Genomic DNA, 255,543 nt, shown 5'->3' with positions numbered 1-255,543 from the left:
CACCCCCTACGTCCTAGATCTCTATTTTATATCAGCTTTGCCCGCAAGAATTACTCACGGCACACTTTTTTCAGACGAGTCCCTAGTTATTATAATAAGTACTTGCTTGATATTGATCCTTTTCACACTTCAGTGTCTCGTCTCGAAATGATACTTAAACGTAAATTGTTTTAGTTTAAGTAATTAAAATAATTAATTACTTATAAAAGTAACTTTCCGGTTGTCCTAATACCAAATAATAGTAAAAAAAAATTACAACTTATCCGATAATTAATGAAACAGACATGTACCTATTTACCATTCTTCTACTTATACGTACCATCCATATAATTTCACACAATCATTATTAATTATTATTATTGTATTTTTTTTTCTGCCCTATTACATTAAAGGTAAGAGTTTCATGTGATATTTAGATAACGATTTAGCTCTGAAGACTGGTAAATAGAATTTAAGTGTGGCTCATGATTTCATTTTTTTTTATGCTGTTAATATGTATGTTAACATTATGTACTTAATAATGAACCTCTAGGTCTATCAAAAATCGAATCAAAAAATCAAAATTGTTTATTTCTTTCAAAAACCATGACAAATGTTACAATGGCTGGTGTCTCCTTGTAAGTTATTTACAAAATAACCTGTGCTAGGAGGCACCGCTCTTCCATAGCTAAGTACAGTCAGTATTATACAATTCTATTGTTAAAGCTATGTTCCTTAATTATTTTTAATTATTATATGAGTATGTGTGTGTTATTGTTATTTTATTTTTTACATCATATTGCAGCATTGGATATATATCTAGTGCTTTGTTTAAAGTATTATATAAGTGAGATGAACGTTTGTTATACTGTCTACTAGCAAAAGTTGTTTACGTTTTAGGTAGGTAGGTGCATAGCAATATCTTTCCTCCGTCTTGTCAGAATGTTGCGGTCATAAGTTGTGGTTTTATGCTTTCTTAGGACAGCGGTTAATATATACAATTTTCTGACAGTAAGCAACTTACACATTTGATATAGCTTGTCAGTTGAGAACCACATCTTCTTAAAATACATAATTTTGAGAAGACTACGCTGAGCTCTCTCAACGTCAATAAAGCGAGTCTTAGCAGCGCCACCCTAAACAGGCAAACAATAGGTTAACACGGATTGAACTAATGATGTGTAGATCTCTTTTAAAAGATCTCTACCGTGACCAAGGGCACCCGGAACGACCCTTGGCACCACATGTCTTAAATTTTTTAAAATCCAATTAAGCTTTCGTAGACGTAATACAACATACGTATACATAGACGTAAGACGTAATATAACATATTCTTCATAGTCTATGATTCTTAAGTATATTAAGTACACTACATTGTCCTTCAAATCCATTTATATATGTGACTGTTTGTGTTCTAAATAAATAAAATTAAAAAAACAATTAACCAAAGGGTTAAAAGTCTGTTTTATTTGATGATCTTACGTCCTAGTAACTGAAAACTCATTTTTCACCCTCTTCCTGTAGACGCATATATTTAATATTTCGTAACATATATACAGAATCAAATGTCGTGTCTTACATGGACCTAAAGAACTTGGCCGAGGACCGCGAAAACTGGCGTCTACTCCACCGACAAGAGCCATGCTCTTAAATGATGATGATACAGAATTACAGATTTAGTGATGATGCAATAATAAACCAAAAGTACAGTAAGAATAAAGGCAATTTTGAAAATAGTTTTTAGCAAACAAAAAATCACACATACACGAAATAAATATTTTGTGACAACCCTATGATTCGATTTCATTTTTACCACTTGGTGCCAAAATGTCGACACAAAGGACTCCAAATTCTGCCTAATACACACTTCGCTCCCATCACCTTCACCGATGAACGGCTCACTGCGATCTCTTACCCACAGCATGCTCTTACCCCGAATGACTATACATGTGAAATATGTGCATTGCCAACCCTTGCGTTTCATTAAAATTTAACCACTGACAACGGGGTCAGAAGGGCTAAAATGGTCGGCTCTTAATCATTTGTCACCGTGCCTGTCACGTTCTAACAAGTATGTAAGTGCGAAAGTGACGGGTATAGTGACAAGCGATAAATATAGAACCATGCTGCCACTGCTGGTCATAAAACTTTAATTGACAAATAAAAAAGGACAAAGAGGTGATGTGAAATACTTTGCCGCACGTCCCATCCATAAAGTATGTCTAGTAAATAATATCTAGTTATGATACTTTGTTTCTTTTTGGGGTTCTGTAAAAAGGTACAAAAGGAAAGGTCCGTCCGTCTGGTCTGTCTGTCTGTCTGCCTGTCTGTCACATCGCTAAATATCTCGAGAACCACTTATGCTTAAGCACAAATTGAAAGTATTATTTCCTTTATTTATCTTTTTTTTTAGGTTAGGCTTTTTACAATATGTAAAGTAAAATATAAAAACACTTACAAAACAATACAAAAGATATAAACACATTATAAAAAACCTAACCTAGGTTGCCGCCGTCAGGGCTGCAGAGAGAGGAACCGCCGGACTATCCGCCAAAGTATTATTATTCTTTTTTTTATTAACTATGGAAAATGCCTAATATGAAGAGGGGCAAAACTTCAAAGTCTAGTGACTAGGCCAAGTGGGGTATCATTTGAAAGAGCTTTGTATGTACGGTCGCGGAAATTGATTCTTTAGCAACTTGCGGTTGAAGTAAATTTGGCTGTACATACTTATGGTAAGAGCTGTCCATTGTAACGTGACACGTTAACTGCTAAAGAATCAATTTCCTCGACTGTACATTCCAAAACATTTTTTTAACCAATCTTACGTGTGGTTATTTCCCTTTAAATTTGTATGAGATTACATTGAAGACACCTTTTTTCAAATAAAAGAACAATTTTTTAAAACGGTTCACATAATAGAGAATACGGCCGTGACTTTTTTGCTCGACTTGGTGGGGGCACTGCCGTGCCCCCAGATTATCCTCAATAACCAATATACGTGCATTACATCACGCAATTTTTTTAGACAATTTACCGATAGATGGGGCTGTATATAAAAGTTCTTGGTATAGGTACTTCTGATCAAGTCTTTCGCTACATACAAGAGATAAATCAAAGTTTGTATGGAACCCTCGAAGCGCGAGTAAAACGAACTCGCATTTGACCCTTTTTTAGGGTTCCGTAGCCAAATGGCATAAAACGGAACCCTTATAGTTTCGCCATGTCCGTCTGTCTGTCTGTCTGTCTGTCTGTCTGTCTGTCTGTCTGTCCGAGGCTTTGCTCCGTGGTCGTTAGTGCTAGAAAGCTGAAATTTGGCATGGATATATAAATCAATAAAGCCGAAAAAGTCGTACAATGAATAAAACTAAAAATTTTTTTTTTAGGGTACCTCTCCTACAGTTAAAGTGGGGGTAATATTTTTTTTCGCTTCAACCCTACAGTGTGGGGTATCGTTGGAAAGGTCTATCAAAACTAATAGGGGTTTTCAAGAAACATTTTTTGATAAAGTGAATATATTCGGAGATAATCGCTCCGAAAGAAAAAAAAATGTGTCCCCCCCCTGTAACTTTTGAACCATAGGTCCACAAAATATGAAATAAATCGTGGAAGTAGAGCTTAAGAAAGACATTAAATGAAAACTATAGCAGACATGATCAGTTTAGCTGTTTTTGAGTTATCGCAAAAAGTTTTCCCTTCATAGTAAAAAGACTTAGTTTAATTAGGTACTGATTATGCAAATTTGCCTATTTGTTTAACTCGGGTGAAAGGTACCGTTTCATCCCTTGGTTAACAATTTACTATACTTTAAGCTCCAGTTTAGCTTATTGTGACGGAAGAGTAACTACGGAACCCTACACTGAGCGTGGCCCGACATGCTCTTGGCCGGTTTTATTATATATCACGACGGAGGCAAATAAGCACACGGGCCGACACGAAATGAGATAATATCGACACGTTATTAGATAAGTAAGATTTGTTTTCGACACAAACCGTCTTTACTTTTATTAAACTAAGGTTTCTTTATATAAATCTTTATTTTTTTAAATAATAGATTATTACGAATCGAAAAGTTGAAATACCGTAAATTGGGGCTGATTGAGAACCACGGGGCTATTTGGAACAGACAAAATATAAGATTTGAACCTATATATTCCTTATCATGGCCGCGGTGGTGAAACGTAGATCTTCGTCTGACCATAGTCAATCTAATGTAATGCTGATTAATGGTCACAATAACGCCGAGGAATTCACACACGTGCTTAAAAATAATTTAGAGTATATCGTTGGAAAATCAGTGTACTTCTGTTCAGATTTTAGGTTCGTGGTAGCTTAAAGGTTTTTATTAATGTACCTACTTATCTAATAGAACACATTATTGGGAGTTTTTTAAGCTATATAACGGCCTTTATTTTACCTTTCATTTTGTCGATTTTATAAAGAGGGGCATTTTAAGACGACTTTTGGGGTTTATTGGTTTCAAGTACCAAACACCCACCTTTTAAAGATTTCTATGAAGGTAGGTTGTCCATGCTTTATTTTTAAAAGGGTTGTGCTGCGAAATATATAAATATTTATCGTGGGTACACTAGGGACAAAAATCTACCCTAAACGTCACGTAGGTTATAGTTACGTTTCATACATTTTAAGTTATACTCAAGCTTGTCCTCGAGGTTAGCATTTATCACATGTAGTAACACATACGGTGTCGCCATTCACGCACTTTATTTCGGAGACTTAGCGGCAAAAACATTTGCTCAAACATTTTTTTTTTTTTTTTTTTTGGCGGGTATATTGTAACTTATCTTACCTGGCTTCTACCCGAATTCGCGCCATCATTCACATTTCAGTGCTCCGCCACTCCGCACGTGAAAAATTACGCCGCGAATAAACGAAATAATCATGGTCAAACGTACACGTACGAATTCAAATGATTATGAGTGCATTGCGAGAAAAGTTAAAAAACTCGAACGCATGTTAATTCGTGCACGGCGTAAACGTAGTGATCGACAAGGATCTGCCGCATCGCTGTCGCCGTCTTCCGGATCACAATCGTCGTCGTCCAGTTCATCTTCGTCACGGTCCAGGTCAGCTTCACCGCGCCCGCGGCACCGCGCACCCTCAAGACCTCGTTCGTCGCAGGAGCCGATAATCATTGAAGGTAAAACGCTCACCTAACCGTTTCTTTTGTTCGAATAGACCGTTAATAGTCGTTGCAATGGACATAAAATTAGGAATGCGGGCAGCTCATGGGGCTGTCACTTACCTAATATTGTCACGCAAGGTAGCATTGCAGTCGGCACTAAGGCCAACATCTCTGCTACTACGACTGCGTCATTGGATCATTGTAATTCCTAGACGTATTGAGCGTTACCTTTCTTCAACGGTACAAAGCATTGCAGTCCGCATTGAGGCCGACATCTTTGCTATATATTTATTTAATAAAACATAATATTGTACCGACACCCGTTCTTTTGGGCATATAGCAATGCAGTTAGCATCTAAGGCTAACATCTTTGCTTTTTTTACTACAACGTCAGATCGTTGTATTTCAGACGTGCCCGACAACGAACAGGAATCCAGTGTAAGGGTCATCCACCCCGCGCCCGTCCGGCCAACGGAAAGATTGGCCACACCTCTTCAGATGCGCGCAGCAGAGAGCCCAGCAGCGCCTGCTCCACCGCTGACGAGAAGGTCTGCGCCTGCTTTACTTTCGACAAGCGCCGAGCCAGCCCCGACCCCACAATTATGCGTCGCTCAGGAGGTAAACAACTCACCAACATCGTTGCCGCTAGGCGAGCCAGCTATGGACGCCTCTGACGCAATGGTTCTCGACGAAGATCTCCTTAAAATATTAGGGGACGACCCCTCTCAAGTCAGAGTCTACGGCAAGGAGATCAGACCTGATCTTGCAGTACGCTTGCAACATATAGCTACTAATGGGCTAGGTAAAGATACACGTAAGGAACTTTTAGACAGGTACTTACCTCCTGCAAATAGCGCCTTGATTGATGCACCTACCCTCAATCCTGAGGTAAAAGCCGCCGTCCATGAACATGTCTTTAAGAGGGACAAAAGCATAGAAATACGACAGAAACAGATTTCATCTGCAATTTCCGCCTTATCAGAGAGCCTTACCTTGCTCTTGACTGAACAACCAAAGAACACAAAGCTGATACAGCTATTAATGGACTCTTGTAAGATTCTATGTGACAGTCAGCACGTAGAATCGTTAGTTAGGAGGAACTTTATTCTTCATAACTTAAAGAAGGAGCTTAAAGACGAATTACAAACAACCAAAATTGACAAGTTACTCTTCAGTCAGGAACTTGCGGAAAAAATAAAAGCCATTAGGCCATAAATAAATCAGGAGATGATTTGAAAGCCACACCATCGACCTCAGGTCTGCAGGCTAAGAAGAACAATAATAATAAAGTACCCCCCAAGAATTTAAACTGGCGAGGTCCTCCCCAGAATTATTACAGGCCGAAGGGTACTCAGAGGACGAAGGAGCCTGCACTGAAGAGCCGTCGCGACAACTCCTCGAGAAAATCATCGCATCCGCATCACAGGCGCAGCACCCGCCGATAGATATGGTAAAGTTTGCCGGCCGCTTAGCTCACTTCAGCTATCACTTCACTTCAGTGGTCACTTCTAACTAACGACAAAATTATACTCTCGTGGATACAAGGTTATCAAATACCCTTTTCAAGGCCTGTCGTACAGCGTACGCCACCTGCCCCTAGGGCGTATTCCGATTCAGAGATAACACAGTTCCGACATTCTGTTAGCGACCTACTATGCATAGGCGCCATTTCGGAATGTCAGAGCTGTGAAGGCCAATTTATATCCCCAGTTTTTTTGGTACCTAAACCGAACGGAAAAATGAGATTTATCTTAAATTTGAAAGAGCTAAACAAATTTATAAATACAAAACATTTTAAACTTAAAGACCTACGCACGGCCTTGAAATTAATATCTAAGGATAGCTATATATGTAACCTAGATCTCAAGGACGCGTACTTTTTAATACCAATACATGGATATTTTAAAAAGTACCTTAGATTTACTTTCCAAAATAAATTATATCAGTTCAATGTCTTGCCGTTCGGTTTAAACAACGCACCTTATGTTTTCACTAAAATTATGAAGCCAATCATTAGTCTGCTTAGATCTTGCGGCTATCTGTCCACCGTGTACCTTGACGATTTGTTATTGATATCTAGGTACCCTAATACATGTCTAGAAAATGTATCAGACACTATAAACCTTTTACAATCCCTAGGTTTCATTGTAAACCATGAAAAGAGTAATTTAACGCCTCATGCGAGTTGTAAATTTTTGGGATTCATCATAGACTCAAAAAATTTAGAGGTTACTTTACCACTGAAAAGAAATTGAAAAAAATTAAATCTGAAATGAACACATTCCGTAATTAGAAACGTTGTTAAATTAGAGATTTTGCTCGTGTTACTTCGGCATGCCCAGCTGTCGAATATGGTTGGCTTTACACCAAAGAACTAGAGCGTTGTAAATATTTAAATGTAATTGATGATGACAATTTTGATAAGTATATGACAATTATGATAAGTATTGTCTAGAGATCTATAGTGATGCCTCAACTATGGGATGGGGGGGGCCGCCTGTGGTAACGACCGGGGTAGTGGGTTGTGGAGCGCCGAAGAACGCTCACAACACATAAATTATTTAGAGATTTTGGCCGCCTTTTTTGGACTTAAAGTTTTCGTAAAGTCTTATCATGACTGTCAAATTCTTTTAAGAATTGACAATACAACGGCTATTTCCTACGTTAACCGCATGGGTGGTGTACAGTTTCCACACCTTACAGACGTAACAAGAAAGTTATACTTTGTTCGCATCTTACATAAGCTCTGCTGATAAGGTTATCAGCGTCTGCGATTATGTAATCGCAGACGCTGAATCTCTTCGAGTCTATCCAGATATAGAGTGGGAACTGTCACAATATTAGTTTCAAAAAATTGTAAAAGAATTCGGATCTCCTTATATAGATATTTTTACAAGTAGAATTAACAAAAAATGTAAAAAATATATTTCATGGCACAGGGATTCTGATGCCTTTAATATAGATGCATTTACAGTGCCGTGGTCAAGTTTCTATTTCTACGGCTTCCCGCCTTTTGCAGTCATTCTTAAGACACTAAGAAAAATAATAAATGACAAAGCTCACGGAATTATCGTAGTCCCACTTTGGCCCACTCAACCGTGGTACCCATTGTTCAAAGCCTATTAGCTTCTAAACCTTTATTTTTTCAAACCGAATAAAGATCTTATTATCTCTCATTCCAGCAACCGAGATATTCACCAAAAGATTACCCTGGTTGCAGGGATCTTATTAGGACGTCGATGATGAAGAAATTTGTACCAGAATCTGCAATATGCATTATGCTGGCCTCTCTGTCAAATAGCTCACTAAAACAATATGATTCTTGTCTCAAGAAATGGTTTTCTTTTTGTATTAATAATCAAGTAGATGTTTACCAAGCATCTGTTCCAAATGTGATTTCTTTTTTAACTGATTTGTACCACTCTGGTGCTCAATATGGAACACTAAATAGTTGCCGGTCTGCTCTTTCATTAATCTTAGGTGCAGACATAGGCAATGATAATCGTATAAAACGTTTTTTCAAAGGCATATTTCGCTTACGTCCACCTTTACCAAAATATAGCATGACCTGGGACACATCTGTAATTCTGAACTCTCTTGCAAATTGGTATCCAAATGCAACTCTTAATTTAGAAAAAATATCGAAAAAACTTGTAACGCTTCTAGCTTTAACAACAGCACATCGAGTTCAGACTCTTTCCAAAATTAACATTAAGAACATTGAGTTTGATGTCAATGAAATTCATATAAAAATTCCAGATTTAATAAAAACTTCGCGCGTTGGTGTTGCACAACCAACTCTTGTTTTACCATATTTACGAGAAAGGCCGGAAATATGTCCATGTGCTGCTTTACATTCTTATTTAGATGTGACAAAAACTCTTCGTAGTAGTGATGTCCTATTTGTAAGCTTGAATAAACCACACAGAGCAATAACTTCCCAAACCTTAAGTAGGTGGATTAAGAATACTTTGCAAGAATGTGGTATTGATATATCAATATTTACAGCCCACAGCATAAGACATGCTGCGACGTCTAGGGCTCATAGATTAGGAGTCAATTTAGATGTAATAAGGAAAACTGCTGGGTGGAGTGGTACCTCCAGCACGTTTGGACGCTTTTATAATAGAATTATTGTTAAAAATATCAATTCCTGTACCTTGGCAAGAAGTATATTAAATGATTCATTGTGTGACAATTAACAAGGTGATAAAATATTGTTTAATTATTTTCTGTTTGATCTTACAGTTGTCCATAATTGGACTAAGAATACATTCTCTTTATAATGATTAACCTGACGTTTTTTCATTCCAAGTATCATTCCTCTCAACATCTACATGTGATAAATGCTAACCTCGAGGACAAGCTTGAGTATAATTAATGATTAAACGAACTTACCTGAAGTGAAGTTCGATCATAATTATACGATTAGCTTGTCCGAAGAGGTTAGCATCCCACCCTCCCTAGGTAAACCCCTAGAGAATTGAAAAGAAGGAGTGAAGATTGCCTCTGAACTAAATGATGGCGCGAATTCGGGTAGAAGCCAGGTAAGATAAGTTACAATATACCCGCCAAAAAAAAAAAAAAAAAAATGTTTGAGCAAATGTTTTTGCCGCTAAGTCTCCGAAATAAAGTGCGTGAATGGCGACACCGTATGTGTTACTACATGTGATAAATGCTAACCTCTTCGGACAAGCTAATCGTATAATTATGATCGAACTTCACTTCAGGTAAGTTCGTTTAATCATTAATTAACTGTAATAAAAAGTTAATTTGCGAACAATATTGACTGTCATTCATACTACTATTCATGCTTGTTATTATTAAAGAAGTCCAGTGATCTCCAGATTTTCCGGTCTCCTGCTTTGTTTTGCCAGTCTTTTCCTGCTGTTTTTACTATGTCGTCAACCCACCGTTCCCGGGGGCTTCCTTGATTTCTATAGTTAACTGGGCCAACCCATGTAGTAACCTTTTTAGTCCATCTATCCTTTGGTGCACGTGCCATATGGCCGGCTCACATCCACTTCAGGTGTAAGGAGTGCTATACATACAGCATCTATTATATTTGTTTGTTTTCGAATGTCTTTACGATTTTTCCTTTCCCTTAGTTTGATATTAAGTATGCTCCTTTCTACTCGTATTGACCGTTGGCATGTTTGTATTTTACTTTTTATTCTGTGGTCAAATGTCCAAGTCTGTGAGGCATAAGATCAAGGCCTGTCGACTTCCTTAGAAAGACATGACGCTTCATAATTGCGCATGTGTGGTCTGACCTCCTGGAAATAGATACCAGTTATTAATATAAATATATTTTGTTACAGCAACATTGCTCCTATCTGACTTTGTCTATTCAACTTTGGGAACAAATAAAATCATTTTTATCAAATATTTTGATTTATGTCACACTACCATATGTAAATTATTATTATTTTATATAAATTATTACCTATTTCAGTTTGTCTTTGTCTATGTTCATAAAATCTATGGAGGTCAGAGGCACATATACCCTCCATAAAGCCTTGCACTTGGGTCTGGCGCAAAGAATATAATACTCACTAGGAGAAGAACGCTAACTCACACTAACATAGACAAAAGTCTGCAATGTCAATGCTGTCAAAGTCATTGACGCAAAACTATTTTCATTTTCAAAACTATCAGTTTTCATATAAAATGATTAAAATCCGATTTAGGTTCTTGAAATAGATTTATTGATTAATTTTTAAAATTAAAAATCCACCGCACAGTATCTCCGCTCAGACTCGGTTAAAGTTTAATCCATTGTACTAAACTAAGAAACAACAATTATTTCAAGGTAAGAAATTAAATTTAATCTTACCACCCTCTTCAAGTCGCACGGCCGCCCTATCGCGTCCAAAATTACAATCTAAATTCATCATAGATGTAAATTCTAACATTGTTTTAGCTGGCAATTTAGAACTCTGGTAGCTATTTAGCAAGGTTAGTAATCTGGTAGCAAGGTTAGTAATTAGGGACATAGGTTATAGTATTATTTAAAATGTGACTGTTTTGTTTTAGAGGGTGAACGTGAGCAAAAAATCCTTGGGCGTCATATCATTTCCTTGGAAAGGCTCAAAATCAAAAGGCACGGATCCGCCACATAATTGTGACTAGTTGTAGTTTCCCGGTGACCATCAACAAGACCGCTGCACTGAGCTGTGGAGCAGAAAGTGTCCGACAATCGGATAGATGTAATAACAACTTTGCCTGTCATATATTCATGTATTTTTAGTTTTTTTGGGCTGATATATGTGATATGATTACAAGTTACACTAATTGCAATTATGGAGTAAAATCAGATGTGCCAAAGATCATGTTTTAGATATATAAAAAGCTATATTAAATGCAATAAATAGTATATGTATATATATAAAATTGTTTTTATCATGAAGATTTTAATGACTTCTATTTATTGTTATGAAGGTGATCTGGGAATTAAAACATGCGCTAAAAATAGGCGACCTAAACATAAATAACGCCTTAAAAAAATCAAAAGATAATCACACGCACAGGATAGGTTAACTATTTGGTACCCACATCAATAATGAACCGAAATTACCGACCTGTGGTCTCATTGAATAAAATTCATATAGGTATGTAGATATTATATGAAAGTGTCACAGTTAGTTCAACAAGCCCCGTCCGATACATAAATTTGTATAGAAAATGACTTTTTTCCTGCCTATTGTATGTTTTTCGAACGAATTAAGCTCTTTTGATCCTAATATATAGGAATGAAAATATTTATAACTTGATAATAAACTGTATTGTTACCTTTTATATTGAAAAAACTTTAAAATATAGATATCATTATCTCTTAGGACAAAAGATGCCTGTGATTTTGATTAATATGTAACATAATATTTTTTTATTTGATAAATACTAATTTAAAAACCTCACCCCAACAAAACAAAAAATGAAAAAATACAAAAAGAAATTCCGTCGCTGGGATTCGAACCCAGAACCATTAGCTAGAACTGGATCACTACCTACCAAAACCCGCCAGGCTAAACCAATTGTCAATTTTAGTACTGAGATACAAAGAGAGCGCCACTAGTATAAACGAACTTTTGAAAGGGGCATTTTTTTGTATGGAGTTAGCGTTATTCTCCTAGTGAGTATTATATTCTTTGCATAAGATAGGCATAAGTTAAGCTGAGCTATAATATACATGAGTATATAACTTTTTTCTTTAGTTTGACTGGCAGTTTGGATTTTAGTATCTCTTTGTATCCCCAGAATTTTTTCCAAGTTATATTTTATTCTTCTTTGTACTTCATCTAAATGCCTTGAGGGTTTAAAAGATATCTGTTTTCCTAGGTATGTATAACTGTCTACGTAATCCAGTGGCGTATCTTTGACCAATATAGGTACCGGGAATCTATTTGTAGCAACTTTCGTTTTTGAGGTATTTAGTTGAAGCCGAATATTATTGCTCACTCTACAAAGATTATTTATCATGTTTTCCAGTTGTGAAGGTGTATTTGAAAATAATATCATGTCATCTGCAAATCTAAGGTTTGACAAGTACTGGCCGTTAATGTATAGTCCTTTTTCTTTCCAGTTTAGGTCCTTCATTATGTCCTGTAGCACTGATATGAAAATCTTGGGAGGAGAGTGGGTCTCCCTGCTTCACACCTCTTCTTATATTGATAATGGGCCCTAATCTATCAAATTTTACACGGCTCGTGGTTTTCTATAGATATCTTTAATTATATTTATGTATGTACTTGCAACTCCTTGATGTTTCAGTGCTTGCCAAATGCTCCCATGTGTTATAGAGTCAAATGCCTTGGCGTAATCAATACACATATACATGTGATTATAGGTACATTAAAGGTGTTTTACAGCTTAAAAAATATATTCGGAAATCTTGTTGGGGTATGCATAACCTTGTGATTTATTTTGCCCGATAATTATTAAAAAAAGCGGCCAAGTGCGAGTCGGACTCGCCCTTATGACGTACTAAAAAAAACTACTTACTAGATCTCGTTGAAACCAATTTTCGGTGGAAGTTTGCATGGTAATGTATATCATATATTTTTTTTAGTTTTATCATTCTGTTATTTTAGAAGTTACACACATTTTACCACTTTGGAATTGTCTCTCGCGCAAACTATTCAGTTTAGAAAAAAAATATATTAGAAACCTCAATATCATTTTTGAAGACCTATCCATAGATAACCCACACGTATGGGTTTGATGAAAAAAAAATTATTTTATTTTATGACGTTTTAAAAAAAATTACTTACTAGATCTCGTTCAAACCAATTTTCGGTGGAAGTTTTCATGATAATGTACATCATATATTTTTTTTAGTTTTGTCATTCTCTTATTTCAGAAGTTACAGGGGGGTGGGGGGAGGACACATTTTACCACTTTGGAAGTGTCTCTCGCGCAAACTATTCAGTTTAGAAAAAAATGATATTAGAAACCTCAATATCATTTTTGAAGACCTATCCATAGATACCCCACACGTATGGGTTTGATGAAAAAACATTTTTTGAGTTTCAGTTCTAAGTATGGGGATTGCCCAAAAGTTAATGTTAATTTTCTATTTTTGTGTAAAAATCTTAATGCGGTTCATAGAATACATCTACTCACCAAGTTAGAACAATATAATTCTTATAGTTTCGGAAAAAAGTGGCTGTGACATAATCGGACAGACAGACGGACATGACGAATCTATAAGGGTTCCGTTTTTTTGCCATTTGGCTACGGAACCCTAAAAAAATATATTTACTCTGTTTTTAATTACTTAAGCGATCGTTTCTAAAGCGTCTCAAATAGGTCTAGTCCTGTTTAAAACAACACAAGCTTCAAAATTCAGACAAAACCAGTGTGAAACCCATCGATTTCCATAAACCACCAGCCACAAAGTATTTGGGAACACCTCTTTCGATTCCACATACAGAGCACTGCGAATAGAATAGACCCAACAGTCATTCGCAAGTAGGTAAACCTAGTCGTGAAAAATTACATTGCAATATAATATACATTAATTACATAAAGTTAATCGATTTAACTGGTGATACTGATAACAATCAGAAATGTTTACAGCTAGAAAGTCCATGTCATTCTGAGATGTAAGGCTTAGGTATTTAGTATTATAATGGCAAGTTCCATATTCAGACTTAAATAGGTCGTTTAGCGCTCCAGTCTAATTAAGTAAGTTTGTCTTAGGCAATGTGACATTAGTAACTGAACATTTATAAAACTTTTAGTTTACTGTTGATAGATCTCTCACTAAAATACTGAATTAGTTTACAATAGTTTATTTATATTTGAGTTTTCTAAAATTAAAATTAAAACAATACAAATCTCTTATTCAACCGCTTGAGTTTTTCCTCTCAGTCGTAATCTAACTGCCAATGTCACATTTTACCAAACCCGCGGCAATTATCTATCACTTGTCAAACACTTGACAAAATAATACTAAAAGATCGTTCGAGATATCCTTAATATCTAATACAACTTACCTATAGGGACCGTGCGCGTTGGAGGGTCTGCCATCTTGTGGTCCGAATCGGAACCATAAATATGCCCATTTACACGTCAAGTGTTTTCTTGTGCATAGTAGGTTCTGCCATCTTGTGGGCTACATCGGAACAATAAACATCACATTTTCGCTTCGCGCCAAAAATCTGACAGCTCCTGTGCTGCCTCCTACAGTTCATGCACCCTCCCTATATGCAGAGATTTTAAGGAATTTCCTTAAAACTTTAACATCCTTTACATGCACAGAACAGTATGTACGTAAATCTGTTATTAATAATTATCAATCAAAATATAGTCTGTCAAGCCATTTTTGTCAGTAGAAAAAAGCGGCAAATTTGAAACTGTAGGCGCGAAGGTTTACTGTCCCATAGAAAATTTTAATTTGGCGCCTTTTTCTACGGACAAAGTTGTTTGACAGACTATAGTAAAGTAACTATAAATATAAAATTAAAAAGTCCCCGATAAATATTATAAGTAACAGCATAGCGCTTAAACTAGTTATCAACTTATGAAACTAAATTAAATGTGGTGAAAAGGTTTTCATTTTGGGTCGCATTTCACAAGAAAATTGGATAACATATATTTAATTTGTTACAGGTTCTAAAGCCCCGTAACTTCGCCTAGGTTTTGGCACTTTTTTGAAAATGTCTAAAAGATATGCACAATACAATACAAATCCTCTTTATTGCACAACCTCTGAAAAAATGTACATGGAAACACATATATAATACATGAAGATACAGGTAAACAACAGGCAGCCTTATCGCTACAGAGCGATCTCTTCCAGACTACCTTTAGGTAAAGATATACACGTATTTTGGCTTGTTCATATTAAAAAACGAATTAATCTACATAGGAATTATACACGTATTTTGGCTTGTTCACATCTAAAAACTAACTTGAGGTCTAAATTTCGCTGTTAAATGGCTACAATTGAACTCCAAAGGTAGTAGGCGAAGTATAGGCAACATTCCCTGTCTTCGCCTACATTATCTAAAGAGAATTAACTACATTAACTAAATTAATGAAAATCTCTTAAATGATACTTTAGAAAGAAGGTGAGAGTATCATTTAAGAGATTTTCATCTTAAGAGTGTCATTTAGCTCAGGAAGCTCAGTGTGTTTTCTGTTCACCTTGAAAAGCAACGAAGTATCATCGGCGAACATGACAATGCCGGATTTTCGGCTTGGCTCTGCTCTACCACTTCATCTGACGACAAGGCACCATTTACAGCAACATTTTGGCTTCTCTCTGATATATTATAGGAGTGTATTCGATTTTTCATGAGACTTGCTCGAAAAAGATCTTATTTCATGCAGATGTAGTGAAGCACAAAAGCCTATATTGTTCTCGCGGGAGTTATGGATTGTAAAAAAAAGCTAAAAGGCTATAACTCCCTGAGGAGTTATAGCTTTTTTTTTATGTCACCTATTCATACAAAGTAGCATAAATGAGTTTCACTTTTAAAATACTGACGTTTATAATTTAATATTTTTGTTTATGTTTAAAATTATTTAAATTGATTAATTTAACAGCCGTTTAAAATATTTTTAAATAATTTTCAATCGTGGCTGAATGCCGAATAGGTCTGTGCCTAACCTGTCAAGAAATTACAAAATGGCGGACGAATGTTGGATATAAAACGTAGTGATTATATGCTCTTTGGTTGGATATGTCAGGACTTCCGGTTCGAGCGTTATTATATAGTAAACTAATGTGGTAATAGTGTGCAGTGAATGGAGAATTAATCTTGAAACGCGTTTAAACACCATTTTGGAGTCAACGGCCGGTAGTCCACGTGCTCCTTGTAAAGTCCAGCTATCGCTTTACAAGAGCTAATCTCATAAAATCACCGTACACTGTATTATACTAACCGTACAATTTTAGTCGTATTTACAGCTCCTAAGACCTTGACACTGACGAAATAGTCCCACTGGACTGAAGCCATAATTTAAAAAAAGAAGAAGTTTGACATGTCACCGTATCTTTGCATGTGTGATGAAAAACATTGTGTGTAACTCCGGGGTAAGAATATTGCAAACTCGGGTCTTTAATTCCCTCCAGCCTGTGGCTGTCGGGAATTACCACCCTCGTGTCCAAAATTTCAACTTACCCCCTCGTTGCACAACGTACTACGAGTATTAAGTCCCGGGGAAGAATATTGCCATTTTAACTGCGACGTCACGTCGCTCTCGTCTCATCGTAGTCGAACGGCCCTCGCAGTACTCAAGGTCGAATGGGTTTTTCATTCTGTTGTGCCAATTACATCCACATTTTGTCAGGCCCAAAGATTTATATAACTTCGTATATAATTATATGTGGGTAAGCCTGATTTACAATTACATGCGTGCCGAGGCTTGGCAAGCGTCAGGGACGTAGTTGTGCGTTAGAGGGAGCAAGCGATATCGCCATCTCATACGTGCGTCCCTGACGCTTACGCTTGCCAAGCCTCGGCGGCACGCATGTAAATCTGATCTGGCTATACATTATTTGGCTGGGCATTAATTGTCATGTATTTGTCAATGTCATAGTGATAATATGCTCTTTGAGTACAATACTCATGATGATTATCATGCACAACGTGCACAATAAATGTACTTATTGCATCAAAAGATAAAACTTTTCTAGTGATTATTATCTTGTTTATCATTTCGTTTAAGCTAAAGATGCTAAACTTATCAGCGCACTAATCATGGAAATTCCTGACGTAAACAATTTGTCTTTATTAGCTATTTAGGATTATTATTTACTTCTGTTGACCTGACCTGCAACATTTCACTGCCAATATTTGTACTCAGTACCAATTAATTCCCGGTTTTCTTTTCATTAATAACAAACATATCTATAATCATTTTGACTATGGAACCCTAGAAACGAGTTTTGTAACCCTTAATTAGGCAGTGTCCCTACACTGTCCAAATACTGGGCAAGAACAACATAACCAAACCATAATTATCAGTACTAGATGTTGTGCATTAAGCAGATTTAATCCTTGGCTTATTTATTGATGGCCAATACTGTAATAGAAAGCCTGAAAATGAGCACTTTTTTTAAAGGCTGAAGACTCTATCAAGTTTGAGGAGAAATATTTGGTCCAGCTTCATGGTGCTTACAAATGCATGCAGCGTGAGGCGGGCACGCTCCAAGACAAGCCTTGGCAGTGCCACATTGTGCGCTGTCAGGATATGAGGCGAGTTATTAAACACATGATGTCATGCCCGGTAAGCGTGAACTAACCCCTGGTTTTATATGTAGCATTTGCCATGCTAGTATAATCAAAGTATACACCAAACGAAAACCTACACAATATGGGTAAAACAGACAGCCCCATGTGCAGAGTGTGCAAGAGGAAACAGCAATACACATTCTCCTAGACTGCAAACAGGTAGAAGTATACAGGAGCAAATACCTTAGGGACACCATGCACACTAAAAGAGGCAGTTAGCAACCTGAAGACACTGCTAGGTTTCGTAGGGGGGCTGGGGAGGTTAGAGTAGCGCTACCTTGATTTCACGCAAAATAGGCACAATGATTGTCGAATAGCCGGGTCCACACAGAGTGAGCATATGCATGACGCAATTTCCTCATGCACCATGCCAGTGTAGACATGCCTCGGCCGTATTGTGTTTAGGTTTTTGGACGACTCTAGCTAATCTAACTCTATATTAGCTTTACTATACCTGTATGTATCTTGCACCCCACCCATACAAATGTTAAATCCATAATTTGCTACTGAAGTTCGAACCTACTATGTAGGAAATAGAGTTAATATTGTTTTGTTCGAAATTTGAAAGAAACAAAAGAAATGCAACTCTATCAGGCTAATTGAATATGATTTAAATTTCATCAAACTTTATAAGTACTAGCTAGGATCTTGGGCCTTAGGAGGCTAAAGTACAAATAGCATAATAAGCAACCTATTGACAACTATAGGTATTTTATTTTTAGAAAGATGTCTAGGTGCCTACTTTTTTTAGTTAAACAACTTTATATATATTATTATGTATTTCCTTTACAGTCTGATAAGAAATGCAGTTGGCCTGTTGGTTGTTCCTTGTTGAGGCAAGAAATTAATCGCTTGGTACGTTGCGAAGAAGAAGAGTGTCCCATCTGCATGCAGAAGAAGGAGTGGCAAACGTCTGTATCAGCAGAACAAAGAAGCAATTTAATTGACCTACTGTGAGTTTTTTGAATAGATGCTTTTCCTATTTACCAGCTCTATTACCTACTGTCAAGTGGGGATATTGGGGACATGAGCTGTAACATTAGACAAAGGAAATATTGTACAATTATATGAATCTGGCTAACAGTGTACTATTTACAATCTTCACTCAGGGCCATCAGGGCCCTATTGATAATAAACCCACCCCATCCCAGAGACTGCATAACCGAAAAATAACGATACATTTATATAATAGTATGACGTCATACCGGTTTAATCCTAATCATTTAGGTAGCCGAATAAATTTATTTCGCTACCAAAAAATAACGGTACCGTTATTTTTTCGAGTACCGCTTTCATAAAGGTACCCTATCAGCTAAGGCGTCGTTGCCAAGCCGCCCGCGCCGTGCGCCAACTTGGTTCCTATTGGATGAAGCTGCCTATGTAAGTTTAAGCCCATAAGCCCTTTTGATTTTATTTAATATTATCAGTTTGGCTATAATAACGGTTAAGGTATATACCGGAAAAAATACCGGTACCGTTATTTTAAACCAGTAGTGATACGTTTTTTATCGGAGCCACGCCGCCTAACCGGAATAACATACATATACATATGTATCGTTATCGTAATTTTATACCGCTACCATACCGTTATACCGTAACCGAAATCAGTCGCTGCCCCATCCCCACCCCACCCCAGTTATCCCTCTTGAACTTGACGGTACCCATATATTTAATTAATAAAATTATTATTACTTATTTGTGAAAATAATTTCATTGAAAACAATGTTGTATATATGTTTTGCTCCAATATGTTTTAATATCCATTATGAGTTTTTATAATCCTTATTCCTAATACTGACACAACTTTGTCAGTAGAAAAGCGCGAAATTCTGATTTTTTAGGGGACGATAACCCTTCGCGCCTACATTTTTTAAATGTCCTGCTTACCTACCTACTGACCTATCAAAACCTACCTAACCAAAGTACCTACCTTGAAGATGCCCGGCAAACGGAAACATGGTCGCCCTAAATTTACTTGGCGCCGTACTGTGGAACAAGAGCTGGGTATATTGGGGATGGGGTGGGAGTTGGTTACCCAAGCTGCCTAGGACCAGAATCAGTGGAAGAATATGATTCGAGCCCCAGCTGAGGGTAACAGGATGAAAAGAAAAAGATTTCTACTGACGGAAATGGCTTGACAGACTATAACTTGATCACACTTTGTGCGTCATACGAATATTTTAATTCCCCGTCTGAGCGAGAGATTTGCCGTGTTTTATAATTTGTCTTAACTTGTTCACAGGCTGCACACTACTTCCACCTCCAGTTCCATATTCTATGGTAATAGACCTATCTCTTTACATCAGAAAGTATTATACATTAAATCGATTGAGGGTGAAATATACAAAAAGGCCGAAAATCTGATGGATTACTACCGGATGCTGGCTGCAAAGAAATGGGAGATTAAAATGTGCATAGAAGAGAGAGAAAGGAACAGACAGAACAGAGGGCTTTTTCACGTCGAGAGGCGGAGGACGAGGCGGGGTGTCTATAGTTCCTATATACAATTGAATGCTCGTGGGGCGGAGCCTGAACAACCCGACATTCATTAGAATCGTTTATTGCAAACCGTGGTACATTCAGCATCATGGTGGGCGAACATTTACCGCGTACCGCGTTAGAACCGGCTGACTAAAATAGCATCTAAACTATCATCTGACAAAGTATCAGCCGAAAGGCTGACTGACGATATATGCTTCTGGCCCGCGGCCGGGAGTACATTACATACAGGAGTACATTGGGTCTGTTTAGATATGGCTGGATCCATTCTGACTGTCAGGATGGCGGGTGACCTGTTTTTTGATGATAACTTATATACCGTGAGGTACAATTTTTTTTAAAGGATGTACTAAATAGTACAAATTGGGTACAAAAATATGGTATGCTTTTCATTTGATTTTATTTGGGTCACCCGCCATTCTGACTCTCACTATTGTTTACATAATTTGGATAGACTTAAGAAATTATGTTAATTTATTTGTTGCTGCTCTTCTATTCAACGTGTCTACTTGTTTGTTCTTCTTTTATCGTCTTTGTATTCTTGTATGTTTGTGACAATAAATAATTATTATTCTTATTCTTATTCAATATAAAGTATAATAATATAAGTATACTTCTCCTATGCTTTGTGTTCTTCTTCTGTTATGTTAAACTTATGTTTTCGTCAATTGTTTTTATAATTAAGGCAAATGTCCTAGTGCCTGACAGACGTTTTTTTATAATTCTAGTGCATCATGGATCACCTTGGTTATCTTAAAAAGATAACCTAATGTCACGAGGTCAAGCCCTGGAACACGAGATAATTTAGATGTTAATCCGTACTGTTATTTAAGAAAAGGGGTGTTATGTATGTATATTGGTGGTGGGTAGGGTTAAGTCTACCCGCGCGCCCTCTGGCGCCGCCATTTTTGTAACCGTATCTTAGTCCGGTAATAAACCTATGTACTGACACACGGTCTCCTAATTTACGCCTCCTAGAACCCTTCCTATCAGCCCTTAGGGCTTATATATAGCAAAGTTAAGGTGCCAAAAAGGTTCACATAGATAGACACTGACACTTGTTTAATAATGATAAGGTACCTTTTGACCGAAACTAGATAGACGCAGACACTTGTTTAATAATGATAAGGGACCTTTTGACCGAAACTAGATTGACACAGACACTTGTTTAATAATGATAAGGGACCTTTTGACCGAAACTAGATTGACACAGACACTTGTTTAATAATGATAAGGGACCTTTTGACCGAAACTAGATTGACACAGACACTTGTTTAATAATGATAAGGTACCTTTTGACATGTTTAATAATGATAAGGGACCTTTTGACCGAAACTAGATAGACGCAGACACTTGCTTGACTAATAATGATAAGGGACCTTTTGACCGAAACTAGATGACGCAGACACTTGCTTGACTAATAATCAGCTTTAGACTGGTAAAATTATACTTATACTCATTTATTCATAAATTCAATTTACATGTCAAAATAAAATTACTACTAAATTCAAGTTAAAACTAACTTAAAATTAAAATTACAATAAAAATTAAAACAAAGCCTATAATTTGTAATTACATAGACTCTTTTTGTATGTACTCTTTTCAATGATTTCCAAATAAGTTTATAATCTCTTCTATGTTACGTTGCTCCATGCGCAGTTTTTCTTCGATGTCCATCTCTATCTCCCATTTCTTTGTGGCCATCAAGCGGTAGTAATTGGTTGAAGAGTCTGAACCCTCATATATGTCTCTCTCTAGTTTCTTTGCAAATGAGACCTTATCATTAATTAATTGGTCAAATATCAACATTGTCGAGTTTGTGCTTGAAATAGTATTCATCCTGCAAGAAAATATAGTTAGTAGTTAATTGTTTTACAAGCAAGGGGCAAAGTTGTTGTCGGAGCTAAAGATTCCAAAATTGAATCTTGAGGGTTTCAAGGCACAAGGGTTAAACAAATTTTTCCACCCAAGAGAACCACAAAAATTTTCACCACCAACGCAAGGAAAATACTAACTGTAAAACATGAAACAAAATCAAATCCAAATGAATGTTATTAAAAAGTTAATTCTAGTAGCCAACATATTAAGGAAACAACTCAAAAATTGTATAATTTACTTTGCCACTCTTGTGGATAAAATGCAATTTTCTCATTAGTTTTCGAACAGCCTTTAGCTGGTGTGATCAAAAAATCTTTGTAAGTATTCCATTTATTTGACCAACTGGTTAATTTGTTACATTGGCATTTAGTTAAATCAAGCCTTTCATTACGTTGGCATTTAGTTAAATCAAGCCTTTCATACCGTCCGATACTACACCGATAGAAGCACACCCGTGTATGCTGCTTTTCTTGACCTGTCCAAGGCTTTTGACATGGTGTCGTACGAAAAGCTCTGGACCAAGCTGAAAGCAGCCGGAGTACCTCCAGAAATCATTGGGTTATTTAGCTTTTGGTACGACAACCAACTCAACTATGTAAGATGGGCAGACATACTCGGATGGCTATAAGGCCGAATGTGGAGTAAGGCAGGGTGGATTAACGTCACCGTTGCTATTCAATATTTATGTGAACCAGCTGATCGTTGAGCTCAGTGGCACCAGGGTCGGATGTTCTATAGGTGGTAAAATGGTAAACAACATCAGTTACGCTGATGACATGGTGCTACTGGGCCCAACGGTCGGGGCTATTAATAAACTGCTCAGTGTATGTGAGGCGTATGCAAATTCCCATGGGCTCTGCTATAACGCCAAAAAGAGTGAGCTACTTATATTCCGGGCGAGCCGTAGGAGTCCATCGGAGTTGCCACCAGTGACTCTTTGTGGAACCGTTTTGAGTAGGGTTACTCAATTTAAGTATCTCGGCCATATTGTAACAGAAGACCTCATAGATGATGATGATATTGAGCGGGAGCGTAGGGCGCTGGCAGTAAGGACGAATATGTTGATCCGCAGGTTTGCGCGTAGTAACGCTCAGGTGAAGCGAACGCTATTTAAGTCATACTGCCAAACGTTCTACGCGTGCAGCCTGTGGATCAAATACACGAAGCGGACTTACGGCGCCCGTGTCCAATTCAATAATGGGTACAGAATGCTGTTGGGGCTGCCTCGGTTTTGCAGTGCTTCTGGGATGTTTGCGGAGGCACGAATGGATGATTTCTACGCCGATTGAGGAACAGCTCCAACAGTTTTCTAACCGAAATTGGCGAGAGGCTTGATAATCCCTTTTGTAAGTGTTGGGCCTCAATGCATGTCCCAATCTACCGGATGGATAAATGACGAGCACACAAATCACCTGATAAGCAATTACAGTCGCCCATGGACACCTGCAACACCATGGGGGTTGTAAGTGCGTGGCTGGCCTTTAAGATGTGAGTACGCTATTTACTTTAAGGTCGCAATTTACTACTCAATTGTTATGTTGCCAAACTGTCACTTTAGTATTCAAGGTATAAAAATAAAGTTTGAGAGATGAAAAGTTACTTGTCAGGGTAAGAAAAGTTACTTGTCAGGGTAAAACCTTGCTCGCGATTTAAGACGAAATTTAGTAGTAAAAGCGTGTTTTATCCTATAAAAACTGTTTTAATGTGCTTGTGAGTAGTTGTGGAAACTGTGATAGTGTTTTCTACATGTAAAACTATAAACTTTGAACAATATTAGTGCTAAATATCTGTGACTGACAATTATCCCAATCTAAATATATAAGTCTACCCTCAATATTTTTCTCAAGTTGTCATTTAGTGTTGCCAGTGCAAATACTCTAAAATCTACCAAAATACATCCGAGAATACGAAAACAATGTCAGGGAAGAAAATTGCAAGTCCAAACGTATCAGCACAGGGAAAATGCACAAGATGTCAGAAGTCGTCAAATGAAAAAAAGCTTTCAGCTAATTGTGATTTGTGCAAGAATCTCTTCTGTAGCGACTGCCATGGCCTGTCACCGACGGAAGTTAGAGTGCTTGAACTAAAGACTGTTGCTCGAGTTATGACTTTTTACTGCACTGACTGCAGATCGGCAATAACACAGTTGCCAATGATTCTAAAAAAACTGGATGAACTAACTGGAGAAGTGCAGAAGCTCCGCGTGCGCCAAAGCATGCTGGAGACAGAGTCGGCAGTTCGAGAAATAACGGAAAGATCGAACCGGGCGAACAACATTATCATCTACGATATTCCAGAATCTATTAGTGAGGTGGCCGAAGAGAGGAAAGAGCATGATGTGCGTGAAACAATGAATTTGATAACCAGCGTTTCAAAGAACGTGAGCTGTGTCGGAATAAAAGCGTTTCGCCTGGGTGCTAAGTGCAGCAGCCGCACGTCGCCGCGCCCTCTGAAGGTCATCTTACGCAGCAAGAGTGAGGCGCTGGAAGTGCTTAGCAACAGAAAAAAGCTAGCGAAGCCAACGTCCGTGAAAGCTGACCTTACACCCATGCAAAGAGAATACCTTCAGTATTTAAGAGAAGAGCTTAACAAGCGTATAAGCGAAGGTGAAACAGGGATCACAATCAAGTACATCCGGGGCCACCCAACAATCGTAGAGACCGACCAGTCGGCTTCCAGACCGGCAAAAAACCAATAATTCATACCAGATATCGCCGGAATGATCCGACTGCCACCAATAATAAAGCCTTTGCAGTTGGAGTACCCTTACCTCCTATTATTACTGTCAGTATTTTTTACACTAATATTCAATCTATTACTTCCAAACTCGACCTACTTATTGCTAGAGTACATAACCTGAAACCCACTCTGATTGTTATTACAGAAACATGGCTCAAACCAAATATTCCCGACTCGATGATAAAAATACCAGGCTATGATTTATATAGAGATGACCGGACTGAAAAACGTAGTGGTGGAGTAGCAATATATGCTGCGAATGGACTGGATATTAAAATAAAAACTAAATTGGACACTAAGTATAACACAAAACTTACAAACTCTGAATCCCTATTCTTGGACGTGGAAATTGGCAACTGCAAATTCATCTTATGCGGCGTATATAGGGGACATGACTCAACAATTGATCAGGACAATATCCTTCTCAATAGGCTGAGCGTGGCTTCGGAGTCAAATCTACTTGTCGCTATGGGGGATTTTAACTACGGTGGAGTCAAATGGCCATTAGAAAGTTCAGGATACCTGACACCGAGAGAAGATAACTTCTTACAGTGGTACAACAATACGAACTTCCATCAACTGGTAAATAAAGATACTAGATTTCGCCAAGGCAACCAACCATCCTGCTTAGATCTTATTCTAACAAACGATGATATACTAATAGCAAAAGTTGACCACCAAGCTCCTATTGGCAAAAGTGATCACACTTGCCTGCAAGCTACCATACAGTTGCAAACAAGGACACCCAATGCCACTAGACAGTTGCGATATAATTACAACAAAGCGGATTTTGACAAAATAAATGAGACAATTTCACCCAGATTACCACAAAAAATGGAATCGGTGGATAATGTCATAGAACAGTACAATATATTTCTTACTGAAGTGAAGGACGCAGTTGCCCTATATGTACCACAGGCTAAAACTAATGCTGTTGCACCTGATAAGCCGTGGATCAATAAAGAGATTCGAGATATGATTAAGCAGAAAATACAACTATGGGACAAATATGTGCTTACTGGCTTGGATAAATTTCACAAGGACTACCGAAAGCTAAATAACAAGCTAACGAACCTCATAAGAACATGCCGCATAAAATATGAAACAGACTTATTAGAAACTGGACCAAAGCGGTTCTACTCCTACATTCGCCACCAACTAACATCGAAGGTCAGCACACCTAACGTCGTTTGCAATAAACAAGGACATACTGTAACTTGCGCCCCTGATATCGCTGAAGTTTTTGCGGATCAGTTCGAGGATGTCTTTCAGGTAGAACCTCAAGGACAACTGCCACACCTAGATCCATCCCTTAGAGTTGAGGAGTGTATTACAAATATTACATTTTCGATAGATAAAGTTAAACAGGTAACTAAAGAAATGAATTCAGATTCTGCACCTGGACCAGATGGCATTCCTGTTACATTGCTGCAAAAGTGTGACACCTTGGTTGGCCCGTTAGCCATGATAATGCAGACATCATATGACACAGGCATTTTACCTGAGCAATGGAAAACGGCAACCGTGACACCAATATTCAAGAAGGGAAATAAGCTTGAACCATCTAACTACAGACCAATAAGTCTCACTAGTGTAGTATGCAAAGCCATGGAGAAAATTCTGGTTAAACACATAAGAGGATTCCTTGCCCTGCACAGTGTGATTGGTGACCAGCAGCATGGTTTCTGTCCGCATCGCTCTACAGTGTCCAACTTGCTGTCTTGCCTCTCCTCCTGGACTAAAAGTTTTGACAAGAGGGACCCTACAGATGTAATTTACCTTGACTATGAAAAGGCCTTCGACAAAGTTCCCACAGAGAGGCTACTTTATAAACTGGAACACTTGGGAATCCGTGGGAAACTATTAATATGGATAAGGGCCTTTCTACAACATAGAACCTTTGAAGTTAGAGTTGGTGAGACTAAGTCAAGGCAACGAGAGATACAGAGTGGAGTACCACAGGGTTCAGTTTTAGGCCCGGTGCTTTACATACTATACACTGTTGACCTTCCATGTCGCCTCAAATGCAGTATTAGTACTTTTGCGGATGATACCAAGTTATTTGCTAACCCACTCCTAGATTACAGCCAACTACAAGACGATCTAGATGCAATAGTAAGCTGGTCTAAGGAATGGTTAATCAATCTGAATTCTGCAAAATGTACAGTACTTCACATAGGAAATCGGAATCCCCGCCAGATTTACAACTTGGAAGGCACTCCACTAACGGCTGTAAAGGCACAAACTGACCTAGGTGTTAAAATCTCTGAGGACCTAAAGTGGGAAGAGCACATATCTACAATGGTTAAGAAAGCCAGAAGCATGATTTACCTCATTAGAAAAGCCTTCAAGACCTTAACACCGTATATGATGCTAAAAATATACAAAACATATGTCAGACCCGTACTGGAGTATGCTTTTCAAGCCTGGAGTCCTTACTTTGCCAAGGACATTGAGATGCTCGAGAAAGTACAACGCAGTTTCACGAAACTGCCAAGGCAACTTAAAAACAAGCCATATGAAGAGAGACTAAAGGAACTAAACCTCACTACTCTAAAGCACCGCAGAGAACGTGGCGACCTAATAGAGACGTACAAAATACTATCTGGGCACTATGACCTCAAGGATTTCCAAGAGATGTTCAAGCGCAACAACAACAACCGTCTGAGAGGTCATCATTTAAAGTTGGAAAGGCATAGGGCTCACAGTAACCCATACAAACACTTTTTCAGCAATCGAGTGGTGAGGGCTTGGAACAGGCTCCCAGAAGTAGTGGTTTCAGCACCAAATGTGAACCAGTTTAAAAATAAATTAGACAAGCACATGATATCTACTACTCGTCCATGATAACTATCTTTATGAATATTGGATACAGGTCATATCAGTTGTCAAACTGCCTGCCTGCTTATTAAATAATAAATAAAATAAGTTCACTTACAGCACGTCATTACCATGGCTTCTGTAAGCAGGTGTAATAGGTTGCATAAGTAGCAGCCGCTGGTTCAGTTTTTTTTTGATGCTTAAGCAGTATGGCACCACACACTCTGGCCCTTCAACACAGTGCTTTGCATGGTAACAGTACAAAGCAATAAGTTGCTTGCATATTGGGCAGTCATCCCTGGTCTTCCTTTTGCAGAGCTTGGTGTGCTCAAAGACACGTTTCATCTTTACGCAGGATGGGGTCTGGCAGTGCTTAATGCGGCATAAGGATGCGTGTGCTATCTTGTTTATGCAGCTCTGAACTGAGAGCCTGCGGGCCTCTTGGCCAGTAGCAGGATCCAATTCTGCATTCTAAAATAAGGATTTTTCTTGAGTAAAATTTTTATCATTATGAGGTTTATTAATTCCTTAGTCATTCATTTGTTAGCTAAAATAAAGTAAATGTAGGTAGATACATAATAAGCAGATAATAAATACCACTATTTGTTTAATAATGAAACCATGCTCGAAACCAATTTCTTAAACAGTATTAAAAACTGATGCTAATCAAAACTAAATGATGGTTCACAAAACTGTATCTGTTTAGCCCAATAGTTGACTGATAGAAAATGCCTTAATGTGTTAAGTCTGCCATTTGTACTCTTTTCTTTTTTTAAATTTGTGCAATAAAGTTTAAATGAATAAATAAATGTTACAGACCTAATCCCAAGCTAACAGAGCTGTGGGCACATCTGTTTAATAAAGATATTTACTACTATATAAAAAGATTTAATGCTTACTTCAGGTATATCCATAGCTGATTGATTTTTTTTTTTTGATCTCGGACTCTGAATGCAGCTTGCTGTTGGTAAACGAAATATTAAATCATTTTGCTGAGGCAACCTTAACCATTAAGTACCTGGTGGGACATCATTACAAGGCCCTAAATAAAGCCCAAAATCTGCTCAAGGCAAGGCCCCTGTAAGAGTGAAGCCCCAGGCGACTGCTCATCGTCCATCTTAGGGCTGCTACTATTGTTCATCTCTTCTGTTCAGTCAGCTTCTCTTTCTCGCTTTCACTCATAACTGTGTTCTAAATGGATGTACGACAAACCACCTCCCACTCCATCGAATAGGCCTCGGACCGTACCAAGGTCGCGATCCCGTACGCCCGTTTGTTAGTGCTTTAAGGAAGGCTGGGAAGCGAAACCGTTTGATGAAAGGGACTATTCCCAGCACTATTTTTACCACACGAAAAGTCAAAAAACAATGATTGATCATAGAAAATATTTGATACACTTGTACTTAACCCCTTTTATAAGATTGTACCATAATATTTATTTTGTTATTTACCTGTTATACAGTGAGCGTCATAAGTAGCGGATCCAACTACGCGGAAAAGTATTTTAAACTTTTATTCTCTAATAACTTAACAAAAAGAGATTAATCTCGATATGTAGAACAATTACACCGTGACAAATACTTTTAAACGCGAACTGTACAGATATATAATTATTTGGAAATGTTTGGAAAATATTCCAAAATTGCAGATAATTTTGACGCGTAGTATCCGCTATTATAGAAGCTGACTGTAACACCGGTAACACCTATTACCGACTATTAAGCGTAAAGCATAAATCAGAAAATGAAGTATGAACTGTGATAAGCTAAAGTTATTAAATTACAAATAAAATATTTATGTACCAATCGATGAATGAATGGAGTGATGACTGATGATAAACAAAATGTCAAAACTCATGAAGTGTCAAACCATGGGTGCGATTTGTTGGAAAGTGCTGGCTGTTCATATTGTCTATGATCGCGGGAATATTTGAATTTGTTTTCTTGACATGGTTTCTATTTTGATGTCATTATATCGATCGTGTAACATGTGTTGATTTTCTCTCTGAATAAACCTAATCAATATTGCATCAATATATTCCTATTATTTCGTCACTGCTTTCCACCATCAGTGGTAGCAGAGCGTGGTTAGTAAAAATAAAAGTGATAAATAAAATGGAAGAATAAAAAAGTGTAAAAGTGAGAAAAGAAAAATGGGTTCGAATTTTCGTAACATCGAAACATTAACGAAATCTAATTACGACACATGGTGCCTACAAGCACAAGCAATCTTAATAAGAAGTGACTTGTGGGAATACGCGAGCGGCGAAAAAAAGTTATTGGAGACCGCGACTACTGATGAAAAAAGTGTTTTTGAAAAAGAAGATAGGAAAGCAAGGTCTGAGTTATTACTGCTAATATCTCCAGCAGAACTTAAGCAAATTAAAGGTTGCAACACGTCAAAAGAGGTATGGGATAAATTAGTATCCATCTATCAAAGCTCGGGACCAGCCAGAAAAGCTACCCTATTAAAACAATTAGTTTTGAAGAAAATGTCACCTCAAGAAGATGTAAGAGACCATCTCAACAACTTCATGGATGTCGTAGGTAAACTAGAAGATATGAAAGTCACTATCAACTCAGAGCTGTTAAGCATAATGATGTTGTACAGTCTGCCTACAAATTTCGACAGCTTTAGAACGGCGATTGAGTCGAGAGATACTTTGCCTAGCCCTGAAACTCTCAAGGTAAAAATAATCGAAGAACATGAAGCAAGGAGGCAATCTAAGTCCCAAACTTCAGAGGCATTCTACGTGAAAGCAAAGAAAAAGAGTTTAATGTGCAGCAATTGTAATAAAAAAGGGCATTCAACGGAAGATTGTTGGTCGAAAAGACAAAAGAAAAACGTAAACAAAAATCAACAAAAGAGCTTCAATGTATGTCTGACAACTGAAAGTACTGATACGTCAAAATTCAAAAATGGATCGTGGTGTCTAGACAGCGGCTGTACGTCGCACATGACAGGAGAAGAAGATTTGTTGACAAACCTAATCCCTGTGTCTGATAAATTACGATTGGCGTCAGAGAAGCATACTGCAAATGTAGAAGGTAAAGGAAAAGTGGTACTACATGCTGATGAGTACGAATATATTTTAAAAAATACGCTTTACGTTCCGGACTTGACAAATAATCTAATGTCAGTAAGCAAAATAACAGATAATGGCTTTAAAGTCTTATTTGAAAAGAATCAAGCTAGTGTACTAGAAGACGAAAGTGTAATCTTAAAAGCAAAGAGAAGAGATGGGTTATACTACCTTGAACTTGAAGAGTCGACGGAGACAGCAAATTTCACGCCTGTAGTAGAAAGCGAAATTATGAAGTGGCATAAAAAATTAGGTCATGCTAATGAGAGAGACCTGAAACTAATGCAAAGAAATGAGATGATAAGAGGACTTGATTTCAAAGAAAAATCTCTTGAACCATGTGAAACCTGTATCAAAGGTAAAATGTCAACTCTACCATTTCAAAGCTATGGTGAAATATTCTCTACTGAGCCTCTACAGATAATATACAGTGATGTATGCGGTCCTTTCGAGCATCAATCATTGGGCGGTTCGAAGTATTACGTCACGTTCATAGACGACTTCACAAGATACTGTTGTGTATACTTCATGTCAGAAAAAAGTGAAGTTATCGAAAAATTCAAGGAGTATAAGAAGAACGTCGAACTATTCCATAAAACCAAGATACAGAACCTCCATACAGACAATGGTGGTGAGTACCGATCAAAATCTTTCGACAACCTCCTCAAAGAGTATGGTATAAACAGAAGACTGACTACTCCTTACACACCTCAATCGAACGGGTGTAGCGAGAGAAAAAACAGATCTCTGATGGAAAAAACAAGATGTCTAATGCTTGACTCCAATGTCCCTCCATATTTATGGGCAGAGGCAGTGAACACTGCTAATTACCTGATAAACAGAAGCCCAGCAAGAGCTCTGAAAGGAAGTTCGCCCTACGAGAAGTGGACAGGAAGAATACCATCAGGAAATCACCTACATGTATTCGGAAACAGAGCGTTTGTTTTGAATAAAAATCGCAGAGGAAAATTGACTGCGAAAGCTATTGAAGGAGTGTTTATAGGATATGCGAGAAACGCAAAAGGTTTCAGAATATACATACCGGCGAAAAATGACATTGTTATCAGCAGAGATGTACGAATAATGGAGAAGATGCATTTCAAAATTAATACTGATGAACAATATGAAAATATTCAACGAGCACGTTCAGAATCTAAAAAAGAAGAAATTGAAATTGAATTAGAATCTTGTAAAACTAATAATTACTTACCTTTTCAGGAACCTAATCAATTTTCTTCTGATTCAGAGTCTTTTTTCCAACCTGTTGTTGCTGATCCAGAAATTTCAGAGCCATTTGAGATACCTGACCCTGCTCCAAGTGCAAGATCACAGAGAGTAGTGAGGCCGCCAAAATGGACACGAGATTACGAGCTAAGTAGTTGTGTTACTATGTCTGCGTCTGAAAATAAAAATGACTGCTCGCTACTTACTTATGAAGAAGCTGTGACAAGCACGGACAAGCGAAATTGGGAGAAGGCAATTAAATCTGAGAAGGATTCACTCGAAAAGAACAACACGTAGGTAATAGTTGACAAGTCAGAAGCCAAAGGACACAAGATTCTGTCCAACAAATGGGTATTTAGAATAAAAGATGACGGTACGTACAAGGCGAGATTAGTCGTACGTGGCTGCGAGCAGAAGGGTAACCTGGATTTTGAAGAAATTTATAGCCCAGTTGTAAGTCAATCTGCTCTAAAGACATTATTAGCCGTTGCCGCATCTAAAAATTACTACTTCATGACTTTTGATGTCAAGACCGCTTTCTTATATGGCGAACTGACAGATGAAGTTTACATGAAACTACCTGTTGGCTATGACATTGGCCAAAATGGAACGGAAAAAGTTTGTCGATTACGAAAATCACTATACGGATTAAAACAAGCTCCGTTCACATGGAATAAAACCTTTACCCGAGCGATGTTTGATTTAGGGTTCAAGACAATAAAAACCGAAAGATGCGTATTCGTAAACGAAGACAAGTCAATAATAATTGGATTGTTTGTTGACGATGGACTGGTCATAGGAAAAGACCGAAAAAAGATAGACTGCTTATTGAAAAAACTTGAAACAAAATTCGAGATGAAAAGAAATGAAAATCCAAATACTTACCTGGGTATGGAAATTCATAACTCCAAAGAAGGAATAAGGTTGACACAGAAGACCTATATTAACGATACTCTGGAAAAATATAATATGAAAAATGCTAAATCTTGTGACACACCTGGAAGCAACGATGCCAAGTCGACACAGGAAACTCCTCAGGAGAAGGAATACCCCTATAGAGAGGCAGTGGGGAGTCTACTGTATCTATCGACCAGAACGAGACCTGACATTGCACAGGCTGTAAATTTAGTTAGCAGAAATGTTGAAAATCCGACTAAACAAGATGTCGTAAAAGTGAAGAGAATATTCAGATATCTAGTTGGAACGAAAGAGAAGGGCATACTGTTTAAAAGAAATAGCCCGTTAGAAATTATAAATGCCTACTCGGATTCTGACTATGCGGGAGATCCGAAGACGAGACGAAGCACATCTGGCTCAGTACTTATGATAGCAAATGGACCTGTTTCATGGGCATCCAAGAGACAACCCATAGTGTCCCTTTCATCTACAGAAGCTGAATTTATTGCTGCAGCAGAATGCTGTAAAGAAGCGTTATACCTAAAATCGCTTTTAAAGGAAATAACAGATATAGAAGCAAAAATAAATCTTCATGTCGACAACCAAAGCTCGATACAACTAGTAAAATCTGGTTCCTGCAACAAAAGATCTAAGCATATAGACGTGCGATACCATTTCATACACGAACACTTTGTGCAAGGGCTGATCAACATAAACTACTGCCCAACCGAAGTACAGTTAGCAGACATAATGACAAAGCCATTGGGTAAAGTGAAGTTTGCTGGACACTGTGAGACGTTAATGTGTGGATAGTGCCATACTGCAGCCACATGAGCATCCACCAGGAGAAGGTGTTGGAAAGTGCTGGCTGTTCATATTGTCTATGATCGCGGGAATATTTGAATTTGTTTTCTTGACATGGTTTCTATTTTGATGTCATTATATCGATCGTGTAACATGTGTTGATTTTCTCTCTGAATAAACCTAATCAATATTGCATCAATATATTCCTTTTATTTCGTCACTGCTTTCCACCATCACGATTAATGCACAGCCAAATATTGCAGAACTCAATAATCTGCATACTTTTTGGGCGCTTAAGTGCCTATTACATCCACACTTTATCAGACCCGATTTCGAGCCCGAAAAGTAATATTTTTCCGCTTCGCCAAATTAATATTTTTCCGTTTCGCCAGATGAAAAAAGTAGATTTTGAATCCGCAATCGTCGTAGTCGGGTACCTACGCGCGTAATCCGATTTTGGTAAAGCAAAATACGTATACTTTTCTGTACGTTTTTGTTTACAGCTATGTAGGTATATGTAGCATGTTTTATTTTAATTATGATATTGTCTTCCTACCACAGGCCGCTGGCGTATATACAGCTATTTCTCGGCCTACTGTGCGGCGCGGCACCCACATGCTACTATGTTGAACTAAGCTCACTGCGAGCGCTCCTGTCCTGGGACTCCTGGGGCGCCCTCGTACTGATAAGGCCGGGCTTCGGTTGCGCTGCGGGTTCTGCGGTGCCAGGCTCCTTAGGTGCATTCATACAAAAAGAGTCGGGCCAACTGTAATGAACAGTGCACGGCGCCTTCGACGTATGTTTGACTTGACGTGATGCGCGTGCTTCAGTGCTTGAAGCGCCTTGACCTTTCGACTGATAAGACTGACGTAGGAGGCGCGCTGCGCGCAGACCAGCGTCAGGCGCCTACGGTGTTCTCATATCTACTCAAAGAGGCGGGCGAAGGCCGACGTAAAGTCCTAGACACCAATTAAAGGCACCCTCATATTAACGGGACAACTTACAGGGCGCGCTGCTCGTGATCCGATGCGCTCGTCTCGTAGTAGGTGCCTAATATAGTCGGGCGACGACTGATATAGATACGTGGCGCGGATTTTTTTTGTAGTCGGTTTTTAGCCGGGTTTAGGGTTCCGTAGCCAAATGGCAAAAAACGGAACCCTTATGATGGATTCGTCATTTGTCTGTCTGTCTGTCCGTCCGTATGTCACAGTCACTTTTTTCCCGAAACTGTTGACACTTGGTAAGTAGAAAAATAGAAAAAAAAAAAACATTGGGGGTTCCCCATACTTATAACTTAAACTGAAAGTTGTGTCAAACACTCAAAGTGTGGGATGTCTATGGATAGGTCTTCAAAAATGATATTGAGGTTTCTAATATAATTTTTTTCTAAACTGAATAGTTTGCGCGAGAGACACTTCCAAAGTGGTAAAATGTCCCCCCCCCCCGTAACTTCTAAAATAACAGAATGAAAACTCAAAAAAAATATGATATACATTACCATGCAAACTTCCACCGAAAATTGGTTTGAACGAGATCTAGTAAGTAGTTTTTTTTAATACGTCATAAATGGTACGTAACCCTTCATGGGCGAGTCCGACTCGCACTTGGCCGCTTTTTACATCTATCAATAAGGTTATTTAGACAACGCCCCATAATGGCATCATCGCCATCAAAAAGGCGTTTTGCACAAAGTAACAATACGAAAATGTTGTTTTTTAGGGTTCCGTACCAAAAAGGTCCAAAAGGCACCCTTATGGTGCGACTCTGTCCGTCCGTCCGTCTGTCACAAGTCACAACCAAATATCTCGAGAACCACACAAGCTTAGCTATCGATTTGAAATTTGGAATAGTTATGAACAACGCTAACCCAGACACATAGTATTATTAATTTTGTTATTTTTTTTATTAACTATAAAATGCCCAATATGAAGAGGGGGCAAAATTTCAAAGTCTAATGACTAGGTCAAGTGGGGCATCATTAGAAAGAGCTCAAATTGTACATTCTAAAACACTTTTTTCTTTTTTTTTAGTGAAAAAAAAAATTGATTTATGGAGGAAAATGTGAAACAAATACCACCCCCTCCTTATAACCGAAGTTTACCGTCAAAAAATTATGAATCTTTTACTTAATATTACTATTACTGTAAATTTTACAGGAAATATATAATCAGATCTCTATCTTGGTAACTTTTTTTTAATTAACAAAAAACATTTCTGAATTCAGTGTGCAATTTACCAACTTTACGTGTGTTTATTACACTTGAAATTTCTATGAGATTACATTAAAGACACCCTTTTCCAAATAAAAGAACATTTTTAAAATCGGTTTACATGATAGATAATTATCCTCGAAAAACCATCATACATGCATTACATCGCGCAAATCAGTTAGACAAATTGCAGATAGACGGCGTTCTACACAATTGTACTTAGTATAGGTACTTCTGATCAAAAGTCTTTCGCCTTTATAGTTATAGGTACAAGATAATTCAAAGTTTGTACGGAACCCTCGGTGCGCGAGTAAAACGAACTCTCACTTGACCGGTTTTTTAATTGCTATAAACTCTGAAACTAGGCGAATTCCAGAAGAAAGTATGTGTCATTTTAGTCTTTAAATGTGATCAGGAACAGGGTTGGACAAAATACTACCTTTATCGTATTTAATACATTTAAAATTGTATTTGAAATATAAAATACAAAATTCTTGGTGACAGGTATTAAATACTTACAAAAATATCCTGTTCAAAATAATGTATTTTAAATACAAAATACTAAATACATTTTACAATTGTTCTGCAACGTATCTGCCAATACTTTTACAGGTTTTTATGAATTGAAGAAATAATTTACTTCCATAAAACTTATTTCCTATAAGTATGCATTAGCAGAGAATATAATATACGTATGGCAAGCATAAGGCATAATCGTTTTTTTATTGCCCTAATAAATATTATACATTTTTTGCAGTCCTTATGTATGTAGAGCGCGTAACCGTACGCGCGCCACATTTATATTCGCAATTTGGAAGTTTTTGGGAATCGCACAATATATAGCAGGTTTATTTTAAAAAACCCACGGGAACTAGAATCGATTGACATCCTCCAAAAAAATCATGTATGTAACTAATTGTAAGTCAAGTTACGTCTTGTTGGTGAATGAACGTATCCAGTCAATAGAAACATTATCTCGACTGTAGCGGTGGAGCACAGGCTGGTATTACATTTTATGAATACTCTCCTAATATCAATCATAATAACATTCAAGGATGCTAAGCATAGTTAAGCGAAGTTATTTTTTAGGGTTCGGTAGCAAAAAGGTGGAACAAAAGGAACCCTTATGGTGCGACTCGTCCGTCCGCCGTCTGCGGTACGCCTGTCTGTCTGTCTCATCGCTAAATATCTCGAGAACCACTTAAGTTATCGATTTGAAATTTGGGATTTATTATTTTAATTATGAACAACGCTGACCCAGACACGTTGAGAGATTTTTTTATTTTTATTCTATGGAAAATGACCAATATAAAGAGGGAGCATAATTTCAAAGTTTAGTGACTAGGTCAGGTGAAGTATCATTCGAAAGAGCTCAAATTGTACATTCTAAAACATTTTTTCTTTTATTTCATAGTGAAAAAAAAATTATGAAGGAAAATGTGAAAACAATATCATTCCCACCTTATTTCCAAAGTTTACCGAAGAGTATGAAATTTTTACATGCATGAATTACTATAAATTACTAACATTACTATAAATTTTTCAGTAAAATTATAATCAGACCTCTATCTTGGTAGTTTTTTTTAATTAACAAAAAACATTTCCAAATTCAGTTTGCTATTTAACCAACTTTACACTTGAAATTTCTATGAGATTATACTATGACTAGTGTACGGACAAGTGGTGGTATTTTGAACAGAGCAGGAAATGGAGTCGTTATTATGTATTAACTTTTTATAATTGAATGAATAAATTCAAATTTCATATGATATTTACTATACTCATAAAATCTATTTCCCTTGCTCTCTCACATTCAATCAATATACTTTTTAACCATATACAACCTTAATTGGTTACTCGTCAAAAACTTTATAAACTGTAGATACGACAAAATAATTTGATGTTGTCAATTTAGACAACAGTTTGCTATATGCACAGCACGTCAGCAGAAATATAAATGAAATAATATGAATGAACCACCAGAATCGTCAATTTTGAAATGGATTGAACCATACGATAATCTTGTATATAAGGATAACAATAGCGTGTGCAACTGCATGTGAAATATATCTAACACAAATGAAATAATATAACATTGTAAAACATGTTAAAAGTAAAAATCACCAAGTAAATTGTGGAAACCAAAACGATACCTTTGTCTACGACTAATGTGTATTCTTAATTGCGTGCAACATCCCTTGGATACGAGTAAATCATCCAGAATTTAGAAAGTTCTTTGAAAAATACCTCGACAAAAATAGAAAGCTTCCTGAAGAGACTGTCTTAAGAAAGTATTACCTTGATAAAATTTATAGTGCAACAGTTCACAAAATAAGAAATATTTTTTTGCATTCTAACTTATGGCTTGCAGTAGATGAAACGCTTGATGATGTTGGCAACTGCGTGGCAAACGTAATTATAAAATCACTAGATGATGCATTACAAATACCATATTTACTAGCATGTAAAATCGTCAAACTTGTAAACGCTAAAACAATTGCATCTGTGGTTGACGAAAGTTAATATTTTTGTGGCAGGACGACTTCTCCGAAAATGTAAATAAATTTTGGATATTCTGTACTGATAGTGCTGCGTACATGATTGCAGTTGGCAAAATTTTAAAGAAAAACTACAGAAAAGTAGAGAACGTTACTTGCTTAGCTCATAGGTTACACAGAGTCGCGGAACAGGTACGGTCGGAACATAAATAAGTGAATTCTGTGATATCAAATGTCAAGAAAATTTTATTAAAGTTACCCCATTGCGTTCGGTTTTTTAAGGACCACGCTCCAAATGTGCCTTTACCACTAGAACCTATAATAACTAGATAGGGCACCTGGTTAAATGCTTGTATTTACTACGATACACAGTTGAACACAAACGAGGCCATTGCTATAAAAAAAAGCTTAAGCACTGTTTAGGAATGAAAATTTAAAAGGAGTTTAAATTTATAAATGAATCTTACCAAATTATTCCTGACTCAATAGAGAAGTTAGAATGTACAAAAATTCCAATAGATGAAAGTTTTCTGACAATAGGCATAGTAATAATAGTAATGTAATCCATTAAGCTTGAACGGAAGTGACACTGTGAGAGAAAAGCTAGAACTGGTAATGGATATAAATCCGGATGTCGATATAATGAGAGAAATGGCTTCAATGGAAGAGTGTAGGTTTACCCTAAAACATGCAACGGTAACATCAGTAGATGTTAAACGATCATTTTCGGCACACAAATGGATTTTTAATAAATTAAGAAACAAATGTACCCCCAAGAACATGAAGCAAGTTGCCATAATTCATTCATTTTACAACATGGACACCAATTTAAGTGAGCACGATGAGGAAGATTTTGAATCCTATACCCCAGTCGCCATTTGCAATAGGGTTGTTTCCAATTTTTTGAAACGCTTGTATTACGTTGTATATTAACTAAAAGTTGCCCTAAAATTCGACTTTTAATACTAAAAACTTTTAATACTAAATTTACAAAATATATTTTGACGGATGCTTTCGCGCCCAAAACGCTCTTTGAAAATTGTGTGACGTCACAGTTTACGGTTTGACACATAACTACATACACACGTAGAAGATACGACCTGTCAACTGACATTTGTCATTTGTTGTTTATCGCCTAACTGTCAACAGTGTCAATCCGAGAGTTGTGACATCATCAGAATCTTCAAAGACATTTCGAGTTTGGTCACGTGATGTGTGCTAAAAGATATTTTAAATTCAATATTTACAAAAATATGGTTATTACAGGTCCCCTAAAAGTAGTTTAACATGTTCTTATAATCCAAAAGAATTTATTGGTATACAATTTTGCCCTAAGATTTGTAGATGGAAACAACCCTATTAGGTAAACATCGCAGTAGATACTATAATTAGTAACTACATTTTTTTTTAAATTATGTATCGTTATTTTTGACATAACAGTTACGTGAGTTTCCCGGTGGTAAATATGTATTAATATTGTATTAATGTAGGTACATGATTTTATTATTTTTTATGTAGCGAATTAATGACTGTCCCATTTCTGGGTAATGGCAGGTCCTCAAATTTTTAATTCCTTTTTCTACTGCCTTTGCCTCTACTTATAATGAGGCATTAATATATATATATTTATTCAGTCTAAAAACTTTGGCACTACTTGAATAAGAATTAAAAAGTCTAATATATGTTTTCGAAAAAATCATGTAATAGTTAATCATTTAATCATAAAATGCACCCAGGCGACTCCATTTCCCGCTCTGTTCAAAATGCCACCACTTATCTGTATGCTAATTATGACCAGGGGTCGGACAAAAAGCGCGAATGACGTCAAACCACTTATAGGATGATTTCAAATAGTATTTTTGATTTTCATAAACAATTATCACGTATTATTTATCAATCTCTTTATTGACCTCTTTATTAAACGATATCGCCACTTGAAATGAGTAAGTACGTTTTTGACTGACACATTGTCAATCAGATGAACAGTCAGCGTCAAATACTTCGTAGCAGTCAAAGTGGCCAAATAGTTCGGTACACCATACTAAATATATGGTGTACCGAACTATTTGGCTACTTTGACTGCTACGAAGTATTTGACGCTGACTGAACAATAAATTGACTTCGTTATTGTTTAGCTATTGTATCCTCACGATTATATTTAGCTAAAATTTATATTTACTAATATATAAGAAAACGCTCTAAAATGTCATCTTTACTCGAATATTGTGGCAATTTTCCGTTTTTGGAGGTACGTGACAAACACGTATACTGCTAATCTTACCTACTGTTCCCACTTTTGACTATTAAACCTATTTATCTGAGGATCCCACAGACTTGTTCTAACTAATTTCAAATAATTATACCTTATGGTAACAAGTTTCGTGAAATTTATTTTATTCACTACATCACCCTACCACCTGTATTATTAATTCCATGGATTTATTTACGATTATTTTGTTACTTCATTAATACTACTTTGTTACTACATGTCACACGGAAGTTTAAATACAAACTCAAACATCATCCTGTGTGCAAGATTAAGTACGTCATTGTTACGTCATCCGCACTTTTTGTCCGACCCCTGATTATGACATTACACCTTTTTCAAATTAACGATAACGATAAAGACAACGTCAATATTCTTGCTCGATTCTTCGAGATTTTAAAAATAAATAACTTTTACTAGTCCTCTAGGGAGCAGTATTCTGGTAGCCATTGCATTTTATTCCTATAAACACACACGCCCATTCACTAAGCCTAGCTAAATTAAAAAAAAAACATTCCGTAATACGACTTTAGAATTTTATATAATGTATTTTGTAGAAATGTATTTTTAAGTTTAAAGTATTTGAAATAGAAAATACTAAATACATGTGAGTATGGTATTTGAAATAAGTACCAAATACAAAATAGTTCTGCAAGTAGTATTTGAAATACAAATACAAAATACGTATTTGTACTACATTTTTGTCTACTTAGATACTTTACAACTTTCATTACTTAGGTTTTATAGTAAAAAATATATTATTTACGATGACTCGTAGAAAAAGTATTGTATACAATAGTGATATAATCAAGCTTTTCAATCTCGTACCTCACTTAGGCAAATCAGCAAGCTTCGTTGCCTAAATACGGTACTCGACTGAAAAGGTCTCTATCATATCACGATTGTATATAAATTACTATTGGGTTCCTCGTATTACACCGTGTATTGTATTAAAGTTTATTTAAGCTACCTAAATATTATTAAGTTTCGTTCACTCATTGGTGCAGTTTTTTTTAAATAGTTTTATAAAACACCCTGTTGACTCACGATGAAACATTTGTATAATAGTGTATAATGAAACAGGTATCATATTTCAATGTATACTATGTAGTTTTATTGCAGACCAAGTGAGAAATTGCAACAGGTTACTATTTTTACAGTAGGTCCGAGCTATAGAGGCGTATTAAAATATTTTGCGCCCCGAGCTATTAGATTCGCCGCCCTATTAAGTGATGATAGTGCATTACATTTAAGGAAAAAAAATCTTGTTTTGCCGCCCTTTGCAGCCTTTGCCCCTTTGAGCCATGGCCCGCTTGGCCCTAGGGCCGTAAGTATTCCACACGGGACTAGGGTTTGCACGACGGATCTGAAATGTATGGGAAGATCCGGGGATCTGGATCCAGATCCGGATAATTTCATACATTTCATTTTTACACGGGAAACAACTCAGGAGCACATTGCTTGCAAATATTAACAGTAACTCTCTGTTACTGCCTGCAACAAAGTAAGTATGCTATCCCGACTTCATTAAATTGGGGACAACTCTTTAAGCGCGAAGTACAAAATGAGCACGTTACGAGATATTTAGAGATAAAATTAGTGTTGGTAGGAACTCGAGTCTTTTGAGTCTGAAACTCGACTCGTTTTTACGAAACTCTAAGCGCCGAGTTTCGTAAAAACTTCCGAGTCTTTAAGTCCCGAGGCGAGTCATTTATTGAGTCTTTTATAAGAGAGCTCAAAAGGACTCGAGCCTCCGAATAAAGACTCCGTCAACAATTTCATTGGTTTAACCTAAATAAAAGTAAAGAAATTTTGCGTTATTGTATTAAGTATTTGTGTGCTATAACTAACTTATTACATTTCGAAATTTTGCAAACAATAAATTGAGAGTTCTCTGAAAAGGACTCAAGTCCCTACACAAGACTCTAGTCTCTAACAAGTTGAAAAGAACTCGAGTTTAGACTTATTATGAGAGTCTGACAAACTGAGTCGAGTTTCAAAGCAGAGGACTCAAAGAACTCGAGTCTTAACCAACACTAGATAGAATAGATCGTCCGTCAGGACAGACAGACAGAGTCGCGAAATAAGGGTTCGTTAATAATTTGGTACGGAATACGGAACCCTAAAAGGGATTTAACATTTTGTTTTCTAGTGATGATATCATGTCGCGTAAACTAAAATAAAATAAGGCTTTTTATTTTATAAATGTAAGACACATCAGAACTTGACCTTGCATAATCGCCCAAAATAAGAAATAAGTATTAAGCAGGCTTAAAGCAAAAACATCATGGTAGGTAAATAGTTTATTCCAAAATTGCGGAATAGTCAATATTATGTAACTCGGCCAATAACGTAACAAGGTGCACGAGTTAGATCGGAGGCCCTAGGAATTACCACCTATACTTTCCAGTTTTGAACGAGTTATGATTTAGTATAGATAGAAAGATAATAGGTACAATTACCAATTACAAACAAGGAAACTAATAGCATCGGTCACGATTCTTCCTGTGAGTCTTTCTTATGAATTCAAGATAGTGTCTATCTCATTTCTTCTGACGTTTCCCACTAAAAAGACTAACGAGGTAGCAGTACCACGCTTTTTTGGGTTTGTCGTCCAGTGGCCACCGGCGCAACTCTGGCCTGATGCTGGGGCACCTTTTCTTGTATTCGAGGTATCGGTAAACTTTGTAAGCAGTAGCGAGCACGGCGATGAACAGAGCAGCGAGTATGGTGCGGGCCCAGCTTCTGGATTCTGTTGGAACGTCAAGGGTGTTAGCACCGTGCACTGCATTCCATATACTTCTGACTTGTCTTGTCTTGTCAGACCAGGGTCCACGGCTGGCCTTAGAAGTGCTAAACTAATACTCGTATATAAAAATGAAAAGAGTAAAATGTAAAGTGCACCCAGCGTTCGTAAGCTCTGATGTTCTGTGCATGGCTTGCAGTCTTAAGCATCAGGATGACGGGTGTATGTCAGAAAATAGATAGCAAGGCACCTAATCGGAGTTATCACATTCTCTGCTAAGAGTGACATAGAAAGGTATGTTTATTGTTGTCCTGGTCTACTTAGCAGCAGGATTTAAATTCGCGGCCTGCCGTCGCGGGCCATAATCCCCTTATGATCCTCCAGTAAATTAAATACGCCCGGTAATCTAGGTTTACTATGCGCTTCGATGCGAAAGGTATGAGCTAATGCTTCAGACTCCTAAAGTAAAAAAAAAATAAACATTTACCTGTGTGTTCCGGTTGAGGAGGCATATTGTGATTAATTTATAGATACTTGGTTCTAACAAATCATGGTTTGCTTCGCTATTTTTGGTTATTAGGACAAAGCAAAGCAAACCATGCTTTTGATAAAGATTTCACTTAACTCGCATAATATAACTGTGATATGCCTACTGACAGCATAGTAGATTATTATTGTCAACATACAAAGGAGGTTTTAACCTGTTTCTGCTCCTATATGACTTGCCTATGATTCAAACTATGATTAGTCTAAAGATTCCGATCAAAGAATACAATACTCACTCATTTGTATACATTTGTATTTAAAATTTTAATTCATACATTATATTACCTCTACTCTAACTCTGAGTTACAGAAAATGTGTTTTCTACTCGTGGTGACTTATGGTAATTTCGTATACCAAACTGTAATTCCGTACTTTTCATGTATGGGCTCCCAACTCAACTATAATATTCATAAGCAAACATTGTATCAATTGTAGTCAACTATATTGAAATTGACCAATCACGTGGCGTCGCGGTCCAGTGGAAAAGATTTCAACGCGCGACTATTTCATGACTAATATTCTATTCATATATTATGCACGCGTTGATGTCTTTTTGGTAAGTATTTCAGTAGACAAAAATGTAAACATTAACGCGCGGCTCTCGTCATGCGCCCCGCTCCCCTCCAGTCTTCTCCATAGAAGACGCTCCCATGAGCGTGGCGGCACGTGATTGGTAATTTTTTTTTATAGTTGACTACAGCATATCGAAATGAATCTTATATTTGCGTGGGAGCCCATACATGAAAAGTAAGCAATTATAGTTTGGTATACGAAATCTTAATTCAACTATTACAGTCAACGAGTAGAAAAAATGCTACTTCCAAATGGTTGTCAATTTAGGTCCTCTCCCTAATTCTAGAAACGAGTGTTAAGCGTAGGTAGGAATTTTCATGCTAAAATGTAATTAACTTTTAACAACCCCTAATCGAATTTAACAACGCTTAAAACCAGAATGAAAACAAAAAAAGCGGCCAAGTGCGAGTCGGACTCGCGCATGAAGGGTCCCGTACCATTTAAGACGTATTAAAAAAAAAATCTACTTACTAGATCTCGTTCAACATTTTACCACTATGGACACACATTTTACCACTTTGGACACACATTTTACCACTTTGGAAGTGTCTCTCGCGCAAAATATTCAGTTTAGAAAAAAATGATATTAGAAACCTCAATATCATTTTTGAAGACCTATCCGTAGATACCCCACACGTATGGGTTTGATGAAAAAAAAATATTTTTATTTTATGACTTATTAATAAATAATAAATAAATAAATATTATAGGACATTATTACACAAATTGACTAAGTCCCACAGTAAGCTTAATAAGGCTTGTATTGTATGCACCTAGACAACGATATATATAATATATAATTATAAATACTTAAATACATAGAAAACACCCATGACTCAGAAACAAATATCCGTGTTCATCACACAAATATATGCTCTTACCAGGATTTGAACCCGGGACCATCAGCTTCATAGGCAGGGTCACTACCCACTAGGCCAGACCGGTCGTCATATAATTAAAAAAAGTACTTACTACTTACTAGATTTCGTTCAAACCAATTTTCGGTGGATGTTAATGTATATCATATATTTTACGGGGGGGGGGGGGGGGGGGGACACATTTTTTCACTTTGGAAGTGTCTCTCGCGCAAACTATTCAGTTTAGAAAAAAATGATATTAGAAATCTAAATATCATTTTTGAAGACCTATCCATAGGATACCCCACACGTATGGGTTTGATGAAAAAAGATTTTTTTTAATTTTATGACGTATTAAAAAAAAACTACTTACTCGATCTCGTTCAAACCAATTTTCGGTGGAAGTTTGCATGGCAATGTATATCATATATTTTTATTAGATTTTTCATTCTGTTATTTTAGAAGTTACGGGGGGGGGGACACATTTTACCACTTTGGAAGTGTCTCTCGCGCAAACTATTCAGTTTAGAAAAAAATGATATTAGAAACCTCAATATCATTTTTAAAGACCTATCCATAGATACCCCACACGTATGGGTTTGATGAAAAAAGATTTTTTGAGTTTCAGTTCTAAGTATTATTTTTATCTACGTTTACAATAGCTCAAACTTTGTATATGGAATGTTATTTAATTTTTTTATGTTTTATTTACTATTATAATGTTATTATTATTATTCGAATTTTATATACACGAGACATATTATGTAGAAATGTTTTAATAGGTATTAGATATTTAGTTAAATTTAATATTGTGTGCCCTGACAAGGTGTCGGGTGCGTCCTATAATATATACGCACTTTTGGAATAATTTCAGTTTACAAACGTTAAAAATGTATACTAATCTTATGTATAATAAAGCAAACGTATACTTTCAATTAGTATAACATAAAAATAATATAACATACGACATACATATGGCTGTTTGGTATAATATACATATAAGTTAAGCTCATTTCATATAACTGTCATAATATATACATATTAAAATATAAATATCATCTTATATAATTAAGTAGTAAAATTAGTAGGATGACCTAGAATTTCAAACCTCATAGAACACACTACTAGAAAAAAAACTGCTAAAAGTGGGTTAGGTTAGGTTAGAACTGTGACCCCCCGAGGGTTGCCCACCTTGTCGTAGTGGAGGGGCTTAGTAGCCGTGGCTTGGTCTCCCACGGTGAAGCGAAGAGGCAACCAGGGCCGGCCTGTTTGAGGTGCTGGCTGGCCCGAGGAGGACGCTCCATCCAAGTGGGCTTGATAAGCCCGCTTGTGACGCGTTGGAGATGGACCGTCGAGGAAGAGGAGTGTCGGTATTGCGGTTAGCCGTTCTCCCTATCCTCGACGGCCGAGGTGGGATCGCAGGGGAAGAGGCGTGATGGTATCATGATGCGCCACTCTCCCTATCCCCTGCGACCTTGGCGGGGCCGTTCCGCTGTAGCGGCGTTGGTGGGGCTGCAGAGGAAGAGGAGTGTCGGTGTTACGGTGTGCCGTTCTCCCTGTCCTCTGCAGCCGAGTTGTGGTTTGCGGCAGAACCCTGGACCTCATCTGCCGCCGGGCGCTGGGGAGTTTTCTGGCGCCCGTGGCCTCCTTGTGGCGGGCTCGCGGGGGTCCGCTACACTGCAGGACGGAGGCCGAGGAGGAAGGCGCGTCGAACCATCTGGCGCGCCTCGCGTGAAGGGCCTTCGGGCATCCGCGAAGGAGCCGCTCGCGGGCGGCTGCCGCCGGTGGGGTCGCGGATGAGTACGCAAGTGTTCCCGTAACCCCACCAATAAGGCGGCGAGGTGGCATATGGGGGGTTTTTAGTGGGTATACCGTGGGCCTCATTAGCCTAGACGGGAGTCCCACATAACCACTCGGGTCACCCCCCGCACCCGGGTGGTATGCGGAATGCATTTTCCCCCCTGGACAAAAAAAAAAAAAGGTTAGAACTGTGACCCCCTAGATTAATAAATTGTTTCCAGAATAGGTAGCAGGTTAGGTTAGAACTCTGAGGCTTCGGAAAAAGAAACTGTTAACAGAAAAGTGGGTTAGGTTAGGTTAGAACTGTGACCCTCTAGATAAAGAAATTAGCACCAGAATTACCACAGAAAAAAGCTGCAATCTGTAATAGATAAATACGGAGCAAACTACGTTGAAATATAAATTCGCATAGTTTGTTTGATGTACATTTGACTATGTTTCAAATACATTGCTCATTTCATAATAATTTGAAAACTGTATCTGTTCATTAACTAACACACAAAAATATATTTAAATAATGTAATTTCGGTAGTGGTTCGGTATTTTTAATGTATGATATTTGTTTTGTATGTTATATTATTTCAACGTTATACATTTCTAATGTTATCGTAAACAATGATATATGTATTGTTTATTATACAATTTACAATTATAGAATTCGTTGTTATACATATTGCATGTTATTGCAATTGAATGTTATTCCGATCAAAATTATACAAATTGAATTTATACATTCAGAGTGATATATTATAGGTTTGTATACGTTCTATTACTTACCCCAAGGTGTCATGAACTGACTAAATTAATTGTAACATCTTATTATGTAACTTCATGTCTGCAATAAATAAATGATGAAGTATGGGGAACCCCCAAAATTTATTGCTTTTTTTCTATTTTTGTGTAAAAATCCTAATGCGGTTCATAGAATACATCTACGTACCAAGTTTGAACAGTATAGCCCTTATAGTTTCGGAAAAAAGTGGCGGTGACATAATCGGACAGACAGACGGACATGACGAATCTATAAGGGTTCCGTTTTTTGCCATTTGGCTACGGAACCCTAAAAAGGACGTACGTATGGTCACATTATGCATATAACTCATTGTATTTTTACTGTGCTTCGGTATTAGATTAATTGCCCTGTCGATTGCATTGCGTGCGCTGTCAGGTCCAATAAATTTTACAACACATAAAATACTTGCCATCATTAGTTTCAAAGCTTCACATGTTTGGCGCACATGATAAATTTGATTCAGGTATTACATTTATCTTGAAAGTCATCATCACGAATGTAAAAACACGTGTAGCTCGGGTTCTCAGCACTACGGAATTTGATAGGGTTTATGTACAATGAAAAGTGACCAGTGTGAGGGCGGTGTGTGAGTTTTACGAGATAGTATTAATTAGTGGCCTAAAGTTGGTATATGTACCTTAGCTAATATATAATTCGTATGATCTACTTGCTTCGTAATTTAGGTACCAAAAAAGTACTTTAACTTGTTGGGTAATTTGAAATGTATCTTATTGTCTAAAGCTTCAATGTTCCTGCTTTATAATTTTTATGAGTAAGTCAGTGTGAGAAATCAAATAATAAATCTTAACGAGTTCCATCATTACTCAGGTTGTCCCTCGGCAGGCCATACTAAGAACGATGCACGACCATAAAGGTACGCTAATGGCTACACGTAATACAATGATTTTACTTAGTTTTGTAATTATAACACGAGTTTGCATTGTTATAAGCTTTAACAATTTAACCATTGATGTTAAAGACATACAGCAGAATATAATAGAGAAGTGCATAATAGACATATTAACGTCAAAAACACAGTTTAACTCAATAGTAACTGTGATTAACACTGACGCTGTATCGAACAGATTACTTCAGCAGATCCATTCAAGTAATAATGTTAATATCTGCATTAAAGACGTAAATGTATCCATCATAGTGATACCTACAATTTACTTAATACATGTCAATAATGGGATTGAATTTGAAGATCTTCTTGACGATCTCGACAGAGATTGGTATCGCGAACCTGAAGCTTTATTCATCGTAATAGTGAAAAGTATGCATGAAGAATATAAAGATTTTCTTGCAGCAGTATTCAGATCGTTATGGGAGTATCATTTAATACACGTGCTTGTAATCGTTGAGAACTTGGACAATGATGCATCAGTGTACACTTACTTCCCTTATGCAGAAGGCCGGTGTGGTCGAGACTACAGCACTCTGGTCCATCTGTGCGACTGCAGAAGTGTAGGAGAAGTAGACGTCGTTGGAAAACTACGCGAATATGATAGACCTATTTTGGACAACTGTACATTAAACGTCGCAGCCCGTCATTATCCTCCTTTAGTCTTCTGCAGTCCTGAGACAGAGGATAAGCGAAATGTTGGCATCGAACGATTTCTCATTGAACTCCTACTAGAAAGAAGGAATATTTCCTTGAATTACACGTGTTTGCTTGAGACAGAAGAGGCTGGATCTATTTCAGATAATTTTACATTCAGTGGTATCGTAGGTAAACTTTACGAGAATGAGTTCGACTTGATATTTGGTGGATTAAGTTTGAACAATAGACGAGTAAATTTCTTTGACTACTTGTGTTTTCATTTGGCATATGAAGATATGTATGTTGCCGTGACGCACACAGCGTCTTTAATTGAACGATGGAAAATTGTTTACTTGATGTTTCATGCTAATGTTTGGTTGCTGTTATTGTTCACAATGGTGTTTTGTGCAATACTGCTTTCAGATTTTGGGAATTTCTTGATAATTCAAGCAAGACATGCCACAATAACGGAATTTTTTAATCTTTTTGGGCATGCTATTCAGAATGTAAATTTAGTTCTGAGAGAAAAACTTTACAAAAATGTTGTAATAATATATTGGCTGTGGTTTATTTTTTTGATAAACTGTTTTTATCAGACAAGGCTGTTAAGTTTTACGATATATCCCTTGCGTAAGCCGCAATTAGACCGGTACTTATCTTTGTACGACTACAATTTAACTGCGTGTATCCCATTTGACGTAGCATCATTTTTGGAAATTTCCGGTAAAGTACATATTATAAATGAAGAACTTAGGGATACGAACAATTGTAAAACTGCTGAAATGGCCTTGGATGAAGTAGCAAAGAATAAAAATATATACACAGTGGCTATGTATTTTCAGTATCTTTGGTGGCTTAGAAATAATCCGAAGGAAAAAGAGCGAGTTCATCTCATGAAGGAGAGTGTTTACAATAATATTTATGGGTTGTTTTTTAAGCGCGGTTTTCCTCTGCTGGAGCCGTTGAACTCGCTGATGTTGCGTCTGCCGGAACACGGGTTCGTACGCGGCTCCAAGGACCTCCACGGTCTGCCGCGGCTAAAACCAGCTGGCCGTGAGACTACTTCGGTTAAATTACTCAAAACCCCTTTAAAACTGGAGGATTTTCCCATCGCTTTCGGCATCCTCGCAACTGGTATGGCTTTCTCGTTTATAGCATTTATAAAAGAAATCACGCACAAACGTGATATTGGTAGCTACCTTGATGTGGTTTTAAAATGATTGTTTACCGTGAACCGGGGTGAATAGAGATGGTGGGATAGAGACAAAAATCGGGGATAACATTTACCTGATAATTTCTTAACTAACCACACTAATTTTATCATGAAAATCTACTATTATTTGTAATCTCATCGCATGATATATTATTACATTAATGTGGGTAGTTTTTAAGAAATTATTCCAGATTTTATCCCTATTCAACCCTATTTATTTGATTAACAACTTAAATAATTTAAAAAAAATGTTAGAATAAAGAAGTGTTTGAAGAATGTTGTTTTATTTTCTACATATAGTAATTAACGTCAAATGTGTGTAGGTTGCAGGGCATGTCAAAGAATTATTTATTATTTATTTATTTATTTTTAGCCTCGGTGAAGTAAGTAACAACTGTTGAAGTTTAGGTACTAAGTCAAGTTTGGTATCATTTTCAACTACATCAAAGATGTAGACTTTACTCAATTTCATCTAAATCGGTTCAGCGGTTATTGATTCCCCATTCGAACTTCTACCCCCCTTCTTACCGCCGTCCTTTGGAAATTACAAATCTACAAATCTTTTGTCTAAGTAAGTATACATCTTATTTTACAAAATATATCTTTATTCACTCCAAATACATAAAAAAGTAAAACTTAGCTATGAAGTACCTGTAACACTGTTCTTGAAATAACATTGAGCATTCAAAAGATAAGTATGGCAGAGAGTTTTCTTAGCAAAACATTGGATTGTTTCCTCGTCAAGATAGCGGTTGATAATGGGGGCGGCGCGGAGGTCGTCGGCGGCGTGCACGAACGGCGCTTGGAGCTCGTGGACGACGAGCGGTTGGAGCGACCAGCGCTGTAGATCCAGACTGGGAGCTGCAGGCGAGCGCAGAAGCACGATGCGCGAGCGAAGTGCACGCGGCAAGAGTCGCGCGCGCTTCGCCTGCGTTACGCGCGAGTACGCGGATTCCATCAGCAAGCGCGCGTATTGCATGGAGTGCGCTACCCGCCCGCGCAGCGCGCGCATGCTCACATCGATCTTCAGCGCCCACGTACGTGCTTGACACAGCGCCGCATCGAGCTCCGGCGACGCGATGCCCATGAGCGCGCACATGTGGCGCGCTACGGCATCCTGCAGGGCCGCCTCCGAGGTTTGGCCGGCGCAGGCTACACGCAGCTGTCGCTCCAGCTCGCTTAGGAACTCGCCCGGCCCGCCACCCAGACAGAACACCGTTCCCGTCATACCTGCCCACAGTCAATCAACTGATTAGGCAGTGATTACAAAGGACTCCAATCGCTACAGCTAAGCGAGGCATAAATAATGAAAACAAGAGAATAAAACTATGATAAAATTACCTCTATCTTCTAATGCTGCAGCTATTTCAAAAACTGAAAGCACGCCCAGTTCGTGGCCTAGTAGGTAGAATTTGTTTGTTTCACTTTTTTGCTTCAAGAACATCTGAAAAAGGTGAAAGACGTGAAAGTCATTTTGAGGAAACTATATTGCAGGCTAAGAATTATTTTAGACATAACCTTGAGATAGTTTAACGTGAAGCTAGTAATCGCTATTCCAGACGTTTAAAATTAATTATTTTTCGATGTGGATTCTAAAACTGTAAAGAAAATCTAATTTGTACTGACAACTCCTTGATAACTCCTAAAGATGTCGTGTGCATGACCTCAACATACTCTGCGATACGTACGTATCCTAGTCAATTTGGATGAGGGAGGCTTAAAAATAGAGGAGGGTCATACCGTGACATATCTGGTCGTCATCTCCTGGAGACTCTCCTCGGGATGGTCGAGGCCGGGCTGCAGCACCACCGCGGCCAGCTGCAGGCGCTCGCACAGCGCGCGGTACCGCTGGTGCAGCCCCTGCATCCCGGGCACTATGTACAGGCACGCTCCGGACGCGTTGAACTCGTCGTCTCTCTAAACAATATTGATTTTGCTTCAATAACACCATTTGAAGTGTGTGTTACAGAGTGTTTAAGTAAGTAATACAATGTAAGTTTAGAATTCAGGAGTTTGAAAACATAATAGACAGACCTATGGAAAAATACTGATTTTTATGGTAATATGCGTAGGAAGATAAAGGTTTGTAAAAGACCAGGCGACTTGTTTAAAAATACCCACATGGACATTAATTATTGCTTTCAGCATCAAACTATACTTTGTACTAACCATGTTACTGGCTTGAGTAAGGGTAGGCATCACCACGGTGTTCACCACCGCTACGAGCTCATCAGAGTCAACAAAAGGAAAGAAAGCACTCAAGCCTTCCATTGGTACATAATCTGACTCCTCTAGGGTTCCCACAATTTCTCTTAACCTTAAACAGAAATATATACGTAGTAAATAAAATATCAAGTTAACTTTATATACAATCAGTGTAATAATAAATTGTGGTTCTACTTTTCTACGCTAAGCGATGACACGTCGTCTTCAGAGATTGTGATATTTTGCTTGGTTTTTAAAAACACATGCAGTGCTTGAGTTTTGTCTCTCGTTATGCCCAAATCTTGCAGAGTTTGACTGTTGCAAGTATTTCCTGAAATGGTGACACCTGAAATACATTTTGAGTGTTAAGAATTGCTGAGCACAAACGATTGGTTTCTTTGGTCATAAAGGGAGATTTGTGATCAAAGTAGAACGTATGAATGTATAGGCAGATCATCACAGTAATAACATCTGAAAGGTAATGTAAATAAGACCAAACTAGGTAAAAGACTATATCGCCGATATTAATCTATTTAAGTAGAAGATTTAGAGAAATAGAAGAGTCGTGCTTGCAAGCGATTCAGCCGATTATGATGCAATTTGTAAGCGTCGAGAGACAAAATAATCCATCGATTCAATGAATATTAACTATAGTGATTCTGTGAGCTGTATACGACACGGACCCCCATGACTTCGCCATTTTCAAAAATTTCTAAAAAGTGAATTGACTAAAAAAACCTATATAATTATCACCAAACTTTAGGAGAATCGGTTGAAAAATGCGACTTTTTGACGAGCACATACGAAAGAATTTTTCCCAAAGCTGGAACGGAGACCTTAGATTTCGCTCGGTCAATTAGGGATCAGTAGTCATCATCATGCGGCTATTTGGACTTGCAAAAGCGACTCCTCAAGACACCCTATAATTCATAGGTACTTAGAGCATTTAGACAAGCCAAAACAAAACAACATTAGTAGCTCTTTGACATTGTTAAGCTAACGATTTCTTCCGTGGTTGTCTCTTCTCTTGAAAACTTTACCGACCCCTTATTTAAGTCTTTAACTCACCAGTAATTTTTTCAATTTGTTTTGAAAGGGACTCTTCAGGTGGGTACTGAGCAAATACTACAGGTTGCATAGTCTTCAAACCCCGTTCCATTGCATTTACAATGTCAACGTAACTCGCAAGTAAAGTGTCTGAGATCTGTAAGTAGGTCCTAATTTAATGCCGTATTGTATAATAAGTAAAAACAAAATCCACAGTAGAGGATTGTGCCAATCAATATCTGTTAGAGATTCGAAATTTAAGAGGATGCTACTAACATACCTACACATTACGAATTACGAAAATGCAAACTCATATTATTATTGATTTTTTTAATAAGTACATACCAAATTGTATTCTATCTACTCGTGATATATAGAGAGGTAAAACATCAGCAATTTTCTAAAACACGTGCTCATGCAGGCGAAACACGTACCGAGTTTTGTGCATTGTTCGTGGTGGTTTTGTTTTGTTATAGGTATTTATTTGCTATTGAAGTATGGGAACTTTAATTGCATGTATAAAGTACTTCAAGTAAAAGTTTAACGGATTAGCACTTTTTGACTAGCACAATAGCGAAGCCTAATTATTGTAACAATAGAAAACACATTCTAAATATTAAATAAAATCAGAACTTTAAAAAACATAGTAAACGTGCAAATTCATTATATTTTTACCTTCCTGTCAATCGAAACGGAAAGCATCATGGCTGGTAAACCATCCGCTGCTCTTGATACACAAACTTGCTCTCCCAGAGAGTTATTGATTCCAATTACTGTAAAGAATCTGTAAAGTTTGATACATACTAAATTGATGGAATCTAGACTAATGTAAATTATCTTCAATTATAATCAACCTTTGAAATCTTACTTGATAAATGGAGACATTTTTCTAGATCGTACATCCAAGTTGGTCAGCAGGGTTCTGTAAATGCTCCTTGTCTGGTCAGTTAGTGGTTCGGCCATTACTACAAATACGCCCTCTACTGTACCCATGGCCGAAGATTTTTTCAGCAGGTTCGATGCGCAATCGTGATGTGCGAGGTCTTCAGAGGATATCGTTATCTTTACGCCTGATTTCCGCAATTCCCTGTCAATATAATGCTAGAGTTACTTTCACATTTGAAAATCACACTGAAATGAAACACAGAAACTGCTATGTTTGAAGGATGACTTGATAAAGGCAAGTTTGAAGCGAGCGCACAATGCACTACCCCACATGCGCCGCAAGCCAGTGTTTCTACATCTCATATCGTATGGACTATGGACTATGACTATGACTATGGCCGTAGGTGGTCTCTTCATACGTAAATGCTGTGTAACCCGAGGACAACGGAACGCACGCTATAAGCGAGCACGCACGACACTTACGCCGACTGCCATACATTGGTTTAAAAAGGCGCTAAAACAAATGTATATTGCCATCATGCCCATCATAAGCCCAATAAAAAAATCTCATAAAAAAAATAGTTTGAGAATTGAATTTTATATATGTTTGCGTTAAATGTTTTTTAAGACACCACTTATTGATTAAGCAGGGCAGGATAGCGGTCAACGTCGGGTCGCGCGCCGCTTGCGTCCAGTCCTCGACCTTAGTGTCGAGCGTGCACGCTCGGTGCGTCCATTCCGTGCCCAAGGAGTGAGGAAAGCTCATAAACAGTACATACTGCAGTCGGCCGAGAGGCTCTGTGTGCGCGAGCCGCACATGCAGGGCTCGGGCTCCACCACGCACCAGCCGCTCAGCCAGGCAGATGGTAAGCCGTGATGAGTCGCCTACTATGAGATATCTTCCTGAACAAAGCAATCTGCAAAACAAATATTTTAGGGGTTACACTGCACAACTGAGGGAATTATTAATGCACTGTCGCCCGTAATAACTGCTAGAGAAGACTCTTTAGGGTCACCCCACCCACACCAGCGTCTTTTGAGCGTCGGCGTATAGTCAGCGCTATTATGGAAATGCTGATGCGCTCTGCCAGTGCTTGTTGTCCACCCAGTGGTTGAGGTTACCTGGTATCTGTCCGTGGCTCGGCGTCGTGCACTCGCAGCAGCACGCGGCCGCGGTGCGCGCCGCGCGCCAGCAGACGGAACGCGCGCACGCCCTCGCACGCCGCGTAGCACGCGCGCGACAGCGGCCGCACCCAGCCTGCGCTGATGCCCTCTGCCAGTGCTTGTTGTCCACCCAGTGGTTGAGGTTACCTGGTATCTGTCCGTGGCTCGGCGTCGTGCACTCGCAGCAGCACGCGGCCGCGGTGCGCGCCGCGCGCCAGCAGACGGAACGCGCGCACGCCCTCGCACGCCGCGTAGCACGCGCGCGACAGCGGCCGCACCCAGCCTGCGCTGATGCCCTCTGCCAGTGCTTGTTGTCCACCCAGTGGTTGAGGTTACCTGGTATCTGTCCGTGGCTCGGCGTCGTGCACTCGCAGCAGCACGCGGCCGCGGTGCGCGCCGCGCGCCAGCAGACGGAACGCGCGCACGCCCTCGCACGCCGCGTAGCACGCGCGCGACAGCGGCCGCACCCAGCCTGCGCTGATGCCCTCTGCCAGTGCTTGTTGTCCACCCAGTGGTTGAGGTTACCTGGTATCTGTCCGTGGCTCGGCGTCGTGCACTCGCAGCAGCACGCGGCCGCGGTGCGCGCCGCGCGCCAGCAGACGGAACGCGCGCACGCCCTCGCACGCCGCGTAGCACGCGCGCGACAGCGGCCGCACCCAGCCTGCGCTGATGCCCTCTGCCAGTGCTTGTTGCAGCCTCTGTATTATAAACGTATTTTAGTTCCAAAGTACACTGACACCGCATTATTCCGTTTATAAAGAGTTCGGGAGCATGTGCAATTTTCCCTCCTCTCCTCCTCTCGCCTCTCATTTTTAGGGTTCCGTAGTCAACTAGGAACCCTTATAGTTTCGCCATGTCCGTCTGTCTGTCTGTCTGTCCGAGGCTTTGCTCCGTGGTCGTTACTGCTAGAAAGCTGAAATTTGGCATGGATATATAAATCAATAAAGCCGACTAAGTCGTACAATAAAATCCAAAAATTAAATTTTTTTTGGGGTACCTCCCCTACACGTAAAGTGGGGGTGAAATTTTTTTTTCGCTTCAACCCTAGAGTGTGGGGTATCGTTGGAAAGGTCTTTCAAAACTAATAGGGGTTTTCAAAAAACATTTTTTGATAAAGTAAATATATTCGGAAATAATCGCTTCGAAAGAAAAAAAAAATGTGTCCCCCCCCCTCTAACTTTTGAACCATAGGTCCAAAAAATATGAAAAAAATCGTGGAAGTAGAGCTTAAGAAAGACATTAAATGAAAACTATAGCGGATATGATCAGTTTAGCTGTTTTTGAGTTATCGCAAAAAGTTTTCCCTTCATAGTAAAAAGACTTACTTTAATTAGGTACTGATTGTGCAAATTTGCCTATTTGTTTAACTCGGGTGAAAGGTACCGTTTCATCCCTTGGTTAACAATTTACTATACTTTAAGCTCCAGTTTAGCTTATTGTGACGGAAGAGTAACTACGGAACCCTACACTGAGCGTGGCCCGACATGCTCTTGGCCGGTTATTGTAAATATTTTCAAGTTGTTATATGAGTAGATCGTAATTGTAAGCGCAACTGAAATTAATAAGCGGACTCGCTCTCATACTCTCCCATAAAATAAATGTGTAATTATAATTACCTGAAATGTTCCGATGTCCTGGTAAAGAAAGAGGGAGGAAAAGTCTACACTCATGTAGCTTCTATCAAAATTTAAGGCGTACAATTTGAAATTGAAATTTTCATTCCTTTTCACTCGATGAATGTCCAGTGTTACGCCTAGGGGCGCGCAGCATTGTATGTAAGCCTGTAAGTCAAGAAATATTTAACTATTACATCGCCTCGAATAGAGATATCGCGGTTTGCAAAAAAACATAGGGCAGAAGTGGCATGAAGGAGCCAGGTTTAGAAAAAGCCATTTGTATTATTTCGGTAAGGTTTTCACCGCGAATTTGTATTAGTGAAATATTTGTAGGTGATGCGAAATTATTGATTGCGAAAAGCGGCCAAGTGCGAGTCGGACTCGCCCATGAAGGGTTCCGTACCATTTATGACGTATTAAAAAAACAACTTACTAGACTTTTTGAAGACCTATGGATTTGATGAAAAAAAATTTTTTTTTTTTATGGCGTATTAAAAAAAACTACTTACTAGATCTCGTTCAAACCAATTTTCGGTGGAAGTTTGCATGGCAATGTATATCATATATATTTTTTAGATTTTTCATTCTGTTATTTTAGAAGTTACGGGGGGGGGGGGGGGGGACACATTTTACCACTTTGGAAGTGTACCACAGTGTGTGAAAAAAATGATATTAGAAACCTCAATATTATTTTTAAAGACCTATCCATAGATACCCCACACGTATGGGTTTGATGAAAAAAGATTTTTGAGTTTCAGTTCTAAGTATGGGGAACCCCCAAAATGTATTGTTTTTTTTTCTATTTTTGTGTAAAAATCTTAATGCGGTTCATAGAATACATCTACTTACCAAGTTTGAACAGTATAGCTCATATAGTTTCGGAAAAAAGTGGCTGTGACATAATCGGACAGACAGACGGACATGACGAATCTATAAGGGTTCCGTTTTTTGCCATTTGGCTACGGAACCCTAAAAAAGTTCGTTAAAAAATAATACAAGTGCAAGAGTCAAAACCTGGCTCCTTTATGCCACTTTTCCTAGATATATATCTAGAGTCAAAACTGTAATAGGACTCAGGGATATACAGTAAATTTTTCCAAATTTCTAAGGGCCTTTCATATCCACAATCCACACATATTGTTTATATCACGATCGTATCAAAAATAAAAAGTTCATCGGACCTATGTCGATGTTCGACAACTTTACTATTTTACCCTCCGATTCAGTGAGGATGAAGAAATTTAAGATGGCGGGCGTTTTTTTAATAAATAATGTAACTAAAATAGTGGGGATCCGTTTAAGGGCCAACACATATCGGCGTCGTGCAACGTTACGGCGTTGTATCGCGGGGCCATCACAACATCGTATCGTGGGTATGTGTGTTGGCCCTAAGGGCATATTGGATATCGTGTTCTAATTAAAAAAAATAGAAGAAAAAAATGTTTGATGCGTTAACTCTTTATAAGGCAGAGACGATTTGGAAACCACTTAGTTAGTAAACATTTACGGAGAAGAACATCCTCTTTATTATTTAACTATAATGGTATTATACATATATATATAGCGAATATATCAGGCTTTCTTTCCTCATTCATACTTTTTCGGTCAGTATTTAATTTTAGTGTAATTAATTAATCTAAGTATAGCAATGTATGCACTATGCCTGTCAAGGGAAGCAAGCTATCGTCATTGTTTCCATTATACTATTAAAAATATACACGTCGCTGTATCTAATAATTTGAATAATAGCTCTTGCAATTCACGATGGCGAGTGGCGAGACTCTTATTGATATGATGACAAGGTCTAATTCTGATAAATCCACTCTCCATCGTGAATTGCAATAACTGTACTACGTTGTTTGTAGTGTCAGGAAAGTGTATCATTTGCCATCTATGATTAATAAAATTATAAAAGGCTTCATGCTATATCGATAAGTAAGTCAATGTCAATGAATAGGTGTATTGGAAACAGATCATCTGAAAACTCAAGTGCTATAATAGGCTGAGTGCATATATTGACCACATGTTTTTCTTAATTATTTCGTTTTTTTTTGCCGTAGATGTGTTCCCCAATGCATTACAACAAACATGGTAGTGTATTTAACTTTCATGTAACATATCATGTAATAATATATAAAATTTTGTACTTTAGCGTGTAGCTGCGCTCTCTCGGAAAGGTTTCCACGGAAGACCAGCGTCGAGACCCTTAGGTGGTATCTTGACATTAAGCTGAGTGGAGACCTTTTCAGTGACGCTTAATAATAAATTGATTCTGTCGTCTCATGTTTTACCTAAACTTAAGCGTTTTCTGAATAAATTTCTTCTATTCTATTCTATTCTATATCTGTATAACTGGGGCCCTTTTAAGGGTTAAATTTCCATGGGGTAGATCTTCCAAGTCGGCCAATCGGCCAAAATTTTTTAATCTCACACAGTGACATTGACAACCGGCATCATAGGGGGGACAGCAATATAGTTATGCGTGTGCAATAGAGATAGCAACAAGCGGGTCACTGTACGAAAATCTATATGGAAAGCGTCTCTGCTTTAATATAGGGATGGGACTTACGTCTTTCTGATCCCCACTACCGCAAATGACGGTGTCGCAGCCTTGTCCATTGGTGGCCAGCAACACGCGATTCAGGAAAGAGTCGTCTCGGCAGCAAATTATATTGTCAGCTGAAATATTTCGAATTAGTTGACTGTATACTTTTGGAGATATTCTTACAGATTGACGTAGTCCCAAACTAAGGAGTGCTTGTACTGTGCTAGGCGACGACAAACATTATCTGCCTCTGTCGCTCGAACATGCAGAGCGATAAAGAGGACGATAATGATTTTCAATTTTCGATGTTGGCGGTTGTCGGTGATGACAGCTTCTTGTATCACAAATCACGCAACAACAGCCTTCGTTGACCAACTTAAGGACAGATATAATAACGGGTAACGGTCAGATATTTAACATTATTTATCTCGTTATGTTAGCATTTATAGTGCAACAACTATACATTTTACTTAATGCGCACCAACCAATTTGGGGAACATCTTCAGAAAGTACTTCTTCCTAGAATCATGTATAATTGTACAGTCATGAGTCAGTAATACTATTCGCTTAGCACCTTTGTATACAAACTTCTATGCAGGGGGGTATCTTTTTTCTGCAGCTGACTGCAATGTACCACAAATACGGTGCAGTCGAGATCCGCAGTGCCAGCGCGATGATGACCTGGCCGTCATGCCGGCGTTAAGCAATTCACCAGGATACTCGTCTACTCGAGCCCAACGGACTCATTTTGATGAAACTATTACGGTAAATACATTTAATACGCACTAATCAATTTGGGGAACATCTTCAACAGAAAGTTCTTCTTCCTGGAGTCGTCTACTACCGCAAAGACTCGGCAGCCGAAATGCAGTGCCATCGCGACGATGGCCTGCCCCGTGGCACCCGCTCCGCCGCTCACGAGGATACTTGAGCCCCGCAACAAGGGCGATTTGATGGCCTGCGATAGTTAATAGGTATAGGTTAAAGCGTAATCTTTAAGATTTAATAAATGCATAGATGATGGCATGTTTCCTGCCCTTATGAAAGAAATTCGAGTAATGCAAACTAGTGACGCCAAGGATGCCGCCCAAGTAGCATTTAAGTGTCGGTAAAATCAATATACCAGCCAATTTAGAACTTAGGGTGGTTTAAGGGACTTATAAGAGTGTCAGAGAAAACTAACCTGAGCTCAAGCTGTATAAAATCATTATAAAGGAATCTACGTACGCATGGGGTGTTATATCAGAAAATAAAAAATCTACTATAAAACTTTAAGTGTTGTGTGACACTTCGACCTAATTCTATCGTTAAAGCTGTATACAGGCTGTATTGTAGTATCAATTGGCACTTGTTGCTGTAAAAAAGTATCTGTAAACTCCGTTATAAAACTTTAAGTGTTGTGTGACGCTACAAGCTTATTCTATCATTTAAGCTGTATAGAGGCTGTAGTGTAGGATCACCTGGCACTTGTTGCTGTATAAAAGTATTTGTCAACTCCGATTTAAAACTAATTCTTATGGCGTAATTTTACACTATTATAAGTATAATGGTGTTATAACTTCTGTCTGTAAGGTTATTATAGAACTAAAAGAATAAATGACATCTGTAGTACAGTTTTTGTCTGTATTTCTGACCAAAGTCGCTTAAAGTAATTTTTTGGCGTAATTTTGCACTCATATAAGTATAGTAGTTTTATGATTTCTGACAAGGAGTGTATTATAAAACTAAATGAATAAATGGCAGTCATATTACAGCATAGTAGGCACTTTCTATATACAATTGGTACAACGTATTTACAATACAGACCATTAAGCTCTAAGGTTTTTTTATTTATAATACGGATCTCTAACGGGAATTATAACTTATGTACAGAAAGCCGAAATACAGTCAAATGTATAAAAATATTCTATTACAAAGCTGATTTAAATCCAAAAGCTGTAGAAGTGACTCCATTAATTACATAGTACAGCTACTAAGATTATGATGCTCTCCAACTATCCTATAGGCTGTTTAAATACTGTCGCCATTTTACTATGAATAAAAACATATTTGAAAATATAATTAAAGATAAACTTGCAAATATTTAACAAAAACTTGTCATATTATGATAACCAGCTAAAATAAATTGACTTTAACATTAAAAGAAAAAAAACCTTAACCTTAAAAACAAAAACTAAACTTATGTACCACTTTTAGATATTTTTGTTATGTTTTTCTTGATTATTAAGCAGGGGCGTGAATATTTTGCCAGAAAAGATACACATGTTCACAATAAATAATAATCGGCACTTACCAATAGTAATATAACTGCTCTCAAGATCCTGTATCTTAACTGCACTTTATTACTTTCCACTTATATTTGTCATTTGTCGCCATTACAAATATAACGAATGAACAGAAGACATTTTTAGACTTGAATATTTTTTGTTCTATTGTAATTCTTCTTAAAAACCTATTTAAAACTGATATTCTTAAATCATATTTATAAGAGATAATCTGTAGTGCTAAGGTTTCCATTTACACCGAATTACAGCTATTATACAGCTTATCTATTGCTTGTACAGCTACTGTACAGCTACTGTACAGCTCTAATAACGCGAAAAGCTGTATAATTGGGGCCCTTTTTTAACTTATAAGGGCTGTATAAGCGCTTATACAGCTGTAGTACAGCCTAAATATACAGCTTATAGTATTCAAATAAACTGATATACAGCTCTTATACAGCTAGCAATGCTACTTGGGCGGTAACTTTAGAGACCTGTCTCTAAGTCTTTATTTTGCCTGTACTCAGTAAAATATTCGAGAAAGTTATGCTAACACAACTTTTCAGTAATTTCAATAGAAATAAATTGTTTCATAAACAGCAGTACGGATTTACCAAGGGTCGATCCACTACGTGTGTACTAGCGTAAGTTTAATTAGACATATCTTTGCGGCATCAGAATGGAAAAAAGACGCTATTGGCATTTTCTGTTACTTAACAAAAGCGTTCGACTGTGTGAAGTATGAGACGCTGCTATCAAAATTATATGACTACGGGGTTGAAGGACAGGCTCTGGAGTTATTCAAGTCATACCTGGTAACTCATAAAGTTATCATAAATGGAATTATGCCAAAGGGGTCTCAGGTTAACCTCTTCTTAAGATCGGTGTCTCGCAAGGATCGATATTAGGCCCTCTTTTGTTTAGCATCTATGTGAATAACCTTCCATTTATGGCGGTGCAGTTTTCTAAAATTGTCTTTTTTGCTGATGAGTTGATGACACTTCACTTTTATTTCATGTCAATAGAGATTCCGAGAGTATTGCCAGTATAAATCGTGCTATATAACAAGTACAACAATAAGTATTATGATATTGCCTAGTCAATTTATATATCTACTTATCTATATACAAAGTGTGACAAAAATAGTGGGAATGCGTCAGACCTGAGTATTTGAGATTAATTTCAATTAAATACATCCACACGTACATAAGAAAAAGGGTCTTGACAGACGGATATTTGGACAAGATGATCCTATAAGGGTTTCGTTTTCGCCGACTGAGGTACGGAAGCCTAAAAAACAAGCGAAGCGGAAAATACATCACAGACTCCAGACTTTTTTGGGTTCCAGCTAGAATCATTATGAATGGGTTTTTAATCTCATTACTCACAAGGCAGTATAGTGCATGCGCGTAGGCGAAGGGCACGGTGGCGCCGTCCTCAAGAGTCCAATGCTCTGGCACCGGCCACAGTAACTCGGGCCGCGTGCGCAGCGTAGAGCGCGCCGTGCCGCGCGCTAAGCCCATCACTCTTGCTCCACTACAATCACGAAACGCACACTTATACAAGGTAGCCATGCTAATAGGGAAAGCACCTGTCAAAATAATAATAACGATGGTCCTTAGAGAAGCTAAATTAATACCTATAGATAATAGGTAGAAATAGGTACCTACTTTTTGCCCCGAATTGCTCAAGACATGGAAATCGTCAATTTTCCGAGAAGCGCTAAAATTAATTAATGCAATATGGATAGTATTTGTGCTAGGGACCATTCTGTCTTAAACATACTTATTGTTTTTGCAGCAATTTTCCAAAAGATTTAATGAAACATACGGTCGTTTTCATTCCCCGACTGTTTCGGGACGGCTCAGCCAATAACAAAAATATTGACGTTTTATGAAATACACCGTGTTTTTATTGAATTCCGTAAACCCCGGGAGTACGCTTAAGGAAATTGAGTGGCATGGTTATTCTGCAAAAAAAAATGATTTATATTTTTTATAAAAAGTAACTAAATATTGCATATAGCATTGTTGTAACACGGGCATTACATTTAATTTAACCAAACAATTGAAAACTGTGACATATCAATGTCATTTCGAACATCGATCGTCCGAGATAGTACTTACGTTTTTAGTAGTAAATGCATACACTAATCAAAATGCAAACAGGCCCTAAGGTAACTAATATAAGGTAATATACGCTTATAAGGGTCTTATAAAATAAAAATAAATTATTGATTATCTCCGAAATGGAGTTAATTAGAATACCGGTGTCTTTGAGAAAGTTACTCAATTTAAGCTCCGGAATGCACCCTTGAAATTAACGGAAATAAAAAAACACGGTGTATAACTTATGTAAAAGGGATTCGTAGAGTGGATTTACCCATCTACAACTACATAGGTTTTAGTGGCTCTGACGCTGTGTGAGCTGTTAATCTCGCGAACCTCCGTCATTGCGATTTGGAAATATTCCAAAAAACTGAATCAATAATTCCGTATAGTTACTTAATAAATTTCACAATAGTCGGTTGAAAAAAAGCGGCGTTCGAAGAACAACCTGACATACGAAAACATGTTTGCCCTAATTGAAACAGACACGCTTCACACCCGTTCGGTCAACCAACTATCATCTCTCACAGAACTATATCTTAAACTTATAGTAATCTAAATTGTATTTTTTTCTTATTTAATGCATGTTAATTATAAGATGTAATGTTTTGAAAAGATGTGTCCCACCGAGTTTCTTGCCGGTCCATATTGGGATACCCTCCTCCAAATTGAGGGGGGATTTACATCTTCTCGGATCAGAGGTTTAGGGTTTGGAGCCGGTGTAGCTTTATTTGACGTTCATAAGCGCATTGTAATATGCCTACTTGAATAATAAACTATTTTTATCTTTATCTTATCTTTATCTTACTCTTCAGTAGTTCCACTGAAATCCATCCCATAAGCATCTTGAGGACTATGTGTATCTTCACGTGGTTGGTTTGCCTTTAAAATATCGCTAGCGTTTAGACCAGCGAAATTCACCTGCATAAATCAAATATAATATTTTATCTGGCTGATTGTGCCATGTAATACAATATCAATAGCAGCGAAAATATGCGCCAAAATATCTTCCATTTTGCAATTTACCTTTAGGAAAAGAGATAATACCTATATTGCTAACTCAAGATAGTAAAATGTTAGAGGGAGGTAGATATTTTTGGAGCGTTGTTCTATCCGCTGTTTGGCCTTAGAATATTTTATTTTTAGGCAGTAGGTATGTAATCACACTAATACACCTTACCGTTACTGGAATACCATCATCTTCTAATGCAGGGGCATCCGCCCAGTGTAACGATTCTAGGTCTCCTATTTTAGCGATTCTCAAGACTTTTCCATTATCAGTCTTTCCTCCATTCTCAATTCCCTGAATAAAAGAAAAAGATTAGCAATCGCGCTCAATTTAATCCTGGAGGCATATTCAGACAGTTCTTTCTTGTTATGGAACGGTTAAAGATATGATCTGTCATGGTGTCAACGGTGACATTTTTCCAGATTATGAAGTTCGAATCGCGCTCCTGCTGGCTGGTAATTGCAAATATTTAGTGTACTCGTATTTCTTTAACCCTAAACTTTACTCTGCAAGTCGAATTTGAACAACTTTCACCTTTGACTGTGCTACTATGGGATAAAATATGTTTGTCCCATAGAATACACCGACATCTATTAATCAACACTCAAAGCAAGTATACTAAGTATCTATAAAGTACCAATGCGACGAAATTAAAAACACTTTGTTCTTGCATTGCAGAGTCTCTGACTATTTAGTATTATCTTGCTTATTATGGCTGACGGTTAAAAACACCAACATAACATGTTATAAAAATCTTACATTTGAAACATTCACGACTGGATATACGTCAAACTTTGAAGTATCGAGCACAAGGGAGTCTTCGTTATTTTTGACAATTGGATTAAATTTGATACCCGTTAATGTAACGCCGCCACATCTGCAAAAATTGAAACCATTTTACTCCTTGTACAGTCAACAAACTAAGTATTAAATATGTACTGTTGCGGTCAACATCAAATGTGGTTTTCCATCTGAAAAGGGACCTTATGCTCCATGCACATAAGGACTCTTTTTTGATATGTTGAAAGGTCTTTATGCATATGAACCATAAGGATCCTTCTCCGATTGAAAGTCACAAATATCAAAAGCGAAAGTGGTCAAATATAGGTACTGCAATACATGCATTAATTATTCTGTTCCTATGGTCACAACGGTGTGTTGTAAGCTGTAATAATAATAATAGTTGTCCAAGTTAGAGTTAGAAAGAAATCATCGGTATTAGGCTCCTTATAGGGTGCGGACCCTGTATTTTATTTTACCTGGTATAGTCATCCACCACGCATACTTGGGCCTTCAATTCCTTATCCTGTATCGCTTTGGCGTGAGCATCGGTATCGATAATGATCTCCCTGATGAACGCGGGCTCTGCGCGCGCATTGCGTCGGCGCAGCGCGTGCAGTTGGAACAGCGAGTCGATGAACGTCTCCCAGCGGGTCCACGACACCACGCCTGTCAGGGACCCCCTCATCTGACGTATACTTCGGAACTCGTCCCTGTTCCAAATAATATAAGGCTGTCAACACTGCTCAATATGTCGCTTCGCATAGATATGTAGGATGTAGGTATATTTAAAAAGAGAATTTTGACATTTCAGTACAATCTCCAGCCAGTTATTATGAATTTTCAAGATAAACGTAATCGGTCAATGTCGGGATGCTACAACGCCGACAACCGAGATAAAACGAAAGATTTATATTGTTCGTACGACACTGATCATGAATGCTCGTATAGGATGGTGGAAATCTTAAAGGCTTTTTTTACCTAAATAGGTCTTCACCTTGCCTTTAAGGTCATCCAAAGCAATAAATATCTTTCGTTTGGTCTCGGTTGTGGACATTATGGTTAGATAATCCGAAATTATAATACCTACTACATAATTGCTTAAGTAGGTGAATCAGCTTTGTTTCCTCTAAGCTGAAATCAGCGACCTAAAGACGTCTAAAGAAAGAAAGCATATTTTGTATCATAAAATGCTGTTCAATACTCACTGATACATGTAGCCGTTTTCATTCAAAATCTGGTATATTTCTTCCTTTTCTATTAGTATAATATCTTCCTTAGAATCTTGGTTTTCCTGAATTTCTTCATTTTCAGCGGATTTTTTGATTTCGTCCAAAACGACGTAACCCGAAGCTACTTTTGTTATACCATCATCAATCTGGTGAGATAATTAAATATCTTGTAAGTTATATATATCGGTGACTCCACTATATAAAATCAATTAAAATCAAGATTGAATATATTGGTATCTATTTACTAAAAGCTGAAGAAATAACTATTTTATAAGGGTGTAAATATAAACTGACCTTTGACGGGTCTTTGGCAGCGTGGTGTGTATTCCCATTCGCCGGCGGGAACAGATGGCAATAGTTTTATTCCCATCTATCACCCTACTAAAATTAGTAATCAAATCTACTACATAACTATACTTGTTATAGGTAGTTGTTATGAATGATGGAACCAGTAAGAAACAAAGGCGGTCACAGATGGGAAGGATACATTCCCATTTATTCCCACCAGCCACATATGGGATGGGATGTTACAAAATGAATAATAATACTAGTACTATTACGTGCGGGCTCCATGTTAAACAAATGCACACGTAAATATGCTAGCGGTGGCAGTGCGTGCTTTAAAAAACACTTATACTTCGGGTGTCGACCGAAGACGATTACATATATTTACTTGCAGTACGAGAGTATGCGCCGTCTCTGTCACACATTGAGAGTAGGCCTAGAAAGCGAAAAGAACCCTATCCCCTCTCTCACTCCCGCGTACGACCGGCTCCCAGTCACGTGGTAGCTTCATTACGTGATTTTGTGTCGTCAAGTTCACACGTTATTTTGCTGACCGGGACTAGTTTCTTGATCATTATGGGAAAAAGGAAGAGGTCTAGGTCAAAGGAAAGGGATTATAGTGATTTATTAAGGAAAATGAAAAAATTAGAACGGAAGTTAAAGGAAAGACGAGAACGGTCGTTATCAGTGAGTTCAAATTCATCGAGTTTAAACTACCGCGATGAAAATTATGACCGATATTACGATGTTTATCCAGGTAAGTTATTTTAATAACATTTGGAGTTGAGTAGGTAGTTATGTTTCAAGTGTTTGCATGATGTAGTCGGTAGTACGTAACGTACCTAGTACGTACACGCTGAACGCTGCAATTATCCTAATCCCTAATATGTTTACAAACTATTTTGTTGTATTGGGAACCGGTTAAGTGTACTTCCACATAACCTCGAAAAAATGAAATTCGCACGGGTACCTACCTTGGACCCTGCTGTGCATGGGTACCTATCTTGGACCCGAACTGCTTGAGGGTACCTACCTTTGGACCAGACTTGTATGCCCGCATTACGTTATGGGTAATTATTTTAAACCCACTTATATACATTTATGGGTTACTATCTTGTACCCACATGAAAACAATGGATATATTATACTCCGATACCGCCATACTGCTCTCATCGTAAGTATACCTAATCGTTAAATAGGTATTGCTGGTGTTTTTTAGATGAAGACGCGTATGATCCAGCAATCAACTTGGATGACGAAATTGGTGAGGAGGAGCGTCCCGCACAGTTCGATCCCCCGACTCCCCCGCCTCCCCCGGCACCGGCCATACAGCCACCGCCATCGTTACCGCCGATCGAGGCTGCGCCAGGCACATCATCATCGGTTATCTTACCGGAAGTGCAAGAGGCAGACGCAACAGTAAACTTAGATCCTGCCATTCTAGATCTTTTAGGGGAGGACCCTTCTACTAAAAAGAGTTTTGGTGCAAGCTTACACAAAGATATTGCCCCGAGGTGGGCTCATATTCTCACTAATGGTCTGACGAAAGAATCTCAAGCGGATCTAATAAAACAATATCGGTTACCCGAAAACTGTACCAATTTATCATCGCCCAAATTGAATCCCGAGATAAAAGCTGCGCTCTCCGATCTAAATATCAAACAAGATCAATATAGTCAGGGTAAACAAAATCAAATTGGAAGCGGTCTCGCAGCTTTAGGACAAGCTTTAAATTGGGTTGTCACAGCCAAAGATATTATTCCTCCAGATATAGTTAAAGCCTTAATTGACGCCGGGAGGCTTATCTGTGACAACCACTACAGGGAATCGTTATCGCGTAGATATGCGGTCCTGAACACACTTAACAGAAGCATCAGAGATACTGTTAAAGATACAAAGATTGACGAAAATCTCTTTGGATCCAACTTATCTGACCACTTGAAATCATCAAAAGCAATAACGAAGACTGGCTCAGAAATGAAGCCTACGCCCCGAACACCATACAGGGCGCCATCAGCTTTCCAGTCCCAAAGAGGAGCTTTAAACTCGAGGGGGAACTCGCGCGCAGTAGCGACCGAGCCGCGGACAGCCCCTGCGTCCCGCCGGCCGCCGCCTCCCCCGCCGCCGCGAGATCGCCGCCAGCCTGCCACGCGGGGCCGTCATCGCGCTTCCGGATACTCGAGACATCAGAGGAGACATTAATGGAACCACAGGTACCGTTAGCAGGACGCTTAAAATATTTTTACGATAAATGGACCGAACTTACCGATGATCATACTATCCTAAATTGGGTCAAAGGATATACAATACCATTTAAAGAACAGCCTATACAGACAATGCAACCAAAAAATAATGCTTGTAATTCTCATTCTAAAATGATCATTATTGATAATTGCATTACTGAACTTTTAACGTCTAAATTCATCTCACCTTGCACACCTTGTGAAGGTCAATTCATTTCCCCGATTTTTACAGTGCCTAAGCCAAACGGAAAAAATAGGTTCATATTAAATTTAAAAATATTAAATAAGTATATTGATGTAGACCACTTTAAAATGGAGGATTATCGCACTGCTCTAAAGCTTTTACAACGTAATTATTACATGGGTTCTATTGATTTACAAGATGCGTATTTTCTAATCCCAATAGATGAAAATGACAAAAAGTTCTTGCGATTCGAATGGAAATCACAAATATACGCGTTTAAGAGCCCTTAATCCTTGGAGCGTTCTCCGATTTCACGAAATAACGCTCGATAGATGGCGTTGGCGCTCGGTACGCGAGCGCCGGCAACGCGACGCGCGTTTCAATGCAGACTAGAATAATCTTGATAGTTTTCAATACAATTTCAAGCAACATTAATTTTAGTGTCATATGATATCATATGGGCACTCTTTATTTTATTGTATATGCACAGTAGTTTTTTTTTTTATGTACACTACTACTAAGTGTACAGACTACAGAGTGTACTATAACCCTTGCTCTTTATTCTGTCTCTTTCACACCAATGGAAAATGAAGAAGTTAGTAAATGACTGCAGGTATAAATAAAGTATATTAGTGCGATAGAGAGACAGATAGTGTTTCGTTGTCGTATAGTAAACGATTGGCATGTTGGCCACACACTTGCTTAGTGCCTAGCCAAAATACCAATCGTTTGCGTATATTAGTGCGATAGAGAGAGAGTAGTGTTTCGTTGTCGTATCGTAAACGATTGGCATGTTGGCTACGCACTCATGATACCTAGCCAAGAAGCCAATCGATTGCGCATATTAGTGCGATAGAGAGACAGATAGTGTTTCCTTGTCGTATCGTAAACGTTTGGCATGTTGGCTACGCACCCATGCTGCCCAGCCAAGATGCCAATCGTTTGTGCATATTAGTACGAGAGAGAGACAGATAGTGTTTCGTTGTCGCATCGATTGGCATGGTGGCTACGCACCCATGCTGCCTAGTCAAGATGCCAATCGTTTGCGCACATTAGTGCTATAGAGTTTCAGTGTTATTTGAAATCACGTTAGGGTTTGTATTATTATTTTTGACCCGAATGAAGTCCATCCAGGTTCTTATGATGGAGTCAGGAGTTGGTCACCAGAACTCCTAATCTACTCATTATAATTCCATCGTACTTGGGCTCAAAAGATTTGCCCTGACGAACACCATCGATCTAGATGAGGTCCAGGGTCTCATGACGGAGTCAGGAGTTGGTCACCAGAACTCCCCAGAACTCCTAATTTACTCATCATAACTCCATCGAGTTTGGGCTCAATAGATTTACTCTGATGAGCACCATCAATCTAGATGAAGTCCAGGGTCTCATGATGGAGTCAGGAGTAGGTCACTAGAACTCCTAATCTACTCATTATAATTCCATCGTATTTGAGCTCAATAGATTTGCCCTGACGAGTACCATCGATCTAAATGAAGTCCAGGGTATCATGATGGAGTCAGGAGTTGGTCACCAGAACTCCTAATCTACTCATTATAATTCCATCGTGTTTGGGCTCAAAAGATTTGCCCTGACGAGTACCATCGATCTAGATGAAGTCCAGGGTCTCGTGATGGAGTCAGGAGTTGGTCACCATAATTCCTAATCTACTCATCATAACTCCATCGTGTTTGGGCTCAATAGATTTGCCCTCACGAGCACCATCAATCTAGATGATGTTCAGGGTCTCATGATGGAGTCAGGAGTTGGTCACTAGAACTCCTAATCTACTCATTATAATTCCATCGTGTTTGGGCTCAAAAGATTTGCCCTGACGAGTACCATCGATCTAGATGAAGTCCAGGGTCTCATGATGGAGTCAGGAGTTGGTCACCAGAACTCCTAATCTACTCATTATAATTCCATCGTGTTTGGGCTTAAAAGATTTGCCCTGACGAGTATCATCGATCTAGATGAAGTCCAGGGTCTCATGATGGAGTCAGGAGTTGGTCACCAGAACTCCTAATCTACTCATTATAATTCCATCGTGTTTGGGCTCAAAAGATTTGCCCTGACGAGTATCATCGATCTAGATGAAGTCCAGGGTCTCATGATGGAGTCAGGAGTTGGTCACCATAATTCCTAATCTACTCATCATAACTCCATCGTGTTTGGGCTCAATAGATTTGCCCTCACGAGCACCATCAATCTAGATGATGTCCAGGGTCTCATGATGGAGTCAGGAGTTGGTCACTAGAACTCCTAATCTACTCATTATAATTCCATCGTGTTTGGGCTCAAAAGATTTGCCTTGACGAGTACCATCGATCTAGATGAAGTCCAGGGTCTCATGATGGAGTCAGGAGTTGGTCACCATAATTCCTAATCTACTCATCATAACTCCATCGTGTTTGGGCTCAATAGATTTGCCCTCACGAGCACCATCAATCTAGATGATGTTCAGGGTCTCATGATGGAGTCAGGAGTTGGTCACTAGAACTCCTAATCTACTCATTATAATTCCATCGTGTTTGGGCTCAAAGGATTTGCCCTGACGAGTACCATCGATCTAGATGAAGTCCAGGGTCTCATGATGGAGTCAGGAGTTGGTCACCAGAACTCGTAATCTATTTATCATAACTCCATCGTGTTTGGGCTCAATAGATTTACTCCGACAAGCACCATCAAATTACCATTATGATGAATAGATTAGGAGTTCTGGTGACCAACTACTGAGTCCATCATGAGACCCTCGACTTAATCTAGATCGAAGGTACTCGTCAGGGCAAATCTTTTGAGCCCAAACACGATGGAGTTATGATGAATAGACTAGGAGTTCTGGTGATCAACTCCTGAGTCCATCATGAGACCCTGGACCTGATCTAGATTGATGGTGCTTGTCAGGGCAACTCTATTGAGCCCAAACACGATGGAGTTATGATGAGTAGATTAGGAGTTCTGGTGACCAACTCCTGACTCCATCATGAGACCCTGGACCTCATCTAGATCGATGGTGCTCGTCAGGGCAAATCTTTTGAGCCCAAACACGTTGGAATTATAATGAGTAGATTAGGAGTTCTAGTGACCAACTCCTGACTCCATCATGAGACCCTGGACTTTATCTAGATTGATGATGCTCGTCAGGGCAAATCTATTGAGCCCAAACACGATGAGGTTATGATGAGTAGTTTAGGAGTTCTGGTGACCAACTCCTGACTCCATCATGAGACCCTGGACCTCATCTAGATCGATGGTGTTCATCAGGGCAAATCTATTGAGCCCAAACACGATGGAGTTATGATGAGTAGATTAGGAGTTCTGGTGACCAACTCCTGACTCCATCATGAGACCCTGGACCTCATCTAGATCGATGGTGCTCATCAGGGCAAATCTTTTGAGCCCAAACACGTTGGAATTATAATGAGTAGATTAGGAGTTCTAGTGACCAACTCCTGACTCCATCATGAGACCCTGGACCTTATCTAGATTGATGCTGCTCGTCAGGGCAAATCTATTGAGCCCTAACACGATGTTGTTATGATGAGTAGATTAGGAGTTCTGGTGACCAACTCCTGACTCCATCATGAGACCCTGGGCCTCATCTAGATCGATGGTGTTCATCAGGGCAAATCTATTGAGCCCAAACACGATGGAGTTATGATGAGTAGATTAGGAGTTCTGGTGACCAGCTCCTGACTCCATCATGAGACCCTGGACCTCATCTAGATTGATGGTGCTTGTCAGGGCAACTCTATTGAGCCCAAACACGATGGAGTTATGACGAGTAGATTAGGAGTTCTGGTGACCAACTCCTGACTCCATCATGAGATCCTGGACCTCATCTAGATCGATGGTGCTCATCAGGGCAAATATTTTGAGCCCAAACACGTTGGAATTATAATGAGTAGATTAGGAGTTCTAGTGACCAACTCCTGACTCCATCATGAGACCCTGGACTTTATCTAGATTGATGATGCTCGTCAGGGCAAATCTATTGAGCCCGAACACGATGAGGTTATGATGAGTAGTTTAGGAGTTCTGGTGACCAACTCCTGACTCCATCATGAGACCCTGGGCCTCATCTAGATCGATGGTGTTCATCAGGGCAAATCTATTGAGCCCAAACACGATGGAGTTATGATGAGTAGATTAGGAGTTCTGGTGACCAGCTCCTGACTCCATCATGAGACCCTGGACCTCATCTAGATTGATGGTGCTCGTCAGGGCAACTCTATTGAACCCAAACACGATGGAGTTATGATGAGTAGATTAGGAGTTCTGGTGACCAGCTCCTGACTCCATCATGAGACCCTGGACCTCATCTAAATTGAAGGTGCTCGTCAGGGCAACTCTGTTGAGCCCAAACACGATGGAATTATAATGAGTAGATTAGGAGTTCTAGTGACCAACTCCTGACTCCATCATGAGACCCTGGACCTCATCTAGATCGATGGTGTTCGTCAGGGCAAATCTTTTGAGCCCAAACACGATGGGATTATAATTAGTAGATTAGGAGTTCTGGTGACCAACTCCTGACTCCATCATGAGAACTTGGACTTCATCCGGGTCAAAAATAATAATGCAAACCCTAACGTAATATCAAGTGAAAATGCGTTTTTCAGAAAATCGCAGCCAAATAACACTAGACCTTACTCATAGTGTTGTGTTCCTGCCGGTGAGTAAGGTTGCCAGAGCTCAACGAGGGGCGGGAGGGGGTTAGGGTCGGCAACGCGCATGTAACTCCTCTGGAGTTGCAGGCGTTCATATGCGGGCCGTATGCTTGTTTGCCACCGACTTAGTATTAAAAAAAAGTAACACTGAAAATCCATCAATAAGCGTCTGTTAGGCATACTGTAAAAAATGAACTTTTATTAAGATTTTCTAATCGCAGTATATAGCACTTCTCGGAACTCCGTAGCTGATTACGATCGCAACGAATGCCTGACAATCGAGCACAGGTCCGTCCTCTAAGCGCGCTCCGCGCGGACTGAGAGCGGGGCGTCGCTGCTGCGTGATTTATACGTGTTTTAAAAAAATATAAATTTACGGCAATGTAGGTTCCATAGTTACGATTTTTTTTTTATAGGTTAACATAAAGTTACAGTTTGCTATAATATTATTTTTAAAGCAAAATATGCGTACAATTTGCGGAAATAAAATATAATAAAACCCTGTTTTCGCCAAAAAAATGAATTTTTTATCAGTATTTTATCAGTTTTTTCAAATGAATCTTCGATTGTTAATCATTCCAGCCCCTCGTACGAGATATGTTGAATCAAATTGTAGTCATTCGTGTACCAAATGATTCTTGTTTATAGCAAAATTGAGAACCGAAACGCCACATCTCACTGCAAAATTTGGAAAAGACTCCCAAAAAACCTCATTAAAAAAGAGGTTTAAAAGAGAAAATGAAACTTTGAACTGTTGGAGCCCCTAGTTTAGGAAACGATTATTTAAGTACGTTATCAGTTTTTGAATAAATACTAATAGTTACGTCGTAATCTTGAATGAAAAAGGAAGCATTTTACAAAATACGCTCGTCTGTAGGAATAAGGCCTCTTAACGTACTCCCGTTTGGCTTATGCAGTGCGCCATATGTATTCACTAAGCTGTTAAAACCTGTTTTGCAATACTTACGCTCGTCAGGTCTAATGTCAGTAGTTTATCTCGACGATTTTTTGTGTATCGGTCAAACATACGATGAGTGTTTAAAAAACATCACCATAACAAAAGTTATTTTGAAATCTTTGGGCTTCGTGATAAATAATAAGAAAAGTGTAATGGTACCAAATAAGATCTGTAGGTTCTTGGGCTTCAATTTTGACACGAAGCATATGACTATTACTTTGCCAGAAGAGAAAAAAAAAACACGTATTAGGAATAAAGCTATAGAATTGATGAGAAAAAGTAGCTGCACTATTAGACAATTTGCTGAATTCATAGGCTTATTAACTTCCGCATGCCCAGCCGTGAGTTATGGCTGGATGTATACCAAGCTATTCGAACGAGAAAAATTCCTCGCTCTCAATCATAGTGAGGACTATAATAGGCGAATGGAAATAGGATCATTTCTAAAAAATGATTTCTTATGGTGGATAGAAAATATTGATTCATCGTTTGGCCCTATTTAAAAAAATATTTATTATTCGAATAAGATACATATAGGTATACTAAAATATATCTAAACATAAAACTAATTAAAAACTAAACCTAAATAAATCAGAACTTAAATATAAATATAAACTAAATATGTATAAAAAAAACTACCAACCTATTGGCTACCGGGCCGTCCCCGATGCAAAGGTGCCCATCACGCTCGCTGCATTGCCGCGTTGGATTGCGATGGATAGCCTTTGCATCAGGAAAAACCCAGAGCGGGGGTCAAGGCCCCTTTCTAGCAGGCGACGACCCAGATCCCGGAGGAAGGACTTACCCTCAGCGCACCAGCACCCCGAAGTCTCCACAGCGAGAGGAACGAATAAATAACCGCTCAGCGCCGAGTATTTATCTTTTTTAAGGGACGCCGCGTACTCAGCAGCCGCTCCTGCCGACCGCATAGTGCGGCTAAGATGCGAGGCGGCAAAAGTACTGACGCATGTGGCGTCCCATAGTAAGCACTTACCCTTTTCCCACGGCACCAGGGTCAAGCCGTCAGGCCTTTTGCCGTCCGATCGGCTGAGGCCCGGCGGCTCCAGCATGCAAGGGACATTTGCTGATATTAAGGCCCTCCTAATGATATCATTGAGAGCATGGTGCCGTGGGAACCTTCCCGCGCAGCGGCAGCAGCTCAAGGCATGGTGGCCGTTGCTCTCCACATAGGAACCGCAGATGCATTGGTGGGGTTGGCATACATCAGAACCCAGGCGAAGAGCAGCGGCCACCCGCATCGAGTCGTTGTCTAGTAAGGTGCCTAAGTTTGGGGAGGGAAGAGCGTGTAGCCAGGCCCCAGATTCAGGCTTGGAGGCAGCGATTAGCCTGGCTCTGTCAGCACCAGAAGCGGCATTTATAAGAGTATCGAATAGCCTCCTTACCACGACGTCGTCCCATAAACGCTGGCGGCAAGGTTTTTCGGGTACAGGCGGATCAGAGTTAAAAGCCTTCCAAGCCGACAAAGCATCGGCGGCATAGGGTATTGTGACCTTGGCACCATCTAACGGTAAAATTTTAGTGACAAGATCCACAACCCCAGCCGCCGACGCAAGGAAGGCAGGAAGGCTCACGTCTCGTGAGCGCCGTATACCCAATCCGCCATTGCGTATTGGTAAAGAGGCCTGGTCCCACTGGTCCGAATTGAGGGACACATTTAAAAGACACTCAGTAGATTCTTTCAGCGCCAGGTCAAAGGAGTCCATGTGTGTGGGGTGAAGCCAAGTAGGCACTGTGCGTAAGAAGTAGGTGATCCTCGGAACAGCAAAGCAGGATCTTAACAAAGTCAGACCTACATGCGCCGAGAGATTACTAAGCCTTTCTCTTGCTGATAAGAGAAGTTGCTCTCTTGTCTTAAAAGCTTCAGGAACAGCATCGGGAAATATAGGGGAACCTAAGAGATTAAAGTTTTGACTAGATAGCTCTTTGAGACCAGGTAGTAGGTTGCGAATTGGCCCTATTAGAAAAAATAATTTCCTTATGGAAATATTTAGCGACGCTTCTAATACTGGCTGGGGCGTAGCATGCGGGGGTCAAAGTGCAAACGGTAACTGGACTGAGTCAGAATTACATCTTCATATAAATACTCTTGAATTAAAAGCAGCTTATTATGGACTAAAAATATTTACCGAAAACGTACAACACTGTGATATATTGTTGAGGATTGACAACACCACTGCCATTAGCTACATAAACAGGATGGGAGGTGTGCAACACCCTCATTTGAACGATTTAGCTCGAAAAATATGGCAGTGGTGTGAAGACAGGAATATCCATATATTCGCCTCTTATATAAAATCCTGCGAAAATGTAATAGCCGATAGGGAATCTCGCCGAATCAATATCGACACGGAATGGGAAATTCATCAACCAGTCTTCGTACAAATAACCAATCTATTAGGTAAACCAGAGTTTGATCTATTTGCTAGTGCCCAGAATAATAAATGCACTAGATATGCTTCTTGGAAACTAGATCCTTTTTCGGAGGTAGTTGACTCGTTTACATTTAATTGGCATGGCATAAACTTTTATGCGTTCCCTCCATTTAGTCTGATCACTAGAGTCCTGGAAAAAATTATTACAGACCAAGCAGAAGGAATTTTAATTGTACCTGACTGGCCTTCACAGCCTTGGTACCCTTTGTGGTCTAGGCTCATTATATCAAAGAAATATTTTTTCGGTCCTGACAAAACATTGTTGTACTCCCCTTTCAGAACCTGCCATCCACTTCACGCGGACCTTGTTCTGGTGGCAGCCAAGTTATCAGGGACTCATTGATAACGCGGGGAGTACCATTGGATTCTTTAGATATAGTAATGGCTTCATTTTCACCACAAACTTTAAAACAATACAGTAGCACAATTAAATCTTGGGCTTCCTATTGTAGTAACAATAACTTAAACATACTAAATGTCGATAGCAGTAATGTAATTTCTTTTCTTACACAAAAATTTTATGAAGGTGGTAGCTATAGTTCTTTAAATACACACAGATCAGCCTTATCAATTATTTTGGGTACGGAAGTGACACTAAATGATTGTATTAAACGATTTATGAAAGGTGTATATAGGCTTAATCCACCTCGGCCCAAATATAATTCAACATGGGATACTAACATTGTGTTAAATTATCTCTCTAATACGTATCCCTACCCTTATGATGATATTTCGCTACCCAGTCTGACATATAAAACCAGCACTCTTTTATGTATAGCATCTGCCCAACGAATGCAAACGATTCGTTTAATTAAATTACAAAACATAATATTACAAGATAATGCGATTATTATAAAAATTACCGATTTAATTAAGACGTCAAGGCCTGGAGCTTGCCAACCACTCATTCGATTGCCCTTCATCCGTGAAAACCCTAGCATTTGCCCAGCTTTAGCACTTAAAACCTACATAGAAAAAACCCAACATTTACGTCAAAATTCACTAGATGGACATCTGTTTTTAGGAATTTGCAAACCGCATAAAGAAGTTGGAACCCAGACTCTAGCGCGTTGGGTAAAGAAAGTGCTACACGATAGCGGCATCGATATATCAATATTTGGTGCTCATAGCACCAGGTCCGCATCGACATCCGCCGCGCACAGATCAGGGGTCAATCTGGAGGTGGTTCGCAAGGCCGCAGGATGGAGTGACACCTCCAATGTATTCCTGAAGTACTATTATAGAGATGTTGTACAGACAAATCAAGATGATTTTATTAATGCAATACTTAATTAGGTCACAGGCTATTTGCTTTTATTTGTATTAACGTAAAGTTAAGCCAGCGATAAATGTACAATACCCCTTGTGTTCATTTCTTAGCTTATATGATTAATTTCCCTTGTTCTGTTTCATTTGGAATGAAAATTAAAGTTAACTTGTTGATTTGAACATTTTATATTTTTATTTATATATTATAACTACTCTAAACATCTGCAAGTAAATATATGTAATCGTCTTCGGTCGACACCCGAAGTATAATTAAGAATCAAACAAACTTACCTTGTGTTGTGATGTTTGATTCCAATTATGCGAGGGTGTCGACCGAAGACGATTACATAGTCCCTCCCTCCCAACCCCAAGATACCTCAATAAAATGTTCAAAACTATAACACAAAATCCGGTCTCTCTTAAATAATGAAGCTACCACGTGACTGGGAGCCGGTCGTACGCGGGAGTGAGAGAGGGGATAGGGTTCTTTTCGCTTTCTAGGCCTACTCTCAATGTGTGACAGAGACGGCGCATACTCTCGTACTGCAAGTAAATATATGTAATCGTCTTCGGTCGACACCCTCGCATAATTGGAATCAAACATCACAACACAAGGTAAGTTTGTTTGATTCTTAATTAGTGTAAGGCTTGCGTAGACGCTCGAGTTGGGCGTGCAGCGGAGCGGGGCGTGCGAAGTGCATGATAATAGTACATTATGATACAAGTGTGCTAAGTTGGTCATTACACACGAGGCGATATTGTGCGCGAGAGCTGTAAGCGAGCGCGCAATAAGAAAGCCGATGTGGGTAATGACCAATGCACACGCGTTTCATACGACGTTTTTCAACACACTTGCGAGGAAAAAACAAAACTAATAAATCAGATTTTTTTGTCAACAGTAAAGGTTTACCTACAATTTTCAAAATGGTGGCTTACAGTTTTAACATCGAATAATTGCACCAAAGCGTGCTGGGCTTGTAAGCACTTATTCGCCAGTTCATTGGAATAAGCTACCGACACGTTTTCCAAGAAAGACTAGGCGTTTTTGTTGATTTTCCATTGAATAAAAGTTTCATATGCCGCCAATTATTTTTCACCCGATTTTGATGGTAAAAAGCTATCGTTCTCGGCTCTTGCCTCTATTAGTATTACTGCCAGCGTCAATTTTATGTGTTCTTCATTTTTAATGCTTGAAAATGACATGTTCGTCAATATATAAACTAAAAACATGCAAAACTATTCCAATTTTATGACAAATACGGAAAATGGCTGGCGCGTTATTTTTTTTATGCACGATTCCAATGCGCGCGCAAGGCAAAGGCGCGCACGAATTCGACAAACAGCCAATTAAAAAAATGCAAAAAAACTAATATTTTCGTATTTCTTTTCGACAGATGGAGATCAAATCGATAAATTGTTATGTTTATTCATTAATGTAATTTACGAGATAATTTAATCTATAAATTATGTTTGGTGTGATAAAACCTCTTTGAACTAACATTTGAAACCTAATAGGTAGTTGGTTACAGGCTGACGCAACTAGGAACAAAATAAGTTTTGTATGGAACTTGTTTCGCAAATCTTTGCCAACGAAGAAAAATAAAACGTCAGTGCTATTTATTCTGTCAAGTTTACATCAAGTCAACTGTCAGCCTAATTGTTTTGTTTGTTATGAAGGCTTCAATGTTTTGTTCGGGTATTTCGTGCAATTTCTTTATTATTTAGTGAAAATATCGAAAATAGTGAACCGTGATCAGAGTAAAGAACGAGTTTGTTACAATGCCACCGAGAAAACGGTTTACTAAGTGTGAAATATGTGGCAAGCGAGCCACTCGAGAAAATCACGAAAAAAGGGATTTTATGACGAAATTTCCCTTGGATAAAGACCGGTACGTATTGCTTTAGATACTTTTGACCTTATTTTGGTGCAGCAGGCTTTAAACACATTGAAAATTTGATATTTTATATTATTTTTAGTTGTGAACTAGGGATGTACTAAAACTATCGATAATTGTATGTTTATTTGTATAAGTAATTAAATAAAATATGTAAAATTTCCTGAGAACTTGCATGCAATGTGACACAAAATTAATTCGTCGAAGATTTTCAGTGGAAAATTATCTATCATCTATGCATTAATGGTCATTATTTAACATATTTGATTTGATTTATAGGTGCATATTAGCGCTAAATAATCAGTTGATCATCTCATTAGCAAACACTTGGAATATTAACTGTACATAACCAAGGCTGTATGTTTTCAGATGCAGGCAGTGGGTTAAATTTGTTGGGAACGAAGACCTGATACATCTTCCCATAGAAAAGTTACATTTATTGAAACATGTATCTGCAGATAATTTTAAAAATAGTGCTTTTAATAAAAAAAAATTAAGGAAAAAAATAGTGAAGGATTTTATAATTACAATCTGAGTGTAACGAGGTATTCTAAAATAGAATCGTAGCGTAGTGAGGGATTCAAGTGTTAACGCCTATGGGTGGTATTCCACCTATGCAATTTCTTTGTCCAATGTGTATTGCGTCTCACATTTTGATTAATGACAGAGTAAGACGCAATGACATTGGACCAAGAAATTGGATAGGTGGAATACCACCCTAAGGTGGAAATATTTTTGTTACTAGATGATAAATTTACATACTGCTTTTCACATCACCTGTGAGGAAATTATTATGGTACAAATAAATAAATAAATTTAATCAATGGTAATTAAATAATTTAACCTAAGAAGTATGCAAAAAGAGGAAAAAAGTGATCCCTCCTAGTAGGGAAAAAAGTGCTACTTTGATCCTTCCTAGTGGTGAATAACAACAAGGTGTTCTAAAAAAAAAATCGAGTCCACATTAAGACCGACCACGTATTAGTCCACTCATAGAACTATCCACTATATAACATATAACTTAAATGTGGACTCGATCCTAACTTGATTTCGAGTACAAAATTTGTAGACAAGAGTCTATATTTCAACCCTCCCCATTTTATCGATATCGATAAGAAACGCAAGCGTGTAGCGTACTACACTATTTAAATTGCTTATGTTGGTACTATGGTTCTTTGACAGTTCTTTGTCGTACATTTTGGTAATAATTTGCGAAACAAAGGGATTCCACTCGCTAGTATGGAAGTCCCGTCTCTTAAAACGTAGTGATTATATGCTCTTTGGTTGGTTAGAAAACAATTGTGTTACTCGACCAAATTAAGAAGACTACGTTTCCATGCATATTATTTGCAATCAGTTACCTTCTTAACTCAGTCGGATAATATAATGAAAAAGCCCAAGTGTTATAATATACGGAAAAAGCACGCGTGTTTAATATCTAGGATTGAGTCAAAAATCGGTGGAATAAAAACGTCGTTTTGAGCAAGTGTGTTGAAAACAAATGCAAACGTATAGAAGCGGTCTTAGTGCACGCTGCTCAAATCACTTTTGAGCCCGACGCCACGCCACGCTGCACGCCCATCCGAACGCTCAGCTTCGAGCTTCCACTCAGGCCTTATACTTAGGGTGTAGGTAGGCATTTTATCGATATATATGTATACTGTTGCCTAGTATCCATAGTACAAGTGATGCTCAGTTTGCGGTTTAGTACGGTCGCCAAGCCGCTCCGAGGCCAGATTTAATTGACTCAGCTCGGCCTTACCCACAACCGGTATCAATGTGTTCGGACAGTTCTCCTGATCACCGTACATGTGGTAGTAAAGCGGAAAAATGGTGGAGGGGATAGTAATGACGTCACAAAGATGGCGGCCGGACCTATTCTTTTTGGCGGTGTATCTCGAAAACCACTTAACCGATTTTAATCATCGAGGTGTCAAATAATAGCTTATATTATGGAGATTATTTCCTTTTCTACAAACATTTACGTGAAACCTATAGGAAAAAAAATAATCACAAAAAACAGTTTTTTTATAAAAAAAATTTTTTTTATTTTGTAAAAATCTCCGTAAATATTAGCATTTCGCAAATTTTGTTTAATATAAAACATATTGCTTCATTATCAAGGAATATAATGAGCCTTAAAACATACAGATCGAGTAATAAACAATGAAGCTACACTCATTTATTTGCGCATCGGTAACGATAACTGGCTTTCACCGGTCGAAACTGTGGTGACTGTTACGATACGTATTGAATGGAATTTATAGAGTATCGGTTTTAATTACTGAAATTATAATTAAAATTATAAAAACCAGACACAATAATGTTACCTTACTTCGACGTTTAGTCTCTTTTTTCGTCTTAATCATAGGTAGGTACATATTTCTTTTTACTTAAAAATTTTATACAGGGTGAACTTTTAACCACCACTCATACTCTGCGCAGCGACTTTATAGGTCATACTTAACAACTTTTACTATGGGACCAATTCCGAAATCGCGAAAAAAATTTTGACTGTCCCATATAAAGGTGCGACCAACTTTACCAGACCAACACTTTTCCAAACTGAGCTACAGCTGTCCGATGAAGTTAAGTACTTAGGACTAACTCTCGACAATAAACTCAATTGGAACAACCACATCAACAAACGGATAGACAAGGCGGGAGTTGTCTTCTGGCAGTGCAGAAGGATGATTGGTAAGAGGTGGGGACTCAACCCGAAAATTACCCTCTGGCTCTATAAGACGATAATCCGCCCCTTACTCTGTTACGGTGCTCTGGTTTGGTGGCCAAGAACAAACCTAGGCAACGTACGAGACAAACTACAAAGACTTCAAAGGCTCGCATGCGCGGCCACCACTGGCTGCACGAGGTCTACCCCGACTGCAGCCATGGAGGTCATGCTAAACCTTCCACCGCTGCACCTACACATACAGCAAGAGGCCAGTCTCTCAGCGGTAAGGTTGCGAACCCTCAAGATATGGTCTAACATCACAGGAGCTCTTCACACAAAATGCCTGGAAAAGGTGTATGACGAATTCCCATTGCTTAGGTCAGGCACGGACCGGATTCACAAACAAGCTATCTTCGATAAAAGGTACAAAATACAGTTATATGAGGACGACAATCATGAAGGACTCAATCCCCGGGAGCTGAGAATCTTCACTGATGGGTCCAAAACAGACAGCGGATCGGGCTCTGGAACCTTCTCAGAAGACCTGAACATGTCGATCACCACTCCGCTAGGAGCCCATAACTCGGTATTCCAAGCTGAGTGCATGGGCATCATAAACGCGGCGGCTGCCATCACTGCAAGGAAGGTAGTAGGATCCTCCATCCGCATACTCTCCGACAGTAGAGCAGTCTTAATGGCTCTAAATAGCCATATAGTTACATCCAAACTTATACACGAATGCCACGAACGACTAATGGAGGTATGTCATAATAACAAGATCACCCTACAATGGATCAAGGGACACAGTGGATCCCGAGGTAACGATGCTGCGGACGAGCTTGCCAGGCAAGGATCGAATGCGGGGGCGATTGGTCCGGAACCGATTCTTCCAATACCATTTAGCAAGGTACGCTCAATGCTGCTGGCACGTACAGGGAAACTACACACAGAACACTGGCTGAACCAGACTGGATGCAGACAGGCAAAAGAAGCCATGCCTGGCATCAACGGAAAACTCACAAGGGCGCTCCTGCAACTAGGGAAGGTCCGACTGAGTATGGTAACCAGTGTCATAACAGGTCATGGACTATTTAACAAACATCTTTTCACAACAGGTGTCACAGACAGTCCCCTGTGCCGAGGTTGCATGGAGACAGAAGAAACAGCCTCTCACGTGGTGCTGGAATGCAGCGCAGTGACTTCATACAGGGCTAAACATCTCGGATCTCCGAGAGACCTCCCCGAGGTCCTACTCAACATCAAAGGTTTGATAGGATTCCTCGAGGAGCTGGGCTGGCAGGACTAGCCCACCCCCAACATATCACGCAAAATAGGCGCAAGTCGTCGAGTTGCGGAAAAATCGCCCGAATACAATACAATACAATACAAGGTGCGACCAGACCGCAGCTTAAAAAACGGTCACGATACGGAATCGCAGTGACGCGTCGTATGCGTACCGTTTTTGACGCATGCTCCCCACACCGCTGTTTAAAAAACGGTGACGGTACGGAATCGCAGTGACGTGCTTCACGCGAATCTTTTTTGTTCGCAAAACAGTTGCGTCTTTTACGTCACCGGTACGGTGTCTGCCATAAGATCCCCGTGTAATATTTTTTGCGATTTTTACGCAGTTCAATTTACGGTGCGTCAGCTTATTTTAAGCAGCGGTGTGGCGAGCATGCGTCATGGACCCGGGTACGTCCTTAAACTACGTCCAAAAGAGAGGTATGGGCATTGTGAATGTCATCTCGCTTTGTGTGGTAGGGCACAGCCAGTGGGTGTCATTCCAGATCCAAATTTTCTTGCGTGATTCGGCATTGGTCCCATAATAAAAGTTGTTCAGTATGACCTGTAAAGTCACTGCGCAGAGTATGGCTGGTGGTTAAAATTTCATCTTATACCTATATTCGACACAAGTAGTAAGTACTTACAGACCAACTATGATACACATTTTGCCTGATGCCTGATTTTACATAGTGAATAAATTAATACCTGATTTAAAAAATAAAACAAAAATAACAAATAGCATGTTATTTAATTCAGTAATCACTAATCAGTCTTAAACAATGAACATCATACTTTTAGATTAGACAACAAAATGTATATTTATACTGTGTTTCGACTTGAAAGATTTTACTGCTTTAAAACATAAGACAAACCTACCAACCAAATGTATAAAAAAAAAATGTTTTTTGTGATTATTATTTTCCTATAGGTTTCACGTAAATGTTTGTAAAAAGGAAATAATCTCCATAATATAAGCTATTAGTTGACACCTCGATGAATACAATCGGTTAAGTGGTTTTCGAGATACACCGCCAAAAAGAATAGGTCCGGACGCCATCTTTGTGACGTCATTACTATCCCCTCCCACCATTTTTCCGCTTTACTACCGCATGTACGGTGATCAGGAGAAACGCCCGAACACATTGATACCGGTTGTGGGTAAGGCCGAGCTGAGTCAATTAAATCTGGCCTCGGAGCGGCTTGGGGACTACTAATAGTAAAAGTTGTTCAGTATGACCTATAAAGTCGCTGCGCAGAGTATGACTGGTGGTTAAAAGTTCACCCTGTATAAAATTTTTAAGTAAAAAGAAATATGTACCTACCTATGATTAAGACGAAAAAAGAGACTAAACGTCGAAGTAAGGTAACAATATTGTGTCTGGTTTTTATAATTTTAATTATAATTTCAGTAATTAAAACCGATGCTCTATATATTCCATTCAATACGTATCGTAACAGTCACCACAGTTTCGACCGGTAAAAGCCAGTTATCGTTACCCATGCGCAAATAAATGAGTGTAGCTTCATTGTTTATTACTCGATCTGTATGTTTTAAGGCTCATTATATTCCTTGATAATGAAGCAATATGTTTTATATTAAACAAAATTTGCGAAATGCTAATATTTACGGAGATTTTTACAAAATAAAAAAAAATAATTTTATAAAAAAACTGTTTTTTGTGATTATTTTTTTTCCTATAGGTTTCACGTAAATGTTTGTAGAAAAGGAAATAATCTCCATAATATAAGCTATTATTTGACACCTCGATGATTAAAATCGGTTAAGTGGTTTTCGAGATACACCGCCAAAAAGAATAGGTCCGGCCGCCATCTATGTGACGTCATTACTATCCCCTCCACCATTTTTCCGCTTTACTACCGCATGTACGGTGATCAGGAGAACTGTCCGAACACATTGATACCGGTTGTAGGTAAGGCCGAGCCGAGTCAATTAAATCGTGTTTCTAGAGGGCTTTTGAGATTTGGCGACCGTACTAGTTAGGTCAATCTGTATAAGATTGTCCTCAAATATTTATTTATTTATCTATGTCGTAGGGCTTACAGCGCCGTGGAGTGGTCGAGGTACTCGAGGTGCTAATGACGGTTGAACTGAACCAGACTGCGAGGCATTGCGAGGTTACCTACCGCGATATGATACACGAGTAGAGTACAAGAACAAGTAACTGCAGGGGTAAAGATATATGGACATAAAAAAACAGTGTTCTAGTGTACTTAAGAACAATGTTTTCAATATTCCTTCTATGGTTTACTAAAAAAAATTTTGTTTGAATCCTGCGGTCAGTTATTTTATTTCCAAATAAAAGTGCTGGAATAAATAAAAACGTATTAAACATATTACATTTTCTTAAAACATAGTAGTTTATTCGTATTCCGTAAAAAACTTCGTTCAAGGAACAGAACACTTATGGGATCACTTCGGTCTTGCAAATCGGTTAAGGCGCTCTTATAGACAGATTTTAGGTTTTTGAGGGGGTGAAGCAGACGAAGTGGTAAAGCAGGCAGGCGGGCGCCCCGCGCGCCGCGCTCGCAGCAAGCCTACGTCCTTATTCTGACGCCATCCGTATTCTGGTTTGTTAGTTCTGGGATCTTTTCCGGAAATTTATATTGATTATGATTTAAACTTAATGAAATTAAAAATTTGATAATTATATATAATACTAGAGTATACCGCGGCAAATTGAGAACCTAGTAAAATGATACCAAATCGTTTTGTGTCGAAATAATATTACTTACTAATTCAGACAAAAGTTACAACTGTCTGCTTTAAATCATATATAGATACCTATTCAAAACTTAGTTGACCTTAAAATGCAATAGAAGTCAATTTCGGGCAAGTAGTGAAAAAAGGAAGAATACTAGCAAAGCTAAGTAATTTGTGGAAGTGAACGTAAAAAGGTAGCATGTTTTTGCTGGTATTGAGATAACTGAAAATATAAGCATAAGGTATGCACAAGCATATGTAGCTCCAAAAAGTAGATAAATTATGCTATCTTCTCAAAAAAGAACCATGACTCTAACTGTAACGACTATTTCTATATTATTTTTTGAATTGACGACAATGAAGACGATTATAAATTTTAAATGCAAAACTCGAGAAAACTGCTATTATTATTTATTATTTAAAGTTTATAATGGCAAAAATGCACTTATACTACTACTACTACTTCGAAGTTATATAGTAATGAGTATAATTGACTGACTTTAATTAATGTCTAATAAAGAATCAGTCTGTTGTCTGTCTTCTCTGTCTGTAATCAAATATTACAAGTATATTTGACCCACTGAGGTTTCAGATGAAGTTGAAAATCTGCATACATATGTAAGTAGGGTGACAATGAAATATTATGGTACCATCAAGCTGATCTGATGCATGAGAGAGGAGGTGGCCATAGGAACTCTGTGTCAAAATATCGCAACCAAATTGCGTTTGAGGTTGTTAGAATTGTCTCAATGAGTATTATTTTCCTTTGGAAATAAGTAGAGTTAAGACCTGTTCCGTAAAGTTAATTAACATACAAAACTTTCCGATGAACAAAATTATTTTATCGTCAACTGTTATTTATCCCTTCAAGTGGTGGCCCACCACTCACGGGTCGATGCGATAGCCAGAAAGCTGTCGGCCAACAGAGGGTGGTTAGTGAGGTGTTGCCATATTTAGTGGCAAAATTAAAGGCTTTGAAGTATATATTTACGCTATTCTAGCGCCCAAAAGTAGCTAGCAAGTTAGACAAGGAAAACATACATACACACGCTTGTTAACGCTTGGTTGCTAAGGACCGTTCATCCGGGATCGAACGCCTAGGTCGAGTTCTGTCTTGATTTTTAAAGAGGTTATTTTGTAAATACACGGTACCCTCGAGGAAACGGAAAGATTTTAACAGTATATTCCGGATCGTATTTAGAGGCAAAAATGTCATATAAACTTTTTTAATTCGCCTAGTTTCAGAGTTAATACCAATTTAAAAAAATATTTTTCGTTGTTTTAGTGCATAACGCCTTTTTGATGGCTATGTCGCCAGTCGCCACTTTGGGACCTAGTCTAGACTACCTTCTTGACAGATATCAAAGTCACAAGGTACCATTTGAATAGACTAATTTTTACGAAAAAAAATGTACCAATTTATATTAATCCATAAATTTTCCAAGAACATGAACTTAATATGTTTAAAAACATACAAAAAGTAAAAAAAAAAAAAACAATTTTTTTTGCGGAATTGACTTAAACTTGTACATGTCCCATTAGTAATTACCAAGCTACTACTAGGTATAGGAAAAACAGTTTCATATGCATGGCAGGCATGAGTTTAAATAAAGTTTCTATAAATTGTGATATCGACATATGTAATGATAGCATAGCAGTAATAAAAAATAAATTAATTAGACACTTCATGGGTGACAATAATTCTAGCGCAGGACAAGGCTCGGTGCATTATTGAATATGTACATGTACTCACAGGAGTTAACTACTTTTTCTTTTTTTAATTTATTTTTTGTAATAATGAATCATATATATATATATATATATATAGATCTGTTCTTATGCTGTAGGAACTTGTATGTGTAAATTAAGATGGGCAAAAACTTTTTATAATTTATTGTATTTATATAAGTGAGAACCTGTAATTGGCTCTGTAATTCTATTGGAAGTTCTAGATATATATAGCGCTGTTGGTTTTCCATATATGTACTAAAAAAAAAAAATGAAATTCTTCTTATGACCTCAGGAATACGTGGTTAAAAAAATTCCGTTTCCTCACGGGCACTTTTTATGACTTAACCTTTGAATTTTAAGCCCTACGTAGAATATTAATTCACAATTACCTCCAATCATAACTTTGTTTTGTGGTGGTAGTCATTTTTAATAAGGAAACTGGAAAACTGACACTGTTGCTAGGTTTGATTAGTTAGGTGCATGTGGCGAAATGCATAAACATAATAATTTAACAAGAACAAGGACAACTTCAACAGAAGGACATGATGTCACGATCCTCAGCATTGAGGGACCAAGAAGAAGAAGACAATAATTTAATTGTTCTATTCGAATAGCGTATTTAGTGCTTATTCTAACGATATATGCTTCAATATATACTTTTATACATAGATAAGCTTAAATAGTTGAATTTGTAATATTCTCTAAATCCGCGCTGAACACCCGACGGGGCCCCGCCACGTGACTACTTTTTACGTTTTGGCTTCTGCCACTTGAAGGGATATACTATAGGCCTTGACTAGTGATTCATTTCAAAATAAACTATTTTAATATATACATATTACACATAAGCACCCTAATGCAAAAATGAAGAAAATATATTTTGCGAAACTTTCGATCGATTTTTCCACTTATATTTTGTATTGGCAGGAAAAATAGTAAAAGCATATCACAAAGACATAACAAGGTCCAAGGTTTTAAAGAAGAAGGTAAAAATTGGCTGAGACCTGAAATTGACGGCAGAGTGTCATCGAAATTTATACTTGAAAAAAGAAATAAAATGTCACCAGTTTTCATTTCATACAAAACAGAAATAGCATGGTATAAAAGTATTATACCAAACTTTTACAAAGGACTTTATGTTTAACATTATCAAAAATGGAATTTAGTGACATTCTTGAATTTACAGAATAATTAACCAGTGATATAAGAATATTGGCGAGAGGTACAAATATATACGAACTTCTGAACCGAGTACTTGCAAAATTTTGAATGGAATTTGAAGGGTAAATATCACTCCTGCTCACCTTACAAAATAAAATAGTTGATAAATGTTGTAAATAAAGTCTTAAGTGTATACCATATGAAAGTTAATAAACCAGAAATACCAAACAAATTCAACACTTATAACATAAACTATTACAGCCATTTGAGCACTTCCACAAAAACGTGAAATGGTACCTTTCACTAAGCACTATTTAAATCCCACATATTTAAATCCAGTATATCTCCTGCATCCTGTATGTGTTAAAAATGAAGCTGTTCCAATATAATGACTTATATAAATTAAACAAGCGGATTAATTTTATTTGTTTACGTTTAAAAATAGGTATTCAATTTGATTATTACTGTAATAGCCATTTAAAATATTATTTTACCTAAATTGATAATTAAAAGTAGGTACCCCTCACGAAATAAGTACTACTGAATTTTATACTTAGCAGTGTTTTTTAAAATGTACATGTATTTTACCTTCCTCGTATTAAAAATGAAAAGTAGAGTGTTTAACTCGGGTGCAAGGCACCATTTCATCATTTGGTTAATCGTGGCTGTATGCCGGACAGGTGCATGTGTAAAACTTGTCAAAAAAGATAATATGACGGATGGATGTCTGAAATGTCACCGTATTTAAGAATCAATTAGCTTAAAAATTAGTTTTTTCTTCGTAAGAGTGATGAAAACATTGTGTGTATAACATATTTGTGTATTTATAGTGTGATTATCTATTTTATGTAACGTCCGCTAAACTAGCACAGGTCCGACGCTGACAGTGGTCACGGGCGTACTGGCGTACTGACGGTATTGCCGCGCAGGGTAACGTTTAGTAGACAAAATGTTGAATTCATAATTATGAATGAAAAATTTAACGCATCGATAAACTGACAAGCAAAATGTTAGAGTTACTTAAAAGCTATTGAATGAAGTAAATTTCATATTGATATTCATCATAGTACTTCTAAAATATCGAAATAAATACAGTTTTAAGCATATTTTCAAAGCAAAAATCTATCGAGAAAAAGATGAGCCATCGTGTTTCTGACAAGCATACGGCTAGTTCAAAGACTGAAGTTATACATACTAGAAAATAATCGATGAAATCCTTGTACAAGCCTGTAAATATCGATTTAAAAATAGCGCATTTTACTATACACCGCGCCTTAAATGCGTTTTTCTCAGAGACCGTTTGACGTAGATAGCAAAAATTTGGAACAGTTATAGCAACAACAACCACTAACAATGTAAATAAGTAAAAAATGCTTATGTCTTATTTTAGGGATAGATTTAGGGGGTTGATAGGGGTAAGCTAAATTAATTTTTTATTTCAAAGCTTGCAAACGAATGAATTGATGGACTTTAGATGGGTTTGGGATCTTAATATGATATTCGTGGTTATATTGATAACATGTCAAGCAACAATCTGTTCTTAAGACAACAAATATGTCGTCTTGTAAAAATAATTCTTGTTTCACAATGCAACGGAAATTAAGTTTACAATTTGAAGCATATATGGGAGACGATTAAATGATTTGGCTTAGACTATATTACTCCGAATGCTGAACTTTACCGACCGTCGACTAAACAATTTGATTGTCTCATATTAGCTGCTCCCATACCATGGTCCTACTTTGCTCCAAACGATGAGGGAAGCATATACTCGTCTATACAAAAAGAGGAAATGTTATTCCACTTCTAAATATTTTACATTCTCCATGATTGATTAGTATGTTATTGACACAGTAAAAAACTATGTTTATAGGTTATCCTATTTTTTCAAAAATTACAATACATAAAAAAAAGTGGAAACTATTTTCTTTCCAAATGGAAATTTCATATAAAAAGTAGGTACTTACCGTTATTTCGTTAGGATCGCAAAGCTATTCTTCCCTCTTAAGCGATTTTTTTAACTATCAATTATTAAATATATATTCATATGACGATTAATATGAATGTATTAGTATTAAATTAATATCAGATTATTAAGAACATTATTGTCACTAAATTTAGGCCGCCTATACACCTGTAAGTTTTACTTACGTAAGTCACTTACGTAAGCGACTTACGATAAATTTTCAAGTGTTTTTTCACTTGTTGTAAGTAGCTTACTGTATTTTTTTACTACTTTCGTAAATTGGGAAATTACAAGTCTAAACACGTTCGTATTTGTTTACGGAAGCGACTCACAGCTTATCGAACTAAATTGATAAGTTGAGAACTTACAGGTCTCTCAGGTGGTGAAATTGCCCGTCGAAAATGTGTATCGTTTTTTTTAATGATAGGTGCAACTTTGTCCAAAATATATTCGAAACTTGTAGCATTCATTCTTACAAAATTGAAAAATTGGGTTCGGTCTTCCATTCTCAACTCCTTCAGAAGATTTTCAAACGCATCACGTGCCATTCTTTTTTCTAGCCAAGGTTTTACCCAGCATTTTCTTTCAGCATTCTTTTGCTTTCGCCTTTGATTGTATAATATTATTTACAGTACATATGGTGCTACGTTACCGCTCTAGTGCGCAAATTAGCATATTACGTTACTGTGTCAAACATTTAAAGGTCCATATGTACTGTAAAACGTTATACGATACATGTGCGAATAGATGATTCGAAACTCGTGTCGATTTAAAACACTCCCTTCGGTAGTGTTTTAATTTATCGCCACTCGTTTCGAATTTCCTATTTTTCGCACTTGTATCGTAATGTACTAATATGCAGCAGCCGCTTGTGCTTGGCGACTATGAGTGGACATTTTTATTACTGATTTAGTAAGCATATGTAAATGGGCGTGTAATAATTTATGCAAGTTTAAACTCACAAAATTTACGTAAGCATTTTTTACTGTAAGTTTATTTTAAGTGTAAATGCAACCGTAAGTAAGTTACATAAATATTACGAAAGTAGCTTACAGGTGTAAAGGCGGCCTTAAGATGGACATTAGTACCAAAATGCCTGTCATGTTTATATGCACTTTTATATCTACAAAACAATTTACTAAAATTGTCATCTGTCAACTGTCACATTACATTTTATATAATTAGTTTTTATATATTATTATTATTGTATCTCCTTGGATTTCACAAGCCTTTTAATCCCGGTATTTTGATAGGCGTGGGGATATAGATCCAACAAGTAGAGGCTCCTTGGAGAGCTTTAATGTCATGTAGAACGCCTGCTGGAACCCATTCACAGACGCAACAATAGACACCCATGAACCGGTCGCAGCAGGCATTGGGACTATTGGAGAAAAAATGATCAGTATTAAGAAGAAACTTATGTAAATGGATTGAAGTTTGGGTGGACAATGAGACTGTGTTATTGCAAAATAGTCGGACACCTGCCATAACAATGTTTTGACTAGTTATCGAGGCAGGCGGTGACTCACCGCCCACTAGATGGGCCCCTGAAACTGCCGTCGTGAAGACGACCAGGAGCAACACCGGTGTGAGCGGCTCAGGAGTGTCGAGAGGTGTACGCCGCTTTCTACCCAGTGGCTAATAACAGCCACTGTGTCAACTCGCGTCTTATGCAAGTTTTCACTTTCATCCCTGGAGCATTTAGCTCTAACGACTCCTCTCCGGACGGCCAAGGACTATCCGCGCCGTGTTCAAGATCACCGCCTTCTGTATCTGACCCTTTATCCAACCACCTAGCGAGAGTCTCTCAAGGTGTTGGTCGAGACTCTTCGCTATGAGACCGTTCGCTGAAATGACTATCGGGACAATGATCGTCGAATCAACATTCCACATGGCGGTTATCTCATGAGTCAAGTCTAGGTACTTACTGGACTTGTCCTTCTCGGCTTTCACGAGATTCTCAACATAGGGGATGGTGATGTCGACTTCCGACGAGCACGGCCCGGCGTTGCAATCGATCTATTATCACGATGTCAGGCGTATTGGCTACATAGTCCTGTCAGTGATGATAGATCGATCCCAATAGAGCGTGGCACGACCATTTTCGAGAACTGGCGCAGGTGAGTACTTGTAGTACGGTACTTCACGGTCCACACAGTCTTATAGAAGAGCAAGATGTTGGTGAATAATCCTGGCTACGAGATTATATCTGTGCAAGTACTCGCCTTTAGCAAGATGAAAACAACCGGAAATGATATTCATGAGTGACTCTCCGGGACCGCGGCATGCCCGACAAATGTCGACCGTACCGTCCTTCAGGATATATTTCCGGTTATTTACAAAATATTATTATTATGATTCCAGCCCATGTTTGCCTAGATTAACATAAAATTTAGGCAACATGTCTGAACACTGCTGTCAGTTATTTAATTCATGAGATTGCAGGGCTGAAGTAATTAAACAGTATTGATACATTTCCTTATAACAATATAATTTATTCACTCTGTATTTTAGCAAACTTCCAAATATACAGTAAAACATTCAAGTACAAACTTATCATTATCAATTTCCAGTTCAGTGACATATACGCCTTTTTGATTTTTTACCACCATAGCGAAAATCTTAATATCAATCATATCTACTTCCTTTAGTGGATAGAATCCCTTACTCAACGAGCATGATTTCAAAAAAGGAATCCCGAAACTGTTGAAAATTATTCTAGACATAAAAGTGCGACATTTGAAATCTTTTATATTAATAAGCCACTTGTTTTTGTTATTAATTTGTGCGCGTCTCATACGGAACTGTCCCCTTTTGTCGCGATCGTCACAATCTTCTAAAACTTGCAAATTGCCTCTTAATAACCATCTTCCCTTTTGATTATTGTAGTATCGTTCTACAGTAGTGTTAAAAGGACTGTAGTTTGCGTATGGTAGCACTGTTTCGCACCATTTTGTAATATTAATAAGTTCAACCCTTGGCGAACTTGTTTCGTAGCCCGGTAATAATATTAAAATCACGTATAGAAACATTTTGTGCGTTGTTCCGGATATGAATAAAGTAAATGTGAGTTGTAGATTTAATAGCGCCAACTGGCGACTATAATGATAGGTAATTGATCGGTACTAAAATGGAATATAAATGGAATACTAATTTATAGAAAACATTGAAATGATAATGAAATATAATTTGCATTTGAGTAGTTTTTAATAATACCTACGATCGTTCGGTTCGAAAATAGTTCCGGAAATTGGTAGGTGATTTGTAAATTGTAATTTCGTGGGTATATCTACCTACCTCTATAATTATTGGCATGGCAATGTGCACAGGTATGGCAACTTCTACTATAATTGTACAATGCAGTCGTAAAAAGGTGCGAAATCAAAGAAATAAGTGTTCGAAACACAAAAACTAGGCTCAGAAAATGGCTGAAGCTGAAAGTATCCACGCACGTACGCACGATTCGCCGACAACGATTCGCAGTCGGGTTCTTTGGCCGAGTAACGATTGGCGGAATGTCATTACGCATACTAGTCGTTTGCACGAGTAGTCAATACGCAGAACATTGATACGCATATTTACTTTTCGTAGAATAATCATTTAGTAACTCTTACAATTACCCGATAAACTATTGGTCGAAACCATAGAAATAGGATAGTATAGAACGACTGTCAAACTTCGAAAGTGTGACCAAAAATGAAATGCAAGTGTGTGCGTAAATTGTCTATGTGCGAACAAAAATAGTGATGTCATGTTACAACATATTAATAATCTATCGATGTTTAACTGCTTTATCGACTACTTTTTCAAATGTGTTTGAAAAAGTTGAAAATGATAAAGTTGAAGTTGTTTGAAAATGTGTTCGCAAAGAGTTGACTTACCAAAGAAAATTTGAATTTCGCGCCTTTTCCTGCTGACAAGTTGGGTTGGGTATGTATACGCTGTGTCTTGTGTTTCCTTGTGTTGGCGGCAAAGCCATGGAAAGGTGTTTAAAATGTAAGTACTGTGTTGGAAAGTGAAGTTTAAATTTATCGCTAAACATGTGCATCTTCAAAAAAGGTATTATAACCAATGAGCGGAATTCTTCATAGCAAAAATCAAACTGTCAGAGGGATTGACCTAACTGTTTTATCGACTTATCGATGTTACGGAATAATATCGCATTAGGTATCCATAATCAACTTAAAAGATTATTCTGTAACATTTGACCTCTTTGATAAGCAATTTGCATCTCCGTATTAAAGTAAATCATGTCAGCGTCACATATGTCATTTATGTCACTTGAGTTTTCATGAGTAATTTCCGTGCCGTGTTACTAAAATGGTTAATCCTAAAAGAAAACAATAAAAAAATGGATACAGAAAGATTCTTATTTCAGTTTCAAAGAAGATTCTTCCACAATATATTGCTCTAAATGTTACGTTCGTTTACATCATAAAAGTATTTTCTGTTTTATTCTTTACTATTATACCAAAATACAGTGGCGGTCAGCTAATTAGGGACACCTGTGACTCGTTAAGTGACAAATATTTATCGATAAGTCGATAAAACAGTTAGGTCAATCCCTCTGACAGTTTGATTTTTGCTATGAAGAATTCCGCTCATTGATTATAACAATCGTTATTATTTTAAGTCGGTTGTAAAGGTAATATCCTAATGATATCTTGTGAACAACTAAGTCCATACCTACTTATATACCGACAAGTTATCGATACAGTCATATGAACATTTTGTCAAGCCCTAGCGTAAAGTAACAGTTTAGGTTTTTACACAAAATATTCTAAAATATTGACTAATATGATGAAATATTAACACACAATTGAAGAAAAACTTATAATGAATTGTATAAATTGGTTTTTTACACTTTTTATGCTGTTAATTTGATAAAATATCGTTACGAAAATTTCGCTACGAATATCATAATTACCTGTGAAATGAGTATTTTCCTGGGTTTTTTGGCCCTGAAACACTACAACCCGGCACACAACATGACACCATCGTAACTAAATTACTTAATATATATTTTTCTTTTTGATTCTCTTATATTTTTCACGTTAAAAAATACGGCAATATGATCTTGGCCGCCTCGGCCGCCTTTGAACTCAAAATTGGTTACGTTTTCTCATATGTAGTCTGCCTCTTTCGCACTTATGGCTTTTTTTTTTTTTTATACTACGTCGGTGGCAAACAAGCATACGGCCTGCCTGACGGTAAGCAGTCTCCGTAGCCTATGTACACCTGCAACTCCAGAGGAGTTACATGCGCGTTGCCGACCCTAACCCCAACCCCCTCATTGAGCTCTGGCAACCTTACTCACCGGCAGGAACACAACACTATGAGTAGGGTCAAGTGTTATTTGGCTGCGGTTTTCTGTAAGGTGGAGGTACTTCCCCAGTTGGGCTCTGCTCTAGATCTGGAATGACATCTGCTGTGCTGTGCCCTACCACACAAGGCGAGATGACATTCACATTGCCCATACCTCTCTTTTGGACGTAGTTTAAGGACATACCCGGGTCCAAGCTTGCTTGTTCATATACGTCATGGCTTCCCTTTCGCACACTTCATCTGTCTGTCAAGCGAAGCGACTTACATGTCTCTGGTCGAAACACAATAGGTCGAATAATCATTTAGCATTAATATTGATTAACAAAACTTCGCTCTTATTTATGGCTAGACTAGGGCATGACTAACCTACACAACAACGTTTAGTTTGAGTCTGATAAACATGGTTTTGATACATTTAATTATATACTTATTTTAATTAACACAAATGACCATAAAATTTTATGCCTTGAAAGGAGCACTTCTTGTATATATATACTCGTATTTATACATTTCGGGGATCTCGGAGCGGCTCTAACGATTTCGATGAAATTTGCTTAATGGGGGTTTTCGGGGGGCGAAAAATCGATCTAGCTAGGTCGTATCTCTGGGAAAACACGCATTTTTGAGTTTTATACATTTTCCGAGCAAGGCTCGGTCGTCCAGATATTAAAAACCTATATTGCATAGGTACAGTCAGCATCAAAAGTAGCGGATGAAACAACGCGCCAAAAGTATCTGATATTCCGTATAACTTTTCCAAATGTAGATAACTTTCTAAAATTCGCGTTCCAAAATATATATTTTACAGTCTTAGTTGTTCTATATTAAAGACATCACTTTTTGTTAAGCTGTTACAGAATGGTAGATACTTATGAAACGTTATTTGATCCGCTACTTTTGATGCTGACTGTACGATGGCCCACACTGTTAACTGTCCATCGGTGGACCTTATTACAAAATGCATAAGGTCTACCGGTGGGCAGTTAAAGAGTGTTGCTGTTTGTACAATACCTATGCTTATGTTCATATTTAAGTTAAAAATACTATGCTTAACGCATATACTTAAAAAAGGATAATATTTTATTTCTTTCTTTCTGAAGACAGTTTTTTTGTAAAAAGACTTTAATTTCGAAAATAACGATGTATAAAATGTGAAACGTTATTCGACTAAACATTCCTTAAACGAAAAGATTACTCTGCCAAATGAAAATCGTCCAATAATAGTTCTACTAATTTACACAGAAGCGAACTGTACCCCTAGTGTAAGTAAATTCGATTTTGAAACGTGACGTACGCGTTTGCGTTTAGTCTCATTTTGTATTGGATTTAGAAAGAGCGCGCCAAGCGGGACGTTTTGGAAACTCAAAATCCTATACAAAATGAGACTTAACGCAAACGCGTTCGTCACGTTATGATGTCGATAAAATTTACACTAGGGGTACTGAACTTTATGTGAACCAAGAGTCTGCGTAACGTTAGTCGACCAAAAGTTACATCTAAAAATGAATCACTCTGCGAAACGTTGTTCGGCGAATCGTTGTCTGCGAATTGATTGTCGGAGAATCATTAGGTACCCGAAATTAATAACTCTATTTAACTTTGAATCTACGAAAGTCTGACATCGGACTTATTTTCATATTTATAAGCGAATTTTTTAATTAATTGCAAAATGTACTATGTAAGTATGTATGTGTGTATGTATGTATATATAATGTTGTCCTTTTGGTAAAATATATATAAAAATCGCTCCTAACAGAATGCGCAAACTGATTGACTGATTTAAAAATAAAATTTTACCTACTTTACTTTTACTTCATAATTATGTGAGTTTTTGTCGTTTTTGCTAATTTCAAAATAACAGAAAACGCAAAAACATGATCTGTGCTGTTATAATAAAATGGGAAGAGGCGCCGCCGGCCAAGCTGTGTGACCGCGACCGACAGATCCTCAAACACCAGTTCGCGGTAAGTTGCTACAACAGAAATAGTATTTTCCGTGGTTGCTACTACGAGTGTTCCTTTGTATACTTTCAACCAGACACTAGTAATAGAGAGGACTGACAACCCCCATATGATGCGAGAATCGTCATTGAATGTTATTCGTTGTATAATATCGTGGCATATTATTTTTATGCTGTTTGTTATCTTTAACACTTTCGGTGCCGGGCGCCCCGATTCCAGCAGAAAATGAACACACATACGTGTTCTTGGCAGTGATATACTCTACCCCTGCCTACCAAAGATTGGCGGGGAAAAAAACCCACTAAATTACCTACCCTTAATTATAATCGTTTGTCATAATCTCTCATTTTGACTTATGTATTTGTAAGAAAGGGGTAAAACATAAATTAAGTAATTGAGGCTTGTAGAGAGTTTATAAATAAAAGTTTGACGTCACCGCGGCACGCTACACGTTCCACCGAACAGTTCCCTAGACGCTTGAGGTCGTAACTCGTAACCGAGTTTGACTCTCGGGCTCCTTCTGATTCTAAAATAAGCACATTACGCTACATTTCTTGCAGCTTGTTTCAAAGAAAAACAAATGCCAATACCGCACCTCAAACCGGCCATTCCCGCGTTGCAATGCAACAGTCAGGCGCAGCAAGCGCGAGTCGTGTAGCGTGGGTTGCGAGTAGAGAACCACATCGCTGAACTTCACGGACACGCCGTGGCGCGGCACGCGCGCCGACATGGCCAGAGTGTCCCATGCACACACTAGCGCTGCGGCGAACGGGAACAACGTCTTACCTGTCAAACGTGTATAAGTATGAGGATAGTGGACGAGCGATTCTTCATACGAGCGTAGTCCGTAAACTCCCAATTTTTCTTCCTAGATATCTGGATACTGACTGAATTGAAAATAATATTGTAAATTGACCATAGATATGATTCGTTTGCATTTTTTCGATTGATTAATTATTTTTTATTTTATTTTTTCGATTTAACTAAAAAATCGAAAGATATCAAACGCAGGAGCATAGCTATAATTTATATACCTACATCCAATCAAATCGCGTAAAAATATTACCCATAATGTTAATATCCAGCTAACTAGGGAGGAAAGTGGGTACTTCTTTTGTATGGTGAAGCGGTCATCCCCTTTCTGCAGAACCCCAGGGTGTATTTGATCACGCTAACAAATTGACATCTGATATATTTTCCTGTTAATTTCCGGGCCGATAAGTAACTATATGGTACCTAGGTATGTCAATATTTACTAGTTGGACCAGCAATGTACATACTCCAGATGTAACCGTTGTGAAACAGGGGCTGTAGTCCCAGGGGTCTAAATTTGCCTACCAATACAAACAATCTTGAGGCTTTCAATTTAAAATTGACTTTTAATTTCTGACGCGATATCGAGTCTGTGGGACTTCTGTTTCAAAAGCGATGCTACACCGTGCATCAACGCGGAACTGACTATATCACTGTCCATGTCCTTGACAAAATGATACACGTAGCTGAACGTTCTGATCTGATCAGAAATGCGCGAAACCACAGCAATTTTTAAAGATAGTTGACATTGACACTGCCCGGTTCTGGTTACTGGGCTATAACCGCGAAAATCGAAGTTCGTCGATTGCGGACATTTTTCTCCGTCACTCAAATTATGTGTTAGTAAGAGTAAAGAGATTTTTTATTATTTGAATTACGATTTTGCGGTAGGGTCTCAGAATATAAGTTGTTACCTTTACGCCAATCAGTTATCATATCAATCAAAAGACGTCCAAAGCTGGACACTGGAGTCTCAGAAATTTCTTAGATAGTAAGGACTGATTTAGACGGCGTGCGAACTCGTATGCGATTTTAGTTACATTGAAGTTTATTGGTTACATCCAATTCAGACAGATTACATCAATCAAACACCGCAATATACTTAATGAAACTCGTATGCGATTCTCGCAGTCTAAATGAGCCTTAAGAATGTAGGTACCTCCAATACGGTGTCCGCGTAAATAAAGATGTTCATCATCGTGAAGGGATATCATAAATGTGCATGTTGAAGACTCTTTCCTTACTGCACTTAAATACATGGGGTAGGGCCTGTCGAAAGAAATATAATTTTAAGAAAATATCATTTCACTTAATATTAGTATAAAACGAATCTGATGCCGCCATCTTTCGCGGTCGAATCGGATTATTGAACGGACGTTTCTTTAGAATAATAAATAAATAATAAATAAGTATTATAGGGACATTTTACACAAATTAACGAAGTCCCACGGTAAGTCAAGAAGGCTTGTGTTGTGGGTACTCAAAGAACGATATACTATACACATACCTACTTAATTACATAGAAAACATCCATGACTCAGGAATAACATAAATGCCCTTACCGGGATTCGAACCCAGGACCATCGGCTTCATAGGCAGGGTTACTACCCACTAGGTCAGACCGGTTGTCAAAGAATGATGTTACACACTCTTGATTCTCTTGAGACATCAGTAGGTATGTACTTTAATATGGTAGGTAACTTAAAATCACAGTCCGTAAGGACCGGAAGGTAACGAAAGGAAATTCAACTCCGAAATGGTAATTTGTATGAATTTGTAATTAATATTCCATACATAAGAAATATGTAGCGAAGGTCTCCATTTCAGCTAGGGCAAAAATGCTTTCGTATGTCCGGATGTTCTCATCTGCAGGTCGCATTTGTCAACTGATTCCCGAAAATTATGTGAGTAGTTTCGGTGTTAGATGGAATTATTAATTTCGTTGGGTTCAAAATGGTGGAAATTGTCATATGGGACTTAGGTGCAGTATTAGCGCCAACGGCACCTGTCCAATGTGAGTTTTACATCTTTTAAGCTTATCGCGAGGTCTACAGCTCACAGAGCCACTAAGTAGTTGTAACAGTTTTGATATTTTACCATTGTTCCTGATGAGCCCACTCCACCAAGTGTGACAAATGAGGTGTCCCGGTTGAAACAGGAAACTCCACTTTTGGATACAAAACGCGAATGTCAGGATAGTATCCTTCCATGAACAAGCTGAAAGCCATAAAATTTAATTAGACAGCGAAGGCTTAATAAATATAAATCTATATAGTGCTTCGAGTAGGAAGCGTGCGTTGTCAGGATGCACGATTGCCCGCGTCACGTGAGCGGAACGTGCGCTTACGACGGCAGCGCGCTTGACGATGACCACCGCGTCCTAGCCACCTCATGACTACTATTAGTGTGACTCACTGTCCCAGTGCTTCGAGTAGGAAGCGCGCGTTGTCGGGATGCCCGCGTCGTGTGAGCGGCACGTTTGCGCACGACGGCTGCGCGCGCTTGAGGATGGCCTGCAGCAGCCCATGCGGCGCCACCTCCACCAGCACCGCGTCCTTCGGAATCAGCCGTGACGTCTCCTCGAACAACACTGGACTCTGCAATCAACCGAAATGAGATGTAGGTACCTACTTACTATAATACAAGTACTTACATATATGTAGTAATGAGATCATTACTACATATATGTTACCTAATATTAATTCTGTCTGTCTGTTATGTTTTGAAAACTCGTAATATCAGTCTTATTCCGTAAGAAACGGACAGTGGTCAGAAAACATATGTTGAAAAACTATATAATTAGCTACTTATTAAATGTCGATTAGAGTTTAATCGTTCTTTTCATTGTTTGTACCCGTTCGTATTACCTACCATTATTTTTGTATTTGTAGTATTATTTTCAAATATTTACCAGAAGATTGTTAGTATGGTATTCGGCGGAAGAGTACTTGGCAATCTCTTCATCCCATTTTGCTTGTGGTACTGAAGTTGACAGCCATCGCTCACCGCGGAGTTTTGGAGTTTTAATAACTTCTTTCAAGTACTTGAGAAGTCCAGGCCCTGAAATAACATGTTCGCCAATAATCCGTCGTCTATTTTTGGTATTTATCAGTAAAGTTACGCACATATTCCCAGGTATGTGAACGTGACAGCGCTATGAAACAATGTTCCTCTCACATACCGGAGCAACATGTGGATCTGTGTCCAGTGATTGTGATTACCATACCTGCTTCAGCTATGTATCGTGAATGATACGCGATATTGGAGCAGGGAACCTCTTTTGCGAAGATCTCCTTAGCGGTTAATTCTGCGACGAATCGGGACATAACCTCAGCGGGGCCGGAAATAGTGCTGGAGTTAGCCGCATTGTGACAGGCCACCTCGATCTCCGGTGGGCACATCTTAGACACCTGTTTGATATTTGATATGTAGGGAAACAATAAATATCGTAAACGAAAAAAAACATGAATATAATCTAGTAAATATACAGATTGAATATCGCCGATCTTAGCCAATTGACTGTATCAAATATTTTCTGATGTAAATTTCTTCTAATGCGTCAACAGCTGAAAAGCTGCATAGCTGCTACTGTTCGCCAAAAGGATCATCAGGAGGAAAAGGATCAGGATCAGGTGATACTCTGCTCAAACTCGATACCAACATCTGCCATAGATCCAAGTAAGAAGGGGGTCTGCTAAGAGAATACCGCGACCGTACGCCGAAAGGATCATCTTCTCGACCGTTAGGCAGGCATCGGCGTACAGTAGTACTCACTTGTTCATATCCGATACCGACGGCCGCCATAGATCCGCGTATGAAAGGAGTCTGCTTAGAGACAAGACCGCGACCGTACGCCGCGAGGATCACCTCCTCGGCTGTCATGCAGCCGTCAGCGTACGCGCACCCCAGCTCGCCCATGCTGTGTCCTGGAAACGTATAGGTAACATGAAGAGAAGGAGTCAACCTTGTAGGACGTGATAACTTAGGACTTCTACTCACCTCACCGACAACATCATGGGATTTTGACTAATTGACGGCAACGACCTCAATGCAACAAAATTAACGGTGAAGTAATACTCTTAGGTAATGAGTAGAAATATGTCTTGGGAGGAGCCCAAACCAAGTTTTCTGACCAGGTAAAAATGATAAAAGACTCAGCAGCCGTGGTTAAAGTAGGTATGTTGAATTAATGCTACGAGTATCTACTTATTAGCAGGGCACTCCAGGGATACTGATTTCAGATGGATATACTCGTATATTGGTAACGTAATAAGTTAAATTAAATGATTGAATGGCGTGTTTTGTTACCTATGATCTTTTCCGGAACCAAGCCTAATTCAAGCAGAATGTCAGTAAGGCCAATTTGGACCGCAGTAATGCCCACGAATGAATGTATAATATTATCGAAGATGGTTTTGTCGGGCGACGTTATAATATGGACAACGTCTATGCCTTTCGGTTCTAATACTTGTCGACAGCTGTTGAAGAAAAAAAATGTTATTAGATTTCATCGGGCACTCTATTTATTATTATTCGTCATCCTAAGTACCTATATCCTGAAGTAAAAAAAGCAGAGCAGGCGAGTTCTTCACGAAATATTTAATTGCACTAACAAAATTGGTGCTGTTGTCAGTATTTATAAACAACATAGGCAAACATCGTTATGAAGCTTACAATTTCTGATTTATCAATTATAATTCAAAACACGTTTATTTGTGTGACATTAAAAATGAATTAATTGCTACGTTTCCTTCGGGTAAAGTGAACACCCCAGGCAAAGCGAACTAATTTCGTTAACTGACTAATTGTGTTAATAACTGGCAAAGTGGATCGAGAAAGGCGGATATCTAGTTCACTTTGGGATATTTGCTTTGACCGGGGCCAGTTTCACTTTACTCCGCACCCTGAGATAAGCGTATAAAATATATTTTTTAATTTATTATTTAAAATTACAAAAAATATTAAGTAAAAAGTAAGGGTTAATGTTATTTGTAAAGTTTTTTGAATAAAGACGGATTAAGTATAGACATTTTTGTAATTTCTTCCGTGTTAAACTTTACTGTTATGACCAGTCAAATGTAAAGGTGTCCATTATTCCTGGACTTCCCCTACTATATGTATACAGTAGGGTGGACTGCTACTGTCATTGGCCACCACATAGTAATTGGCCATTCTTAAAAATAAGATTTTTATAGACTTTTTTATTTCTATGGCCAGCCAGAATTATGGCCAATTAGTATGTAGTAGCCAATAATTAAAGCAGTCACCCTCACCCTATGTACAGACATCAAATCAAACGGCAGATCATTACGAACGTTTAATGATCAGTCACTTTCACGTGCTTTCATTCACTAATGTTTTTTAACAAGGAATAATCTGGCAAACCAATTTAATCACTGGTAAAAGACGCGCCTTTCAAAGTTATTTTCCACGAACATTTCGTCGCGCCTACATTCAGTTGTTCGGACAGTCAACTTTTAGTTCTAACTGACTGTCCGATATCGTCCGGCGGACTGTTAATCAGTGGGCCCCTTTAGATTTGTTAGCTGATGCAATTTCTTGTTACACTAAATTAATATCTAACCGCTCAATGGCCGCAGCGAAGATCGGAATGCGCATGAGTTGCGTGCCCATGCCCGGCCACTGCGAGCCCATGCCGCTGTACACGAACCACAGTGGTCTCGAGGCACCGTCGAAGTACTCCGCCTTCTCGATCAGGCTCGTGGTTTTCGATTCTTTGTCTGTATCTAAGAAAGATATTCCTTTTAATAAGGGTTTATTTATATTAGCACTTTCGCCAGACATTTTTAAAAGCCTGAACAGACGGGCGTACCTACAGACCAAGGTCGCGGTTCGGTACGCGCGTCAGTTATAGCTTTTAGGAAACATATTTTCCTTTTCAAGGAATTTTATAACGTCGTTACCAATAATCTAACATAAAGCATTACCTCAAAATTTTAAAATGAAATATTTCGTTGTTTTATGCTTTCTTCATTATGACTTTATGACTTAAACTACTAATTCACTAAATAAGGAAAATTCAACGAAATCGATTTAGGTATTGTTTTCTATTTAATTTTTTTGGTAAATAACAGTATTTTAACATTTTGTGAACTCCAGTGCCATAATGTGAAATGTTTTTAAAAAGGCGTAGAGCAGGTCAGATGAGACCAGATCAGATGTTACGAAAAGTTATGGTGCGATTGCTTATGGTTATATCTTTGCAACTATAATATCTACATGCATATTTTTTACAAAGTATCCCATTGTATTTGGACGTGAATGAATTACTCACCCAAAATAGCGAATCCTCTGCCTAGGTGACCATTAACTTTAGAGGAGTGAATGTTATGAATTAAAGCCAACTCCTCGGCATCTATGGGTTGAGATTTTAATTGATTGATCACATTTTGCACTCCCGAATCCGTTCGGCTCGAGAGTAACACCAAGCGAGGTATGCTGCACTGATATTTGGTCAAATCCTAAAATAGAGAAAATAAATTAGGATATGTCGTAGGTACCTAACGTAACTAAAGCAATAAAAAGTTAAAGCATTGTGACGTTTTTTATAAATGCAGAATGTTTTTCAAAACCATACCACGCACGCTAACGACTAGAATAACTAGAAGCGAAATTTTTGATGTTTATATTAACTGATTTGACTGTCGCGTACCACTCCAGCAGGGCGATCGCGGGGTGAGGTGCCAGCGGGGGGCACTGGGGGCAGCCGAAGTGATGACGTGACTTACTAGCCACCGCGGCAATGGCTCGGGTCCGTTACATTTTTGTATAATTTTTAATATTAAAGTCATAGTAATTACATTGGAGTTCATATTTAGCATCCACAAAACTGGATAGCCCCTTAACATTTACTTATCTTATTGGATTAGACATTATTTTCAGCTTGTTCCTTTATTAATCATTTTGACTTGATGTTTAGGTACGTAAAAATATTCTTCACTGAAAAATGCGACTAAATAAAAGTAAAAAGAAATTTTCTTTCAACCATGGATCTAAAATACCATGAACTTAACGTCGCTAAGACAAAACTTCTTTCACAACTTGAGGGCCGAGCGGTCATTGGCTCAAATCAAACCCGATAAATGATTATGTCTGCAAAATCAGCGTGTCATGAAGTCACAGCTCCGTCTTAGCGACGCGGTGTCCAACTTATATTTTTCGTTTTAACCTTGGGTTTGTAATGGCCGTGCAGGAGCACGTGCGAGTTGATGCCGCTGACAGACAGCCCGTTGACAGCAATATAGGACCGCGCGGTGGGCCGGTGGTCGCACAGGATCCTGATGCGGTCTTCACGTAATGCTGCCACGTCTCCGCGCGGTTGCGAGCAGTGAAGGGTGCCCGCCAGATGACCAGTGTGGTACCCTAGGAGCACCTGTTCCAAAAAAAAAAATATTATGGGATCATCCTTCACTAATCGTTTAGTCCCTCTGAGTACCTAGACTTGACTCTCGAGATAACCACCATGTGGGAGGTGCATTTAACGATAATTGTCCCGATAGTCGTTTCAGGAACGGTCTCGACCAACAACTTGAGAAACTCGCTAATTGGCTGGATTGATCCAGGCTAGGGTGATGCAGAAGGTGATAGTCTTGGACACGGCGTGGATTTTCCGTCGGTTCCTCTCCCTGCGGCCCTGAGCACCGGCAGCTTGGGCTTTGCCCCGCTGCTGGCGCACCCAAGGACAATTTTTTTATAATATGTATAAATATGTTGTATATCTTTTTGTATTTTATTTTTATATCCATATTAGCTCTAAATGTACCTAACTTAAGAAGAAAAATATATAAAGGAAATAATTCTCAGACCTTAGTGACAGCCGCTATGCCCGTAGCAGACTCGGTGTAGCCGACGTTGGACATGACGCTGCCGACGTAAAGGGGTTGGTCCCGATTTCCACAAAAAATATCATCGAACACCTCCAACTCTGTTTTATCAGTGTTGGGGTCGGCTAAAATAATGCAATCATTTTGTAAATAAAGATGTTAATTTTACGCCTTCAGTAAATATTTTGCTCAAGAATGCAATAAAAAAAAAAAAGACATTTACACACAAATTATTTATTTATTGTGTTGACGCGCAAATGATATCATTACGCCGTACTAAAAGTGGAAGATTGAGATTCAAGTAGATTGGAAACATGGGAAACTATTATATGGCGTCAGGCTGTTTTAATAACGTCGGAACGCGTTCTCGGAATTGCACTGTTTAGGTAATAAATGGATAAGCTGATGGATTTTTGTAGACTAATTAGTGAGGGTGAAGGCTAAGAAGGGCGCAATCTGGGACCGAACTCGGTTGGGTGAACAGTCGCAATAAGGAGACTGCGTTACGCCTCGCGTTATACCTAGTCTCGCGTTTAATACCTTTCCCTACACTACATCTACATCTAGGGCTAACACACCATTACACGATACGACGTCGTATCGTGGTACGATGCGATGTCGTGTCACTTTGCGACGTCGTGTCACAAAATTTGTATGGCAACTGTCAAAATCGTTCACACGGCTTGACGGCTTTCCCGCATGGACGCCGTGTGAATTATTTTAAAAGATGCCATATTTATTTTGTCACTACGGTATTCGATATAATCCCGTATACGGTATACGGGAAAAATTTACGCCGTGTGAACCTAGCCTAACGTTACACGACGTCGCATTCGCATCATGCCATGATACGACGTCGTATCGTGGTAACCTAGCCTAACGTTACACGATGTCGCAACGTGACACGACGTCGCATTCGCATCATGCCATGATACGACGTCGTATCGTGGTAACCTAGCCTAACGTTACACGATGTCGCAACGTGACACGACGTCACATTCGCATCATGCCATGATACGACGTCGTATCGTGTAATTGTGTGTTGGCCCTAGGGATGTACTAACTAGTGCATTGAGCCATTCCTGAATACCTAAATCTAAATTACGTTTCAATATAGGTATAAATGTTTATTTACCTGCTCCAAAACCTTCAACATATTCTACATCTTGCGGAGATATTTTTATTTCATCATAAAACTCTTTAAGGAAGCCAGTGACTTCTTCCTTTTCTCTCTTCCAACTTTCAGCATTTTTAAAAGAAATATAATTTGCTTTGGTGTTCACCACTTCGGCATAAATTCTAAAATCAAATTCAGTTGCCGAATTATCAGGATAATAAGACTTAAAACTAATCAACTTCAAATCTGATACGTCTAAAATGTGCTCAGACTTTAGGTACAATACCTTCGAGCATCTTTAGCTTTCTGCAAGAAGAGCACATTAATGGCTTCAGATCTTACACATCCATCGGCCGATTGATCGTAAGATTTAGTTTTACCGTCCTTGCATAGAGGGATTGATCTGAAAACGTAAACCAAAATTATTAGGGAACTGATTGAATATTGTGGGATATGATACAGAAGTACTAACTAACCTAGCTTAGGATGCTAGAGTCCGACCAAGGTAAGTTGGCAGCGATTTTGATTGCCCAGCCTGTGGAAGTTAAGTAAACGTTTTCATAGCAGTTTGACGTTTAAAATAACACTTGCACTGACTGGGTTGTCAATATCGCTGCCAATAACTTATCTTGATCTGACTCTAGTTGTATCTATAGGGCCCTCCACACTCGTGCGCGAATCGAGGTGCGAAGCCGCGAACGCGAGTGCGGAGGACCCTCGCGTCGATTTCGCAGATTGTTCACGCCTTCGCGCCTTATTCCCCGTTTTTTATCGGTAATTGGCCCGCGTCAAAGGAGACGCGAAGCGCGAATTTGCAAGACTCCACACTCGCAATCGCTTCGCGCCGCGATTTGCTCACGAGTCGGTTAAACTGTTATAACCTTCTATGGCGGCTACTTGGTTATATTGGGTGCGAACTTGATCAAACAAAATCAATTTGACTGTTCCCAGTTTGAATCAGTGCCTTGCCGCAAACTAAATCCGATCAGCTGACGCTTCAGCGCCATCTTGCCGCGAACCAAACTGCGAAATCGCCGTGAAGTTGTGCGAGTGTGGAGTCTACATCAACGTCGCGGTATGTTCGCACCGCGAAGTCGCGCCGCGATTCACGCGCATAGTCTGGAGGGGGCTTATTGTTTCGGTTACCTGCCAAGAAGTATAGAAGTTTGTGGATGCAAGCATAAGTTACAGCCGCCAACAACGGCTGCCTCACAGTCGCCGCGCGTCATAGCATGGTAGGCCTGATCCAACGCCACGGCCGAGCTGCAGCAGCCCCCGTCTATGGACATCGAGGGCCCCTTCGCGTTCAGCCAGTATGACACGCGATTGGCGAACATTGATTTGTTGAATCTGTCAAAATAAATACAAACATAGAGAAATAAAGTAACTAAGCTTAGAGTGCTCACTTCTACATGGCTTTCCTTACTTATAATATTATTTGGACCGGAGGTATGGTAAAACTTAATATTAAATTAAGTTTTCAGAAAGCTCGTTTAAATTTGTTATAAATGAAATGAGTGAACTTAGCTTACTTATTTCACTTTGATACAAGTCACTTATTGTAATGTGGCCTTGCTACGTAAGGAATTCAGGAGACGAAAAGAAAACTTTCGTTCAAAAGGTCGTTCTAAAAATTTTAATTATGTGCCGAAAGATGGCAGTAAATTTACGTCGCTACAAAGTTTTCTTTGACAATACACCTTTATATCAAATTATCTTTGGTATTTCTCAATTTAATAGTGTAATTACAATATACAATACAACATAATACATTTTTTTAGTAAAACCTAAACTAAAATAAAAATTCACCCCTCGGCAAGGTGCCGTAGATGCTGGCAGCATTACCCCGCTGGATTGCAATACTAATGCGCTGTGCGAGGAAGCTGCCAGCCCTACGGTCCCCAGTCGCATCCACAAGCCTCTTTGACAAAGCCCCAAAAATTTCAGGGCACCTGGACCCCACGGGCCAAGTGTTTCCACACCAAAAGGGGTAAAACTATATTCTTTGGTATTACATACATACATACAAAATAAACGTAAAATTTTTTTTAATTTTAATTAAGGCGAAGGGTATTAGGCCAAGCTCTTTCCATACAAACTTTGTGCGCGTTTTTCTTCGTTTGTGTTTGCGCTACTGTTATTATTTTTGGTAAATATGCTTATTTTTCTGTTACCTAAGGGCTTGATGTATTATTATTTTATTTTATTTTTTTGAATAAAGAAAAAATTCTACATCAAGTTCTGCGTTACATATCCAATATATACAAGCAAAAAATGAAATTAAATGCTATAGTGCCAAAACTAACGAATAAAACTTGCACAGGGTTTGTATGGAGAATGCCTTGCCCTACCCTGCGCCTTAAGCCCTGGCTACAGGCAAAGATGCCACAGTGTTGACAGTGGCAACTTAACCTAACCACAAGTAACATCACCCATAAAGATATTCTATGAATGCGTATATTTATTTATACACTTTTTAACACTGTACAAATCATCTCTGCTATGCTAAAAAATCATAGGTCCTTCTTTTCATTGATTAGGATCGAAAGAACTCGTTATTCTCAGTACAAATACTGTAAAAGAATTCGCTAACTTAAAATAAACGGTCCAAAGTGACATTGGAAAATCCGTGTTCTACTTGGCATTTATCGCCCAATAATACCTACTATAAATAATTAAATGAGTTTTCAGTACCATTTACGGCTGGGGGGATGTTCTTTTCTTACCCGACGATGCCTAAACCTGTCCTCTCCTCGGGACCGTAGTAAAAAATCACCTTTTCACTTTCTGACAAGGAAGTTCCCATGTAAACACCAACTTTTTTCCCTGATAAATATTCAGGGTTTACACCTGTAATGAAGAAAAGTCAAAATCAAATATTTGTGTTAAAATGCGATTCAAATAGGAACAAGCACTTCTAAAACGTTATATTTTACAAATATCATCTTAAGTCTACTCTAAATATCAGAACAATTTCTTGATGCAATTATTATTAAAAATACTTTGAATTATTATAGAGAATAGAGTCGCACTCCGGCTTTGAACGGATAAGTAGAAATAGTAAGGTGTAATTAATATTCATTAGCTTGTGGTATCTACCAATTTTACCATATTATATTGTATATAACTTGGAGTACAATAATTTCAACACAACACTCAAAAAGACAAAAGTGCCTCTGAGTCACCTAATTTCGAGTAACAACAATTGGCACCATTCATTTATTACGGAAGAGAATTAAGGAGAGGGGGGGGGGGGTACGACCATGTCTTATTTTTCCTTACAAGGGGGTGGGAGGGAGTCTTGATACTTCTTAAGTAAGATCACAAAGATACGGTAAGTTAAGATTGTACTTTGAAAACCTATTGTAATCAGTCCAGGGGCTCAAAATCCACTTTCCGAGTGAGTTTGAGCTCCTGGATTGGTCGAAATCGTATGCTTCTTATGCATTAAATTATTGACTTTATGATATCTTACTAATAGGGAAGCAAGTATTTTAAAAAATGCTGGATGTTGAACTTCAAAATTGTACCGCGAGAATAGCGAGTGGTTCGAAAAGTAAAGTCTTGAGCGTTGCGAGGGATTAAACAAACATTGCTCCCGAGTGAAAGTAGTGAAACACAACATTTTTCACCACACTGACGCAAACACAACCAAAAGAAAATACAAACTTTACAAATCAAATTCAAATGAATATTATTAAATATTTATCATTCAAAATCATCATTTCTGACAGTCTACATGAGAAAACAACACAACATTTTCATTAGATTATTCTGCTGCGGAAAAAAATGCAACTTTCTCATCAGTTTTTGAAACAAAGAGAGACTTTACGAGCCGTTGTAGTGATTTTTTTTATGTCGATCCGATTGATTCTCGTGAAATTTTGTGAGTGGTTCTATAATTATATGGATTTCTTGTTAATGATAAACCTAAAATAGGTTATGTCATTTTTTTAGATAGTTATTTTGCTGGCCTAGGCTAAACATGTTTTAAAGCTAATTAAATTTATTTTATGTAAATAATATGTTAAACGATACGAGTATCTATGTAAATCAGGTAGGTTCTCACCTACGTTTTTATTTATTTCCCAGTGTCCCCTAAATAGACTTGGATTGTACTCGTAGGTCAAGGTTAATTCTCAAATTGAATTAATCATTATGATTAATGTCGTCATCGGTCAGACACGAAAATAAACAGACTTATTATTCATAAACTAAAACTAGTTAAATAAATGATTAACATTTAATTATTAATGTTAAGTTCGTACCTGCATCATAGATGGCTTGGTAAACATGCTCAAGCATTTTCCGCGACATGGGGTCCATGTAGAACCCCATGCGATAGGCCACCCTGAAGAACTGTCCGTCGAACTGATCCACGCCAGGAATGATGCCTACGTGATCCGGCACCTCTGGGTGCATGTAGTCCCAGCGGGGCTTGGTTTCTGCGATCGGGTCCACCTGAATATGGAATACCTTGTAGTTTTTGCCAAAAATACCATTTTGGTACAAGCTTTTATCGCTGACGCTGACTGTACTTATTTTACCACAGGCAACTAATATTCATCGAGACTTCTGAAAACCCGAAACACAATTAGGTTTGCGTTGTTTCATCACAAAGTTCTTATGGCCACCTCCTGTCTCCATCATCGGATCAGCTCGAGTCACCTAATTTAAATATATATGCAAATTTTCAGCTCAATCGGAAATCGGGAAGGGGGTCAAATTTAGTTTCCAAGATTTGACCCACATTAACTAACATAATACTAACATTACTAACAGGGCAAGTTAAATAAAAGCTTGTAAAATACTTGATGGGCTTCCGAACCACGATCTCCGGTGTGGAAGACGCACGCAGAAGACAGACAAAAGCCATCATTTGGCATGATCATTATTATGCCGGCAAATATTAAGTACCTATCAGCGTGTGACGGTAACTTATAAGAAATTAGCGCACGCGCTGACCCAGATCATTTAATGTTTTTATCGCGTAGATTAAATATGAAGTATTAAGACAGCCCCACGCGCTGATCTGGGGGCACGGTAATGCCCCCGCAAAGATGAACCAAGCGAAGCGCAAGGGCACTACCTACTAGGGATTTCAATCCGATCCGGCGGATCCGGTAATCCGGCCGGATCCGGCAATTTTCAAGAGCTACCGGATCCGGTAAAAATCACCGGATCCGGTAAAAAAAAAACGCCTAATTACAGCACGCACTGTGCGTTTTAGATGAGGAAAAGGCGACGGATGAGAGGTATGAAGTTGAACAGAGCATAAAACGACGATATGACGATTACATAAATACTGTAATATCTGTAATAGAAGGAAAAATTAAAGGATAGAGGTGCCATGGAAGGCATTTGTAATTTATACTAAAGAGAAGGTTAATGTTGTGATAGGAGATTAAAAGTAAACAAATGAGCAGGATTAAGTCGGCGCCGGCGGTACATTTCCTTCATGTAACTTTTCTTAGGGAGTCCCTTTCCGCGATGGATTTCAAGCTCTTTTATTTTTCGCATGGGATTGTCGTATCGTGTTCCATTCCCTATAATTTGACCAATATAATTTTCTATAAATTAAGAAAAAGTTATTTTTTTTTTAAATCATGCAGTCTATTACTTTCTCGGGCAAAAAACTGAGGGCAAATTTAATATCATTTCGGTTAATGGTATAATATCTTATTTTCTTACTAGAATGGATGTCAACGTTACAAAGAATTTAATCAAAAAACAGTTTCGAAAACTTGTCCTTTCAAGGAGTTCCAATTCCCACCCCACATCCCATTACCGGGCTTTGGAAACTAATCAAATTTATAAATTGTAAACGAAAATTTGAGCACTTGTGAATGGTTAAATATAATAAATGGCCGATTTCATATAATGTTTTTAAAAGTGATATACACAGTGTCACACTTTTTACTACTAAGTTCTAATTTATTGTTAAGAAGTTATTTATTAACTTCAAATTATAGATATAGATAGGAATACGTGTTACGCAAAATACTAGAAAAATATGTCATTTAATTAACTATAATATCCCTATACCAAACCGGATCCGGTCCGGCTGGATCCGGCCGGGTTATGGCCAAAATCCGGCCGGATTGGAAATCAATCTGGTTTGCAAACCCTACTACCTACCTTTTCTCGAAGTGGTTCGTCGCTTTTTTGAACCCTCATAACTTGGGTTTTGGATTTATATTATACCATATAAACTAAATTCTCGGAATATGATGTCGATAGTAGACTTATTAAACATAAAAAGTTTCGATTGCATAGTGTGCGTAGCGAAATAGTGAAACCACCAAACACATTTTCATGTAAAATATTGCCAAGGCGAAACCATAAGGCTTGCATTGTCAAAAAGTTATCAGATCTCATGTAGAGCCAAACTGCTAACTCTAAAAGCCCTAATTTCATAAACTCTACACCTTAGTCAAAATTATGTGGCTAATTTAGCGGCTTACGTGAGCGAATAACTCGCGAACGCGAAGCGGCGCGGCGCGGCGCGGCACTGTGGGCTGAAATTCGGCTCTCATTGACATAGAAACCGAAGTTGTTATTTTTATGTTTTTTTGATTGAAATAGGTTTTGCCCAGCATTGTTATGGTACCTATGAATTTTAGGCGATTTGGAATGAACAATGTCGAGTTACGATTTTTTTTAAATGTATGTAGCAGGAACAAAAAATAATTATTACTCAAGAACCGCAAAACAAACCGTAATATCCGCGCAGGTGGTTATACTACGAATTATTTGTGATTTTTTGGCATACTACATATATCCCTCAGATGTGTGTTTTTTTTTTTAAATCATCAATAGTTTCTATGGAAAAAGCACAAAAATCAAAGTCAACCATTTAAGATTTTTTTGATTTTGCGTAGTGTGTTTATGCAAAGTTATAAGTTTCAGACGATTTTAATTGAAAATAGTAGAGGCGGAACAAAAAATCAAAATATCTCAAGAACCGCAACAAATACGGTAATATCCTGGCAGACGGTTATTCTACGAATTTGTTGTACAGACCATAATTGTTGCGGTACTTCAGATATTTTGATTTTTTGTTCCCCCAATTTTTTTTTTTAAATCATTACTCTCCTATTTTCAACTCAAACCGTCTGAAACTTATAACTTAGCATAAACGTACTGGGCAAAACCCATTTCAGTCAAAAAAATCTTATAATGTTGACTTTGGTTTTTGTTTTTTCCATAAAACTGCACCCGTGACGGCTATATGTAGTATGCCAAAAAATCACAAATAATTAGTAGTATAACTATCTGCGAGGATATTACCGTATTTGTTGCGGTTCTTGAGATATTTTGATATTTTGTTCCGGCTCCATACATTTTTTTTTGAAAAAAAAACTACTATTTTCAATTAAAATCGTCTGAAACTTATAACTTTGCATAAACACACTACGCAAAACCCATTTCAATCAAAAAAATCTTAAAATGTTGACTTTGGTTTTTGTGCTTTTTTCATAGAAACAATAAATGAATTTAAAAAAAAATCGCACCCGTGACGGATATATGTAGTATTCCAAAAAATCACAAATAATTCGTAGTATAACCACCTGCGAGGATATTAGGGTTTGTTTTGCGGTTCTTGAGTAATAATGATTTCGTTTTCCTGCTCCATATCCATACATTTATTTTGAAAAAAGTTCGTAACTCGACAATTTTCATTCCAAATCGTCTAAAGCTCATAGGTTACCATAACAATGCTGGGCAAAATCTATTTCAATCAAAAAAACATAAAAATAACAACTTCGGTTTATATGTCAATGAGAACCGAATTTCAGCCCACAGTGTGCGGGTGAATTAAATCCTTTGATACCTATGGAAGTGTCTTACGTGGGCGATCTCGTTGTGAACGCGAATACCGTTGGGCCGCCGCGCCACGCCGCGTCACATTCGCAAGTTATTCGCTCACGTAAGCCACTACGTAATGCCACTGCTTTGTGTACGTTGGTCTTTGCTGCTGGCATTATAGAGGCCATAGATGAAAGTACTTAAAAATATGTTGAGGTACCTTGTTGTAGAGCATTTCGGAGAACTCCTTGATATGGCGTGTACCCGGGTAGACCCCTGACACGCCAGAGATGACCACGCGATCGCCATCATCGCGCGGGTGCAGCTTGGGGGTCTCATCGACCACACGGGGGATTTCCTGCGGAGTCGGTGCCATTATCTACACTTAGTTATACCACAACTTGCTATAGGTAGGCAACAATAATGTGCGGACTAATTTACAACTGCCTTTTATACATTACTAACCTAATGTCTAGGGGTCTTTTCAATGACATAGAATGCAAGAGGTACAGGTTGAGTGTGTCAATTTGAGTGAAGTAATTTATTTTTAGGGCTTTCTAAATGGTTAGGTGCAATGCAACAGAGTTGAGAATTTATTGAATAGGGTTGTTTCCTTCTACAAATCTTAGGGCAGAATTGTATCCCAATAAATTCTTTTGGATTATAAGGACATGTTAAACTACTTTTAGGGGACCTGTAATGACCATATTTTTGTAACTATTGAATTTTAAATATCTTTTGGCACACATCACGTGACCAAACTCGAAACGTCTTTGAAGATTCTGATGACGTCACAACTCTCGGATTGACACTGTTGACAGTTAGGCGATAAACAACAAATGACAAATGTCAGTTGACAGTTCGTATCTTCTACGTGTGTATGTAGTTATGTGTCAAACCGTAAACTGTGACGTCACACAATTTTCAAACAGCGTTTTGGGCGCGAAAGCATCTGTCAAAATATATTTTGTTAATTTAACATATTTAAAGCCGTTTTTAGTATAAAAGTTGAATTTTAGGGCAAGTTTTAGTTAATATAGAACGTAATACAAGCGTTTCAAAAAATTGGAAACACCTTAACCCTCGAAATTCGAAGAGGAGAAACGAATAACGCAACCGTCGCTTTCGGTTGGAAGCCGCCGGACAGAAGCCGTGGTTCGAGGCGTCCTGTACGCTCTTGGCGACGGTTCGTCGAGATTGAGCTACGAGCGGTCGGGCTGAACTGGAGCTAGGCCAGAAGATAGGAAGGCGTGGCGCGAGCTTGTGAAGGCCCTCGCACCTTTGGGGTGCCTTAGGACAACAACAACATGTCCCTCAATAATTAAGTATAATAGCACACAGGGCTGAAAACACGTTCTCTTTCTCGCTCATTACCATTAGACTGCTAAGACCAGTCGTGGGCCAAGCGCGCCCGAACAATTGAGTGAATTGTCATACATACATATAATCACGCCTATTTCCCGAAGGGGTAGGCAGAGACCACGGATTTCCACTTGCTACGATCCTGACATACCTCTTTCGCTTCCTTCACTTTCATGACATTCCTCATACACGCTCGTCGGTTTAGGGTGCTCTTGACCTGGCCTTTCTTCAGGATTTCCCCGATTTGATCAAAGCAAGTCCACCGAGGTCTACCCCTTCCAGCTCCCTCTTCTACTTCTCCCTTATACACTCTCTTTGTTAACCTTCTTTCACTCATTCTTTCCACGTGTCCAAACCATCTCAACATACCTTTCTCAATTTTTGTCACTACATCTTCGTTCAGTCCACACTTTTCCCTTATCACACTGTTCCTAACTCTATCTTGTAATTTTACACCACACACACTTCTCAACGCTCTCATTTCCACTGCATTCACTTGACTCTGATGTTTCTTCTGCCATACCCAACTTTCGCTACCATACATAAATGTAGGCACTAGGCACCAACACCCCTCTATGCACAGCCAACCGTGCTTTTTGCGACACCTTCTGGCTGCTCATAAAAGCGTTGAGTGCCCCATTCACACGATTTCCAGCATTCACTCTCCTTTCAATGTCTTCATCATGTTTACCGTCCCTAGTAAACAAGGTTCCCAGATACACAAACTCTTTCACTTGTTCAACTCTTTCGCGACCAATCAAAACTTCACAGTTTGTCATACTTTCTCCCTTTTCAAATACCATTACTTTCGTCTTGCTCACATTTATTTTCATTTCTTTCCTTTCAAAAGAATTCCTTTCCTTTGAATTGTCACTGCCTGTATAAAACATGATTTAATACCTACGTCAAATTACTAACCTTAAAAATGGTAAACTATGTCTTTTGCCTTACTGGAGTGCATACAATATGCTAATAATGTTTACGTGTTCAGAATATTTAATATTCTAAACCTACACATTCGTAGTATTATAAATGTATGTACCTATTTGGACAATTTGCTGCGTAGTCGTTTGATAGCCCAGTGGCTTTTATACCCAAGCTTGCATCTGGAAGTCGAACACCAGGAGATGAGACCATGTTTCCTATGTTTTTTTTTTTGTAAGTGGGGTGAAATCACCAAAAGATGACCAGTTAAGCGACTACCCCTATCTTTAGATTTTTTTTTACACATGTTGTAAATTATTCTTAACAACTTTAATTTTTTAATATGATTCAGCATATACTCCAGATTAGAATTAATTATTCCAAATGCTCATATTGTAATTCAGTATTTTTATAAAAGAATATTATTTGATGAAATAGGGCAAAATGCCCAGAAGATGAACACGGTGCCCTAACGACTCCTAACTCTGAACGTTTTGACCCCAAAAGATGAACCAGTATAAAACCAAAATCAAGTACCCTAATATTGAACGACATGATGCCATTAGATGAACTAGTATAGATAGAGTGTAACTTTGCCCCTTTTTAGGGTTCCGTAGCCAAATGGCAAAAAACAGAACCCTTATAGATTCGTCATGTCCGTCTGTCTGTCCGTTTATGTCACAGCCACTTTTTTCCGAAACTATAAGCACTATACTGTTCAAACTTGGTAAGTAGATGTATTCTATGGAACGCATTAAGATTTTCATACAAAAATAAATTTTGGGGGTTCCCCATACTTAGAAATGAAACCCAAAAAATTTTTTTCATCAAACCCATACGTGTGGGGTATCTATGGGTAGGTCTTCAAAAATGATATTGAGGTTTCTAATATCATTTTTTCTAAACTTAAAAGTTTGCGCGAGAGACAGTTCCAAAACACTTCCATCGTCCCCCCCCCCCCCCCATGTAACTTCTAAAATAACAGAATGATAAAACTAAAAAAAATATATGATATACATTACCATGCCAATGTCCTAGGTGGAATTTTGCTCGAAGAAGAAAATATGATCCTCAAATAAATTAAAACGCCTTAATAAATTAACTTCAAAACTTTTTAAATTTGTATTTGTAAATGATGTAAAAAAGTAACTAAGCTACCGATTAAGGATATAAAATTCATTATTTTTACAATTAAACTTGTTCAGTGTTGAAAATGTTACCCAAAACATGAACGAACACATTACTTGGTACAAGTTTTGAACACGGTATTGAAGAAATGAACTATCAAAATTAATGCGAAATTCATGTATTGGAATTGAGCCCAAAAAATGAACTAGTCAATTATCATAGTTCATCTTTTAGGGATAAGATTTTTAGTTGAACAGCCCATACTAAAATAAACCTTGAAATAACTGGGTTAAATAAAAGAAAGCTTTGTTTATCTTTTGGTCAAAAAATCAAGGCCTAGCCAGCTATCAATTTAAAATATAAATGATGCATCCACCTTTTCTATTATATTTTATACAAGCATTTGAAAAAACAAGCCCTTGCCCAAAAGTTGACCGCCGTTCATCTATTGGCATACAATATTGGAACCATAACTCGAACCGCAAATATTTTAATAAAATAAGATAAAATATGCAATACTTGATAACGAAAACATTAGAGGAATTAGTTTAGAATCTTTTCTGTGTAAAATCATGTAAGAAAATGCATAATTCAATTTTATACGCAATTATAAGCTTATACTTTGAAGCGCTAATCTTATTAAGATCTCCATACAAATGGCGATTTTGATGTGGACCGCGCATTTGACGACCGCTCTCAGCCACACGCACAGCACAATTGTCTGGGAGTTTAGATGTCAGCCTTGGCAAAGTATTGCCGCGTTAGGAAAAAATACCCCCAGGTGCGTAAAATAATTCACGATTTAATTAAGTATAGGATTTTAAGGTCAAATGTTCATCTTTTGGGGGCCGGTCATCTTTTGGTGCCACCCTATAATTTCCTCTGCTGTGTTTGTGCTTACGAATAAATTATTTCTATTTTTATTTTCTATCTTTCTAAACAAAGAAGTAACAGAAATTAAAATACCTAATTCTAATTAGGTACCTAAAGCCTGACCACTCTGACCAGTAATATAAATGATCACGCGCCATATTGCGGAATTTCATTGGAACTAAATTTTTCATACTAAACGAAACTGTCGCCCTATACATGAGAATAACAGCGCCCTCTTGACAATGATCATATATTTCTGGTAGGGCCAATAGGGAGCGTGCATGAACTGTAGGATGCAGTACAGGAGCCGTCAGATTTTTGGCGCGAGGCTTAAATGTGATGTTTTTTGTTCCGATGTAGCCCACAAGATGGCAGAACCTACTATGCACAAGTAAACACGTGACGTGTACATGTGCATGTTTATGGTTCCGATTCAGGCCACAAGATGGCAGACCCTCCAACGCGCACGGTCCCTATTTTGCTCCGTCACTCTAATTACTTATTAGTGAAAGTAAAAGAGAAAGATCCCCGCAATTTAGAAATTTCGGTTTTCGCGGTAGGTCCCCTTCTCAATTGATTATTTTAAACTTCATCAAAAAACCAAAAGATATGAATATTTAACGATTCCGCACTCGGAGGCCTATTCAACTTTAAAAAATCGTAAATTGTTTTGTTACCATCCCGCCAGAAACAATAATATTATTTATCTAAATTATCTACTTATGTCCAGCATGATGTAAACAGCTCGCTGTACAGTACATGACCTTTTTGGTTACTGGACCTTTTTAGACGAAGTGTACAAACGATAAAGTAAACCTGTCACATTCCAAGTTTAAACTGCCTTGACATGGGAGCTTTTTGAGTAATATTTAACAAAACGAATTAACATAAAATCATCAATTCATTAAAAGCGACAATTTTTGTACGCGCTTTTTTTATTGTATTATTTTTGTGAGATGGTCGGCAAGGGTGATACTAAGAACAGCCGAATTTTCCATCAGACTTACGTGAAATGTTGCAAGTTACAAAACTTGACTCCTCTTAATAACTTGATCCCTTCGGCCAATGGAAAAGTCCTTGACTTTTGCGTGGACAGGATCAAATACCCGGAGTGGCCGCCAATATTGAACGCCCTGAGCTGCGACCTAAGTTTACACTCGGTCGCTATACGATGCAGGCAGCAAGTAAAAACTGGTGAGTTTTTATTTTGCTAATGTAAGTAAGTATTTAGTTTCTTATTTACCATTCGTTTCATGGAACTTGTGCACGCAATATCGTTTAATATTTTTGAGTACCTAGTAGGAGTAGGCTGTACGCTGAAGAAAAACATCGTCAGAAATTGGAAGGTCAAAGCTTAACCCGGAAAGCGATACTAAGACAGGAGACGTGTTACAGACAACTAACGAATAAAGCGAATAATAAGGGGTCACCTTCTGTAGAAAGTGTCCTACTTTCTGCAGGACAATTTTTACTAAGGGTGACAGAAAACGGTACAAGTTTAGGTACCATGTTCCTCTCTTCGCAAAAAAAGTGGCAGAAAGTGTTTAAAAAGATAGATGTCATAATCTATATAGCGTCGAACGACTGATGTGCCTACCCTCTACTTGGCCAGGAATGATGCCGTCAAGTTCAAAGCGCTTAAAATGGCTAAAAGTGTTTCGTATTCTTACAGTATTATCAAAAGCCGCTTGGAGATTTTTAGTGCCCGACATTAGTTTGACAGAATGTCCTTAATTATTCAGTTCTAGAGCAAATAGACTGCGAGCGCCTCGCGAAGACCGTGAACAAGCGATCGGTGATCCTCACGAAATTCATGCTGTCCAACCTGGTGGAAGCAGTAGCGCAGCTCCTAGCCGACACCACGCTTCTGAACACCTTGGTCCTGGAGGGGCTGCCCTTGAGGATACCCTACTTGAATCCGATAAGTGAGGTACGACAGGATGAAAACGTTTTTTACCTGAAACGTGATTTACCTTTTATGGTTTTTTCGGTAAAGTACTAACTTATGCCAATATTTCTAATATTAAAACACAGAATTTAATATTAACGATATCTCACACGTTTAATCCACCGCTATTTTGGTAGGTACTGTAATAAATGTCCCTTGCATGATGAGGTTTTTCGCTCTAATCTATTGTAATGTGCGTAATCTACATAATCCGTCACTGTAAAAATTAACTAAAACGAAGAACAAACTAACCACTCGTGTCTCAGTACAATATTTTGTCCTAAATTCGTTGTCTCGACTCTAGGTTCTTCAGAGCAATAACTCTCTGAGCCATCTGGCGCTGCCACGCTGCCTGATTGGCGACGCAGGATGCTTGGCCATCTGCAAGGCGGTGCGGTGTCTTCCCAACATCCTGACCCTCGACTTGTCCGGCTGTGAGTTGACGCCACTCGGCGCGTCCTACATTGCTGACTTAATCAAGGTGAGTTCTAGACATCATTTGATCCTCGACTGAATTTCTAAAATACTACGACACTCCCTGTCCGTCCCGACCGTCGTGACGTCAGAACTGACCATGAGAAAAAATTAACTCTTTTCCAGGCATAGTACGATTTATCGACCACATAAGATCAATTTAAGGTTCAAATTAGATTGCACTTTCGGAAATATGACGTCTTCTAATAAACCATCAAAGCTGGATTAATTATAAATTGATTAATTGAATATATTTGTTTTTTTTTCGGAAAGTCTTGTAGATTGGTGGGGCCTGGAAAAGGGTTAAACGGGCCTTTTCCTTTTGTAAAACCAACAATTTCAACTAATATTTAATTAAAGCAACCTCATTAATTTGATAAGTATCAGGATTTCGCGTTCTTGAAACAAAGTCGTTTAACCTGGAGTATTTGGCCACAGTACCAAAAGCTCAACCGCTACAGTGAGAACTGGGTGCACACGCTCCGCTACAGGATGCCGGAGCTAGACGCGATGGCGGGACTCCGGCGCATCTCACTCTGCGGGAACCCACTCGGCGACGCGGGCGCTTCCGCGCTTCTCTCTGTGCTGGCCGACGACTTGTGGATCAAAGGTACTTGTTTCGTAAGACAGGCAGACTGTGGAACGACGCCATACTTATGGTTGGACATTAGAACGTTCTGTTTTTCGATGATAACTTTATTAAAGTTATTGACAAAGAATCGAAAAATTTGAGAGTGATAGTTCTGAAATGAAATGGTCCTGAATATATCCTTACCGAATTTCATACATATTTGTTAGGACATTTGCCCCTTGCATGGTTCCACAGTCTGACGGCTGCATCGGCAGTAATGGATGCAGGATGCTAATCCTCCCAGACAGTCGTCCGGACAGCTCCGACCCGAAACCGGCCCAATTCTTAAATAAATGTTTTAGTACAAATTATAAATCTAAAATTCAGTACGTCAGTGGCCAGTAGATAGATACTACTTTGGTGTTCCATAGTTCGTAGCTTTCCTGGCCACAAGTTGTAAGTATCTGTTTCTTCGCTATCCACTTACTGATACAAAAGCGACCAGTAGACCTAAATGTGTCCTATTTCAGCCATGGATCTCCAGAATTGCGAGGCGTCAGAGTCGACGGCCACGGCGGCGCTGCTCGCACTCCAGTCCAACACGACCTTGGTGGTGCTGGACCTCCGACATAATTCCATTTGCGGCGAGTCGCTGGCAAATGTGAGGGCTGCGCTTAGGAAAAACGAGACTGGGGTTGGGGAACAGGTTAGTAATGTTTATTAGGTCCTCCATACTCAATTGAAAACTCTCTTGTTTATCACACTTGCATATTCTCGTTCCTGGTAGGCGCTCGCTCCTCTAACTTGGCCGTGCTGAGTCGGTCATATTAATATATCTAATGTTTGCGTATAGCACAGGACCTGAAGATCCTAATTCTAAATATTTAGCTAGACTGGTCAGGTCTCTTGTCCTAGAAAACGCCAATCGGAACTTAAATGGAAATGGTGAAGGAAATTATGTGACTTTTCGTTTGTCGATAAACAATTCTTTTTGACTGTTACGGCCCTTACCGCATTTGGTATTAATATCGCACCGATATTCTTACTGCCAAGTTAGGGCAGGGCGGGTGTTTTCTCATCAATAGCGCGCTAGCAATAGTTTTTCGTGGTACGACACGATTAATCGTCACAAGTCACGACACAGCAGGAGACCGAATGTATGCAGTCGCTTTTAGACTATCATCGACAATGTCGTCCACTATTTACCGTTACCTACCGTCTACCGTCCACACCAGTAGAAAAACGACCGCATAAAATCTCATACATATTTGTTCCCTGCTGTGTCGTGGCAATAAAATCGTGTCGTACCACTATAAGTATAAAAGCGGCCTATTATACGTTACATAAAATACGGATGTAATCAACTACATTAATTATTAGAGTTCTTATACATTGTTCGATTCATTAAGTTTTCAGAATCTGTGTCACAGTCACCAAATTCTTTTTAAACTTTCTTAACTACTAACTTAACTTTCAGTATTCGTGGCTGAGCAGTGTAAGCATGTGTTCTGGCGACGGCATCAGGCTGGTCAGACCAATCGCCTCCAGGTAATTTGCTGAAGATACAAAGATAAAAAAGTAATATTTAGTCGAACCTCTTTAATACCTACATTCTCGCATGAATTAAAATATTACTTACGATAGGTATGTTAAAGAGAGTTTTTTTACTAGAAATGGAGTAAGCAAAGACCGGACGGGGCTGAACCAGAAGAGCGCACCGATGAAACATACCAGCATCAAAACTACTGTCAATAAGAGGGAAAAGTAAGCACTTGATATACCTATATCCACTTCTGTTAAGTCTAGCGCCGGATTTTGGAAATGCCTTTTAAATCTTTTCAGTCATATTTAACATACATTGATCGGTATGTACGGTATGTACCTACATCTATGGACGAAGAATAAGTACCTACAAGGACTCTGCGTCGCTGGTTGTTCATACATTGCGCTCGACCAAATGCATGAACGACCTTGATTTTCCGCTCGCCGCGCCGCCGGCCGCATGCCCCCAGTCCGCGGCCGACGGAGCAGCGCTTCATGCTCGGCGGTTTCTGCATTTTTTCTTTGACTTCTGATCATAATAAAAATATATATCTGAGCTTCTGAGCGGCAATTCATTAAGTATGATGAAATAGTTTTTTTTAAGTTGTTGTTTAACCACTCGTGCTAATATTAATACCCAAGCAAGCGAAAGATTCCAAAATTAAACCACGAGCGAAGCGAGTGGTTCGAGAAGTGGGATCATTAGCGTTGCGAGGGTTTCGAGGCACGAGGGTTAAATAAACTTTGTCTTCGGGTGAACCACAAAATTTCGGACCACACCAACGCGAGGAAAATACTAACTATGAAATACCAAAGAAATCAAACCAAATCAAATTCAAATGAACTTAATAAAAAAAATATCATTCAAAATCATCATTTAAAAGTGAATTCTTCCAGAATTTTCTTTAAGAAAACAACAAAAAATTTGAATCTGATTACTTTGCCCCACATGTAGATAACATGCAACTTTCTCATTAGTTTTTGAACAACCAAGAGGGTTACCAGTTGGTGTGGTGAAAAGACCATTTCAAACAGTATCTTTTTTACCACACAGAGTATTTTATTGTATTGTAATTCCTAAGACCTGTATTAAGACTTTAATAGACTTTCATTATTCTCACAGAGACTACGCGGAGATACTAGAGCAGCAGCTCCAAGAGGAGGTGTCGCACCGGCAGCAGCTGGAGGAGCTGAACTCGCAGCTCGTGGAGCAAATGAAGCAGTTGCAGCAGCAACAGCTGCGCCGGTGGCGAGACGCGGAATCATCCGGTACTGACACATCGTTAACGAACTTAAGAGGGGGCTCATGCAAAATCGTAGTTCTTATATAAAAGTTAAAGTTGGCTCAATATAAAAAATCACAAAACATTTACCCTACATATCATAGTAGTATAAAGTAGCTGAGGCTCAGCTGATATTATATAGCCGAGGGATCTGACAAGCAAAATTTGAAACAGAATTATATTTTCAGAGTAATTGAGATAAAAGGTAGCCCGCGCGACGGTTACAACTGCTATCGCAAGATTTATTCGGCGCGCCATATTTTATGTTTCCTTCTAATTTCCTGGCCTTACGTGCCCTTTTAAAGTCTTAAACCAATATTCAATTATGTGCAAATACACTAGATAATAACTGTGGGAGAGCGGGCTGCCTGTCACAGGCATGGGAAGTCCCAACCGTGAGTGATGATAATGGTACTTGTACATTACTGTCTAAACAATTTTTTTTTTTATTCCGCATAGATGGTAATCAGCCACAGGTTTCGTCAAATAAGAAAAGAAATTATTACCTACCACTGCCATTATCAACTTATCATGCCAATACTGTTGCCACGCCATGATCCGAGTACGAAAGCGTGCAAATGCACGCATGGCAGCGAGTGTCCACATACAAATCGGATTCTCACTGCCCTGGTCGCTGCTCTTGACGCTCCCGTTTCTTTACTTGTTGCCAGAAAAACCCTGTGCGTTTACCCAATTACCTACCTACCCACAGCCAACTGAATCTCTAATACAGGAGTATTTTTCTGCTATCTTACTCTTGCGTCAGTCATTCTTGGTTTTTGATAGATCTCGACGCATCGCTCACTTTTTTCTTTGATACTCTTTGTTCATTAAACCCTCCTACTTGATCAGCCTCGATTCGCAGTCGCTCTTTAGAATACAATAATAATAATAGTCTGCCTTAGCGGTGTAATTCAGGTGTCAGTGTATTATTGCGTTGTTCCAGGTTCAGAGCAGTCCCTGGAGGCAAGCTCGCGGTCGGGCAGCTCTGGCTCGTCGTGCTCCGTGCCGATCGACCAGAGCACGCTGTCTTACATCCAGCAGGCCTTCCGGGACATTTATGCCTTCATCAAGAACAACCAGTGCGCGGGGTGAGTCCTACTTACTATCTTGGTGTTCAACAATTGGTGGTTCTGGTTGGTAGATAACTGAAAAATATTTGAACATGTACTTTAACTCTTTGATTAGGTGGGGTTAATAATCATAGCAATCACCCTAGAACAAAAATATCCAAGATAAAGCTTTACTTGATATAGGCAAGTCGATAATTGCATTTGGGCAAGGTTAAATTCATCTTTGCCTCAAGCGCCTACCAATAGTATATTTACATAGCTTGGGTATGATGACAGCTGTTAAATATGTTTTGAGATTATGTGAAAAAAACTATACATACACAGCTGGCAACAAGCTTGCGATGGTCTAAGGTCATCTCGACTTTGGTGGGCGCTCAATAAAATTTTGGTTGCCAAATCACCTACACGGACGGAAACTACCAAGGTTGCAGTGGTCGGAAGCCTCCTCCTCGTTGCCAACTGAAGTAGGGTAGCACTAGCAGCTTCAGACTCTTCAGAGTAAGCTAACATTTTAAAGGTTTACCAGACCCGCACTAAAAACTAATATTCATCCAGCAACTGTGAACACGAGCCGAAAGAACGAATCGCCGAAATACCGGAATCTGACGAGGAACAAGACAGAGCCAGCATCGTCCCCAAGAAGGCGCAGAGCACGCACGTGAAGATGACTGAGCTGGTGAAGGTGGAGAAGATTACCAAGTCTGCGCATCTGCTCGGGCACATACAGCACATACGGGAGACCATGCAGATGGTAACGGTTAGTACCAATAGTACCTAAAAAGGGATTTTGAAGCCATGGCCATGGACGAAAGATATAGGCTAGATGACAAGCAAAGGCGTCGCCAGCTTGATGGACCTCTGAGGGAGCGCTCTAAATTAAAAAAAAAAAGGTTCCCAAACGGGAATACTAGCGTCAAAAATAGGTATTCTTGCGTCGGCAGCCGAATTGGCGATTGATCCACACCACTTGATGTGATCAGACAGCTCTATTGGAAGCTAAAAGTTTGCGTAAACTTGTTTTAGAAGCCGGAGATGATCGAAAAACAAATGGGAGACACGAAGAATATTCACAACGAAGGACAGTATTTAGACGAACTGCAAGAAATGAATTCCTCTATCAAGAGTAAAAAAGTAAGTCGCGCATTTCACTTATTTTCATAGTCCACGAGCTAGGTACAGATTTCGTCAATTATTTTTTGTCAGGCCACGGTGAACGGCAACTACGGTTCCGTGGGTGGAATCAAAAATAAGTAGTTATATTGTTTTACAAGGGGGCGAAGTTGTTGTTTAATCGCTCGTGCTAATATTGACTCCCGAGCAAGCGAAAGATCCCAAAATTGAACCACGCGCGCGAGCGTAGCCAGGGGTTTGAAAAATGGAATCTTGAGCGTTGTGAGGGTTTCAAGGCATGAGAATTAAACAAATTTTGCTACCGAGTGAAACAACGTTTTTCACCACACCAACGCGAGGAAAATACTAACTGTAATACTTATATCAAACAAAATCAAGCCAAAACTAATCCAAATGATGTTATTAAATATTTATCATTCTAAATCATCATTTAAAACTCAATTTAATCGACCAACAGGAGGAAACAACTCAAAATTTGCATCAGATTACTGTGCCAAATTTTTCATCAGTTTTTGAACAATCTCTCTTGATTGACCAGCTGGTGTGGTGAAATAGCCTTTTGTCCGAGTCTGCCTAAAACGTAGTCTGACTAATTCGCATTATGACAAAACTTCATTTGAAATTCGCTATTCGTCTAAATCGCTATTGACCTACTACTTATATTACCTATTTCGCAATATGTCCCAAACGCAGTAAGCCTAAGTAGCTGTTTGTCCATTTCGCGATACGCGTAATTATCAGTGAGTAGCAGAAATTCGTAGTCGTTTTTCCCCCAAACTGTAATGTTTTCAGGGTAGTCACAATTAGTCAATAGATAGGTTAGGTTCGTTAGGTAGCTTCAGATGCCCGAAGGGCAAATAGTTACGTTTAAGAGGAAATGTTTTTGGAAAATAAACAATTAGAAAAAATCTATTATAGGAGCTTTTGGATAAAAACGTAATACATAAGTATATGTCTCACTGTGCCAGATTCGCTTTTGGACAATAATGCAAGAGGCCTAAGTCTTCTTGTGCCATATTCGCATTTGGACAAAAACTCATTAGGCCTAAGTCTTAGTGCGACTATTTCTCGGTTGGTCTAGGCATAACGCGAATTAGTCAGACTACGTTTTAGGCAGACCCGGACAAAAGGGGTGAAATATATATATATCACATCCCTCTTTTTTTTCGTCGAGAGTTAAAAAGTAGGCAGGCTATAAAGGCTAAAGTGGTAAATATTCGGCATGTAGTAGATTAGTATGATAAATAAGATTAGTGCGGTAGATGATGTGGTCTTGGACGTGGACGCTCTAGGGGCGCGCATTGTATAAAAATAGTTTATCTCTAACACGATAATTTACACAGGGCAGTACAATATCGCGGCATTCGCGAAGCAGTGGCAGCCTAGTGTCAGATTCGTCGGACACATTAGTGTCATCTCACCACGGCCGCGCGCTCGCGCCGAGCCCGCGCCGCGCGCCGAGCCCGCGCCGCGCGCCGAGCCCGCGCCGCGCGCGCCCCTCGCGCCCCTCGCCGCGCGACGCGTCCGTGTCCCCGCCGCGCGCCCTCAACCCGCGCGACGCGCTATACTCTTCCTCGGATGACAGTTCGTGATTTTGTAGTGTTTTTATAAAAATTTTGTGAGCAGTAAATTATTATTTTGCAAGTGGTGTTTGTTGTGAATAGGGATAGCTAGCAGCTAGTAACGATTCAGGACCGCTTCGTTCACAATCCTATTTCGTCGCCTTTTTACATCGTCCACAATGCCATGCCAATACTATGGTGATTCCCAGATCGTCTACATTTATTTTGACTACATACTGGTCAACTTTTTTTATTGATCCATTGTCTTTATAAATAAGAAAATTGGTGTGGTTTTGAGGGTTCCGTAGCAAATGGCAAAAAACGGAACCCTTATAGATTCGTCATGTCCGTCTGTCTGTCCGTTTCTGTCACAACCACATTTTTCCGAAACTATAAGAACTATACTGTTCAAACTTGGTAAGTAGATGTATATATTATAAATTATTATACTTTACTTTCTACTAACACACGTAAGTCATTACTAACATAATATGGATGTTTTTGTCCGAAATAAATCCTTTCATTTCATTTCTTTTAATATATGAACCGCATTAAGGTTTTTACACAAAAATAGAAAAAAAAAAACAATAAATTTTGGGGGTTCCCCATACTTACAACTGAAACTCAATTTTTTTTTTCATCAAACCCATACGTGTGGGGTACCTATCTATGGATAGGTCTTCAAAAATGATATTGTGGTTTCTGATATCATTTTTTTCTAAACTGAATAGTTTGCGCGAGAGACACTTCCAAAGTGGTAAAATGTGCCCCCCCCCGTAACTTCTCAAAGAAGAGAATGATAAAACTAAAAAAATATATATGATTTACCATGCAAACTTCCACCGAAAATTGGTTTGAGCGAGATCTAGTAAGTAGTTTTTTTTATTACGTCATAAAATTTAAAAAAAAAAAAACATCAAACCCATGCGTATGGGGTATCTATGGATAGATCTTCAAAAATAATATTGAGGTATCTAATATCATTTTTTTTCTAAACTGAATAGTTTGCGCGAGAGACACTTCCAAAGTGATAAAATGTGTGCCCCCCCCCCCCCCCCCCCTCCTGTAACTTCGAAAATAACAGAATGATAAAACTAAAAAAAATATATTATATACATTACCATGCAAACTTCCACCGAAAATTGGTTTGAACGAGATCTAGTAAGTAGTTTTTTTTTATACGTCATAAATGGTACGGAACCCTTCATGGGCGAGTTCGACTCGCACTTGGCCGCTTTTTTCAACTGAAATGTTTTGTTGGCCTATCATTTTGACCTATACCAATGCCAGCACTGTGATCCACATAGGAATGTGGACGAATTAGCACTATGGACCATATAGGAATGTGGACAAAATAGGAAAGCGACGATATATGACAATAATGTCCAGTTAAGGTGACGAAATAGGATTTTGAACGAAACGGTCCTGAGCCCTACTAACCAGTCAAATCAACACGATTTGTCAATAAAGTTATGCGTTCTCATAATTGAGAACGCATTTTGTGAGGTCACAATTCGTTATGACTCAATGTAGACTATGATCCCAGAGCCGCCAGACCTTACTATTTTCTCATGAATAAAATGTAGGTATAGGATAATGTAGTGTTAGTAAGTACTTTTAATGTCTGCATACCTACCTACTTGCTATATTGGCCCGATGTCATAGACCTAGTATTTTATATAGATGTGCTATGCGCAAGCCCCTTGAGGGACAACATACGCAGTGCGACAAAATTAAAAACACATTTTAACATTCCTGACAACATACCAAAAACAACCTACGTCATTTGGTCGGGTTATTTGTGGCCCTCATTTCATTTCAATATTATTATACCTCTATAGTTCATGTAAGTTCAAGAGCCTACCTAGCGCCACCGGAGAGATTAGGAACAATAGTAGTACTAGTAAATAATAATGTAAAGCTGAAATATAGAAGGTAGAGGCATGCCTCTACCTTCCATAAGCTGAAAGCTGGTCACTTTGGCAACAGTTCTGCCATAAGAGATTGTCGTCCTTTCTCTACCGTCCATACCTTTAAACATGTATTCAATGAGGCTAACATTCCATTTTTAGGGTTCCGTAGCAAGCCGGAATAGGGAAGTTCATAGTGCTACATATTAATTTACCTTTACCAATGAGGTTGGTGACTATCAAAGGTTTTTATAGATGGCGCCACTGGCGCCAGCGTTCATTGAGATTTGAGTTAGAGGGCCGATTATTGAGTTTCGAGTGCTCGATTTCGTGTAGCGCTTTAATATATCCACTACTTGGCATTTAAATTATACTAGAGTCAGACCAAGATAAGTTAGCAGCGATTTTGATAGCCCAGATAGGGCAAAAACATCATAATTTCATAGAAGTTTGATGTTTAAAATAACACTTGCACTGTCTGGGTAGCCAATATCGCTACAAACTTATCTTGGTCTGACTCAAATGAGTGGTCAATACCACTAGATTCCCAATATCAGTTTCAAAAATATCAATTTGGGATTTTCCAGGTTTTCAAATGACGAAATCGAGTGCTTTAAATTCAAAAATCGCCCTCTAAGCCATAAATTTCCAAATCAAAATATATAGGATTTCAACTATAAACACGGATTATATTGGTATTCATTATACGCAATATAATCTGTTTTTATATGTAGTTTTATTTCACGAATAACTATCGCAGTAATTGAAGACAATATGATTCATAGGATTGATAGGTAAAACCTTTGCTGGTGCCATCTGTAAAATATTTTGACCAACCATTTTAAGAAAAAACAATATACATTGTAACTATCATAATTTAATAATCTAAAAAGCAATGAAATGATCTACTTAGTATCTGTAATCTTAGCATTGGTTTGCTGCAGCTTGGCAATCATCATCTGCTCCTTGGCCTCCTTCTTGGCGAGCCTCTCTGCCTTCTTCTGTTCTTTTTCCCTCTTTGCTAGCATCTCCTGGAAGCGCTCATCGCGGGGGTCCAACTTGAAACCGAAATGCCTTCTGACTTCTTCTACTAAGCGCTCTTTCTTGGCCTGTAAAACAAATGTTATGTAGTGTTGGTTATAATGTGTGTAACTCTGTGGAAATTTCCTAAAGTATGTAACAAAAAGCTTTGGCTGTGTTTTCATTTTAAAAATTGGTATTTAATGTGAGTAGCATATTTATTTCACTTTTATCAATGTTACACATATCTCTGTATGATAATGATAATTAAGTGTTGCTCCATTCATTCATTCATTTATTCCTTTATAAAACATAGTTTTACATGTCAATACAATTTTTCATGTTTAGAACTATTTATAGCTAACTTACATGTATAACATGTCAGGTGGGTACAATTATTATTCCAGTTGTTTTTATTTATTGTTATTTCTAGCTTTCGATGTTTACAGTACTTATAATTATGAGCACAATTCGAAATACCAAATAATACCATAATAAACTATTAGCTTGCTGAAGCCTAAACAAAAGGACTATTAACAAATTATTTTAAACAAAATTTCACCATAATCATATCTCACCTTAGCCGCTTCAGCTTCTGCAATTTTCTTAGCTGTCTTATTTTTCAAATCCTTCTTCCACTGAGCCAGCTTTTCCATTTTGGCTGCTATCTCATTCTCTCTCTTTTCAATTTGTAATCTCTCTTCTATTCTTTTCTGTGCTGCAGTCTCCATCATCTCTTTTATAGTAAATGGGAAAGCAACAGCTTCAAATTCTTGTCTTTCTTTTATTTCCTTACTCGTAGGCCAGCATATACCTAAATATATTAAATTATAAAATGAAGTGAAAAAAGTTGTACACTTATTTGAGATAATTTAATTGCAGAAATAATATTAATGAGAAAACCATATAGCAAAACACATGCGATGGATTTGATACATTACAAAATAAGCTGCCAGAAAATTGTGAAAAATAGAAGTCTTACTTGGATTTACGCCGCTTGCAATACCATATTTTCCATACAGTTTTCGGTTGTACTTAACAGTGAGATGAGTAGAGGTGTAGGGCTTTTCGTAAGGCCGCCGATCGTTCATTATATTGTAATGCGCCGGAGTCAACCGGGACACGTTCCTTTTCTTCTCAATCTCCGCTTCCCGAGCCTGCACATCATCGGCATCGTCGATGAGAACTTGCTCATTCTGTTCTATAACTTCCGGTGCTGTTGTGGAGAAACGGAATAGGGTACTTATGAAATTAGGCCTGGCTAATTTTGTTCTTAAGCACAAATTCATTTTGTACAGTTTCAGAGATAAATACTATTTTGTATACACTAAACAACAAAATAATATCCCTCGGAGATGAGGTTATTTAGCTGTCAAATATATCCATATCCATAGACTAAGGAGTATTTTGAATCCTATAAAGTCGCTCATTCATTACGTGTCTTATTAGACGCATGCCACATAACCCTCTTTTTTTATTGAGATGACTACCCCTTAACTATTAATAATGCCATACGTAAAAGCAATAGCTTTATTTTTATACCGAGTACAAACCTTTACTTCGAAGGAAATAAGAGCCAATATTGCATACAGCCTAATTTTAGTCAAAACGTCGATGTCATTTTCATATATTTCTATCTTGTCTATAGTTGTATTAGTAATCGACATTTTTGTGCACTCCGTTGAATTTATTCCAATTAGTATTTTAATTCAATATGGATGATTTTGGTGACAGTTTTGTCCAGCCTGAAGTAGATCCTGCGGCAGAGTTTCTGGCTCGCGAACAAGATCAACTTGCGGGGTTAGAGGATGAACTGGAAACCAGTGCTCCGCCCCCTGTTGTACCCGCAGCTTCCAGTGAATTGGGTGATGATTTTGTCCGTACGTATTTTCTTAATAATTTTGGACTTATAGTTATAAGTAGCTATTCATACTTATGTGCTAAATATTTACTAATGAAGTATCTTTATCATTGCATTTTTCTGTACACGTATCCTACCTTATTTTCATTTATTATTGTGTTTCACCTAAATGTTTTGCATGAATTTCTAAAACATTATATTACGACCTGCACTCCACCAACAGACAAGGCAACAATAGATGAGTTGAATGTATTAAGCAAATACAGCTTAGACAATTTTTTAACAAAAAACTGTATCTCATTCAAGAAATACCAAGTACAGCCACACTAGAAGCAAATGGCATGCTGGAGGAGGAGCCTGCGCCATCAGTGTTCAGACAGGAGCGTGAGGAACCAGAGAAGATAAGGCTGTGGCGTGAGGAACAGAAGCTCAGACTGGAAGAGAAAGGTCAGCTTGAACTTTCAACTGACTAATTACAAGAAAATTAGTCATAATATATATAATAATGTTACCTCTTCACACTTAAACCGCAGAATTGTTTAGGATGACATTTATTTGGTATGATGATAATTATGTCCTGGACTGGAAAGGGAGGTACAGTAGTATTTAACCCCTTACTGCATGTAATAAAAAATATTTGTTGAAATTCGAACGTTAATAGCTGTCAATAATAGAGTTGAATATCATATCCGCCATATATGGCTTTGTATGTGGTAAAGGGTTAATTTATGAAAACGGGATGAAATGGGGGAGTTTACTATGCAAGTACTAATTCTATCTAGATGTCATGGGCAGATGCTAGTTCAATTTATTTATATTTTTAATTACTTAGATAAATAAATAAAAAATAGTTACCATGGCAAACATTTTGTTTACAGATGCTGAAGAAGAAAGAAAAAAAGAGGAGATGCTTAAGATAGCAAAGAAAGAGCTAGAGGACTGGTACAAGACTCATGATGAGCAGATTGCCAAGACCAAGGCAGCTAACAGGTACCTACTTAAATACATTTCAATTTATTGTGTTACTTATTCATTCTAGATATACTCTAGTCTTGTATCAGTGGGCCTACCATGAAAAACGAAAGTAAAAATTTTAACTATCTGCCTCTCTATTACTTGCACATTGCAGTGATAGATGCAGATAAAGAAATGTTGACTATCATTATTCACGGTAGGTCCTCTGTTTTGTAGGACCGTTGAATGTTTACACTTCTCAGATTTAGTATCACTCAGGAATTCATCCCAGTCATTATTGTAGACTATTATGTCTAAAGTCCATATTATATGACTTCTTCTCAAATCTTTAGATATTTTTTGATTCTTTATCGATTATATTTAAGTTAGACCAAGTGCTGAGTTGTCTAGTAAAATATTCCCACATATACTTGTAGTTAATAGAATGGTTGTGACCTGGCAACCCGGCATGTCTTAATCCAGTTCTAATATTTGTCTATTTTCTTTCCAATGCTGTCAGGGAGTCTGCTAAGTAAGTATTGTATATTTAAGCCACAACTACACTAACAAAAGGTGTTGTTGGGACTTATTTGTCCATACATTTTTCCAATAAGGTGAACAACCATACACATGTATGGCAGAATCTGTTTCTTTCTCTTCTGTAATGTTTTCCATTTGTTTTTACTGGTGTTGGACAACAGCAAGTCAAATGTTTTTTTATGATCAGGATGGTCTGGTAAAGTAATATTTGTGATCATAATTGTACCATGAAAATAACTGAGGGTATCATGCGAATCACTTCACTACTAATTAATTGGTGCCATATTTGGTTTCATGTCATGCAAAATACTTATCCAGTTGTACTCTAATAATAAATAGTGTCAGGTACTTGTTAATAATTTTAAATCAGAAATGGAAACACACTGAGTTTAGGGCCTGTTTCACAATGTCTGAGTAAAGTATTAGATAGCTAATTAACAAGTAATTTAACTGCCAGATAAAACTTAGCATTTTATCTACCAGTTAAGCTTATTTGTGATTGAGATTGTGAAATGCTAACCAAAACTTTATTCATCAGATAAGTGGCAAGTGGCTTATTCAGTACTTTACTTGGACATTTGCACAAATTAATACTGTGATATAGTTAAAGTTGATACAGATTTGATCCCTCATTTTATAAGCTTAAATTTATTCCATGATTTACCTTCAAAATAAACTGCTTAAAAGTAAGTAACTGAAAAAAAAAGCTATAAATAAAAAGCGGCCAAGTGCGAGTCGGACTCGCCCATGAAGGGTTCCGTACCATTTATGACGTATTAAAAAAAACTATTTACTAGATCTCGTTCAAACCAATTTTCGGTGGAAGTTTGCATGGTAATGTATATCATATATTTTTTTTAGATTTTTCATTCTGTTATTTTAGAAGTTACAGGGGGGGGGGGGGGGGCACACATTTTTTCACTTTGGAAGTGTCTCTCGCGCAAACTATTCAGTTTAGAAAAAAATTATATTAGAAACCTAAATATCATTTTTGAAGACCTATCCATAGCCCAGCATATATATATACCCCACACTAGGGATGTTACGGAGGTGGTTTTATCGGAACCGAAGCCGAAACCGGAGTTTTTAAATTTGTTTTAACGAAACCGAAAGCGAATCCGAAACCGAAAGCGAACCCAAAAACGAAACCGAAACCGAATCCGAAACCGAACCCAAAAGCGAAAACTTCTTACCGTGTAGCACACTCCTGCAACAAGCATAAAGGTTGTTGGTTGAGTTGTTCTTGTTGTATTTTTTGCAGTTCACTTTGTGCAATTTGAGAGTGATTGAAGTGAGTGCAAATTCTTTTACATTTTGCTATTAAGTTCTTGACATCTTCGTCTGATTCTAACATATTACGTTACGCACACATATTTGTAATTGATGCACATTACAATTGATGTCAGGTATGTTGGCTAGTCGCATTGCTCTTACCATATTGGACCCGGCATCACGGATAAAGCAATGAATTTTGTCATAAATTATACCCCATTCCAGTAGCATTTCATTAAATTTATCTTGGATCAAATCTCCTGTATGTCGGCCGTCGAATGTCTGACATTTTAAAATTACTTTTATTCGTTTAAAATCTTCATCTATTCCGTGCGCGGTCAAACTCAACAGCGACACATTCGCACTTGGTTCACTCCATATATCAGTAGTAAATGATATTTTGTGAAACATTTTTAGCAATTTACTGATTTTTTCTGCAAGTTTTGGGTACAAGTCCTCACAAAGATATGTGGTAAAAAACTGCCTGCCCCTTAATAGGTAATTTGGTGCGATGTATTGCATCAGCCTCTTAAATCCAATTCCCTCGACAAAATTAAAAGGAAGGTCTTGCAATCCAATCATTTCTGCAATTAATTTATCAATTTCCTGGGATTTTGGATTCGACGTACACCATTTTTGGTTCTTCGTTAAAGAATCCTTTAGTGTAAGTTGTTTTTTGGCCTGTTGTAAAGGCGTCGACGTCGAGGCGGTCGAAGACTGTACGGTATTCTTTAAATTGTCTAATCTCGAAAACTCTTCGTACTCATCTTCGTGAACCGATTTTAAATGACTTTTTAATGGAGTAGTCGTTCCGCCCTTTCTTGAGTATGTTTTCTCGCATATTTTACACTTTGCAGTGTTTGCGTCTACTTCAATAAAGTAGTTCCATATGGGACTTACTTTAGCCTTCATCCGCTTCATCGTCGAATGTTACAGTCACTGTCACACTAACTAACACTAACACTTTGAAAAAACACACTGCAGGCCGTGAACCAAAACAATAAACGAATGAGTAAACAATCGTCGTAAAACAGGTGGGGTGATTCCCGGGGAGACAAGTCAAAACCTGTTTGTACTCCTAGGCACGTAGGCACACGCCGCGCGCCGCGGCTGCTGACTTTCGGCTCCGTTAAAACCTCCGCTTAAAATTAGACGAAACCGAAGCCGGAGCCGGAGGTGTTCGCTTCAAATTAGACGAAACCGAAGCCGAAGCCGGAGGTGCGAATTCAGCCGAAAGTTTCGGTATATCGGAGCCGAAGCCGAACCTCCGTAACATCCCTACCCCACACGTATGGGTTTGATGAAAAAAGATTTTTTGAGTTTCAGATCTAAGTATGGGGAACCCCCAAAATTTATTGTTTTTTTTCTATTTTTGTGTAAAAATCTTAATGCGGTTCATAGAATACATCTACTTACCAAGTTTGAACAGTATAGCTCGTATAGTTTCGGAAAAAAGTGGCTGTGACATAATCGGACAGACAGACGGACATGACGAATCTATAAGGGTTCCGTTTTTTGCCATTTGGCTACGGAACCCTAAAAATTGGCCCCAGCCAGCTGTGTGCCGTCCGTAGGGTGCCAAGGCTGACGGAGTAGCCGCGCCACAGAAATCACAGAATAAATAATAGTACAACCGCACAGAAAGGAAACTTCCTACAAAACCGAAGTTTGACAGCGATTCAGGGCCGAATCATGTTGTCTCTTTCTAATGTATGGAACCATCCCTTTCGGCTATTTAGGGTTGTCGAAATTCGTGTAATTATCTTATCTGTGTTTGTGTACGCAAAGGAACGTCAAGTTGTTGAACCCTAATAATTGCTCGGAGCAATGCCGAGCCGAACGGAGCCGAGAACGCCCGAACGCTCTAGTTTCCTGGCGGAATTTATTATTATCTGCATTTATGACTTTTGCAAAAAATGTCTTTGAATAGGGGTTTACTATGAAAATCCTTCATTGGTTGAATATCATTTTAATAAATATTTTAATACATCATTCGTAGGCGAGTAGTAAGTCCCTATAATCCAGTGCTGAGGCAGACAGCTTCCAAACCTGAGGTTGTGGGTTCTCATCTCACCCTGGCTGGCATACTAATGTAACTTGGAACTTATATACAAAATATCATTTGATAATTATATTTACTAAATGCTCTGTAGGCAATGAAAAAACCTTGTGAGAAAGATTTGAATAAATACCATCTAAGCATCGTCTGAAGACCATAAACGTGAGGACTAGGACCCAAACTCTTGCACAGTATGGTCGAGTTCACAAACATCTTTACAAGCCGATGCTCCAAAAATATACACGACTTTTTTGTCAGTGTCTTAGAGGCGTATAAATATACTTTGGAACGGATTTTTGGGATGTTTGTGAACTTGACTGTAGGTACCTGTACCGAGAAGTCCCAGCACTGTTTGTAACAATTTTATAGTTGTGGGACTTGTGGGAGATATACATCAGGGACAGCAGCAGGTCACGTAAAGCTGGCACCTGACATTTACTACATTATATGTGGGCAGCTGGCCTACACAGCCGCGAGAGTAAAGCTAAGCGATGAATGTGTCGCAGGAACGCGGAGCGCGCGCTGGCGAAGGGGTCGGAGAGCGGCGTGGAGGAGGGCGGCGAGTGGGCGCGCGTGGCGGAGCTGTGCGACTTCGGCCCGCGCCGCGGCCGCGACGTGGCGCGCCTGCGCGGGCTCGTGCTGCAGCTCAAGCAGGCCGGCGTGCGCCCCAAGCACCCGCCCCGAGCTGCCAAAGTGTAAGGACATGACGCTAATAGTATATTAGTGCAGAGGCCGGGAAAGGGCAATTCGTGGATGAGTTTCGATTTTGTCGGACGACGCGAAGCGGAGTACGCGAAGAGAACTTCCCGTACTATTTTTGCTACAATAAGGTGAACATTTCCGAGCATATTGGAGAAAAAGTATTTTCTCAAACATGCAATGAAATACCTATTGATATTAGGCTGGGAAATATCACGTTTCGGGCGCGGCTAGACGAGAGGTCTTTAATGAAATTTGATGCAAAATTGCAGGCCCAGGGCGGGAAGTTGATCTTATTTAATTTCCATTTCACGTATATGTATTTATGACACAGCATCATGGCATTCAACCATTTAAAAAACTATAACCTTTTGTTTGTTATGAAGTTATGACATTCTACCAATACGCTTTTTTATTTTTTATTACGTATGGGTATTAAAGGGGAACAATTTTTTTTTTGCGTGACGCAAGGGTCAGAATTAGAAGATACAGCCTATAAATCTAATTTTCGTTTCCCTTTAATACCTACCCCACGCCCTATCAATTAGGACATGAACCAATGTCATCAGTTTTTTTTTTTATACTACGTCGGTGGCAAACAAGCATACGGCCCGCCTGATGGTAAGCAGCCTCCGTAGCCTATGTACGCCTGCAACTCCAGAGGAGTTACATGCGCGTTGCCGACCCTAAACCCGCCCCCCCTCATTGAGCTCTGGCAACCTTACTCACCGCATTTTTTTATTTCATTGCATGTTTGAAAAAATCACTAGGTATACATACCTCAACGTGAAAAGGAGTTCCTGGCCTCATAACTATCCATAACCAGATGTACTCGGCCGGCAACCCCTTACTTCCCGGCCTCTGTAGTAATGTACTATTAACCTTGATTTTATAACCCAGATAAGTGGTGTAATGAGTTCGATTTTTCCCTATTTGTATGATTACTATTAAAAAAAATAGTCTTGATTCTTGAAGATTACTGTATAGTTGTATGCAGTCAACAAGTGTTATTAAATTATAAACCACTTATTCTTAAACACGCTGCAAGCCTCAATTAGCTAATTATTGTTTCTCATAATCTGTCTGTCGTTTGTAGTACGTTTAACATGTGAAAAACCGTATGTAGCGAAAAGCGATTATGAACAAAGACCCTTCCTAGCGGGTCGCTGGTAGTGAACACATTAAGCTGCGTATTCCTTAAAACTTGTCTGCAAAGAAAGTAAGGAAAAAATACAATTCATAAAATATTATTTTATTCTGCCAACATACACCTTAAAATAAATACTTAAAGCAATAAATACACCCTTTGAATGATATTAAACAGTAATATAAACATCTTTCATGTACAGTTTGGTGCAGCCCTAGTTTCCTTTAACCCTTTGTAATTGTATATGACTTACATTCCAATACTATTGGTACAGGGTTCTACATCTCGCATTGAATGATGGGTATCACTATGACAGTTCCTTCACATCTCTTTTGGTTGGACTTATATAATAAAACTATTGAAGAAATATGTTTTTACCTGTCTTTATTACTCTAATGTTACATTTTTAAATAAATTAAATTCAGGACATTAATTTATCCATATATGAACTGTTATAGTGACAACCATCATTAAATGCGAGAGGTATTAAGCATTTGATTGCCTTTTCATTTTCTGATATTTTTTTTCAGGGCCTGAATCAACAGTGAGCTAGCCTAATACTTTACTGTAATCAGTCTCTGGTTGAATAACCTAAAATTATATAAATATAGATAATGTTAATGGATGCACCATGTTATAAATAAATAACAATCATTGTTCGAAAGTGCTATTTGTCCAACTGTTATTTATTGAAATTATTATTTTATACTTAATTATCAAATGTGTCCACTATTAGGTAGTGGGTCATCATAATTAATTTCCACTACTTTGAGTATTATAAATAAATCATTCCAAAAAATTGGTTTTTAACTATTTATAATTGTCTACAATTTTAAATCCCTAGCTATATCTATGTGCTTTCTCTTATGTACCCTTTCAATTAACTGAAGTAATATATACATGAGACTTATAACCAACAGGAATGGCCACACACCACAAGAGAGATAGCTCTTCAGTTGTTCTCCTAATGGCTTATTTCTGTTCTGTAATATTTTGTCATAAACTATCTCTGTTCTCCTAGTGATATCCATCCAATTGTACATGTTTCTAACCATCTTATTGCACTCAAAAGGGCAAATAACTTGACCATTGCTTATGTCAGTCATAGCCAGTTCTATGCCCTCAACAAGGCTGGCAACATTAGGTTCGGTGAGATAGATCATGTTATTTGGTAATACTTCTGGAATACCTCCAACTTTAGTGGAGACCACTTTGAGCCCACATGATGCAGCTTCTACAATAGCCATGCAGTATGCCTCAGTCAAAGAGGTGTTCAAGAAAATGTCCCCTTTCACAAGTACATTTCTCACTTGAGAATGTTTTAAGCTTCCCAGTAATGTGACACAGTCTTGAAAACCTTTTCTTTCCCTGACTTCTTGCAGCAACCACATCTTAGGCCCATCACCTCCAATAATAAATCTAAGTTTAGGATACCTGGGACACATTTCTGCTATAACTGCTGCCATCAAATCCACACCTTTTCTGTACACCATCCTTGACACTATGACTATGGTTATCATATTTGGATCCCTTTTGCTTGGGTCCGGGGTAAAGTTATATGTATCTACCGCATTAGGAATAACTGACACTTTGTGGGCTTTAACTTTAGCTCTTAGCACTGTGTTTTCCTTTCCTGTGTGTGAAACGCAAATACAATGGTCACACTCACACAAACACATTTGCAAATACTTATTAGTTAATACTGCAGATGTATCAGCAAAGCCAAACAGACTGTGATCTGTAAATACTGTTTTCAATCCTAACAATTTTCCTATAATAGATACCTCATGACCCATAACACTAAAAGCAGAGTGTCCATGAACTATTTCAATTCTTTCCCTGATGAGAATGTAACGGATGAGGGCTAGATTGCAAATCATGGTTGGAAGTATGCACTGGGCATACATAACCTTTACAGGCAAGTAGTAAACCTTAAGTCCTCCGGTCATGTAGCGAACGCCGGTGCGCTCTCCATAGGAATGAGTAATTACTATAACTTTGTGGCCCTCTTTGATCAAGCACTGAGACAAATTGAATATGTGTTCCTCGACGCCACCAGTGTTGGGGAAGAAAAAGTCTGACGCCATACAAATTACGTGCCGTTTACGACGCTTCCTTTTCCTCATTATTTCCTGAAAATAAAAATGTATTAAAATTGTTATCAATAGGTACTATCATTTTGAAACAATTTTTGGCCTTGATAATACGTAAAGATGTTTGTTTGACCCTTACTTTCATGTTAATGTTATTAATTCGTTATCTCGATAACATACTACGCATTGTCATTATATTTTTAATTCAAATATTATTATAGTAAATCAGTTTTATCCTTTATCACTTCCATCAAGTTAATGAACTTGATGAAGTTTGGAATTTGAGAGCAATTTTGACAATGGTCAATGGTGTGACGTAAATAAAGCAGTTATGGCGTTTAAAAAGAAAAGATCAAACCGATTGTATACTCACGGAATCCATGGACGTCAATTCGATTGACTCGATCCAACCAAGCTGTCAGGTGTCACATTGTTGTCATTGTGCATGTGCAGTGCAGGTTTCAATCTATGTTCATGTTCATAACTAATATTTTTTTACCAAAATCATTACGAAAAAGTTAACCAAATATGCTAGAAGAAGAAAAGAAGACTTATCGAAAGCAGAAAAGATTTGCCGCGCGTCTTAAAAGTTCTAAGGGAATTATTTGTATAGAGAAACCGAATCGCGTATGTATGTTATTCAAACACAGGTTTATTTTACTTTTATAGTTATAAATATTTTAAGTATAATTTGTATGTTTTTCAGAATGTTGTTCTTTGCAACGTGGGTAAAGCTACTGGTTTAATAAAAGAAGATGTTCACGATCTTATAATAAAAACTTTACCAAACTTAGTCCTACCTAAGTTGATAGCTGAAAAGGGTGAAACACATTCGTTTTTAGTTTTTAATAGTGACGATGATGCTGCGTTATTCTACAAGGAATGTAATGGGAAAATTAAACTCCGTGGAACTCTGGTTTACATGAACTTTGTTGAAAATGGTAAGGTCATTTTCACTTCACACTTAGAAGTTTGATTCTACGAATCAAAATGTGATTCAACCTTCATACATATTAAACACATTAAATATATGATCCCAATTATTTTAGCACCAAACCTTGAAGTCATTTGCGAACACGACCTTCCCACGGGCCTGCTAATACTCAATGACTTCATCACTCCAGCAGAAGAGGACTTATTTCTAAAGCTCTTTAAGTTTGAAGAGTCCAGTAACTTGAAGAACCGACAAGTGGCTCACTACGGATATGATTTCCGATATGGCAGCAATGATGTGGACTTGTCAGCTCCACTGATACAGACAATACCAAAGGAATGTGATTTGTTGTGGCAACGGTTGAGGGAACAAGGGATAGATGTTGGAGTGCCTGATCAGCTGACTGTCAACAAATATGAACCTGGGCAAGGTACTTTCATAACATGAAATGAATTAATGATAGATTGAGTTGACTGTATTTTAAAACTAAGATCAGATATTTTCTCATAAAAATATACTCCCTTATTCATAAAACTTTACAGGCCTTATTTAGTTAAATTATGTTTTATCCCTTATTTATTTATTTTGCCTAGTATGTATTACATAAAATCCCATTGTTGGGCAAAGAACTCCCCCCATCTTATTCCAATTCCGTTTGTTAGTAACCTGTCTGTTCCATGTTAACTGTGTCCTTTCTTACAAATACATAAGTCAAAATGATAGATAAAGACAAATTAATAACACCATTAAGATTTATATAGTTGGCATTATTAATATGTTCACTATGGTATGTGTGGGGTCCATTCAACCCTGTACATGTCTACACAGTGAACATGTTAATTTGGTTAACCCTTTATAAGGCATAAGCATGTCAGAAAATATGCGAAATTGGACCCTATCACATGGAAACAAAGTTCAAAATCATGTGAAATATATATTTCCTCTACCTTTTTTCCATTTCTCAATTGAAACAAATTCTAATACTTCCAGGCATTCCATCTCACGTGGACAAGCACAGTCCATTCGGAGACACAATTCTGTCCGTGTCGCTTGGCTCCTCCGTGGTAATGGACTGGAAACACCACTCCGGCAAATATGTGCCAGTCGTAGTGCCGGCACGCTCCTTGCTCATTATGCAGGGTGAGGCAAGGTTGGATGTTTTTAAAATAATCCTAAATTTATGATGGCCGAAATTGTGGTGGAAATACTCTCTCTATTTATATTCCAGATACCTAATGACTTGACCCTTAAAGCGCGGCTAGCGGCAACATACTTGCCGTCAGAATTCAACTTCAAAAAAGGAATGTCAAATGGTTCACCTATGGGTTAAAAAAGAATTCCGGCCGGAAATAGGTTGATTCATGAAAGCTGCGCGGATTTTATATGCGAATTTTAACACCCAGCTCTTATAAGTTAATTTAAAATTCAAGTGACGGTAGTCTCATTCGTACCGGCTGTACCTATCTATTTATTTTTAACCGACTTCAAAAAAGGAGGAGGTTCTCAATTCGTCGGAATATTTTTTTTTTATTTTTTTTTATGTATGTTCACCGATTACTCAAAGACGCCTGGACCGATTTGCAAAATTCTTTTTTTGTTTGATAGGGTATACTTCCCAGGTGGTCCCATAGTCATTAGGTCAGGATCTGATGATGGTATCCTTGAGGAACTAGTGGTATTCTTAAAATTTTATAGGCAATTTTAACGTTTTTCATATACTTCGTAAAGCTATTTAGGTATTTGCGCCTGGTAGTCATCATCTCGTTGCAGAGCTGATGATGGAAGATACAATTCCTTAACGGTAAAGAGATAGGGGGTAGATAGCTTCCGTTGTTGCAACAATACGTTTACTTTAATGATGATGAATACACGGGAAACCTTGTCAATACTAGCAAACCGCTTTCTTGGCCTAATGAATAGGTACCTGTCTACCTTTAGTCAGTAATGAGATATCTCAACCGTTGCATTTCTGCTAATGCCCGTTCATCGTGGGGTTTAGTTAACAGTTTAGTGGGTTCTAAATCAGATAGAGCTATTCCTTCCAGTTTTTACTCTGCTACATATACTTGTCCCTTAGCAAAATTCTTTTTTCCTAAATCTATAACAGCTTTATCGAGGGTTATACCCTGTAGTTTATGTACTATTACAGCCCAGCATAAAATAATAGGTAACATTCAACTTCTTCAACTTCAACATTTATTCAGCAATTAGGCCACAAGGGCACTTTTACACGTCAACATGGAATTTACATACAAACAAAAACAAGCGCATCAACAATAAGGGTTACCCTCATGGGGCAGAACAATATTGGTCAGAAACACACTTGGCATAACATGTTTCGCAGAGACACTTTCGGTCGAATGGTAATTTTGCATAAAGGTATAGTTGGAATTATTAATACCACGCATACGACACATTTTGCAGAACATTGTTTCGTAGAACATTACTTTGGTCGACTTTGGTTTAGCATGAAAATTCAAAAATTTATTCTGCAAGTAGGCCTCAAGGGCTCTTTTACAAGTCAATACAACATTTATAATAACATCATATAGTGACATGAAAAATACATAACAACATTTATAAATACAACAGCCAATACCTGGGTAAACATTACATTATAATAATCTTAAAATAAATAATTAATACAATACAATAGAGATGTATAGTCTCTATGGTTAAAAACACATTAAATCTGGAGATGTAAAAGGTCCCCAATGTTAGAGTACTAATACTAATAAAATTTGGAGGTGTAAAGTCTCTACAGGTGTCAAAATAAATAAATAATCATTTTAGATACCATAATATTCCTATAGCGTACTATTACATTGCATAATTATTTTCTGCTAAGTAGGCATAATAGGATTGTTAGGTATCTTGCGTCCCCAACACAACCGACTCGCTATCAAAAAGGAAATACAGTCCCAGAGTCACCGTTAGGTACGACGACGAGCGTAGCGAGGAGGAGTGTTAGGTATATTGCGTCCCCAACACACCCGACTCGCTATCAAAAAAGAAATGCAGCCCCAGACTCACCGTTAGGTGCGACGACGAGCGAAGCGAGGAGGAGTGTTAGGTATCTTGCGTTCCCAACACACCCGACTCGCTATCAAAAAATAAATACAGTCCCAGAGTCACCGTTAGGTACGACGACGAGCGAAGCGAGGAGGAGTGTTAGGTATCTTGCGTTCCCAACACACCCGACTCGCTATCAAAAAGAAATAGGAAGAAATAAAATAGTAATAACATGTAGCTGTGAGACACAACATTTTGTGCTTGTATGTCAGATAAAAGACGCAATAGCTACACAAAATTACTAGCTTAAATTAACTTAAATGTACTATGACAGGGGTTCCCAAAGTGTGCGCCGCGGCGCCCTGGTGCGCCGTAGAAAGTAAAGAGGGGCGCCGTGAGTTCTATCATTATCCGAAACCACAAATATTCGCGGGTACCTATTTGAGCGCTCGCATCGGTAAATAATATAGCGTCGTGTCACTCTTTTTCGACCGTGATTTTAAATTTACAAGGGCGCCGTTGCAAAATACTAAACTTGCAACTGCGCCGCATGTTGAAAAAGATTGGGAACCCCTGTACTATGAGATGTAAAGGTCTCTAAGTGTCAGAATTATTAAAAATATAGGTATACACAATCAAATTAAACACAAAATAAAAGTAAAAATTTAGAGATGTATAAGGTCTCCAAGTGTCTAAAATTAAAACTAAGTTAAACAATATAAGTCAGGAATATCTGAAACGGTCATTTTGTTCCAGTTTGCCTGAGCAGGAATTTTTCGTTTTTTAATATGATTTGAACAACGAGTACAGGTCACGATATTACCTAAAGCGATTAAAACAGCAGGAAGTAAATTGTCTAAATTTGTAGTTACTAGTCTCGTACGCTGCTGAGGATATATCATTTTATTGCAAATGGTGCACACCACATCATGATGGCTATATATATATATATATATATATATATATATATATATTTACATCACTAAAAAGCAAAAAATAAATAATTTTTAATTAAAAAAAAAACCGCCTTCAAAAAATATCCAATAAAGAAAATAGTAACTATATACACAGTAAGATAAAACACTAAAAAGTTAGAAATAATAAAGTTTTTTCTGTATTATAAATCCAAAGTTCGTTAAATAATGGGATTAAGATTTTGTAAACATATCTACATTATCTACTAATTTCTAAGTTATTGAATTGAAAACGACATTTAAGTTGTATCACTAGTTATTTTTATATCGTTGCTGGCACCGACTCCAAATATTGTTTATTATTATTGATTTGTAAGTAAATAATATATTTTGTAAAGGGGTTCTTTAACGAACTTTGGATTTATAATACAGAAAAAACTTTATTATTTCTAACTTTTTAGTGTTTTATCTTACTGTGTATATAGTTACTATTTTCTTTATTGGATATTTTTTGAAGGCGGTTTTTTTTTTAATTAAAAATTATTCACTGGATAAATTCAAACAATTAGTGTTGTTTTTATTAAAGATACGACTGGCAGCACGGCATCCAACCCCGCACATGGGACCCCGTGATCCGCACAGAGCCGGCATGTGTCGTGACGGCGGACTCTCGGCCTCGCCGCGTGCGCGTCTCGCTCACCTTCCGTTGGACAAGAAGCGGCGTTTGCGCCTGTTCGTATCCCACGCTGTGCGACAGCAGGAGTGGGACAGAGATAGATGCCGTGGCTAGTAGACTGGAGGAGATTCATGTACATCAAGTAAGTTAGAGTTTAGGATTTGAACAGCGAAGAGATTAAATATAGGCGCGCACGTTTTCCTCGCCTGAGCGCGCCGCCTCAGCCGAGGCACGTCTACACTGGCTGGTTTGTGCGTGAGGAGATTGCCTCGCGCGTATACTCGCTCTGTGTGGACCCGTCTTATCACGATATTTTTTGTTATTGTACTATTATTTACAATCATTATTTAAGTCAGCTGAAATAGCATTTGCTGGCTACATATTATATTAATGCTCAGGCCAGCTATTGGCTATTATAATATACACCCTTCGATCTGTCCAGGTGTACGAGCAGATAGCGGGCCACTTCAGCACCACTCGCCACAAGCCCTGGCCTAAAGTGGTAGAGTTCATGCTAGGAGTGCCGCAGGGCTCCGTAGTTCTGGACCTGGGCAGCGGCAACGGCAAGAACATACTGCTGAGGGACGACATCCTACAGGTAGCTATGCAGGTTTTCCAGCAGTTAGCTGGCCTAGGTGCCCATGCTAGGAATGCGAGCTCCGTAGTTCTGGACCTGGGCAGCGGCAAAAACGTACTGCTAAGGGACGATATCGTACAGGTAAGAAGGGTATCGTACAGGTGGTCCAGGTGTTCAGGTAGTGCAGGACTCGGTTGTTCTGGACCTGGACAGCGGCTATGGCAAGAACGTGGTGCCGAGGGACGACATCCTCAGGCGCGGATACAAGATTTGGCTTAGGGGGGGGCCATTTTGAGAAAATCATATATTTTTGCACAGAAAATAAGGTAAAAAAAAATTTACTCAATTTAGTAATGTGAGAGCCAGGGTTTTAGGGGGGGGCCATTGCCCCTATGGCCCCCCCCTTGTATCCGCGCCTGGACATCCTACATGTATGCAGGTGGTCCAGGTGTTCAGGTAGTGCAAGACTCGGTTGTTCTGGACCTGGACAGCGGCTATGGCAAGAATGGGCCACTTAGAGCCCTTACACGGCTGGCGCCCAAGCTTCCAATCTTGGCTCTTACAATAATTTAAAAAATAAAAAAGTCAAACAAAGGGCATAGCTATGTGTCTTGGACTTCACACATTTCACTCAATATATGATTAATATACAAATTGTGTAAAAATATTTTCCATAAAATCAACATCCATGCAGGGAAATGGGGATTACGTTTGTATGGAGAAGCAGTCCGTCTTAGTTCATAATACCTAACCTAACTCTTTAGTGTTCCGTACTACAAAAGTAAAAAGGGACTCGTATGGTTCGACTCTGTTCATCAAGAACTACGTACGCTATCGATTTACAATAGTTATAAATAAGGTTACACGTCAGACAAGACCAAAATCAAAGTAAGACCCATTAGAACTGGTTTTTGTATTGTTTTTTAGATAGCAGGCGAGCGCAGTAGCGGGCTTCTATCTGAATGCCACCAACGATTGAGTAATACTACGAAACCGAACGACTGTGTACGACTGGACCTATGTTCGGCACCCCTGCGGGACGCATGCGCCGACGCGGCTATATGCATCGCAGTCGTGCACCACTTCAGCAGTAAGGTGAGAACGAGACGCATTATACAACGCTAGAGACAGAGCAGGATGACGAACCAGAACGCTTGCTTACGACTGGACCTATGATCAGCACCTCTGTGACACCTATCCTTTTTCCAGACACTTTCTGCGGACGCGGACCGTATCTATTATCTTTCTTTGTTTCTCATTAGAAAGTGTCCTGAGATGTAATGTACATAACACCATACGCGTCGCCATGGTGTACCACTTTAGTAGTAAGGTGAGAGCGAGACGCACTATACCTACAGTTATTTTTACATACAGTTGGCCATCTTTCCCGAAGGTATCAGGGTGTGATGGCCATAACAATGATTTTACCTACTTATGGTTTATTTTTGTAAAATTTTTGATCGTAGCTTAGCATCCATGAACAACGCGAAGTTAACTGAACAGTAAGTATCGACACTAGGGATTGCAATCCGGTCCGGCGGATCCGGTAATCCGGCCGGATCCGGCACTTTTCAGGCACTACCGGATCCGGTAAAAATCACCGGATCCGGACCGGATCCGGTATAATAAAAAAAAGCCTAAATACAGCACGCGCTGTGCGTTTCAGACGAGGAAAAGGCAACGGATACGAGGTATGAAGTTGAACAGAACAAAAAACGAATGAAAAAGTTTAAATTGAGTAAGAATGGTCTTAATCATTTATTCAGCAAAAGGAAGTAGATATAAAAAAGAATATAACTAAAGTAAAGAAACATATCTAAATACATATATTTACAAATAAAAAATGGGGGCTAGCTCGTCGCCCGATGGTAGGGTGCCCAGAAGGCTGGTGGCATTACCGCGCTGTATGGCGATGCCAATTCGCTGGGCAAGGAAAGAACCAGCCCTCTGGTCACCCGTAGCATCAATGAGACGCTTCGCCAGCTCTCTGAAAATACAATGGGCTCCGGGTCCCCAGGGTCCGAGGGTCTCCACCCCAAACGGCTCAAACATACAACCGGAATCAATGGATGCATATTTGCGCCGTTTGAGACCCTCGGCTGCTTCGGCGGCCGTTCCGGCCTTGGTCGAGGTCCCTGGGAGGTGGGACGGCGCAAGGGTATCCACACATATGGCGTCCCAAACTAAAGGCCGTCCCAGCTTCCAAGGAACCAGAGTCATGCCGTCCGGCCGCTTGCCATCGTATTTAGTAAGATAAAAATATATTTATTATGACGATGACTGGGAACAGAAGAGGATTTCTTCTTCTTGCATGTTGGTGGCACGATATGACGATTACATAAATACTGTAATAGAAGGAAAAATTAAAGGATGGAGAAGCCATGGAAGGCATTTGTAATTTATGCTAAAGAGAAGGTTCATGTCGTGTCATAATGTTGTGATAGGAGATTAACCGACTACAGTTGGGCTCATCAATATGTGTGAATGAAGAATATATGATAATATTGATAATCTTTAGTTTTCTCCGATATATGTATATATATGATAAAATATAGATTCTTTTCTATTCAAATTTAAGAGAGAATCTTTTGTCTTTACAATTTCATCCAATCTTATGCAATTTCCTTCATCTCCTGGTACATGCTACTCTACGTCTAGCCAATTCTTTATTTGATCTATGTAACTTTCCCTTTCCGCGATGGTTTTCAATCCTACATTCTATTATTTTTCGCATGAGATCGTCGTGTCGTGTGTTGTTCCTTATAATTTGACCAATATACTTTTCCATAAATTAAAAAAAGTACAATTTTTTTTTTAAGTCATACAGTCTACTACTTTTTCGGACAAATAAATTAGAGCAAGATAATACTAGAGTGCATTTAATATCATAATTGGTTAAAAGTAAAATATCTTCGTTAAAAGTAATAAATAATAGTAAGCGTAAGCGTTGAAAATAGAGTTCCGGTTACTCTATTAGCGGAAAATCGCTGAGCATTAGACTTTTTGTTTGCCGCGATATCTATTGTCGAGTAGCAGTACTGAGAGTTCCGCTACTCGATCCTAGATGTCGACTACGAAAATAATAAGCGTTTTGGTACCAAAACTGATGTATGGAGTGAGCAATCTTCTTCTTATTTCTCTATGCTAGAATGGATGTCAACGTTAGAGTTTGTGAGGAAAGAGAAGAGTCGTGGAATGTATGGGGCCCAATACATTCCACGACTCTTCTCTTTCCGAACAGACTCTACAAAGAATTAAATCAAAGAACAGCTACGAAAACTTGTCCTTTCAAGGAGCTCCAATTCCCACCCCACATCCCATCATCAGGCTTTGGAAACTAGGCAAATTTATAATTGTAAACGAAAATTTGAGCACTTTTGAATGGTTAAATATAATAAATTACCGATAATTTTTTTTTTGTTTTTAAAGTGATATTGACATTGTGACACTTTTTACTACCAAGTTCTATTTTATTGTTAAGAAGTTATTTATTAACTTCAAATTATAGATTTAGGAATACGTATTACGCAAAAAACTAGAAAAATATGTCATTTAATTAACTTTTATATCCCTATACCAAACCGGATCCGGTCCGGCCGGATCCGGCCGGACTACGGCCAAAATCCGGCCGGATCCGGCCGGATTGAAAACCAATCCGGTTTGCAATCCCTAATCGACACCCAGTCAACGGTTCCATGAATTCTTTCGATGGGCCATCTCTCCCTTATGGCCTACTACCCCGGAATTCCGGGCTGAAATAGCTTTTGTGCAAATATAGTTAGGGTAATTACCCTAACTAAATCAAAGTCAGAACTGAAAATTTATTGTAAAAATGCGTAGTTTATTTTTAAACATAGTCATACTTTTTTTTGTTAAAAATTAAAGTTGTGTTTTGTGGCCAATGGATATAGTCGGCCAGACCACAGACAAACAGACTTACGTGCATATGCATAAAGTTCAATTTTAGTTTTGACACTTCGGTGACGTGACCTCCGAGTGACAGCTTTACAGTTTGATACGGCATCGAACAGGTTAATAGGGAGTATTACTGCAATGTTCTGCCGCCAGAGTGCAGCACTAGCACCTTTCGTAAACCATAGAGTAACTTATATGTATAACATACTCTGCCTTAAACTGTTTTTTGACAAGTTTTCACAGATAATAAAATATGACATTGATGCATCAAGGCGGTTTGTTTACAAAGGGCCTACCGGGAAACGCGAAATTCGATATTTAGTTATTTACCTCTTCGTCGCTCGAATATGCAAGAGTAATAGAGAGATTAGATAACGAGATTTCGATTTTCTTGTTTCGCAGTAGACCTTCAGATTGTGATGGATTGTGGTAGTCCACGCCCCCTACACAGAGTTTCGCGTAATATTCCCTGTAATCTACTGTATTTATCTCAGTAAATCATACGATATAATGTATTTCCCACGGTTCGGCAACGCTTCATCAATCGTGGGACGCCCTCGCTACTCGGCGGTCTAACATCGACTGACTGTAACCGTCAGTGACGTCACCATGACGTACCGCTCGAAAGGTCTATACACTACATTCCCTATTGAGTTTGTTAATGTTCCCAGCCGCGCCGCCTCGCCGCCGTGTCCAGCATCCAGCGCGTGCTCCGGCGCGGCGGCCGCGCGCTCGTCACCGTGTGGGCCAAGGACCAGACGCGCTCCAACTACCTGGACAGCTCCAAGCAGCCCTCGGACGACGCCGTCGTCAGCGTCGAGGGCGTAACCCTCCCCGTTCACCAAAACAGAACACAGTTCAAACACCAGGACCTATTAGTTCCTTGGAAACTTAGAAACGTTAAGGATAACAAACTTTCCGACGCACAAAACACCCTTCTAAGATATTATCACGTGTTTGAAGAAAACGAACTTGACGGGTTGTGTGAGGAAGTGGGTTTCATCGTTGAGAAAAGCTTCTATGAGGAAGGGAATTGGTGTGTTGTATGCAGAAAGAAATAAATGTTTATATATCTTATTTAATCAATTATTTCATGGCCTACAAAGTTATAAAACTGATATGTCGCTTATGCCTGTTAACCTTTAAAACGTCATACGTAAACGAGTTTCGGAGACTACACATAGGTATGAAGCTATGGATCGTGTCATTCACGAAGACGCGTGCCTTGACTCTTATTATCGTGTTATTAAAGGTTAGATTTGACTAATCTGCGGGTCATCGTGGGTGACACAAACTATATGAACCTGTAGATATTTATTATGCGCCGTTGCAATTTTACAATCAATCACCCTTATGACCTGGGCTTCACTTGAATTAGTTAACAAAATTATGCATTTTTAATTTTATTATATATTCATTTTGCAATACTTTAAATGGCATTTAAAGGCTTAATTTTGGCCAAGGAAACACAGGTGTAACTAGTAATCTGCTTCTGTAAAGTGAAAATGTATACCAAACTAGAAGTTCTATGTAGAAATAACTTCCATAAACGGACAGAAATATTAAGAAACATTCAACTTTCAAAACTGTAACATGACTGGTTTATTGCTTGTTGTTTCTAGAAAAAACATTATCAAGTATTGCACAAACCCGACATGTAACTGTATACAGTTATAACAAAACATTAACAAGTTTCAATAACATATTTCCTTCAATTAAACTACCAAAAAAAAACTCCTAGCTTTAAAGCTGTCACAGGCGGGCGTACCGGACCGCGACCTTGGTACGGTCCGAGGCCTGTTCGATCGAGTTGAAGATGATTCGTCGTACGTCCGTTAAGCATGCAGCTATGAGTGAAAACGAGAAAGATTAGCTGACCGGACCAAGGTTGCGGGTCCGGTACGACAGTCTGCTAAAGCTTTTACATTAAAAAAAAACTATATTATTTATATGACAACACTGGCCGCTAAGGCTTCATGAGTGCCAACTGCAAAAGCGGAATGACCGAAATCGTAGACAAGTCGGCCAGTACCGCGTCTACGTTTTGCAGCGTATTGACTTGAAAGATGTTCTCCTTTCGGAAGCTCAGTATTGCCAGCGCTAAAAGTGGTAGGATTTCGAGAGAATCGTAGCCAAGTATGGCATCCCACAGCAAAAGAAGCTGGTCGGGTGGCAAGTGGCCACTGAAGGCGCGCATTAGCCATTTAAAGACCACCCTTATACTGAAACAAGATTACAATCAAAACATTAAAAAAAGTTGATAAAAATGATGAGGTAATGAATGGGCGCTTTTATAAGTACTTGACCGTGGTTGTCCAAGACAGTATCTATACACGACTGCGATAAATTAAATATACGAATATATACGCTCAATAGGTAATAGTGTATTTAAATGAACATACATGGAACTTATTTGATAAAACACTTACGGATTTATGTTAATATTTCGAAAATGTATCCATAGTAGAGGCTCATTTGCTTCCAAAAGCCTTTCATACAGCAGACACAGTGAAACAATACCCTGAAATGTTTAAAAAATAACCTTATTCTGTTTTCATAAAGTCCACAATGTATTATAATTTTTATATAGCCTATTGGTAATCGAAGCGGAAGTACAGCAGTATACCGTAATAATAAGCCTGATCTGAGACTGACTAATACTAGGATTTTTTTATTACTAACCAAGAGCGTCGTCGATGGACCAGATGCCCCAGGGGGAGGGGGGGGAGTTGATATCGCCGAAGGCCTAGCATCCAGACGGAAGGAGGGGCATAGGAACAGACTGCTTTGAAATAAACATAACTGGATCACAAACGCTCACTTATGGAGAATAACCGGACAAGCACCCGTAGTAACTGAGATCCAAACGCGCCAATTACACCCACCTATAGGGAGCGTGCATGAACTGTAGGAGGCAGCACAGGAGCCGTCAGATTTTTGACGCGAGGCGTAAATGTGATGTCGCCCACAAGATGGCAGAACCTACTATGCACACGAAAACACGTGACGTGTAAATGTACATGTTTATGGTTCCGATTCAGGCACAAGATGGCAGACCCTCCAACGCGCACGGTCCCTACTCAAAGTGGCCCTAACCTGGAAGATGCCCGGAAAACGGAAACATTGTTGCCCTAAATCTACTTGGCGCCGTGCCGTGGAGCAAGAGTTGGGTGTATTGGGGATGGGATGGGAGGAGGTTACCCGAGCAGCCCAGGACCGGAGTCAGTGGAAGAAAATGGTTCGAGCCCTACACCCCAGCAGGGAGTAACAGGATGAGAAGAAGATCCCTACTTACTATTATAAATGCGAATGTAACATACAGATGCTACCCCATTACCTACGTAACCACTGAACCGATATAGATAAAATTTGGTACCTATGGAGATACTTTGAGGCCCGGGTAAAGACATAGGACAGTTAATCATCATCACCATTTCCGAAGACAAAATCGCGGACAGAAGCTAGTAAAGAATAAACGGGATTCACCTGTGGATGAGTCGAAATGTAATGCAGCCGGTGCCAGTAGCGGATGTAGAAGGCCCGGAACGTATAATACAGCTGCACCGGATCGTCGTACAGGTAGCAGAATGGCGTCGCTGAAATACACATCATTCGTTCATACGTGACCACAGGTGTAGTGACGAGAGGGGAATGCGGTTCGACAAGAGGGCGAATTTGAAAATCGAAATTTCGTTATCTGCCACTCTAACGCTCTCCCATATTGCTGCGATAGGGAGGCAGACTTTTCGTTTTTCGCGGTATGCCATCGCTTGCCTTTTTAAAATAGTCCATTTTATAATTAATGCAAAGTTGATACTGTTGATAGTTGGGTGAGGTGAATAAGTATAACTAGGAGCGGTTTGACGGCACCGGTATCCTTATTGGGAGAATTAAATTTGGGCGCCATTCAGATCACGCATTAAACTCAAAAAATATTGGTGCCAATGTGAGATGTCTACTGAGTCACCGTACAAAAGAATTCGAGGAACGGAATGACGCCTCTTGGCGGGAAAGCGGTCGGCCTATGTCGCTCGAGGAACATAGCATGACCTACGTGTAAAGGGCCAATTACATCCACACTTTCCGATATTTTCTCGCGTTTTTCGTTTCACGGAATATCAGCACATCGTTAACAATATTTGAAATGTAAAAAAAAATTTCATATGCAAAAATATCACACATTGAACAGTTTTGGCAATTAGAGACAAAGTATTATTTACATGTCAAATATTGTAAAAGATGTGCTGCTATTTGGTGAATATACCTACTCTTCGGCCCGACATCGAGCCCGTTTGCAGTTTGCATGTGAATGTAATTGGCGCTTAAATCAAGCTTAACCCTTTGAACGTGTGCGGCCTGAACCTTTTCGTAATGCATGATGGTTGAATTTGGGTTGTAGCCGCGCGCGTCTGTTGACTTACGGGTCAATACTAACCGTACATGGAGAAGCCGTGGAAGGGAATGACGCCGCTCGGCGGGAAGGCGGTGAGGCGGTCGGCGGGCGCGTGGCGGCCGCGCACGGCCACCGTCAGCGGCGCGCCCGCGCACCCCGCGTCCGCCAGCGCCGACCGCACGCCGCAGTCGCGCGAGAAACATAGCATCACCTAATGTAGATCAGAATACTATAAAAACTGCCCAACTGAAATGGATGTACAGATTTTGATAAAACGTGTCTAAGAAACAGCGCTAGAAAACCTGTTTTCTAATTAAAAAGATCGAATCCTAATCGGTTTACCCGTTTAAGAGCTACGGTGTAACACACACACATAGCAGTCAAGCTTATAACACCTTATTATATTAACACCCACACGAGGTTAAAAAACGCTTAGACGTATGGTTCAACATCACTGAGTTTCAAAGCCAACTTCATTGATATTTTTGTTACCGTATGTCTACATTTCAATGATATTCGTTGGTGGTTCCGGTTTGGTAGTAGTCAGGGAATTATACCAAAGCAAAAATATCATCATGACGAACTACTTTGGCATAAATATGACCAAGGAAATGAAGAGACAAAAACGCTCTAAGATGGGCTAAGATGGTCGGCACTTTATCATTTGTCACCATGCCTGTCACGTTCTAACAAGTATGTAAGTGCGAAAGTGACGGGTATAGTGACAAGCTATAAAAATGGAACCATGCTGCCATTGATATTGACCCCTTTTTGAGACATTGACAGAGCATTCACTTATGCTATAAGAAGATTGGAAGTATATTCCAATACCTTTTTTTAGGGTGCCATGTGTTTCTATAATTCGGATTTAAATTTTTTATATTGTCTAAGAAATTACAGAAATTTCACTTAAAGACAACTTATATAATTTTATTGTACCTAATAACTATATTTAAGTACCAACCATGATCCCATAATAATATAGACACAAAGACAAGACAAGACAAGACAAGACAAGACAAAGCATTTATTGCAATCATATTAAGTACACAAAATTACATAATATGTACCCTGCAAGGGCGCAGCAGTCTTATAACTAAATAACAATCTAGTACAACGATTTCTGATGGTTTATTTTTTGTATTTTTTTACAAGGTTTTCTTAAATTAACTGAAATATCAACGTTAAAAAGAAGCCTAATTGAAACGTCACCGGTAAAGGGAAGTCTAGTAGAAACGTCACCTGTTACGAAAGCCTAATAATTAAAAACGTCACCTATAAAGGGAAGTTTAGTTGAAACTCATTGGGTAGGGAAGCCTAATTGAAACGTTTTCGGTTAAAAAAGCCTAGTTGTTACATCAATGGAAAAAGCGGCCAAGTGCGAGTCGGACTCGCGCATGAAGGGTTCCGTACCATTTATGACGTATTAAAAAAAAATCTACTTACTAGATCTTGTTCAACATTTTACCACTTTGGACACACATTTTACCACTTTGGAAGTGTCTCTCGCGCAAACTATTCAGTTTAGAAAAAAATGATATTAGGAACCTAAATATCATTTTTGAAGACCTATCTATAGATACCCCACACGTATGGGTTTGATGAAAAAAGATTTTTTGAGTTTCAGTTCTAAGTATGAGGAACCCCCTAAATTTATTGTTTTTTTTTCTATTTTTGTGTAAACATCCTAATGCGGTTCATAGAATACATCTACTTGCCAAGTTTGAACAGTATAGCTCTTATAGTTTCGGGAAAAAGTGGCGGTGACATAATCGGACAGACAGACGGACATGACGAATCTATAAGGGTTCCGTTTTTTGCCATTTGGCTACGGAACCCTAAAAAGGAGATCATTTGAAACGTCACCTGGTAAAGGAGGTCCTCGAACACGAAGTACTGGTCGTCGTTGGAAGCAGTGAGCTGCACATCTTTGAAAATGAGCTTGTCAATCATCAGATCTATCTCCAGGACACTTGCTTTGAGTTGGTTGAACGCCGTTATTTGCTGAAATAAAGCACATTTTTTTTTCGATATATAGAAGAAATCTCATAAGATTTTTTTTTAATTATAACATGGCTCGTCATTTCAAAGGGTTCCTTCCTTTTTTATAAAAGGAAAAAACTGAACCCTTAATAGGATCATTTTGTTATCCGTCTGTCTGTCTGTCAAGTTCCTTTATCTCCAGAACGCGTGAAGATATTGAGTTGAAATTAAAACCGTATACTCAGGTCTACAGTCCCTTGAACCTGTGAAAAAATCAACTTCTAAATTGACGTAAACAAAAGATACAGCCGTTTATGCCGCAAAATACCTACGTATTTCGAGTTTCAACACTCTCAAGGGAATCAAAATTTATAGGGTACATTCTGTTGTAGGGTACCATGAAATTTGGCAAGTAATATCGTCTTATACTACAAGTACAGGGAAAAATTAGAAATCTATACATTTGTAATTAAATCATAAAAAATATAGATGTAGGCCATACAAATTTGTAGGCAGGTACCCTACAAATTTCTATATGGAACCCTACAAATTTCTACAAATTTCTATATGGAACCCTTGACTCGCACTTGACCGGTTTTTTTCTAAACTACAAAAATTTCATTTGTCTTGTAGTTATACCTGTACTATGACATCAGCACCAAGCACCAGCAACCACATCGTAGCCCTTAGCGACTGCGGGCTGCTCTTTGCCTTTTTACGGTGCCTATAATACTCCTGCACCTCAGGGACTTAATGAACAGGTAGCCACGCCCAGAACAGTAGGTACTTGTCAAATTAACCGGTTTAGAACAATAAAACTGTTTTCTTCCTATGTCGGTGTCTATGTTTACGTGGCACACCACCAGGCCGACCAGCCGTTGCGTCGCTCGTCGAATAAACCGTTTTTTTTTTAGGTTACAATTAAGTTCTTAAAACATTCGCGTTGTTATAAAAGTTCGGAAGAAAACTGAAATAAACCGGTAAGTATTTACCTTTTTTTAAAACCGGTTTCGAGTCTTGCACGCGCTCCCCCAACCTCAATCACGGCTTAAGGCGGTTAGCACATGTTTGAGCGAGACAACGCTATGCGCGTATTATTAGCTACATCCCGCTCGCACATCGGAGCCACGTGCGAATCGCATCCAATAAACCCAGCTTCACTAACTCCGGCAAAGGACTCAAACATCAGCGACTTCACTGGATTTATTATACCTGTTGTCTGACATCAGATCCGAGCACCAGCGACCACAGCGTAGCCCGTAGTGCCTGCGGACTGCCCTTCTTGAGGTACTCCTGCACCACAGGGGCGTAAGCAAGAGCCGCCACGCGCTCGCCCAGCCCCACCCGCTCGGCCTCCAGCGTCGCGAAACCCGGTACTTGACTCGGCATCGAAGGGTTCACGCCGAGCAGCGGCTCACCGGCCGACCATTCAGGATACACCTTTCTCTGCAAGAATCAGTTGGCCAAACTTACGAGATCCTCACTCAATATCTCTAAAATTTGCATGGGTTCAAATTACTATAGTCTGTATCTTTAGGTATTTAAAAGAATGTAAACAAACCATAATTAAGTATTTTATTGTGTAAGACATTTCTTCAAAACAATTAATTTAAATCGATGTGACAAAACTTACAGAAGTTTTACTACAATTATTACTTACTCAACGTAACAACGGGACTGCTGTATTCGTGCTATTCTGTAAATAGGAATATATCGGGATGATTTGGTTAATCAATAGGAATTTAGTTTTGTAATATTTGCTATTACTTCGCCTTAGTAAAAGACCGAATATTTACGAGACGTTTTACGAGATCGAATATTTAGCCATTTGAGGGTAGCTGAAAACATTACACGATTAAATAAAATAGGTTAAAGCCAGAACGATGAGAAACAGATCCAGGCAGTTTTCTATTTGGTTGGTTAACTGTTAAATGTTTCAAGTACCCGAAAATGTAAAAACACATTGTTTACATTTATTTAACTACCTAAAGATACAGACATAGCTACTAGCCTAAGTCACTATTACACAACCTTTTTGATCTGTCAGTGCATATTCCTGTTTCTAAGTAAATTGTAGGCAGTTCCTGAGTCATGGGTGTTTTCTATGTATTTAAGTATTTATATATTATATATATATCGTTGTCTAAGTACCCTCAACACAATCCTTATTGAGCTTACTGTGGGACTGAGTCAATTTGTGTAATAATGTCCTAAAATAGATTTTTTTTATTCTCAAAATTCATGTAGTTGTGGTAATTTCTAATGTTTTGTGCCGATACGCGACTGCGCCAAATAAGCAAAAAAATAGTTTCATTAATTACAACTACCAATTCATCCAACGTCTTCACTTGGAGAGGTAAATGCGCGAATTCCCATTTAGGTTCATCTCTGAAAAAAAAAACATTAAATATTTATATAAAACAGTTTATACGTAAACATAACATTTTTATGGTAACCTCGATGTCACAAGGTTCGTCTAAAGAAAATGTACAGAATTGACTAACTGAACTATACTTAGTTCTGTAGTTCGGCAAGAGTTAGGTACTTATCAGTGGAGCATAGGCAGAGAAAATCGTCATATTGTCTTTTTCTTATGCTAGTATTATAAACCCAAAAAGAGGGAGTTAGCTTGAGTTTCTACCAGAGATATGCAAAGATGCGTAGCGAGGGATGTTCGTTAAGAACCAATAAAACTACTTCATTTGATTTCCTCGCACAGCGTGCAGTGATTCTATTGGTTCTTAAAAACTCATCTCTCGCTTCTCATTCTCACTCATATCATCATCTTCCTCGCGTTGCCCCGGCATTTTGCCACAGCTCATGGGAGCCTGGGGTCCGCTTGACAACTAATCCCCAGAATTGGCGTAGACACTAGTTTTACGAAAGCGACTGCCATGTGACCTTCCAACCCAGAGGGCAAACTAGGCCTTATTGGGATTAGTCCGGTTTCCTCACGATATTTTCCTTCACCGAAAAGCGCCTGGTAAATATCAAACGATATTTCGTACATAAGTTCCGAAAAACTCACTGGTACGAGCCGAGGTTTGAACCTGTGACCTCCGGATTGAAAGTCACACGCTCTTAATACCGCTAGGCCACCAGCGCTTCGCATTCTCACTCATATCTCTGGTGAAAACGCAGCCTTAGTAGGTGTTATTTTATATTATTAAAACTTACTCTTTCGTAAAAGGAACATAACCGGACAATGTTAGTAATACTTCTAGAAAGTCCTTTGGTGCGTAAACTGGTCTGTACTTTGATAAATCTGAAATAAAAATAATTAATCTAGACTTATTCAACTGAATTTGCCTAAAACGGTCAGATTTTATGAAAACGTCATTAACCATGCAAATTAAGCCATTGTATGCTTGTAACATAGTAAATTGTGTTGATTGGTAATTACGAATAAATGAGATGTAATATCTACAATATAATACTAGGTAAACACCTAAGGTGTAAGTGCTAAGTTCATTCCATTTGTCCAAGAGTTCATCTTGTTCACTTTGAGGCCTTATTTTTGCTAAAGAGGTCTCTAAGTCAGAACACATTGAATTTAGCGATTTGTGAATCCTTTTCTCCCACTGAGCACTGGCTTTTTGTAAGGACGTTAAAGGATCCAATTTCTGAAAATAATAACTGTTGTTTTTTAATCTGGTAATATTTGTTTATATTTATCAATGGAGAATGTGGGTAGAAATTGGAACTTACGTTTTGCTTGGTCTGAGTTCTCACCCAATGGTACACTGTGTTTCTTAACTTTGTATCTAATCCTTTTTCTTTCATGGCTTGTTGTAAGGTTTGTTTGAAGTCTTCCTTTTTAACATTTGTCGAAGATACCAATTTCTTTAGTAAGAAAATTATATTACTTAGAAAGCATATTACATTATTCTGTATTATATAATTTATACACAATATAAATACTTGCCTGAACGTCACTGTAAAATGATTTGTATATTGATAAGTTTTTTATCTCTTCTGCTAACTTAAGTGCTGTGTGATGAATGGCTTCATCTTTTAATTCTTCCATTTCGACTAATAACTCAATGTTTTGTATATAATTTTGTTAAATAAAGCAACAAACACACTGTTTATTTTTTTATAAAAAAACATATTTCATACGAAGAGAGATGCCGTTGCTATGGTGAGTAATAAACATATAGGATATACTTAGCAGAAATCGTATTGTATGAAACACCGTATAATCATCTATTCTAATGAAAATGATAAAAATAATAATAGAAAATAAATTATCATTTCGGTTTAAATATCGTTGCAACGTCGGAATTATACAAAAACTGCAATAACATTTGAATAGTTTTTTTATCTTGTCAAACGTTCATTTCGGACTGATTCACAATCTACAGGCAGCAAGCTGTCACTGCTGTCAAGTCAGTCAGCTGGGTTGTGGGTTCACTTTACTCAAATCACTCAACAATTTGACATTTCATCGATTACGCAGCAGGCAGCCATCGCCATACTTGTTTTGATAGGTCTGTTTTGAAAACAAAGAAGTAAAAGTCCAAACTTGAATATGGGCAAGATATTCCTGGATCATATTGGAGGCACTCGCCTGTTTTCATGTGCAGCGTGTGATGTAAACCTCACAAATCGTTCAGAGCTAATCAGTACTAGATTCACTGGAGCTACAGGTACTTTTTTTGATAATTATGGTGGTATTTTTAGTAAGGTCATTGTTTATTAAGTGTTTAAACCTATAATATAATATAGTATCATTAAGATATTAATTAGTCGAATTCAAGCATATTAAAAAAAAATAATGGTTTATTTATATTGACGTCAGAATCAGAATGTCATTATTGATAATCATCATGTAATTTTATTTATTGTGCTCTAAAAATTGTAGACACTCTTTCTACACTGCTAACGAGCATCATAACCATTAATTACATATTATTAATCACATCAGATGCAATATTACAGTATCTATATTATTCTAGATAGCTACTTACCAACTACCTACCTACCTACTACTTTTGTTGCTATGTTTGAATAGCTACACCTGTAAAAATAAATATTGTAGTCATGAAACATGTGTGGAAAGTAAATATTTAATTGTCAATCAATTTCCTTAACACAGCAAAACCTGATTCCAATATCAGGAAGCCAGGTTGGCTGTCACTGTTGACTGACCTACGTTCCGCTAAAAGTAAATAATGAGTATGTAATTAACTATTTAATTAACATGGTGTTGGCTGGGAAAACGAATTAATATTTTCTCTGAGTTTTGTCATATTTAGATATAAACGAAAGGTATAAGCGTCTTGTTTTTAGTGATTTTAGAACAGAACATAATCATAAAACAAGAAAAATACTTAAATTTTGGTTAAGTGTGGTATAAAAATGTATGAGACTCATTTCATGACCTAAATTCATAACTAAATACAATTATGTAGAACATATCCATGAATCAGGCGTTGAGTAGCATGAAAGTCTCTTGGCTAATGATGAATTAAAATAAAGAATGCTACATCTATCCAAGAATTCTCATTAACTTATAGCAGTGCAATAAATTTTGTAAAATCATTGTCACTGTTCATTCCAGGCCGTGCTTTCCTCTTCCACAAAGTGGTGAACTTGGTATACTCGGGAGTACAGGACCGGGTGATGCTGACTGGTCGGCACATGGTGCGAGACGTCTCCTGCAAGAACTGTTCCACCAAGCTTGGCTGGGTGTATGAGTTTGCTACTGAGGAGAACCAAAGGTGACACAAAATTTAGAACAACTGGGCCAAATGCTATAGCTTAAAAAATCTTAAATTTCGTCATCCAGGAAAATCATGCATGTTGGAAACAATACTAGTATTAGGCAGGTCCACACAGAGGAAATTGACTCGCGCATATTCTCGCTCTGTGTGGACCTACCTATTAGCTGTTATATATTTAATTTACTTGGTTATTGCCACATATTACCACCAACTTATTGGTACAACACCACTTGTGGCCAGGATACTGAGCTGAATTGGATATGGCAGAGCTGACTTTACAAATTCAGTTTATTATCTGTAAAACAAAGCCATTGTTTTTATGCAGTGTGTTTGGCAACCGAAAGGCGGCTTCTGTTTTGAGTGAAGAAAAAAGTCAAACAAGCCTGTTTAAAATGCAATTTGACCATCATATCTATATGGTTCAAATTCATATAACAGAAAACTAATTACTCGACTTGCAGGCACCTAAACCTACTACATGACCCAAGTATTTTCTCAGAAATAGCTTTTTTGATTTTGAACCATATAGATTATAGGTTAAAGTTGATTTTTGAACAGGTTTTTCAAGTATGTTGTGGCTCGCTTTCTTTCAGTTGTAATCAGGTAACCAATGGGATTATTCTAGAGATTAAGGGACGAGCAGAAATATTGCTTGACTAGCTCAACTGTATATATACAATGATATTATAACTCTAGATAGGTTATCAGTGTTCCAAAATTGAGCACTTGTACAAATTGTACAAGTTGCCTTTAGTAAATAAAACAGCGGAAAATAATTGGTATTTAAATACGATTTCCTGATGTGTTTAGAGTAAACGAAAGATATCATTCCAAAATTTAAATGTGTGGTCCCTGGGAAGTATAGGTACCCTTTGAAACAAAAGATAAAGAATTTTCCAAATTGGTTCAGGCGTCTTCGAGTAATCGGGGAACATACATAAAAAAAATATTCCGACGAATTGAGAACCTCCTCCTCTTTTTGAAGCCGGTTAAATACAGATTCATTCATAGGTATTAACCCTTTATAAGGCCCCAGTTATACAGATATGCTACGTGAAAGTTAAATACACTACCATGTTTGTAATGCACTGGGGAACACATCTACGGCAAATAAAAAACGAAATCATTAAGAAAAAACATGTGGTCATTATATGCACTCAGCCTGTTAGTGCACTTGAGTTTTCAGATGATCTGTTTCCAATACACCTATTCAGTGACATTGACATACTTATCGATATAGCATGTAACTTTTATAATTTTATTAATCTTATGTGGCAAATGATACACTTTCCTGACACTACAAACAACGTAGTACAGTTATTGCAATTCACGTTGGAGAATGGATTTATCAAAATTAGACCTTGTCATCATACCAATAAGAGTCTCACCACTCGCCATCGTGAATTGCAAGAGCTATAATTCAAATTATTAGATACAGCGACGTGTATATTTTTTATAGTATAATGGAAACAGTGACGATAGCTTGCTTCCCTTGACAGGCATAGTGCATAAATTGACCACATACTATAGATTCAATAATTACACTAAAATTAAATACTGACCAAAAAAATATGAATGAGGAAAGGAAGCCTGATATATTCGCTATATAATACCATTATATTTAAATAAAAAAGAGGATGTTCTTCTCCGTAAATATGTATTAATTAAGTGGTTTCCAAATCATCTCTGCCTTATAAAGGGTTAAAGAAATAAATATGAAAGTATTTCTTAAGCTCCTTATGTATAGATCGTGTCATTCACGACGACGCGTGCCTTGACTCGTATTGTCATGTTATTAAAGGTTAGATTTGACAAATATGCGCGTCATCCTGGATGGCACGTACTATATGAGTATAACCTATCTATAATTTAATTTTATTACATAATATCATTGTATGTACATAGATAGTTATATCTATATATATGTGGTTTTGTCGTGACAGATACAAGGAAGGTCGCGTTATCCTGGAGCGGGCGCTGGTCACGGAAAGCGACGGCATAGATGAAATACAAGTTAACGATGATTAGATTTATACATGTATATACTCGTACTACGTTCCCATGTAGGTACACTTGTTGGACAAGCATTTGAGAGTGTCAATCAATATTTTAATAGGGAGTCTACAAAATGTACCACATCTAATACTTGAATTTCAGTTGTTTTTAGAGTAGATATATGTGCAAGAAACGTAACCATACACCGCACTCGAGGAGGCAATTTGCGGGCACGTCAGTTGGTAACGTTTGCAAATAAATCAATAGATTTTCGAGTTGTCAGAATAAGGTACTCGTGTTTGTACTTAGCATTTGTCACCTGGTATTTAACCATAATGACGCATGATTTTAATTTGTCGAATGAGCATCTTTGTATTACAAAAGTTACATGCAAAATAATGTGCTAAACTTTTAAAAAATACATACATTTTACATAATTAACTGTCAATAGAGGCCATTATTCGACGAGAGAGATATAACAAATTAAAATAATGCGCCATGCGTAAAATACCAGGTTACAAATACCTTACTCTGACAACTCGAAGATTTCGTAATTTATTTGCGAACGTTACTAACTGACGTGCCCGCAAATTGCCTCCTCGAGTGCGATGTATGACCATAACCCGTTGAACGCCACGCCTATCGTGTGGGGCCGTTATCGTCATCGTGAACCTTGAGGGAATGCTCGAAGGTTGATTTTGGGCTGTAGCCGCGCGCGTCTGTTGGCGGTCAAAGGGTTAATTCGAAGAGAATACCTAATTTAAACAAAGACATAATTAAATGCCCCGTGTACATTTGATTGTCGAACATGTATGTGCCTGAGGAGGACGTAGAATTAAGTTTTATACATACCTAAAGTAAGGCCAATGTAACGAGATAAATAATGTAACCAAGTATTCAGGAATTCACAACTTTATTTTATGAAGAAATTATTAATCTTCACTGAATTCACTAACAGAAATGACCATGTTTACAAAATGGCGGCATAAATGTTTATATCCTGTACCAACAGCTTCGTTATTCCAAAAAATCGAATTGCCGCGCGAAGCAGCTCGGTATGTTTAGACGTGCCTCGGGAGAGGTAAACGCACTCGCGGCCGCATTGTCTCGGACGAGGCACGTTTCCACCGATTGAGCTGCTTCGCGCGGCATCTCGCGAGGCGACTCGTTCGTGCCTGTTGACTAACTGACGACATTAATGCGTACGAGAGAGGGCAGAGATAATAATCGCTGGCCATCGATTTGTATCAGTAACGATCAGATTATTTCTATTTTTGACTCGTTTCATTGGCTTTACTTTACACATATTTATTTTAAATCTCATGTCTTCGCAATTCGCCGGCTATGGCGGTGACGTTTTAGATTGGTCTGTGGATAAAAATACGGTTGTATTGGTAATAGATACCTTGTACTTATTTGAATATCAATCCTTTGATCAATTCATTTCACTGATCTTTAGAATGTCCTGTCTATATATTACTCGAATAATCTTACCTAATAGTAGAGTTGTGCCCGCTCGGTCTTTAAAAAGAGCGCTCCGATCTCGGTCAATCGGTCAAACGAACTAGTTCGCTCTTTTAGGTCCTTTAGTTCAGGAGCAAATCTCGAGATCTGAATGAGTATGACTAGGTTATCTTGCTCTCGCTCGCAAATAAACAGAGCGAGAGCGTGAGAGAGCGAATTTCTTGACCTTGACTCATTCCGATCATTCGCTCCCGACCGATTTGTTACTTGGTACTGAGGGCGAACCACGTTCGACGTGTTGCCTCTCTGTCGCACTTGTAAATTCGTACGTAAGTGTGACAGGGAGGCAACCCGTCGAACGTGGTTCGCGGTAGGCCCGCTGACATACCGACTACTGAACTAAAGGACCGAGACCGATTAAGAGCGCTTAAGATGAACTAGTTCCTTTCGGTCTGTGGTGGGATTTCATTCCTTTTAGTTCTTCGGTCCTGACCGACTCAAGCCTACCTAATAGTCTCTCGCATCCAAAATACTATAATCCTAGACTACCATTCCAGAGCCCCTAGTGTAAATTTATTCGATTTCGTAACGTGACGTACGCGTTTGCGTTAAGTCTCATTTAGTATGGGATTTAGAAACAGCGCGCCATGCGGAACGTTTTGGAAACTTAAAATCCCATACAAAGACACTAAGACTTAACGCAAACGCGTACGTCACGTTACGCCATCGAATAAATTTACATCAGGGGTACTAATCAGTGGCAGGGTATCAACCGTGGGTATTTGGGTGGGCAAGGCAACCTGGAGCTAATTTAAATTAGGTTCCTTCTTACAGTTTCGTTGCCTATCATTATCGAAACATTTTTTCTCCAACTAACATTTTCTGAAATGTATACTTGAGAAAATCAGTCACTAGTAAATAATAAAGCCAGCTAATATACAAAGATGTATTCGTTCGAAAAATTTTTTTTATTAAAAAAATTAAGATAAACTGAAGCTCATGATTTGACTTGCTTAATTTTCAGCTAATAAGATATCTTAGGAAATTTGTATGTTCTTATAACTTACAAATCTATCTTCTTATAGTCATATCTTCTTCATGTTATATGATACTCAACTCTAATATGTAATTTAGACAATTTTTTGTACATTTCTGTGTGAATAAGTAACGATGGTACAGTCGAGTTCACAAACATCTTTTACAAGCTAACGTCCTAAAAATATATTTACACACCTCTAAGCACAGGCAATAAGGTTTTATAAATATATTTTTGGCACGTTGGGTAAAAATTTGTGTGACGTACTTAGCGATAATATTTACTTGTTCGACCAACAATTTACGGTAAATCTGATATTATGGGTACAAGCGGCTTTGTTATTTTATTACAAGTACTTCAATTTTATCCTAAGGCCAATGATTTATATTGTGATTAAATAGATTTAAGTATTATAATTAATTTGGCGATGTTATATTTATTACAGGCTGAGCCTATATTTTACTTTAGAGCCTATTCGAAATAAATCAATTTATCATAAGGCGTGGTGTAATTATACAAATTAAAAAAAAATCCTCTTATATGATCCACTTAGAAATTAAGAGTTAATGTAAGATTATCTAGTCAGACCAAGCTAACTGCAGCGAATTGGCGTCATAATTTCATAGAAGATTGACGATTAATAACACCTGCACAATTTGAGCTATCTAAATCGCTGCAGAGTTAGCTTGGTCTGACTCTACACATCAAAATTGTATGCATTAGGTCCAGTTAAGACACTCGACAATTTAAATTTAAAGCAGCTCTGTTTCATTATAACTCGAAATTTAAGAGAGCTTTTCAGTCGAGTACCTTTGTTTAGGCAACGAAGCTTGCCGTGTTGCCTAGTAAGAGTAGTAAGGTACAAGATTGAAAAGCTTGATTATATCACTATTGTATACAATACTTTTCCTACAAGTCATCTAAAATAGTAGTTTTTTACTATTAAACATAAATAATTAACCCACTTGTTACTGGACATACCAAACACTTCCGATTCGAATGAATTTTACTATATGTATTATAAAAAATAAACACTATACGGGAAAAATATTGGATAAAATGTATGTTTCATGGAAAACTGGGAAATAGGTGTTCTTTTAAAAGGACGATAGCAACATGTACCACCATGAGCGTACAGGACGCCTCTCTATAACAAATGTTGATTCAAATTAAAACCCAAGTATAATATTAAACAGTTTTTTTTAGAAGTATGAAAATTTTCAAAACAAAACTTAGAGTGCAAAGTTACGTCACATTTTGGGCATATGAAATTAGCTTTTTTATGGCATTCGATACACCGATGCTGAGTATCTCTGTAACGTTTTATATGATCTTTCCCGTCAAAGCGTGAACAATTACGGAACATTAGGGAAGTTCATGTATCCCTCCGTTTTTTTTTATAACTTTCAAGAAAAGCTGTTGCTACATATCTGCAAAAATTCAGAAAGTCGAATGCGTAGCCATGTCTAGTGCGTGGTAAATCAAGGAGAAATACAATTTTTTACCCCTAATCGTTGTTCTATACAACGCTATATCGGACTGACTGACCTGATTGGACCTATCGACGCCGTCTATATTCTCATTATACTTCTTTATTACAGTCGGCTGATCTACTAGTATGTACTTTTTTTGTTGCTATTGTTATTACTGCATTAGATGCAACTGTGATAACATGCCACTTGCAAACTACTATATTTGTTTATTTCGGGTTGACTGATATTGGAATGTTCCTCGAGGGGACTTCTGTAGTGCCTTGTTTGTAGGCAGGAGGCATTTTGCCACACGATTTTCACGCACATTTCCAGTGGCTTGAAACCTCGAACTCGTAGTTCATCAATCTTCAACCACAAATCTTCTGATTCCACGCGTCTCCGTTTTGAAAGTTGGATTAGTGGCACATCCTCGTAATCACTGGAGTCTCTTTCCGATCCAAAACAAACCTCTCCCTGCTGGGATTGAGATCCGGGTAAATTGTTCAAATTCACTTGATTTTCATCCCCAGAGTCTTCATCTGTGATATCAGCATTGCGGTTTTCGGGAGGCAAAATAATGATAGAATTAAACTAAGAAACTATTATCTCACTTAACGTCTTCCGCGCCCTAAAATGCAATACAAGTGATAGTAGCACATAACCCTATTGGTCGTTTAAAAGGACGGCTCGTAAAATCGCAATAAAATAAGACTTAATATTTTTTTCAATGCAAAATGATTATAACTCGATAGTAAACACTTGTTTTCGCTATATTCTTATTTTTATAAAAATATTGATTTAAATTTTATTTAGAAATACATACCTCGAAATTTCCATTGTTAATCACCGTAATTAAAGACGTATAATAAAATAAAAAACTGTATTTAATACACACAGTCAACTAGGTGTCCACTTACAATACTCGAAACGATTCGACTGAGTATAAACAAAAGCTTGATAAGTACCCTCATTGTTTGTGAGAATTTTAAATTGTTGACGTCCTTTTAAAAGAACTATAGTAACAAGTGGGTTAATGGAGATTGGTAAGTATCTTAGTAGACAAAAATATAGTACAAAAGACATAAACGCGCGACTATTTCTATAGGAACGCGGCGGCACGTGATTGGTCAATTTTTGTTATAGTTGATTACAGCGTATCGAAATGAATATTATAGTTGAGTTGGGTGCACATATATTAAAAGTACGTAATTATAGTTTGGTATACGAAATCTTTATTCAACCATTACAGTCGACGTGTATAAAGATTACTTATATAATACTACGTAAACACAATCGCTGCCAGCGACCCGCTAGGCGGGTTTTCTGTTCGCTTTTCGCTACGTACATTTTTTCCGTGTTATCGGTAACGCTCCTACCTCGTATCTTGCGCTGGCAGTGAATGTTGATAAAAAAAGATGGTTAAATGTCACTACACTATTTTTCAGGGAAAACCAATGTTTGTTTTTTTGCTCTTATATAATACCTGGTTATTGTGTTACATACCAAATAGAGAAATATAGAAAAATAAACAGTTTTGAAACGGGAAGGAAACATTTTTACATTATTTCCACGTCATCTTTTTCCTACAACTTACATCGCTGTACTTAAAACTTATTTGTAGATTCTTCGTCTGCGATGAGTCGATGAGAGCAGAACTGGGCAGAAAGTAAAGGATCTGTACCCCTAGTGTAAATTTAGTCGATAGCGAAACGTGACGTACGCGTTTGCGTTGTCTCATTTTGTATGGGTTTTTGAACAGCGCGCCAAGCGGACGTTTTGGAAATTCAAAAATCTCATACAAAATGACACTTAACGCAAACGCGTACGTCACGTTTCGCTGTCGAAAATATTTTACACTAGGGGTACTGTACCCCTAGTGTAAATAAATTCGATTTCCAAACGTGACGTACGCGTTTGCGTTTTGTCTCATTTTGTATTGGATTTAGAAAGAGCGCGCCAAGCGGGACGTTTTGGAAACTCAAAATCCTATACAAAATGAGACTTAACGCAAACGCGTTCGTCACGTTATAATGTCGATCAAAGTTACACTAGGGGTACTGATCGGCATTCGCCAACTTTCGTCCTTTGCCGACTATTTAAATTTTTATAGTTTTGCCCACTGTAAAGGAAATCTCAATAATTTAATAATGATGATATGTTTTGGCCTAGCGGTAAGCCAGTGCGACTTGCAATCCGGAGGTCGCGGGTTCAAACCCCGGCCCGTACCAGAGTTTTTTGGAACTTATGTTTGGAAAAATATTTTTATCTAATTTGATGTATATTAACCATAGGTATGCCCCTACGTTTGACTTTTTTCGATTTGTTGATTATTGTAAAAATTAGGAGCAAAAAACAGATTTTATACAAATTTTTAAATGCTCCTAACTCTTATAATAATTAAAAATTCGAAAAAAATCAAACGGAGGGGTATAGGTATGGTCGATATGCAACAAATAGTGTCAAAATATTTTCACTAATATTAATATCCAGAGAGGAAAATGAGGACTACATTTGTATGAAAATGCGATTTCGCGCGGGTCCTTCACTTTCGTCATAAGACTTAAGTCGACGGGAGTTTGATGTTCATGCACAACAGAACAAACTACATTATACAATATCACATTTTATTATTTATTACATCATATAACACAACATATATCTTTAGCAGATAACATAAAACTTTCTCTGTTTTGTTTCCAGCAGTTAAGCTCCGCTTTTAAAATTGGAATACGGTAAGTATAAATAAAATGCCAACAACGTAATATAGCGCGGGCCGTCCAAGCGGTGATGTACCTCCTTAACACAACGTAAGCGGTAGTTTAAGAGGGAAGTATAGGTACCACGTATGAGGTTCTTCAGAAAAGGTTTTTAAAGGGTCGGCAACGCGCATGTAACACCTCTGGAGTTGCAGGCGTCCATAGGCTACGGTGACTGCTTACCATCAGGCGGACCGTATGCTTGCTTGCCACCAACGTGGTATATAAAAAAAAACTGAACGTCCATACAAAAAAAGAAAACGTTTTTCCACTTCTAAATATTTTCCATTCTCCATGATTGTTTAGTATGTTATTGACACAATGAAAAACTAGGTTTATAGGTTTTCCTTTTTTTCAAAATGTGCAAAACAAAAAGATTATTGTTTTCAAAAAAGCGAAACCTATAAAACTAGAATATATTATGCTGAAGCGATCGACATCAAAATCAAAGTGATTTGTTAAGATGTAGTTAGTGGAAAACGTTTTCTCCCGAAATGGACTTTCATAGAAAAATTACCCGATTCAAAAAGCTATTCCCTCTTAAGCTCTGTTTTCCTAGGATAGCAGCCGTCTCAATACAAAATAATACGGCTAAATATGGATGGAGTAGTTTTTGTATGGAGACGGCCATTATATGACAGCACCGGTATCCTGGGAAACCAGAGCTTTAAAACGCTTTACGCTAAGTTACTTTTCATTGTAGGTTTAGGAGGTTCTTATTTCTCTATTCTTGTGGGCAACTTCTTATTTGGTTATTGCACAAATGAAGAATAGGTACACTCTTCTTAAAAAAATTGCCGATATCTGTTTAGGTGATTGCCACGTATAACTAGCAACTAAATACTAATAATAATAATTTTTCACCACACCAACTGGTTCTCTTGATTGTACAGTCAAGGTATTAAATATCGACACGAACAAATTGCCAAAAATATGTACACACTACTTTAATGTATAGGCAATAAGGTCGTGTATACATATTTTTGGCACTTTGTCCGTGTCGATATTTAATACCTTGACTGTACAAAAACAGGTAAGATAGTTGCATTTTATCCAAAGTAATCAAATGCAAATTTTGAACCGTTTCCTTATGTTGGCTGGTAAAATTGATTTTTAAAAGTTTTAAATGATGATTTTGAATGACGAATGTTTAATAACATTCATTATGAATTGATTAGCTTCGATTTTATTTGATATTTTACAGTTAATCTTTTCCTTGTGTTAGTGTGGTGAAATATGTTGTTTGACTCGGTGGCAAATTTTGTTTAACCTTAGTGCCTTGTTCTCACAACGCTCAAGATTCCATTTTACGAACCACTCGCTACGCTCGGCGTTCAATTTTGGAATCTTTCGTTTGCTCGGGTATCAATATTAGCGAGGTTGAACAAACACTTTGCCCCCTTGTAAAACAAATATCTATTGTTGTCTGTAAATACGCGGGCGAAGTGTTGTGCCTTTCGCGAGAACGTTCTCTTTTTTTGTATGAGAAATGTGCTTGCTTGTATATATTTCCCATAGGAAACTGAGAACGTTCTCGAACACGGCACAACTCTACGCGGGCGCCCCGCTAAAATTGGTGGTCTCACCTAAAATTGAGAAATTCGAAATGTAAGGCCCACCCTAATAATCAATTTTTATTATGCCCGTTCCAATGAGATTTGACTGCTTGAACTGACCCTACATATCGACCCCAAAAGTCGTTCGACCTTTACCACCTTGTCATTATTCGATTTTACATACTGTCTTTAATGCGACAAAGTACTAAAGTGTTACAAGCTTCTTTAGACGCCGACTATAACTATATAGAATATCTAACGGAAAATAAATTTCATACTTAATATATATCATACATCTCTCTATGATCATGTTAGAACATGGGCCGAATTTCACAATATAAGCACCTCATCTTTCTTTATGACAAGAATAATAAATCAAAAACTTACATTTAATATTAAAGTAAATAAAATATAACTATCAAAGTGATGGATTTTGTTGCGTCGATACTTAAAAAAACAACATGTTGGAAACAGAAATACGCATTTTCTGTGCAGAAGTAGAGTGTTGCGAATTAAATATTCAATGTGTAATTGTATACGTAATGAGAAGTTAATACCCGAAATAAATCGAATATAAGCAACACCTTTCACCGTCCACTGGGTAGCTCTATCTACATAAGATAAATACGTGGATTGGCTGAGCCGTGAGGCCAAAGATCCTTTAGCCTTTAGAATAAACGAGACCACCGGGGCCACGAGGCCTCAGGAGCTCAGAGGCCAAAGGGACTACGGAATATATCCTGCAGTTACACACATAAGCCGGACCAAAATTTTATATTTAAAAAAACGGTTAAATCCAAAATCTAATTCGAGATCACATTGAAGCCGCGCTCGGCCTTATGTATTACGAGTATAAAACATACTTGTTCAAAATATTATTAAGTTATATAGGTACCTACGCGTAATATGCGTAACTATAGTTTGAAACTACCAATAACCATGTACTCCTTAACAACATTCATTTTCCATATACTTCTGTTATGTTACGATTTCGTAAAATGTATTTATAACCAAATTAAATTATCTATAAAGTTAAACTTTTAGAAAACTATGGAAAAATCGATAACCGAGACCGCTAGCCGAGTCTCATAAAATCTTAAGAAATATGACTCATTACTCGGAACAATGGTGCTGGACAAAACACCATTCCACTAACAAATTTCAGGGATTTCCAACAGGATGTTATTGTTGGATTGCACTTTATAAACTTATTATTAATTCTGTGAATTTAGTATCGAACTAATAACAATATTACTATACAACTCTCGAAATGTTCCCGTTTTGTCGATTTCTACGTAAAATTATGGCTCGAATAAATACTAACAGAAATTATGTGATGTCTTATAGAAATCGATTTGTTACATTACTTACGTTCAAATGTAAAAAAGTATTGTACACTGAATTGCATTGCTTGTTTCGAATTTCGTTGCATGTAAAGCAAAAGTGAAGCTGTCCGCAGTATCCGCACAGTCATTCCATAGAACCAGATTCCCTTGCTTGTTGCACCAATAATAGAGCACCCCATGAGATAAGCTGTCAGATCGGGTCTGGCTACGAAAGTTAGTGGCGCCGCGCCACAAGTAGTCACCCGACAAGACAGCGTTATTTCCACGAACCAAATCTCTCCACGATCTCCTTCGAGTGACTGCGCGTCTTCGAGTCCGCCGAGCCTAGCCCCACGCGCTGCTTTACCGTCTCGATGAACTCTAGCACCGCCATGTAGATGAACTTATACTGAGCCTCGTTTTGCACCATTCCAGAGCGCTGGTCACGCACCATCTGCACGGTGCGGTGGACGTCGATCTCGCAGTCGAAGCCCTCCTTCCTGATCTGGTCGAGGATCATGTCGATGACGATGAAGGTGCCCGTGCGGCCGATGCCCGCCGAGCAGTGCACGCACACGACGGCGGCGGCCGGCGGCGCGGCGCTTGTCATAATCTGCTGTAGGCGGTAGTTGACGTCCAGCAGGATGTTCAGTACGCGGCCGGGCTCCGACGGCACGCCGTGGTCGGGCCACGCCGTGAAGTGGAAGTGGAAGATCTGTCGCTTGGCGCCCGGCTCGTCGCTCTTCGTCACCAGGAATCGCCGCAGCGTGTAGTCTTGCGTCGACGACTCGAACTCGTTCACGATCGTGAACTTCATTATGGAATCTGTCTTGTTCAAATGCGGCCAGTACCTCTCGCATTTGACCTTGCCGCGTTCGATCTCTTTAGTCGTCATTATGATGACACGGACGTCCTCCTGCCAGATCATGGACCAGAACTGATAGATGGTGGTGGGCAGACAGCCCTGCGTGGCGATGTAGGTCTTATTATATACGTGCTCGGCGACGCCATTCTCTGCCTCCACCGCAGCTTTCGGTATTGTCGTGTTGACGTAGTTGGGATTCGAGGGGAGGACGCTGGGTTCAAAAGGAGGAAGCGACTTATGAGAGCCGTTCCCATACGATTTTAGACTTTCTTTAGAGCCTAATGACTTTTCTTCTGTGACAGGCGTGTGATTCGGGGACGACTTGTCTTTGCTTTTGGTGGGCGTGCCGCCGCGGAGCTGTGGGCAGCCATTCTCGTTGGAGCCGTTGCAGTCGTGGTCGGCGCCGGGCTCGGTGCTGTCGCAGCGGATGTAATTAGCGTTTATGTAGTCTGCACCCGCGGGCGCGTCCGGCGGGATGTCCCGAAGCACTACGCGGGTGTGGTCGAACGGGATGATATTCTTGTACCGGTTTTTTCTGATATTTTCCGGCTTGGAGCCCTCCATGCGGTCGAACAGCTGTAGGTTTTCCATCATTTGCAGGGTCTCGAATTCCTCCCAGAAGCCCTGCTTGTAGGCCATGCTCTCTATAGGTCCCTCGTTCTCCTTCTGCAGCTGTTTGACGCGGGTCTGGAAATGACGAACCTGGATGCGAGTGGCGTTGAAGGGCTGCATGAGGCGCAACACCTCGCCGGTGGTCTCGACCATGGGGAAGCTGCGGTAGTGCTCGACGAGGCTGACAAGGTCGGGAAACTGCTGGCCGCCGCCGACGTCGTACTTTTTGTCCTGGCGGCGGATGATGACGTGTGTGACGCGGTCATGGGTCCTCACGGAAAGGACAAAGTCCCCGGGCTGGCGCTGGGACTCACGCACTAGAAAGGAGCCGTTTTTCCCGTTTTCGAGCATCATCCTCTCCGCTTCTTTAGCAGTGAGCTGACCGTGGTACCAGCGTTCAGTGGTAGGATCGGCGCAGTTGAGTGGAGTTTTTAATCGGATGACGTTACCGTTTTTCTCACGCAGCTGGCCCTGGTTCTCCATGTAATACTGGACGAGCTCAGAGAGCGTGGCGAACTTCTCGCCGCCGTACAAGTCGAGGAATTCCCCGTTGTTCTGTATCTTGATGTGCGTGACCTCGTTGCCGCGGCGCACGGACAGCGTGAAGTCGCCCTGGTTGCTCATGCTGGGCCGCGCGAGGAAGAACCCGTCGCGGCCGCAGTCCATCAGCAGCCGCTCCGCGTCCACGCCCGTCAGCGACGGGTGGAACCAACGCCGAGTGATCATCCTATACTGGTAGCGCCACCACTTACTCTATGATATCAGATTAGTTCCCCCTTTTGCCCCTTCAAACGCCATAGATTCTCAAAAATCATCTGTAATAGACAAAAAAAAAACATTTAAATTTTCACTCTTACTATTTCAAGCTGTAAGTTCAAATTCAATTCAATTCAATACTTTATTTCCAAGAATATGGTACATACACTGTTGGTTAGTAGGTAGAAGGTAATATTAGGTCAGCATATTCTGCCGGCATGCATCGGCGTAAAAATATTTACATAATTATTTACATGAGGAGTTAAATTAAACATTAAAATTCAAAGTCAGTATAAGATTAGCAAAATTAATTAACAATTCATAATAAATATCATTTTAAAAATTCATCTGCAGAGTAATAACATTTACCAAGCAACCACTGAAACATTTTTTTTTTCAAATTGACATACCGGTAGAGTTTTGAGGTCATCTGGGACTTTATTAAATATTATGAATATTAAGTGCTAGGTATGCTACGTTCCGTAGTTTATAACAGTCAATATCGGGTTTAGAAAGCTAATTGCCACGATTTACACCATCAATCACTGAAATCGTCAGTTGCACGGCATGAGAACGCTATTCAAAGAATTCAACAAATGTAACGTTCACCAGTGAAACAATACAATGTAATTACTACTGAGAACTTCAGAGTAACCTGCTCTTTGCATAGCATTTCTATTATATCTCTACTCTTGTAGACGTTATATATTTTGTAAACTATTGGCTCTGTGTGCTGTAGACCTCGCGAGGATAGCTTTAAACTGGATAGCCTCTGCCATTTTGAAAATTTCCAATAACTGAATCGACAAAAAACCGGACAAGTGCGAGTCGGACTCACCCACCAAGGGTTCCGTTGTTCCGTCAATTGACTTTTTTTTTTGCAATTTATAGTTTTCAGGTTTTCCCCTTTTTAGGGTTCCGTACTCAAATGGCAAAAAACGGAACCCTTATAGATTCGTCATGTCCGTCTGTCTGTCCGATTATGTCAGGGCTCCTCTACACGATGGCCCAGCGTAGGCCAGTCCAAGGGACGCAGCTATGCGGTGAAATGAGATAGCAATATCACTTGCTCCCTCTAACGCATAAATGCGTCCCTAGGACTGGCCTACGCTGGGCCATCATGTAGAGGAGCCATCACAGCCACTTTATTCCGAAACTATAAGAGCTATACTGTTCAAACTGAATAGTTTGCGCGAGAGACATTTCCAAAGTGGTAAAATGTTTGCCCCCCCCCCCCCCCCCCTGTAACTTCTAAAATAACAGAATGAAAAGTCTAAAAAATATATATGATATACATTACCATGCAAACTTCCACCGAAAATTGGTTTGAACGAGACCTAGTAAGTAGTTTTTTTTAATACGTCATAAATGGTACGGAACCCTTCATGGGCGAGTCCGACTCGCACTTGGCCGCTTTTTTCCGTAGTGTAAGACGACTTCCAAAATTTCATAGTTCTAGGTCAACGGGAATTATATAAATTTTGATTCACTTGAGTGTCGAAATATTTTTGCGGCATAAACGGACGTATTTTTTTTTTTACTTTAACTTGGAAGGTTGATTTTTGTACAGCTTCAGGGGACTGTAGACTTGAGTATATGGTTATAAGTTCAACTCGATATTACGATACCTCCACGCGTTCCCGATATAAATGGTCTTGACAGACAGACAGACGGACGCATGGACGGACGGGCAACAAAATTATCCTATAATATAAGGAGGGTTCCGTTTTTTTCCTTTCGAGGTACGAACCCCTAAAAACTTCATTCAATCATCAAACCTGCTCACAAAATTTCATGAGAATCGGTTGAGAATTCCGACCTGTAGAGGAGAAAATCCGAACATAAGAAAGCATTTTGCCCAAGCTGAAACGTAGACCTCGAACGCTCGGTCAATAGATATTCCAGTAAGAACAAATACTTGACTGATACGAGTAAGTAGGTACTATTTAAACTCAGTTCAATAAGTGTGCCATTGGACGCGTCAGATGATTATCTACACGTTTTTCCTTAACCGCAAAACTATACCTAAGCGCAACTACCACCGCCAACGACAAACGATCTAAATGAAACGTGCGGCAAATAATGGTTATGAACTTCATTTAAGTCGGTTTTTATTGAAGTACAGACAGGACAAAAGGATTGCTTTGCCCACAACTTCAATGCAACGTTGTTTTGTAGTTCTCTCTGCTTTTATATCCAAGAATTCTTGGAATATCTCATCTTATTTCAGTATTTTATATAATATCTTCTTTTGACAAATAAAATTCTTAAACCTTACAGTACGATGGGCCTATTTAATACCTAATCTCTAATTAATAAATTGTATTTTTTTTACGTCATAAATAAATGTATTTTCTTTCTTTCTTTCAAATTATCCTGCTTTAGAACAAAGGGTCTAGCAGGCTAAGCTAATAAGAGTGGCCCCCACGAGGGATTGGTTATACTTTTAGGTGGAGTAGTGGCTGGACCTAAGAAGTAAGAACACTGTATGCTTAATATTCTTTTGTTTCAGATTTATTCCCAAAGGGTAAAACGGGACCCTATTACTAAGACTCCGCTGTCCGTCCGTCCGTCTGTCACGAGGTTGTATCTCATGACTCATGAACCATGATAGCTAATTAGCTAGACAGTTGAAATTTTCACAGATGATGTATTTCTGTTGTCACTATAACAACAAATACTAAAAAGTACGGAACCCTCGGTGGGCGAGTCCAACTCGCACTTTTCCGGTTTTTTTTTAAGCTAAACCAAGCATGCGAGTGAAACCAAATAAATTCAGAATTGAGGAGGATAAAATGGGGTTAGTAATGTATATTTTTACAGACCTTCATGTCCTTAAACTAAGATGAAAATAAACTATTTTTTTTTCACATTATTTTGCCACTTCTCGCAGAGACACAACTACGAAAAAAATTACTTAACAAGCCATAATTGTCAACTACACGTATACATTTAAAAATATTTTTAGTATCACGGTGCGTCATGTAAAAAAAAAAACCATGATATATGAAAATGTTTTTAAATGTATACGTAGTTGACAATTATGGCTTGTCACGTAATTTTTTTGGTAGTTGTATCTTCGCGAGAAGTGGCAAAAAAAAATTAAGCGAAAAAAAATTTTTTTTTTTTTCACCTTAGTTTAAGGACATAAAGGTCTGTAAAAATATACCTTATTAACTCCATTCTATCCTCCTCAATTCTGAATTTATTTGGTTTCACTCGCATGCTTGGTTTCGCAAAAAAAAAAGTTTAAAAATTATCTTAATTTTTTGACATTATTGTGAATAAATCTGAAACAAAAGATCGCAGGCTGATATTAAGCACACAGTGTTCTTAGGTCCAGCCACTACTCCACCTAAAAGTATAATCAAATCCCTCATGGGGGCCACTCTTATTAGCTTAGCCTGCTAGACCCTTTACAAAATTATTTAATAAAATGACGGATTGGGCGAACAAATTTGGGCAATGAAACTGTTATAAATATGTACAGAAAAAAAAGGACCAGTTAAATCCAACCAGAGAAATGAATTATTAAAAATTATAGTATTCAAGTTATTTATCGAACTCCAACACATGATGGCACTGTAGTTTTACTTTCCATAACTAAATACAGTCATCATCTAATAGATAATGAGTATTATGATGGCCAAAGTGACCAAATATATAGGTACACATCCTTATTATATTGTAACAATGGTGTATTGCAATATTTTTGGACACTTTGGACGACACTATCTATTTGAAGCTACCGGTTTGACAGATGCAATTTAAAGTAGGAATAAAAAGGGTGAGGACAGTGAAACTTACTATAAGTCGATGTCAATAAAATTGTGACGTAACTATATAAATAATAGTCGGGTATAAAGATACATAAATTGCTTTGGATAAAAATGGATTGCTTTATGCCCTTGTTGTACAATCAACTATTTTTTTACTATTTAACCTCCGCAAGGGCAGAGTGTAACATTTTGTCTACAGCTGTATGTAACTACACCTGGTTTAACACCTGTATTAATTTAATTTTGATATACCTATTACCTACTGAGCAACATTCAATTTATATGTTTATATTAAAATCTGGTAAAAAAAGTAATTTAAAACTATTATTCCATATTATTTTACGTTCCCAATCCTTAATACAATATGATAAATACAGGATGTAGTAAAAATAGTGGGGATCCATTTAATGGCACATACGGTATCATGTTCTAATTAGGAAAAAGAAGTTTTTTTTTCCATGTGGTATTTGTAACTTTTTATGGAGGGTTGGCAGATGGCCGACTTAAGACAAAATTCCCCATAGATTTGTTTTTGTGTTAAAAAATTTTTTGTTTTACTTTTTCCTGATCAGAACATGATTCTGCATATGCCCTTAAATGGATCCCCGCTATTTTGGTTACACCTTGTATATTGTGCCTTTATCTATACATATAGAATTTTTAATTGAAGTGTATAATTTAAATTCAAATTTAATTTAATTCTGTTACTGATTTTTGTGGTTGAATAAAACAATAAGTAAAAAATAAAAATTATTATACTTATAATAATTTTAATTTTTAGGCTTTCTATATTAAAAAATAACTGCATATCAAAAAAAATACTTCAATCCTCCTAGTAGGCAGCCAAGATTTGAATGAATTTGCATCACACACAATCAAAGAAAGACATAATATGTTCATATTATAAATAAAGTTCGGAGTAATTCAAGGATTTAATTTCATACTAATCTCAGCAGAATAGCCCAGAGGGATCATTTGATTTGAATAAAAAAGAAACTTGACTCAAGCCAATTAAATTTGAATAATTGCTAAAAACTTGTCATTGAAATAACATATTACATATATTTATAGTTTTGTATTGTAGTAATTACTTTTAGTAGTAAGCAGTGTTTTTTATTATTACTGGGAAATTCGTTGTCAATTGCTCTTGCAGACATCTAATACTGGCTTAACCTAGTTTGGACACATGTATATTGTATACAACCTTTATGATAATAAATAATTTTGTATTTAGTGCTTAAAATGTGAATATCCTGATTTTTCTTCGACGACCGGTTTGGCCTAGTAGGTAGTGACCCTGCCTGCGAAGCTGATGGTCCCGGGTTCAAATCCTGGTAAGGGCATTTATTCGTGTGATGAGCATGGATATTTATTCCTGAGTCATGGGTGTTTTCTATCTATTTAAGTATTTATAAATATTTATATATTATATATATTGTTGTCTAAGTACCCTCAACACAAGCCTTATTGAGCTTACTGTGGGACTTAGTCAATTTGTGTAATAATGTCCTATAATATTTATTTATTTATTATTTATTCTTTCTTCTTAGACCAAGTAATACCCAGCCAGATTCCAATCTGAATTGTGTGGGACCATAGGATTAATGTCTTTGTCTGTGGACTAGTTATATTATCATTTCCCCATCCTTTCCCAGGATCAGGAGGATTTGAGGTAAAAATTCACAATATGCCAAATTTCATCAAAACTAGCACTATAGCCAGAAATTTGCTGGTATTATTACAGAGTATTTTGTCAGGCCAGTTTTCTTGGTGATAATGTAATTTTGTAGTACCATTACTAGAGAAAAACTTCTATAATAGAGTAATTTGCTCCACTAGCTTGTCCTATATCCAAGCTGTTTATATTTTACCAACAAATTTTTGAAGCATATACATGTTAACCCATTAACTCCCATTGAACCCACTTGGGTACACCTGGGTTACGGCGTTTAGTTCGATTTTCATCTGTAACTAACAGTATAGAAAAATGGTGGGTTCCCAAAAGCGGGCATGGGCCCTAATGAGTTAAATTGAATAAATTCTATTAAGCACACCTGTTGCTATTGATAAAACTTTATTAAATATTTAGGTCAGGGACTATTCCAGAGTTACAATTTCTGTATAGAGAACCCATCAGTTCAATTGATTAGAGTGGATGCACAATGCAGCTGTAATAGATAAGATATTATAACTATTTACACAAAGAAGTTAATACCAAAAGTTGATCATGAAATTTTTGAGGAATATAATACATGGGTGTTAGTGTTATTAAAAGGTTTAATTCAGGGACTCAAAGATAAGCTCACCACATTCTAAGCTCCCACTACTGATAGCAATCTTCCACAATAAATATATTGCCCTTAAATACAACAGCTTCATACCTACATGTATATAAATAAGCGTATACAGTATATCACATATTTTGACAAGATGTAACGCATAATACGACTTCTACTATTAGTTTACACTAAACTTACCTCATGAAGGCACTCGAACAATAAACATTGAGCACCACACAATATAGGAGGTTCATGGATCGAAACCTTGTTGCTATGCTGACTCTAGACCCTTTGTAACACAGTTTTCAAGGGCGGTTACACCCGTACGCTGTTGCACATGGACATTCACAAACATGAAATGTACAAAATTAATAAATGGAGCGATAATGCAACGTATGTAAGGAACTAAATTGTTAAAATAAGATTTTTTATCGAAAAACTAAATAGGATTTCATCCCAGCCTGCATTTGACTACGGAAAATAGGGAAATGTCACATCTATTGTCATTTTACTTTTTTTTTACTGCTAAGAGACGAAGCAAAGGAAAGAAAGTTTAGTCTTAGACATGTAGCTGTTGTTCTATAGCTTATTATAAAATAAAACATTTAAAATCAGATTTGATTTTATTAATGAAAATGAATTAATTTCACTCAAGTGGAAATAACATTTCGAATGAATATTAAAATTTTGCTACTATGGCTTAGCTTACAAGGCGCCAAATTCAAATTAAAAAGAAGCAACGCTATTTTATTATGCTCTAATCTACACTGAAATTATCACGACTGATTACTGAAGTAAGCCAAATGTTAAATTACGAAATTTATTTATAAATCGAAACATTTATTTATCATCCAAGCCAGAATTAGGGGATTGAGACTTTCCAAAATAACTAGACAGCACTTTTCTTACGGCGAGACGCTTGTTTGGAGTAGAACTTTCCCCCCCATGCTGATTGGATGCTTTGTTCCAAGGTTCAATTAAGCTTTGACGACGAAATACTTTTCCCAATGATTGCCATTTAAGTTCGGGGCTTATTTCTTTGTTTTCGTACTTCTCTTTATTAACAGTTGGTCCATCACCCTACAACATAAGTTTAAATAAGGTTTTGTCATGAAAAGTATTATCAGTAAGTAAGTACTTTACATTTTAAGACGAAAAATACTAAACAATAAATGGTATATACAAACATACTTCGCTTGAATGTGACCGCGATGAACGGATCTGGTGTCGAAAGAAATTGGCAAAAGATTTCTTCCAGGTCTTGGGGTTTTTCAAAGAGCTGCTGCTAAATTCAATAGTGGCAGACGGGTCCTCAGGAGATACTTTCTTGGTTTTAATGGGACAAGTTTCTCCAGCCTGTTTAGTATCAACTTCATTTTGAATTGCTAGGTCACCTTCAGGACACAACATTGTGACTTCAGTGTAATTTTCTTTTTATTGTATACTTTCAAAACTTAGAAAATCAGGAATTATTTGTTGTATTTTATTATTATGTCAATTGTTCCTATCCTATCATTCAAAGCTTTTATATTTGGAACAAATCATTTGTTTTTAATAAAATATGCATGCCATAGACTTTAAGGGGCTCCACTCATCTTGCAACAAATCACATGCGATTTTCAATAATTGCCAAATTTGTTCAATGTTTTACATTTCAAATATTGCAAACGATATGTTTACGGAGATATGTTGATATTTGGTGAAACAGAAAAATACTCTTTCTCGGGCCCGAAATCGTGTCTGAAGTGCCAATTACATCCACGCTTTATCGGGACCCGATTTCGGGCACGATAAATGATATCCAAAGAGCATATTGATAATATCTTTCCGTTTCATCAAATAAAGTGCCAGCGGTGCCAATGAACACATGCTTCAACGATGTACTGATATTCCGTGAAACGAAAACGATTATCAGGCCCGAAATCGGGACTGATTTCGGGAGTTTGGGTGTAATTGCTAGCGCTTATCAGCACATCGTTTACAATATTTGAAATGTAAAAAAATGGTTCATATGCAATAATATCATACATTGAACATTTTTGGCAATTAGAGACAAAGTATTTTTTACATTTCAAGTATTGTTAACGATGTGCTGATATTCCGTGAAACGAAAAGGATTATCTGGGCTATAAGATCCCCGCATTTTCCGTATTTTGGTTTTCGCGGTAAGCCCTCAGGCCCGAAATCGGGAAGGGTGGATGTACAGGTGGATGTAATTGGCACTTGATATCTGGGGGCCTACCGCGAAAACGAACGAGTGATCTTTCTCTTTTACTCTCACTAAGACGTAATTGAGTGACAGCGAAAAATGCCCGCAATTGACGAACTTCGAATTTCGCGGTTATAGCCCGCCTGATAGTGTGGATGTAATTGGCACTTTACATACGCGTCTCGTAGCTCGGCTCGGCATCGCACGCGAATGTAAAACGCCGTGACAACATACCATATCTATGTAATTTGGTCGGGTTATGGTCGGGTTCATTGTTACACACTAGGAAAACTCTTGGCGGGTGAGACAAATAAAATACAATTGGGGAATGTGTTTAATTTAGTTTACTTACTTATAGCACTCACTTCATAACAATTTAATTTTAACTTGAAAAACAAATGCAATCCAGGTTTTTAAGCATGTGATATGTACAAACTCTAGTTTTAACTGCTTGTACTGTACCGTTGAGATTTCAAGGTTTTGAATATTGCATTGCATTGCTTTTTTGCAATGCTCCGTCAATAACGCCTAGGTTCTTAGCTACTCTAGCGCTACTCTGGAAAGATTTGGAACTATTATTTATGCTGACAGCTGGACACTTTTGCAACAGTTCTGCCTAAGGAGATTTTGTTCCTTGCCTCTACCTTCCATAATTAAAAAGCTCCACACACTTGCACTGAATGTCATTCGAAGCCATCATAGGTATAGGTACTTAAGAGGCTGTCAACACCCAATGTCTTTGAAATTGATTTTACTAAAACAGTTTTTTAAGAAAGACTATTTGTTTTAGTCAAGTAAGAAAAATATATGTTCATATTAATTATATTTCAAAGACCGTGGTTGTACTCGATACATGATTGAACGAAATCGACTCGATAGAAAATAATTGCAAAGATTGGTCTTAAAATCACAATTAAACGGTTCTATGTCTTTATTGTTTTGACTTATGGGTCTGCAATTAAAATCACAATTTCAAAACATTTATATCTAAACCGCTATTGAGTAAAATATTACACTAATAATCCACTTTTTTTTATTTAAATATTTTTCTTATTATTCCCTTGCCCAGGCCCAGTAACATGCGATAGTGCTATCTCATTTACTCCGATACAAATAGACAGTGTGCGCGCTTTAGGTATTGACAGCCTCTTAAGACGAAAGTGTGCGACAGCGTAAGATCCCTCTGAGTATTAACATTATACAAAATATTTTTACACAATTTGATGTAACGCCACCATAGCCGTTCCCCTTAAGAGAAAGGTATATCTCGAGATCGTCCATACAAAAGGAGAAAACGTTTTTCCACTTCTAAACATTTTACATTCCCCATGATTTTTTAATATGTTATTGACACAATAAAAAATTACGTTTATAGGTTTTCCTATTTAAAGCGAAAGGAACATATAAACCTAGAATATATTATGCTGAAGCGATCGACATCTAAATCAAATTGATTTGTAAAGATTTAGTTAGTGGAAAACGTTTTCTCTCGAAATGGAATTTCATAGAAAAATTACCGTTATTTCGCTAGGATCGCAAAGATATTTTTCCCTCTTAAGCCAGCCTTTTATGTCAGCTAGGCTGTACCGAAACTGTATTTTCGGTTGTCCAGTCCAACCGAAGTTTCTGTTTTGGCTGACGATAAAATTGTGTCGTTTGCCGCAGACGACCGGTAAAGTTTAATATAAAAGCGACCATAAGTGAAAACAGTTTCATCGGCACTGCGAGCCGTTTTCTATCTCATAATCCCCGAAGTTGGTGAACACACGCCCCCAGAACTTGGGGTCTCCGCGTGGGTCGTCCGCCTTATTGTTTGGGGGCACGATAGTCTGATTCAAGACGCGGAGTTCCTCTAGAAGCCTTTGCACAATTTGTGGATTTCTGTAACAAAGAAGAAGAGTTAGACCAATATAAGTGTGCAGCGATTTTGATAGACCAGGTGTTATTTTAAATTTCAAACCTCTATGAAATTATAACGTATAAATAACACATGCACAGTCTATGCTATCAAAATTGTTGCAAAGTTATCTTGGTCTAACTGTAACAGTAGGGAAGTTTAATATAGTTTTATCTGAAGTTTGCGGCGGAGAAGATAATATAGTATGGAATACTACGCGAAACTTTGTGTAGGGGGCGCCACTACCCCAATCCATTACAATCTGAGGATCTATAACTGCGAAACAAGAAAATCGAAATATCGTTATCTTACCTCTCTATCACTCTTCGCGTTTCCCGGTAGGCTGTTTGTAAACAAACCGCCTTGATGTATCAATGTCATATTTTAATATCAGTGAAAACTTGTCAAAAACAGTTTAAGGCACAGTATGTATAAGTTACTCTATGGTTTACAAGAGGTGCTAGTGCTGCACTCTGGCGACAGAACATTGCAGTAATACTCCATATTATCTAACAAACCTAGTATTACCTCCTTTTGCCGTCAAAGACGTCCACTGCTGACGCGCGCGGCTACCAGTGGCGGATTTACCCTAAAGGGCAAGTAGGCCCAGGCCTAGAGCGGCGAGATATTAGGGGCGGCACTCGGTAGTCAACCTATATGATGGGTACTGAGAAAGTCGGCTACTGTCTTTTTCAAATGGGAAGGGTAGGCTGACATATGATCTTTTTTTCATTCCATGCCATTGACGTTTCAGTTCAGGCCAATCCTTTTTAACAAAAATAACTTGAACCCTCATAGGCCAAAAATATATATATTTTCGTAGCTTAGAATATAATAATAGATACAAATCACCAAAGTATATAGTATTATGTAATAAATATGAAAAGAAAAAAAATAATATCGTTGAGTTTCTTTATGTAAAGAGGGCGCTGTTATTCTCACGTATGGGGTGACAGTTACGTTTAGTATGAATAGTATATGGGGGTTTTTGGGGGTATACAATCGATCTAGATTAGTCTTATGTTTGGGAAAACGCGTGTTTTCGAGTTTTCATGCGTTTTTCTTTCGACGCAGAATATGGTCGCTAATTTCGTGTTGTCGGCCACTGTCCGTCTGGCCCAGCGGGTTAAGACGCGGACTGCTAGAAACGAGTGTTACGGGATCGAATCTCGCCCGGTGACTAACTTTTGTTTTTTTTTATATATGTTAAAGTTTATATATATATTTTTTTAATTTTTATTGTTTTAGACAAGTTTAATTTAGTAAAAAAATGTAGTTAAGATTATCTCCTATAAACCACCATATTACAATAAATAGTTATAACCGAGCAACGCTCGGTCGCCCAGGTACTAGTACTTAATACAGGGCCTGGGGCCTAGGGCGGCTGACTCTGCAAATCTGCCACTGGCGGCTACAGTCAATATCAACCTTCGTGCATTCCGACAGGACATGCCGTACTCGATAGGCGCCATGCCTTTTTAATCATTTTGATTATTGGGGAAATAAAGCTTATCAGGTACTCGTATATGATGATATACAGTATACACTCAAGTCTAGAAAAACCGGGTCAGGTTGTATTGAAATTTCTATCCAATCTGGCCCGTTTTCGTTGCTCTCAAGAGTCTCAAGTGTAGCTTACTTGCTGGCCAAGTTGACCCGTTCGCAGGGATCATCTCGTATGTTGAAGAGGCATGGATTCTGCAGTGGCTTACACACCACCTCTGGATCGCTGCCACATTGTACAGTAGCAGCTTTCCTAAAAAAATACCAATTAAAAAAAACACGATCTTAAAAAAGCCTCATTTATTCGTTATGAACATTAAGCAAAAATGTGTTTAATCCTCTAGAGAAAGTACGGTCTGCGGACCAGTTCCGGCCCGCGAAAGGATTTTAGGCGACCCGCCACCGGTCCAATGAAATAGTTAGTGGCCCACGATAATCGCAAATCAAAAAAAATTGCTGCAATTCTGGCCCTCCTCTTAAACTACTTAAACTTTCTGGCCCCCTTGAAGAAAACATGCCCACTACTGCTCTAGACAGACCGTTAAAGGAGGTTAAAAAGGAGAAGGAAGGATACAATAAACTTTTGCATAGGACACTATTGGATAGGACAATTTGTAGGATAAATTATACTTGTATTGTAACCCCTTCCCTTATGTGCTTATACTTGCCTAAGTAGGCCAGCTTTCTCCCTCGTGGGCATAAGACCCATCTTGCCGAGGATAGTGCCGACTTTCCCGCCGTACACCGCGTCCAGGTCGTATGAGCCATTCCGTCCAGCCGGCCCGTACCACGAGTCCCATGCGCCGTTGTAAGACGAGCCTGAAAAAGTTTTAGGTTAACTTGGTTGTGTAACTTTTATTAACTTTACTTATTTACCCTCATGTGTTACGCACTGAAAATATCCCAATCTGTTCAGTAACGCCGGCAATATATATAGGCATAGCCCGACACCAAGATACTTCCATACAATGTTCCGTTTCAACCGCTTTTGGTACAATCATCATCTTCCTAATCATGCGGTCGTGGCTAGTTTATCTAATCTAGGGACATAGTTCCAATGTGAACTCCAGAATAGGCGCAAGAACTATTTCCACGAAAGCGTCCAGAAAAACGGGTTCCTAATGATGTTTTCGTTAAATACGGAACCCTAGAAAAGACTGGTAAATACATATAAAACAGAATACCTGTATGTAGTTTCCAATTATCCATAGTAAGGGCGCTCCCGTCTTTGTTATCGATGTTGTGGACGACGGAGGTCCTCTTAGACGGCTGGTCCTTGGACAACTCATTCCACAAATCTAGTCCGTCGATGTTCTTCAGTAAGCTGGAACATAAACATGAGAAGAATAAATATATTTTTTACATGTCGGACCTATTTACATGTTGCAAGTAAGTTAAAGTTAATAAGTAGCATTTTTAAGACGAAAGGGGACGACATCATGACTGCTTCTTATACAAACGTAGTCCCCATTTTCCTCTCTGGATATTAACATATTCCACGGAGGAAAATGGGGACGTTTATAGGGTAATAATTTAAATTATGGGCTGACGATGTAGGGGGGGGGGGGGAGAGGTTTGCTAATATGACATTACTTTATTTCATAGTAATTCCATACTCGGGCCCGGGTATGTCCTTAAACTACGCCCAAAAAACGAGAGGTATGGGCACTGTGAATGTCATCTCGCTTTGTTTCTGTGGTAGGGCCCAGCGGATGTCATTCCCGATCTAGAGCAGAACCCAACTGGGGAAGTATCTCCACCTTACAGAAAACCGCAGCCAAATAACACTTAGACCCTACTCATAAGTGTTGTGTTCCTGTCGCCGGTGAGTAAGGTTGCCAGACCTCAACGAAGGTGCGGAGTGTTAGGGTCGGCAAGGCTCATGTAATATATTTAGACGGACCAAGACCTTGCATGCGATTTCCGTTACATTGCGGTATTTGGTCTGTAGTTAGCATTGTATCGATTGTTGCTGTCTGTTGCATGCAAGTTCTCGCGCTGTGTAAATGGTTATTAAGTTATTGAAATGTTGGAATCCTCCTTCTCCTCCTCCTCGAGCCCACGGTGAGAATTAGCATAGATATATGAGATTCAATAGAGGAAGCGAAAGCCATCTGTCACTGTCACCACTTGGTTTTTATGTACGATTACAATGTGTGGGTTCCTGCCAACTTGGTAATCACGCCTCGTGATTAATTCCTTCGTTTTTTGCTCATTAATATTATTTAAAGTGTAATATCAATAGCTTATTATAAACTAATGTGGTAATGTGCAGTGAATGGACCTTTTTGGAGTCGACGGTCGGTATAGTTCACGTGCTACTTGAAAGTCGAGCTATCGCTTTTCAAGAGCTGATAAAATCGTACAATTTTAGCCGTAAGCTCCTATGACCTTGATACTGGCGAAATAGTCCCACTGGCCTGAAGCCATAATTTTAAAAAAGAAGAAGAACAATGTGTAATCAGGTTGCTGTGGCCATGTCGATAAATAGGGTTGCCATACGACCCGTATACGGAAAAAAAACACGTTATAAATTGTTGACTACATACCAGAAACAACCTACCTAATTTGGTTGGGTTATTTGTTACCCACGATAAACCACTCAGGCTAAAAAACAGTGTAGCCATGCTTTAAAAAAAAAAACAATCAGCCAATCGCCGCACATTACTATATATTTGGCGCGAATCACGTTTAAGAAAAAGTATATAATTTTTGCGTTTCTTCTCAAATAACATATATGTACCCACGTAAGATATTTAAAAATTATTTTGTGGAATAAGTAGTTTCTAAAGATGGAAAAATCTAAATTTACACGATATTCTTGCCGTCTCTGTCTAACTGAAAGTGATTTTAACGTGTCCCTATTCGGTAACTATGCCAGCAAAACCCACATAGTGGAAAAAATCCTAGCGTGTTTAAAAGTTGTCATAGAAGACACCGATCCGCTCACGACCGTCTGCTACAAGTGCGCAGGCAACGTTGAGAGGTATTACGACTTTGTAACAGTTATAAAGAAGAGTCAGAATCGTCTCAACTACAGCAACGAGCGTAATGTAGGCTTGTTGGACGAATCCTTCAGTCGCCGTCGCATAACTTACGTGATAGAAGAGGTTGAAGGCGCCGGCGACTATACTTTCTCTTTTCTCGAAACACCGCAGGAGAAATCCTCTAATACTTTATTTTCGGTGTTATCACCACCAAAACAGCTCGTTAAGGAGGAGACAGATGTTTGGAAAACGCCTCGAGAAGTCGGCCAAAACAAAAAGTATGAGCATGAGGATATTAAGTCTAGGGAGATGGGGCGGCAAAGAGAAAAATCCTCTACTCGTTTATTTACGAATTTACCACCACAAAAATCGCTCGTTAAGGAGGAGACAGACGTTTGGAAAACGCCCAGAGAAGTCAGCCAAAACAAAAAGTTTCAGCGTGAGGATAAGTCTAATGAGAAGGTGCGGCAAAGAGAAATGTCCTCTAAGCCGTTATTTGCACCACAAAAACCGGTCAAGGATATAGACGTTTGGAAAACTCCCCGAGATGTCGACCGAAACAAAAAAAATGAGCGTGAGGATAAGTCAAGTGTGAAGAATGGGTGGCAAAAGAATTGCTCGCGAGGCTCGTTCGAGACTCGGTCGCAAGAAGAAGAGCAGCCAAATGGTTCAGATTGGAAACTGACCCCTGAGGACAATATTATAGAGAAAGCCCGAGCGCTATTCGGCTGGCCGTAGTCGAAATCAAATATATTTTTAATTTAATGATACTTTAAATTTTCAGAATGTTAGTTGTTCAATGATTGTAAGTTCATATTATATGATTATTAATTGTTTTTTAAAACTCTGCACTTCTTAATGTATTTATTAAGTTAAAGCCAGTACCTTTGATTTTTGTTATTTAGCAGAGAAATTTAATAATATTGTGTCGATTAAAAGGAGCCCTGCCGTACGTAAACTTCATAGCTGATATAGGTTTTTTCTACTGGTTTATAATAGCGTGTGTTTGTTTTCAGTTGTTAGTTCAAAACACCTACTTAAATAAAATTTTGTAAGTATGTTCCATTTTTATTTGGGCACACTAAACCAAGTAAGGCTAAAAAAACTTTCATATGAAGAAAATATTTATTTAGTTATTTATTATATATATTATATATTTATTTAGTTATTTATTATATTTATGGTTATTTATTATATTGCCAGAGACAGGAACGAATGGAGAAGGCTGGAGGAGGCCTATGCCGACTGGCAAGCGGGCACCCAATACATTTAACAACACATCAACGAATAAACAAATAAACAGCATTTGGGTGTCATGACAAAAGGCTATAATATAAAAAAAATATATATATATAATAAATATTTATTATATATATTACAGTAACTAAACAAATACTAAACTAAATTGATAACTAGCTTAAATCCAAAATAGACTCTTGAGGCATTGTACCAAGGATGCTGGCGGCATTTCCTCGTTGTATCGCAAATTAATATAAATAAAATTGAAACTGTTTAAGATGAACTAATTTTTTCATATTAGGCATTATATTTCAAATCTTATCACTTAGGCAATAGGCAACAACTCAACAAGACTCGCATTTAAATTTTAGCTCGAAATAGAGTTATAAATGCGTCGTTTCCAGCGCAAAAATTAGCGATACATGCAATTCCGGATAGTTATAGGTATATTCTGTGAGCAGAAATTTCCCTATGAACTGGTTGAGAAATGCGACCGAGAACATCCTTAAACGAAAGAATGATTGCCCAAGCTGAAACGAAGACTTTCGCTTCGGTCAATTACCTGTATACTTAACGTTACCTAGCATCGCCACCGGCCGCGCTGATAAGTGAAGGCAGCCAATCAGCAATGTGCACAAGCTGTGTCGCCACGCGGGCCCTCGCCTGCAGCAGGGGGCTCCATAGCAGCGCGGCGCCCCGCACGCCACCTTCCCATAGCGTAGCTTTCACCTGCATATAGCCAACTATTTTTATCTTCGTAAGTCCCATCCCCATTCCAGTCCCATTTGAGTATGTCATTTTAAAAAGACAAATTCAAATGGAATTTTGAACTACATACATATACTTAATGATATAAAAAAAGTTTCAAATTAAAAATCGCCAAAAATGACTATGGGACTTAGGACGAGAATAGCAAGAGAGAAGAGTCTAAGGCCTGAGTGGACGCTCGAAGCGGAGCGTTCGGCGGGGCGTGCAGCGTGGCGTCGGGCTCACAAGTGATGTGAGCAGCGTGCACTGAGGCCGCTCCTATACGTTTGGATTTGTTTAACATGCACGCTGCACGCCCAACTCAAGCGTCCACTCAGGCCTTGCACTTATAAGTAAGTGGCAGCCTCATAGCACTCTATCTTTTTATAATAGTTAAGCGTAACACGAGCTAAATTTCGTCCAAGGCTGTGTTAGGTAGAGTTGGACCAAGCTAACTTTGCATTGAAAAAGTGTGGCAATGACATTTAGAGATCATCGAGACATGATCAATATTGTATAGAAATAAAGTTACCTACTTAAATGTACAAGTAACAAAAAATAAACATGTCAAACCATGTCAGGGTGTAACAAAAATAGTGGGGATCCGTTCAACGGCATAGAGTGAGACCAAGATAAGTTGGCAGCGATTTTGATAGGCTTGGCTATCAAAACCGCTGCCAGTGCCAAGTGTTGAGTAAACGTCATAATTTCATAGAAGTTTAACGTTTAAAATAGGGCACTGTCGGCTGTCAAAATTGCTGCCATTTACCTTGGTTGTACTATATTTAGTATCTTGTTCCGAGTTCTGATTAGGAAAAAGTAGAAGAAAAATGTTTTCGACACAAAACGGCCTTTTTTTTCTTAAAATTGTGATGAAATTGCAACTGCTTCATAACAAACCAGGCTGATAGCTGACTAATTAAAAAGATAAAAAAATGTCTTTCTCTAAATGAGTAAATTAACGACGATTTATCGGATATAAATATATGTATTACGTAGGTAATAAGTACATAACACAGGGTTTTTTTTGTAGTTTTAATACATTTTATCAAATGTTTTTTTTTACGTCGTGTGTTCAGCAGGCCTCGCGCCACCACAAGACCAGCATTCCCTGATTTTGTAGTTGAAAGCGTAATTGTAGCGTTGTGGTTGAAGCCTGCCGCGTTGTTGTCAGTTGTGAACTATGATCGTGTCCAGCAGGGACCACAATGCCGACAGTACCTGCTTGTCGTACTCATACCCGCAGAGGGTAGATGGAGTAGGGCGTTGTCGTTGAAGCCTGCCGCGTTGTTGTCAGTGGTGAACTATGATCGTGTCCAGCAGGGACTACAATGCCGACAGTACCTGCTTGTCGTACTCATACCCGCAGAGGGTAGTTGGAGTAGGGCGTTGTCGTTGAAGCCTGTCGCGTTGTTGTCAGTGGTGAACTATGATCGTGTCCAGCAGGGACCACAATGCCGACAGTGCCTGCTTGTCGTACTCATACCCGCAGAGAGTAGTTGGAGTAGGGCGTCGTCGTTGAAGCCTGCCGCGTTGTTGTCAGTGGTGAACTATGATCGTGTCCAGCAGGGACCACAATGCCGACAGTACCTGCTTGTCGTACTCATACCCGCAGAGGGTAGTTGGAGTAGGGCGTTGTCGTTGAAGCCTGCCGCGTTGTTGTCGGTGGTGAACTATGATCATGTCCAACATAGGGACCACAAGGCCGACACTACATGCTTGTTGTACTCACCCCTCGCAAGGGGTAGTTGGAGGCAGCGTTGTCATTGAAGCCTGCCGCCGGTCCGCCGTTGTCGGTAGTGAACAAGATGATCGTATCATTCAGCAGTCCCGCCCCGTGGAGGGACACAACCACTTTGCCCACGGACTCATCCAGTTTCGATAATACAGCTGAAAACAAAGAAGTGTATTTAATATTTTGATTAAGTCTCGAATCTAGAGCTACCTAAGAAAATTAGTACGTGAAACGGTCGTCACACGCGTCTGAAGGAGCTGCAGCCAGCAACGTGCTGCATGCCCAATCGGTGTAGCATGCATGATGGCTATCATTGGAAGCGCTGGTGGCCTAGCGGTAAGAGCGTGAGACTTGCAATCCGGATGTCGCGAGTTCAAACCCCGGCTCGTATATACATATGAGTTTTTCGGAACTTAATGTACGAAATATCATTTTCACCACGCCTTTACCAGTTGAAGGCCCTCTTGATTGTTCAAAAACGAATGAGAAAGTTGCATTTTATCCACATGTGGGCAAAGTAATCAGATACAAATTTTGAGTTGTTTCCTTATGTTAGCTAGTAGACTTGACTTTTAAATGATGATTTTGAATGAGATTTTTTTTATTACATTCATTTGGATTTGATTTCATTTGAATATTTTGGTATTTTATAGTTAATAGTTTCCTCGCGTTGGTGGGATGAAAATTTTTGTCTTAACTCGGAGGCAAAGTTTGTTTAACCCTCGTGCCTTGAAACCCTCGCAACGCTCAAGATTCCATTTCTCGAATCTTTCGCTTGCTCGGGTATCTGCCCAAAATTCTTTAATGTTTTATATAAATATATTGAGACTTGGCCATCGCCTGAAAACACGTGTAAATTCAATCGCCTGAAAACACATGTAAATTCAATTATTTAGTGCGATGGCCAAGTCTCAATATATTTATATAAAACATTAAAGAATTATAATATTGATATGCGTCACTATAAGATGCTGTTAATTATTACGTAACAACTTAATGCTTCGAGTACGGAGATTCCAGACACAATTGATTTTCAATTGTTATGGACCACGATCGTGGTCTTAGAGACTGGACGTATTAAGACAGAAAGTCGCTTAAGTAGAGACTGAATAAATTAATAACCGACTTGGTATTACATGGATCTCACAACTTTTTACCGCAGAACAACTGAGTTGCGAGACTTGGTTTTTTTGACAAGTATTGTTTTTGATGGGATCAATATTAGCATGAGCAGTTAAACAACAACTTTGCCCCCTTGTAAAACAAATAACTATTGATATTTACCAGTCGCTTTCCGGTGAAGGAAAACATCGTGAGGAAACGGGACTAATCCCAACAAGGCCTAGTTTACCCTCTGGGTAAAAACGCCAAATCTTGGGATTAGTTGTCAAGCGGACCCCAAGCTCCCATGAGCTGTGGCAAAAATGCCGGGACAACGCGAGGAAGAAGAAGAGTAAGTAGTCGGTATATGTAGATGATTCTGCTTGGTAATTGTCGCCGAAGAGAAGTAAATTATCTACAGAAGGGTCTCCATAAAACGTCGCGTGTTTTATGTTTTATCATTGTTGTAGATGCCACTATTGGTATTGATTTTATATTTAACTTTTTATATACTTACCTATTATTATACTTGGGTACTGACAACTCCATATTTTCAATAGATATATTGATCTTGCCTAACTTTCGTTACCGGTGCAAAACTATAATTGAAGCATTATAAAGACTGACTAAACTTAGTAACATAATCAACTAGTTGAGCTTATCAGACTCTGAGAGTTGGGTTGACAGCTGAAAATAGATGGAACTGTACTTTGTCGTATATTTTGTTGTCACTGAATTATCAAATAACAACTTTTAGATAACAACCAGAGTTATCGCATTGAACGGACGTAGCGCCATCTATATTATCTGTCAAATTAGAAGCACAAGCACACAAATCAGTCTTACACATTTTATACTATTTGCTTGTATTATTATTTGACGACCAGTCTGGCCTAGTGGGTAGTGACCCTGCCTATGAAGCCGATGGTTCCGGGTTCAAATCCTGGTAAGGGCATTTATTTGTGTGATGAGCACGGATATTTGTTCCTGAGTCTTGGGTGTTTTCTATGTATTTAAGTATTTATACATATTTATATATTATATATATCGTTGTCTGAGTACTCACAACACAAGCCTTCTTAAGCTTACTGTGGGGCTTAGTCAATTTGTGTAATAATGTCCTATAATATTTATTTATATAGATAATCATTTAACTACCAGCAAACTTTCTCCTCTGGTAATTCTCTATGTGCTTGAACCTCTCGATCTCGCTGTCGGGCGCCCGGATGAACTCGTTGGGGTTCCCGCTGTGCACGGCAGAGTGCGCTACCATAAGGAACAGTGGCTCACTTTTGTTATGCGCTGTGATCACCTGGAACGAATATTTCCTACAAAACGTAGTCTTACCACGACTGCCTTAGAGGAGCGCCAAAATGACATATTCGCTAACGTCTTCGTAATACTTTCTATACATCTCGGCGTAGGCGGCGCTAGGCATGGGCGACGTGGGTGATCGCCTACGGCCTCGCAGTCCGAGGGCAAATAAGTACTTATATTATAACTCGGCGTAACGTAAAAACGTATTCGTTGTTTCTTGCGCTCCCAGAGGGCATCGCTAAAAAATGTAACTTGCCCACACCAAATTTTTGTCGTGCCCCGCCACTGCATCCGGTTGCACTGATACCTATGCGAATACGAGCGAGATGCATAGAAAGTTACGCAAATGCTAGCGAATATGTCAGTGTAAAACTAGTGGTAAACATACCACTCGAATATGCGATGCGAGAGTGATATTAGAGAGGCAGATAACGAAATTTCGGTTTTCGCGGTATGCCCTCTGATATTCTGTTCATATTCTTAAAGTGCACTCTGTGGTTTCCTAACGAGTTTGTAGGAAATGAGTACATCATCAAGTTTGATAAGAATTATCACAAAACAACTTAGCAAACAAATTTGGGGTTCTGTAAGAAAGGATGATGGGAAAGAAATTCACCCCAAAATAAGTACAGGTAGAGGAGGATAGAAGAGCAAGTGTTACGAGCGATTTAATTAAGAATTATAAGTTTTTGGCAAAAACTCCTTTTTTGGTACACGCTTTTATCGCTGACTGTACTTTTCTTTCCAGAGGCAACTGGACCCGGGTACGTCCTTAAACTACGTCCAAAAGAGAGGTATGGGCTTTGTGAATGTCATCTCTCTTTGTGTGGTAGGGCACAACCAGTGGATGTCATTCCAGATCTAGAGCAGAGCCCAACTGGAGAAGTACCTCCACCTTACAGAAAACAGCAGCCAAATAACACTAGACCCTACTCATAGTGTTGTGTTCCTGCCGGTGAGTAAGGTTGCCAGAGCTCAATGAGGGGGGGCGGGTTTAGGATCGGCAACGCGCATGTAACTCCTCTGGAGTTGCAGGCGTACATAGGCTACGGAGGCTGCTTACCATCAGGCGGGCCGTATGCTTGCTTGCCACCGACGTAGTATAAAAAAATAATAATAATACCCATCGAGACAATTCTACAAACCCCAAATACAATTTGTTGGTGTTGTTTTATCACAGAGTTCCTATGGCTACCTTCTGTCTCCATACTCAGATCCGTTCGATGATACCATAATATTGCATTGTCACCCGACTTACATATATATGCATATTTTAGTTTCATCGGTAACCGGGAAGTAAGTAGGTCACGTTCCTAGCTTCATAGCCATAATCGAAGTAGATAAATAGATAGATACAATACTCTTTATTGGCATACCTCAGTAAAAATATACAAGAAAAATAAACCATTGATTAAATTTAGAGGCAGACAACAGGCGGTCTTATCGCTAAAAAGCGATCTCTTCCAGACAACGAAGTAATATAGGTCTATGGCCATAATGGACCATATTATGACTACTAAAATAAGGTTGATTTTTGTTTGTTTATTTTTTAGTAATTAGTGACTTTTGCTTGTCACCTGACGATATGTAGTTACATTGCAAGTTAAATAAAAGCTTGTAACAACATATACGTACCTACACGTTTAATAGGAGTCTCCTGCACGTTTAGGCTGCCGTGTCTGCCGTTCTAGTGAGGCGGAAATTAGCGGAGACCTTATATCGGCCTTAGTGTATAGGCAGCCTTAGATAACCATACTTGTTTTCCTACATTGCACATTGTTTACTTTGAAACGGAGGCTGATAAATGGGGAAGACCAACAAACACTATTAGAACTTATTAGGTATATTTGAAATGAATACAACAATTAATTTGCCACGTACCTTGATGGCTTCATCCGTGTAGACATCTGTCGCGTATTTCCCAAACAAATCGTGTGCAACTTGCATGCCTAAAATTATCGACAAATAGGTATATATTAACTTTTAAATAGACAATTTACAGCATAATGAAAAACAACATTCACAGACCGAGACAGCCCGATGCGCTGTATCTAAATGGGCAAATAATGAATTCGGTACGCTCTTCATTTTTGTAACGAACCGACTTCACGAAACAGTCTAACATCGTTTTCATCAGCAGTGCCACTTGACGGAATGGTGTATATTATTATTAAAAATGTGGATACTGGAGTAAAGAGTATAATTAAAAATACCTAAATCAAAGTGTGCATTATATTAATACTTTTGAAGAGGTTCCTTGACTTCTCCACGGACCTCATCAGATATTGACGTAACGGCAATGAGCTCAACTGTGCACAGTGGGCATTAATCCCTAACAAAAAATAAATAAGAGAACATAGGTTAGTTACAAATAAAAATTAAGAAACAGCGATCCCGAAAAACCTTGGAAGTAATGAGTTGATTCAGAGATGCCATTAGCAAAGATAATGATCGTGAGTGTACCGCGTCTGAAGTCGGTGCCCCATGTGTCGTGCTCCATCGACGTGTGGTCGTACATATCGATCCTGCCCGTCCAGAACCCGGTGTGGCTCTCGAACCTGCAAGAATGTTAGGAGTCGTTGCAATGACAAGGTGTGAAGGTGTCACCATAAACTTTTCTGTGAAAATATACTCTGGCAATTTTGATAAATTCGACTTTTTCTTCTGACAAAAAAGTATCGTTTATTGTGGCATACAATCCTTTGCCACATCCAAGTCGTTGTTGCGGTGTTGTTGTTAGATTTTCGACAATGGGAGTCCTGCAACTCCATGAAATAAAGACTAAGCAGGATAATATATAGGTATATCAACCGCTTATTCGAAGGCCGGTTCCTTTAGTGTTCGAGATATCATATGGTGAATTGGTGACGAACACTAGAGCGGCGTGCGACTGCCTAATCTACGTACAGTGATTAAACAGACCCTCTATTCAAAGGCAGGTATTCCTTTTTATAATGCCCGAGATGCCACTTGCCGACGAGGTGCGTGCGGTAGCCCAGCTTCTGTAGGTGTTGTGGCAGCAATGTTTCCGACAGCGGCAGCCCCCTCGGCTCCATGCCATATATCACGCCGTGCTGCATGCCTGTTCATCAATGTTTAAAAGTTACAGCCTGCAAAGAACGTCGTCGGCCACAAACGCTACTCAATAGCTCTATCTGAATACGGGCAAGCAGTAATTATAGAGAAATATAAGTAAAGAAAGAGTGGTAACTCCATACATCAGTTTTCTTACCGAAACGCGAGTTATTTCGTAGTCGATATCTAGCGTCAAGTAGCGGAATTTATCAGTAGCAGTACTGCTAGTTGACAATAGATGTCGCGGCGAACGAAAATTCTAATCCTCAACAATTTTCAGCTAATATTATAATTATGACGTACCATTTATGACGTATTAAAAAAACTACTTGCTAGATCTAGTTCAAACCAATTTTCGGTGGAAGTTTGCATGGTAATGTATATCATATATTTTTTTTAGATTTTTCATTCTGTTATTTTAGAAGTTACAGGGGGGGACACACTTTTTTTCACTTTGGAAGTGTCTCTCGCGCAAACTATTCAGTTTAGAAAAAAATGATATTAGAAACCTAAATATCATTTTTGAAGACCTATCCCTAGATACCCCACACGTATGGGTCTGATGAAAAAAATTTTTTTTTTTAAATTTTATGACGTAAACCAATTTTCCGTGGAAGTTTGCATGGCAATGTATATCATATATTTTTTTTAGATTTTTCATTCTGTTATTTTAGAAGTTACGGGGGGGGGGGGGGGACACACTTTTTTCCACTTTGGAAGTGTCTCTCGCGCAAACTATTCAGTTTAGAAAAAAATGATATTAGAAACCTCAATATCATTTTTAAAGACCTATCCATAGATACCCCACACGTATGGGTTTAATGAAAAAAGATTTTTTGAGTTTCAGTTGTAAGTATGGGAAACCCCCAAAATTTATTGTTTTTTTTCTTTTTTTGTGTAAACATCTTAATGCGGTTCATAGAATACATCTACTTACCAAGTTTGAACAGTATAGCTCTTATAGTTTCGGAAAAAAGTGGCTGTGACATAATCGGACAGACAGACGGACATGACGAATCTATAAGGGTTCCGTTTTTTGCCATTTGGCTACGGAACCCTAAAAATTAGTTTGTCACCATTTTCTTCTAAGATGAAAGAGATTTGATCTGATTTTGTGTCTTCAACTGTCTCTGACTAGGCATTTCCAAGGGTCGTCGTATTGATGGGTGTTCTGTTGTATTCATCAAAGCGCACCCGACACGGGTTGAAATTCTATCCTCCTGAGACCCAGAAGCATTTGTTTTGTATTATCATCATGACCTGCCGCTTCGTGAGCCCAGGAACCGCTTTCTGAATAGATTCTGGAATATATACCTACCTGCAAAAAGTCTCAGGAGGCTAATATGGGTCGTGTGTTTTTGTTTAGTGCAATAGACAAATTTCCGTGACCATCAATAAGACCGGTGTTTCATTTCGGCCCGTATGGGGTGCGCCTAGTTAATTAGTGCTTCTGGGCATTTTCCGCAAATCGACAACCATTGTGTCTATTTTGCGTGAAATTGAGGTAGCGCTACTCTAACCACCCCAGTTCCTCCACGAAGCCTAGCAATGTTTTCAGTTTGCTAACTGCCTCCTCTAGTGTGCACGGAGTCCCTAGGTATTTGCTCCTGTATACTTTTACCTGTTTGCAGTGTAGGAGAATGTGTTTTGTTGTTTCCTGATGGGGTGCGATATTGAGATAATGAGATATTGGAGTACCTACTAACGGTCGTGTCGTGCACGTTATGCTCACCGGTGTGTATGGGATATTTCCCGGTCATGAGCGCGGCCCGCGACGGCGTGCATATGGGCGGCACGTAGTAGTTGTGCAGAAGCAGCCCGGAGTAGGCCAGGGCGTCCAGGCTCGGGGTTGGTACCTGGTTGGAGCCGTGGAAGCCCACGTCATTCCAGCCCTTTGCAAAAAAATTAGGAGGCTAAAGTACTTTCTTAATTTTAATCTTTAATGATCCAAAAGCTAACTGTTTTTGTCACAAGTTCGTTTCCTTTATTAACCGACAATATGAATGAACGTTGATGCAAAGATTTTAAAAGTAAAGATAGGCCTTTCATATAATTCCGAGCGAACATGTGCACTCGACAAAATTGTGTACAAAAGCAATTTGTGCGCCAACGAACTGGCACCACTTCGTAGTGCCCGTAAGGTCTTTACGAAAGAATTTATATAAATAATCAATGCGTTGATTTCAGAAATCCTTACTACTTTAGACATTCTATGTTGTTGTTCCAAAGATTGGTTCCAATTTGTCAAAATCTAGCTTTGAGTGGTAGAGAGTCATTTTTGCAGTAGGATACGCTGGGTTAATTCGGTCCCCTCTGGCCTTGACTTCCATTCGGTTAATATGTAATATTTCAACGTCCGCCATTTGAGGAAGAAATAAAGTATCTATAGGTGCCTTTACTTATGTATAATCAAAACATCGCTTTAGTATGTAGAATTTCTATACAGTCACCCGTTTTAATCGATGTTTAATGGAGGGCAAAATATCATTGTTCAATAATACTGTATAATAATCATAGTTATATCATAAAATTAAAAGTACGAAAAACACAATCATACGTAACATTGTAAATCGTCGCTATACTTACTCAACCTTCGTATCTATATATTAGATATGTAGGTAGGTACGTATATCAGATACGAGTTTGAGTTTTAAGTATAGCGACGAAATGGAGATATCTGTATCCCTAGTGTAAATTTATTCGATAGCGAGACGTGACGTACGCATTTTTTGAGTTTTCAAAACGTCCCACTTGGCGCGCTGTTTCTAAATCCCGTACAAAAGAGACATAACGCAAACGCGTACGTCACGCCATGCTATCGAATAAATGTACACTATAGGGGTTCTGGGAAGGGTAACTTTCACCTTCACCTTCAACCGAGTACTTAAATGGAGGCCGTAAGCCTAGCTCAGGGCTGTAAGTCCAATGAATGACTGTTTTTATAGAAGTCGGTTAAAAATCAAGGCGCATTCATGCTCCATTTAATGCCCATCGTGATTTTATACTACCTTGTTACCTTATTATATTATTAACCTAAATTTTGTTGCCGACATCTAAAATAAATATATACCTAGGCAACAACAGCGCTATCATGCACTAGTTATCACTTTTGTATTTTAGCGTCATAATATCCATCTACTACGGTTATACTTTAAGAATAAAAGGTAGTTATGAACGAACCAGAATGAATGGAGTCATAAGTGCTTTCAATATGTTTTGTATCAGAAAAAATTACTTAAAAACAAACACTTTATTTACGGCGTGTTATCATAGTATATATTTAAAAAAATGACTCTGCACACTGCAGGTTTTATACCAACACAGATAAGCGTTAACCAGGGCAACGAACGCTTAACGAGTTAAATAACCGGGTTGTGCTTTTGAGTCCCTCACTATGCCCAAATTTCTAAATAAAAATCACGACTATCTTAAGATCTTGAAGCAAAAACGAACTTCGCTGTGTTGCACGCGTAATAATGCCAAATTGATTAAGCCGCCGGCTTCGATAAATCTGCGAGTATACAGATAATAATACAAATAACCCGAAATATGCAAAATCAGTGGTAATAAATATAAGAATACAGTAATATGGAGCCACGTAACGTAAATAAAAGTTACTGTACTTTAAGCCATAAAAAGTATAAGTATGATTTACTATATGTACTATTGTACAGTATTCTGCTGTAGTCTCACAAGAAATACACGCCCGTAACTGTCAGCTTAGCTTACTCTCAGGATATTTAGAAGTTCCCAAATTATAGAACTTGATCTGGGTCATCATTATTTGATGCCAATTGGCTACTTGACTGTTTTTAGGGTTCCGTAGCCAAATGGCATAAAACGGAACCCTTATAGTTTCGCCATGTCCGTCTGTCTGTCTGTCTGTCTGTCTGTCTGTCTGTCTGTCTGTCTGTCTGTCTGTCCGAGGCTTTGCTCCGTGGTCGTTAGTGCTAGAAAGCTGAAATTTGGCATGGATATATAAATCAATAAACCCGACAAAGTCGTACAAAAAAATCTAAAAATTTAATTTTTTTTAGGGTACCTCCCCTACACGTAAAGTGGGGGTGAATTTTTTTTTTCGCTTCAACCCTAGAGTGTGGGGTATCGTTGGAAAGGTCTTTCAAAACTAATAGGGGTTTTCAAAAAACATTTTTTGATAAAGTGAATATACTCGGAGATAATCGCTCCGAAAGAAAAAAAAAATGTGTCCCCCCCCCTCTAACTTTTGAACCATAGGTCCAAAAAATATGAAAAAAATCGTGGAAGTAGAGCTTAAGAAAGACATTAAATGAAAACTATAGCGGACATGATCAGTTTAGCTGTTTTTGAGTTATCGCAAAAAGTTTTCCCTTCATAGTAAAAAGACTTACTTTAATTAGGTACTGATTATGCAAAGCCTATTTGTTTAACTAGGGTGAAAGGTACCGTTTCATCCCTTGGTTAACAATTTACTATACTTTAAGCTCCAGTTTAGCTTATTGTGACGGAAGAGTAACTACGGAACCCTACACTGAGCGTGGCCCGACATGCTCTTGGCCGGTTTTTTGTAAATAATGTCAAACGATCTTGATTTTCCTGAGGATCAAATGTCCACGGCTCGGAACCGGTTTTTCGGGTTTCGTAGCCAAATGGCAAAAAACGGAACCCTTAGATTCGTCATATCCGTCTGTCTGTCCGTTTATGTCACAGCCACTTTTTTCCGAAACTATAAGAGCTATACTGTTCAAACTTGGTAAGTAGATGTATTCTATGAACCGCATTAAGATTTTTACACAAAAATAGAAAAAAAAACATTAAATTTTGGGGGTTCCCCATACTTAGAACTGAAACTCAAAAAATTTTTTTTCATTAAACCCATACGTGTGGGATATCTATGGATAGGTCTTCAAAAATGATATTTAGGTTTCTAATATCATTTTTTTCTAAACTGAATAGTTTGCGCGAGAGACACTTCCAAAGTGAAAAAATGTGTCCCCCCCCCTGTAACTTCTAATATAACAGAATGAAAAATCTAAAAAAAATATATGATATACATTACCATGCAAACTTCCACCGAAAATTGGTTTGAACGAGATCTAGTAAGTAGTTTTTTTAATACGTCATAAATGGTACGGAACCCTTCATGGGCGAGTCCGACTCGCACTTGGCCGCTTTTTTCTTCATACAAAAAATACCGGTTTTATTACGTTCTTTTTCGTTCCTTGGTTTATTTCATTTTTAATGGGACTATCTAATAATGCGAAGTCTAAGATCTAGTCCTACGTAAAGAGTACAAAATAATTAAAAATATTGGGCTATTTCGGGATTTAAAAATAAACCGGTTCCGAGCCCTGCAAATGTCTATATAGGACTCATGGCATTTAAGCAACACAAAGGTCAGAAATTAGAGTTAAAGTCTGACGTTCGCACTCGGCGATTGAAACGCCTCTAACAAAATGATAAGGTGCTGTGACGTCACATCATATACGTTTGTCCTAAATGTAAGGAAGATCAAGGAAATTGCCAGTTGTCATACAATTTATTTTTCAATAAAATGTAAGGAATCGAATGGTACTATTTTCTTTTCTATTTTTGAAAGACAAAAAAATTTATAAACTCAATATAATTTTTTAAATTCCTCTTTTTTATAATGGATGGCTCATTTTCTATCCATTTAACTAAATTTTGTTATAATATTCAACATGTGTCAAGTACCCAATTGGTACATTTACAGTTTAGTTCAAAATGTCCAAATGTATAGCGGGTAGGGTAGGTTACTCACAAGATCATCGGCCACGATAATCACAATGTGCGGTCGGGCGTCGACGCACGCGCACAGCGCAAGCAACAATACGAGCAGCATGGCTGCCAGTCGCAAAAACACTGACCCACGGTACTTTACACCTAATTTTTAATCACAATTTTCGCCGAGCACATCGCCACAGGCAAAATGTATTTTTAGTTAACCTGAACTCTGATATCGTTTATTAGTTATGGAACTCAGGGTCAACTTAAAGTGGAAAGAGCCGTGAAATGAGAGTTAGACGAGTGAATCGCAGTGAACTTGCAAAGCTACAACACATACCTAATGTAACACAAACAATGCGTTGTTATTGAATAAATAAATAAAATTGTATACTATTTAACCCAATAAATATTTATATATTTTTATTATACGCTTATCATTGACATATATCTAAGGATGGGCTTTACGGGCACTAGAATGGTGCCAGTTCACCGGTGTCACTCACGAATTCGAGCCAATCGTATAGTCTAACGCAAGTAAAAGTTGTGTGTTTTTAGCTGCGACTAACCGCGCGCGTGATGCGAACTCGTCAACCAATCGCGTTGTGGCGTTAGACTGCACGATTGGCTCGAATTCGTGCGCGTGATACTCCTTTACTGGCCCATTCTAATAAGAATCGGGCAATAGCCCGTAAGGCCCTTCCTTAGATATATGTCAATGACGCTTATACGTTAAGAATTTGGGGTTGGGTAACGATCGGTAGCGAAGAGCTGGCCCACACACCGTCCCCCAAATGACAGCCAATAGACCTCCCCACCGGTCGGTGGGGAGCGACCCGCGACAGACGCTGTAGCCGAAAGCGGCCACTCATACCTCCCGTGAGGGAGGTATCGAGATCGACGTCCAGTCGAGTTAAGAATTTAATTTTCTTTGGCAAAACGTCTTTATTATGCTTTCATTGTAGTTTTGAACTTTTAAAAGCGGACAAAAATACCAATTCTGCGTTTTAAAGTCTTTCTAGTCAAGTTTTTAGTGACCCAATTTCTTCTTTCATTTTTTGAGAAAACCTATTCATGTAGCTCCCACAGTTAGGAGCCCAGGGGGGGTCTTTCTGGTCAACGAGAGTTGTCTTATATGTGTACTACACTCTTATATTTCATGTGTTGTGGTAATAGTACTATTTGGAATCGTAATATTAGCATTCCACGGGCGTCCCGTATAAACAAATTTGATTACGTGTATTTAGAATTCTTTTTTAAGCGTTTTAAGTCGATGATTATTTTTCTGAGCATTTTGATCCTTTGTCACAGAAAAAGAAACTCCTATACCTAATTTTCAGAAAATTTGGTTTGTACGAAACACCGGTAGGCAATTTTGCGCACCCAGCGTCGGCAATTGACCGAAATTCCAAATATAGAAATAAAACTACTATTATGGACTACGGCGTTTCCCGCCTATGCCTTCGCGTTCTATGGGATATTAAGAACATATAGGATGATTTTCTTATTTGAGTTTGGCCACATATTGAAAGTTGTTCAGTATGACCAGAATCTGTATTACAGATTATTATATCTTAAAGATATTTAACTCTCAAGTATGGTAAGTCTATCAGAGTATGGTCTAGTTCTAGCATAACAAAATCGCCCTATCTGATAAAATAAAACGATCACATACAAATAATTAAATATATTAATGTAAATTACAGTCCAATAGCATCATATCACACACACGCTCGTACGGACTAATGAAATGCATCTCACGGTAACCGACAATTACATATATAGGATCATGCTCAATAATTCGACAGTTAAGTAAGAAAAGCTGAAGAAATGAAAAAGTCAAAAATCTACTGACAAAAAACCAACACCGGAAACCGGCGTTGCTCGAAGAAAAAAACTGTTTTAGAAATTATGTTCGCCGCTAAATGAATATTCAGCCATATTATTCCAACATTTTTTGTACAAAGAAACCTTTTTTTATGCAGTAAGTATTGACATTACAAGTCTGAATATTAACTTTTAAGCGACTACTAAATCGAAAAATATAGATAACTGGAAATGATAATAGTTGGTAATATATTTCTATACTATACGCGTGAAATCATACAATGTGTTTGTTCAACAAATTATCGCCGAGTGGATAAAAATATAGCTTACGACATAGCTCAGGGGCGCATAGCGTATCGCACTCATTTTCTTACGTGTAGGTTTATATACATACATAATCCGTAGTAGGAACGTGTCAAGTCTTCTGCCCCTGGTCACAATAATATGAACGTAAATCACATCGATTGCTGCGACAAAACTATGTCACATACAGTAGTATTTACTTGCTACACAATACTTATATCATACTTGTACTTATGTACAAAAATACAAGTTTATTTTTATACATACCATGTTACAATGTTTATATATACCCTATGAGCATGACCTTTACAAAAAATGAATATTATATTAGAATATACAGGTATTTTTCTTATAACATTTTTCCAACTAATTTGTTACATACACACATTCAACTCAATAGAAAACAACAGTGAAAGACAAATGTGTATCTAAATCGTATTGCAACAAGACTATATGAAATTAGTAGTAAAGTGATTGTAACACAAGACTATATGAAATACTAATTCAACATTAAAATAAATCATAGCATAGAAATGCATTAGGTAACATAAGGGCATTTCTATTTAAAGTTGTCGTACCAGTTAGAATTGGGATTTTTTATATTATTTCAAGTCGAATATCAGCTTTACCTATTTTTACTAAACAATGTCCCCAAATTTTTTGGTCCGTTTGGTTACGGTTTTCAACGTACGTCCGTACAACCTTCTACGGCCGTAATAAAACGGACAAAAAAATGGTATGATATTTTGGGGATACTTTTTTTCTTGTATTAGGATCGAAATAGACAAAAAAATCCTAAAATCTAAAATGCAAGTTGGGGGTACAACTTTAAATAGATATACCCATAAATGAAGATGTTTAAAATTTCACATACTCATACAATAATGAGAGAACACTTGTTATTACCCTAGCATTACATGTAATTATACACCTATAATTTCCTTTAGTTATAATAACCAAATGTATTAAATAGCGTATGCTATTGCAAACATCTTCATTGTATACTGGAGCTATACATATCGAACCGTAAATCTAGTTACACGTACAAAACAAACTAATACTTTTAGTCCAATCAATGTTCACAACATAACAAAAACAAATCCATACCTTCAGACCGAAAGTGACTCAATTCAAAATCAAATACCTAATAACAATTAGTATAGTAAAATGCTTTATATTTTGCATCTACCTCCAAAGTATTCTTAAGTGTTCATAAATACGATTCATTACGGAGTAAGGAGGAGTCGTGCTTCGAATACGATCAGTGAACGCCCCTTTAAGCTCTGGTTTCCTAGAAGAGCGGTGCCGTCTTATAGCGTCCGTAATACAGCGGTTGAATGACGTCACTAGAACGTCGTCCTTAAACAAAATGGCGCGGTTTCCTAGAGTGGTGATTGAAGGAACGTTAATTTTGCGTCCGTAATATTACGGCCGCTATAAGACGGCTCCACTATCCTAGGAAATCAGAGCTTTCAGGATAATTACAGCTATACAATTTGTATCTTTCGTTCTAAAAGGCAATGTCAAATATCTTCTTTGGCAGATCGAGCGCAGTTCAGTGAAGGCGTTAAGAGCAAGGATATTCGACTCATTCGATTGAGGGTAGCGTCAATGGGGTTGGTCGGTCGAAACTTTAGGCACTAGTATAGGTTTCCTTGTAAATCCTATCAAGTGTTAAATTGTGGTTTTACCCTTTAACCTGTCAGAACCCAGACAGTTATATACTATATCTTATATCAACGTAATAAGGTTAAATACTGATATCATATGACGTCAATGGGCACCAAGGGGTTAAGCCAAAATATCGTAGAACAAAACTAGAACAGAGGAAACCTATGCTGGCGTCATCTATAAAAAAACTTGACAGTTGCCAACTTCATTATTTGAGGCCCATTTTTCACGGAATGTTTTTCCTTGTCTACCTTTTAAACCATTTCAACGCATAATAATTTGCGACAAAGATACCATTACCATATATTTAATTTAAATGGAGATGTAGGATAACTGTTAAAATACGAAACTATTAATAACTTTGGACCTTTATCCTCCTAGCGACTGCCTACTATCATTGAACTAAACAGGACTAGAGTGCAAACACCTGGTCCAGAAAAACCGGTTATAAATCTCACAGAATATTTTTGTGACCTAAAAGAAATTTGTTCTAGTTTTTAGAAGGCAAAATATTTATTAATATCTTAAACTCCGTTTCGAAAAAAAATTACCGGTTAGTAGTCTTACAACCGGTTTTGCTCGACCGATAAGATTCGGTTTGCAACTCATCAATGTGTTTCTTCGTCTCGCTCACTCCTTGCGCGGTTTCCGTTTCCGCTGGCCGTCACCGGCGCCGTCTGTGTCCACTAGAGGTGTTGTCTGTCGACAATAAATAAAAGAAATAAAATAACACAACTCGTTATGCATGAAGTAAAATAGTACAGTTGTATTGGTTACACAGACAGTCCATTGTGAAATGTTTACAAATCCAATCTTACTTGTAAAATATTACGATCGAGCCATTTTATACCATAATAATCCAGGTATACTCCTAAACTTTAGTTTTTGTCTATATTTTTACAAGTTTTTATTTAACTTGTTCGATTTAAATATTTTTTCTAATCTTGCAAACTATTTTTGAACCTTATTGAGCGGATAATTGCCTACATATGTAAGTAGGGTGGCAGACGCCGCAGAAGAGCATACATGTATGTAAAATGTGAGCGCAAAAACGATAGCCCTCATACGCATGCTATTTTAATTACATTGCGGATTGAATTGAATTTGATTGGATGTTACATCAAATTCAGCCGACCTATCAAATACCGTAATGTAATGAAAATCGCATATGAGTTATCGCACCGTCTAACCCTTTTCCAGGCCGCACCAATCTACAAGGTTTCCCCAAAAAATCCAAATATATTCCAATGAATCCAGCTTTGATGATTCATTTGAAGACAAGTAACATTTTCTTAAAGTATAATCTAATTTGAACCTTAAATTGGAATGCTAAAGTTGAAATTCGAATGGCGCGTATGTGGTCGATAAATTGTACTATGCCTGGAAAAGGGTTTAACTTAGCCTTAACAAAAAAAATGTTGATCCACCGAAATACTTGCTTAAAAAAAGTAATACTCTAGTAGTACTTACTCTTATAGGGTTCTTAAAAAGAGGAGTGTACAGGTTTTTAAAGGGTCGGCAATGCGCATGTAACACCTCTGGAGTTTGGCTATGGCTACGGTGACTACTTACCATCAGGCGGGCTGCTTGTTTGTGACCGACGTCGTATAAAAAAAAACTTACTTCCACTGTGTTCTCGGGTTCGGGCTCTAGTTCTTGCTCGGGCTCGGGCTCAGGCTCGGGCTCGGGCTCGTGCTCGGGCTCGGGCTCGTGCTCGGGCTCGGGCTCGGCGTCGAGCGCGGTCTTGCGGCGCGGCGGCGCGTCCTCGTCGTGCGGGTCGTCCTCCGTCACACCGTCAGTCTTCTTCAGGTCGTCCGAGCCCTGTAACACATCATCATTTTAACGATACGGTATATATTTACGGTCCCCACTCCTCACTAATCTCGTATGTACAGTATCGGCCTATAATATATCACCTTCACTTCCATGTTTTTACGGTAGATATTTTTTTATATATTTGTAAGTGATTTCCACCTCACTACTTTAGGTAGTCTAGTAGTAGTCCTTTTTGCGTTGTTGTTTTTACCATAGAGGTTTTTTTTTATATAGTCGTTTATTGTTTTATTAGAGCTTTTTTAGAAATATCCTGAGTTTCCTATTGTAATTCACAGTATTCATCATATATTTGTATAAAATGACTAGTAAAATATGGAATCTAAGAACAGACCTATATAGTTTCCTCTATACATGCTCATAAAAAAAACAAAGTGATATATTATTGGCCAGTACTCTACTTAACGAGTAAAAAAAGTTAAGTTAACTCAGCGGTTATTACACTCGATGCGGTTCGCACGTCGATCGGAGCGAGACAACGCTATGCGCGTTTTATAGCGACATCCCGCTCGAATAATAAGAAACTCAAATGTAAGCGGATTTTCAACGGGATCGGAACAATAATTGAGGATTCAAGATGACGGCTAACCGATTACGTATTATTTCTATAAAATACCCAGAATATCCAGGTACTGAACTTTAATCCCAACCCATCCAGCCTCAACAATAATTTTGAATCTTGACCCCCGGTTTGTAATAAAGGACCTAAGATATCGAAATAAAAATTAAACACAAAAAACAGACAGTTTTGAACTAAACCGAACAAAAGTTATATGTAATTTATGAAGCCAGAATTTTAATTGAATTTAAATCTGATTTAAACTTGGGGCCGAAAGTGTTCAGAGTGAATGTATTTATTCGGTCGTAGATTTAGGGGATGGCTAAAGGGCTCAAGTGCCCCCAAAAGCATGTGAGTCCCCCCCCCCCCCCCCCATGAAGAATTTTAGAGTCCATACTTAACCTTTTGAACGCCGCTTAGGATGTCATCGGACGTGCCCGTGTCGCCGCCTATACTAAGTAATAACAAACTGTGTAGTGCTTGCCACATAACTTACGATAAAATATTTTATTGTTTATAGTTTACAGTGATTAACTTCATTTTTTACCACCTTATCATTAAAAAAAAAAATATAATAATTAAATCACGTTTACCAATGTCTTTTTTATGGTTTCGTCCCTTTATTAATGGATTGAATCTGTGAATTTTACCAGCTATGCAAATTTATTGATGGACTTTGCTACATCACTATTATTTTTTATTTCGTATCTGTGACGTCATGAGCGGTCTACTATTTCAGACATTGGCGAAGGCTTCATTGTATTTTCGTTGATAAGTTGACACTAGTAGGGAGAGGATTGATCACATTAGAAACGTATCGAATCTGAAAATTTCAACGTTGTTTGGCATAATAAATCATAAAATTTTACACAGTAACACAATTCTTTTGATAAATAAATATTGTTAACTCAATATTATTATAGTATTCAAAGTTTTAAAACTACTAAACAGTACCTTCTTATATATTTTGTTGACCTAACATAACTTTGAAATATCGAGTAATCTACACCACTAAAATTTTCTAAGTTATATCTTTGACGTCACATGCGGTCTCATTTTTAAGACGACGGCGTAGTCTGTATTGATTATTATTGCGGAATATAATAACTTAGTAGGGATTACCGATGAACCACGATAACAGAGTCTCGCCTTATTTATCGATTCAAATATCTATCATCGATGAAAAAAACCGACTTCACGAAACCCTGGAAGGTAGGCACTAGTACAATTCAAATATATTTATTTCTAAGTTCAACTTTGAAAACGTCCAAGGACTCAATATGTCCAAGTGTCAAAATGTCCAAGGGTCAAAACATCCATGGAATCAAAATGTCCAAAGAGTAAATGGTAAAGTGGAACTGCTTGGATCGGGATCACAATGACAAGGATTAGGTACTCGATCATTTACTGCGAGGCCATCATGGCATGTCGTGTTGCTAGAGTCAAGTTTCTGGACGCTGAACGTGCACCTAGAACTGCAGAAGGAGTCTCTGCATGGCAATTGCGTATGAAGCGAATGTATCAACACTTGGTGTGGCTACTTAAGTCATTGGGTAACTTGATTCAGTTAAGGACAGATTCTGGTTACGGCAGATTATTTTTATGACAGATTCAGTCATGGAAAAAGTGTCTACCAAATCTATCATTCATGGATCTATAAAATATTATATGTATAGACAATATAGTAGGTGACGCCAAACCGCATCAGACCGGTAGGTCAGGATTATTGGTAACAATCAACCAGGGTCGCGTTTTATAAATTGTATGTCGTCATCCGACTCAAAATCTTCATTTTCGTCCGCTCCTTCTAAAATTCTAATTAATTCTTCAGCGGACGACATTGTAGAATAATAGACAACTTACGTCATAATTTTATAAGAACATATCGAAGTGATAAAATAGGTTAGCTAAGTAAGGTCAGTCGCATGCATAAATCTGACGTCGTAAATCTAAACATCGAATGAGAAAGTCGACGTAGATATTTCAATACCAATCATCGTCACATCACTGGTGTCTTTTAAATAAGACTTTGGCTACGAGACTTGGGGTAAAATCATACATAATCTAATGGTATAATTAAAGTTTATTTTCAACTAGAAAATATAATAAAATCAACAGATCAGTCTCACTGTTACTTAATTAACAATTACTGCGACTTACTTATGCAAAGAACCAAAGTAAACTTTATTAAAGTAAAGAATGTCTTGAGAAAAACATGAAAAAAAATTGTCTTATTTATCAGACTGCGGCGACACGAGCTGGGTATTGATTGTCTGATATATCAGACTACGGCGGTCAAAAGGTTAAATCTACCCTCTTTGTTCAAGCCCCTCCCAAACCAAAATCCTGGATCCGCCACAGTATTTAAATTGGAGTTTACTCCTTAAGAATCGCTTTTCATAAGCCCGGGGTATGAAAATGTATGGGGCGTGAAGTTAAAAATTACGTTACGTTATGTTTCGTGCGCAATTTATCTTGCGCATCACCTAGCAACGGCTGCATGGAAACTATTTATTCGATGTCACCAAATAACAACTGTCAATTTGCGGATGTGATCTTAAATTTTTTCTACTCGTTGACTGTAATGGTTGAATTAAGATTTCGTATACCAAACTATAATTGTGTATTTCCAATTCAACTATACCTAATATTCATTTCGATGCGCTGTAGTCAACTATAAAAAAAAATTATCAATCACGTACCGCCGCGCTCCCATAGAAAAGACTAAACGGGGGACTTGGGGGTTTTACATTTTTGTCTACTGAGATACTTATACCAATTTCCATTAATTATTTTGGTTTGATAGTAAATAAACTTTTATTTTAGACGACTTGTATAAAAAGTATTGTATACAAAAGTGATATAATCAAGCTTTTCAATTTCGTACCTTACTTGGGCAACTCAGCAAGCTTCGTTACCTAAACAGGGTACCGGAATGAAAACTGAAAAGCTCTCTATTATATCACGGTTGTATAAAATACTATTATAATCGTTCGTAAGGCGTAAAGTTCAGTGGTGCGGCGGAGCTTTTATCCCACACTTTTATCTATACTCGTATCTGGGCTGACCTTGGAGTCCGTGAAGCAGCAGTAGGCGACGGCGGCCGCCGCGAGCACGGCGGCCAGCACGGGCACGGCGTACAGCCAGGGCCTGGCGGCCAGGTACTGCAGCGCGCGCTCCACCGCCGACTCCTGCGGGACACTGGCGGTGCTACTGCGGGCTAGCTACTGGTGCAGCGGCCCACATCCTATTTCAACTTATACACACCATTTTTTTGAGAGAAGTCCCATGAATAAAAATAAAATGTAAATGAAATTTATTCATACATTTTTCGTTCCGTCGTTTCCGAGTTGTCATAAAGTCTATGAGCAATTGTAACGGAATGGAGAAAAAGTCGTGGGACTCTTCTGCTATTATGATCGAAAGTGCTCATTAGTTATTATTTTGAGTAGAACTAACAATTTTTAAATAAATTAATGGTGTGTACAAGTTTAAATAAAATAGGCCGTATAACACATGTGTCGATGTTCTAATTTCAATTTGTTTTGGAATTGTTCTACCACTAAATTAAGATTCCAACTTAATTTAGCGGTAGACGAACATTCTCTTAGGAATATTAACACTCATAAATTGTAAAATAGCATATTAACACTCAAAACATGTCCCAATTACAGGGTGGCAGTCTAGCTCTTTCAATGCTAAGCTATACTATGTGGTCCACACCGTAGCAGTGTTTTTCAACGTGCCTAGCAAAACCGTCTGAATAAGAAAACCCACTTTAAAATAAGCTATAGCGGACACCATACCAACCCAAGAATGAGATTATAACGCTATCTCCTTCACACTTTCTATGAACATGCAACAATGAAATAGGTGGCATCATGACCTCAGTCGTCAGTTGGTATTGTGGCTACCATAATCCAAGGATTTTACATTCAAACTTCATTGTTTAAGTCGTACTGTTGATGCACGAAATAAGACTGATTAGTCACACTCATTTGAACAGTAATATTCTGTAAAGTGTAAAGTTTAAGACAAATTCATGCTTTGAATTAGACAGCTAATGAAAATGACGCTCTAGGGCTCCTTTACGGGAATGGTAACGCTAGTTATCAAAAGATCCCGGTTGACGATTCAGCTATCACGGAACATACCATGCCGTACAACGCCAACATCAACAGCATCAACTGTCAAGCTCCGGTAAGATTTTTTCTTAGACTTTATTCACGATACCAATGATTCAATCTTCAAGCGCCGGTAAATTCAATGTGACGTCATTAGGCGGGTCCACGGTGAACGAGCCGCCTCGCGAGGAAATTACCGCGCAGAGCAGCTCGGTCTGTATAGACGTGCCTCGGGCGAAGTAAACGTACTCGCGGCCGCATTGCCTCGGGCGAGGCACGTCTCCACTAACCGAGCTGCATAGCGCGGTAATTTCTTCGCGAGGCGGTTCGTTCTATGTGGCCTATAGGTCATATTTCGCGTCTCAACGTGACTGAGACGACCACTACCAGTATGCATGAAAGGTTGCTAGCTTATAGTGGGTAGTGGCACTGGCCTCTCGCGCGGTCCTGACGAGGTAGGCGACGTATATGGCGATGGGGATGGCGACGTACACGCCGTACAGCGCCCAGTAGCCCGGGCTGTAGTTCATGGCGCGCATCATGCGACCCCATAGCGAAGTCTGAGGCCATTAGTCAGGTAAGTAAGTACAGTGCATTGCACTTTAGTCTCAGGCGATAGACGGGTGTACACAGAGCGAGCCACCTCGCGAGGAAATTACTAGGCGAAGCAATAGCGCGTCACCTTGTTCGTGAACTTAGTGGGCACATTCGTTTGCCCAGCGAGGAAATCCCAAAGCAATTTGCTCGGCAAGATGGTGTCCGTCAGTCATTAAAGCATTAGATCAGTTAATTAGGTATTATTTAACAATCATGCCAAGCGGTGTCGTCCGAGAGAAAAAGTTAGGTCCATACATATGTGGTGCGTTGTAGTAAATATTGAAAGCCTTAATTTATGTAATTCTGATTTCAATATATTCAATAAACTATCGCAACTATACAAAATTAATCGGTTTGTTAATGCTAATGGTGATTATTTTGTATGCATTTTATTGCAAGTCAGATAAATAGTTGAAATAGTAAGGGTGAATCAATCTTTTCTTGTCAGTAGCATGGGTACGATATTCTGGATCCCTTTTTAAAACCTGAAGGCTTTAAAGAGTGTCTCAGACTCTGTCGCACTTGTAAATTCGAACGTAAGGGTGACAGGGAGGCAACATGGCGAACGTGGTTCGCGGTAGGGCTTCTGATTTTAAGGCATTTAAATTCACCAAGTATAGGCTTTTGACAGTTATGTCTTTTTAATAAGGTATCATCTATGAAGTTTATTTATAGAATGTAGTAAGTATATTACTTCTGAGGCAAACTATTGGCGACTATTGTACCCTAGCTGACGGGATAGAATAATAACAAGAACTAGTTGATCCACCCATTAACTTAGTTGTTCATAAGGACGGCCAATAATAGCATCAGTATGCAAGAGAACTCTGCCAATCTTTAATGTTTAAACTTTTACTTTTAGAGAGTGAATGTTGCCATATTTCGTCGTATGCTACTATAATACACCGAACTGCATCATGAAGGGTTTACAAAAAGCACGAGGCCACATAGGTGCAATGTTACTTGTAAAATGCTACGATTTGGGTAATTCAACCGAGTCGTAATCTACACCTGTTTATACTATAATAGCCCAGGTGGGGTGAAACTTATTTTTTGTAAATATATTTAAATTACACGAGTAATGGTCATAGTTGTAAGCGCAACCAAAAGAAGAGGTCGCGCTCCCATACTACATGAGTACGGGAGCGCCTGTGTGGTGAGGTCGATAGTGGAGGTGTGTGCTCACCGAGTCGCGGGACAGCTTGGCGCGCTTGAGGTCGAAGGTGAGGCGCGCCCAGTCCGCCGCCGCCGCCTCGTCGTCCGCCACCACCACGTTGTCGAACAGCAGCGCCGGCGACATCGACCACAGCTCGAACCCCACCGCGTGCTACGAGTACAACCACGCAACTTTGGAATCGGATCACACGACTAACGTACTTCTCTAATTTATCTCGAGGCTCAATTTTATCGAACAAAAAACAGATTCATCAAGTAAATTAGTCTAACAAAAATTATAAAAAATAAAGTAAGTTCGTTTTTAGCTAGCAAATTTAAATCTCTGGAAATTCAGTTGTCGAGATACAATCTTGAGTGAATTGAAGACCTCACAACCCAAAAAAAAACTGAATAAAAAGTCCATCCTCCTAAGGCCCAGCAATACAAATGAAAACCCCAATATTTGCCACTGAAATTTGAACCCATAGTGTAGTTGATTTTTATTTGTTTGAAATACAACCCTGTTCCAATTGAATATGGTTTAAATTTCATTGATCTAAATAAGTACTATAGTTAGGACCTTGAGCCTTAGGAGGTTAAAATTATTCAACATTCCGACAAAATTTCACGGAAATTGGATGAAAAATGCGATCTATAGAGAATAAATATAATTACTGTGATTGTATCAACTACATTGATAATTATAATGAAAGTAATGACACTAAGCACGAAGAATTTACGCACGTAATTTAATTATATTGCTGTCTCATAATGGGCGAGAATATAATTATGCGCGTGCAATAAAGACAGGGACAAACGGGTCAATGTACGAAATTCTTCATGCGTAGCGCTCTTACTTTATCAGTACCAACGAAGACTGTACAGGCCGCGGAGCCATCATACAAATTGTTTAAGCTCCTTAACGATCGCAATGCAACTGTAACTGTCGCACATATGGAAGAGTGATAGAGAGACACAAAGCGTTTCGTTGTCGAAGCGATAGCGTGGCTAGGCTGGCAGCTTAGAATCGGGTAGACCTATATACCACTCATGTACTTACAACGGGCGTCATGCGGAAGGGCTGGTCGTCGCGGAAGTAGTCGGGGTTGGGGATCTTGCGCGGCGCCCACTTGCCCTTGTAGTTGGGGTTCGGGATCAGCGGCGCCCGCCAGATGCCCTGCGAACATCAACCTTATTAGAGGTTAGGGTCCACACAGAGCGAGCAGACTCGCGAGGAAATTAAATTTCCTCGCGCGGCCACGTGCTCGTCTAACTTTTGCCTCAGCACGTTTGCCTCAGTCGAGTCAATTTGCTCGGCAAGATGGCGTCCCTCGGTAGATCTGATATTACACTCGACAATTTTTAAAATGTTATTAATATTAATATTCATATTCGCCTACACTTCGGTACAATTACTAAAAAATCATGACATTCTCAGCGCCACGCTAATCTCGCGCGTCAGTTCGGACCTCAGACGTCCGACGTCAAAGCCTATAAGGAGTATTGCGCATATCTGAAGGCCTACCGCGAGTTCGCAAATTGCGGGCATCTCTCCCTGTCACTCTAATTACGCCTTAATTGGAGTAAAAGAGATAGTTGCCCGCATTTCGCGTACTTCGGTTTTCGTGGTAGGCCCCCTGGACAGTGACAGTGTAGTGTACCTTGTAGGCGGGGTTGGGGATCATGGGCGGCTTCCACGTGCCGCAGCCCACGGAGCACAGTGGGTTGTCCACCAGCGGCGCCTCCCACTCGCCGTCCATGTCCTCATCCCAGTCCGACGGCTTCTGCGCGTCCGGGTCTGCCACCATACGGAAACATTTACAAACGGATACATGCAGCTGCGAAATTGCATGGAAAAATTATCAATAGGCGGGTCCACACACGGGCGCTCTGGCCAGGGAAACGCTCCTCGGCCGAGGCACGGCCGGTTTGCGCGTAAGGAAATTGTCTCGCGCGTATGCTCGCTCTGTGTGGACCCGGCTTATGAATTCATTGATAAAGTCGCTGTGTTCTTTTATGGCTGATGGTAAATTTGGGATCAAAGATACGTGAGCGGTAAAATTATCCATAAAAAAGTATGTAGTCGTAAATGTATTTTTGATAAAATAACTAGATGACGAAGAAATCGGAATAAATTAAATAAAATAATCATTGAATTCAGGCATAACTCATATAATTGTTAGTAATAAAACGAATTAATTATGCATAGGTTGAGTTTTAAAAATAAGACATTTATGGCACCTGTAAATCGTAGATTTTCTCCGACTTATTGGTGATTTTGGGAAAAAATAAAAATCAGTAACCGAAACGTAAATTTTTCATTTCCATTTTTATCCAAGCTTCTTAGTCTAGTTGGTTTAAGGCAGTAGGTAGAAAAGCCACAAAAGAAAAAAAATCTTATTCTTATTACATCAGATTTATACATTTAGTAAAAATATTAACATGTTATTTTTACGCCAATCATTCCTATTACCATCCATTCTGTAAGAGACGGACGCAAGCGGTTACGCCGCGGACTGGACGTACGCGGCGCGCGGCATGGGGGCCGGCGCCGAGCGGCACGATCAAAATGTATAAACTTGAATAGCCGAGTCCACACAGAGCGAGCATACGCGCGAGGCAATTTCCTAGCACATAAAACAAGCAAGTGTAGACGTGCCTCGGCCACGCCTGAGCGCGCCGCCTCGGCCGAGGCACCTCTACAATGGCTTGTTTGTGCGCGAGAAAATTGCCTCGCGCGTATTGCTCGCTCTGTGTGGACCCGCCTAATGAACCCGTTTCGACCGACAGCGGCGGTCGTCGCGCCGCCACACTCGCCGCGTATGTTCAGTCTGCGGCCTTACAGGTTACAGGCCCTTATAAAATCCGACCCTGGAAGCAGAGCTCTCTATTCGGTAGTAGTTAGTACAGGGACTGACCGGGGATCATGTCGGGCTGGTCGTCGCGCCAGCCGGCGGGCTTGGCGGCGGCGGGGTCGGGCAGCTGCGCCGGCGCCGCCTCGTCCCAGTCCTCCGGCTTCGTGGCGGCCGGGTCCACGATCTGCAAATCAGCGGCATTCATGATCGACCAATAGTAACGACGCTAATCGTAATCACGAAGATGTCCCGCTATTTCCATCTCTATCACAAGCGAATATTTATGTTGCTGGCTCGCTCGCACAGTGGCATTGACCGCGGCTTCGGCGGAACGACAATATAATTGGCGCGTAATAGAAATTGGAAATGGCTGGTCAATGTACGATATTCTTCGTGCAAAGCACTCAGACTTTAGCACACATACATTGATAAAAACATGCTGAGCCGATTTCCCAAAACTGGTTAACGAAAGGTCATATTCCATATTAAATTGACTATGTACTCTTAACATATGCATTTATTATGCGACCAGATTGAAAGTAGCACGCCTTACCACTGAGGTGTTTTAATTTTAACCGACTTTAAAATGTCGAAGGAAGAGGTTCACAATGGTGTATGCCCACTTGTCCCTGTCCCACGTGCATGATCGCCGCCATACATGAGGCGAGGTCAAAAGCCGGGTCCACACAGAGCGAGCATACGCGCGAGACAATTTCCTCACGCACAAACCGGCCAGTGTAGATGTGCCACGGCAGGAAAACGCACGCGCCGCCTCGGCCGAGACACGTCTACACTGGCCGGTTTGTGCGTGAGGAAATTGCCTCGCACCTACGTGCTCACTCGCTCTGTGTGGACCCGCCTAAATGGGAATGATTTATACGGATGCACCTATTCCCATCTGTGCCCGACGGGGACAAATGGGAATACACTTCACTTCGTCAGGATCTCTTTTGTTATGTATTTTCTTCGATTTCTCAAGACGCTTAATATATATTTTTTTGTTTGAAAGAAAGAGAAATCAAGGTAAGTAAGCCCCTCAAATAGTACACCTCGATCGATCTTGGTATTTTTTATAGCAATTCATGCATTTTTGGTGAAGTGGAACTGCTTTGGTGCTTATGGTCTTCGTCAGAGTTCCTCTACATGATGGCCCAGCGTAGCCCAGTCTAAGGGACGCAGCTATGCGGTGGAATGAGATAGCAATATCACTTACTCCCTCTAACGCATAAATGCGTACCTCGGACTGGCCTGCGCTGGGCCATCGTGTAGAGGAGCCATTAGAAGACCATAAAAAGATGGCATTTTAAAATGTTTTGTGAAGTCGGTATATTTTTTGTGATTATACCTTCTCCCTCTCGTCCCAGTCATCGGGCTTCTTGTCGTCGGGATCGTCGATCTCCTGCGGCGGGTTGACGGGCGGCGTGAAGTCCTCGAGCAGCGAGCCGGCGTTCACCTCCTTGTGGTCCACGAACACGCTGAACGTGTTGTCGGGCCGCACCACCAGCGTGTACAGGTGAGGCTCCTTGTCCTTGTAGATATCTTCTAGGCGTTGGCTGGAATCATAATAACAATTGAGAATTTAAGAAAGTGACACCAAAATGCCTATTACGAATCCTCTCCTCTCCTTCTTTAAGCCTAAGGATCTAAATTTCCCAGCCATAAAAAGACGTTATAATGTTACCTTTAGAATTGAATTCTGATTGTTTGTGGACTTGATATAGCGGCCGTGAGATTGGAAGTACTTAAAGATTTAATTATTCTGAAAATTAAATTGTTATAATTGAACTGTATTATACAGAAACCTGATATCCCAGCATTCTAAAAAAAACGAATTGATATCATCAGAATTTTACAAAAATTCTAATGATATTACACCGCAACCGAATTAAGATATTGTGTTTGATCATTCAAACACAATATCTTAATTCTAATTTCAATCTGTGTGGGGTGCGCTAAGTGGGACATGGGATAGTCCAGTTTCCTCATGAAGTTTTCCTTTAACGAAAAGCGCTAGTAAATTACAAAGGAGACTGATACCAAAAGACGGACACGACAATTTGCGACTCTCGTTCTTTTTTTTCCAATGTTGTCATGTTTTGACAACTTTTAACGTAACTACTGGCGCAGCATACCGGAAAACCGACGAGCGGTTCGGCCAAGGCCGCGCTCGTGCGAGGAAAACGCGTGCGCCGCCTCGGCCGAGGCACGTCACTGGCCGTTTTGTGCGCGAGGAAATTGCCTCGCGCGTATGCTCGCTCTGTGTGGACCCGCCTATTTGCCTCGCGCGTATGCTCGCCCTGTGTGAACCGGCCTAATGACCACACTAGTACTACGAGTATATAATTAGACTCAGAGACTCACGTAGGCTTCTTGCTATGTTTCTCCTCAATGGTCCCGTTCTTCGGGTTCTTGTGCCTGAAGATGAAGTGTAGCTTGTTGTCGTTGCCGCACTTGTCGGGGCCGAACATGATGGTGTACGGCGTCTGGTCGAAGAACTTGCGGAGGTCCGCCTTGGTGTTGGCGCCGCGCGAGAGCAGCTTTACATAGGCTCCCCCGCAGTTCTGGCCCTCCTAAAGTGTTTTTTTTAATCAAAAATGTTAATTGATACAACCTTCAATCACTGTACTTTTCTTTCGACAGTCATCTACTAATCACTTAGGCGATTCTAAGAAACCCAAACATAATGAGGTTGCGTAGTTTTATCATTGGTCAGTGTATTCAAAAAATTACATTTTCACCGGTTCTAAGTATATGTCAAATTTCAGTTGATATGGATGGCTGAAAACTGGTCGAAAATAAGTTTGACAGTTTTAAAGACAACTTCTAAACTATGAATTGTACCACAAGATGATGGGCCTGGAATGCTTTGTGACATCTTTAGAAGCCAATAGTGTATTCCTTTAAAATAAAAAAATAGGACAAGTACGAGTCGGACTCGCCCACTCAGGGTTCCGTACTTTTCAGTATTTGTTGTTATAGCGGCAACAGAAATACATCATCTGTGAAAATTTCAACTGTCTAACTATCATCGGTTCATGAGATACAGCCTGGTGACAGACGGACAGCGGAGTTTTAGTATAAGGTCCCGTTTTACCCTTTGGGTACGGAACTCTAAAAAAGCCAATTTAAAATACTGTATGATAAATGAAAAGACTTCCTAACCTTGACTCATTGTTATATTTTCTAATCATAAAAATATATTTATTCATGTATAAAAATATACTATCAAGTATAAAAATATATTATGGGATATGGCAATAATTTTGTATGCAGAGCCTTAGTAAGCTAAATGTTAACTATCACTATACCCCCTACATTTAATACATAATTTCCTAACTTTAATAGCATTGTTATCAACTCTTTGTCTTTTAAATGCTTATATGTGACGTCCAACGAGTGAAGGTCCCTACCTTATAGCAGCCGGCACTTACGCTGTTATTAACGATGATCCATTATAATGCGCCGAAGCACTGATAAGGAGATTCTATGGCTCAAAAGGCACAAAACCTGCGCGGTGACTAGAATATTGACTGGACATTGTAAGCTTAACAAACACATGTTTCAAATTGGAAAGAAACAAGATGCGACATGCAGGTTCTGCCAGGAGTCAGAGGAGACTGCAATGCACATTCTCTGTTCCTGTGGACCACTAATGTAAAAAAGAATTACCTACTTAGGGCGGCATGTATTGCAACCCTAAGGTACAAAACATTACGGCCCAAAGAATCTGGAACTTCCTGGATTCAGCAAAAATAATGAACTTTAAAGGGCCGTCATAATAGATCACTGATTGGTCGAAGTGGCAGTCGCAACACTCCCAATGCGACGCTATCCGGCGTAAGCGCCAACCGCCATAAGGTGCCTATACCCGAGCCCGAGGAATGTTACATATGTATAAGTAGTCAAAATGAAATGAGAAAAACATTTAGTTAAACAACATGGGTGTGCCATACACTTTTGTGACAACAAAATATTACAAATCATTGTTCATCGAAACTCCTTTACTCGCATTAACTAGACACCCACATCACAAGCGTCATCATTTCCGAATAAAGTTTCCAGTTTGGCGTCGCGCCAGTATATTTTCAAAACGTGGACTGCAACATCTTTGTGTTATTTTAGTTTCGTTTATATCCCCTTTTTATTTTTTATTGCTATGATTAATGTTTAAAGGCATCTGCAAGGGCACTGACATTGTCGGTGTTGCGTTTGGGCAGAAAATAAAGATTTCGTTTTTGGCGTCGTGTTTTATACCACAGACTTCACACTTATAAGGGCATTTTTAGGGTTCCGTACCCAAAGGGTAAAACGGGACCCTATTACTAAGACTCCGCTGTTCGTCCGTCCGTCTGTCCGTCTGTCACCAGGCTGTCATGAACTGTGATAGCTAGACAATTGAAATTTTCACAGATGATGTATTTCTATTGCCGCTATAACAACAAATACTAACAAGTACGGAACCCTCGCACTTGTCCGGTTTTTTATTTAAAGTTGCACACTACACTTTTTTTCGATCCTTCGATCCTAATAGGAGAAAAGAATCGTCTCAAAATTTTCATACACTTTTCAATCTCTCCATCCATTTAACTTCATACACAAATCTATGCAAAATTGTAACAGAACGGAATGAAAATCTTGGATTTTCTTTTTCTTCTAGTGTCTCTCCCTTCGATTTCGATTTATCTGTGATTTTTAGTAGAAACATAAGTGTCCAAATTAAAAAAAAATGTTTAGTGTACAACTTCATACAAAGGAATCCATTACGTATACAAATATATTCATAATATAAGCATCAGACACAGTAAGTTCATTAGGCCTGATGCAATACTAGGATTTACTTTCTCACTGTCCTCAGTGGCACCTTGAACTGCGTCTAACACTGGCTCAGCTAAAGCCAATTAGTTACGGCTCGACTATCGGTCACAACTAATTGGTTTTTTAAACATGAACCAATTATTAATATGACGAAAAATGTGTTGTGTTGTAAAAAACAGTTCTCAAATCAACGAATGTCAAAATAAAGTTCTTGAAGATGCTGTATGTATTATTATTAACACTATTATAAAGTCCGGGAGCACCACACACTATACATATCAAAAGGAAAAAACGGAACCCTTATAGGATCACTTTGTTGTCCGTCCATCCGTCTGCCAGTCTGAAAGACCTTTAAAAACCTAAAAATAAGTTAAATTTGCAGGGATCGGGCACCGGTATTTTTTGTATGGGAACGAAAACGGTATTTTTTCGTTCTTCGTTACTTACTTCATTTCTAATTAGGCAATCTAATAATACGAAGTCGTTATCTGAAAACACAACCGAGTCCTACATTTGGAGTATAAAATAAACCGAAACATAAAATATTTCGAAGTTTTTGCAAAAAACCGGTTCCGATCCCTGTAAATTTGTACGGAACCCTTGGTGGGCGAGTTCGGCTCGCACTTGTCCGGATAAAGTTGCCCTCGGCCAAAAGTATGAACGGCCTTAAGCGGCCTAAGAGTCAAATGGGTCCAATTCATGAATAACGGACCTTTAAAAGATAAAATATTTATAGACTTTTTTATCAATACTCATACATGACACTGTGTCTGAAAACCATGGATGATAAGAAGAAAGCCATCTTCAATGTTATATACAAGACTATTTTATTTGTTTAAGACCTTTACAAATACAGTTAACCTCGTGAGCCCCACCGTACAAAATTTACCTATTTTATTAGAATGCATACATTTGTGAACCTTGTTAAGAACTAAAAGAAATGCTACTTTATTTGGATCATGAAAGGTTCTAATTCGATTGAAAAGGAGTGTACAGTCGCCATCAGAAATATCGGAGCAACCGAGGTGCTCAAAATATCTGAACACGCACTCTATCGCCTTGACTATATGCGTTTCAACTATCTTTCCTCGGTCCGCTGTGCGGAGATGCATCTCCTTGCTCCACCACCTTCAACATCAAAATTTTATAGCAACTCTTTTTCTTTTCGTGCTGTTCGGTTGTGGAATGCTTTGCCATTAGACATTAGACGTGCTAAATCCCTTCCCGTTTTCAAAAATCTTTTGAAGACTCATACCTTTCGCTGCCTTAACTTGCCTTTATTTATGATTGTATAATATATAATGTATGTATGTATATATGTATTCATTTTATTAGTATGTAGGTATGTATTATATTGTTTGCGTCTTCATTTTGTTGAATTATATGTATATCGGCACTACCCGTTCAATGTTGTAAGTTCATAGTTTCCTGCTACCCAAAGGTTGTCTGGAAGAGATCGCTTCTTAGCGATAAGACCGCCTGTTGTTACCTAACTTTTACGCGTTTTTTCATTTCCTGTCTATTTTTAAATGTATGGTGCACAATAAAGAATATTTACTTACTTACTTACTTACTTACTTACTTACTATAGAGTAGAGACGTGTTCATATATTTGTGAGCACCTTGGCCGCTCCGATATATCTGATGATGACTGTACATGGTAATGCACATTGGGCCTTATAGGGTTAAAAGAATGTTATCCAAATGATGAAAATTGTGCAGAATGGAGAGCCTTGGTGCAAAAAATAACGATCTCATGTGGTCGCGACTGCCGCGAAAACCGAAATTCGCAATCTGCGGGGATCTTTCTCTTTTACTCTCACTAAGACGTAATTATAGTGACAGAGAAAAATGCCCATAATTGACGAACTTCGATTTTCGCGGTTATAGCCGTTTCCTCATGACTGAGGGTCGCAACCACGAATCGAAGAAGAATCTTATTTTCTATCACTAGTGTCTATTACCAAAATAAAAAGATTAAAAAATTATGTAGCAAACTTTAACCTAAAATGAAATGGAACCATTCCATACCTGCATAGTAACTTCATACTGCACAACAAGTGGTTTGTCCTTGAACTCGAAAGGCCTGTCAAGCAGAGCAGAGATGGCAGCATGCTTTGCTTCTGTCGTCAAAACCAGACCCAGGTCGTCGCGCAGAATCTTGCGTGAAGGTGCTTGGATCTGAAATAAGACTTTTGTAAAACTTTCATTTTTGATACTTGTATGTAATGTCTTGCGCAAACGCATCCTAGTGTGCCTACACTTGACTCTAAATCAATCAAATGTTTGTTTAAATTTAAAACAAACATAACCTTATTACTTGCGAGTGTAATTTTATTAAGTATGCTAAGAAGTTCTTTTATACAATAAGAGCTGTATTGGCTGTGTCCAATTGTCCATGCAGTAGTGGGATGTACAGACAGACTATTTTTTAACTGACTGTGCATTATGTATGTTTACGAACAGTGTGAGGTACAAAGTACAAAGATATTTATTTATATATTTTATATACATTCAACATTATATGTATTACATATACATATAATACATTCGGTAGTGATAAACTAAAAGAGAGCGACCTAAAGGATGTCGAAGTTTAAGATGTACTTCTGTTCTGCAGGAAAATGAGAAGATTTGAGGAGAATAGTGGGGGAATGCCCGAGACAGTAACCTGCATCTCCAACTACAGGGAACTGGGCTCAGTGAACGCAACAAGCGATCAACAGCCCGCCTGCTTCCGGCTGGTTGTCCCTGCACTACATCTACATGTGAAGTTTCAGCTCAATCAAAAAGGTGGGGTGACAAGCAACCGATCAAGGCCATTTGCACATTGTACTTTTTAAGAGAGTGACACTAAAGTGCCGATTACGAAAGCTACTCTTTTAACCATTAAGGATCGAAATTTCTTAGTAATAAAGACCTTGAAATTTTAAGTTTAGAACGATTGTCGACGCCATATCACGTCGAAATATGTATTTAATTCTTAATTAATACAGTTTAATATACCTAATGATAAAAATTTCTTCTGTATCTTAAGTAGGCGGGTCCACACAGAGCGAGCATACGCGCGAGGCATGTCTACATTAGCCGGTTTTTGCGTGAGGAAATTGCCTCGCGCATAGGCTCGCTCTGTGTGGACCCGCCTATTTGCAATCTTTCTCAATTAATATTTCAATTTATTTCAATTTATTTATTTCCTTTTAGTACATTTTTAACTTTACAGTATATAATTCGTAAGAGTAGGAAATGATTCCTCCGTACTAGTAAGAACTGTATGACGGCAGGATGCACCACCTCTCCCAGAACACACTTAATCTATCTAAGTCTAGACGACACAATATACACAGTCAGTATCTCCGCAGCACTAGTTATATATATTTATATAAAGATAAAGAGAATATAGTATATATACATATACAGGTTGCAAATTCAACAAATGGTATGGGAAATTCAAATAAGTGTTTATATATGCGCGCGCGCGTGTGCGTGTGCGTGTGCGTGTGTGTGTGTGTGTGTGTGTGTGTGTGTGTGCTTGTATGTAGTTGTCATCATATCATGTGAGATTCTAAATACCACGAGAAGCATGTATGGATGGATTTGTATATATGTAAGGCCAACGTATATAAGAAAATTATGCAATAATTTTTTGGGTTAGGTTAACATTTTTAGACAGTAGTTTTTAAAAGTTTTTCGGTCTCATCATAATCATATAATTTCAAAAAAGATGTAACTTCCGCTTTACACCGATTCACTGTAAGCTGGGTTAAATTAATACTTGTGGAGATCTTGTTGTACAGAAATGGACCAAGGAAAAAAGCAAAGTCATGGGCAAAACTAGTTCTACTGGGTGGATTGATAAAAATTCGGTTTCTTCTTCTCTCAGAAACTCTTGAATATGGCGCTTTCTTGTGTTGTTTTAAGATGGTTGCTTTTATAAATAACTGTCTTACTGATAGAACGTTAAATTCTTTATATAAAGCGGTTGTTGAGTATCTGAAGTTTTTGAATGTAGCTACCTTAATAACTGCTCTTTGAGCTCGTTCTATTGCAATCATGTGAGACTTTTTGGCACCTCCCCAAACTTCAATGCCGTATGATATGATGGACTGGCAGAGTGCAAAATATACATTCTTGACAATACCAGGATCTCTTAAATGTCTAATGTTTTTAAATATATACATTAGTTTCCTAACTCGAGAGCATAAGGAATTAATGTGGTAGTTCCATTTTAAATTTTGATCTATATTTACACCAAGATATTTTACGACATTAGTTGATTCAAGTGTGTAGCAGTTGCAGGGAGCTGTGTAAGTGTCCGGACAAGTGTGTGCTTGAATACAAAAATTAGAAGGTTGCATGGAGTTCTTTATGCTAAACGTAACATATTTTGTTTTGCTTAGATTGAGCGATAAAGAATTATTATTGAGCCAATTCATAACATGACATAGGCCTTTTTCTGCAGTGAATTTAACATCATGCCATGATGGTCCGTCAAACATAAGCACAGTATCATCAGCAAAGGTCACAATAGCAGCATTTTGGAGTTTAAGGCGACATAGACCATCTATATATATTAAAAATAAAGTAGGGCCAAGTACGCTACCCTGCGGTACCCCGAATTTTACTAGCGTCTCATGACTATTATGTTCACCTATTTTAACAATTTGAGTTCTATCAGTAAGATAGTCAGTGAAAAGTTGGTGAGGAGTTCCTCTTATACCTAGCTTCTGTAGTTTATCAAGAAGGATTGGGATAGAGACAGTGTCAAAGGCCTTGGCTAGATCGAGAAATACTCCTATGCATTTGGATTTGGAATCGAGTTTATTGACAATATGTCCGACAACGTGATTAATTGCATCTGTAGTTGAGATATTATTTCGAAAGCCATATTGATTACTGGACAGTAGGTTAAAATTTTGCAGAAAATGTTTAAGACGTTTATTTATAACCTTTTCAAGAACTTTAGATACAACAGGAAGTAGTGAGATTGGCCGGTAATTAGTGACACTGTCTTTATCTCCCGCCTTGTAAATAGGTACAACCACAGACTTCTTAAGCGCTTTGGGGAATACGCCAGTAGATATGGCTAAGTTACAAATGTGGGCAATAGGTCTAGCAACTGAGGAAGCTGAAAGCTTAAGAAGAGCAGATGGTATACCATCCCAACCTGTAGAAGAGCTATTTTTTAGTGACATAATTGTATTTAGTACTTCAGTTTCATCAGTAGGCAGCAATACTAGTGAATTAACCGGGGTCTGTATACAAGGTTGTTCATTTTCATTTAGTACATTAGAGGGAAAGTGAATGCGACGCGTAGTAATATTCGCGGCGAGGTCTTGTCCTATATTGGTAAAATATTCGTTGATGAAGTTGATCGAGTCTGTAGAATTTGATTTAATTTTAATAAGGTTAAATGGTTCAGTTTGGGGTTTTTTAATATGACATATCTCTTTTATTATATTCCAGGTCTTTTTTAAATCATTTTTGTGTTTATTGATCATGTCGCGTTCATAATTTCGCTTTAGTGTATTAAGTATTTGATTACAAGTATTTCTATACCTCTTATAAGAGATCTGTAGAATTTCATCATCAGGATATTTTCGTGATTTTAAATGAAGTCTGTCTCTGTGTTTCATACAGCGAAGTAAACCAGGCGTTATCCATGGCTTGTATCTTCTTTTCCTATTTGAAATCCTTTTAATAGTCGTGTTTTTTTCTATAATGCTGGTGACAATTGATAGAAAATTATTTGTAGACTCCAGTCAGTAGTCAAGAGATCCTGCATGGCAGTTTTATAATTAATTTGGGGTCTCGTACTCTGTGTCGAAGAGAGAGTAGAATTTGTTGTTACGGCCGTTATAACGCAGTAATGGTCTGTTAGGCTCGTTTGATAAACTAATGTTGTAATTGGGAGGTTAGTTTTGACAATTGAGTGATCAAGGCAATTGTTTTGCCGGGTAGGGAAATAGTGACTGGGCATAAGTCCATGCATGGCAACCATGTTCAGCAGGTCGGAGCATCTCTGGTCAGACGAGTCATGTTTGGTATCAATGTTGATATCACCCATTAATACAACATTTTTAAAATTACGAATCGAATGCAAAATTTCATCTAAAGTTGTTAAAAATCTATCAATATACCTATAGCAAGGCGGTCGATATATTCCAAGAATCGCAAATTCTTCATCTATTTTAATCAGTAAACAGTTGGCATCTTCAAGGTCAGGTTCACACACTCGGACCTTTAAATCGGATTTGATATATGCTACAACACCGCTATTTTGATTAATTCGTTTTAAAGTAGGATAACATGTATAATTAGGTAATATGGGAAGTGTCAAGCCACCAGATAGCCAACATTCAGTTAGAATGATTATATCAAATTCAATTTCGAAACTAGCAAGAAAAACCTGGAAATTATCAAAGTTGCACGATATACTTCTTATATTTTGTGTAATTAAGGTTAGACTACGTTGATTTTTTTTTGTTTGTAATAAATGTTTACATTGGCTGGGGTTTTCAACTAGGAATGATTTACCGACGGTAATATTTTCATCAATATCTTCAATAACGTTATTTAGTGTCATAATAAGAAAAAAATATTAATGACATATGCAGAAAACACAATAAGGAGTGTCTTCTGTGAGAATAAATGTAATATAAAACGAGTGAAAATACTATCGCCGCACGTTAAGAGGTTACCCACCACGCCAATAAAAAAAATAAGATACAGTATTACATATGAGGTTTTTAATGCCATATAGGATATTATTGTTAGAATCTCTCTGGTGTGTTTTATTTGGTGTGATTGTGTATAGGTTATGTTTAGTGTGATGTGAGTTCCATTATTACGAGTACTTACGACGATAATTATAACTATGTAGTATGAGCGAATATGCATGTTACTTAGAAAATATAAAGATGCACTAGCATAATCCATGTATAAAACTAAAAATATTGACAGTCATGCTTGAGTGTTTTCCAACTGTTTGGGGTCCGTAATTTCAACAGCTGGCTGGCCCTCTTGTTTCCTTACGAACAGTCTTCCTCCGGAGGTCCACGAAGAGTAGAAGTCACCTCTTTTTACGCCTGATCTCGCGAGAAACCGTAGGTGGCTACATTTGGGTGTGAGCCGCTCATTTATAAACACTGTATTCTTAGGTAGGCAGTCAAAATGCCCTGTGTTGAATTTGTCAGTTTTATTAGCTGCATTAAATTTCTTGATGCCCTTAAGTAGGTCAGTTTTTTGTGACACTGTACAAAATTCAACCACTATAGGTCTTGGCTCATTTTGTTTGCCGCGCGCACGAAACAAGGAACGAATAAAACATTTATTGTAATCCAGGTTCAAAGCCATGTGTATTTTCTCTACGATGGCGATTGCCTCTTCGGAGGTCTCAGTAGGAATATTACGTATTTCTACACTGGTTTCCAATAGTTTTCTCTGAAGTGATTCTACTTGGCGGCCCATGCTGTCAACAACCGATGTAGTAGCTTGTCCTTTAATTTCAAGAGATTCCATACGGTCTTGTAATTGAGTTTGTTGTGCACGTATATCGTTCAGCATAGAGTATAAGCTGTCGTTTTGCTCCTTAACTTGCGCGATATTGCCTTCCATCTTAGCGAAGCTCGTAGCTTGTTCTTGTTTCAAGTCTTGGAACATTGTAAGTAGTGTTTCCATTTGGGAAGCAAGACAATAATCACGATCTTTTCTCTTTCTTGATGTTACATTGGTTTCCGAGTCCGACATCACAGTAAGATCTGGGTTAGATTGCGTTTCTGAAGGGAGGGAATTTGGTGGTGTTCGCATCAGTGATGACATATCTGTCATTATAAGTAATTCTCGTAGTTATAACAAGTACTATTTCGTATTAGTACTAGACGGTCGTTGATAACGTGCGCTGCGTAGCACCTCGTAGCAATTTCGTAGCAGCGCGTAGCCGATAGCTCCGTTAGGTGATAGTCTGAATCACGGGTATACACTTGTCTCGTTTTGACTGCACTCACGGGGTTAGATTACGACAGGGACACTGCACTGGCTATAGAGTAAGGTCATTTCCGCGACCAATGAGATTTAAGATAAATATTTTTGCATAAATTAAATGTGCGCGGAGTATTGGGACGCGTCCGCTAGCTACGGTATCCGAGAGGGAAGAGGATATTAAAAATAAATAGAGAAAACGGAGGACCGAGTTGTTTAGAGTTTTAAAAGGAAAAACGGGAACTGAAATTACAACTGTGCTGCTTTGTTTAATAGAACTCTAAACCAAGTGCGTGTATATGTGTATTAGACCCCAGGGGTTGAGACCAAATGAGGTGTCTATCCCAGAAACTACCAAAAAAAAAAAATAATACTGTCCATAACTATCCAGGGAGACAGCAGAAATTGCAAACATATGTTTTCAATATATTACCAGAGTATTTGTCAAAAATCTTTGTGTTTATTGGCTGCCACTGCAGCCCTTAAACATGATGACATGATTCAGATAGCTACCGTTGCAATGGCAAAAATTGAAGAATTATAGCCTCACATGTATCCTCCATTTGCCACATTTGCAGAATTTGGACCCTGCGACATATGTGTGTGTCCAAATTTCATAAAGTGGCTAGTACAACAAAACAATCCACCATCACAAAAGTAATAGATGCCAAAAATGACTATTTTGTGGGTCCTTACAGATGGCATGCATGTCACTCAGTAAATGCCCAGTGTTTTAGATCTATTTCTCCAAGATTTTAACTAGTGTATTAAGATCCCAGTAATATGCTTTTAATTGATTAATTTTTGTAACTTACCTCCCATTTACCATCATATTTAGCAATATTTTCATCAACACCCTGTTTCTTGGCCTCAGATTTCACCCATTTTTTCTTAAATGCATTCTCATCATCAAAATGCTCTGCTAAGTAAATGCTTTTTGAGTTTATTGATGGGCTTCGATACTGGTCCTCTTCTTCTACCTGATGAGAAAGTATTGAATCATTATCATTGAATTTGTTTACCTAAAAACTTTATGAAATGAAGGCCTTATTGGAAAGGTGAAAAGATCTTCTGTAAAAAAATTGGTAAAATCTCAACCAACTAAACTTATCAGATGCTTATCATCCTCCTAAAAAGATGGCAAAATAGGTCATTCACCTCATTATTAAAGCATGATAGCTATAACCTGTAAATTTAAAATGATAACTAACCTCTACGGTGACTCCATCATTAGAGTCTTCGCTGTCGGCATAAACATTCGCCGCTGAAGTCACTAGCACCAATAAGGCACTTAAAACACACACCTCACGAGTCAATCGAGCCATCTGAAAAGATCAACTGAACTAATGATGACCGCCTTTACAACGCGTCGGATTACAAATGTTGAAATAAAATGAACCACGACAGCTCTTCAGCTAAGATTAAAACGCCTGTAAATGCTAACTTAATTATAAAAAGTTAGAATAACGCTTCGCGAAGCGTACTTTAACCCGAAATACGGGCACCGGATATCCTCAATAACTTTTACCACAGGGGGACACTTTTAAGTTTATCCTGGCGAAATTAACGGGAAACATGTAATTTCTCACCTTGCTCTACGTCAATAACTGAATTTATTGGTCAATCTTCATTTAATTCTCAATGATACTGTGTCTGAGAAACTTCAGATCTAGATGGATTTTCGTGAAAATTTTCAACCAATCAAAAACAAACAGTTGTCACGGTAGCGATCGAGAATTTTCCGTTGCGTTCAATAAATGTAAAAGTTTTTTCTATGTTTATACATTTAATATATCGTCGTTGTTAATTAACTATTTACATAAATTTGAATTCTCACAGTAGACGATTTATAGACTTATAGTATTATATTATTTGTACTAATACTGGTTGAATGCAGCCAGCCTACGCCTTACAAATAATTAAAAACAAAAGTATAAGCCGATAAAATTCGGTTACCTCAGAGTTGAATTTGTCAAATGCTTTCTTTCTGTCTAACACTCGAATCATCATATATGTTACTGCTTTTCTCGTACATTGTTCAAATGACATTTATACTGAGCTGAGAGCTATTTAATTTTGTCGTGTCAGTTGCGTGTCTGCTGTTGCTGGACTGCCGGTCTTGTTTACTAGATAAAAATCCAAAATTTGTTTAGAAGGAAACAGACCTGTATAATTTATTTTATCTAACAGAATTAGTGTTACTTGATACTTATGGCTGGCCAATTAAATGTATAAGATACATATATTTTAATATCGATTTGTTAAATTTTGCAGATTGGTGCGAAAGGTAATGTAGAATTGCAGTTTTACTTGTTTTCATAACATTAATTTATTTCGTATTTCGGTATCATTGTTTTCGCCTTGCAGCTGAGCATTTAAGCTTAAAATTACATGGAAACTACACATTGATAACATTGTCCATTCTACTGTTTTTATTTCTGTCACAACAGGTTTTATCAGTATGCATTTTACGACTATAATTACTAATTTACGCATTTTTACTGCTTTTGAATGGTATTGATAAAACCATACTTCCGTGTTGAAGCTTTGTTATATCTAATTAACATGACTTGAGTCAGTTTTTCACGTTCATACAAAATTGATATACAGTGTGACAATGTTTTGATGATTATAAATAATGTGATTGCTGGCGATGCTTGTGCGTTTGTTTGATAACCGCTGAGCTATTGAGAGTTCCTTGGCATGACTAAATCTAAGAGATTTTTTCATTATAAGTTTTCCGTGAGATGTTTTAGGTGACAAATGGAAGAATGATTATAACTCTTGACCAATTGCCATCAGGCTTTATCTCAAGACAGGCAGAAAGTTGAAATGCTGCTATAATAACAAATGAGAAATGTCTTTTCATACTGGCTTATTTCTACTATAAACTGTTTTCGGGAAATTGGGAAGAACATAAAGCTGAGGTTTTCATTTTGTTTTTTTTTTGATATTCTACTAATGTAAGTTGACATAAATGCTAAGGTATTGCATACATTTAAATGACTATACAATTTCAGAATTAAGCACTTTTGATGTGAATGTTATAAGTAGAACTGAATTGAAAGTAAAAGAAAAAGAAAAATGGAAATAAGACCTTTTTTTTGAAAAGACACTCCTCAAATAATAATAACATTAATTTAATGTATATTAATTTATACATGTGTTAATTAAGCAACATGTTGTTTAAACATCATAAATGTAATTACCTACATAGCCGCTACGTCACCTTGAACATAGACACAATAGAGTAGATGTAGATGTAGTGTAGGGACGCCCGGCCGGAAGCAGGCGGGCTGTCGATCGCGTGCTGCGTTCATTCAGCCCAATTCCCTGAAGTTGGAGCTGCAGGTTACTGTCCCGGCGGCGTTCCCATACCAATCTCCTCAAATCTTCTTGTTTTCCTGCAGAACAGAAGGACATCTTCGAAGGACAATAAATACTTCTATTGAATTTGTCTGAATATTGCGTAACGCGTACGTAAATTGTGCAGTAGGTAATACTCTCTCGATTAATAAATGATATTAGGCTGATAAGTACATTTATTTGAACGAAGGAAGAAAAAGTTGATGTAAAATTCATCTCCACTTTACTTACCCTAAAAACCCACCACCAACAAATTTACAAAAAACAAATAACTAGATTTAGTTATTTATTTTTTGTAAATTTGTTGGTGTGGTTTATCAATCACAAATCGCCATTCGCAACTTTGGTATAGATCATAGATATAAGAAGTAAGGAGATTTATAACGAAGCATAATTTCAATGAGTCTCTTTGTCTCCAACTGTCCCCCACCACATCACTGAGGGCGTGGCCAGACAACCAACTCGCACGCACTGTGATTGGACAAACCGCGCGAAGTAAGAAACGAGAGTGGCGACACTAGAGGGAGGAAAAGTCGATAAAGTAACAGCTATCGATATTTTATATGTTCTGAACATTACCTTATTGTTTTGACATTAAAACGTTTGTTTTAAGTAATAATTGCCATTGTCTTATTTAATTTTCCTTTAAATATTTGACCTTATTTGCAAGCTATGATTTTCAAGGTAGGAGTAAGGTATATCAGTCAATCCATAAGTTCTGCCTCAAAGGTTTTTATTGATAAATGTAATACTAAAGCTTTTAATTTTAAAAAATGTAACATGAATTGAAAGCTTATTTTATGCGAATCAAAAATTAATAAATAATTAATTTGATTGTTTTTAAATTTTAGTAACGATTTTATTTACTGTTTGTTTATATTGTTTACTGTGAGATTCTCGTTAGACGCGATCACTCGTCTGGATTGTACTTCAAAAGGGAGTAAAAATCAGGGTTACATTATTAAAATAGTTACAATTGTATTTTTGAATGAACTTTCTTTATTATAGCATATGTGGCTACCAGAATCCGAATATTACATAGAGTTATGAAGAGCTGCGAAAGAAAATTATGTTAAATTATATTTTTGCAAGCATGAACATATTTGATTATACTTAGTGCAGTTATTCGAATCGTTGTTAGGACTCTGACTAAGATATACTTATAGGTATAAACTACAATGTAATAAATAATTGTTATGAATACAGTTTTTTCCATGACGTACCTACTCGATATTACATTGAAATTAATGGGTATACTACATTAAGTGAAAAGTAATTACTTCCATACACACTATATCCAGACATTTTTATCGATAACGTTCAAACATCAATTATGCACGAGCGCCACTCTGTTTCGCGGCGGCAAGAGGCTAGCGGTTGGCGGTCGTGCCAAGAAACAGTAATGCCGTTGTGAATATCGTTAGCGCCTTAACCTTAATACATTGCGCCGTTGCTTAGCACACAACAAATAGTTTTCCATGCTAAACCATCAATGTAGAATGCATATTCAAATTGCCACGCGTTTATTTCACAAAATGGTCCGACTCGGAGAAATCAGTAGTCACTGGAATTATTTGTAAAATTGTATGGTTTTATAGACTAATACGTGAAAAAAAATGTACCCACATGTGGTATGTAACACCATCATCCTTATAGTTTTTGGATACACTCCTATTTCGACACGAAACAACGGCATTTTAAGAAAATTGACTCGCACATTTTTCGATGACAGCTAAATTCCGACTGTAGACGGCGGACACGGTATGGCCACGACCTGGCCATGTCGCGGCGACACGCACCACGCCTCGGTCAGATTTCTATTACCTTTTATGATGAGGTATAGATATATGCGAAAATACAACTTTTTTCTAGTACTAATGAATGATAGTAATGATCATTGAGCTAAGCTGCAAACGGCCAGACAGACAGACTGGCGGATATGGCGACACTATAAGAGTATACTTACTACTTATCTATTTATCTATCCATATTTTTTCCAGATCAAACCCAGCGTAAACCTACACCATGCGTCGCTACTGGCACCGTTTGCTTCGGCTACGAAACCTCATATTCCTCGTCATAATCCTGATAGTGCTATACACATTGAGGTCATGGACCGACCTCACCGACAGCGCGCCGCCGGCGGTGGTGCCCCACTTCATTGCGTTAAGCGGCACCAACATTCCTATATTTGTGCCTAAAAGCACAAAGGTAAGTGCCATCATAGTTCTCAGAACAAATCTCGATATCATGGGTACTATGTAATGAACAAGGGCTGTTGAAGTATGAAATTGTAGAATTCGATTCAGTAGTGCTGCTCGCGGCATGAGAATCTACAAGCAAGGGAATTTAAAAATAAATCTTTTGTCTTTATAGATAAACGCAATTTCGCCTTTGTTTTATTCACAGCAATTTAATAAACTATTATATATTATTATCAACAGTGAATTATTATCATACTTATTTACAAGTAGAATCGCACCTTTGTGTGGTGATCTCGCGTTCTTCGCTTCGCTTTATAACGCGGTGTCAGTTATTAACGTAAAAAGAACGAGGCGCTTTTTAAAAAAGCTACTCCTAAAGGAAATTGAATTATTTTGTTCCGGACACAGTCACTGAATTTGTATTACCAAATTTGACTTATGTTGAATTTATATTTTTTACTAGTCAAGCATTGAGGAATAATCTGTATAACATGTAGTCATACATTGTTTATTTTTCAGAAAATAGATTGGCACAACTATATTCAAATAGAACAGGATGAAAAACGCACAGGTAAGTTATTTCAAGGTTTATAGCCTTTTTCAGGGCTAATGGGTATGATATAAATAAACTCCGAGTTTAAAATGCTATATAAATTCTCGGTCTCTGTGAACAGGTATTGGAGAGCAAGGCAAGCCCGCATCTCTGTCGTCATCAGAGGCTTCTCTAGAAAAAAGTCTCTACGCTGTCAATGGCTTTAATGGAGCTCTTAGTGACAAAATTCCCCTTAACCGCTCCTTGAGGGACATCAGGCATAAGCTGTGCAAGACACGCTTGTATATAGGTTAGTTATATCAGATTTATACAAGTATGGGAGGGTAATAGAGCTCTTCTGCTCTCGTCAAAGGCATCTCTGGAATGAATCCCTATACGATAAAAAAACATGTACAACAGGCAATAAACACATCGCTAAGTTGAATCTTGAACACTGCTGGGCAAAGGCCTCCCTCTCTTTCTTCCACGCATCTCGGTCTATGGCAATATTAGGCCAATCTTCCCGAAAGACGTCAAGGTCGTGCCGCCATCTTCTTCGAGATCTGCTGTGACGCCGCACTGTGTTTGGCGTCCACTCTGTAGTTTTCTTGACCAGTTTTTTCACAATGTACTACGCTTTCCAGAATCACTGCCCACTGTGAGCGTGGTGGTGCCATTTCACAACGAGCACTGGAGCACCCTACTCCGGACGGCGCAGAGCGTCGTGCACCGCTCGCCGCCGCATTTGCTTAGAGAAGTCTTATTGGTGGACGACGCGAGTACCAAGGGTAGGTTCAGAGTTGTTGGTCGTGGGTTGGTATTGTGTACAACGAGCACTGGAATACTCCGGACGCAAACGTCGTGAACCGCTTGCCGCAGTATTTATTAAGATAAGTCTTATTGGTGGACGACGCTGGTACTAAGGGTACGTTATATGCTTCTCACTTTAAAAATACCCTACCAAGATTCGCGCCCCATCACACTCTTTTTTGCAACCAAGCGGGGTCCCGATATCTATACATCAATTATAACAACAGTCCCTTATTTCAGATTTCCTAAAAGGCAAGCTAGACGCGTACCTAGCCGCTAACATCCCTAAAGCCCGGGTCATACGGCTGGAGAAACGCAGCGGGCTCATCACGGCGCGGCTGGCGGGCGCGCGGCAGGCCACGGCAGATGTGCTAGTGTTCCTGGACTCGCACACGGAGGCTAACGTCAACTGGCTGCCACCGTTGCTAGGTGAGAAAATCTCTAAAGCTTGCGTCATAACCCTTAACTACTACTCAAGACAAAAGAAAGAAAGAAAAGTATAGACAGCCTGCAAGAAAATTGTCATTTCTGACAAAAAACTTATTTGATTTTGTATATATTTCCAGAGCCGATAGCTCTAGACTACCGCACGGCAGTCTGCCCCTACATCGACGTGCTGGACTACGCCACGTTCGAGTACCGAGCACAGGACGAGGGCGCCCGCGGCGCCTTCGACTGGGAGCTGTTCTACAAGCGCCTGCCGCCGCTGCCGCGCGACCAGGCCCGCATGCCGGAGCCCTTCCCGTGAGTACCCTCGACGGGAGCTGTTCTACAAGCGCCTGCCGCCGCTGCCGCGCGACCAGGCCCGCATGCCGGAGCCCTTCCCGTGAGTACCCTCGACGGGAGCTGTTCTACAAGCGCCTGCCGCCGCTGCCGCGCGACCAGGCCCGCATGCCGGAGCCCTTCCCGTTAAGCAGCGCCCACAATTTATGGGCGTGTAAACTCTAGAGTTACATGCGCATGCTTCTTCGGAGCACTGGAAACCGTCCTCATCTATTATTTGACTTGTAATCTATTGTTCATAGAAATAGAGCCGACAATCTGTTGGACCTTCAAGATGATTCTAATGACTTTTTACTAGTTGGCTCTTTCCGATTTTTGCGATAAAGCTTAAATCTGCTTTGTATTCACGCTGTGAAGTAGATTGACCAAGAAGAAAAACGAAATAGTCATGTTTTTAGCGATCTGACTATACGTTTTAGGGGCGTCAGCGTCACGTGGGCGGGTGCACGGAGAGGGCGCACGCACGCGGGTGCCATCGTAGGTAAAATCCGTCGCACGCGTCCGCGCCAGTTATCGTTGCTGATTCTATGTTTGGTAAACCGCTTACCCGCTCCGTGCAACCGCGCCAGCTAGCGGGCGCCCTTAGGCTTAGAAAGCACTGTGAGTAATTACTTGCGGTTTTAGAACTGCAAAAAGTGTTACGGCATGCTTCATAAGCGCACGCACTTGTAAGATTAAAACCGCAAGAAATGAATCGCAGTGCGTGCTAAGCCGTGCTCCGCTGCTAAGCTAAGCATGTCGGTGGTGACTGCCGCAGGTCGCCGGTGATGGCGGGCGGGCTGTTCGCCATCTCGCGCGCGTGGTTCTGGCAGCTCGGCGGCTACGACCCCGGCCTCGACATCTGGGGCGGCGAGCAGTACGAGCTCAGCTTCAAGGTCATGCCCGGTGCCCAGCCTGCATCACTATTTATACTTGCCGCAGCACCAAGTGGCGAGTCGCCCAATACTGTTGGGACTCCCGCTCTATAAGGCCGTGCAAGTGCGAAAGAGCTAAAGATACCTGACTTGCTACATATTATTGCGGCAAGTATAACTACACTTGTAACTATACCCCATTTCAGATAGGATTAGACTGTAGAAAAAGTGGTTCTTTATAATACGACATTTTGGATGTCATTTAATAAGTAACACTTCTCAATTACACGTTCCGAACCTAGTTCTAAATAAAAAATCGAAAACGAATACCTATGTATATTTATCCACCGATCATTTAAGCAACTTTCACAGCAAAATTGTAATAATTGTAATTGTAATCTAATTGTAGTTTATAATTTGCTTATGTATTCGTTCTCGTTGTATCAGAATCGAAGTTGTTTGTAGTACACCTTCACAGAAAAGGTTTAGAATCTCCGATTTTGTGATCTTCTAGAGTCCAATGTTATCTGGAATGAAGTACCCAGTAGAGTAGGTGGCACTAAACTATATTTCACTGTGAAAACATTAATTAAATTTTATTCATAGCTTATGACAATTTCTTCCAATAGGCGACAATACAGTAATTTGGTATCTTCGAGCCGTTAACGTCATCTAACATTATTGTCAGAAGATGGATAGAAGACAATAAGTGTGCTTTTAAAATAGTAGATTGTACTTTACAGAAGCCATTTTTATCCCAGCCAATTTATTGGCGTGAGCGCAGAGAGGACCAATATAGTCGAGAATAAAAATGGACATTTATGCCAAAGTTATACGCTCTGCCTTTCACTTCGCTTGCGAAGAAAAATTACAAAATAATCCAATATTTTAGGTTATTTTACCGTATTTGTTCAAGACTAAAGAAAATCGTATTCAGGCCGGTAGGGGGCGCGCCAGTAGTTTGTGTAGCAGATTTTGAACTTTATTGCTTAGTTAATAAGGGTCGTAATAGATGATTTTATGCTTCCTGGCATAATAAGCAATTTTATGTCGCTTACACGCTACTTATGTCAATTTTACGAGCATGAAAAGAGAAAATAATTATTTTGCTAAAAAGTTTTGTTCGTTCGATATACTAAAAACTCTTCGATTAACCTATGTTGTTGTAGTTGTACTCAATACTACTATTAGTATTGAGTAATAACAAAATAATGAATTTCCTTGTAAATGTTTCGACTCTAAAAGACGTGCTGAGATTTGAATGGAACATTGTTTACGCTGGAAGCATTTTATTCGTGATCGAAGCTTGAAATGCCGGGGTCGTGTAATGTATCCCAGCAGTAACATACTATAGGGAGCGTGCACGAACTATAGGAGGCAGCACAGGAGCCGTCAGATTTTTGGCGCGAGGTGTAAATGTGATGTTTTTTGTTCCGATGTAGCCCACAAGATGGCAGAACCTACTATGCACAAGAAAACACTTGACGTGTAAATATGCCTGTTTATGGTTCCGATTCAGACCACAAGATGGCAGACCCTCCAACGCGCACGGTCCCTATAGGTCAAAACGTATGCGGAATTGGGTACTTGACACATGTTGAATATTATAGCAAAATTTAGCTAAATGGGTAGAAAATGAGCCGTCCATTATAAAAAAAGTGGAATTTAAAAAGACATATTGAGATTATAAATAAAATATAAGGTCTCTATTTTTTCTTTTTAACAAAAAAAAAAAAAGAAAATGGTACCATTCGGTTCCTTACATTTTATTGAAACATAAATTGTATGACAACTATATACATAAACGTAATATTTCAGGGTCAAAATAGCAATTTTCTTGATCTTCCATACATTTCGGACAGACTAATGTAATGTGACGTCACATTACAATATCATTTTGTTAGAGGCGTTTGTGACACAAACAAATAACAAGAGAAAAAGAAAATTGACAAGAGACAAAGAAAAAGTAACATAAAATTTGACACTAATATCAATAACAATGTATTTATTACGTGTCTTATTTTTAGATTAGTAGAGATATTAGTAGAGAGTCATGTGTTGTGGTAAAGAATAGGCGCTGACTCAGCATAAATGCTGCGGAGACCACAGCGCTCATCTTCCGTCAGAACCTAGACACTATAGACATTTGATCCTTAAAAAAAAAACAAGATGGATTGTAGAAGGAGCCAATTGAAGACTTATTAATGAAATAAAAATATATTACTATTTTTCCTTTTAAAATACAGAATAGAGTTGGTTAACAATCTGATGCACACGTACAGATCTGGCAGTGCGGCGGGCGCATGCTGGACGCGCCGTGCTCGCGCGTGGGCCACGTGTACCGCAAGTTCGCGCCCTTCCCCAACCCCAACCACGGGGACTTCGTGGGCAAGGTACTCAACGACCTCTAAGCCTCACGGTCCTACCTATACGACTTATTAAGTTCGATGTAATTTAAATATTTCAATAGGAACAGAGTTCCTTTTGTTTTGTTCAGTTTTTAATTAATACAAAATATCTTTGTTTCTTAGTGTAAGGCCTGAGTGGACGCTCGAAGCGGAGCGTTCGGCGGGGCGTGCAGCGTGGCGTCGGGCTCACAAGTGATGTGAGCAGCGTGCACTGAGGCCGCTCCTATACGTTTGCATTTGTTTAACATGCACGCTGCACGCCCAACTCGAGCGTCCACTCAGGCCTTACACTTACACTGTAGATTCAAACTCCGTTGACGAATTTTCGATATTTTATAGATTTTAGGAGGTTATAGATAGATACGCAATTTTTTATGATAAATATAGGAGGCAAACGAGCAGATGAATGGCCTGATGGTGACAATTACCGTCACCCATGGACACCTGCAAAACCCCCCCCCCCCCCCCGGCCTGTACCTGCCTACGCCCATGGCAGTTTGGAGACCGGTTGCTATTCTATGGTTTCATCTAGCTCTTTGTATCGTACTTGGTTGGTTTAGTAATAGCATTTGTTTCAGAATTACCGGCGAGTAGCGGAAGTGTGGATGGACGAATACGCGGAATACCTGTACCAACGGCGGCCACACTACCGCCTGATCGACACCGGGGACATCTACGAACAGACGGCGATCCGACAGAAGCTCAAGTGCAAGTCGTTCCGCTGGTTCATGACGCAGGTATCTGAACTGAGCTAGTATGTCTCTTCTTCTCTTCTTTTCATCCTGTTATCCCCTGCTGGGGTGTAGGGCTCGAACCATTTTCTTCCACTGACTCCGGTCCTGGGCTGCTCGGGTAACCTCCCACCCTATCCCCAATACACCCAACTCTTGCTCCACGGAACGGCGCCAAGTAGATTAGGGCGACCATGTTTCCGTTTTCCGGGCATCTTCCAGGTCAGGGCCACTTTGGATAGGTGGGTGTCAGGCTTCCTGAGGGTATGCCGTAAATCAAAAAATACTAACATAACCTAACTTAAAACGAATTGTACAACAAAACAGTATTCTGCCGTTCATATCAGAATATTTTGAAGGACTTTTTTTGAGGGACGATTCAAAATATTTTTTAGCTAGACAAAAAGCCGGGTCTAACACAATAGTACATTGTGCAACGAGGGGGGTAAGTGCAAACGAGAGTCTATAGATTCACGACAGCCGCAGGCTTGACTGAATTAACGACTCGAGTTGCACATCTGCAATATTCTTACCCCCGGAATTACACACAATGTTTTTCATCATGCTTGCGAAGAAAAATACTAAATTTTAAGTGACATAATTCTTAAATACGGTGACGTTCCAGACATTCGTCCGCCATATTGTCATTTTTTGACAAGTTAGGCTCCCATTCGACATTCATCCGCGATTGAAAATTGTGTAAAAAATATTTTAAACGCATATTAAATTAAACAAATTAAATTGTTTTAAACTTCAACAAAAAATACATTATCAACATCAGTATTTTAAAAGAGAAACTCATTAATACCTTGACTTTAAACAAGTATTTTACTTTTAACCTACTTGGTGGTTCTAGTTAGTGACATGGTAAAAAAAAACTAACTCCCGTGGGAGTAAAATAGACTTTAGTGTGATGAAAAGAATATAACGAATTTGAAATTTAAAATGGCGATTACAGTTTCATGACATGGCTGTTGCTGTGAACCATAATGCAAGTTGTTCCTTTTGTTGGTGACACAGATCTGATATCGAGCTAACGAAGATGGTATAGCTATGCTGTGTCACCTTGAGTTGTCGTGTGAGGAGATCTGTGCCCGAAACTCGATAGGCCAAGAGCTATAAATTTCACGTAATTTACTATAAAATTTACGTCACAGGCTTTTTTTTATTTATAAATATATTATGTGGTTCTTTTTCAGGTGGCGTTTGATCTCATTGCTAAGTACCCGCCTGTAGAACCAAAAGCGTTCGCGGAAGGACGGGTAAGCTAAAAAAATCAAATATTATATGTATCTATTAGAGGGACTCTATTGTCGAAGGCACTTACGCCATTATTTACGATGCTCCAATACCATGAGACGTTGCGCGCCTTACGACGCTACGAGTTTTATTTAATTGAATTTGTCTCGACGGAAACAAGCCTACAACCTAAACTATTTCACTATTCCTTCATGTTTTATTTTTGTTTCCTCTTATTCGTCATTTTATACAGATTTAATTATTGTATGGGCTCCAATTAATTAACCACTGATTAAATAAATTAAATAAATCTAAAATAAGTTTTTTGCCAAAAATTGGTTGATTTTATTGCTGACTGTAAATTTATTTAAACTGTCGTCGACTAATACTCATTGAGGCACTTATAAAAAAGTGGCTGTGACAGAATCGGACAGACAGACGGACATGACGAATCTATAAGGGTTCCGTTTTTTGCCATTTGGCTACGGAACCCTAAAAACCCAAAAACAGGTTACATTGCTTTATCCCAGAGTTCCTATGGTCACCTGCATTCTCCATCAGATCGATGGTACCATAATATTGCATTGTTATTCAATTTACATACGTATGTGAAGTTTTAGCTCAGTCGAATAATCGCATGTGGGTCTAATTTAGCTTGAGAGATTTGATTACAGGCAACGGGATGGGTGAAACTAACCCTTGGAGTGATAGGCCGTCGACTCCCGACCGATTATGTCATTTAAATTTCAAATTTGACTAATTGAAATAAAATCGAAATTCCAATAACACAAAAACGACATATGCCACTTGAAGAGCTAAGTCATAGCTTGTAAAAAACGCAAAGGTCAGGCGCGGATAAATCCCCACCATTCAAGTCCACCTCAACACCTAGCTTATTGTGTTCAGATCCGTCCATTGATCGCGCCAGACTTGTGCACGGACGCCTACCACGGCAACAACAAGGAGACGGTTCTACTGAAGCCGTGTCAGGACGGGCTCAGCGAGCAAGTGTGGGAGTTCAGCTGGCATAAAGACATCAAGTGAGTCAAACATGAGGTTAATACTGTGATATCAATGTTACTACCTATTTACTTTTATTTAAATGTATTAATGAAGCCAAAACAATACGCCTACGCGTGGATGCTTTCCTTGAAACGACCAATCGCAACGCCGTTAGCACCCATCTCGCGCTTAACCACTTCTTCAATGTTTGGTGACTTGCGTTGCGAACAAAATTACCAATATTAGGATTCTATAGGTGGTTTTCTGTGGTCGAACTTGAGGTCTAGGTCACCTAGCCTAGGGTTCAGATATCATGGCCTACCACGGCAATAAGGAGACTGTCCTACTGAAGCCGTGTCAGGACCTCACTGAGCAAGTGTGGGAGTTCAGCTGACATAAGGACATCAAGTGAGTCAACATGAGGTCTAGTGTTCAGATGGCATGGCTTACCACGGCCACTAGGAGACTGTTCTACTGAACCCGTGTCAGGACGTCACCGAGCAAGTGTGGGAGTTCAGCTGACATAAGGACATCAAGTGAGTCAAACATGAGGTCTAGTGTTCAGATGGCATGGCTTACCACGGCCACTAGGAGACTGTTCTACTGAAATACTAATAGTTCTACTCTAATTTTACGGCTTAACTCGCCTATTTCAGTCACTCGCGCGACTCCCGACTCCATTTTCAAGCTAACAAAACATGAGTACCAGTCACGACAGCTGCGCGCCGTGTACTGCTGCTCGACGTGCAACGCGCTGGGTAAGCCTGCCACTGTGGAGTTTCTGCAGTCCATCTTCTACACACTCCGTATGTGTTGCAATAGTCTCGCGCGTCGCATGTAACATGTAGGTGACGATGACGGTTTGATGCAACTGTCTCTAAAAAGTACCTACAAAGAAATCGTTTTTTGCAGAGTGAAAACTAGGAGGATATGCTGGGACCTGCCGGAGTCTTCGCCCCACAGTCCTGTGCGTCTCTACGACTGCCACCTCGGCGGCGGCAACCAGGAGTGGCGGTACGACCCGGTGAGTGGTGTGGCTGTCAGAAGAATATGCTGGGACCTACCGTAGTCCTCACCCCTTAGCGGCCCATGACAGAACTGAGCGAGTTCAGCAATTTTAGAGGTCGCATGGTCGGAGAGATTTTGTGCGCTACAGTGCGTATGAGAGAAGAGATTATGAGTTCGCTGCCTCAGGAGAATTCGGGGCATAAATGGGATAGCGATTTTATCAATTCGTGCTATTAGATCGGCGCAATCTGTATTGCCACGTAAGATGCTGCACGTTGTATAATAATATAATAATTCAGCCTATATTCGTTCCACTGCTGGGCACAGGCCTCCTCTCATGTTCGAGAGGGCTTGGGCTATAGTCCCCACGCTGGCCCAATGCGAGTTGGGGATTTCACATACACCTTTGAATTTCTTTGCGGATGTGCGCAGGTTTCCTCACGATGTTTTCCTTCACCGAATAGGTAGTATGATTTTCCATACACAGTTCCGAAACTCATTGGTATGAGCCAGGATTTGAACCCGCGACTTCCGGATTGAAAGTCGGACATCAATCCACTAGGCCACCACCGCTACCGCTGCACGTTGTAACGAATCTAAAAACGACGAATATAACGAGTCATGTCGTCATAAGTTACAAATAATTTAGAGAAGATTTCGCGGCAGTTTAAATTAAAACTGTTAGTATTTTCTGCACAATTGAGGTATTTAATTACTTATACCTACATATCGAAAGCAGTTATGTCGATATTTCATTATTTTTGTGGACCCCTCGTTTTTGCTAGGTATAACTAGGTACAACATCTAGCTACCTTCACCAAGGAAGGAAGGTCAAGTTCCGGAAGTTCCGTGGCCGGCTCCCCGACACCGCGGGGTTGCTTTATATTTTTGGATAATATTTTGTAATTCGTGTGCTACTTTCAGTAGTCATTTTATCACTCTGTTTTTCCCAGAAATCGCAGCAAATCCGCAAGTCAGCCGCAGTATGCCTGGACAGCTCGGCAACTGACCAGCAATTGTTCGTGTCTTCGTGCGACGCCAGCTTAGACTCGCAGCGGTTCCTGCTCGACCATGTCGACCAGGACGCTCTGTCGCGCTGGGACTCGCTGCACGTCGCCGTCACGGGGCCCGAGGTTCCCGACTGGTATATAGATAACTAACAGGTACGAGGGAAACTAAAGGCTAACGATGTTAAACCATGTAAACAAACTGACCGTTGGGCAAGGGAACGCAAGCTCCGAGCTCCCCCATTGGTTCTTTTGCCTCACAACACCCAGATCAGGTTGAGTCGCTCAACTGATCTCGCTGGAGCGCAAACTCAGGAGTTCTATTCTAGTCTATTCTAGTGTAGTACGGAAGGGTCCTTTATTATACCCAGACTACCTTCTCCCTACACAGCCCGATTGCTCTACTGTTCTAGAGCCCAAGTTAGGTTAAATACGCTCCTTGCGTGCACGGTGGACGCCGACCGCCGTACATTTGTTTCAGCGGTTGTTCGCATTTTTATGCGACACCAGATCAGAATCGCAGTGTTTCCTGCTAGTCAATCGCTACATATCTCCTTCACGGGGCCTGCGATGCCCGGCTGGTCTATTTATACGAGAGAAATAGAAGTCGTCTATGAAACTTAGTAGCCGGTTTACCTATTTTGAGACAGGTCTCAAAGCAAAAAGCCCAGTGCTTGACGGCAAAGTACCGGCTGTAAGTAGACCGACCTAAAACTAGTCAATAACATCGTCCTCAATAAACACCGCATTGCATTTAAATAACGGTAAAATGACATTTGGTACCGCATATATATTTTATGACTTACAACAACTCAAA

General features: G+C 38.7%; 18 protein-coding genes and 1 long non-coding RNA gene across 25 annotated transcripts; 10 read left to right on the top strand and 9 right to left on the bottom strand.

The window, feature by feature from the left end:
- The first annotated feature begins 4,625 nt into the window (after positions 1-4,625).
- On the top strand, positions 4,626-9,892 carry LOC133517270 (uncharacterized). 2 transcript variants are annotated; one of them, XM_061850502.1, is made up of 3 exons: positions 4,626-5,140; positions 5,535-5,743; positions 8,308-9,892. In XM_061850502.1, the coding sequence occupies exons 1-3, from the start codon at positions 4,882-4,884 to the stop codon at positions 9,325-9,327; spliced, it is 1,488 nt and encodes a 495-aa protein (XP_061706486.1). In that variant the 5' UTR covers positions 4,626-4,881; the 3' UTR covers positions 9,328-9,892. The 2 variants fall into 2 exon arrangements, with proteins under 2 accessions (XP_061706486.1, XP_061706488.1); XM_061850504.1 differs by lacking the exon at positions 8,308-9,892 and having other exon boundaries at positions 5,535-7,374.
- A 915-nt stretch (positions 9,893-10,807) lies between these two features.
- On the top strand, positions 10,808-11,518 carry LOC133517523 (uncharacterized). The gene is made up of 2 exons (XR_009799379.1): positions 10,808-10,937; positions 11,162-11,518. It is a non-coding gene; the product is annotated as an uncharacterized LOC133517523 (long non-coding RNA).
- Positions 11,519-17,172: 5,654 nt separating this feature from the next.
- On the top strand, positions 17,173-21,318 carry LOC133517269 (uncharacterized). Its single transcript, XM_061850501.1, has 4 exons — positions 17,173-17,349; positions 17,699-17,863; positions 18,661-18,821; positions 20,111-21,318. Exons 1-4 carry the CDS (start codon positions 17,335-17,337, stop codon positions 20,418-20,420), a joined length of 651 nt encoding a protein of 216 aa, XP_061706485.1. The 5' UTR covers positions 17,173-17,334; the 3' UTR covers positions 20,421-21,318.
- A 493-nt stretch (positions 21,319-21,811) lies between these two features.
- On the bottom strand, positions 21,812-29,683 carry LOC133517268 (histone lysine acetyltransferase CREBBP-like). Of its 3 annotated transcripts, none has more exons than XM_061850498.1 (4): positions 29,607-29,683; positions 28,704-28,765; positions 27,923-28,275; positions 21,812-22,207 (listed from the first exon to the last, which is right to left on the bottom strand). In XM_061850498.1, the coding sequence occupies exons 1-4, from the start codon at positions 29,659-29,661 to the stop codon at positions 21,970-21,972; spliced, it is 708 nt and encodes a 235-aa protein (XP_061706482.1). In that variant the 5' UTR covers positions 29,662-29,683; the 3' UTR covers positions 21,812-21,969. The 3 variants fall into 3 exon arrangements, with proteins under 3 accessions (XP_061706482.1, XP_061706484.1, XP_061706483.1); XM_061850500.1 differs by lacking the exon at positions 29,607-29,683 and adding an exon at positions 29,517-29,585; XM_061850499.1 differs by lacking the exon at positions 29,607-29,683 and adding an exon at positions 29,256-29,485.
- Positions 29,684-49,089: 19,406 nt separating this feature from the next.
- LOC133517261 (uncharacterized) lies at positions 49,090-51,313 on the top strand. The gene has a single exon (XM_061850489.1). The coding sequence runs from the start codon at positions 49,379-49,381 to the stop codon at positions 50,861-50,863; it is 1,485 nt and encodes a 494-aa protein (XP_061706473.1). The 5' UTR covers positions 49,090-49,378; the 3' UTR covers positions 50,864-51,313.
- Positions 51,314-51,444: 131 nt separating this feature from the next.
- LOC133517499 (fatty acid synthase-like) lies at positions 51,445-119,164 on the bottom strand. The gene is made up of 40 exons (XM_061850833.1): positions 118,299-119,164; positions 114,538-114,730; positions 112,996-113,119; positions 111,416-111,619; positions 110,556-110,672; positions 110,288-110,451; positions 109,135-109,277; positions 108,498-108,701; positions 107,604-107,790; positions 106,893-107,055; positions 105,617-105,786; positions 105,083-105,234; positions 104,535-104,718; positions 104,220-104,368; positions 103,724-103,905; positions 103,406-103,525; positions 102,468-102,577; positions 101,091-101,281; positions 67,688-67,857; positions 66,959-67,192; positions 66,459-66,576; positions 65,871-65,993; positions 65,499-65,611; positions 63,971-64,118; positions 61,105-61,276; positions 60,343-60,452; positions 57,774-57,938; positions 56,683-56,855; positions 56,494-56,634; positions 56,337-56,445; positions 56,116-56,288; positions 55,773-55,910; positions 54,977-55,195; positions 54,784-54,892; positions 54,130-54,265; positions 53,257-53,407; positions 53,026-53,173; positions 52,597-52,773; positions 52,198-52,300; positions 51,445-52,086 (listed from the first exon to the last, which is right to left on the bottom strand). The coding sequence occupies exons 1-40, from the start codon at positions 118,452-118,454 to the stop codon at positions 51,497-51,499; spliced, it is 6,633 nt and encodes a 2,210-aa protein (XP_061706817.1). The 5' UTR covers positions 118,455-119,164; the 3' UTR covers positions 51,445-51,496.
- On the top strand, positions 68,440-79,902 carry LOC133517263 (uncharacterized). The gene is made up of 3 exons (XM_061850491.1): positions 68,440-68,753; positions 69,216-70,209; positions 78,784-79,902. The coding sequence occupies exons 1-2, from the start codon at positions 68,573-68,575 to the stop codon at positions 70,196-70,198; spliced, it is 1,164 nt and encodes a 387-aa protein (XP_061706475.1). The 5' UTR covers positions 68,440-68,572; the 3' UTR covers positions 70,199-70,209; positions 78,784-79,902.
- Positions 119,165-123,193: 4,029 nt separating the features above from the next.
- Positions 123,194-132,031, top strand: LOC133517255 (protein Cep78 homolog). The gene is made up of 12 exons (XM_061850481.1): positions 123,194-123,559; positions 124,108-124,295; positions 124,618-124,794; positions 125,226-125,397; positions 125,889-126,064; positions 126,836-126,906; positions 127,030-127,122; positions 128,024-128,169; positions 129,130-129,274; positions 129,812-130,013; positions 130,280-130,387; positions 131,731-132,031. The coding sequence occupies exons 1-12, from the start codon at positions 123,322-123,324 to the stop codon at positions 131,977-131,979; spliced, it is 1,965 nt and encodes a 654-aa protein (XP_061706465.1). The 5' UTR covers positions 123,194-123,321; the 3' UTR covers positions 131,980-132,031.
- Positions 132,032-134,716: 2,685 nt separating this feature from the next.
- On the bottom strand, positions 134,717-136,278 carry LOC133517264 (large ribosomal subunit protein mL64). The gene is made up of 3 exons (XM_061850492.1): positions 135,862-136,278; positions 135,458-135,693; positions 134,717-134,968 (listed from the first exon to the last, which is right to left on the bottom strand). Exons 1-3 carry the CDS (start codon positions 136,166-136,168, stop codon positions 134,765-134,767), a joined length of 747 nt encoding a protein of 248 aa, XP_061706476.1. The 5' UTR covers positions 136,169-136,278; the 3' UTR covers positions 134,717-134,764.
- A 229-nt stretch (positions 136,279-136,507) lies between these two features.
- On the top strand, positions 136,508-144,075 carry LOC133517265 (clathrin light chain). Of its 2 annotated transcripts, XM_061850493.1 has the most exons (6): positions 136,508-136,759; positions 137,047-137,187; positions 137,619-137,730; positions 138,215-138,226; positions 142,072-142,260; positions 143,942-144,075. In XM_061850493.1, the coding sequence occupies exons 1-6, from the start codon at positions 136,594-136,596 to the stop codon at positions 143,946-143,948; spliced, it is 627 nt and encodes a 208-aa protein (XP_061706477.1). In that variant the 5' UTR covers positions 136,508-136,593; the 3' UTR covers positions 143,949-144,075. The 2 variants fall into 2 exon arrangements, with proteins under 2 accessions (XP_061706477.1, XP_061706478.1); XM_061850494.1 differs by lacking the exon at positions 138,215-138,226.
- Positions 143,501-145,857, bottom strand: LOC133517262 (phosphatidylinositol N-acetylglucosaminyltransferase subunit A). Its single transcript, XM_061850490.1, has 2 exons — positions 145,644-145,857; positions 143,501-145,543 (listed from the first exon to the last, which is right to left on the bottom strand). The coding sequence occupies exons 1-2, from the start codon at positions 145,647-145,649 to the stop codon at positions 144,236-144,238; spliced, it is 1,314 nt and encodes a 437-aa protein (XP_061706474.1). The 5' UTR covers positions 145,650-145,857; the 3' UTR covers positions 143,501-144,235.
- A 70-nt stretch (positions 145,858-145,927) lies between these two features.
- Positions 145,928-156,609, top strand: LOC133517257 (alkylated DNA repair protein alkB homolog 8). Of its 2 annotated transcripts, none has more exons than XM_061850483.1 (8): positions 145,928-146,131; positions 146,211-146,445; positions 146,554-146,868; positions 147,429-147,588; positions 150,951-151,182; positions 151,483-151,638; positions 152,545-152,712; positions 156,204-156,609. In XM_061850483.1, exons 1-8 carry the CDS (start codon positions 146,033-146,035, stop codon positions 156,591-156,593), a joined length of 1,755 nt encoding a protein of 584 aa, XP_061706467.1. In that variant the 5' UTR covers positions 145,928-146,032; the 3' UTR covers positions 156,594-156,609. The 2 variants fall into 2 exon arrangements, with proteins under 2 accessions (XP_061706467.1, XP_061706468.1); XM_061850484.1 differs by having other exon boundaries at positions 146,003-146,135.
- LOC133517259 (TBC1 domain family member 19) lies at positions 156,595-166,183 on the bottom strand. Its single transcript, XM_061850486.1, has 11 exons — positions 165,834-166,183; positions 165,617-165,751; positions 165,357-165,531; positions 165,086-165,173; positions 164,236-164,296; positions 163,121-163,354; positions 161,792-161,929; positions 159,968-160,136; positions 159,019-159,128; positions 157,962-158,053; positions 156,595-157,754 (listed from the first exon to the last, which is right to left on the bottom strand). Exons 1-11 carry the CDS (start codon positions 165,933-165,935, stop codon positions 157,499-157,501), a joined length of 1,560 nt encoding a protein of 519 aa, XP_061706470.1. The 5' UTR covers positions 165,936-166,183; the 3' UTR covers positions 156,595-157,498.
- Positions 166,184-166,298: 115 nt separating this feature from the next.
- Positions 166,299-171,029, top strand: LOC133517267 (protein yippee-like 5). Its single transcript, XM_061850497.1, has 3 exons — positions 166,299-166,557; positions 167,472-167,631; positions 169,578-171,029. Exons 1-3 carry the CDS (start codon positions 166,440-166,442, stop codon positions 169,660-169,662), a joined length of 363 nt encoding a protein of 120 aa, XP_061706481.1. The 5' UTR covers positions 166,299-166,439; the 3' UTR covers positions 169,663-171,029.
- Positions 171,030-177,688: 6,659 nt separating this feature from the next.
- LOC133517256 (tyrosine-protein phosphatase non-receptor type 11) lies at positions 177,689-188,011 on the bottom strand. The gene is made up of 2 exons (XM_061850482.1): positions 187,728-188,011; positions 177,689-181,530 (listed from the first exon to the last, which is right to left on the bottom strand). The coding sequence occupies exon 2, from the start codon at positions 181,439-181,441 to the stop codon at positions 179,516-179,518; it is 1,926 nt and encodes a 641-aa protein (XP_061706466.1). The 5' UTR covers positions 181,442-181,530; positions 187,728-188,011; the 3' UTR covers positions 177,689-179,515.
- A 128-nt stretch (positions 188,012-188,139) lies between these two features.
- LOC133517266 (uncharacterized) lies at positions 188,140-189,053 on the bottom strand. The gene is made up of 2 exons (XM_061850496.1): positions 188,721-189,053; positions 188,140-188,609 (listed from the first exon to the last, which is right to left on the bottom strand). Exons 1-2 carry the CDS (start codon positions 188,937-188,939, stop codon positions 188,370-188,372), a joined length of 459 nt encoding a protein of 152 aa, XP_061706480.1. The 5' UTR covers positions 188,940-189,053; the 3' UTR covers positions 188,140-188,369.
- Positions 189,054-190,067: 1,014 nt separating this feature from the next.
- On the bottom strand, positions 190,068-211,545 carry LOC133517258 (arylsulfatase I). Its single transcript, XM_061850485.1, has 12 exons — positions 211,101-211,545; positions 207,072-207,231; positions 205,187-205,346; positions 204,728-204,822; positions 204,146-204,213; positions 202,106-202,259; positions 199,844-200,001; positions 197,945-198,093; positions 194,323-194,462; positions 193,807-193,957; positions 193,275-193,391; positions 190,068-191,619 (listed from the first exon to the last, which is right to left on the bottom strand). Exons 1-12 carry the CDS (start codon positions 211,179-211,181, stop codon positions 191,451-191,453), a joined length of 1,602 nt encoding a protein of 533 aa, XP_061706469.1. The 5' UTR covers positions 211,182-211,545; the 3' UTR covers positions 190,068-191,450.
- A 1,190-nt stretch (positions 211,546-212,735) lies between these two features.
- On the bottom strand, positions 212,736-240,510 carry LOC133517252 (calnexin). 2 transcript variants are annotated; one of them, XM_061850470.1, is made up of 13 exons: positions 240,372-240,510; positions 239,994-240,107; positions 239,598-239,762; positions 232,834-232,983; positions 228,349-228,557; positions 227,333-227,540; positions 226,051-226,171; positions 224,794-224,930; positions 224,193-224,309; positions 223,164-223,304; positions 221,815-221,940; positions 216,488-216,685; positions 212,736-215,563 (listed from the first exon to the last, which is right to left on the bottom strand). In XM_061850470.1, the coding sequence occupies exons 2-13, from the start codon at positions 240,105-240,107 to the stop codon at positions 215,495-215,497; spliced, it is 1,755 nt and encodes a 584-aa protein (XP_061706454.1). In that variant the 5' UTR covers positions 240,372-240,510; the 3' UTR covers positions 212,736-215,494. The 2 variants fall into 2 exon arrangements, with proteins under 2 accessions (XP_061706454.1, XP_061706455.1); XM_061850471.1 differs by lacking the exon at positions 221,815-221,940 and adding an exon at positions 220,325-220,447.
- Positions 240,511-240,662: 152 nt separating this feature from the next.
- Positions 240,663-255,039, top strand: LOC133517251 (N-acetylgalactosaminyltransferase 6-like). The gene is made up of 14 exons (XM_061850469.1): positions 240,663-241,069; positions 244,149-244,359; positions 244,872-244,923; positions 245,027-245,194; positions 245,529-245,672; positions 245,935-246,123; positions 246,261-246,438; positions 247,235-247,352; positions 249,614-249,724; positions 250,318-250,476; positions 251,670-251,732; positions 252,616-252,749; positions 253,624-253,735; positions 254,673-255,039. The coding sequence occupies exons 2-14, from the start codon at positions 244,174-244,176 to the stop codon at positions 254,877-254,879; spliced, it is 1,821 nt and encodes a 606-aa protein (XP_061706453.1). The 5' UTR covers positions 240,663-241,069; positions 244,149-244,173; the 3' UTR covers positions 254,880-255,039.
- The last annotated feature ends 504 nt before the right edge of the window (positions 255,040-255,543 follow it).

The sequence above is a fragment of the Cydia pomonella genome, chromosome 4 (genome assembly GCF_033807575.1).
Source record: "Cydia pomonella isolate Wapato2018A chromosome 4, ilCydPomo1, whole genome shotgun sequence".
Classification (NCBI taxonomy): domain Eukaryota; kingdom Metazoa; phylum Arthropoda; class Insecta; order Lepidoptera; family Tortricidae; genus Cydia; species Cydia pomonella.
This window is presented reverse-complemented; position numbering and strand designations above follow the sequence as displayed.

Coding starts and splice junctions, on each gene's coding strand:
- LOC133517259 (XM_061850486.1), bottom strand. CDS start 165,935: ATGGAAGAATTAAAAGATGAAGCCATTCATCACACAGCACTTAAGTTA. Junction 165,174..165,356: donor ACTTAGCACTTACACCTTAG/GTGTTTACCTAG, acceptor TTTTTATTTCAG/ATTTATCAAAGTACAGACCA. Junction 161,930..163,120: donor GATCTGATGTCAGACAACAG/GTATAATAAATC, acceptor GCTTTATTTCAG/CAAATAACGGCGTTCAACCA.
- LOC133517257 (XM_061850483.1), top strand. CDS start 146,033: ATGCTAGAAGAAGAAAAGAAGACTTATCGAAAGCAGAAAAGATTTGCC. Junction 146,869..147,428: donor CAAATATGAACCTGGGCAAG/GTACTTTCATAA, acceptor TAATACTTCCAG/GCATTCCATCTCACGTGGAC. Junction 151,639..152,544: donor TGAGGGACGACATCCTACAG/GTAGCTATGCAG, acceptor ATTGTTTTTTAG/ATAGCAGGCGAGCGCAGTAG.
- LOC133517256 (XM_061850482.1), bottom strand. CDS start 181,441: ATGATCACTCGGCGTTGGTTCCACCCGTCGCTGACGGGCGTGGACGCG.
- LOC133517265 (XM_061850493.1), top strand. CDS start 136,594: ATGGATGATTTTGGTGACAGTTTTGTCCAGCCTGAAGTAGATCCTGCG. Junction 136,760..137,046: donor ATTGGGTGATGATTTTGTCC/GTACGTATTTTC, acceptor ATCTCATTCAAG/AAATACCAAGTACAGCCACA. Junction 137,188..137,618: donor GCTCAGACTGGAAGAGAAAG/GTCAGCTTGAAC, acceptor TTTTGTTTACAG/ATGCTGAAGAAGAAAGAAAA.
- LOC133517255 (XM_061850481.1), top strand. CDS start 123,322: ATGGTCGGCAAGGGTGATACTAAGAACAGCCGAATTTTCCATCAGACT. Junction 124,296..124,617: donor ACTTGAATCCGATAAGTGAG/GTACGACAGGAT, acceptor TCTCGACTCTAG/GTTCTTCAGAGCAATAACTC. Junction 124,795..125,225: donor ACATTGCTGACTTAATCAAG/GTGAGTTCTAGA, acceptor ATTTGGCCACAG/TACCAAAAGCTCAACCGCTA.
- LOC133517268 (XM_061850498.1), bottom strand. CDS start 29,661: ATGAGTTTTGACATTTTGTTTATCATCAGTCATCACTCCATTCATTCA. Junction 28,276..28,703: donor CAGCTATGGATATACCTGAA/GTAAGCATTAAA, acceptor TCCTTATTTTAG/AATGCAGAATTGGATCCTGC. Junction 22,208..27,922: donor AGCCATGGTAATGACGTGCT/GTAAGTGAACTT, acceptor ATTTTCTTGCAG/GATGAATACTATTTCAAGCA.
- LOC133517269 (XM_061850501.1), top strand. Junction 17,864..18,660: donor AACACATGATGTCATGCCCG/GTAAGCGTGAAC, acceptor TTTCCTTTACAG/TCTGATAAGAAATGCAGTTG. Junction 18,822..20,110: donor AGCAATTTAATTGACCTACT/GTGAGTTTTTTG, acceptor ACTTGTTCACAG/GCTGCACACTACTTCCACCT.
- LOC133517499 (XM_061850833.1), bottom strand. CDS start 118,454: ATGGCACCGACTCCGCAGGAAATCCCCCGTGTGGTCGATGAGACCCCC. Junction 67,858..101,090: donor GCGGGAATGGCCGGTTTGAG/GTGCGGTATTGG, acceptor TTATCTCACCAG/ATTGATGATGGTATAACAAA. Junction 65,994..66,458: donor CAGTCGTGAATGTTTCAAAT/GTAAGATTTTTA, acceptor TCTTTTATTCAG/GGAATTGAGAATGGAGGAAA.
- LOC133517264 (XM_061850492.1), bottom strand. CDS start 136,168: ATGAATTTGTGCTTAAGAACAAAATTAGCCAGGCCTAATTTCATAAGT. Junction 135,694..135,861: donor TGCAAGCGGCGTAAATCCAA/GTAAGACTTCTA, acceptor TAATATATTTAG/GTATATGCTGGCCTACGAGT. Junction 134,969..135,457: donor CAGAAGCTGAAGCGGCTAAG/GTGAGATATGAT, acceptor TTTGTTTTACAG/GCCAAGAAAGAGCGCTTAGT.
- LOC133517252 (XM_061850470.1), bottom strand. CDS start 240,107: ATGGCTCGATTGACTCGTGAGGTGTGTGTTTTAAGTGCCTTATTGGTG. Junction 239,763..239,993: donor ATGATGGAGTCACCGTAGAG/GTTAGTTATCAT, acceptor CTTTCTCATCAG/GTAGAAGAAGAGGACCAGTA. Junction 224,931..226,050: donor CCAGCCCGACATGATCCCCG/GTCAGTCCCTGT, acceptor GTATGGTGGCAG/ACCCGGACGCGCAGAAGCCG.
- LOC133517261 (XM_061850489.1), top strand. CDS start 49,379: ATGCATGAAGAATATAAAGATTTTCTTGCAGCAGTATTCAGATCGTTA.
- LOC133517270 (XM_061850502.1), top strand. CDS start 4,882: ATGGTCAAACGTACACGTACGAATTCAAATGATTATGAGTGCATTGCG. Junction 5,141..5,534: donor GGAGCCGATAATCATTGAAG/GTAAAACGCTCA, acceptor GTTGTATTTCAG/ACGTGCCCGACAACGAACAG. Junction 5,744..8,307: donor AATTATGCGTCGCTCAGGAG/GTAAACAACTCA, acceptor CTCTCATTCCAG/CAACCGAGATATTCACCAAA.
- LOC133517251 (XM_061850469.1), top strand. CDS start 244,174: ATGCGTCGCTACTGGCACCGTTTGCTTCGGCTACGAAACCTCATATTC. Junction 246,439..247,234: donor CGCATGCCGGAGCCCTTCCC/GTGAGTACCCTC, acceptor TGACTGCCGCAG/GTCGCCGGTGATGGCGGGCG. Junction 251,733..252,615: donor AAGCGTTCGCGGAAGGACGG/GTAAGCTAAAAA, acceptor TATTGTGTTCAG/ATCCGTCCATTGATCGCGCC.
- LOC133517258 (XM_061850485.1), bottom strand. CDS start 211,181: ATGCTGCTCGTATTGTTGCTTGCGCTGTGCGCGTGCGTCGACGCCCGA. Junction 194,463..197,944: donor GCGGCCGGTGGCGATGCTAG/GTAACGTTAAGT, acceptor TTTATGTTCCAG/CTTACTGAAGAACATCGACG. Junction 191,620..193,274: donor CGGGTCAACTTGGCCAGCAA/GTAAGCTACACT, acceptor TCTTTGTTACAG/AAATCCACAAATTGTGCAAA.
- LOC133517263 (XM_061850491.1), top strand. CDS start 68,573: ATGGGAAAAAGGAAGAGGTCTAGGTCAAAGGAAAGGGATTATAGTGAT. Junction 68,754..69,215: donor ATATTACGATGTTTATCCAG/GTAAGTTATTTT, acceptor GGTGTTTTTTAG/ATGAAGACGCGTATGATCCA.
- LOC133517266 (XM_061850496.1), bottom strand. CDS start 188,939: ATGTTGTGTCCTGAAGGTGACCTAGCAATTCAAAATGAAGTTGATACT. Junction 188,610..188,720: donor CGCGGTCACATTCAAGCGAA/GTATGTTTGTAT, acceptor CTTATGTTGTAG/GGTGATGGACCAACTGTTAA.
- LOC133517267 (XM_061850497.1), top strand. CDS start 166,440: ATGGGCAAGATATTCCTGGATCATATTGGAGGCACTCGCCTGTTTTCA. Junction 166,558..167,471: donor TAGATTCACTGGAGCTACAG/GTACTTTTTTTG, acceptor TGTTCATTCCAG/GCCGTGCTTTCCTCTTCCAC. Junction 167,632..169,577: donor GCTACTGAGGAGAACCAAAG/GTGACACAAAAT, acceptor TTGTCGTGACAG/ATACAAGGAAGGTCGCGTTA.